This window comes from Parasteatoda tepidariorum, chromosome 12 (assembly GCF_982258835.1).
Source record: "Parasteatoda tepidariorum strain Cologne lab strain chromosome 12, Ptep-v5.0, whole genome shotgun sequence".
Taxonomy (NCBI): Eukaryota; Metazoa; Arthropoda; class Arachnida; order Araneae; family Theridiidae; genus Parasteatoda; species Parasteatoda tepidariorum.
This window is the reverse complement of record NC_141766.1, coordinates 56,105,210-56,342,593: the sequence shown is the minus strand read 5'-3', so window position 1 is coordinate 56,342,593 and position 237,384 is coordinate 56,105,210. Positions and strand designations below refer to the sequence as shown.

Below are 237,384 nucleotides of genomic sequence, written 5' to 3'. Positions count from 1 at the left end.
GCAGGATGAATTTTTTCGTAATATCCGTAATATTTTAAATCTATCATATTCAAATGCTTATTTATAGAATTGCATTTTTATCAAATAGTAAAAATTTAATTGATTTAAAATGTTTCCAAGCTGAGTAAGGTTTTGTATATGTTCAGTAAAGTTGCGGGAAAGGGGCTTCTAGCGTAAGAGGGCATTTAATCGACGACTAAGGGCAACTAAACTTTAAATTTATTCTAATTCTTATTATGAAATTAAATTTTTTTATCGGGCAAGTCTTTGGCTGAAGCAAAATTTTGAATGAAGGGTAAAAATTGTATGATTTTTAGATATAATAAAATTAAAGCTTCAGATCACTAAATTTTCAACATTTTTTACTTTAATAAGAAAAAAATTGAATTGATTTCTTGGAAATATTTCTTTAACCTTAGAATAATAAAGTTTTTATTTATAGCTTGAATAAAATTTATATATAATGTAGTATTACACGCCACTATACATATCAGATTTCAATTTTTCTGCTCAATCTGAGTATTTAAAATAAACATCACCAATTTCTCTCCTTTTCTTTTTTAAAAAAAAAAAGGCTATTTCTTCTAAAATAGTGTACAAGAATTATACTTAAGGCTAGGAAATAATGTCTAAAAATTATTTAGATTTTTTCAATAAAAGTTATGAAATTATAGACTGATTAAAAATTCTTAATGCGATTATGACGATAGTTTTTAAGTGAAGTACATTGATTGCCACCAAAAATTATTTTTATTCAAAAATGTTTAATATAAAATCATTTTTTACCAGATAAAGTTTCCTTAAAAGCTATATTTCATTCTTATAAGTTATACTTTATTTGATAATTTCATTTATTCTTATAATGCTTCAAATATATCCTTCAGTAATAAACTACCGAGGTAACTAAAAGAATAAAATGTTTCAATTTAAACAAAATCTCTAACAAGAATCTCAGTTTTTTCAATTGACACTTTAATTACACTTCTCTGACTTCAGATATGCATTAGAAACTTCAAGTTGAAAAAATATGGCAAAAACTCACGAAAATCCACGAAATTAAAATAAAAGGTATATAAATTGATTTTCAAGTATTTTAAATATACCAGAGCATAAAACACTTTAGATTAAATTTAACCTTAATCTTATTATTATTTTACGTCAATTAACGGACAATGAATAAAATTTAAGATGCAACACTCTATAAATTTGATGATACTTATTCCTCTGATCTGAATCAGATCAGGATCTGATCATAAGGTTGTTTGCCCTAAATACCTTTAAAATATAGATAGGTCTCCTCATAAAATTCTTAATTTGGTACGCGAGCTGTTGCGTGATATATCAGATGTCGCGAAGTGGCTCTTGCTTCACCACACTTAGTACAAACTGTGTCTTAGTTTGATGTACAAACAATGTCTAAACACCATGGAAAGTCAGAACGTTTTTAAATATCCAGTTGGCAGTCGAGTTGAAGTAGTTTGATCTCTTCTTTCACTTTAAAAATTAATTGAAGCACCGGAACTTCCACTAAAATGCCACGGAAATGGTGGTCGGTGGTTTCAAAGAAGTGTTAATAGAAGTCATACTTCTTGACTAAAGCTATAATCGGATAATACGTCGGAGTTCGCTCCCCTTAAATACTTTCAAAATTGTACAACATGAGTTAAACCTTCCATTTTTTCTTATCTTAGAATTTATGTTCTCCAAATATTTGCTCGTTTCGAATAAGAAACGTGGTATTTACTTTTTTAATTTATTCATCTTTGATCCAATAATGTTAACTTGGAATTTTTTTTTAACTTTAAAAAATTTTCTTAAAAAATAATAATTTAACGACATGAGTTAAAGCTTCCATTTTTTCCTATCTTAAAATTTATGTTCCCCAAATATTCGCTCCTTTGGAATAATTCACATGCTTGTTGCAGGCATTCCTGGAATAGTATAACTCAGTGACATTGGTATTTATTTTACTTATTTTATTTGCTTTTGATTTAATAATGTTAACTTGGAATTTTTTTTTTACTTTAAAAAATAACTAATTAATTGTGCAACTTGAGTTAAACCTTCCATTTTTTCCCATCTTAGAATTGATGTTTTCCAAATATTCTCTCGTTTGGAGTACGAAGCAATTCGCACACTTGTTGCAGGCATTCCTAGAATAGTATAACTAAGTGACACTGGCGTTTATTTTATTTATTTATATATTTACTTACTTATTTATTTATTTATTTATTTATTTATTTATTGGATTGAATAAGGTTAACTTATAATTAAATAATTTTTTACTTTAAAAAATATTAAAGTAAATTAACTGTACAACATTAGTTAAGCCTTCCATTTTTTCTTATCTTAGAATTTATGTTCTCCAAGTATTCGCTCGTTTGGAAAAAGAAACAATTCGCACACTTGTTGTAGGCATTCCTAGAATAGTATAACTAAGTGACACTGGCGTTTATTTTATTTATTTATTTATTTATTTATTGGATTAAATAAGGTTAACTTATAATTAAATAATTTTTTACTTTAAAAAATATTAAAGTAAACTAATTGTACAACATTAGTTAAGCCTTCCAGTTTTTCTTATCTTAGAATTTATGCTCTCCAAGTATTCGCTCGTTTGGAACAAGAAACAATTCGCACACTTGTTGCAGGCATTTCTAGAATAGTATAACTAAGTGACACTGGCGTTTATTTATTTATTTATTCATTTTACTTATTTATTTATTTATTTATTGGATGAAATAAGGTTAACTTATAATTGAATAATTCTTTACTTTAAAAAATATTAAAGTAAACTAACTGTACCACATTAGTTAAGCCTTCCATTTTTTTCTTATCTTAGAATTTATGTTCTCCAAGTATTCGCTCGTTTGGAAGAAGAAACAATTCGCACACTTGTTGCAGGCATTCCTAGAATAGTATAACTAAGTGACACTGGCGTTTATTTTATATATTTATTTATTTATTTATTGGATTAAATAAGGTTAACTTATAATTAAATAGTTTTTTACTTTATAAAATATTAAAGTAAACTAATTGTACAACATTAGTTAAGCCTTCCATTTTTTTCTTATCTTAGAATTTATGTTCTCCAAGTATTCGCTCGTTTGGAACAAGAAACAATTCACACACTTGTTGCAGGCATTTCTAGAATAGTATAACTAAGTGACACTGGCGTTTATTTTATTTATTTATTTATTCATTCATTCACTTATTTACTTATTTATTTATTTATTGGATTAAATAAGATTAACTTATAATTAAATAATTTTTTAGTTTAAAAAATATTAAAGTAAACTAATTGTACAACATTAGTTAAGCCTTCCATTTTTTCTTATCTTAAAATTTATGTTCTCCAAGTATTCGCTCGTTTGGAAGAAGAAACAATTCGCACACTTGTTGCAGGCATTCCTAGAATAGTATAACTGAGTGACACTGGTATTTATTTTATTATTTTATTCGTGAGAGATTTTTGTTCGGCATGGGGCGTTGCGGGGAAGATTTTTTTTCTCTTCCTCTTTTTTTACAGTGACACTTTCCAGATTTTGATGGGGGTCAAATCCTTCAGGGGAAGTGGGTTTTCCGGTCTCCTCGACTTTACTGATGCAAGATTAAAAATAAAAAAATCCATAAGAGGAGGGAAACGAGAATTTGACCCGTTTTGACCTTCTCTCTTCGTTTAATGAAGATATGACAGGAAATTTATCATTTTCTACCCCAAGGCACTCAAACACTACCGCCAACGCAATTATTTGTAAGAACTAATTTTAATTGCTCGATCAACTTTTGAATTATGTTCAGTTTAGACATGGTTGTTATTTAATCAGTATCGTTGAAAGAAAAGCTACGTTCGGTGCAAAGGTGTGTGGGCTACTAAATATTTTTTTTAAAGAAAATGAATGCCTTTTTTTATGATTTATGGCAAAGAAAATTAGTCCATCAATTTTGTTATTAATTATTAAAATGTTTGAAATCAGAGTTCCATGTGACAATTTTATTTTGGTTGTAAATTCACGTAAATGCTTTTTGGAATTACCTTTTTTAAGAGACAGTTTATTGTTTAGAGCAGTGTTTCCCAAAGTATGGTACGCGTACCCCCAGGGGTACGGGAACAGTTCAGCGGGGGTACGCGTTCTTATGCGAAATATCTTGCAACATATGAAAATTTCAAAAAAAATTTTTTAAAAGCAAAACTAGCCATGAAAATTTACGATTACGTATTTTTCTATTGGTTATTTTTGGCAGAGTTAACAGTTAATAATTCGTGGTGTCAACAGCCAGTTGTGATTTTTAACTTTTTTGCATTTTTTATGGTAAAAAATACATTCATTTTTTTATTAGGGGTACACAGCGTTACGAAAAATTTAGAAAGGGTACACAAAATTCATAAGTTTGGGAAACACTGGTTTAGAGGTTTGATTTGACAGTGTTTTCATACATAAAAGAAAACCGAAAAAAAAGCTCGCACAGGAAAAAAGCACCTTATAAATTATTCTACAATTGTGATGTTCAATTGGAATTCAATTGAACCCGAATTTAATGTAATTAAATATTAGATCATCATTAGATGTATCTTAAATAATAATTAAGGTACAAATTTTAATTTGAAGTTTACTTAGCGGAACTTTTAATATTTTATATATTTTTTATTGCAAATACAATTATATAGTTTCTTGTAACAGATAGTTTACCAATTAACAATAGTCTTTAGAGGTTGATCTTTTAATGAATACAAAATTACAATACAATAAGTGTAATGAATTAAATTTCGAAAAAATTTTCGAATCGCTTAAGAGTCCTAATCGTTAAGTAGAATTAAGAGAGAATGGTTCCTTTCTGCAAACACACTAAATGAAATAAACACTGATACGCTAATTAATTTTGTAAGGAAATATTTAATTACCTTTCGAATTATTATTATTTATTTACATTAAATTGGGACACAATTGCTCGAATCAAATCGATGCTTACATTTATTTAGAAGTTAAATAAGTTTTTTTTTTTTTTGTATTTTTGTTTTTCCGTACACCGATTTCCATACATATCAAAACTCTAAAATGAAATTGCTCGACAAACCCCGGGATTTTATTTTATTTTATAACTGGCGTTGAGCGACTGACCTAATTCTGAGTTTATAACTATCAATATTTATCAGTGTAGCCATGCAATTTTGAAGGGAACTCCGGTATATCGTCAGTTATTAAATAAAATAATAAATATTTACCAAAAGTTATTTTTTGCATGAATTAACTTTGGCTAATTAAATTTTATAATTGTGTGCTAAATTTATTTTTGGCCTTATATTTTGAGAGTCTGAAATCCAAATCCATCGAAATAAACGTTTGTTTATTTTGAGAAAGTACGTTTTTGTGTCTGATTTCTTAACTTAAGGTATTGTCAGCACTAATTAATTATCTGTTATTTAAGACAAATTTATTAAATTAGCTAATATTTAATTTGAGGTCACCCCCTCAAACCATTTAAGATTGAATCCTGGAACATGAAGATCTGATCATTAGATTAAAAGTAATTCAGGGTGTAAAATTTTTTATTTTGTGCACTGTGCATGTACATGAACTTTTTAGAAAAAAATCATGACTTGCAAAAGTATCACTTCTTAGAAAATATATAAATTAAAAAATTAGATTTAAAAAAAAAAAAATTAGATTTAAAAAAAAAAAATATTAAAAACAAGCATTTTTATAAGAATTCTGTCAGTATTGTAATATGTTAGCGTAATATTACTGGATGACTTTAAAGCAATCAGTGGACTGTAAAAAAATATTAAATAATTTCGGACCAATTAATACAATTTACCGTAAAATGACTCAGGGGATAGAACGCTCCCCTTCCAATGAGGTGAACCGAATCCCAGCGATGGCTGGTCGATACGAATTCCCCGACCACAGCGCTAACGCAAAATATCCTCAGTATTAGACGGATCATGAATAGGAGTCCCCTTGCCGTCAGGCTAACCGTGGGAGCTTTTCGTGCTTTTTCTCTCCATGTAAGGCAAATGCGGGTTAGTTCCATCAAAAATCTACTAAGTACTTGGTCCAGGAGTTCTCTTGTCTTCAGGATTGGGTTCAAAATTACAAGGCTACGGAGCTGAACATTAGTAGTCGTAAACCTTAAAAATGGGTCTGCTGTTCAACGACGGTTATAATATAAAATAAAATTTACCTTTAAAAAATAGACATCTGTCAATTACTTTGTTATGAAGTTTGTCCCTTCATATCTTTATAAAGTATTTATCACCATAACCTAATCAATTCAAAATCAAAACGTCTGTGAAATGGAAAAACGAAAAATTGTAGTAACTTTTGATGTATTGGTCGTAATTTCACGTGTTGGGATAGAAAATTAAGGATTCCAGGAGCTATCGTTGCATATGCTATTTTTCCTGACTAAACAATGTTTTAAATATTAAAATCAAACACAAAAACGTACGGTGGATCCTTAAATCCTAATTTACTTTTTTCATCTTCTTTGAATCTATTCGTCTTTAAAACTATTCACTACCTGAGGTTAAATAGTTTCATCTCTAAAACTATTTAACCTCTTAAGACCTCAGCTTTAAATAATGGCATAAAATATGATTTTTATTTAGAATTATTATTTCGATTTTTACTTCGAAGAAATTAAAATCACAGACGTATTAAAACATTTTTCTCTAAAAAAAATCTAATTAATTAAACTTAACTTTTAGTTATTTTTAATTAGCACATTTAAAATAATTAATTTTAATTTTTATTATTTAGTTTTATAGTAAGATATATTGACAGTGTATTGCTAAAAAACTTGGTCCGAAACAAAATCCATTAGACTCAAAAAATAAAGTATTTATTAATTTAATTAATAAATTTAATTAAAAATTTTTGTAATTAAAAACCTTCTGCCCAAATTCAATTCAATAAATTCAATTACATTTTCGATTCTGTTCTAAAAATTTAATTATATTTTCACATAGATAATCGATTTGTAAAGGCACACAATTATAACAAAATCTTAAATCTTATTCTTAATCTTATTTTTTAAGACATACAAGTCTACCAAATGTTGTGCAATATATTGGACACTGAGAACTTAAAGAATAAAAACTTTTTGCACTTTTTTTCTAATCCGAATATAATTCCATGTTCCTAAATTTTCAGCATGGAATAAAATGTGAATGTAAATTAACACGCAACATATGAATTAACACGCCAATTTTTTTGCTAATTTCAAAAATGTATTTTAAATATGTATATTTTAAATATTTATAATTGAAATGTGTATATTTTAAATATGAGTTTACTAAGTAGGAAAGTTTAAAAAGGTATAAATTTTTTATATTTAGCTTATAACAGCGAATTTGATATTTACTTATAAACTTCACTCATAATAATAAATTTAAAATGAAATATATTAATCGTTTTAAACATTTTGATTTTTTGGTATTTTGCAGGTAGTGATAAAAAAGTGCAGTTTTCTAACATCAAAAACTGTAACGGCAAAATTGCTTGATACGATTGAAATAGTAGATTTTGAGAATAAATGAAAACATGAAATATATACTTATTTGCCAAGATAGCGATAATGCGCCAAATCTTGCAAACTAATGTTTTATAGTTTTGTTCTCGGAAATGACAGAAAACTTCCTTCGGGATTTGCGCGCCAACGATGATGTCATCCGATTATATTCATTCTACGTCATACCAATTCGTTTTCTTCAAGGACACCTGCGTAATTTTTGATAATTGTTCCTTACTTTTTTTGCATTTGCTTGCATCGAATCACATTTAGATGATAGATAGGAAAGGAAATAAAATTTGCAATATAAAATGAAATACTTAGATCATCATTTTACAAATCATATTGTAAAATATTTGTAGTTCTAACTTTCCATATTGATTAAATTTACGACAAAGTTTAACTTTTTTTTACTAATATTGAAGATTAGAAGTTAGTTAATTTATTACTAAATTATTTTATAGATTTAACCCTATTTCAAACACATGGACAACATTAGGTACAATTGCATCCCTTGTAAAATATTATTTTTTAATGATTTTTTTTTTCTGTTAGTATGCCTTTATAAAGAATTTCTGTAAAAATATAATTGGTTTTACCTTCGCTAGACAAAATTTTAATCACAACTAAAAATAAATTTGTTAATTAATTATTATTTGCTAAATAAATTTAGTAATAAATTATTAATAATTAATTATTTATTAATTAGATTTAATAAATTAGATAGAGGTAACCTTTTGAACAGTTTTAAGGCTCATAAATATTTTATTAGAGTCTTGCGTATTTCATTTTATAACCGAAATCTGACGAAAAACATTATTAATAGGAAACTATCCTTCAATATCCCACAATATTAAAATTTATCATTTTTTAGTAAAAAAAAATCTCATTAAACTTTATTGAGTTTTTTAATAAATTGTTTTAATCACATTTATGATTTTGCTTCTTTCTAAGCAACATATTTCTCAGAAAAACCATATTTTCTGCCATTTTTAAAACTCAATACCCAGAAGGTTAAAGGTTCTCTCAAATATGACGCAGAAAATTTTAATAAAAAAGCATTAAATTATTATTTAAATTATTGTAGGTTTAATATTGTTAAACTCAAAATGTAACAAAATAATGATAACAAAAAATCCTGAGAATGTTCAGTTTCTCAGGAATCATTCGACCGATTTCGTTCAAATTTTGTTTTCTACCGTTCAAAATTACATTCTTTTAAAGGATATAAAAATGTGTATGTTTCTATTCAAAATGTTTTAGAATATTATCAAATAAGTTTATAAAATAAAATAGTCATTTTTTTAGTGGAATTATCTTTGGATATACGAATTATATAACTGTGTGAAAAAACTAATTCAATTCACCTAAAAATTTCTTGAGATATGGCGAAATACGCAAAATACGCTTCTGTCTTTGTGCTGCAATGGAGTGTTAAAGTGTGTTGATACGTGGACAAAATCATCTTCATTTGAGGTCCCTGTTAAATAGGAGGGTAATAATACAATCAACAGTAAGACCAAATAAAAAAGCCATTTTAATTTAACTGAAAAAAAAGAAACAATCGAACGACATAGAGTCATAAAAATTTTAATCCATATTTTGAATTTATTTTTATGTAAATATTTTACGATAAATATTTATTTTTAACAAAATATTCTTAAATTTTTCGAAGCGTAAAAAAGATTTCATTTATTTTTTATTTATTTTTATTTTTTAACTTAAACTATATTATTAAGCTTGTTTCTACCAGTTAAGCGTGCTTGACGCGTACATACTCGTCGTGAAAAAAAATTATCAAAAAAAAAAACTCGAAATTTCAATAAAGTACAAGAAGAATATCACTTGATGGTATGTCTTTTATATTGCAGAACACAGGGACACAGAAAGGCTCATGACCCTAAATTGATCATATACATAGGCCATGACTTGATTGGCGTGTATTGATTTATGTGAACAATTAGGTGGGTCATTATTAACCCTTTATTCTACGAAGTAGAGTTCTAGATATTCTTGAATAAAAGAAACTGAAGCATTCGGTCCCAAAACTTTCGAAGAATCTGAAGCAAAACTGGAAATCAGCTGGAAAGAAAAACTGGTTGCAAAACCAAATAATATTCAGATTGTTTTTGTTTTGAGTAAACTCTTACTATTAGAAATTGTAAATTATTCATCCCTATTTACTTTATGTTAGGAAAAAAGAAAAAAACAGTTATATATATATATGTTATAATGGTTAAAGAAATTTATTTTTTTCTTCGTAAATGCTGCGATATTTTAGCGTAGTAATGCTTAATTTATTGTAATTTCATAAATTTTAATTTTTCCCGTTATATAATTTTTGTTTAATTCATTTATACGTTACTTTTATTCGAATATATTCTATCGTTATTTTATGGCCGGCTATGTGCCCGAGCGGTTAGCGCACCTGATTGCGAAGAAAATGGGCGCGGGTTCGAATCCCGCTCTGGGCATGGATGTTTCTCTCTCTTGTGTTGTCCTCTGTTATGTGCGATGTGTGAATGTGGCCCACCCTATGAACGAGTTTGTGGCAGTGTGGCGTGGGCAATGTTACTCGTCTCCGTGACTTTGGCTCACAGGTGCCCACTGGGTAACGCGAAATGAGTAACACATCTGGCATCTTCTAAGGCGAAACGAATAAAATTCAGTGCCTGCCATTCGAAAAAAATAGTTATTTTATGATTTGTGTGTTGTGATTTTGCATTTGGCGATTCGTTTTCAATATTATCTCTCAAGAATATTTTTCTCTTCAATGTATTTTTTATAGCCTTTTGCATGTGGCTTACCTAAGGCCTTTGCTTTTAGTAAGACTATCTCTGCTTTATTTTTAAATTTATGATGGTTGAACTGAAATTTTCTTTTTCCATTAACTTAGCTTTGAATCCGACATAGTCTTCTTTAATGTTTTGCGTATCGCCCTCCGACCTTTTTCTTCCATAAAAATAAAATCATTCTCATCGAAATTTTGATTGGAGGAGACTATTTCTTCTTTGTCATTTTGATCACCATTATTTCTTATTTCCAATACAAAATTTGTAACCGTACGCAGAAAATTTTGGCCAAGTTTCGTTATAAATAGATACATTGAAAATTTTCTCCACAACCATTTGATTTCAATTCGTTTTCATCGAAATAGCTATTCCATGCATCTGATACAAAGTATTTTGGCTCTATTTGACACAAAACTCGCGAAATAGCTATTCCATGCATCTGATACAAAGTATTTTGGCTCTATTTGACACAAAACTCACGAAATAGCTACTCCATGCATCTGATACAAAGTATTTTGGCTCGATTTGACACAAAACTCACGAAATAGCTATTCCATGCATCTGATACAAAGTATTTTGGCTCCATTTAACACAAAACTCAAAAGTTTTTCAAAATGAGCATGTTTACCAAAATTCGTAGTGAAATTTTGAACACTAAAAATCAATTTCCATAAAGAGCAAAAATTAAATTTTTCGATAGTTTGCAGAAGTTGCAGAAAATATTTTTTTCACACAAAAAATAATTTTTTTGGAATTCATGAAATTTTTTTAAGTTTATAACAATTTATTTTAAATATAATTTAATATTTCAATATATTTTGACTCGATTTATGTATTTTAAATTGATTCAGTGTATTATATTTTCGAGAAGTAACGTTTATTCATTGTAATTTCAAAAATTTTGATTTAGTAGCGTTTCAATTTTTGTTTCATTTATTTATACGTCACTTTTATTCAATTGTTATTTTATGATTTGTGCCGTATGATTTTGCATTTGAAAAATATCAACTGATAATTTCCAAAACCTTTATCTTATAAGCTAGTCTCTATATCTTAAAATAATTTACTACATCTTTTGCTCACTAAATTATCTTATAACCCTTATTTAGCTCATTACCTATGATCCAAATTTACCTTTTTTCAATAAATCAGATTTTTCATGTTCGCACTCAAAGAATCTCTCATGGAACAAACTCTCTACCCAAAATATTTTCTATTAGGAAATTAAAAAATCACCATAAAGTGTTCAATTACAAGTAAATGCAAAATTTCATTTAATTGAATAATTTAAAAAATAATTTGGCCGACAATTTGATTTAGATAATCTCATAATTATACTTTGTAGGTAAAAGTTAATTCAAATACTCTTTCTTTTAAAAGTTTCTTGTCTATTTTACAATTAAATAAGAACTTTCCTTATTAAGTCGCTGTTATTCCTTCAAATTAAGTGTTAAAAAGTTTTAAAAGCAAAGTGTCCACAGCAGTTATTACGATATTAAAAAAAACTAAAGGTTACCTTAACATAGTTATATAAATCTATCACAGTTTCAAAAGAAAGTTCTACATTTAAAAAAAAACTTATAATTTTTAAAATATATCTTCTAAAAGTTTATGGTGCAGACGTAAGAACGAACTCCTTTTCCCTTTCACCATTTGTTTTCAACTTAGTTTTTTAAATTTCGAAAGAATATTCATGTACTGAATACTTTACTGTCTGCAACAAAACTGAAAAGAGCTTAACATTTCTTTGACATTATAGTTTAGCTTTTTAAGTCTTAAAAAGTAGTTTACATCGATTATGCTTCTTAAGTTACTGTTTCGGATAACTTCAATTATCAAAGCCTAATTTATTAGTCTGCTATATATTTTTCGAATTTCGGAATAAAATTCTACTGCACTCCTAAAAAAAAAATAAGAATGAAGATCAAGTTTTATACAGTTATGTATAAAACCTTGATATTAATATTGTATCAACGAATACGAAAAATAAAAATTGAAGAATGGTGAAAAAGTATAGACTAACTACATATGACTAACAATAAATAATATTTCTTTAGAGAAAAACAAATATATTTTTCCTTTTAAGAACGAACTAAACTCTTCTTCGCTGTGGCGAAGCAAAGAATGGCGCCAGATCTTAGTAAAATGTCATACAGGAGAGCTGGTCCTCAAACGACGCTAGATTGAAAAGTAGCCTTCCGGTATAATAAGATTTAACTGAAATAAAACTATTACTCATGGCCAGTCTAAAGTGATGCACCGAAAGTTTTCAATTTATTCAGTTTTCACTAAATAATCACTGCCTCAAGCTGACGCTATACATCGGACGAAATCCTTCATAGCTAAATGCTTCATAGCAAAATAAACCATGAAGTTTTACAGGTGACAAAATTTGCTAAACATCGAAAAGTAGATGCAAATTACGATGACGTGGGAGGGAAGTTATCCTGGAATAAATTTATTTTCCTTTCGATATGAAGGACATTTTTTAAACTTAAGGTTTCCTGAACTAGTTTATCTAAACTTAACAATGGAGGTTTAACATTTGTCGCGAATGATTTATCCCGTTGTATATAGTCATCTTAAGACAAAGTTTAAGCAGAAAAATAGGGGAGTATTTTAAAACTTCAAGTGCAATAATTGGAGAACATAACTCAACTAATCTAAGACAAGAGTTAAATGATAAAGAAAGAATTTTAAACTATAGCAGCATAAGAATTAAAACTTTATTTAAACAAGGTCATAAAAGTGGAACGGCAAGATAAGGGCTTAAAAATAGCAACGTAGTCTCCCACAAATTAAACATTGTTTGAAAGTGTTCCAGATCTACTGTTCCATTGGAGGTGCGTCTTCATCAGAGGGATCATCCTTTAAATCGGGTTTATCAGGAAATTCCTTTTCTAGGGGAGATTGAGCCACAGAGGACTCTTCAACCACAGAACTTTCAGTGGCTATCCCACTAGACTCTTCTTCAAAATAACCTTCCATGTCAGAATGAAGGAAACCTCCATGTTGTCTTGCATATTCAGCCTTGGATATTTTCTGTTTCTTTCCTCTGCTCCACCATTTCTCGCCTTTGCTTTTCTTTTTAGTAAATCTTCTAAATCTAACTTGTATGTTTGAAGTAAGTGTGGCAAAGAAGGACGTAGAAGAGCCCGGAACTGCCTCAGCTTCTGGTACTGCTGAAGACTCTCCAGTCTCTGATGAAGGATGCTGAATTGAACCACTACCAGACTCCAAATCTGGTACTTCAGTACGTTCTTCCTCTGCTGGTGACGTTGATTTCTCACTTTTTGAAGGAGTAGGTTCTCTTTCAGCCATCTAAAAGAATTAAATTTTAAAATAAATTAACACTGAAACATTAACAATTAAACTAATAGTTCTGTGAAATTTTAATTTTTCATAAATTCAGCACAATGACTCCATCTAGAGTTGTTTTAGACGAAGTTAACTTGCCATTTCCGTAGAAATTTTGCTGATACAATAGAAATGCACAACTTCACTGCATCGGAATCTGCACTTTAAAAGAAATTTTCTTAGAACAAAAATTTAAAACCGAATTGGGAACTTCAGTTTGTTTTTGGTTGTCGCAGTGTTGATTTAATAGTTATTCTAAGTGAATTTCCGATTAACACTATCGGACTCAACTATTGCAAAGGACTACTTTCTTAAATAGATATTATAAATTTCAAGACCTTCAATTTTCAAATTACACACTTAAAAAATTACTTTTAACTTGCTTTGTGCCTAGTTCGTAGTAAATTTGAGATTTTTCGACAATATACGTTATGCATCTTCTGTCAAATCCATATTTCAGAATACTCCAAACAATCAAAATTGAAAAGTTTAGGAATATGTAAATCTTGCGTTTAGCTTTCATGGTATGCAATTGGATTTAAAAAAGCACTTATTACGCTACATATAGCAGTTTTCAAATTTATTTTTGGTAAAAATATTTTTAAAAAGTAAAAATTTGTAATTTAGTTCTGAGTGAAATTTTTTAGAGTAGTTTTAAATAAATTACAAAGATAACTATTAAGAATTAAGTGCCCAAAGGACTGGTGTTCATATTAAATACAATAATTACACTCAACCTGTCTAAATACTCGCATCCGGCCTACAGCCAAGTTTCTCTAAAAACTGGATATTTAAAATATTGGGACTGAAGTTTTAAAACACTGGTTTTTGAAGTTAGGAATTCTCTTACAAATGAAATCAGTATTTACTCATTCGACTCCAATACTAATTAAAACTAGCCCATTTCCTTGATAACGAAATTTAAGAAAAATAATTTTAAGACTTATTGTCAAAAGTCGTAATATATTCACAATCTTACAGAACCGATTTAGCTAGTGTAATACCAAAACAGAACAAAAAGGAAAGCCATCTATACTTTGTTTGAGCTAAAAACTCCCGTCACAAAGTCTGAGGCCGCCTGTTGCTATGAAAACAAGAATGGCGCATTTTAGGGAGGGTGACTTCACTTAGGACGAACTCAATAGACAGAAGAGATTCCCTTTCTCTTGCCGAACCCCTAGTCATATCTCGTTACCATAGTCACCGCCACAAGTCCAGACGAATGTCTGGAGAAGTTCTTACTTTAGACAAACTATATAATATAAATATTTAATTTAATTACGTAGTTTGAATTTAAACCTAGTTTCCATAACGATAAATTGTTATTTAGTTGAAATTTAAACATTTCAGTTTATATGTATTTTATAATCTGAGTAAAAATATTCTAAAAGCAAAGAACCAGAATTTTTAGATCCAGGGGAAGCTAGTAAAATTTGAATTCAATTTAATTCATCGTACACATTTGTCAGGAGTAAATATTTTAGAAATAGTCCTTTGTTTTAAGGTACGAACTGTCACACGTAGCTCTGACTTAACTGCTTGTTGAAAAGGCAATATGCTATGGAAAGCAAAGTCTACCTAAATATAGGTGACCCGTTAAACAAAGTCATAAAAGGTAGCTTTTAAATTTCGGGATAAGACTTTCAGAAATTATGCTGTTTGGGTCAATACAAAGTCTGCAACCGTATACAGAAAATGTTAGCTCAATTTCGTTCTAAATGGAAACATTGAATATTTTTTTCCAAAATCATTCTATTTAAATTAATTCATAGAAATAGCTATATTCCGTGTGATTCTATATTGAGCTGATACAATGTATTTTGCACACACAAAATAAAAATGTTTTAAATGAGTTGACCAGAAGTCAAAGTAAAACTTTGAACACCTTAAAAGTAAATTTAAAAAGTCAAAATTTCAGATAATTTTCAAAAGTTTTGGATATATATGGAAAGACCAATTTAAAAAGCTTTAATCGTGAAATTTTTAAGTGCCTTAACAATTTTAAAAAACTGTTAGGCGATAGATTAACAATATGGAAAATCTATCCAACAGACCTATCTATATGAATCTAGTACAAAAGTAGTAATAGGAACTGGAACTCTTTTTACTTTGGAAAATTAAATTCGAATGAAATCTATTTTAAAAACAGTCTTGAAAAGCTTTAAAATTTCAGTTTAACTTCTAATCAGATTTAGGCACAAAAGTATCTGGAATATTTGAAATATGAATTTTAATTTCGTAGAGATTTTCAGTAATTAGTAAGTATCTTAAGTTTAAAATAACATTAACGCAGTTGGATACCAGTATAAAGATTTCGTTGGAATCCAAATCACAGGATTTATTCCATTATAAACTAACTTCTTAAGCACCAAAATGTATTTTATATAAGCGAAAGAAATTAAATTTAGAAAGTAAACCTGACGAAAAAATTCTAAAGTGGTTTAAGTTCTTTAACTGCAAATTAATACTTGCATGCTCAATTTGCAAGAATTACAAATTAGAAACTATAACCATAAGATAAAGATAAAGATAAATTTATTTAAACTTTACGAATTTAAGACTAATTTTAGTTTGATTAAGCCGAATTCCGTTAAAGATAATTGTATAAGAAACTTTTAGATAAACTCAAAAACTATTCGCAATCATTGATTTTATGTTAATTTCAAGTTTAAAACGCTTCGAATAAAATTTATTAATATAAGGAGTCAGTCCACAAGCTGTATAGTTCTAGTCTACATTTCTACCAATTGCATAGACAGTTTGAGAAGATTTTTTAAAATTAAGATTTAATAGCAGCACTAAAAACACACGTTCAAAGGAAAATGCAATACATTAGATAAAAAAAAAAGGACTACTTAGCCTATCATTAAGATCTTTAAAAATCTTGTGAAAATGGACTTCGCATTAGGAAAAATCTTAAAGTTAAAGATCGGTAATCTTTAGATGAATAAGTTTAAAGTAGTTAGAGAGATAAAGATATGCTCAGCTGAGATTATTAAAATTGTGATATAGTAAAAATTAGAATTAAGAAAGTTGCCAGTCTAGCACTATATACGTATATATATCACAACAAGAAATTCTTACTCAACGGCTAAAATTACACTTCGAAGAAATTTTTAACTTCAAAATAAAAAAGATGCTAACGTAATAAATTATAACTTAAAACTTATAGACTTAACTACTACATTAAACGTTTAATTAGTTGAAGATAAATCAAAACGAGTCTTACCTTTAAGAAGAAGCTTGGAAATTATCACAATCCAAATATGATCGCACTGCACAAACAAAATTTCTGAAGCAAATTGGCACAGACCAGGCTTAAATAGACAAATCTGAAACCGGATATGAAAGCGCATTTTATTGCGACATGCGCATAGGGCTATTTTCTTAAACAGTATCTGCAGTTAGTTAGTGCCTGAAGTTAGTGTCTAAATTACAGTTTCTTAAACAGTACCTTTAGGAACCTCTTTGGACAAGTGGTCTCACTGATCTACCAAAGGCTTTATAGATTTGAGGTTGTGGGTTCGAATCCTACCGTAACCTTACATGGATCTTTGTGATGCCCTTCTCTATTTTGTGCTCTTTGGCATTCAACGTAACAAGGGCTAATAAGCCCTCTTTCCAATGAGCACACCAACCTGCATATGTATGCAAATGTGCAACAATTAAGTCCCACGGTAATGGACAGATCAAAAGATCCGATTTCAATAAATCATCGATGTCAAGCGTTGCTGGCAACGGTCAGTGAGCAGATAGTTGACCACTTGATTAGCCTACGAAGGGATTTGTTCCTCGTTAAACAGTTCTACCGTCCAGAGCTCGACTTCGCTGGCAGGTCGTCGGGCTACCAAAACGAAAAGTCATCCCCTCTGCAGAGGATCAAAATTGTGATGATCCGAATCATTCTCAGAGACGTTTCTCAGAATATCTCCAATAGTCCATTGTGTAGCTCTAGTGCGACAAAAACAAAGCATTACTACTGTGACTACTGAAAGCCTGTTAATTTTGTTTAAATATAATTACAGGTTTATGTGCTCATTACAGATCTTGTAAAACTAAACAACTGTTAGCTTAAGTTATAGAAAGGTTTCAAAAAGACACATTCAGGGGTGGGATTCGAACCCGCTACCTTGACGCTACTGAATGAGCGGTGGAACAATGATTGTGGAGTCCCCCAAAATGCCTAATAGTTATTCACTTGTAAACAGTAAGTTTTCTCTGTAACTTCAAAGCACGAACCTGCAATATCCACTATGGCTGTCTGTAGGCTATTCGACTTACTATCGCTTACTCCACACATACTCTATGCCTGATAGCAGGCACGTGACATCACAAGAGGATCGAAAGCATGATTTTTCTACGCTAATTCTCCTAGTTTGCGTTCCACAGATCGGTAAGACAAGGTTCCCAGCAGATCACCGAAGTCAAGCATCACTGGTTGCGGTCAGTGTGCGGGTGGGTGACCACCTGGTTCAGTCTGCGTAGGGATCGAAGGTGTGCGGTATTGGTCCTCGTTAAACTGTTCTACCGTAAAGTGCTCGACTTCGCGTGCAGGTTGTCGGGCTACCGAAGCGGGGGTGCCATCCCCTCTGCAGAGGATCGAAATTGTGATGGCGTGTCTTCGGATCATCCTCAGGGATGTTTCCCAGACCGTCGCCACTAGCCCATTGTGCAGCTCCAGTGCGACGTAAATGAACTACATCAACATTAAGTAAAGTAAATTTATATTTTTTAATTGTGAAGCCTCACCGATCACGTGAGAAAAAAAGGTTTCCAACAGATATTTTTCAAAGCTAGATGTGGATTTGCAGCTCTTAGTTTTGTTGCTATCCAAGGTATTAGAACACTAATTTTTTTGCTATCCAATGTAATAGAACACTAATTTTTTTGCAACACTACAAATTGCTAATTATGCTGTTGTTTTATTTACGTCGCCCAAGAGCTGCACAGTGAGCTATTGGCAACATACACATGTTATATCCCATTTTACTTGGACACACACACTCACACACCATCCATGAATTCGCAGATGGTAATTTTGACCTGAATCAAGGCACGATTAATCTCCGATCTAGTACACCCTGAGGTATTCATTTGTGGTGGGAACTTGGAGGACTTGAGATTTCGACCGATTTAGCGTGTATCCGTGACCTTTTCTTACACGGGGAGTCTTCGATTGGTGGGGGTCAAACTCATGGCCTCTTCTTGAAACTATGCAATGAACCCCCTTTTATTTCTCGTCTCACAGCTACTTTTATGATCACCCTATAGCTTTAATTTATTTCAACTTCATCTCTCTCACAGCCCCGCAGTGGACCGATCGTTAAGACACGGTTCCCAGCAGATCACCGAAGTCAAGCATCACTGGCTGCGGTCAGTGTGCGGGTGGGTGACCACTTGGATCAGTCTGAGTAGGTACCGAGGGTGTGCGGTATTGGTCCTCGTTAAACTGTTCTACCGTAAAGTGCTCGACTTCGCGTGCAGGTCGTTGGGCTACCGAAGCAGGGGTGCCATCCCCTCTGCAGAGGATCAAAATTGTGATGGCTTGTCTTCGAATCATCCTCAGGAATGTTTCCCAGACCGTCGCCAATAGCCCATTGTGCAGCTCTAGTGCGACGTAAATGAACAACAACAACAACAATCTCCTAGTCTGATTTCAGGCAATTATTGTCGAGGGAAGCCAACACCGAGTGACGCCGGAATCCGGAGGCGTGATGAGTGGCTTTTTGCGTTACGTCTATGTGATTATTTTTCACCTATCCTTGCAATGTAGAGTTTTTAACGCCAGGAATGGTAAAACTTTGACAAATCTTTTTCAGGTTAGTGACACCAGAAGCTACCAGTAGCTTTGTAATGTGTTTGTTCCCTACCAGTCCTGCAGTGAAGTAACTGATCATAGAGACACGGTTCCCAGTTGAATACCGATGTCAAGCATCGCTGACAGTGGTCAGTGAGGGGGTGCATGACCACTTTGATCAACCTGCGAATGGAACGAGAGCACCAAAAATGAAAGTGTGAAAGTACCCTATCTATGCAAGTACTTAATTTTAAACCCTATCATCATTCCTATAGATTTCAAAACTGAAATGCTTTAGTTAATTCAAGTTCTTTTTCAAATGTCTTTAAGTGTTCTTTCTTGCAGAAAAAATGCAATTTTATTATTTTTCAAATACTGATTGCAAATTTGTAAAGGTATGATTTTTTGAGAAAAAGAGAAGTGCAGAGTATCTAAAATCTTACACGCCTTCTCATATCGTGATTGTATGTCGGTCTTCGACTTAACATGTTTTGAAATTCGTCACCTTATAGATTAAATATCCACAATTTGTGAAAATTAAATGATGTTGTTGTTGTTGTTGTTAATTTACGTCTCACTAGAGCTGCACAATGGGCTATTGGCGACGGTCTGGGAAACACCCCGGAGGATGATCCGAAGACATGCCATCACAATTTTGATCCTCTGCGGAGGGGATGGCACCCCCGCTTCGGTAGCCCGACGACCTGCGCGCGAAGTCGAGCACTTTACGGTAGCACAGTTTAACGAGGACCAATACCGCACACCCTCGGTCCCTACGCAGACTGATCGAAGTGGTCACCCACCCGCACACTGACCGTAGCCAGTGATGCTTGACTTCGGTGATCTGCTGGGAACCGTGTCTTAACGATCAGTCCACTGCGGGACAATTTTATACTTGACCTAGTTATTCTATGAAATAAATGATAGACCATTGAAGTGAAAAATAAGCAATTTCAAAGTTATTTTATAAAGTAGTTGATCGTAATTATCTAAAATTTTTCGAAAAGCACATTTTACCCCTATTACGGATAACAAATAATAAGGAAAAGCAGATGATATAATTTATTGTTGCTCATATTGCTCATATCAATAACTACGTCTAAAGGCAACGAAATAAAGCGTACACACACACACACAGAAGTCATTGCAAAGCAATATAAAGCTATTCGAAACTGTCTAAAGGCATCTAGAACCGGTTCAAAGAACTTTTATTATTCTATAGAATACCTAATTCCGTAGAATTCAATAATTTTATATACTCTGATTTTGTCTAGTTATTTCATGAAATACCTAGTTAATCTACGAAATAATGGATTTCCCACTTCAACGATAACATATATAACATTTTATCTTAAGGAATTGTCGAGATTTTAAAGCTGACATGCAGCTTAAATACGTAAGAGTTAAAACTTCAAAAATTTCCAGTTCAGTGAGAATTTTTTCACTCCGATAAAAATCTTTACAAATCAATAGATTCTTAATTTTTGCAAATGATTATTAGACCTTACAAGGAAGCGTTGGACTAACTTTTCAAGTATTCGAAAACCCACTCACTACAGCTTTTCTTTTTCACAAAACTGTGGATTTTCTGCATACTGATATTTTGTGTCATTTTAAGAATTAGCATAGATAAAGCTTCCTTACATGTTTACACTTTGTGTTATTTTAATAATTAGCGTAAAGAGACTGATTGATTAAAAACTTTATTCGCTTAAAAATATTACATATTAGAAATAACAGTATGTTTCAAACGCTCAGAAATAGGCGCCCATTTTCAAGACTTGCCAGACGTGAATGAAAAGAAATAAAAGTTATTTGATAACAAAAGCAAAGTCGAGAATAAAAAAATTGAAAATTAAAAGTGAGGAACAAAACTAGAAAAAACAAGAGCAGCCGAGAAATAAATAACAGAACAGAAAAACCACAGGAGGCCGAGAGAGGCAAATCAGGGTAAAATGCATTTCCACACGCTATGGAGGAGACGGGGAGAAACTAATGTCGTCGAACTAATGCAGTTTTAATTAGCTCCTCGCCGCATCTCCATAGCTCTTATAAATGCACTTTACCCTGATTTTCCTTATGGTTTTTACTAATTTTGTTTTTCACCTTCATTTTTCCCTTTTTCGTCGGCGACTTTGCATTTTTATTTCAAATCACTGTTGTTTCTGTTCATTCAATTCTGGCACATCTTAAAAAGGATGGCTAATTTTTAAGAGCTTAAAACATGTCAACTGTAATTACCAATTTTTAATTTTTTGAAGCGAATGAAGTTTTTAATCAAGCAATATTTTACCGCTCTAGTTTCTTAGAAGAACTTATTTAGAGGGAATTGCCTGAAGATAGACAAAACTAAAGCTACCAATCATAAATAACAATTACAAACTCGAAGCATTTTTAAAAATTTATTATTTGCATATTATTCATGAAAAAAATTTTTGGTGTGGTATCAGAGCTTGCGGACAACCATTTTTTAAGCAAAAATTTGTATAAACTTTATTAAGAGACAGGAAGCATGCTTTTTTCTTTTGGGAGTTACAGAAAATTTAAAAAATTTCATTTTTTGTTGATAGAAGGTATCTTTTAAAACTAATAAGCTATGTGCCATTGTTTTTTTATTTTATGCAGAATAGGCTAAAATCAGAGTAAAATATGCCACACAAAAATGTTCTTTATGCTCTTCTGTCATTAAAAAAAATATATGCCAAACTAATTTCTGAAACAGTTTTGAAGAAATCATCAAAATATATGCCTCAAATTAAATAAATTTTCCGAAAGCCCTACTCGTGATCTTTCAAAAGATTCAATTTTGAATTTTTTTTTCCTGGCCGACCAGGTGGCCGAGTGGTTAGCGTGTCTGACTATGGACCCATTGGCGGCGGGTTCGAATCCTGCTCAGGGTATGGATGTTTCTTTCTCTCTGTGTGTTCTATGTCCTTTCCTCTTTGTGTGAATGTGACCCGCCCCATAAACGGGTTTGTGGTTGTGTGACGTGGGCGACGCTGCTCCACCGCCATGGCTTCGCCACAGGTGCCCACTGGGTAACGAGAAGAGAGTAGCAGTTCTGGCATTTCTGTGGCCAATGGGACAAACCCCAAGTACCCGTCATTATTAATATTCCTTCGACTCACCGAGAAACTTGGTAAAAAGGATGCAAATTTAGGTGTTCTGCTGAGATCTCGTAAATTCAAAATCAGTATAAAATATTACTCAACTTAAAACTGCGCAGAACTTTATTATAAAAAACATCTTGTACAATTAGAGTGGAACTAAAAAAAACTTTCAACAGAACTCATTTATGAATTGAATGAGTAACAGAGAATGATGTTATACTCTTTGCAAATTAAAATAAGTTGAAAGTCTACGCGATTTCCCCCACTCTCCACACTTCCTCCTGTCCATAACCATACTTTCAGCAAGTCTTTCCCTGAGCAAGTACTGAACCCGAACTTTTTACTGTACCGTACTGTCATGGGAAAAAACGCAAGATTTGGTGATACCATAGCAATGAAGAGGGGGAAGATGTGAAGAGTGCGAAGATAGCGTAACCTTGTAAATGCAATAAAAGTCTCAAAGAGTACAAATTTACTTCTTGGAGACATTTTTTTTTGTCTTTTCGGAGATCTTTTAAAAAATTTACTAGTTCATAGACTTTTTTGAAGATTTTTCAGGAGATATTTCTGTTTCTAAAACGGCAGTGTCTAATGAAATTATAGATGTACTGTCTGTCATACACTCAGTTTCAGGATCTTCTTTTTCCACAATATCTGGGTCAATAAAACCAAAATATGTTAGATCGTCTTCCTCTTTTGCATAAGGAAGTTCACTTTCTGATTCTTCTCTAACTAGTAAATTTTTCTCTGGAGAGGACGAAACACTTCTAATACCACTTTTAAATATTGTTACAGTGTCTGTGTAAGCTTCTTTGGCACCTTTAACAAGTTTAGAACCTGATAAATAACCTTTAATGTCTGATAAAGCGCCTGAAAAACCTGATTTTCGAGGAGATTGTCTAGGGTCGATATTTCTATTTGGGCTCAAACTTCTACATCTTTTCGGTTCCGTGGATTGTTTTGAAGAATATCTTGACGGGCTGGCATAAGCTGCCTCTGATACAGTAATTTCTGGTACATTGGTTCCACCAGTTGCCCCTGCAGCAGTGTCTTCGATGTGTTGTTGCAACGATAGGTTCGTGGAAGAGTCAGACGACGGCATGCGAGAAATAGGATCAATGGTAGATTGTTTCTCCTCTGATGTCGCAGCAGCTTTCCTTTCAGAAGTTTCAATATTTTTTTTAGTTTTTCCTTCTGTAGACATCTAAAAAGAAAAAATTTGAAGTAAATTGAATGAATATAACACGTGTTTTCTAGCTCTTTTCCACATTTAACTTAATCCTTAGGATATCTACGATATACACCGAAGAGCATTACATTATGACCACCCTCCATCTATAACAATGGGCTCTCCCAGGTTTTCATGGTTTCTCGCCCAGGAACAATGTTTTCATGGGGCACATTAGGACCTATAATCCTCATAGAACAATCCCTGACGTCTGTAAGCTACTTGAACATAGTTGTAGACCAGGTTCACCCATTCATGGCAACAGTTTTTCCTGCGGGGGATGGTGTTTACCAACAGGATAATGCACCATGTCATAACGGTCGAATCGTCATGGATTGGTTCGAGGAACATTCCAGTGACTTTCAAGTCATGTCTTGGCCCCCAAACTCACCTGACCTTAATCCAATAGAGCATTTGTGGTCCTACTTGAAAAACCAAATTCGTGCTGCCACGCTACCCCCTCGCAATGTGAGGGAATTGCAGGACCAGTTGGTGAGCGCTTGGTACCAGATACCTCAGACTACCTATCAGCACCTTGTGGAATCAATGCCACGGCAGGTGCTAGCATTTTTGAGGGCTAAAAGTGGTCCTACATGTTATTAGCAGGGTGGTCATAATGTAATGGCTCTTCGGTGTAAATACTAACACTTACATTTATGTAAACTCATTGTCATAAAATTTAGGGATACCTAGAATGAGTTATCAGAATGAAATGAAATTTTAGATACTTTAAGTTAAACGTTGATATAAGTAAAGGATGAAATAAAATCAAAGATAATCATTTACAGCAGGAAAAATACAAATAAATGGAGGTTTTAGAATCCTCTTGGCAGACTCCTATCGCGAATACAGCATAAGATACCGTCAGGTGCTGACGCATATAAGTCCTTTATGGAAATTTTATCTATCCCACCCAAAAATAGGGAATGCGGGGAGACGAACCAATATCTCCTAGAAGGCAGAAGGCCTCAGCATGGGTTGCCATAAACAAGAAATTTAATCCTTTAGTAGTCAAAACGCAATGACATCTTTTGTAATATCGCCACTTCACAGCTTAGTAGCCTGAACTTAGTGACATCTTTCCTATTTTTCCTCCACTCCTCAGTTTATGTTCGCTACGTCAGACTACTAAACTGATCTATGCTGAGGCCTTCTTTCTTCTATGGAAAGTTGGACTAACTCGACATCGTGACTGTTCCCCCGAGTGAGTCGCTGACCGAACACTGGAAGCTAGCACCAGATTGGATCAACCGGCTAGCATTACAATTACAATTTTAAGCATTTGGGTACAACACCTTTATGATGTCCTGTGGCATCTTCCAAGTTGCTATAAAAGCACTGCTAAAACGACAGGGAAGGGTGGTAATGTGGCAGAGGCAATCCTATGACACATTTTCCAATTGTAGCTGAGCATTGTTTTGTTGAAAAATGTCTCCTGGGAGTTATGCCATCAGTGGCAACACATGTGACTCAGTGACTCAGTTATGCCAACACAGTGACAGCACAGTGGCAAGTGACTCAGTTATGCCATCAGTGGCAACACATGTGACATGATGTCACGAGCGCATCACTGGATTGTCATGGTGCCATGGATCAATATTAGGGGTTATTTTGTGGCGTATGTGGTGGCACTCCATACCATCAGATCAGCTCCAGAATGATTGCTGCTGTACAGCATAGGTAGGCTTGACAACAATGGACAGTAAAATTAAAATGTTGAATAACTTGTGAGCTGATAAATGTTGGAATTTTTTAATGAGTGAAAATTCAATCTTAATGGTCATCTCAAATATGCTAATAATTAATGCTAACTTTTGTTACGGATTCATACCACTTTCTATAAATAGATGTTTTTGTTGAAAGATTTGAGTTTTGACCATTAAACTGTGGAGTTATCTGAAATTTGGCAGCTATGGTCACAGTATTACTTTATTAAACAACTTCTTTCCCTTCAAAAATATGCAGATTGGAAATAACAGTAGACATAATTTTTGTGCTTAACAATAGACTCCCATTTTCAAGATTAGCCAGACATGAATTTGAAACAAAAGTGATTTGATTTATTGCCAGTGAAAAATAGAAATAAAGGTTAGAAATAAAACTGGAGAAACCTTAGTAGCCGAGAGAGGATAAAAATGAACATGAAGAAAGCAGAAGAAAAACCACTGTGGCTGAGAGGGGTAAATCAAGGTAAAATGAATTTATACGCGCTATAGAGATGTGGAGAGAAACTGAAACGTTAAGATGGGAATCAGCATTCATATGAATAAAACAAGATTCCAGGGCATTAAGATGAGCTCATGAGACTGGGATGGAAATAATTTTCACATTACCGAAATTGAATTTATGCCGAAGATTTCAACAATGATGCAGCAATTGATTCCTCGCATCCTTGAAAATGGGTGCCTATTTTCGCGCGCTTGATATATGTAGACTTATTTACAACCTCTATATTTTTGAAGTGAATCAAGTTTTTCAATCAATTATTATCTTTCCTCTTCAGTTTTTTGGGATTAGTTATTTTCTATGATCTCAATAGTTTAGACAAGAGGGAGATCAAACACGTGGGGCTATCAATTTTAATTTCACTTTGAGTTTTGATCTTCAAAGTTTCTTCCAAAGTTTCTTCCATTTACGAAATTTTTGTACCCACTTGGGAAACTCTTTTGCCGAAAGATAGTTTCAAAGAACAAGGGATAATAATTTGTAATAATTATTTAATTTAAAAATAGCGGGGGGAGAGAAATTTGTATTGTAAAAGCATATAAATAATGATTTTAAATTACAAAATACAAAATTAGACAAACAGTTTTTGAACTATACAATTTCAAAAAAGTGTATTTTTAATTTCTAGACAACGTTTAGGTTAAGTTAGTTCAACAATTTTGATCTATGTAAAAAAATTTATGCACTTGCTGTGTTTTACAATTCGAAATTTTATTTCAAACTAATATTGAGCATATAAAAATTAAAAACTATTTTACCCATGAAGTTATAATTCAGTAAGAAAGTTTCAGAAATGAGTAAAAATATTTTGATTTACGTAATTAATATTAGAATTATAGCCAAACATTCAAAGTGAAATTAACATTAATTTTTGACAGCTCTCCGATTTGACTAAATGGACCATATGTTCAAAATTGCTGTTATCACTTTCCCCATATTTTGAAGGTCAAATAAGCAAAGTGAAAATATGTATATTTGTTGAAGTTTTTTTTTCGCAAGCTCACTGTACCAGGAATGGATTTAAGTCATCTTGTATTAGTTCCAGCTAAAGCAAGGAATATCTTCAGAACGTTCAAGATTATAAAGTTCCAATACAAGAAATTCTAAGAGCACGTCATTACATCTGTGAACTTCTCGTACATGAATATAAATTTGACTACGATTTATCAACATTTAATTGTAAATTCTTATAAATAAATAGTTAAACCATTTAGAGAATAAAATTAAAAAGTTTTATTTCTTATTTTATTCTCTTCACTATACTGAAGTATAAAGGAATATAGCAAGAAATGTTTTACTGTTTCAAATTTCTATTTTACTGCCATAAGTCATAAGCAAAATACGAATTACACTGCCATGGGGCAAATAATTTTATGTCTCCATACGTGGACCTCAGGTTTTAAATAAGAAAAATAATTTAATATTTCAAATGTTAAATTGCTCCTAAAGTAAGAACAAACATAAATAATATTATTTTATGATCTATTTAAATACAATGATGAAAAGATTTACTAATTATTCAGAAGAAAAAAAAGAATTTTTAAAAATATAAAGTATTTTTACAATGAGATGCAATTCTAAATGTAATACCAATACATTACTGCATTAAATCTCGGTTTCAAAACTATTTTAATTATGCAAATGACGCAGAATAAATAATTATTGAAAACTGTCTAACTTAACAATAAAAAATATACAATTCTTGGGGGTAACATTTCAAAATTATGGAAAAATGTTTAAGTTATTAAATGTATTTATGTATTTTAAAAGAATACACACAAAAATATTACTAAATAGATATAAAATTGAATACTCATAATCCTTTGAAATTTCACTTGACTACTACGCTATCATAAATCTCACCTTACGTATCAAGGTACACGTACGTGGACCTGCATGTTCTTGACTTTTATTTTTAAATATTAAGTTAATACAAATTTAAAAGCTTCATACAAATCCCAGTATATCTTTACGCATGTCATAGTATGTCTTTGTGGATTTTTAGTTATTTATTCAGGTTTCTAATTTAATTTTCTAGTTTTATTTCTAAATTTCTATTCTTATTTTATTTTCATGCATTCTTAATATTATATAATAATTGTCAAAATTGTAGTGAGATTTAAGATAGGAGAACCATTTACGAATAGTAAATTTTAAACAAGTTTTTTGATGTATTTAAGTAAGAATATTTTTAGCTATTGACATTTGCTGCTAAGATATTTCAGGCATAATTACGATGTGATAGATATGAAATCATCCAGCACGTTATATCACTTATAATTATATTAATTCAAATGGCATTAGAGCCTTGTCATAATACCAACTATTTTTCCCCATCAATTATCAACTGACGCTAAGCTATATTCCACAATAAATGCATAAAGAACAAAACTTACTTAAGCAATTTTCAACAAACTACCTCAAATTAGACGTAAGAGTACAGTGCAAAACAAATAAGCAAACTTTCAAACTCAATGCTGAAATTTTAATAGAGGAGAAAAGGTAGAAGTTGGTGAGACAGCCTATGCTTCTTGTTGAGTTCATTTTTATTTATTTATTGGTACATTTGATTCGTTCATTTACGTCGCACTAGAGCTGCACAATGGGCTATAGGCGACGGTCTGGGAAACATCCCTGAGGATGATCCGAAGACATGCCATCACAATTTTGATCCTCCGCAGAGGGGATGGCACCCCCGCTTCGGTATCCCGACGACCTGCACGCGAAGTCGAACACTTTACGGTAGAACAGTTTAACGAGAACCAATACCGCACACCCTCGGTCCCTACTCAGTCTGATCCAAGTGGTCACCCACTCGCACATTGACCCCAGTCAGTGATGCTTGACTTCGGTGATCTGATCGGAACCATGTCTTAACGATCAGTCCACTGCGGGACGTCAAATAGAAAGACAGATAGCACAATACAGAGAATTACAGCGCGAAGATACATCCAGGGTAACAGCGAGATTCGAACCCGCTACCTCCACGCTCTGCACAGCGTTTGACGAGCGATACCGCTCGGCCAGGGAGACCCAGTTGATTTTTATTTATTTATTCATTTATTGGTACAACATAACATTTGCAGGCTTGTGTTCTCAATGAAGGCTCATAAACCTTTGTAAAGTATATAGACAGATAGCACAATATTCAGAAAGACAACACCAAGATACATTCAAGGCTGCAGAGGGGTTAGAACCTGCTACCTCCACGCTTCGCACAGCGTTTAGTGGGTGATACCATTCGACCAGGTAGGCCCCCTTTTTTATTTATTTATTGGTACATGCAGGTTTGCGTGTATTGCTCAGCAACTGCCCACAGAACTTCCGATTCCACATTTTTATGATCATGTACTCCGCCTAGAGTACATGATCATAAAAATGTGGGTCTTAGAGGAATCGAATTTCGAACTACAGCCCCTCTGGACCGGAGTCCGATTCTGGAACCACTTGACCACTACGGCCCTAAGAGAGATGAGTTGTGGCAGTTGTAGTTCATTTACGCGGCACTAGAGCTGCACGATGGGCTATTGGAGACGGTCTGGGAAACCTCGCGGAGGATGAGGCGAAGACCTGCCATCACAATTTTGATCCTCTGCAGAGGACCATGACGACCTGCTCTCGAAGTCAAGCACTTTACGGTAGAACAGTTTAACGAGGACCAATACCGCACACCCTCGGTACCTACGCAGACTGACCCAAGTGGTCACCCACCCGCACACTGACCGCAGCCAGTGATGCTTGACTTCGGTGATCTGCTGTGAACCGTGTCTTAACGATCGGTCCACTGCGGGACATCAGTCCACTGCGGGGCTGTGAGAGAGATGAAGTTGAAATAAATTAAAGCTATAGGGTGATCATAAAAGTAGCTGTGAGACGAGAAATAAAAGGGGGTTCATTGCATAGTTCCAAGAAGAGGCCATGAGTTTGACCCCCACCAATCGAAGACTCCCCGTGTAAGAAAAGGTCACGGATACACGCTAAATCGGTCGAAATCTCAAGTCCTCCAAGTTCCCACCACAAATGAATACCTCAGGGTGTACTAGATCGGAGATTAATCGTGCCTTGATTCAGGTCAAAATTACCATCTGCGGATTCATGGATGGTGTGTGAGTGTGTGTGTCCAAGTAAAATGGGATATAACATGTGTATGTTGCCAATAGCCCACTGTGCAGCTCTTGGGCGACGTAAATAAAACAACAGCATAATTAGCAATTTGTAGTGCTGCAAAAAAATTTGTGTTCTATTACATTGGATAGCAAAAAAATTAGTGTTCTAATACCTTGGATAGCAACAAAACTAAACGCTGCAAATCCACATCTAGCTTTGAAAAATATCTTTTGGAAACCTTTTTTTCTCACGTGATCGGTGAGGCTTCACAATTAATAAATATAAATTTACTTTACTTAATGTTGATGTTGATGTAGTTCATTTACGTCGCACTAGAGCTGCACAATGGGCTATTGGCGACGGTCTGGGAAACATCCCTGAGGATGATCCGAAGACATGCCATCACAATTTTGATCCTCTGCAGAGGGGATGGCACCCCTGCTTCGGTAGACCAACGACCTGCACTTACTTTACTTAAACCTCCAAAGAGTATAAACGGGAGAGTGCACCATATATAGAGGATTTATGGGAGAAAAACTAGAATCGTTTTGTTCAGCTTAAGAAACTAATTCTGTTCATGGTTTGAGACACCACTGTTGCATGTTTTTCCACACTACTTGCAGGTGGGTGGGTGCTTTATTTACGTCACACTAGAGCTGCTCAATGGGCTATTGACGACGGTCTGAGAAATTTCCCTGAGGATAATCCGTATACATGTCATCTCGATTTTGATCCTCTACAGAGGAGAGGGCTCCTTTTCTTTGCTAGTCCGACAACTAGCGCGAAGTCGAGCATTTTACGGTAGAACAATTTAACGAGGCACCTCAGTTAACGAAGCAGTTATACTACGGACCCCTGGTCACTAAGCAGGCTAATCAAAGTGGTTAACCCCGGCTTACTGACCGCAACCAGTGATGTTTGACCTTGGTGTTCTACTGGGGACCGTGTCTTACGATCAATCCACTGCGGGAGCTCTATTTGTAAGTTCATTGATAGAGATACCAACGTGGGCCAGGATCCAGACAATCGTTAGGGATAACATGATTAAAGTAGCTAAAGCAATAATTCACTGTAGAGGATTATGTTATGGGGGTGTGTGTGGAGAGCAATAATTATACCTGCAATTTTAGATTTGCTCTCTGATACGATTACATAATAGAGGTACTCTGTGACAAATGTTTTCATTGCTAGCCATATAACTAAGACACAGTCCCGGTGAAAATAGAATTTATGACATGAATTTCGGAAATATAACTCATATTTTTTTGTGTTAACCCCTGTAGTGTTAATATTATTCTTAGATTTTGAAACAGCCATAGCCAGGATTGTAAAAATATTCCATCGAGTTTGGAGAGTTTCTTGAAAGATCTCGTTGAGATCTTTCGTAGTCAAATGCGAGAGGTCATTTACATAGAAATATTCGGATGGTACATGAGAGAAAATATTATATTAACCGAAACCGTTTCAACTAAAAATGTCCTGAAACTTGAGAAATGTTGGATTTCCTTTTTAAAACGAGTAAAATGTTGCTTATACAAGAGGATCAAATCAGAGAACCTAGAGAGAACTGAAGATAAAAAACATTTTTGCTAAATATTTAATGAGAGATTGAGTTATTGTTGTTAACTCCTCACCGAGTTTCACCAATACCTCCTAAAATAGATAAATCCTCAGCACGGATTATCAAACATGAAATTTGATCCTTTAGTAGTCCAAACGTAATGACATCTTTTGTATATTTCCTTTCTGAACAGTTTAGTGGCCCGAACGTAGTGACTTCTTTATTTCCTCCACTGAGCTGTTTATGTTTGTTACGTCGGACTACTAAACTGATCCATGCTAAGGGCTTCTCTCTTCTAGGTGATGATTTCACATGACGTTTCGTAAGCTCACCTGGGAATTTCTTGTCAAAGCAAGTGATTAATGTTGTAGTCGATAGCAAGAAATCGCTCTGAGCAGTGCCGTAGCGAGCTTAACTCGCGCCCGGGGCACAATACCTTTTTAGCGCCCCCCCCCCATTCGAAATCCATCTAAAATATACTCGCAAAGTAATAAATAAATAAAGTAGAATTAATAAAGTCATAGGCTCAAGTTAGGCATTAAATTTGAGACAAAAAATGTAGTTGAGAAAACAAGACTAGACTTTGAAATGTATATGATCATCTAGAATTAGTTCATAAGATACCTATTATTTATTTTACATATTTATAAAGAAATATTTTAAAAACACGCAGTTTTAAAACAATAAAAAAGTAAATATTTATTATCTCTAAGGAGATACATATATTTAATAATATGATTATAATACAATTATAAAACTAATTACTATGTGTAAATTTTCCGCTTTTGATGAAGCAAATTTATCAATAATATCATCAAAGTTGATCATTTCAAATTTTTCTCTTTCCACACTTAAAAATGCCAGGTCACTTAGGTGATCTTGTCCCACCGTTGATCGTAGATATGTCAAAATTAATTTTAATTTGCTGAATGACCATTCGCAGTTAGCAATTGATACTGAGATAGTCAGGAGTATTTGAAGTGCCACTCTCAGGTTTGGAAAAACATCTTCTCCATACGGGATTATAAAAGTAAGAAATTCTAATGGAGTTTTAAGTTCAATTTCTTTTCTACAAAGGAGTAACATTTTACAGTCACATTCTTCGATAAAGAGTTCTATTCCATTGAAATCTGTATTATACACTGTACAAACATACAAACGATTTTTGTACAGTGCAAATATTTGGAGATAATATATGTAACCACACAGCGTAGATGTCATAAGGAAGTGCTGACACACACAGGTCGAGTCAGCCAGCCATTAGAAAAGACGTGTCATTTCTATTATGAATATATTATTACAGTTTGATTAGTGTTCCTTTTTATTTACGAATTAACATTTATCATATTTCACTGGCACTAAATTTAAAATATTTTTTGCAGAAATAAATTATAATAAAAATAAAAATTATCCAACAATTTTTTTTGTTTTGCTGACCATTTGGCGCCCCTTTGTGAGTAGCGCCCGGGGCATGATGCCCCCCCTTGCTCCCCCCTCGCTACGCCACTGGCTCTGAGGTTTGAAATTTTATCAAACAATCTACTTTTTAAGCGAAATTTTCGTTACTAAGCAATTGAGAATATTTTAATGAAAGGATCTCAGATTTCTCCCTTCCATACTATATTTTCCCACTGTTAAATAATTGAGGTGGAATTTCTTCTAAACACAGTATAGTATTTCCTTTGTTACTAACAAGGATATATAAATCCCAGTCTCAGTAAACTTAATAAAAATCGCATTTAGTGCCCTTTACTTTAATAAAATTTAACAAAAATATAATACGCTACTTTACATACCATAACATGATTCTTAGAAATTTTGCATATTTGTTGACTCTTGGTTAATAATATGATTAAGCACTTTTGCAGTCAAAAACACTCAATTGCTTACAACTCCACTCAAAAATTTGGGGCGAGTTTTCTTTCAAAATATAAATATTTTGCTGGAATTTTTGTCACCTTGAGATTTTGATTTATTTACTATAAACACAATGCTACAAGGTTAAAGGATTCTTAATTTATAATTCACTTTTATTACTTTTTCAATATTTTTATTTCAGAAGTCCGAAATACTTATTCTTCGTACCTATTTCTGAATACAATAAAGATGCTGGCCTGCCAACTACTGCGTTTTTTGTAAAATATTTTATAGAGAGGTAGGCATTTAAAAACCAAAGTTTTCAGAATTTTGGGTAATATTGCCAACATATTATAAGCCTCACCCTGAAAGAGCTGGAACAAAGTGGCGTTGCTTATGAACTTTTAAATCATTTATATGTAGTGGTGTGGTGTGGAAAATAAGCTTAAATAATACATCAATATGTAAGCTTAGCTTCCACTAGAATAGGTATTTACAGAAAGCGTAGAAAGTTGGCAGCCCTGATGATGGTAATAAATAAAATTTTTCAAAACAGATTAAAAGGAAATTATTTCACTTCAGCTGAAGCTAAATATCCAGATTTGAATTAAGTATTAAGAATGCTAATATCTTCAAGACAAATTTTCAGTGGAATTTGGGGACATCAAAATTTAACGTTTCATAAAATTGTATATTCAAATTTGAAAAAAAGAAAAAAAAAGAAAAAAAGAAAGCGAATTCCCTATTTTGTCGATACGTTCAAAAACCGTTATCAGGACTTACTTTGAACAGTTGAATATTACAATAAAAAACTTCCTTAAACTTTCAGTTTTTAAAACTGCTGTGATAAAAGATGAAGAAACCTTTTGTCTCCAATTATGCAGCAATGCATTGCTTATTCAATGAACTTGTTGCAATAAACTGAAAATGAACTCAGTTTGCTCCTTTAGTCTAATGCAAGAGATTGTCTACTTGGGATAGCAATGTATAAAATTTTAAAAACAAATATCAGCATGAAAAAATTTATTTATTAAAAAAAGTAATATCAAGCAGAAGAACTATAAAATTTTCAAAAGTGACAAGAACTACCAAGTTAAATATCGTACAAAATGTTACTGAAATTTCATTTTTCTTAAAGTAGTTATTCTTTTTTAGGGGATTTTTCCTTTGAAGGAGGAAATTTATTAGTTCGTAAGAGAGGAGTCTCCTCTGTTGGAGAAGTTTGTTCACCTGGAGATTCGTCTGTCTCTAAAGAAGAGCCAACATCTGATGAAGTAAAAGAGGTACTCTCCGTGAGATTACCACTTGCTTTAGGCTTTGTTTCACGATCAACAAATGTAGGGATTGCACAGTAAAATTCCTTTTTCGCGATTTTTGCTGGTGGTTCACATTCTGAACCTGTAACAACTAGAGAAGATCTCTCAGGAGACAGACGACTAGGCATAATAGCACCTTTTACGCTTATCGCAACGTCTGTCACAACGCCTTTCAAGCTTGAAGCAGCGCCTGTCATAGCATCTCTTAAGGTTGAAGCAGCGCTTTTTACAGATAAACCTGACTTTTGAAGAGATTGACTAGAGTCGTTATTTTTCTTTGGGCTTAAACTCAGACTTCTATAGAATTTTGACATGGTCGATGTTGCAGTAGAAAGCCTTGATCTGGAAGTAGGTGCATTTGCCTCAGTAATTTCTGGTTCATGAATCCCTGCGGTGTCAGCTGCGCACATAACTATACTTTCTGGTTGATTAGTTCCAGCTACTGTAGTTGTTACTGCAGGAGATTCACTCTGTCGTGAAGATTGGTTCGTTGAGTCTGGTGACATATGAGAGACAGGATCATTATCAGATTGTTCCTCTTTGGATATACCATGTGCTTGTCTCTTGGAAGATTCCAAGTTTTTCTTGGTTTCCTTCTTATCAGACATCTAAAACAAATAAAGTAGTCATTTCTTTTTACATTAATATACATAGAAATTCCATTGCTCTTTTCTTTAATTATATTTAATAACATATTTAAGTTACTTGGGAATTTCAAAATCTCATCTGGTATAGACTATCAAGTACTTTAACGCCGATTACCAAAGTTATTATAAAGAAATTTTGTTACAAAACAAATTAGCCGTAAACAAAAAGGTTCCGAAAGAACCTGAAGGTCGTATCTGCATTTTTCTGAAGGTAAACTGTATACCGTAAAAAGCCACTAGTAAAGTAAATTGATAAATAAGAGTACATAAAGTATATATAATTATTAAATATGAAGAATAGATTAATATTTAGAATAATTTTAAGCAATTTTGGTACAATTATGAGTTCATTAAGATTCCCTTTGTTAATAGTTTCAAATAGATAGTCGTAAGAGTTTAAAGTTTTTGAATATGATAAAATTATCTTACATTAGTTTTACAAGATAATTTTCTTTTCTCAATAGTATTTACACAATAGTACTTCAAAATAATATTTACACATCAAAAAACATATTACTCCTGATCGGAAATGAAAGTCTAAATCAGATATTTAAGAACTAAAATGAGATAGCTTAATAGCAATCACCTGGTATCAGAATCTCAGTAAAATTTTAGATGTAATAACAAATTAAAAGCAACTTTTGATAAAGATTGAATCATAATTCTGAATTTCCATCCCAAAATTTTATAAATTTTAATGTGCGATTTGAAACATTTGCATAAACTAAAAATTAGCATTACATAGTTCAATTAGTGTACTTGCATAAACTTGTCTCAGACTTCTTGAACTTAGCCAGCAAAGTAAAACTATGGTACCCGTCAATCAACAAAAACATTCGAAATATTACAGTTCAGTAGGAAAACTGATATTTCGAAGGATTCGAGCAAAAACCAGTTATTCGATCAAAATTTACTCGTACTCGATCCAACTTAATATCTATTTGTTTTTACTCTGTTTCTTTGGTAAAAAGAAGATTATGCGGTAATATCCCGGTTCGTAAGGTCTTTAGAAAAATTAAAAAGTATATGCTAAATTACGACATAGAATGCTTAACTAGTATTTTTTTTTAAATCACTTTCTTTTGCTAAATATATTGAGCTGACCAATGTTTTGAGCTTATAAGTTGTCAAAGGAATAAAAGCATCACCTTAAAATGCAAAAATAATTCCAAAAATTTCTAATTTGTTTCAATAAAGATCCTCAACTTACAATTATTCAGAGATAACAAGAAAAACAGATCCTTCCAATAAGCTATAACGAATAAACTTTACAATAGAAGAGGTTGCTAGAAATCAAAAGTAAAAACACAAACCAGGAAAAGATAACAAACTTTCAAATATAATCCTGTAAATTAAATGGTAATTAAAGTAAGTAGGTGGAAAATTGGTTTATTGGAATTACATACATTTGCTAGCTTGTGTGCTCATTTAGGCTTATAAACCTTTGTCAAGTAGGAGGACAGATAGCACAATACAGAGAAGGACAGCACGAAGATACATCCTGGGTAACAGTGGGATTCGAACCCGCTTTACTTCCACGCTTTGAGCAGCGTAAGTGGTAAATGAGAGCTTCTCGCTTTTCACCTTATAACTATAAAAATCATTCTAAATTAGCGGCCTCACTTGCCGAGCCATCTCACTGACCCGCCAAATACCTTGTACCCAGAGGTAGGGGGTTCGAATCCCACCGTAACCCTAGGTGAATCTCCGTGATGTCCTTCTATAATCTTTGCTATCTTTTCTACTTGACAAGATTTTATAAGTTGTCTTTGTAAAGAGCACACAAGCCTGTATATATGTAACGATAAAAAAAATGTAACCAGGCTCGTGTACTCAATACAAAGAACAACTTATCAACTCTTGTCAAAAAAAAAGAACATATAGCACAAATTAAATAAGAACAGTACAATGAACTGGCTACCTCCTTGTATCAGAGCATTTGGGGGAAGGACCATACCCCTCAGTCACAGAAGCTTGTTCTTGGGTGGGGAGGAAGATCTCTGCCCCATGAGTGTTGTTGTTGTAGTTATAGTTCATTTACGTCGCACTGGAGTTGCGCATTGGGCTATTGGCGACGGTCTGGGAAGCATCCCTGAGGATGATCCGAAGACATGTCATCACAATTTTGATCCTCTGCAGAGGGGATGGCACCCCGCTTCGGTAGCCCGATGACCTGCACGCTAAGTCGAGCACTTCACGGTAGAACAGTTTAACGAGGATCCATACCGCACTCACTCGGTCGGACTGATCCAAGTGGTCACCCACCCGAACACTGACCACAGCCAGTGATGCTTGACTTCGGTGATCTGCTGGGAGCCGTGTCTTAACGATCAGTCCACTGCGGGACATGAGCCGGTGTGAAAAGTGGCTTCTTTCCTTGTAGAACTCTTGTTGTGTAGGATGCTCAAAGAAATCTGGCACTAATAAGTTGTCTGAAATCAAGATGATAAATTCTCCTAAAGATCCAATTCGAAAAGCACAGTGGAAAAATGCTGTTGGACTGAAGGATTGAACTTCCACAGTATACGCTCAGTTATGCAGTGGGCATTTTATTGGCGGTAAGATCACTTTTCAGATGTAAAAAATGCATTATACTTTCTTGATTTGTTGTTATGAAATATATTCTTGTATGAACAGCATGCTAAATAAGTATTGTATGGTAATTCTATGAAAATACATTTTAATGTTATTAAGTCCTCATGTTATACGATTTTAATAAATTACTGGACTTATATATTACTGATAACAACGTTAAATTTAGCCCGATAACCGCTTTCTTTTGGAGAGATTGCGTGCTATTACCGATAATTAAGTTTATCCCCTCCACCTTAGACGAACTATGCAATCTGCACCTGAGAAGCCCGGCTTCCGAGGGGAGGCGAGGGAGCGCATAGGGAGTCTTCCCCTATTTTATATATTAGTAAATATTTTTCTTTTTTATCTTTATCTCTTTTTTTTGTATTCGTATTAATTTATACGTATCATATTACGATTTTACTTGTTTATACGCAACCCTTTTTAATTATCTCAATTCAAGATTTAACTTTAGTTAAACACCGCACCACCCTTCCCATCCTCCAATTATTTTATTTTCGATGAAGGAGTTTTCCACTCGGACAGAAACTCCGAAAAGACTGCATTAGTTAGTAGGTAATTAAGTCCTCATCGTAAGCATTCGTTTTCTGTTTGCCTGTGAACAATGTAATGTTTCATATCTTGTAAAATGCCGGCCAGGTGGCCGAGTGATTAGCGTGCCTGATTGCGAAGCCATTGGCTGCGGGTTCGAATCCCGCTCTGGGAATGGATATTTCTCTCTCTCTCTCTCTCTCTGGTGTCTTCTGATGTGTGAATGTATGAATGTGGCCCACCCTATGAACGGGTAATTGTGGCAGTGTGGCGTGGGTAATGTTGCTCGCCTCCGTGACTTTGGTTCACAGGTGCCGACTGGGTAACGATAAATGAGCAACACTTCCGTCATCTTCTAAGTCAAAGAACGAAAGTTCAGTGCCTGCCATTATTTAAAAAAAATATCTCGTACAATCTATCCTCTGCATGCCTCTTCGCTAATCGTTTACGTCAGACAACTACTAACTCGAGAGCATTTACTGAAAAGGTTGTTTGCTAATTGTTGTGAAACAGCTAAAATTTATGTCTGCATGCGTAAAACACGTAGATTTTGGAATAAAAAATGAAACAAAGTGACTGAAGTTTGCTCAAAACAAAAAAAAAATTCAAAGAATAAGTGTGATAAGTATGTTTATAATTGTGTATTTTCATGTTTAGTGGTCCCGTAGTGGACTGATCGTTAAGACACGGTTCCCAGCAGATCAACGAAGTCAATTATCACTGGCTGCTGTCAGTGTGCGAGTGGGTGACCACTTGGATCAGTCTGCGTAGGGACCGAGGGTGTGCGGTATTGGTCCTCGTTAAACTGTTCTACCATAAAGTGCTCGACTTCACGTGCAGGTCGTCGGGCTACCGAAGCGGGGATGCCATCCCCTCCCCGGAGGATCAAAATTGTCATGGCATGTCTTCGGATCATCCTCAGGGATGTTTCCCAGACCGTCGCCAATAGCCCATTGTGCAGCTCTAGTGCGACGTAAATTAACAACAACAACAATCATGTTTAGTGCTTCAGGAAATATTTAATTTTTTCTAGAAATTAGCAGTCCCGCAGTGGACTGATCGTTAAGACACGGTTCCCAGCAGATCACCGAAGCCAAGCATCACTGGCTGCGGTCAGTGTGCGGGTGGGTGACCACTTGGATCAGTCTGCGTAGGGACCGAGGGTGTGCGGTATTGGTCCTCGTTAAACTGTGCTACCGTAAAGTGCTCGACTTCGCGTGCAGGTCGTTGGGCTACCGAAGCGAGGGTGCCATCCCCTCTGCAGAGGATCAAAATTGTGATGGCATGCCTTCCCCTTACGAAAATTTAAGGTATATTTAAAGTTGATTTGAGGTATTTTTGAGGTATTAAGGTTGTTTTGAGGTATATTTGAGGTATATTTAAGGTTGCAGAAAAAACAGCAATAAAAATTATACCTTGTAAAGGTTGTAATTAAGGTGTACGAGGTTGATTTACATATACTTCAGCTTGTTTTGAGGTTGCTTAAAATTCACTTCAAATCATCCAGACTGATAAGGTGATTTTTGAGGTATACCAGGTTTATTTTCTTACACTTGTATCAAAAGAGGTATTTTTTAGGTATAAAATTTTTTACCTTATTGCAACTAACGAGAGTGAGGTATTTATTGAGGTATATGAAGTCATTTCATTTATACCTAAGCTTATTTTGAGGTTGTTTTAAATTCACTTCAAATCATCCAGACTGATAAGGTGATTTTTAAGGTATACGAGGTTGTTATTTTTTACACTTGTAACAAAAGAGGTATTTATGAGGTATAAAAAAATCAACCTTATTTCAACTAACGAGAGTGAGGTATTTACGAGGCATAAAAAAATATACCCTTTTTCTACTAACGATAGTGAGGTATTTATGAGGTATAAATAAATATACTTTATTTCAACTAAAGAGAGTGAGGTATTTATTGAGGTGTATGAAGTAATTTGTTTTATACCTAAGCTTGTTTTAAGGTTGTTTAAAGTACACTTCATATTAACTAGCTCACTTCCCAGAGTTCCATGCGAACCGGTAAATGGCGTGTGTGTTAACAATCGAAAGTCTATTTGAAATTCGGTAAGTGTGCTTGACATTTATTAATTTAGTTTTATCACTTTTAATCAAATGTGTTTCAATTTTCAATCTTAAATTTCATTATTTTTGTTTTAACCACGCGTCCTGATCTTAAATAATTTAAGTTGGAGGATATTCTTAGAGGCTATCGTTGTAGGCTTAGCAATAAGAGAGAATAACTGAAATATTTTTCGTTGCTGTTTAGGGTAACGTTACTGGTGAATCGTTACAGCAGGTTATGCACAGTATATTTTATTGTTTGTAATTTATTCAAATAGAACTATTCTCTTTATTTTGCTTAAATGCATATGTTTTAACGTAGCAGTATGCACGCTGATTAATTGAGAAAAATGTTCATAATTTCTCTCATAAATAAGTCATTGAAAATTGAAAGAATTTTAAAATAGCAATTTTGCTTTGAAATTCTACTATAGCTGTATGCTTATAGTTTGGATATTTGTTGCAAAGTTTATATATATATATATATATATATATATATATATATATATATATATATATATATATATATATATATATATATATATATATATATATATATATATATATATATATATATATATATATATATATATATATATATATATATATATATACAGGGGCGTACGCAAGGGAGGGGTTTAGGGGTTTAAACTCCCCCCTTGAGCTCAGACAAAATGGCAAAAATAAAAATTTTGGTAGAAGTTATGCGGGCTATTATTTTTTAAGACTATATATTTTTATTTGCCTTATGCCTACTTTTATTTTTCATGGTATTTCTCAGAATACTGAAAAAACATTTACTATAAAAGGGTTGTACTTTTGAAACCAAATTCACGTCATACTGTAACGGGCTGGTTCGTTAGAATGTAACAATTTTGAATTATTTTGATAAAAAATCATGACCTGAAATTAGTTAGGTGACAGCATCTAGAACCAATGAAAGTTTTTCTGTTGAACAGAAATGTCATACTTCCGTTGAAGAAAACGCTTCTAGCATAACAAACTCTGATGAATGAGAAAGTGGCCCTCAAAGTGCTACTTCCCACCCATATGACATTGGACATTTTTCATATGATATTACATGCGAGAAGATATTTCATTATGTTCTTAAACTTAAAAAATCAAATCAAAATTTAACTAAACAATGCTGTCTAAATAAAAAGTAAAAATTGTCTAGCTGTCTAAATTAGGGAAATAATTGTGCTTTATTACATACTCGAATTTCTTTTAGTAGTTTCAGAAAATTATGAACACCCCCCTTGAAAAAATTCTGTGTATGCCACTGTATGTATGTATGTATGTATATATATATATATATATATATATATATATATATATATATATATATATATATATATATATATATATATATATATATATATATATATATATATATATATATATATATATATATATAATATATATATATATATATATAATATATATATATATATATATATATATATATAATATATATATATATATATATATACAATATATATATATATATATATACAATATATATATATATATATACAATATATATATATATATATATATATATATATATATATATACAATATATATATATATATATATATATATATATATATATATATATATATATATATATATATAATATATATACAATATATATATATATATATATATATATATATATATATATATATATATATATATATATATATATATATATATATATATATATATATACAATATATATATATATATATATATATATATATATATATATATATATATATATATATATATACAATATATATATATATATATATATATATGTATATATATATATATATATATATATATATATATATATATATATATATATATATATATATATATATATATATATATATATATATATATATATTTACAGAGCTTATCCACAGTTCCCTGATATTGCTGAGATGACCTAGGTTGTAAATAGCACATGCGCAGCGGCGCAGAAGACGAGACTAGCAAGCTGCTCAGCCTTCCCCTAGGAAATAGTTCTGAATTTATACCTAAAAGAAAAAGTAATCTCTCCTAATAAACTACAGAATTTATGTAATTGTTGATAACAATAGCTTGCTAGATATTTGATAATTGAAAACTAGTAACTGTACTAGCTAACTTTTTCATGTTTGATCACAAAACTGCTATTTTCACGACATGTTATTTTCTCGCATTTTACCCACGTTAATTATTTACTAAGCAGATTGTTATTACTTATTAGAATATTGAGCAGAATTAGATTAAATCCGATTTCAAGTTTATATGACAATTTGTTTCAAGGTTATGAGCATTTTCATGCAGCTGTTTATGGTTCACTACTTCAAAAATGTGCGAATTTCGGAAATCTTAAATTTTTTAGAAATAAGTCAGTATAGTATGCAATTTTGATCCTGAATTGAATAAAATCAATTGCAAATAAAAACATTTATGGTTGAAAGTAATATGCATTGTTTTGAATTTCATCCTATGGGATGGGTATTTATATTTAAACAAGTGTTTGTAACAACTAACTATTGGTTTTATTCTTCTCGGTCTTATAAGTTATATAGGAGATATTATACTCAACTTATTTTAAAAGTATTATTTCAAATCATTCTCTCTTAGACATTTTCCTCACATAAAATTACTCACAACTTTAAAATAAATGCTCCTTATCAGCTTGTAATTTGTTCTATTCGATTGAGTGTAAAAAGAGAATAAAAATTCGTACATAACTTTAAAATTTTAATTTATTAAACGATTGTTGATTCTTGATTACATAGATTAAAAAATATTAAAATAACTATTTTTTTAAGAAACTCTGATGTGATTGACAATAACGTAAGTCCTTTTCAGAATCAACGTCAAAAATTTTTAAAAAAGCTATTAGTTTCATGAAGTCTGACTAAAAGTTTAAAAATATAGACTAGGTTTATTGAGTTTAAAGATTTTTTAAAAAAAATCTAATTATTAAACTTACAAGTACCAGAATGTTACAGATGTATAGAACAATAAAAAGTGTTTAAATTGCATAATAAGATTGGAATTATACAGGGTGTTTATAAAGTCCCGGACCCATTTTGATGTTTAATAACTCATTAAATAATAAAGATAGATTAAAATTAATAACATAAATGGTTAGATAGACTCAAAAAGTTTCATGACCCTGGTCAATGAACTTCCACGTTTGCCCCCTTCGTCGCACGGAGAATATCAAGTCGACAGTCAATTTCACGCCAGGTAGCTTTCTTTTTTACCGAAAAGACGGTCTCATCAGTCGTATACTTAGACATGTTGGAAAATTTCGTATTTCCACAACTAGAACAGCTTCAGCCACATGTCTTTTTGCAACAAGATGGTGCACCACCTCATTGGGCTATCATCGTTCGTAGTTCTTTGAATGACCATTTTCCAGGAAGATGGATTGAGCGAGGAGGTCCAATCCCTTGGCCACCCAGATCACTTGATATAACGCCATTGCACTTTTTTCTTTGGGGATTTATAAAGAAAAATGTTTACAGGAGGATCGTGTCGAACATTGATGACCTAAAAGCCAGAATTACAACCGCAATACTTTCTGTGGATGCCGACATGCTTGCCGCTACCTGGCGTGAAATTGACTATCGACTTGATATTCTCCATGCGACAAAGAGGGCACACGTGGGAGTTCATTGACAAGGGTCATGAAACTTTTTGAGTCTATCTAAATATTTATGTTATTAATTTTAATCTATCTTTATTATTTTATGAGTTATTAAACATCAAAATGGGTCCGGGACTTTATAAACACCCTGTATAGTTGAATTTCTGTAAATGTTGTTAATGGTAATACTGTCTTCAATGTATTTAATCAGTATATGTGGCTGTGATACATATCATGCTTTTTAGCTACGAGGATTGAATAGAAATGGCAGAAGAGTAATACTATTTATCTGAAAAAGAAAATTAATTTTATCCAGTTAATTTAAATCATAAAAAAAGCAATTTCTAATATTTTAAAATCTGCCACTATTATTGTAAATATGACTTTCTTACTAATTCATATTTTTTTTTCTTTTAGGTTCCAATAATTACAAGTTTCAACATGTAGACAGAAACAGTAATTAAAATAATTTTGTTGGTTTGCAAATAAATGACATTTTAGTTTTAAATAAAAGTTGTACTTTGAATTTCAGCTGACTAATTATTCAAATTTGTAGTTTTATAGCTTTAAAAATTCAAGCACCTTAGACAACTATCTTCTAAAAATACGAGTATGAGTTCCCATAAATAATTTTTACTGACTGTAGAATTTGGATAAGTGTTATTTTGAGATTATTTAAATCAATCTATTAAAATTATAGAAGAATTATGCATTTAAAACTTTCTTTTATAGCTAAACAAAAGAAACAATTACTGCCGAAGGTCTAATATCAAAACTTTCAGGTTGATAAATGATCTCTACTAGTGAAAAAAATATAATGATATACATTATTCTTCATATAATATAAATAATATCTTTATATATATAATATTTTTTATATAGTGAGTCTAAAAATTAACAAACTAGGTGGTCCGTATAACACCTCACCTTCGTAAGTGCTAAAAAAACAGATTTAAGTTGAGCTACATAAGCCTGAAGTGTAAAATGTCGCATCTTTTGTTGATAAATTAATACTTCTAAAAATAGAAAAATATATACTTGAGGTTACGAAATAATAACTTAAGGTAGAACATGGAACACATGGCGCTAATAAAAAATAACCTTTCCAAGTGTTGAAAATACACTTCAGGTTGATTTATAACAACCAGAAGTGTAAAATGGCCCACCTTAGGTTGAAAAATATATACCTCTACAAGCATAAAATTATATGCCTGAGGTTGAAAAATAATTACCTGAGGTAGAACAAAATACATTTGAGGCTGATTTATAACTACCAGAAGTGTAAAACGACACACCACAGGTTGATAAATATATACCTCTACAAGCATAGAATTATATACCTGAGGTTGAAAAACAATTACCTGAAGTCGAACAAAATACACGTGAGGTAGATTTATAATAAGCTGAAGTGTAAAATGACACACCATAGGTTGAAAAATATATACCTCTACAAGCATAAAATTAGATACCTGAGGTTGAAAAATAATTACCTGAAGTCGAACAAAATACACCTGAGGTTGATTTATAATAACCTGAAGTGTAAAATGACACACCTTAGGTTGTTGAATAAATACTTCCACAAGTGTAAAAAAAATATACTTCAGGCTGATAAGTAATAACCTAAGATTGAAAATGAAACACTTTAAAGTCGTAAATATCTACCTCTCCCCAGATGTAAAATTAAACATCTCAAGTTGAAACATATATACCTCTGGAGGTATATTTAAGGTACATTTGAGGTTGGTTTTGAGGTATTCATTTGCACCCTTTTTAACCTCAACGACGTATTTAAATAACAACCTCCTTTCCACCTTTAAAATATACCTCGTTTATACCTCATTTATACCTCGATTTTTTCATAAGGGTCGGATCATCCTCAGGGATGTTTCCCAGACCGTCGCCAATAGCCCATTGTGCAGCTCTAGTGCGACGTAAATGAACTACAACAACAACTAAAAATTAGTAGTTTATGTTTTAAGTTCGATTTACAAGTTAAAATGGAAAGGTAGTGTCCTTTGTAAATTAGTTACCCATTAGCAGCAATCATTTACGTTTATAATTTTGTATAAAAAGTTTACTGGTGAATACTGCTTTTTTATTAGCTATTTTATTATTTTTTTACTCGCGACTTACTATTTTACTAGTCAGTCGTTTCTGCTGAAGACAGCGAAAGATTTGTATTTAGCAGAGCATTAGCAAAACTGAAAATGTAATTATTGTTGAAATTTAGTTCAAGGCAGTGATAATAAAATCGGTATTTTATTTTATAACCGTCTGTGAACAGCCGACCCAATTTTTGGTTTTCGACAACTAATGTTCAACTCCGTAGCGTTGTAATTTAAAACCTAATCCAGAAGACAGGGGAACTCCTGGATCAAGTATTGGGAAAAATATGCTTTCGTGGAGGACTATTTGATGGAACTAACCTGCATTTGCGTTACATGAAGAGTACCGCGAGAACCTCCCACAGTTAGCGAGACGGCAAAGGGACTCTAACCCATGATCCGTCTACCATTGAGGATATTTCACATCAGCACTGCTGTCGGTGGAAGCCGGATGCGGAGTTCGTATCCCAGCCATCACCGGGATTCGAACCCGGTTCACCTCATTGAAAGACGAACGCTCTATCTCCTGAGCCATCGCTACTCAAAATCTGATTTGAAATTAACCCATCAAAATATTATATACCCCAATGGCTTAAGCAACCATAGGATGATAGTATTTAATAATTTGGTGTGAGTGGCCGAATAAAGAACTAGCAGTTATTTGGTCAAATTAAGACATTTGCAAATCCTAAATATTATTAGATGTATATATAGATAATTTTTTTTTTCGAATTATCAGGAAATTGATCCTAGTCATCCTGATTATGTGCCATCAAACTTTCATCATAAAACTTCTTTGGCGTGGGTTGTCTAAAGGTAAACGGTGATTATATATATATATATATTATATATATATATATATATATATATATATATATATATATATATATATATATATATATATGATAAGGTTTTATTTGCTTGATATTAAGAATGAAATGTTCTATGATAAATTAATGAACACTTTTGTATTGTTATGTAGTTAAACTTTTAATCTTGGAATTGTTGCATCATGTGTCTAATAAGCATATTAATTTTGTTTGAGTTACGTCTCATTAAATTTGTGTTAGACATAATGCCTTGACAGTGCCAATAACTAAATTTTCCTAGTTAACTTTTTAACGAACACTACTTGGCCAATAATTACCAAGCCGAGAATAGCCAGAAATATCATGTGAGAAGCAGGTTTACTTTGTTAGATAGTAAGCAGATAGTACTTTGAACTTAATAGTTAACAGTTAATGTGTTAAATATTGTTCTTTAACACTTATTTAGATTTGAATTTATTCTTAAAATTAATGCATTTAATTCATGTGCTGCCAATCTGTGGCACAAATGCTATGCTTCACTATCTTACGTGATAACTTAATTAAAAATAATATCATTTCCTAGAACTTAGTCAGAATTTCTAAATATGTTTGTACCGTATGGATTTTGAAATATTGTATTGACAACCAACTTGCAAAATTTACCCTATTTTGCTGTTGCATATTTCAGAATCATATTCAATCAACATATGTTTGCAAACATGTTTTTTATTTTAAGTATAATAAAATGAAAATATTGTTAGAGAAAAATTATGTATATGTAATTTTCGGATTTCATGGGAACTCCATAGGATATCAGACATAGAGGTTGGTGATAAACTTGGTCACTTTGAAAAGAGGTTAAATTCCCTACCTTTCCATCTACTCAGTCTTTCTAGTTCAAAATGGCGAGCAAAGTTTTTCCTGGAAACTGGATTAAACGTTTCCTACTGTACAGCTAATTAAATTCCTACTTAATTATTAATTAAAATTATCGCCATTTCCGTATTTTAATTATATTTCCACTTCAGTTTTTTTTACTTTATTATATTTATACTGTTAAGTATAGCAATGAATATTTTGTATTGCCCTTCCAGCAAGAGGAAAATACAATATATAGGGAATAGGCATGTGTGCCGCATTTTCCTCTTTTAAATCAATGATCCCATGTCTTTCCCTCAATTCAATTTTAAGAATGAGAGAATGAAGAATGTCTGGAAATTCTGTATTTTGCCTTAATCGTACTTGTTCAAAATAGCGGGAAAACAAGGCAAAATTTCCCCCTATTTTTTGGATTCCTGATAAAAAGTTCTGCACTTTACTTTCAAAAGTGTTTTCTGTTTTTAAAGAATGCATTTTATTTTCATATAGATCAAGCTTCTGATAGTTCCGTGGCAGTTACAAGATCATTTTCAACAATGACGGAACTGTCCATAAAAGATATTGATAAGTTGGAAAAGGATATCGATGACAATAAAGAAATAACCCTCAACTTAATGCGAAAGGTTTTTCAGTATGAAAGGTTGAGAAATTCGTCCTCGGACAACATTTTGAGCATTGAGAAACCGCGGAATTTTTACACGAAACTGAAAAGAATAGCTTTATTCTGTGCTCTATTGCAGTGGTTGACCACTGTATGGAAACTAGCCGTAAGGACAAAGCTTTCTTGTGAGGAACACTGCTCATCTTCTCTATGAAACTAAGGCTTGGCCTTATTGAGCAAGATCTTGACTATAGGTTTGAATTTGACTCTGCTACTGTGAGCAAAATATTTAGAGAGTGGATAGAAAAAATGTGTATCACTCTATCTTCTCGTATTACCTGGCCATCTCACATGCCTACCATCATATCTCAATGTTTTCAGCATAAACTGCTTGAAAATATTACTTGCGTTATAAACTGTTCCGAGATCTTTACTGGCACACCTCATATATAAAATGCTCGGAGTCATACTGACTCCGATTACAAGCACCATAACACTGTTAAATTTTTAATTTGTTTGTAGCCCTGAAGCAGGTATAATATTTTTGTCAAAATTGTTTGGAGGAAGACACTCTGACAAAGAAATAACAATTGACTCTGGCTTCTTGGATCTGGTTAAAAGTGGGGACAAGATACTAGCTGACAGAGGGTTCAGAATTAAAGAAGTTGGTTTAAGGAGTGCTAGCATTGTTATCCCTGTTTCTACCAAACGCAAAAGTCAGTTGTCTGGTCGTGAAGAGTCTCAGTCAAGGATTATTTCCACAGCTAGAGTGCACATTGAGCGACGCATTTTCAGAATTAAAAAAAAAATTCAGTCCCGCAGTGGACTGATCGTTAAGACACGGTTCCCAGCAGATCACCGAAGCCAAGCATCACTGGCTGCGGTCAGTGTGCGGGTGGGTGACCACTTGGATCAGTCTGCGTAGGGACCGAGGGTGTGCGGTATTGGTCCTCGTTAAACTGTGCTACCGTACAGTGCTCGACTACGCGCAGGTCGTCGGGCTACCGAAGCGGGGGTGCCATCCCCTCCGCAGAGGATCAAAATTGTGATGGCTTGTCTTCGGATCATCCTCCGGGATATTTCCCAGACCGTCGCCAATAGCCCATTGTGCAGCTCTAGTGCGACGTAAATTAACAACAACAACAACAGCAGAATAAACTCTTACGGAATTTTGAAATCAACATGGCCTCCAGCTTATTTAACAGAAATGACAGTGAAGGAAAATCTTTAGGAGACCATATTTTGACAACTATGGGCGGTTTATACCATTAGCAAACCCGTCCTTGATTAACTTTTGAACTTGCTTCATTTTAGCTTTTTCCACGGTTTTTGACTTAGGCTAAATTTCTAAAGTGACTTAGATAATTAAATTTTTTTATTAAGTACCGTTTCTCCGATCAAGCATTCAACGGTTAAAAACAGTTAAACGATAAACTTCCCAAATGAAAAATAGATTTAGACCCTGCTCCGAAAGTTCCGTGTCGTTGAACAGACCCAATAGTTGAAAACAACGCGTGTGCATGTGCCAATAGCATTTGCGCGTGAACGCAATTGCGAGTCGGGTGTATTGAGAGAACAAAAATGGCCATTTGGCCATCATAGATGTATGTTATTCACGCTTTTTAATCAGTTCCGCTATACGGCACTTTTGAACCCAAACTTTGATAACTTTACAAAAGTTTAATGGTTGATTTTTCGATAGATTCACTTCGTAATTTTAACCTGTAGTCTTTATTATTTATCTAATAATAATTTTTTATCAATATTTTAAATATTTCTAATAGAAAGTCTGACTACAAAAAGAAAACGTTGAAATCTTGAACAATAATAAGATTAGTCACGATTTTCACAAACTTAACAAACATTCTAAATAAATGTGATTTGATCAGTTTACTTTAAATGCCCCAATCAAATTCTCTAATCTTTAAATGTATATTTCATATGATTTTTTAATTTGATGAAAATGTGATTTTGATGAAATTGTTGTTGCAGACTAGGAAAATATTATGCATTAAAAAAAATTTTCTTTCAAAACATTTGAATTCAAACAAAAACATTTGAATTTGAACAAACACAATCTCGAGCTCTTGATCTCCTCTACTATTCCGGTAAGAAAATATACAGCTGCTTATTCTGCGAAGCAATATTTTCAACAGCTATAGCTGTTGAAAATATCGCAAAATTATATTCCAAAACTATATCGCAATATTATATACGCAAAATTATATAAAATTAAATATCGCAAAATTATAATTCAACAGCTATAGCTGTTGAACTATAATTTTGCTTTTAATAAAAGAAATAAATCGTGTAATTTCTGAGCTCAAATCTGATGCATTTCATAAGATATTAATGATATTAAGAAATTCTGGTTAGTTTGAAATGAAAATTTATTTTAGATATTAATTTATGTATTGTTAAAAAAGGTAATGTGGTTAATAGATTTAGAGAGAACTCGCTTTTTTGGCAGTCCTGATTGGGCCCCATTTTATTTGTTTATTACTGTTTGTTCTTGTTTTTAGCTGTGCACCATCATACATTGTTGACACGGTAAGAAGTGTTTTATAACGATTCCTTTTTTCAAATGACAATTCTTTTTCTTAAACATAATTAATAAATCAGATAGCAAATACACGTATACAAGAAATACTATCCAAGGGAGCCTCAAAACACAATGATCATGTTGTGAGCCAAATGGCTTCAAAATACACCTGAAAATAGGCAATTACCCGGAGAATATGCAGTAAAGTGAATGCAGTGCATCATAGTGTAGAAAAGACTATTCATTTACAACAAAAAAAAAGTAGTTGTTGTAATTCATTTACGTCGCACTAGAGCTGCACAATGGGCTATTGGTGGCGGTCTGGGAAACATCCCTGAGGATGATCCGAAGACATGCCATCACAATTTTGATCCTCTTCAGAGGGGATGTTACCCCCGGCTTCGGTAGCCGTGCGACCTGAACGCGAAGTCGAGAATTTTACGGTAGAACAGCTTAACGAGGACCAATACCGCACACCCTCTGTCCCTACACAGACTAATCCAAGTGGTCATCCACCCGCACACTGACAGCAGCCAGTGATGCTTGATTTCTGTGATCTGCTGGGAACCGTGTCTTAACGATCACTGCGGGACACAAAAAAAGTAAAAAAAAATATAATTCCATTCTTCTCTGATGAAAACCGATTAAAATTTTTCAATTTATTATCAAACTGCATGGCGTCAAAACAACTTAGAGAGGGCTCCGTGCAAGAAAACTAAGCAATTTTTAATTTTTAGAACAAGGACCGGAAGTGCGTGTACTGCTTACAGTGAAAATAATTCCTTAAAAAGATAAACCACTCGGCTACAGACGCCTAGAACCTTTAATAAATATTAAGAAAATGAGTATTTTTGATCTGGCAACAGTATGCAATTACACGACAACATAATAAACAAATCACCGCACTTTATTTGAAATCTCTTATTCTATTTCTGTTTTTAAATAATAGTCCTAAGTATGGTTCGAATAAATTGAAATTCATTGATATGTGGGGAATATTGAGGACTTTTAATTTCTTTTTTATTTTTTCATTACTAAGACTACACGGATTTTCTTTAGGAGATAAATTATCGTCTGTCAAACCAGTGAATACACAGCATGAAACTTGTTCTGAAAGGTATCAATTCCAACTTAATAAAATTGTAATCATATATAATATGCATAATAATATATCATCTTTCAAACTGTTTTCATAATAAAAATTTCGCTAAACTTTTTATAATGTGTGCTATGTTTTCTGCTGCGAAGAGCTACATAGAAACGTTCTAATAGTATCATACGACTTACTTACGTTCTATTTATGTTGCGGTTCTAGTGCTGTCTTTTTTATTTCTTTATTCATATATGTTGTAGGCATTTTAAAAGATATGGCTTTGCAACTCTCTGGGCTTTTCTAAAGAAGTTTCAATATTTTCTAACTTGTTCGCTATTTTGTTAAGATTTGCACGGCGATATTTCCGTATCTTGATCGGTTGCCCTAACCAGTATTGCAAGGCGCCAAATGTATTTTAAACGTGCAAATTTTTTAATTTGAAAAAAATAATGTCGAGGTTTCCCCGAGATTTGCGTTGAGTTATGCTCCTGACTGAGTTGATCCCCATCTGTAATGTTCTTTTTTTAGTTTCTCGCAAGCCCCTGTCAGGAAGTTATCAAGACTTGGTGAATATTTTGCCGCTAATTGAGGTAATCTTCCCCTTTGCAAAATAAACCTGCATACATCAGTGTTTTCATCATAGAAAAAAAATGGGTGAGAATTTCTCACCCTTTCTCAAACACAGGGTGAGATTTCAAAAGGTTAAGTGAGATTTCTAAAAAAAACACAAAAACTCTTGAAAAAAAAATCATTTTTTTAATTATAATACATTTTTAACGTCTTCAACTTTTCAAAGCATTGAATATTTTTGATGCATCATCATAGAAGATTTTGCCTTTACAAGGTATTTGTCCATCTTGCATAAGTGCATAAAAAATTTGAACGTCTTACATGAAGAAACCTTACCTACGGTAAACGCGTGGTTGCAAAGAAATGTGTTCTTAAAGGGGTTCCGTGGTTGTGTTCTGTTGTTCGAAAAGGTTCTGAACAATACTGGTAAATAGGGAAGCTAGATAATGGGGCAGATGTTGAAAATAATGAAAGATCCAGTAAGAAAAATGAAACGGATTTTATTCTAAATGGTGTAATTCGAAGCTTTTTCCAAAATGCGAAAAATTCGCGAATTTTGAAATTGATTTATAGAATGGGCGAATTTCTCGCGGTAATCATTTTTTAAAGCGAGAAAAGAAAAAAATATGCGAGATTCTCACGTTCTCGCACTGTAGTGAAAACACTGATACATCTTGGCTAATTATTAAAATTGTGAAGAATTACTAATTATTCAGTAACACTAAATTTGCTAGGCCTATTTTCTATTCATGAAAGGAAGGCTTCTTTCAGCTCTTGCAGGGCTTACTTGGAATTACCATGGTAATTTTAACAAGTTATGAAAATTTTAAAAAATCCTCACTGTATTCCTTAATTGCAATGTTACCAAATTTTCCGAACCATAATTCAAATGAAACTATTTTAAATAAGGTGAATACAAATTGTGTGATTCTTAAATTTTGTTAATAATAATTGCAATATTTATTTCTAAATGGTGTAAATACAAATTATGATGTGTGATTTTTAAATAGCTTGAATATGAATCACCATGTATGAATTTTAAATAGTGTAAATTAGGGATGTACAACCTGCGGTTTGCCGACTGTTGATGTGTGGCCTGTGAGAGCTTTTGAATACAATATGAAATTTTAGAAAAGTTTTAAAAAAAGTGGAAAATTTTGGATTGTACATTTGAGTCATCACTTTTTAATGTGTTCAATTTGCACCAATTCTATTGTAAATCTATGTTATTTCTCATCACATTTTCATTGGTTATTGCTATGAAATTCCACATGGATTTGAAAGACACAATTTTTTTATTACGATATTACAATATGCGAATTTCGAGTTTGAGTCACTTTTGCCGATTTCATCCTAAATCCTAGTGACGTTTCTATTGTTTTTTGGCATTTATAACAACCAATTTTTATGCTGTTTCTTAGCTTCCGATACATTTGTTACAATTTGCGAGTTATGAATCACATCTAATTTTTTCACTTTTTGGCATTCTTTATTTGTACCGATTTCATCATAAATATAAATGATTTTTTTAAATCAGTTATTGTTACTTTACAATGTGATTTTTATGTGATGTGTCCAGAATTTTTATTACAATATTATTACAATGCGCAGGTTCTAATCGCCCTATTAAATAATCACCTTTTGACAAGCTTCGCTTTTGCCTATTTCATCAAATCCAAGTGACGTTTCGATCATTTTTTGGTATTTATGACTACTAATTTTCATGTTACTCTTGAATTATAACTCACTCATGGCCTGTGTAACTGATCACTTTTTAACACGTTTTATTTGTGCAAAATTCATCTTTTTTCAAAGGATGAAATACATCGTTAGTATGTTTTTCTATGTGATTTTGAAAATCCCATGTTTTTATAGCGATGTTATTACGACTCACAAATTTCAAATCGCCCATTTAAAAAACTTTTTTTTTTATGAGTATTGTTTTTTTCCAATTTCATCATAAATCCAAATGATGTTTACATCTTATTTTGGCATTAATAATTACTAATTTCCATGTGGTTTATATAAATTCCTGATACATTTATTACGACTTGTGAGTTATAAATCTCAGATCTAATTTATCACTTTTCGAGGTGCTTTATTTATCATAATTTAGTCTTTTTTCAAACGACGTTTTTCTAGGTGATTTTCAAAATCCCATATTTTTATTACTATGTTATTATGACTCACAAATTTCAAATCGCCCTTTTAAATAATCCCTTTTTGATGTGTTCTGTTTTTCTAATTTCAGCATTAATCTAAGTGACGTATTGATAGTTTTTTTGGCAACTAGAAATTTCCACATTGGTTATAAATTATCAATGCATTTATTATGACTTGTTGTGAGTTATAAATTTCTCATTTAATTTATCACTTTTTGCTGTACTTAATTTGTGTTGATTGCATTGTAAATCTAAATTGCTTTTCAATATTTTATTTGGCACTTTCTGCAATGCATTCTCACATAGTTTGAAAAATTCTGGTTTTTATTTCGACATGTGAATTTTAAATTACGCTTTTCAATGATTAATTATTGGCAAACTTTACACAAGCTAATTTCATCGTAAATGTAATTATTATTTTTTTAATATTTGCAATGCTTTTCTTTGACTTTTGCAATCGCATTACTTTAACTACAGTGTTAATACAAAATGCAAATTTCTAAATGCGAATTTAAATCATTTTTATTTTATACAATTTATTTCTGTTCATTTCATCATATATATAAGTTATTTTTCTTAGTTTTGGTGGTTGGCACCATGCATTTGTACATGGTATTTAAAATCTCTATATATTAATGCAATATTATTGAACCATGAAAATTTTGAAAAGAGCATAACTCTAGTTTTTACGCTGATTACTATTTGTAATTTATTTTGTTTTAAATTTTTGAGCTTAGGTAAAATTTTTTTAAGGAAATGTTTTACATTTAAAATTCTTAAAACCTCTACAGGGTGGCCACCCACCTGGAAAACCTTGAAAACCTGGAATTATCAGGAAATTTTTTTATGCTGGAAAAAACCTGGAAATATCAGGGAAATTTGGATAAAAACCTGGAAAAATCAGGGATTTTTAAAGAAAAGCTGGAAATTTTTCTTTGATGATTTTTCAAATTTCACTAATTTAAATTATTTGCTAATTTTCTTAATTTAAATTATTTCATCCATTATACCCACTTTTTTTTAACGGAAATGTATCGCCAAACAGTTGAAATATCATCAACTTAGCGATACTTTGCTTGCATCAAAATTTGCTCCATTATAGTTCTGTTAAACTAGAATGCCATATAAAATTCTTCCACGGTTGCTAAACAAATGTGGAAACTTTTGACCGCTATGGGAATTTAGGAAAATTTAGGTAAGATTCTGGTGGGAAAAGGGATTAGGATATTAGCTTCTGTTTTTAAATTCTGTCCTTGGGCTAAATCCATTTATGGCTCAAGTTTGTTCCGATGCTTTGGTGGTTATTTTTTTTCTCTATTTTGACAAAATGTTTTTGTATTTTTAACTTTATAAAATTCTCCAAAAATTAGTTGGTTATAATTTTATGATAATAGATTTTATATCGCACTCTTTTTCTGAAAGCTTTTCTACTCCTATTCAAAGAAATCTGTCAATTATTTTTTCTGAGCAAACCAACCAATCACACATTTTTTTCAATCACTAACAGCAATGTTTGTCGACAAATTGTTACAATTGTTGCATAATTTTTTCTATTTCATTTTAACCTCTTATAACATATTTTAATTTTAAACAAAAAAGGCTCCTTTGTTGGTCAATATATGATTTTTGATTCAAAATTTTGTGCCAAAACATTAAAAAATAAATTAAAAATCTTGAAAATTGTCAAAATAAAAATTTATTTTTTTCAAGATGATATGTTAAAAAAATAACATTTTGAATAAAATATTTTATAATATAGACACTTTTCTTGTACACATCCTATACTTTATAAGAAAAAAAGAAACAAAAACCTGGAAATTTTAAGATTTTTATCTGGAAAACCTGGAAAAATCAGGGAAATTTGAAATCTGATTTGAGTGGCCACCCTGCAATAATTCAAGAAATAGAAATAATATCGGAAAAATAATGTGAATTTTATTTTGTACTATATTGGATTTGTTGTAATTTTTGGTTTTTTTTTTAAACATTATAAATTTTTTTTAATAAAAATATTTTATTCAAATTTATGTTACTCAATGAAATTCTTTGTGCGCAACTTGTTGGGCAACCAAAGCAGGGATCATCCTTAGGGATGTTTCCGAGACTGTTTGCCAATAGCCCATTGTGCAGCTCTAGTGCAACGTAAATAAACTACAACATGCGTATATATATATATTTGCACTTTCATTCTGTAACCTCTACAGTTTTTTTTTCTTTGGTTAGATTTAACACCATATGGGTTTTTTTTTTTGGATAAATTAATTATTGTGAAAAATGCAAAAAGTTTTTTTTTTAAAGAAGTATCAGTTTTTTTTATTTTTAAATAAATTCAAATAATTGAAAGTATTTAGTTTTCTGCAAATATGTTATTAAGTTTGCTAATAAAAAAATTAGTGCTTAGAACTCTAACGTAGGGGTGCAAAACCTTTTTCAGTGAAGGGCCACTTGCACAGCAGGTGGATTAACGAAGGGACAAACGCATATTTAGTCATGTTAGCAAATATGATAATTTTTATCTAAACATTAGTTTTTTTAAAGTAAACTTAATAACATATTTACAGAAAATTAAATACTTTTAATGATTTCAATTTATTTAAAAATTTAAAAAAAAGAAAACTTAAACTTTTTGAGAAAAAAAACTATTAAAGAAAATTTAGAATGTTAGAACAAATATTAAAACAAATCCATTATATACAAAATAAAATTCTATGTTTATTTACTATTATTTTTCAGATATAATTTCTATTTCTTGAATTATAAGAGATTTTAAAAATAAGCATTTTCTTTTTAGTTTTCTCCCCAAAAAATAAGATAAATAGATTTACAAACAGTGCAATAAGCAGTTTAAAAACTTGAATTTTCCTCAAGTTTTTAAATTTTTCATGGTGCAAAAACATTAGGGTGACCCGGGGTAGTTCACGATCACTCTGTTTCTGGGGTAAATAATGATCACCTAAGTTTTATTTAAAAAAAAAAAAAAAATTTAAATTTAAGACATGGACAAGAATGCTTGTACACTTTACTAAAGTGTAACTACATTTACTTAATAATAATTTTTTGTTTAATCTAACAAAATAAGTTTCTTTTAAACTGCTTTCTGTATTTTCCATTTCAAAGATGGGTTTCAAAACGTGCACATTTCTGCAAAGATCCCCCTCCTTCTCTTAATAATAAATATTTTGAGTCACTTCCTTTTTCTTTGATGTAAAAGTAGTGTAAGCTTTTGTTTAATTGTTTCACATCTACTGTAAAGATTATAATTGATTATAGGAAACTATATCAAACGTTGCCCCCTACAGATGGGGTAATTATTGATCACTGGGGTAATTCCTGATCATTGTCATTTCTTCTTATAAATAGTATATAAAATAGTTTATAAATAGCTAATTGTCTTTTCTTAAGTAACAGTTCATATTTATTAAGTGGAACAACTATAAAATATATTTTAACTGTCATCCCAAAATTTGTTTTTAACTATATATAGGACTGTATTCTGGTTTGTCTTACCTTGCTTCTATCTTAATTTTATGTGTGTACATCGTTAGAATAATTTTTAAGTTTTTAAATTAGCCTAGTATAATTGTTAGAATAATTTTTAAGTTTATAAATTAGCCTAGTATAAATATGGTGAGAAATTATAAGCCTAAAAAGGATACTAAGCTTCTAGAAAACAAAATTAGTGAATTTCTTTTAATGATTGAAAATGAAAATTTCAGTGTGAGAGAGCTGTTGACATACCTTACTTAACTTCACACTTTCCCTTAATGAAGTTAAAAAATCCAGCAAAAGTAACCCATGTGGGAACTCGCTTATATTTCAGAAGAACATGAGAATGAGTTGGCTGATTGCCTAAAATGTATGGCACGATGCAAAGATTTTTGAAAATTTAAAGTGTTAATCGTTCTTCTTGCTTTTAAATAAATTGTTTTATTAGCTGCTTAAACATATCTTTTTGACATATTTGTTTGATCTTGATGTCTTATTTGTTAATTAACATTATATAATTATTTTTTAACAGCCCCTTTACAATAAAAACTTGTGATCAGAAATTACCCCAGAAGTGATCAGGAAATACCTCAGAAATGATCAAGACCAGGGGTAATTCCTGATCACTAAAAATTTAAAATCTTTTAAATTCTAATTAGATTTTCAAACAAAAGAAGGTGGCATTGGACTCATCTCATATAGCCTCAAACTTCCAGTAAATATTAAAATTCCATTTTGAATAGTTTTTGTCACAAAATAGATGTTTGCGTTTTTTGATCAGGAATTACCCCAGGTCACCCTATATTAAAATATCAGGACTCTAAATACTACGCACAAATGCATGGTGCAAACTACCGAAACGGCGAAAAAAATTGTGTTTACAATGAAATATGCATAAATAAATTTTATCAAATAGTGATTATTTAAACTCAAGATTATAAACTCACGTGTTGTGTTAACATCATAGTTTTCACATGTGGTATTAACATCGTAGTTAAAGTAACAAGATCGTAAAAATCACAGGGAAAAGCATCACAATAATTGCAATAACAATTCAAAAATATTTTTTAAATTTGCTGTGAAATCGGCACGAGTAAGTGCTCCTGTAAATCATTGAAATACAAGATTTAATGTTGTAATAAAAATCAGAATTTTTAAATCTGCATGAGTGAAAGAAACTAATTGAAAAACAACTTGGATTCACAATGCAATCAGCACAAATTAAGTAGAGCAAAAGGTGATCAATTAAATGTGCAATTTATACCTTATGAGTCATAATATCGTAATAAATGTGTCGGGTATGCTTTCTTCCCTCTCCCTCACCTAATTTCTAGATAGATTACTACTCACCTCGAGAGAAAGGGATTAATTTCAGATATTCATATTGAGTCTAAATTACATTTTTAGAACAATGTACAGCTTTTGCATAACTATTTCTGCATTCAATTTTTCGGGTATGGTCTTCAAAGTTAAGGGCCATGTTATATAAAAGTCGAATCCGTAACCATAAAACTGTGAATTGATTTTGTTTCTGCTATGCTTAAGGCTGTGAAATTCAAAAATGTGAAGCATCCAACCCTCCCTGACTGTTAAAATAATTGGTTCTTATACCCTGTAGCAGAATCCCAGCAACATTGTCACAGAAGGTTACAGAGTTCTTGCAGAAAGATTTTTCTATTGAAAAGTTAAAAAAATTACTTTTCTTTTTTGCAGAAATTGAATGTAATATTTGAACCATGCATTTAAATAAACACTTTTTGACCCTTTCAATTTACTCCGATATTATCATAAATCGATGTAATATTTCGATTGTATTTTCGGCAGTTATTGATATTGATTTTTATGTGGATTTTGAATATCCTGATATATTTCAAACAAAATATAAAATTCGAATTGTGCATTTGAGTGTTTAATTTTTAAGGCAATAATTCTATCGAATTTTTGGCAGTTATTTCTATTGTTTTCTCCATAGTTTTTAAATCTGATATTTTTTATACAATATTATTTATTACAACAACCTAATCTCGAAATGAAACATGCATATGAAGCGTCCGATTTGCATGATTTTGCTGTCGATCTTTTTTTCGACAATTACTATTGCGGATTTGATGATTTTCAATTCCTTTTTTGTTGTGATGATTGTTTACAAAATGCGAAAAAGGAAATAATTTGTGTGTCCCCCTTCCAACAAAATGCGAGAATGTCACTCATAATATCAGAATAAAAAATACATACAGTTTATTTTTGTAACCACAGTGCTTTTGTTATTTTAAATTAGTAACATATATGTTTATCTTTATTAAAGGTATCTTGCAGAAAGATATTAGTGCTAGAGAGTTTTGTCGCAGTTAGCCTGAAAAAATTCTGTCACATGGTTTTTTTAATAGTATTTATATTACAGTACAGAACCCGTTATCCGGAAATCAGAAAACCGGAAAACCAAAAAACCGGAACAAAATTCTATAAATTTTCTCGCCATTTTAAAAAAAAATTTTTTTTTTCTTCATAAGATTTTACGATTTTTCTTTCTTTTTTTAACGATGTTTACCTTACCATCATTTTGGAAATGATCTTTAGTGTATTACTTCATCGTTTTTTCTTATTTTTAAGATTATTTCCAATTTTTTTTTTTTTAGTTGGGTTTAACAATAAAAAAAACGACTTTTTGTAGCGATTCAGAAAACCGGAAAAATCAGTTATCCGGAAAGCGATGGTCCCGACCATTCCGGATAATCGGTTCCCTACTGTATAATGTGTTTTATATTATTATTAGTAATGTGCTGATATTGATGACATTTGCCATTTTAGTAATTTTTTTTATCTTTACGAGCATTTCTTTTAAAATTTCTGGGGTATTCTTTTTTCTAATTTTTATTTTTTCTTTAGGTATAGTATTTTTTACATTTATAAATTCTTTAATTAATAAATTATTATAAAAATATCAAAATGTATAAAAGTTTTTACTCTATTAAGTAATGTCTATTTTTCACTTTGGCAAATGTTTTATTATTCAATATTATATTCATTAATATTATATTAATATTCAATATTATTTTCTAATTTTTTGTAAAAGTTTGAATTTGGAACTTTAAACTTCCAGCATTATTTTATTTTTTTCAACTATTTAAGTTCAGTTGTCAAGCCTCATCTTCTTCTATACATATCAGTAAAAAATAAAATTAGTGCTCATAAAAAGTATTACAACTAAGTCAAGAAAGCAAATCATGCATAACTTATTCAAAATGATGTTGCAAAACCACATAAAATATGTTAAAACTATTCTTAATTCAATTTGTAAAATATTGATTGTGTGAAAATAGAACTCATTGGGACTTCAAAATTTCATGGAAAGATCAATGCAATATGAAGTTTTAATTAAAATTAGGTATTTAGTACAGTAGGGAACCGATTATCCGGAACGATCGGGACCATCGCTATTCCGGATAACTGATTTTTCCGGTTTTCTGAATCGCTACAAAAAGCCGTTTTTTTTATTGTTAAACCCAACTAAAAAAAAAAAATATTTGGAAATAATCTTAAAAAGAAGAAAAATCGATGAAGTAATACAGTAATGATTATTTCTAAAATGATGGTATGGTAAACATCTTTCAAAAAAGAAAGAAAAATCCTAAAATCTTATGAGGAAAAAAAGTTATTTTTTTAAAAATGTCGGAAAATTTATCGAATTTCGTTTTCTGGTTTTCTGATTTCCGGATAACTGGTTCTGCACTGTACTTTGTTATATAACTAGTGGAAAATGTTGAATGAACTAGTTGAAAGGAATAAAAAAAAATGTGGAACACTTACTCACAAAGATTAATATTAGTGGGACTTAAAGGGTTCAAATATATACAAAAAGAAAATGTTCAAGAGTCAATAAACTTTCTTTATTTTAGCATATAACTGTAATGATACAAAACTTGTATAGGTTAATGTGTTTTGAAATAAATAAAAGCTATTTTAAGGCGGAAGATAATGTTTCTATTTAACATTTTTACTTAAATATTAGTGTATTTGTAAAGATATTTTTTGCTTTAACCCCTTACCTGCCGAGTGAAATTTACGTGGTTCACTCCCCAGTGCCACCGTTTTTTGCTCAAGTGCGCTTTGTTACACGGTGTTTTGGTGGGTATGGGGAAATATGCACGCTTTGCAATTTAAAATCAGTTTACTTTCACAAGAGAAGAAAACGAAAATACAAAACTTAAATTAAGGAATAAAAATACAATATTAAAGATGTTAAAACTTAGCTGTTGTATGATAATTCCTGAAACTATCATCACTTTCTGACATATTCATCCAAAATACAAAAAGCACCAAATACACACGGGAAAAGAAAGCGAAAGAAGAATAAACCCAAGCTTACTCAAATAAAAACACACAAGCAATAAATAAGATATCATTTTTCCAACACATCACTTTCCTTTTCCCCCTCCCCCCCCTCGGAAATTGCTAATACCTTGGCCAATGGATACCAGAGGCTGGCTTTTTGTTTGCCAAGAGTAATACATTCGCAAACATTTTCAAGGTCATTTCACTGCATTCCAAAGTCGAGGGTGTTGGATATCACTTTTCCAACACATCCTTTTCCCATTCTCCCTCCCCCCTTCCGAAATTGGTAATACCTTGGCCAAAGGATACCAGAGGCTAACTCTTTGTTTGCCAAGGGTAATGCATTCGCAAACACTTTCAAGGTCATTTTACTGCATTCCAAAGTCGAGAGTGTAGCTCTATTTATAGCAGCGCAATGCAAAGCATCATACTTCGGGAAAGCGTATATCTACGCCTGCAGCAGTTAAAGCTTCATCTGGCCGAGACGTATATCTACGCTCTCAGCAGTTAATGGCATTTATTGCGATTTTTTTAAGTCATCAAAATCTGAGCACTAGTGATGAGCATAATATTATCTTCTTGAGAAATTGTTTGTAATATATATGTGATTTTCAGGAAATATCTTATCATTGCTACGATTGATGGGAATATAACAGCTGTGGATTTTAATTCCGGAGAGGTGTGCTGGTCTTTAGTATTAGACAAGAACTCCTTTTTGCATTCCAGTTTGTGTAACCTTCAGGTATAAATTGGTGTTAATTTGTTATATTTTAAATTATTTTAGAAAATTAATATGAGGTCTATAAATTAATCCAAATTTTTAACTAATTATTAATATATATTCATTTGTGATAGATATTTTCCACAAACAGTGCCATTTTTGTGTTTTTCAATTACTGCAAACTGGAATATGTTAACAAAAAAGTGGAATTTTATTAGAAAAAAAGATTTTTTTTTCTTGTTTTATTAATATATAGCTAAGACAGCTAGAAAATTTTAAAATATAATTTAAAGACCAATCAAGATTATAAGAAAAAGTATGATTTTCACTTGCTAGTACCACACCTTTTCTAGGTATATGCATGTCCTGTATCCTAATTTTGATTTAACTCCCTGAAGCAATGGCCTTTTTTTTTTAATCAATTTTTATCAGATCTATTTTATGAGCCCATTTCATATCTTAACCATGAATAGATAATTCCTTACTTATGTAATCTTTTTTATATTTGTGTTATAGCCAGTTTTAGCACTTTTGAATTCATACATTAAGTCTCACCCATAATTGCAGCTTTGACAGTCTAGTCCTTGGTCTACTGTTTTTATCTGGAAGTACTATGAAGTTTGCAGTGCAGCTCTAGTGCGACGTAAATCAACAACAACAACAATGAAGTTTGCAATTGTAGTGACCATCGCTAATAAGATCAAAACGTGGTTTAAAAAAAAGACAAGAAGGAAAAAAAAAACAATTTAAAATGTTTGTTATGTTCAGGACGGGGGTACAAGTCATTAATTTATTTATTACTTGCTTAGCATATACATATATTACTTGCAGCGTATCCCAATAATCTAGATTACCTTTATTTCGTAAAATGCAATGCTGACTGCTTTTTGCTGAAGAAATATCAATGCAACAGCTCTGCCAATGGTAGGCAATAGAAGAACATTTTATGCATTGATTTTACTATAAGAAAGCACAGATTGACAAAAGATTTGCTTAATACCTGAATTACTTCTATCAACAATATGATCAATAGGGTTAGTTTCTTAACAAGCAAAACTCGTTTAAATTATAACAATTGTTAAGCTTTTATTAATATTGTAACACAACAAAACTTTTAAATGTATAGTTTGTCTGTAGAAAGAACTCTCCTTGCCACAAAGTCGTAGGCTATCTGCTGCTATGGAAACAAGGAATAGCACATTTCAGAGAGGGAAGTTTTTTTTCTCTCCGGACTCTCTTTCTCTCGCTAACCTGAGCCAAAACCTATTTTAAATAATGACCCAACATACTTACTTGAAATAGTAAAACCTTGTATCCATTGTCACCGCCACCACTCCAGGCGATTGGCTAGGTGAGTTCTTAACGTAGGCAAACTATATATCTGAAGGATTTATTAGATTATATGGTCGATCTCATTTTGTCAATATTAAGGATATTTCCTTTTTTTATTATATTATGAGAATATAATTATGAGCCCAAGGTCAAGAAAACTAAGATGTGCACAGTAGGCCATGTCCCTTTATGGTTTAATTTAGTTTGTGAGAATATTAGTGACATTAAAATTGATGAAATACAATTATATCATAAGTGTACCTATGGTAATTTACTCTCTTTTTTTATCTTTTTTTTTAAGGTTCGAGAAAATGAAGATCTTGTGGATCTTGTTCCATCTCTTGACGGCAATTTTTTCAAGTATGACAAGTTTAAATTGGCCCCTTTAAATATATCAGTTGAAGATATTTTATACAGCCACAAGTCTCTTTTTCCATCTACAAGGAGTGTTGGTGGAAAATTGAAGTTTGTTTTCGGTGTTGATCGCCAAACTGGGCAGGTATGTGAATTGCTTGAATATGGTTATAGTATTTAGTTGCGGACATCATAAATTATCTATTTATTTTCTCATTTATTAACTATAACAGAGCTCAAGTGATCAGAACCAGTATTACTTCTTGAAAGTTACAAATAAAATATAAATTTTTAAATTTATACTTTGTATCGTAAAATGCTGCAGTGTGCAGTTATAATATTTTCAAGAATTTCATGTGTTATCATTTTTAAAATGTTCTTTTTGTAGTAAGAACTTTAATTTTTACAAGGTTTAGTGTTATTACCAATGAGGACAAAAGTTTACTCTTTCTGAGGTAATAAAATAATTCAAAAATTTTAAATAAGTTATTGTAAAATTTTTATTTACACTGATTTCTATTTGAAAGAAAAAAACAGTTTTTTTTAATCCATGCAAAGCGAACTGGTAAATGACAGGATTAGATGTCATACATACATCTTTTGTTTTTATTTACTATAAAAGACTTTTATATTAAAAAGTGTGTTTTTTCCTTGTATGAAATTGCTATTTAATGCCTTTTTTCATTAATCTATTAACTATAATGTTTTGCATTGAGGTATTTTTTAGCACATTATTTACTGATTTTTTTTTCTTATTGTGCAATTTATTTTATTTTTAATTAAATTGGTAAAGAAATGGTATAAAACAGTGAATCAATTTTATTTATTCTGGAACAAATGGTGCAGGTTGTAATTGCATGATTGTAAGTTCATATATATATAAATTGTGGTTCATATATCTTTAATTTAAAATGTGCTACCTGAAATTTGAATGTTCTAATAAAATCAGGTTAAAAACAATGGGATTTTTAAAAATGTTTTGTAATTCGTAGTGAACTGAAAAAGTGATAAACAACTTGGATAATCACAGAGAATCATAAGTGTCAAAAAATAATATCACAAATGGAAATTTGTGTGTTATAATAGCAAGGTTTAAAAATTATAGTATTTTAAAAGTTGTGTATCTTTGAGTTGTGGAAATTAGCCTGTCATGATAAAATAGAAGTAATATTAATGATTATAATCACATGGAAATCTGTTGCAATAACTACGATCAGACAAAACCAAGTAGAATACGATAGAATTCTCCAGGGATGAGATTTTTCCGCTTTTTAGCGGATTTCCGCCTTTTTTCACTTTTATCTCTTGAATTTCAGCTTTTTATCAAAAATTCAGATTTTCTAAAAATTTCACATTTTTTAATAAATATTCCGCTTTTTCAGGAAATTCACCGATTTTCAAAGAGAAACAGAAAATTCAAACTACATAGTTACCAATCCTTCCTCATTTTTACTTATTTTAGCTATTTTCTCCCCTTTTACATGCAGCAAATGAGATTTTCCGCATTTTTACCCACCCGCCAGATAGCTCCGATTTTCGTAGTTCAAACGACGCTGCTTCTGACAAGCCTTTTAGAGGTCCCAAACCTGTAATCTGCTAATATCCCGATTCTTATTCACACGATTTTAATATTTATTTATTATTTTCCTAACGGCAGGCACTGAACTTTAACGTTTTTCACCGAGGAAGATGCCAGAAATGTTACTCATTTAACGTTATCCAGTGGGCACCTGTGAACCTAAGTCACAGAGGCGAGCGACATTACCCACGCCACACTGCCACATACCTGTTTTACAGGGCGGGCCACATTCACACAATAGAGAACAAAACACAGAGTGGAACATCCATGCCCTGCGCCGGATTCGAACCAGCAGCCAACTGCTTGCAGTCAGGCACGCTAATTACTCGACCATCGGCCGGCACGATTTTAATATCAAACATAGCTTTTCAGATTTGCGTGATATAAAAGTTGCATGTTGCGATTCTTATTCACTCGATTTGAATATTGTACATTGTGATTCTTATATACGAGGTTTAAAAATCCGATATTGTGATTTGTATTTACGCCTTTCTAAGACCAATGTAGCGATTCGTATTCACGCGAGTTTAAAATTCAATGTCTTGATTTGCTCATGCGGTTATAATATCAAACATTAATTTTCGTATTTATATGTGATTTAAAAGTAAGACATTAAAATTCACATTCTAAAAATTATGCATCATAATTCTTATTTATGCAATATAAAAATTACGCATCATGGTTCGTATTTACGCGATCTAAAAATTATGAATCGTGATTTGTATTTACACGTTTTGAAAATTCTATATCCCAGTTAGTATTTTCTCATTTTCAAAATCATATATCTAGTTTCATATTCATGTGATTTCAAAATCCATAATTGTTATTCATCTTCACGCAATTTTAAGATCAACTATCGCGATTCTTGTAAGAAGTAAAAAAAGTTTTTAAAATTAGTTACTATAAAGGTGACTGTTTTTCTAAGGATGATTATTAGTATCAACATCTGAGAAACTGGAACGGAATATATTCAAAACTAACATTCTGTGCTTGCAAGGAAGAAAAAGTAAGATTTGTCACAAAATGTTTGAAGATGGACTAACGACGAAATATAGCAAACGTAAAAGATATAGCAAACAAAAGCAATCACTTAAAAAGTGATTAATTTTATTTTTTTTGGAAACGGAGTTGATTAACTCATCATCAAAATTTTAAATTATAATTGCTGTTATTTATGCTATAAAATGCAAAATTCTTATCAAATGAAAAATAATTATCTAAACAGTTGCTGATTGTCATTTAATTTTTCAAACTAAAATAGCAATTTTGTATGTTAAGGAGTTACTATATATTTCTACTTCACTGTTATTGATATGTTTCACAGGACTCTAGTTAGATTAGACTATAATATGAACATAATGATTCTGCCCATTGTAGTTTTTTTTTCCCCCAAAATAATTTAAAAAGTAATATGACTGATACATTTGCTATAAATCACATAACAGTATTTATTAAAAGAAATGAAATATTTATGTATATACTCAGTAGTTTTAATTTGCTAAACCAGGTAGTTTTTCAAGTAATAAGTCTCTTATGTGAACTGAGGAAAAATATAATTTCCAGCTTTATTTTTTCAATTGGTAATTTTTATTTCACTAAATGTTAAGTATCAATGTAATCATTTATATAATAATAGATTAGTACACAATTGTATGTCAACACATTATTTATTGTCTTAAACTGTCTGGAATTTATTATTAAAGGGTTGCGCTTGCGTAAAATTTACTAGTGTAGAAATTCAGCTTTTTTGCCTTTTGGCTAATCTCATCCCTGATTCTCACAAATTAAGCATGCAAAAAGTGATTGTTATAAATGTGATTTGAAATTTGTGTCTCGTTATAGAAAATAATGGAGCTAAAATAGCCAAAATAACATTGCTAAATCAGTAGCCACAACTGCCACAAAAAAAAGATTGCGAAATCACATAATTACAAAAGATTTGATTTGAAATTAGAGTGCTATAGTATTGAGAAATTGGAAATTTAACGATCATGTGGCTTTACGACAGAATTGTCATGATTCTAAATGAGTGTCTGGTTGTAAAATCGTACTTGATTCAACTTTATTTTAACCAAATTTAAAATAACCAGCAAAACAAATTTATTGCACTGACTGAGTTCATTATTTTGTTACAAAGTGGTATTCATTACAGCACTCATAGAGTATGTCATACTGTCTTTTGTTGTCAAAAATTAGCCTCATCACATCATATTTTACAGAGTTCTCCCTAGAAGTAAAAAAGGACGGGGTGCGGGTGCTTCAGAAAAGAGCACTTCGAATTTTGAAAAAGCACCTACTTAACGCCATAAAAATTTATCAAAATGTGCAATATTGTGTAATAACTGAATTTGATCCTCTTGAATGATAATTTAAACTATTTTATGGGTATATTTAAAAAAATAATTCACTCATTATCAAAATAAGAGAAAAAATTGTATTTTATAAAAATAATTGAAAGCATATTAAAATACAATCTCTGTGCATAAATTTTTTTCAAAAAAAGTAAACTGAAAAAAATTATTAATTGATAAACTGCTTGAAAACTTTTTTCTATAATTTAAACTGAAAATTATGAGAAAATAAACATTTAAAGGTGCATTTAAAATAAAACAGAACCCTGAAGAAAGAGATACTTATGAGACTATTCTTTACAAAGTGCAAACTTGTTACAGTAATCATAATCAAAATTAAGCCTATAAACACAGATAATTATACTAGCATGTAATTAACAGTGAAATGATTTTTTTCGAAGTGGAATATGAATGAAAAGGTGGTGTTTTTAAGGGCTTATTTTTAAAAAAAGAACTAAGAAAGCACAATTAAAGGGATCAAGAAGTGGGCAAGGCAAGCTACCCTTCTAAAAACACTTAAGGGAAACACTGTAAATGGGAGGTAAAAGTAAAAAAAGAGCACTATTTTTAGAGCAACCGATTTTTTATTTCATTATAGTTGATCGAGAATTCTGTTTAAAAAAATCAAGAGTATTTATTTTTGTATTAAAATAAAATTACGGAATGTAAAAATAGTAAATATCTCATGATTTAGCATTTCAGGTCTTGATTCTGATCAATTTACTTAAGTATTTTTAACGGCTTCAAATATTTTGCATTATAGTTTTTTCTCCTGTATTTTGTTTTTAATCTTTTGCAATTTTTAAAAATGAGGTTGGCAGATATGCAATAAATTTTTTTTATTGCAAATCTATAATTTGGCACATGTATGCTAGGATGTTTATGAAATTGAGAAATAATTATACATGTTTATTAAAAAATTTAAAACCAGTTCTAAAATTTTGATTCATTCAATGTTGAGGTTACAATTATACTGAAAACTAAATTGTTCTAATCGCTAAACCTCATATTAGAATCTACAAAAAAGTTTTTAGTTAGGATTTTAGGTCAAAGCCCATGTGCATTCAAATATTCTTTTTTTTTTAACAAAAATTAAGTTCAGTTCTCTTAATTAACCAATTAATTCTCAATGTTACAATATCTCAATAATATTTTGTACCTGTATTAATTTAAAGCATGTGAAGTAAATTTAAATTTTACTGTAAAAAATTCCGATCTGAAAATATTTTATTTGAGAAAAAAATTTATTTTGAAAGGAATCAAAATATTAAGAAATTTTAAAAAAAAAAAGTTAGGGGAAATTTCTAGAAAAGTAGTATTATTTATGCATGTTTACTAAAATATTTTGCAGAATGCAAATTAATTATTTAATAAACTGTTAAGTGACTAAATTAATCATTAACAGCATCTTAAACCAAATGCTTAATGTGTCTGTCATTGATAAAATTAAAAAGAAAAGATCGCTTTAAAAACAGAGGGAATTATGTCGATGAAACAATTCTGCAAGCTTATAATACATATTTCGATAATATTTTAAAGTCTCAATTTTTTTTAGAAATTCTAAAGTTAATTACAAGTTATACATGAATTTATATATATTTTAAAATAATTATCCATAGGTGGCTTATAATTGTTCATCATCAGGCTGTGAAAACTTAAGAAAAATATTTCCTGAAGATATTTTAGTTGTAGAACAAATTGTACGTTATGTGAATTCAATTGATGAAGTTAGTGCAGAACTAAGGTATTGATTTTTATTCTTTAAAAGTTATTTCTTACATAATCGAGCACATAATTTTAGTTGTTCCTTTATCTGTTTTTTTCAGGTGGAAGTTAAAAGTCAGTGAATTATTCATAACTAGAACTGTAGGGCAACCTATGTCTGGACATGCTGCTTTCTCAAAAGTAAATCAGCCATCCGAAAGTACTGCTCTAATTTTAGGAAATGGAATTTATGATAAAAATTTAATTAATAGAGTTAAAATATCATTGCTTAAAGGAATTGTTGGTTTATTAAAAGAGGATGAAATGGAATTTTCTTGGTTTTTTAAGGTATGATTATAATTTAAGTTTTAGGTTTCATTGATGCGTAAATACTTATCTATTAAGTTATACAAAATTTTTATTATGGATTTCTTGCTCATTTATCATATTCTGTAGTTTTTCCTGATATTGGGATTTTCTATGCAACAAAAGTGAGATAACGAGAGAAAAAATTCAAACTCAGAAAATCTCTTTCATATGGATCTTATGAAAACTGAATCTTTCTAGTTTATGATTGATTAAAATTTTTTTATAATTAAACTTATTTTTAAAAGTGTCTTTCATCTCAATTTTTTCTAGGATGCAGTATTTAAATTGCAATAATTTTGATTTTTTTTTTTTTAATTATTTAATATTGAATTTCCCATTTTCAGGGGTGATTGCACTCTGAGTTTTTCATATCATCCTTCCAGGCCTAAAAACTAGGAGCAGGGCATAAGATTTTTATGCAAATTTCATGGAATTCCACACATCTCAAGACCATTAATTGGCAGACTTCCACGAATCAAAACTTATAATCCCACAAATTCTCAAATTCAAATTTTAGATAGCTGTCTGAGTTCAGCTATCTAAAATTTGAAACTTTTGTTAAATCGCATAAACAATACGTTTTTATACAAATGATTCTGTTGCCAGTTTGATTTGTTTGCTATTTTTAATATTTGAAACTATGCTGTAATCTTCTAATATCGTGATTCATAATTCAGTCAATTTCAATATCGAACAGCGAATTTTGTATTTACCGGATTTTGAAGTTACACATTGAGAATTGTATTCACGCGATTTATAAATTGTGATTTGCTATTCATATTCACATGCTTTAAACATCCAATATCATGATTTAAGTCCAATATCATGATTCTTGTAAGAACTAAGTTTTTCTTATATTAGTTACTGTAAAGGTGTGATATTCTTCATTAGTTGGTAATTTAATTATAAATTTTAGTTAAAAAAAATTAACATTTATATAAATTGATATTTTGATACCAAGTTTTTGCTCATAAAATTTTCAGAGTTTTTCTCTTTATATCACAATCACCCCTGGAATGCAGTGTCAAAATGGTTACTGTACGTTTGTTTGAAAAAGCTTAAAATAGTTTTTAGGTAGTTACTTATATATGTCTTATACTATAAATAGCATGTACTTCTTTTGCTTAAAATTTTTGAACTTTCTTTAATTTTATATTCAGATACAAGTAAATACTGTAAAAAATATTGCGAGTTGATAAAGCAGTTCAATTACATTAACATTTTATTGTTTTTTCTGTGGTTTTACGTTAAATATTATGCATGTAATGCTGAGCATTAGTTGAAGTGTGATTAAATATTATGTTTTAATGTTTCACCTTCAAAAAGCTTAACTTAATTTGCCCAGTAAATTCCTTAATAGATGTCTAGAATTAATGTAATACATATTTTCAGCTTAATGCTTCTTGGAGTACTAAAGAAGTACAAAGTAGAAAAGATCTGTGTTGTGATAGACAGAAATCTTATAATAAGTTTTCTATTTGTGTAATATTTTCTTTCTGTATTGTTAGGATTTATTTCATTAATTTTTATATAAATGTATTTTGATTTTAGACATCATCACAAATAATTGATGCTTGGCTTGTGAATGACTGGGTTTATTCGTTAGACCCTTTTTCTAGTAATTCAGAATTCTTTGAATTAGAAAATGAAGATGGGAAACACATTGCATTGCTGTATTTAGGTGTGTAGGCTTACATATATATGTTATATTTATTATTTTTTGTTCTATCTTCACATAATTATCACCAGAATAATATTTAATCCATTAATTTGTCTGTTTTTATAAATTTGTTAATCCTTGAACCCAGTACAGTTGTATAACTTTGTTACATTTTTCTATGGAACACCAATTTTCTCCCATAGCTTTCAGTGTAGAAATTACGTTTTCATCAAAAATTTTAAATGAATTTGCTCAAATAAAAGATGAAGTTTTTTAGTAAATTTTATCTTTTTAGATATAGTCAATGTCATTACTTAAATATGTATGAGAATATAAATATTATTATGCTTCTATGTAACTTTATATTTGGTTGAAAGAATATACATATCCCAAACTGTCATTATTTATAAAATGTTTTATCAGTTTATAAATTATTACTGAATTTTAACCTAAAATTTTTGAGGGCTAAAGTTTAGGGGCAATGGCTTATAATGAGATCCACTAAATTTAAAAATTCTTGGAGGACATCGCCAAAAAAATACTTTTCCTTTTGTAGAGTGCTAATGATAATCAGTAAATATCATGAAGCATACACACAAAACATAAAAATACATTAATGTTGAAAACGAAATGCCTAAATATAAAAATTGAAAAAGAAGCACATAAAAAAAATAAGCAATTTAAAAGGAATACTATTATTTTTTAATCATCTTATTACAAATTTGGAATGTCCATTCTGCTTTTACCCACTATGCACCCGTATTTACTAGAGGGGATAATATTTTATTTCCAAGCCCAGTGGCGTACGCAGAATTTTTTCAAGGGGGATGTTCATAATTTTCTGAAACTACTAAAAGAAATTCGAATCTGTTATAAAGCACTATTATTTCCCTAATTTAGACAGCTAGACAATTTTGACTTTTTATTTAGACAACATTGTTTAGTTAAATTTTGATTTGATTTTTTAAGTTTAAGAACATAATGCAATATTTTCTGAAAAAAGTTTAATGACATATGGGTGGAAAGTAACACTTTGAGGGCCACTTCCACATTCATCAGATTTTGTTATGCTAGAAACATTTTCTTCAACGGAAGTATCACATTTCTGTACAACAGAAAAACTTACATTGGTACTAGATGCTATCACCTCACTAATTTCAGATCGTGATTTTTTCTCAAAATAATTAAAAATTGCTAAATTCTTGTGTTAAAAATTGTTAAATCCTAAAGATCCAAGAACAGCAAATATATGTATATATTGGCCCAGAAATATCCGCTATGCTACGATCTCAAAGTTTCGAGCTGGAATGAATAACTTCAACGAGCACAGTATCTCTGGTATTGTTACTGATTTCTTCACTTGTCGAAATATTGGCGACGACAGGTTCGGCGATTGAATGAACTTTTTGTTAAGACAAAACAAAACAGATTTAGCGACAAGTTCCGAAAGAAAAGCGGCAGAGATAAGTCTGACTAACTAACTCCACTGTACTCCGTTCCCCCTTTTATATAATTTTTCACCGCGTCTCCACAATTCTCGAATTGTCTCAAAGACGACAGAACGTCTAGGATTCCAGAATCATCGCGTAAAGACCTCGCGAATGACAGCCAGTCTCGAAAACTATACTGGCAGGACAGAAAGTAACCAGTTCATAACAGTATCACGTGAATTTGGTTTCAAAAGTACAACCCTATTATAGTAAATGTTTTTTCAGTATTCTGAGAAATACCTTGAGAAAAAAAAAGTAGGCATAAGGTTAATAAAAATATATAGTCTTAAAAAATAATAGCTCGCATAATTTCTACTAAAATTTTTATTTTTGCCATTTTGTCTGAGCTCAAGGGGGGTGTTTAAACCCCTAAACCCCTCCCTTGCGTACGCCACTGTCCAAGCCTACCATGCCTTATTTTTTTCTTTTCGTCAACAAATTTTAAATTTAAGATTAACTTCCATCGAGATAAAAAGCATATTCTTTGGTTTATACACAGATGGACTTGTATTCAGAAATATACAGTATCTTATAAACTATACTGACCTCTTTTCAAAACCCCAAACAAATATAACGGAAAAGACATTATTAGTTTTAAAAAATCTTATCAAATTTACTTCATACATTTTTTGCAAGAAGTTTTATTTATCACCTAAAAATTTTAAACTTCTTTTTCTTAAAATTTAAAACAAATAGTCTCAATCTTTCAAATCCAACCCTTAAAAATGTTCTTTTGTTATTCATTTCAGAAAACTTTTATTAAAAATTGCACAAAATATCAATTAGTCAATATCTTTATCACAAAAAAGGACACTTTATCCTCATTATTTTGTATAATAATCCATATTTATTCTTTTTAAATGCAGGCTTCTATATGGATCAACTTTTTGTTATTCAGTCTAAGAAACTACGTTTAAAAGACACAAAGACTAATGCTTTATCAAATGACTTTGCGTATGAAGCATATTGCTTGAGTAAGTAAAAAATCAATCCTTTAAGGGCTTTGTAGGTAAACTGTTTTTGTAATAAATCTTTTGTTTCATACTTTTCCCAATTGTATTAATTTTTATAATTTTTCAGAAAATATATATTTTTTTTTCTGTTTTTGATTGTGAGAATGAATAAAAATTATCACAAAATTTTAACAAATCTTAAGTATAAGTTGGCAAGCTGACTCCTATTATAGCAACTGACAGAAAACTAGTTATATTATACTACTAGAATTAATTATTAAATGATATTTTATGAGCTTAAAAGTTAAAGTAATCACATATTTTTATTTAATTAATAATTTTTAGTTCTAGTTACATTGAAGTGGAATATTTATTTCTTAATTAAAAATTATATTCATGGGCATTTTAAAATGTCAAAAAACATAGATCTACAATTTTAAGTAAACTGCTGTTGAAAAATTGTGAAAGGCTTTTTTGACAGCTGGTTGAGAATTTTATTTTCCTAAAAGAAGTTGTTTAAACATGTTACAGACATGGTTGTCTTTTAATGAAAAGTCTTTGAAAAAAAAGAAATGAATTATACATTTTGATTTATACCTTTGTCAAAGAGTCTTGCAGACTAACTGCTTTTGTTTAAACAGTGATAATCTTTTCTTACCTAGTGAATTCTAGCATCATTTTGACCAATTTCAGTTAGCATCCATCATAATCATTTGAAAAAGTTCAACAAGGATGTAAAAATAACTCTGAACCAATGTGCAGACATCAACCATATATATATATGAAGTTATGTGTATTGGTTCTAGATCTATAAAGTTCTATATATATATATATATATATATATATATATATATATATATATATATATATATATATATATATATATATATATATATATATATATATATTGGTTTTCGATATATATATAAAGTTATGTATATTGGTTCTAGAGCATATTACAAGAGTAACAACTTACAAGCTTTAAAATTACTTTTGTTATCACACTCTTTTTTTTAACTCAAAAAAACCTTATTAGACTTTTTGTTATACTGATTTGTTTCAAATGATTCATTAATTATATAAAATTAATAACAAACCTTGCTCTTAACTCAATATCCATTTGTAATGTACCTGATATATCTGCAGCCTTCATTACATTCAATATGGTTAAATTTGATGATGGAACTTTCTCAAATGATTGATGTACAGTGTTAGGCATTTTCCACATTCTTGTTCAACTTTTCAATATCATTTCAAGTTAATGGCACTGTTTTAGTTCCATTACATTATTGCTTACAAATTTATTCTAAAAATTATAATTAGGAACCTGTGTGTGAAAGACATTCCCTCATTATAAAAACCTGCTAAAAATAACATCAAACAGGGGCAGAGACTTCAAACTCAAACTTTAAATGTCTGCCCAAATATCACTCTTAAACTTTACTATATTAGTCTCAATAACATTTTTTTTTTCTATTTTTAACAATTTATTTTCTAAAAAACATTATTTTCTTAGTTTCTAAGATTTGTTGGAATATATGTTTTTCAGCAACTAAATTTTTCTCTTTGTAGGAACAAAAGATATCAAGCCTCAATTCCCAGCTCCAAATAATACAAATGCACTAATTCCAGCAAATACTTTGATAAATGGTAATAAAACATATGACATTCATTTTGTTCTCTTATTATTTAAATATGAAATGTATGCTATTTGCTTATGTATTAGTTCTGAATTACTTTTAGTTATTCTCATCTCATTCTACATACAACTTTTTTGTCCTTAATTCACAATTTTCCAAAAATATACAATTCAAAACCTTTTTTCTTCTAAAATTGTTCTCAACTGGTTTTCTGTGGATGTTTTAATATTACTAGTATGGTTAATGTTAACAAGTGGTTTACTTATTTCTACTTACAAGAGGCCACTGGTAAATATGTTAACTTTTTTTAATTAGTTTGGAAATTTTTAACTAATCTGACAGTCAAATTTGGAAAATAATTGTGCACAAACAAAATTTAGTTTTCCTTTATTTGTTTTTTCATCACTAGCTGTTTGAGGCTTTTTATTTAGTATTCTAGTCTCTGGAGAATCTGATAACACCTGTCAACCTTTTATTTGATTAAATTTAATTAAAATTCATCTATATGTGTGTCAAAGCTAAAATTTACGCATTACTAAGATTATGACAACCTGTTTACATAATTTTTTACTGGTTTTGCCAAATAACGTGTTTTATTGCTAAATTATAATTGAAAATAATATGAATAATTAGAATATAATAATGTAATAACTTTATAAGAAGAAATTCCCCTTAAAAAGTTTATACAATTCAGAAATTTTCTTTATTGACAATGTTATCTGCAAGTGAGAGTCGGTCAGAACAATACTAATTTAAAGCAATCTGAAGAGTGAGTTCTATTCCATTAAATATTACTCGACAAATTTAATGTATTTCTTTAAACATTTAGCTTTATAAACATTGTATATGCCAGGATAGTGTTGAAAAGGTATGAACAATATTATGCTTATGCATAAAAAATAAATTTTCAATTGGTTATAACTGATTTTATTAGTATATTGGTTCCAGGAATCCATCATTATATAAGAGTCCATAATTCTTCTTATTTCTAACATTTTATTTTTTCAATTATTATATGAATGAATGAATTGAAATGAATTTATAGGTAATTGAATTACTTTTACTTCCTCTTTGAGTAGAATTACTTTCTGTAATTTATATTATTGCATCTTCATTTGTATTTCTTGAATAAACATGTTTACATTTTACTTCAAAATAAATAAAAAATCAAAATTCAGTTTTAAAGTATATCAGAGAACTATAAGCATAAAACTCTTAGGTGTAGGAAATTTTTACTAAACCTTTCTATTTAGCAGAATTATTTAAACATTTTCCTATATCTACAGTTGGGAAAATTTATTATATTTCAATTGCAGTTATATTTTGAAAAGTTATTTTGCTTTGAGATTATCATGTTAGTTGTTTTAAAAAATGTGAAATAGCCTTTTTTCTTGACTGTTCAAGAAAAGTGGCAGCATAATATTCAACTCACACATACAAGTAAATCTCATACATGTAAATAAATCTCTTTGAATAAAAAGGAATATTTAATTTAGCACAATCTGAAGAGTAAGCTCAATATTTATTGTAAATTAAACTAAGTAATCCGTTAACAAAGCATATAAGCATTTTTTTCAACAGTATGACTATAAAAGATTGGATGCATAGAATATAATGAAATTTGTACTGGTTGTCATTTTTCATCAACCAGTGTACTCATTTAAAATATGTTGTTTCTTCTTTATGTTATCGTTTCTTCTTTATATGAGTAGATTTTCATAGCTAATTTGCCTAACTTCATCCAGGGGGGGAATTTTCAAGGGGAGTCCCTTGTGCAATTAGTAGCCCAATGATGATACTTTAGTGTCTCCCTAAATTATCTCATTCAATTTGTAGCAACTACTTCTGCAAATTTGTGACTAACGTTTATAATAAGGAATAGAAAATTTGTCTGTTCAGTGTACTGTTGACTCCAAGATAATTTCATGAAATTAGCTAATTATTTTAAATAGCACAATATCAAAAACAATGACACATTTGCTAGATCAGCATTTAAAGGATATTTTGAAAATTGTAACTAAAAAAAAATTTTATGATATTGATACTTTAGTTGAGAAAAACCAATGATTTTAAAACACAAAAATGATATGTCTTATATAATCCTAATAATTTTTTGTTTTCTGTGTTAGTACTGAGGTTCTTTTTAATGTATCAATGTAATTTTATTTTGTGTCTTCCTCAGACAATAACAAAAAATTTATAAAATTAATTTATTCAATTTTAGTACTTTTTAACAAATTTTTAACAAACAACAATAGTTTAAAATCCATGTAAAAGTCGGGAATAAATTTTTGTGACATTTCGACATAAAAGTTTGAAATACTGTAGGTTAGAGTTTTCAAACAGACATAATTAGAAAGTTGTAAAATGTTTTCTTCCTTAAAATCACAGACAATTTATATATTTTTTTTCCCTGCAGATTTAGCTTTATACTAAAGAGACCACTTTGTCCTGTACTTGTCCACCTATACTTTTTTGTCTTTCTCTTACATGTTTTTTTTAGTATGGCAGCACTTAATTTACTTAATTTTTACTTTTAATTTTAGTAATTAAATAAATTTTTATAGATACCTTAATTTACTTTTATATTACTTTCTCAGTAAATGATTTTAAAATTTACTACATAGAGGTGTCGAATAACCCAACAAATTCCGGTCGGATTGTGTATGGATAATACTATTAATGAGCAGTTTTTGTTTCAAGTTGAATATTTCTACTTATCTTATATATAAGCTTTTATATCACCTTATATTTTTATTAATGTAGCATGTTTATTATGGCATCTTTCTCAATTAACCCAAAAATTTTTCCTTTCTAGATGGTGGACATTACTTTTATGTCAATTTCTCAGTTTATGAAAATGAAACTCACTGTATAGTAGGATTCAGCTATCCAAAATACTCTGATAAAGCTATGGATGTCAACATTTGGTATTTTATTTAATACTTTAACTAACATTGCATGGCTTTTGATTATGCTTCAATTTAAAGTGTATGTCAGATATTGTGCTTAAAATGTAAAATCTTATTCTTAAAAATCTAAGGTTAAGAATATTTAATAATTTATTATAATTTAAGTTCTCTTCTCATTAAACCAAACTCAGTGGCTCGACAGCCCATGGATGGCCAAGGCCTACTGGGCCCATCTCAGTTTTCTTGACCTTAGGCTCTGGGGTGCAGGAGCAGATGTTCCGGTTGGGTGGTCAACCGAACGCAAAACCCCTTAGTGTTTAGATCCCAAGCATGCTTGGTACTCATTTATCAAACCACTGAAGGGATGAAAAGCTTGAGTCAACCTTGCCCGGCCCTAGGATCGAACCCAGGACCCGTGGTACAGGAACGTGAAGCACTACTACTCAGCCACCAGGCGTCGTTTTCTTCTCATGCCTTTTATAATTTTAGATAAACATTTACCTTGATTGAGCATGGAATAAATTCTAGAACAGAAGGTTAATATATTGTGCAGTGATAATAATAATAATTTATAGGTTAACACCCATTTGGAAGGTGCATTACTTGATCTAGAATTACTTAATCACTGTGTTACAACCATCAAACTACAACTGGTATCTCTATTTTACCCATTACAAACATTTTGGCAATAGGGTCATCAGAGTTTATACTTTTAAAATGTTAAAAACATCCATTTTATGAAAAATTCTTTTTCTGTTCCCTTTTGTTCTGTTAAAGTGCAACTTAGCATGTGAAACTCATAATATTAAATCAAAACTAATTCAGAATGGTTCAGAAGGTAGGTCAGAAAGTAATTCAGAAGGTTTACTATTCCTTTTCTGAAATCTAATTAATGCAATCATCTGAAATTTTTTTAAGGAAATATATTATGTAAATGAGCTTTTTATTTTTAACTGATAGATTTTAAGAAAATATTTACATGTGTTTTAGGATATTTGAAAAGAAATTAAAACTTTTATTTTCAGAGAAAAACAATTAAAAAAATTTAATTAACATTTATTTAAATTTTTTGTTGAATTCTTCAACAATTCATTAAAATTAACAACTGAATGCAATTTTAATATTTTACTTTTAAAATGAACGAAAAAATAAATTGAGGAATTTTATCATAAAATAAAATTTTAAGAAATGTACTTAATTTTAATTCCATTTTTTTATAGCAGAAACTCATCTACCACATTATTTTTACTCCTTCATCTTTTTTAAAATGTCGATTTTTTTCTTAAATTGTTTCATTGTTTATAATGTATGTTAAACACATTTTGGGTAATATTGCACATTTCGAAATGTAACTATTTCTCCTTGCTCCACTAATATATAAAAAATTTAGTTTTCTTCTAAGTAAGTAAATTTTAAGTTTCACATTTTGTCATTTTTATTTATTTATTATTAAACATTTACCTTGTGATCACTAAACTTGTGAAAATGTGCATTAATAAAATATTTTCACACAAAAATTAATGTATCAATTTTCTTGATGTAGCTCACTAGGAAAAATGTTGTTGAGGAATTGCCAAGTTTCATCTATTAAGAATTAGGGGATACATTCTAATACTTTTGAAATGACAAAGAAAAACTGCTATAGAAAACTTATTAAAATAATTTTGTGCAAATACAAATAATTTTTGAAAATATTAAACTTGTAGAAAGCATTTTTCAAAAATTTTTTAAGCTATCCTAGTTGCAGTATAAATATTACATAGCTTGGAAAAATAGCTCTTTTTTTTTGTTTATCAGTTTTCTATTAGAATGTATATAAATATATATATTTTCCTTTTAATAATTTTTTATACACAAAATTCATGCTATTTTATTACTTTAATAGAGTAACCATTTGTTTCTTTACAGCCTTGGATGTTTCTTACTAACATTTTCAAAATAAATTATTGAATGAAAACTACCCATACACGAGTATTACTTTGAAAGTAACTTCTATACACCAATCACTTTTAAATGTTCTGTAGCAAATCTTACTGCTTTTCTAGATTTACCAATGATTCTCAAAAATGCTTAAAATATACTCATTTGACTCTGTAACTTCAAATTCCTGTTCTGTTGTAAATACTACCCTATGCCTGTTAAAGAATAGCCAAAATGTTTTCAACTTTTCCCAAATCATGATTGAGGTCAAGAGGAGCAAAAAGGGGTTTAAAATTGTCTAAAACTAGTTTGCTTTGCTAGTGATTCGAGAATTCATTTACTTTTCCCTAAGTTCTACCTTTCACCTACATCACGAAATAAAATGGGTCTAATTAATTTCTTTACTCATTCATTACTTAATAGTGATGAGTCAGTGAATGATTAAGATTCTTTCTCAAATAAAAATGTATTTCCAGATGTGCTACTATTCCACTGAATTTCTCTTTTTAGCAGAATTTCTGATTCATGAGACATATATAATAACAATACTTATTACAGAAACTTAGTATGTTGAACTGAGGGGCAATTCATAACTTGCACGAAAATAACTAAAGTATCTCATTTTTTCGAAGCAGTTTTTTGTTTCAGAATTTTAAGATTTTTGAATAAGAAAACATTTCCTATCATGAAATTTCATTAGGTTAAACTGGTGTAATAAATATATATTATTTTTAGAAGATGCGAACAAATCTTGTCTTATGGAGATTAGTTCTTTCAAAAATTTCCATTCATCTCTAAGAGTTCATTAAATATATTGTTAACCTTTTGCTTACAACTGGTACAAGTAGGCTAGAATTACAGGTTTCAGCATGCTGAGCACTGTAAGCCAAAGGTTAATCTAATCAATTATTTAAGAATCACATAATTTTTAAAAATAGGAACTAAGGGGCATTCTCAAATAAATTTTTTTTAAAGATTTTGTTGTATTCAAAATTAGTGAAACAGTTAAATAAAAAATATATAACTAGATTACAATTTTCTACAAAGTATTAAATTGACTCTCAAACAGAAATTATTCCAATTGAGAATTCAATAAGTAATAACGTTTTTAAAGCAAATAAAAGAAAAGTCATATAACATGAAACTATAATGAAAAGTTATAATACAGGGTGTTTATAAAGTCCCGGACCCATTTTAATGTTTAATAACTCATAAAATAATAAAGATAGATTAAAATTAATAACATAAATAGATAAATAGACTCAAAAAGTTTCATGACCCTTGTCAATGAACTTCCACATTTGCACCCTTCGTCGCACGGAGAATATCAAGTCAATAGTCAATTTCACGCTAGGTAGCGGCAAGCATGTCGGCATCCAGAGAGGCTATTGCGATTGTAATTCTGGCTTTTAGGTCATCAATGTTCGACACGATCCTCCTGTAAACATTGTCCTTTATAAATCCCCAAGGAAAAAAGTCCAGCGGCATTATATCAGGTGATCTGGGTGGCCAAGGAATTGAACCTTCTCGTCCAATCCATCTTCCTGGGAAATGGTCATTCAAAGAACTACGAACGATAATACCCCAATGAGGTGGTGCACCATCTTGTTGCAAAATGACATGTGGCTGAAGCTCTTCTATTTGTGGAAATACGAAGTTTTCCAACATGTCTAAGTATACGACTGATGAAACCGTCTTTTCATTAAAAAAAAGAAAGGCCCAATGACTCGTTCGTGCATTAGTCCACACCACACATTAACCTTTGGGGAATCCCTTTGTGTCTCACGCTATTCATGGGGGTTTTCAGATCCCCATATGTGCACATTATGGCGATTAACAATGCCAGAAACGTGAAAGAATGCGTCGTCGCAGAAAATTATGCTCTTCAAAAAATCAGCAGCATCTTCTATCCTTCCGACCATATCTGTTGCAAACGCCATCCTCGAAGGGGGCACACGTGGAAGTTCATTGACAAGGGTCATGAAACTTTTTGAGTCTATCTAACCATTTATGTTATTAATTTCAATCTATATTTATTATTTTATGAGTTATTAAACATCAAAATGGGTTCGGGACTTTATAAACGCCCTGTATATTATAATAACTGAATATATTTTTTAAGAAAAATTTAGTTTATATTTTATTTAATAAATTAATTCCATAAAATAGTTTTTTTTATAGTTTTGCTGGTTAATTTTGTTAATGCTGTTTAATTTTGGATAACATATTTTTGAAGTTTGTTACTCTGTAAGCCCAGTCTGTTTGTATTTGCATCCTCTCATGTGCATAATTTTTTCATCTTATTTTCATAAGTATTCCAAAACTATATATTAAGAGCAATCTTTATGGAACACCCTATTTTAAGGCTCTATTTTATTAAATGTGTTTACCACAACAATTCAGAACAAAGAGGTGGAATCTATGCCACTGTCCTTTTAGTGTACCCTTTATTAATTAAGTTGAAGTACCCTTTATAAATTAAATGAAAGTTTTTATTTAAGGAAACTTAATAAAAAACTGTTGAATTACCTTAAATTGCCTAGTGTTAATGTATTATGTTAAAATGCGTAGCTTTTACATCCTATCAACTGAAATTTGTTTTTCATGGATGATTTTATCTTAAACCAAGTTATTAGTAAAAAATTAAAAAATTTTACAAGAGATATTATTTTTAATCTAATACAGTAGAGAACCATTTATTCGGTATCGAGAAAACCCGGAAGAATTTTGCTTCGTTTTCCTGCTATTTTGAAGTATAATGATTATTTAAAAAAAAAAAAAGTGGAAATTTGACTCATCCTTGAAGTTGAGTAGAGGGAAAGGGGGGAATTCTTCTTGTTTGCCCAGAAAAACTTCAATTCTCTCCCTAACCTTGAAGATCATTAGATCCAGATGGGGCAGGGAACGGACAAATGTTTTATTTTCTCCTGTGTGTCAGTTGTTTTTCTGATAAGCTGCCGTCAATCAAACTTAAGGGAGTGGCATGATTATTTCGTCTTCTCTTTGATTTATGAGGGGTGGGGAAAATGCATTGCACAAGCATATCAATGAATGTCCCAGTTAAGGAACTTGAAACTTCTGACTTAGAGTATTGACAAGTTTATTTATTTTAAATCCACTTTAGTTACTCAGTTTTTGTTATCCTTGATTTATTATTATGAATTGTTTTATTATTTCGGATAATGCATTATTTATTATGAACAAAATGTTTTTTAATCACTAGTTATATTCATCTATTTGACATCGATTAGCGAAAAATATATTTTTTTAATAAATGATGATTTTTTTTTAGAAATGCGGTATCATAAGCAATTTTTTCTTGATATGAAATCGCATCTGCTTCTGTTAAAAATAGTCTTTTTATGAAATAAAAGGAGAAGATTGTTTATTAATTTACGCATATAATTATTTGCTAATAAAAGCGGACAATTATTTTATGAAGCAGATAGCAGTTTTCTTCTTTTAATTTTGATTTTGTTTTTCTGATTCCACTGTGTTTGAGTTTTTTTTTCTTTCATATATATATATCATTAAATTGTTGTTTCTTTTTTAATTCCGTTGATCTTATAATATCCTGCCTTGTTCCAGGTTTTAATATTTATGTTACTGCCTTTTTTAAATATTGTTTCCGTTTGATAGTTTTCAAGTGTTTTTAATTTAGATTAATAAGTTTTCTTTTTATAGTTTCCCCACCATATAATTAGATATGAAATATATTGCATTTTTTAACTATTGGTTTTGTTTTATATTAGTTAATTTGTAGATTTTAATTATAATCAAAAAATAAATAGGCTAATTTTGTATTTTTTAAACTTGTTTTTCTTGTCTAAACTTTCAAATGTTTTTATCCTTTTAAATGTTATTTTTCTGCCGTTTTCTTTTTTTATTAGGAGATTTTTTCCTTTTTTTTTCTTATTTTAAAATGTGTTTAACTTTTTCCTTGTAATTTGGGTTTGATAAAACATCAATTTACGGCACTTTTGGCCAATCCAGAAAACCGGGAAATTCAGACATCCGGGGTAGCGATGGTCCCGAGCATCCCGGTTAATTGGTTCTCTACTGTATTAAAACTTGGTTGAAGTTTTATTGTTCATGATTTTTTATGTATTTGTATTTGATTTCAAATATACAAATCATAGATATTTCATTACTATATATATATATAGTACTGAAATATATATGTGGTTTATATATTAGTTATAAATTTTTCATTTGATCATGGTTCAGCATATGAAGTAGCTCATCTCAAGATTGTTTTAAATGTATCATGTTTGTTATTCTTGAAAAGTACTCAGGAGGATAATTTTTACATAAAAATCTAATTGTTACTAATATAAATATTAAGCTAAATATCCTAGATTAGGTAACTGATTATTATTATTTGGTGGCTGACAAAAGTCACTTCATTACTATTGTTTGCATGCCTGTATGATGTATATATAAATATGTATCATGCATATTTATATATACATCATATGTATTGTATTAATTATATGCTTTGTTAATTTTGATTTAATGAGTGTAGCGTAATAATTTTATTATTTCTGATTTTATGTATATCTTCAGGCTTAAATTACTTTTGCTGATGGTCGTTGTGATTGTCGTGACATTAGCTTTTCTCTTCTGGTGTATTCATTATAAAGTAAGCCTTTTTTCCTTTTTCTCATATTTTCAATGACTTATTTTTAATATTAAAACTTACAAAATATGTATATTTTTTTATAATTCATTGTAATAATTTTTTTTAGAAATTGGTGACTGTTATTTTTTATGTTATAAATGCAGTGTAATTAGTTTTTATTTTAGTTTCAATTTAACTAATTTGCTAGAGTTTTGTCTTTTTTTAATTTAATACAATTAACAAATTAGCAATTTTGCTTCAGTGTGGTCCTAATTCTTTCTTTTTTTCCTGCAAATGAAGATCTCTCAATATTTAAACAGCATTACTCTATCCATTAAAAAGTGAGTTATCTTCATGCTGTAACAATGTGGAAAATAATAAAAACATGAATAAAATTAAAAGACAGCTATCTTGGGACTAAAGCCAAGTATTTCTTATCTTTAAAACCAAAGCACTGATTATCAGAATCAAACTTTGGTGTGAGCTTCAGATCTTCTTTCTTAGAACTTTTCATATTCTAATAGTTGTAATTGTTATATCCTACGTGAAAGAAATTTAAGAAGTGAAAATTCTGTAATGATTTTTAAATTAGATATAATTATCAAATTTTTTTATTTTTCTATTTAAACAATATATGCATTATTACCAAATTCATTTTTAAACCTTTGTTAAACTAAAGAAAAAAGAAGGGTGATAAGAGATTTGTTTTACCAAAATGATTTTTATTAACATGTTTACTTTTCAATAGACCATAAAATTCTAGCATTTAGCATATCAACAAAGAACTTTTCCCATTGCCACTGTAATGTATTTCTTTTTCTGTTTTATTAAATTTTACTAAATATTGCTGAAGGGGTATAATTTTAAACCTAAGGAATAAAAGAGTGCAGATTAAGATCAAAATGTTAAATTTTGCTGCATTATTATTTATAAATATAATGACTTAAGTTTATATTATAATTTTAAAAAAGGATTGTTGCGAAAGTTTTTAATAGAACTCTCGTTAAAAAAAAAAAAAAAAAAAAAAAAACAGGATTGATTTTTTTTTTCTGAAAAATTGCATAATTTTTAAACAGAATGGCAGCCTTGTTACCTGGAGTGTTTATCACATTGTTCATGTTACTTTTAATTTTCGTGTACGCCTATTTTTATGTAAAATAAACTAGTTTTATCTACTTAAATGCATTTTCTTTTAAATTTAACTATATCCTTGGACTTTAACTTATGTTCCAAAATTATTTTCCTTTAATAAACATTACCACTAATTTTTATCCCATGAGTGTAACTCAATTGTGCAGAATATGCCCTAAGGCGCAGACAATGTTCAAGGAAAGTTCAGGCCGCTTTCAAGAATCTTTCCTCTTACTCACTCAACATCAGCATATCTCTTGTGCAAAATTTCAAAACCAAGAAAATATGGTTTTTGATTTTGCATGATATTATGCTAAATATTATTTTAAAACATTATAGCTTACTTTAAATAAGTTATCCATTTTCTACATTTATTCCTTTTTGCTTAATTTTTTTTCAGGACAATGGCAAGTCTTCAATAGTACAACTATGCATAAATGTCGTTACATGATTTTTTTTTGTGATTTCCAAATGCTAATGTAATATGTCAAGAATGTGTATTTTTATGCACAGTTAATAATTTTTGTTTTGTTATTTAAGAAGTTATGCATAATAAATCGTTGTTTACCTTGAATTGAATGCTAATGATAGTTTTTATTTATTAACAATGTACTCTTAAGGCTGCCTTAAACTTGAGTGAAAGTATGTTACAGTTTTTGGAAATAATGGCCAAAAAGTGGGAGAGGGGGACTACTGAATCCTATAATTTTAGTGTTTCTGGTTGGTATTGGACCTATTTTCTTTCTGTTACTCTATGAAGAAATGTTTTTTACTGTAGAACTATTTTGTTTATGCAGTTTGGTGGATGAAAGGTTAAAACATAACATTTTAAATTACTGATTCAAATAAATGCTTTCAAAACAGTTACTTACTTTTTAATACATTTTATTTCTTATTCAAAAGCATGATATGCTTCTTAATTTTAGAGAGTCGCCACTACAAGTACCTCTACAGTTGATACATCATTTACTAAAGTTCAAGCAGAAGAGGAGTTTGTTTCAAGGTATTTTGTTTTTTTTTATTAATTTTCAACTGCTTCCTTTTTTTAAAATTTTAGCTCAGACAATAATCATATGAATAAAACTATGATGAACTGAACTCATATGAATAAATTCATAACTTTCTTGTTCTTGGAACTTTACTGTTATTGAGAGCCAACTTTAGGTATTAGTTTGTATAATATGGATTCCAAATTAGACACATGGTGCTTCTTGTTTTTTTTTTTTTTTTTTTTGTTATGCATCAACTTTTTATTTGTTCTCCTTGAAATTTTGAGCTTCAATATACTTAATTTTTTATCAGTTAAAGTAGTAAAAACTAATAAACTTTAATTCACTTACTTAAGAAATATCAAATTCTGCAGTGGGATCCAAAAGTGGCCAATCTTTGGGTAAAGTGTACCACTTTCTCAAACAAAATAATTATGTGTGCCACTTTTAATATGCTGGAACATAAAAAGGGAGAAATGCTATTTATATTCAAAAAATAGAATTTTTAGACAAAAAAAATTTTTTTTTTTTTTAGTGAAATTTAAAAAAATTATATAATAAGTAAAAGAATACTGCTAACTACTTAGGTTTTATTGTTAATATACACTTTTAAACGTTTAGTCAGTTTAATTCTGTTAAAAAATAAAAATGAATAACTTGAAAAATTGATTTTAAATAATCATTGAATAGTCACAACTTAGTTTAGCTTCATAATTTCCATTTTTTTTCCCAAATCATTTATATTAAGATTAATTCTAGAAAATTCCTACAAAATCGGATGTTTTAAATGGACATCACTTACTTTTGAACGATCTATGTTGATTTCATAATATTCATTAAAATTTTTTAACTGAAACCATTGGGCACATCCCATGACCGAGCCGAGGCTGTCTAGCTGCATTCTGCTGGTGTCTAGAGGTGCTGATTTCTTATGCAGTGGCCTGTTAAAGATGGCATTTTTTTTTTTTTTTTAAATTTTTCAGTTTATCTTGTGTGCTATTGTGTAAACTTCAACTTCACTCTGGCACGTATGCTACATATTTGCCATCCATGGTATAGTTAATTATCAGATTTTGCATGTTTACCTGTGTCAGTTCTTAAAGTTAATTTAATAATTTTTTGCTGATTGCTGTCTTGCCTCAATTAGAACAGCAAGGATACCAACAATTAGAGATTTTCCATCATTTTTACAGATTTTTATTCTGTTTGTAAAATTTTTTTAAATATTTGAATAGCTCTTTATGTTAGCTTTAAAACGTTTTTAATGACATTTCATTTTACTGAATCTCATGCAATTTATAGACAACCCCTTATTCTAATTTTATCAATAAGGATGGTTTTATTTTCAACATTTAAAAAAAATTTGTGTTATTAGAACCTTATGTGAATTAGAATTAATTATTAAAAATTTTTATGTGAAACTTTTTTTTTAGTATTCTGTCATTTGTAGAATATCTTTTAAATACTTAGTATTCGATTTCAGTTCTACTGGAAAAAATTTTGTATCTTGTAAAATAACAAATGAATGTTTTATTTTGAATTTCAATATTGCCACAAAAAGTAATATTGCTGTGAATAAAAACTTCTTGACTCATTGCAATTAGTAGGCATTCCTGGCACATATATTTTTTATGATTTTTGAACTAGAGATTATTATTCTTTTTAAGTTCTTACCTTCAATGCAACTATTTCTGAATTTTACCTTAATATATTTGAGCAAGGTTTTAGTATCTTAATACTAATAAGTTTACTTCTATTAATAATATTCTAAATTAGGGAATGTTGCATTAAGCGTATTAACTTTAACATATAACTGTGAGTGTTAATTCTTAAAACAGGGTGACTATGTTATAAGATTATTTTCTTTTAGGTTTCAGAAGGAATTTCATTTTATTACAATCTTAGGAAAAGGCGGATTTGGAGTTGTTATGGAAGCAAAAAATAAAATTGATGACTGTGATTATGCTGTAAAAAGAATTCGTATTATTGTAGATGGAAGAAAAGAGTAAGTTCTATGGTTTGAAAATATGATGTATTATTTAACTGTAAAAATATATTTATCTTATATAGAAGTCACGATCTTATAGGTGTAAAATGTATTCATCTAAATTTCTATTGTTCATCTAAAAAGTTTAAACATGCATAAACAGTGTTTTCAATGGATAAGGGAAGAACAAGGAAAACTTGTACATTTTTTAATGCTCTTAAAATTAAGTATAATATATTTCATTTTTTAAATTACTAATAAATTCAAAATCCAAAAAGGATAGGATATAATTTGCGCTATGGAGACTAAAGCACAAATAAAAGTATAGAAATGGGCATGCTATAGTTAAGGTTCTTTAAACGCCAACCTTCCTCAGTGTCTTAACATCTTGTGAAGATAGAGAAATTTTTTTATTCTAATTTAATCTGTTGTACCCAGGAGTTCTAATTTTATCAGTCCCATCCCCTCACTCCTGTTTTTTATTTCTCTTTTCTTCTTCAAGATCATTTGGTGTTTAGACACTGAAGAAGGTTTTTGTTTATAGAACTAAAACTGTAGTATGTCCATTTCTGTACTTTTATTTGTGCATTATCCACATTTTTTTCTTTTTTTTATTATTATTATTATTATTTAGTACTAATAAATTGTAAGGTAATGTTTTTTTTCCCTGAAAGCTGTAATAGTGACAAATTTTAGAATTGGAGAAAAACAATTAGCCGATCTGGATCCTTTTAATTTTTTGTTAGAAATCAAGGTCTATAATGATAGATGAGTGCTGAAATGTTTGGCTTTAGCTGTAGATTTTATGTTTTTTTCTATTTAAGGTGGTTTGCTAGTCTAGAAATTTTTTTAAAAAATTGATTTATTCTTCTATCGCATATTTCAATGCTTTATACCATGGAGTATATAAGGGCGAAATCATTTTGCATAACAACTATTTGATTTAGTTTTGAAAATGCAATTATCCTAGTCATTGAGGGCTCACAAACAGTGCAAGAGGTTAGTAGGCCTACTTGCTGCCCAACAAGAATGTAGAAGACACTATCAGTTTTTGGAAATTTCTCAAGAAATACTTAGAGGATTATTCTGTAATTTTAGAGGTGTATCCTTTATACAATTTCTCATACTTATTATTAACGTTTAAAAGATTTCAGAGGTTTGATTGATTGTTAATAAATTATGAATGAAAATAAGTATTTTTTTTAGCACCCTATGCAATAGCAATAAGCTTATAACTTGTATTGATTACTTTGGTTGGTATTTGCAATAACTGCATAAGATTTTGTATACCTAGTTTAAATATTTATGGAGAGTTTTATGAAAAACTAATCTTTTAGTCTTTTTTTTACTATACTTTTTAAGATAGTTAATAAAAGTAGCTTTTTTGGAGTAATTGTTAATTAAAAAATTATTTTAAAATTTGAAAAAAGAAATGTATAGAAAATTTCCTAAGATATGAGTATTTGCAGTAGTTTCTTTCATACTGCACATGCTCAGAAAAAAAATTAAAATATTTTTTTATAATGTTGTGAATCATGTTTGGTAACTAATAAAAAAAAAGAATCTTGAAAATTTAAAAAGTTTCTAGCAGTAGTTTTCTTATTTTTTATATGATAAGGGGTTTTCCACAAATTTAATTTTGTATTATAATACAAAATTTAATAACAAATGATAACTCCTCATAACAATCGTTTGTGCACTTAAATCTAAATGTGATGTTAAAAAGAAAGAAAACATACTTTTATGATAGATGATCATTTTTAATAAAACTTGTATAATGGTGCGAAATAATGTCTGCACAAATCCCTAATCAATCAGAGCTATCTTCTAAAATATACAGAAACTACTAAAAACTCAAAATTGCTAGAAATTTTTTATATTTTCAAGATAATCTAATCAGCCTTTTTTTTTATTAGTTTTTAAATATGATTAACTACAAAGTTATGATTTTTTCTGCACATGCACAATATAAAAGAACTACTTTAAACACTCGTATCTGTTGTAATTTTTAACGAATTTCTTTCAAATTTTAAAATAATAAATTAGTTTTTATAATTCAAAATTTCTCCAAATATTTTGTTTAATTTTATCGAATATGTTTAAAGTTATAGCAAAAAAAGCGTGAGACAAAAGAAATTAATTTTTTGTAAAAATGTCCATACTCCTTAAGTACTGAAACTAAGTTTATGAAATTTTGTACAATTTTTGCAAATAAGAATCAAAGTAATTGATACAAATTACAAGCTTTTTCTGTATTTTCTGCCATTGGATGTTAAAAAATATGTTTTTGTTTTCAATTTGTTGCTGTTCCTCTGGAAGTTTTAGATTTATTGATAACTATGAAGGAACCTCAAGACCTAAACAATTCTTAAGTTATAAAATAATTCTCTAAATATTTCTTGATAAATTTTAAGAAATGTCACAAATTGAAAGTGTCTTTTCCATTATTTTGGATGGTGTATTCAAAGACCTGTCAAAGGACAATTTACTGAAAAGATATGTTCTGGCGAGCCCTAAAACAGTAACGAATTGCTAAATACCTTTATCTGGACATTTTCTCCAAAACCCATCTATTCTGGTAAAGATGTGGTTGAAATTGGTGTGGTTCATTCAAAACGCTGGGGGTGAGAACTTCATGGATTGGTTTAAGATTTCAACAAAGCTTTCAATATTCATATTTCTGAATAGTAACTCCTTTGAAATTAATCAATTACTGTTCAGTTATTAATTTTAACAAGAAGTGTTCAGTTCTAGAAATTTTAAAATTTTTATTTCATTGATCTGGGTGTACATTTTATTCAAAAACAAAAATTTCTTTTCAAACCAAAAATTTTGTTTCTTTTTTTTTTTCTTTTTTTTTTTCTTTTTTGCATATATTTTTATATCCTTTTTTATTTATTATAAAATTTGACAAAAAATGCATTATTGCTTTTATATTTTTAGACGACGCTATGATGGAGTGCTACGAGAAGTTAAAGCCTTAGCAAAACTTGATCATCCCCATATAGTTCGTTATTTCAATTCTTGGGTCGAGAATCCACCAGAAGGCTGGCAAGATGAAAGAGATCAAGTGTTAAATATTGCGTACGTAGTTTAGTTAACTTTTATGTTTTGTTTAAGTAAATAGCACATTAACATTAAACCTGCTAAAATGAATTTTCTTTTTTATAGAAAAATTCATTACCAACAACTTTTATCTTAAAAAATATTTTCATTAATATATTATTTTTTTTTTTGTTGATAAAATGTTTGAATGGCAAATATACTTCAATCATAGTTTTGACTATATTCGGGGCTTAATACAGGTCAGTTTTTCCACTATTTATTAGTGCTTTCACAAAAATTTACCTAACAAAGACAGTACCTTCTCAAAAATTCCCGCAGTAGTTTGGCACTTTATTTATTTTTCTTGATGAAGTTTGACAAAGTCAAAATTTATTTCAAAAGGGCTAGAAAAAAATATCTTATGCAAAATATACATTTTTGCAAGTTCTTTATAGTAACTGCTTTCTGATTTTTTTTTTTTTTTAAATGTCTAGCTATCTTTTATGCAAAGTTTTTAAATTTTGGGCTCCATGGATACTCCTTGGATTCCTTCTGATCTCTGTATGAACCCTGAGTAATAAATTTGTAACTTTTAGCTAATATTTTGGTTACTATATACTAAATTTCATAAACCTAGCTTAAATATTTATGGACATTTTTATTTCAATATTTTTTTTGTCTTATGTTGCTATAACTATGAAAATATTCAATAAAATCAAACGAAACTTTAGGATCCATTTAGAATTGCTTACAAAATTATTGCTTTAAAATGTAAGAAAAATTCATTAAAACTACACAAGATATGAGTAATAAAAATAGTTCTTTTTTACTGTGCATGCACAGAAAAAATTTAAACAATTTTTTTCTTAAATTTGTTGTACTTGCCAAATAATGAAAAATGTCCGATTTGGATATCTTCGAATTTTAAAAAGTTTCTAGTCATTTTCTAAATATTTTTTTCACTTTTCAAAAGAAAGCTCAAAATTATAAGAGGTTGTCCTCAAATTTCATTTTGTGGATTTATTAAAAATGACGCCTGCATTGTTGGGGATCAGCCCTATAAAAGTATCTTTTCTTCCTTCCTTCTCTTCCTCTTTACTTCCTAATACCATCACACTTTGTTGTCTGGATCATCATTAGAAGGGTATCATTTGTTAATAAATCTTGTTTAATAGTAAAAAATTAAATTTGTAGAAAACCCTTACATTTTGAGTTTTCTTTAAAATTGTTACAAAACTACTTAAAAAATTGCTTGAAACTTTTTAAGATATTTGAATCAGACTTGTTTGGGCTCCATGGATTAAGTTGCCGAATTAGATTCACTACAAAATTAAGAAAAAAAATTAGTAATTTTTTCTGCACATGTGCAGTATGAGAGAACTACTTCAATTACTCATAACTTGCACAGATTTTAACGAATGTTTCTCAACTTTTAAAGCAATAACTTTGTAATTAATTTTAAATTATTCCAAAAGTTTTGTTTAATTTTATTGAATACTTTCAAAGTTATAGCAAAAAATGTGAGACAAAAATATTCGTTTTTTTGTTTGTTTTTTAATGTCCATGTATCTCCATAAATATTTAAGCTAGGTTTATGGATGTTTGTGCAATTATTGCATATAATAACTAAAATAATAGTTATAAGTTACAAATTTATTACTAAATTCTTTTCATAAGTACACGAAACACTTGGTGTTCAAAAACACTTTTCCAATTATAATTTATTGTCGGTCCCTCGGGCAAAAGTTTATTGATATGTATGAGAAATCACACAATCTCAACACTTCTAAATTTATGAACTAATTCTTTAAGTATTTTTTGAGAAATAGCAAAAAATATGTTTATATTGAAGTGTTTCTATTATTTTGTCTAAACCTTATGTATTGGTATTAATTGTAAACAGTAAATATCTTAATGCTTTTTTTTATTATTAAGGAATATAATCCTTTCAAAGTTAATGTTTTTACTTTTGAACATATTTTCTCATAGAAAATTATGATAAGCTAAACTTTTTTACAAAAATCAAATGCTGAAATTTTTCACAAAAGTAAATATTAAAGTAAAAATCCTGGATTAGCCCCAGATATTATGTAATAATATCAAAATGAATAAGGATTAATACTGAAATAATCTTGCATGAAATATTTATTGATGTTACTTAAAGTTTTCACTACTTTAGTATAAAATTTTTAAATCTCATGAACTATTCTGACCTCTTGATTTTCAGATTCTTTTTTTAAATTGCTCTCAAATGGACGAAAGATTTTTACTATCACTTTATTAATGATCTTTGATAGAAAAAAAACTTTTAATTTATAATTATAAATTGTAATTATTTCTTATGCTCAAAAAAGTAAAACAATCCAATCTCAATGTGGGCTGATTTTAATTCAAGATATGAACTGCATTTAATTCTGGTTATTTAAATTGATATGTTATGTGGCCAAATCATTAATTCATACTGATCAATTTATTTAACTTTTAAGTGCTCTAGAGCACGCAAAGAATATGTAAGTGTAAATGAAATCATTAACGACAGTACACGAAATGAAAGATTGTTAACTCTTGCACATTTAGAGAACAAAATTACTGTGAATAATACATAAGCATCTTAATTAGTGAAAAAAAAATCAAACTTAATAACAAGGGTGCTATAAAATAATCCTAAAGTGTAATTGCAATTTTCACTTTCTAATCTTTTTTATATCATAATAACATTACACCTTTGGGGGCATTACATACAGAATTTTAACTTTGAAATGCATTTTTTCGTCTTTAATGAACCAGTTTCTTAATCGTATTAGATAAAACTGTATAAGGAAATACTCATTTTCAAAAGTGCCAGAGAGCAAAATATTTGAAAATAAAATCTAATAAAAGCATAATTGAATAAAAATAATGGCCTATTGTTTTTTTTTCCTCAAAATTCAAACATCTTACAATAAAGTTAGTGCACAGTGTAAATTTTTAAAAATTCATATTAAAGCAAAGAAATCATTTGTATATAAATGGTGAACAATTTAAATTAATTTAAACTTTTAATATATGAAGTCTCGCCCTTTTCACAGAATCCACAAAAATTAACTGAACTGGAGATGTGACATTTAAGATAATACCATTTTTAAAAAAATTCTGGATATAAAGCTGGATAAAATGCTGGATACCGGTTTTCAGCATGTCTGAAATTCTTTTAGTTTAGTTAGATATAACTTAAATTATACTTCTTGAAAAGTTTTAGACCATTAACTTTTTTTTTTCTATTTTTAATGTTTGGATATTTTTTTATATTTTTTAGTGATGTTACCCAGTCTGTTCAGCGTTCATCAGTTGAACAATCGCATATTTCGTTAAAATCAAGAAAAAAGAAAGTTAAAATCACTTCACCCAAGAAATTTGAGGAATATATGTCAGAGGAAAGTGTAGACCGCAATGTCAAAATTGCTCACAAACTTCAATTCAATCCATTGGGAAATGATTTTTTCGATTGGGATGAAGAGCCAGATAGGAAACCTTTCTCTACTGGATCTTCAGATTCATTTTTTAATAGTGAATTGAGTAATGTTGAAAGTTCTCAGTCTTCATCAAGTAATGTTGAATCATTACATGAAGAAAGCACCACAAGTTCTCTTGATATAACATTCACTAATGATACTATTGAAAAATCAGATGAATCAAGCATAGAAAACTCTAAAATTAAATCTTTGTATGCATTACAAGAACACCTACAAATCTCCAAAATTAATTTATCTGAAAACTATGAAGATCTGGAAAAGAACTCTGTTGAACCAGTCTTAGTTCCTTGCTCTATGCAATTATATAATGAAAATAATGTGTTTTTCTTTGTTCAGCTAGTAAATAATTGTTTATTTTATAAACTAAGTGAAGATGATTTGGCACAGCTACGAAAATGTTTGTTTTCTGATATCTCAAGAGCTGAAAGTGAGAACCTGAGTTGGTTGAGTTATACTGAAATATTTAATTATGAGGGTAAAGAGTTAATATTAGACACACTCTTAAAATTCCGTTGTTGGGTTATATCTCTTCTCTGTATACTTAGACCTTTTAATACGTATTATCACAATTTGCTGAAGAACAACTTGTGTAACATTTTGTGGGATGTAAATTTATTCCTTGATAATAGCCCTTATTCAATCAGTTCTGATCAAACTCGTTTTTCTGGAATGAGACCTTATAGCTCAATTGTGCAAACTGCTGTTTTTTCTCAGATTAAAGATTTAAATATGACTTTGTGTTGGCCAATGAAAAAGAAATGTCTTCTTCAATTAAGTACTTTTATATTTTGTGAAGATCAGACAATGCATATACCTAAGTGGAAATTTGTTTTCCTGCAAAATGACTGTGATATATATGTTAAAAATCTTCAACTGTTTCAAATCTGGATTCTTTCAGTTTTTGCATGGTTGGAACTGCATAGTGAAAGTCATTTCGATGTTGTTATTAGGAATTTGTGTAATATTTTGCATCAGTTAGACATCGTTTTGGATAATGAATTATTAAAACCAATGACAAGTGGTGGTTATCCTTCTAATGCTGACAGAATTTTGTCACTTGATTGCTCTCAAAAAGAATTTATGTTTTACCCGAAACCACTTAAAAGTACTATCAAGCCTTCAATGCTCGAAAAGATTAATAAACCAGGATATTTATACATTCAGGTAATATTTTAATATCTTTTTATTGCAATAATCTTAATTTTATGTAAGCTTCAAAATTGTCCATTAATACTAGTTTGTGCACAGTTGGTAAAGCAACATCCTATAACTTTAAATAAAAAATTCCAAGTTGAAGCAGGAAGATATACTTGATAGTATAAAACTTCAAGTATATATGACAATTATTTTTATGACTCAAAATTTTCTTATCAGTTTTGATAAAACACCTAATATGAGTTAGATAGGCCAGTTTAATTGCTTGCACATGTTTCAGAAGCAAGGTTTGTGTTTTATGAGCAAAAAAAAAAAAAAAAGCAGCACTATTTATATGTATGTATAAAAGAGACAATAAAGTACAAAAAAAATTTAATGGAAAAATTAAGAATTTAAGATTTATTAATTTTATTAAATGTGCATAGAACCCATAATTAAGATAAATACGCAAGGAAAGTAAAAAGGAATTTTAAAAGTAGTAGAAAAGATATTAAAGATTTCAAAATTAGAAAATTTAATGACAAAAAGATAGAATCTTGTAATCAGCTCACACTATTATATCTATAAAAAATAGTGCTTTCTAATATTGTTTTAATGTAGCCAAAGCAAAATATATCAATACAATACTTTATTTTGTATATACAATAGTATATAATCAATATTATTGTATTGTTATATTTTGCTTTGGCTTTATTAGTTCAATATTAGAAAGCACTATTTTTGGGAATCTGATCATGTGAACTAATGATGAGATTGTATCTTTTCATTATTAAACATTTTAATTAGCTTTTATACTTTTCTTTAAAATAAGTATTTTTTTTTTTTTTTTTTTAATTTTGAACCTGTTAGTTTACATTACCAACTGTATTTTAGAAATATTTTGCTATGTCTTTATATTTACGCAATAAGATACTACCTATCATATAATCTTAAAAAAAAAAAAAAAATTGTCTCTGTAAAGTAGAAAAACAACACAAGAGTGTAGCCTCATAGAATCCTATGAACAGTATTTGTAGGACCTAATGACGAAAAGAAAAAACTTTAGTTTTATTTTGATTGCTTCTGACATATATATTGACTGGAGAGTGTGTTCAATCTTTGAGAAAAAGATGGAAAAATAATGACACATTTATCTCTAAGTGATGTAGATTTTTTCATGTTTTAATAATCACTTTCAAAAGCCATCTCAGGTAAATCTTATACCCATATTGTAAGATTTTAATCATATGTTAGGATAGCTTTGGATGGTGTCTTTGTTTTTTTGTTTTTTTTTTCGGAACTGTAATCGGAGATATTTTAATACCATTTTTTTTTATTTTGTCATAGATTGAAAAACTTTATTTATCAGTCATAAATTGATGGAGGAATTTACCAGGATGTTGCATGTTTAAACCTATTCTTTGACTAGGACTTTGACTTTGGTCCAAAGAATTGTATTTTAACCTGTCTCCTCAAGAAAATAATTTTTAAGCCAAGCTTGGTTCTAACCACAAGACTCTTTAAAACAAAATCAAAGTTTTAAGGCTAGATATTCTGCTAGCCACACCACCTATTTCTATTCATTTGAATACTGACATTAAGCCAACATCTTGTTAGCCTTTTTATTTTTGCTTTAACAAATTTAAAAAGTAGATGTCTGAACAATCGTCCTGTTTTCTTGTGATGTAATTATAATTACAACTCTTATAATGCCCATTAAATAACAGACATCTATCTTATTTGAGTTCAATTTGTATGTTTTTAAGGTTTTAATTGGATTGTTGAGCAAAATAGGCATTAAAGTATAACTAATATGGAAAATAAAATTTTGAATGAACTTAAAATTTGATACTAATGCTATATATATTTCTTATCATAGATGCAACTATGCCAAAGAGAGAGCTTTGAAAGTTGGCTTCATTCACACTCAAATTCAAGAGATTATGATGAAATAATGAAAATATTTGCTCAAATTATTGATGCAATGGATTATGTGCATTCTTGTGGTCTTATGCATCGGGATTTAAAAGTAACTATTTATTATTTCATCTTAAATTTGATTTACATAGATTTTCTCACATTCTTAAATTTTGTAAAATATGCCTTTTCCCCCCTATATTTCAACAGAAAAAGGCATGTGTTCCAAAAGTGTTTTTAAACATTTTTAAATGTCACTGACTTGTAAAAAGCGTGAATTTTTTAATGTAAGGTTGGTTACCTAGCAGCATTCTATAACTTTTTTGTCACTTAAGTTATAAAGAGGAATGAGGGATTTATGTATCTCTAATTGCTCAAATAAAAACATAATTTTTTTTAATGTTCTAAATTTATTCCTGTTCTTTCAAAAATTTCATTTTTTATCATTAGCTTCTTTTCCAGGCACTCATCCATCCATTCATTCATTTATGCTCAAAAGTTAATGCATCATAATTTGAACATTTTTAAATGTCGTGTATATAATTTTCCATCTACCTTACAGAAATAAAAATATGTCATGCTTTAGAAAAATATATTATAATGATGAGATAGTCATTTATGTACATTTATGAAACTGTAAAAACAGTTATTATAAATTTGTTACTTCTTTATGTTAGCCAATTAACCATATGAATAATGTTAAGTTAACTTTTTATTTAAATATCAATATCAATGGAAATTATTTAAAAAATATAACTATTTGATCTTCATTCTTTGAATTTTAAAAAGCTTGTTTGCAAATGTTAAGCACCTGTTAAATTATTTTCGAAATCTATATTTTTTGAAATAAAATTTTGAGTATTTTTACCCCGTGAATATTAGTTCCGACTATTTTCCGAACTTTCATCTATAGACTTTCCTACCTGATGAAACTAGTTTTCCTCATGTTATTCAATGGTGAAGTCAGTAGCAAGGAAATCCCAGTACATTTTTACCCATGAGCTCAGCAGTTGAAAGGTTAAACAAAGTTATCCAGATATAACAAGTGTCTAAAGGCACTTCTGTAGACTGAGCTATTTAGTTTATTTACTTAAAATCTGTTGCAAAAGTCAAATAATAATCAAATTAAAAAGTGAATAAAGCAAGTTAAAAACTCTTCCTTTTCGAGAACAGTACAATTCTAAAAGTAATTATTTTATTAATGTAACAAGCTCTTAAGTTTTTGTGTTTTCTTCATAATTAATTTATTATTAAGTTAATATTATTAAAGGACTCATTGTGGCTTTCAGTTTCTGCCCCTAATTTTGATCTACACATATTTTAAATGGGTTGAAAAAATGGCTCAATTTCTTTGCATCATCTTATAATATATTATTTTCTAATCAGTATTTAGACTCATGCAAATGGCTTGAAATAAATTGGGCCATTTGCTATAAATCTAAATGCTAATTGAGCTATTAATGATACTTTTCTGATTAGGTTTAAACTATTTCAGCTCATTGTAATTATGTATTTTCTATCAGCATAACACTACAAAGTATTTTGCTGATATGAAAATATCAGATGTGTTCTCAATTATTCTTGTGCACTGCAATATAATGGCAATTGTTTGCAAAGAGCTGGATTTTCTAATTTACCTACAACATATATATGCATATATGATTTTATAGCTTATATTTTTGGTTTTTCTTCAATTGTCATAATCAAAATATATTAATAAAATTAACCTATAAAAAAGTCGCCTTTAAATATCTTTTAAAGTGCAGTTTGATTCATTATTGATATTATACAAGTATCCAATCTAAGCAGAACAATCTGGTTTATTAATATTTCATAATAAATTTTCAATTTATAAGTCTGAAAAAAGTTTTACAATTAATACCTTTATGCTATAGCTGCAATTAAAATCCTTTTAACAATCGATTGATGTTTGTCTAACAACAATGTATGTGTCTAGCCAGATTGTTATTGATTCTATTTTATTCAGAACAATTGTTCATGCAGCAGCATCTGCATGTGATGTTGCATGAACAATAAATATCTGATTTAATTTTGATACGTAATTATGAATGTTTAACTATTTTCAAGACTCTGCTGGAATATAGTTTAATAAATATTTATTTGCTATTGAATATCTTGTTATCCTCAATTAAAAACTAAATAACATATTTTTAGCCATCAAATATATACTTTTCCAAAGAGGGATTAATTAAAATCGGAGATTTTGGATTAGCTACGCAAACTGAAGCTCAACATGAAGGATTTGAATTATCATCTATGGATGTTACACTTTCTCATACACACGGTATTGGCACGCCAACATATTTGAGTCCTGAACAGGTGTAATATACTTCCTTAATCTTCATGATAAAATGTATGGAAACTTGTGTAAAAAAATATTTAGTGAATTATTTGTAACAATAATTCAATTAATCAGGCATTAATAACTTATGCATGCATCTTTAACTGCTTATCATTTAAAAAAATAATATATCCCTTAACCCAAAAATTTCTGATTATTTTCTTCTAAGCTTTATTGACTTTAATCAAATTCCAGAAAGATTTTATTAACATATATGTATGATCCACATTTTAAAGACTGTTTTGCAGACTATTAGAATATAATTTTAAACCACTTTGTGTTCATGTTCTTTTATTATTCAGCTATGAATGAAGAATGAGAATGCATGTTTAATTAAATTTATTAAGTAGCAACATGCTCAAATGACAAGATTTAAATACCACTGTTAAACTTAAAGTATATTTATGAATTGAACAATGAAAGTTACAAGAGCATTTAGAAACTTTCAAACAATGTTTAATCCTTAGTTTAAAATTCTGCTAATCAAACAAGGATCCTTCAATATTTTAAAACCCTTCTTTAAGTTGAAGATTGTAGCTGTGTTTAATCGAATTTTGAATTTCAAGTAGTTATGATTTTTTGTGTTTTATTTCGATTTTACAAAAATTTATTCATATTTTGTAATAAATTATAATATATTACAGTTAAAATAAAATATAAATATCTTAATTTAGCTTCAAATATACTTGTAAAGCTTACATATGAAACCTCTTTTTTAAAGTTATGCCAGTTTATAAAATCATCTTTATAACATCACACATCCTCAGAACAAATATGATTTTCTTAAGTGTTAGGCACTGTAATATCAATGTAGAAATTTGGGGAAAGGAAAAGAATTTCTAATGGTGATTAAACATCACTAAGAAAATTTATTATAAATTTCTGTTGTGGAATCTACTTATTAAGGTCAGAAAAACAAGCGATAATGTTAAAAAATTAGTAAAATATTCTTGCCTAACATTGAGTGTACTTGTAAAATTAAATATTGTAAAGCTTTAATAATTTATTGAATTTTTAAATGCTGAGTTAGATAAATTATTTTATATATTATTATGTTGAATATCTTAAAGTTTATTGTGGGTGTGGGATAATATATCCATAATTATTGAAACTTTTTTTTTTCTTTAAAATAGACTATCCTTATATCTATATTTTTTTAAATGTTTTCTGACAAAAAATGTTCTATAACTATTTTTCTGATTTGTGCCAAACTGTTTGCTCTTCTAATATATATATTTTTTTCAAGTGCTCAAAGAAAATTTACGACGCCAAGACGGATATGTATTCGTTAGGACTAATTTTTTTTGAACTTTTGCTGCCAATGAAAACTGGTTTTGAAAAACGTGAGGTAAGCTTCAGTTGTGAAAAACTATAATTCTATTTTATCATTAGTTGTAAATGCTCTTAAAGTGATAAAGCCTTTTAGTTTCTTCTGAATTACATGCAACTTAGGGTAAAATCAGATATCAAATTAAAACTGAAACTGTTCAAGTATTTATTCTTCGAGTTTTTCTGTGATTTTTTTCTGATTTCTGCTATTATATTATCAAACAATTAAGATATCACTGAATCGAAGTTTGCTCACCTGAGTATACACTATTTGACACGATAATTCTATCCTTTTTTTTTTCAGTCAATTTTTGGGCAGTTGCCATTACTGATTTTCACATATTTTTTTAAAAATCTCAATTTTAAGACATTTATTACAACACGTGAATCTCAAAATATTTAATGAACTTTTTTACAAATCCAATTTGTGTGATTTCATCATAAATGCATGTGGTCTTATCGACAATCTTTTTTTTTTTTTTTTTTTGTTAATGCTGTGAATTTCAAGGATTTTAAATTTTTTTAATGTGATGAAGATTCGCAAAGTGAGAAAAAAAAGAGAAATATGTAATTTTTTTCAATGTGTATATTCTTTTATGTGTTCATGAGGAAAAAAATTATTAAATAAAAAATTCTTTCTCTTCAATTTTATAAATGTTACTGTTATGCATAAAAATGAGTCTTTTATTTATCTTCTATGTAAAAAGAGAGAAAAAATTCAGTGCTTAAAAAAAGTGCACAATGAGAAAAAAATTCATGTGATATCTTTATCCATCATTCTCTTGTCGGTAAAATTGCAATCACAAATCTAATGCATCAAGTGTGTGCTTCTTCAAATTCGTGATTGGAAATTTCTCGAACAAAACATTGTAACATTAAAATGTCAAGGTTTTAAAAAACATGGGAAAATTCGTGTCGCTAATAACTACAAAAATGTGATCAATAATGCCACACAGGTTTTCAGGTGAATCATTGATAAGAGAGTGCATAAAAGAGGCAATTCTTCAAATGCCAGATTAGAAATTTACCATACAAAAGAATGTAGCCTTATAGAAAATTAAGATTTTAAAAGCCATAAAAATCTTAAGCAATAACCGACGAAAATGTCATTGATGAGTTTGTGGGTGAATCATCAATAATCGAGTGTGCAAAAAAATAATTCGTCAAAAGTGCAAATCAAAGTTTACCAAATGAAATATATATTAAAACATTGCTATTTTAAACGCCGTGTTAAAATCCATATTAATAACTGACAAAACGACGACTGACATAAAACCAAACAGATTCACTGTAGAATCGTCGTTAATCAAGTGGGTCAATTCAAATGCGTAATTTAAAATTCGCAGCATGCTAAAGTTCTATTAAATCATTTAGATTTTTGAAAACTATTAGAAAATATGTACCAGTAACTTCAAAAATTCTATAGTCAAAGTTAAAAAATTATCACACCTATTTCAAAACAGTGTGTTGTTGATTGTTTCCTGCATTGTTGATTCTCAAAGGAATGTGTAACATAAGAAATCATAAATATCTAATTAAGAATTTTTTTTTAATTACATGTTCTTGTGTCTGATTTTTGGAATTAATGCCAGATTTTCATTCTACCTTTTTTTTTATCTATAAATTTACTCCAAAGTCAGCCAATTTCTTTATACCTATTCTTCCACTTCTGTGTCTTTAAGAAGTAAAATTTTCTAATTAAGCGCCTGTTCCACAGTGGTTGGGAATTTATGAATTAGGGAGGTAACTATACTTTGTAAAATTTATAAAGAAGAGTTACAGTTATTCAAAGCATGTGTGTATAACAAACTCTTATCGATGTATTTTTACTGAGTTTGGCAGAATAAGTCATTAAAAAAACTTACTGTGATATTGTTTTATTTATATTTGCATTCATAGAAACAATGTTTAATAATATCCACAAGGTTTGCAAATTTAAATTATGAAAACCTGAAAAAATTTTGTGAAAAAAAAGGGGGGACGAAAGGCTCTGTCTTTTTCTTTCCCTAATAATATGATTAACAACTCTAAAGCTTAACTCCTCAAGATATGATGTAAGAATTGTACCACTGAAGTAAATGTAGTTTTCTACATATTTAGGTCTATGATGGGTATTTTTCACAACAGTTTTTCTCATCAAACCTATATTTACTTTCTTCATATTTAATTTCAATACTTGAGGTAAAAGTTTATATTCTACTACTATGCACCTCAATTTCAAAATATTTTTAAATCATTTTAATATTTCCAATTATGTTTTCAGAGGTGAATATTAAACTCATCCATATTCTTTAGAATTACATCTTTTTTATTGATCATAATTCTGGTAATTGATGATATATCTTCAATAGACTGCACAAAGTAGTACAAGTTTTAAATAAATCATGACACAATACTTAAGAATGTAAAAGAGTTTTATTTGATCTTTTTAAACTGAAATTTACATTGCCGAGCTGCTAATAGTTGTCTAGGAGTTAGCACTAATTTATTATAAATGTCATTTTACAATAATTTGTAATTTTACCTGTTAAATTCAATTATAATTCTAGATAAATATTAAGATCCTTGAGCAATATTTTGAATCATACTTTAAGAAACATAGGTTTAACCACTGTGAATTCCATTGATAGCTTTAAAAAGATTGTTATATGTGCTACAAACACAACTTTTATTTTGATTTCCATTTCAAAAAACATTAGCTTCTTTTAATTTAACTAATTAACTATCAAAATTGTATTTGTTGCTAAACATAAAATATTATTTTGCTTTGTCTTGATCATATATTTTTATTTTAACACAAAATATTTCTTCTAGAAATTTGCAAGTGCCAGAAGACATATGTTTGATCCCCAGTTCATCCAAAAGTATCCTAAAGAGGTAAATCCTTGCCCTACAAAAACAAAACAAAAAACATCAGCACCAGATAATTTCAAAACAACCAATAAATAACACTATGTTAAATAATTAAAGATATATATTTTTTCAAAATTTGTAATTTAGCTTACAAATCCAGTAAAAGTTTTATAAAATTAGTATCTTATTTGAAGTATTTGCGTTAAATATTTCAACTTTTTTTAAACACATTCCATCCATACTGACACAATTGTCTTACACCTGAGTGCATTGTAGATTACTTTTATTCTGTGCATACTTTTGCTGGTATCAATATTATGTGTTGGATTGACCTGTCTACATTCTTCTATTACAAACTACCAGAAATATAGACACGATTTTATTTTGGGTAGGTTTTAAAATTCAAAATATGATTGCTATTTACCATAATTAATACCAAATTTGATACTCTGCAAATGTGTCATCAATAGAGCCCAAATTTTGATGGCATAAAAAAAAAAATTCGAAATTAGTTTGCACATAAGTTTATTTCTCGATGCTCTAGAACAGGAATGGGCAAACTATGGCCCGCTGGTAGGTTTTATCCGGCCCGTGGATAGAATTTTAATCTGTATTATTATTTTTATTATCTGTGCTCACAAGCGTTTTTGACTTTCATGAATCGCTGAGGTTGACAGGAATGTAATTTTTATTTCTCAGGAATAATTTAGTTGGTTTTATTCAAAATTTAGATTTTGTTATTTCAAATTACATTGTTAAACGCTATATTAGAGTTTTTATATCTTACAATTTAAATTTTTATTTTAGTCATTATGGACATGACATCTAGGGAAATATCTAATTGCTGCTCTAATTAAGTAGTTTAAATTCGATTTCCAGATGTGCCAACCCTCCGGCTTTTGATCGGAGACTGGTTTTTCACAAGTTTTTTTCTCCTCCGTTGTTTTTTTTCGAAAATCTCTGGTTTTTTCACTTATTTTAACACTGAATGCAGTTTTCAACACTTTCAGTCTCAATGTGTCAGAGCAGGGCGTGGCCTGAGTTATGACGTTTTTCGTATGTCTTTCGTATGACGTTTTTCGTATGTACAAGAATTGAATTGTGCCTTCTGCACATTTTAATTTCTTTAAAATTTTGATCATCAATCTGAAATATTTTTTATTAAAAATGAAATTTCTAATTTTTTATTTAAAGAAAGGTACTGATTTTGTTACCTAAACTTTTATTTATTATATATTTTAAAAATAACAGATAGTTCAGCCCATTTATTTATTTTTAAATAAAAGATCACTAGCTTGAATCGATTTATGAATTAGCTAAATAAATTAACTTACTGTTGTTGCTATTCAGTATTATAGATATTAATATTGACAGCTGTTTAATTTTGATATATAATTTTAACAATATGTACAATTACTTTAATTATTCTTTATGTACTAAATAAAGTCTCCTTTAAGACTTATTGACAAGTCTTTTTTTAATAAACTTTTGTGTCTTATTTTGCATGTTTTACTGTTGCATGATCATTTCTCTCTTCCTTTCGAAAGCCTCCTCTTCTTTCATTTTCCCAGGTTGGCACGTCTGGATTTCGCTATGAATTTGTATGAAAGTTATTAAATGTGTAACTTTTCTTATTTTGTGCACTGTCCAAATATTTTTATTGATTTCTCTTTTTATATTTCAGTGTGAGATTATTAGGAGACTTTTATCATATGATCCTGATCTTAGACCTTCAGCGAGTGAATTGAAGTGCCATCCATTATTCCTGCCATACTTACAGTATTTAAAAAATTAATTTGTCTTTCTTGTTTAAATGTAACTGTCATTATATTGTGAATAATATTTTGATTAAGAGCTTGAATAAATTTATTTTATGCTCAAAAACATACTTTATATGGCAGGCCAAAAAATAGTTTTTTGCATTTGTTGATCTGACAGAAATTATTTTTTAAATTGCTTCACTTTTTGTCATTTTTTTTATTTTGTTTATCTGAATACTTGCTTATAAACTTGAACATAGTTTAGATACCTTTATTTGGCATTGAACTTGTAACATTAAAAGTGTTTCTGAAATTTTTAAGAATTATTTATTTGAAACAGACAGTTTTTTTATTGAGCCTTATATCTATTTTCAAAAACTACTAAGAGCCTTTAGCTACTACTAGCCTTTATGAAATTTTTAAATTAATAGGTTTTTCATTTTATTACATAATGATTTGACTTTGTTCACCAGTTCATTTATCCTCACCAATTCACTACTTGTGTATTTATATATTTGACCTGCTGCCTTTGTCAGTATTGTTCTGAGTACTTGAAGCCCCATTGCAGTGAGTTCCTCGTTATGAACTCACTATCATATAGTATCCAAATCATATAGTAGATTTAAAAAAAATAGCAATACAGATTTAAAAACAACTTCAAACAGGTATCTACAAATGACACTGATTGCAGACTGTGCTCCAGAACTAGACAAATATGGATTCTTATTGATTTGATAGTATGTGCATTCATTTTTATTAAATTATACAATAAAACTCATGTAAAGGGAAAGATAACATCGATTTTGCATTGCAATCTGTAAAAATTTTATGAGCTTTCACAAACTTTAAATATGAGACTTTTATTAAACATTTTCATATTTTCTGCTTTAATAACTATTTTAATTTCTATCCCACACACATAAAACAGCATGGATGTAAAATAGAGTTAAGTTAGTACTTACTTTTTATTTCTAACGCCAGTCAATAAAAACTTAATATTTATCTAATATATCTTTGTAATGCCCTTTTGACTATTGTTTTTTTTTTTCTTTATGAAAGTGATTAAACATCGTGTATGATTGCACCATGTTGTAATTTGCTATCTATGCAAATGAAATTTGCATATATGAATTCTACTGGAATTTTAAAAAAAAAAAAATTTGTTGCAAAATCATTTTGCTGTCCTCAAACAAAGCAACTGTTTGCTTTACACTACCTAAAATTTAACATTGTCAGGATCAGGAAGTGATTAACAATGACTTCATATGCGTAAACTTTTTTTCAAACAATGTCATCACTTTTCCTGGTAATCAAGAAATATCACTTTCAAAATCGTAACTTTAGCGATTATAAAGATATTCCTTTGTGAGTACAAAAAAAAAAGGCAGATGACAGTCTTATATTCTTGTTAAAAACTCTCTGATTCATTCATCTCATGAAACATTGCATAATTCTATGCTTGAAATTATCAGAAAAAAAACTAAGATCTGTAATTCCATCAAAAAATTGTGTAGTGTTGCTACAACTCTTTCCTTTTTATGAGTATCAGTCAGCCTATTTCTGCCCAAACTGTCTGACTGTTTGAGATAGCCTCTCTGTGAATAAAATAAGCAGTTCAAGTCTGCCAATTTTTGGGTAAAGTATAGTGGGATAATTTACAAATTTAGTACTAATGCATTTAACAACTATGGCGTATCCCAAATCATCACCAACGAGTACAAATAAAGTGAGATAAAAATATATGTGTAGAAATAATGATCACAAGGGTAAAAAATTACTGAAGCAATTTTAATGGTGATTAACTTAATTATCAAGATTTACTCATTAAAATAAATTTGACCATGTAGCATAATAAAATAAGGTAATAACAAATTACACAAAACTAAATCAACATGTGACAAACAGATTTAGAGTGAACACTTAAAGAAAAAGAATTGCACTTCTAGAGTCGATTGAATTTAAAGTCACTTATCTTGCATGTGTGCTTGACTTGGCTTGAAATCTTAAGGAACTGAGAAACCTTTTTAAGTTTTTAGGTTATTATTTGGATCTATATATAAATTTTTCTGTCCTGTTGCAGCAATAGTTTCAGGGTTGATGTATACTTTGCTTCAGAATTTATATCAAAACATCTTCTTTTTCTAATCAGATTCAACACAGCTCTCTCCAGGTCTTAGCCCTCTCTTCTCAGGTTCCCTCTCCTTACCCAAAAATTGGCAGACTTGCTTATTTTATTCACAGAGAGGCTATCTCTAACAGTCAGGCAGTTTGGGCAGAAATAGGCTAACTGATACTCGTGAAAAGGAAGGAGTGTTGTAGCAACACTACAATTGTGAACAGTGAAAACCGTATCAAAGTGACGTGCCATTATCACTCTTCCTACTTTTGATTCATGACTTTTATCTTCTCCCCTGAGTCACACACCGGTGAATATTTAGATTCAGAATTAATATGGATTGCCCTATAGTATGCTTAAAAATAATATTTTGTTGTACATTACAGTCAATGCTGGTAATATCAAAACTCTGCAAGGAATATTCTCAAGTGAGATATTTTTCCTTGTTATACATACAAGAAATTTTATTGCTCAAGATATATTGAATGAATACAAATCAAAATCTACCATTAAAACAATAATAGCATTGTATTACAATATCCACTGCAAAATTATACAAAATTCAAATATTGATATTAAAAAACTTAAATAAGTGAAACGTTATAACTAAAAAGTAGTAATATGTCAAATTTTTAATTTGAGACTAAGTCCTTGATAGATGACTTCTTTTAGCCCTTTGAGCGATGCCATGGCTCTTGACTTAAGCAGCTTTTGTTAACTGGTGTCGCCTCCTCTTGCTGACTAATATACCCAAGGTTTGCCTAAATCAAAATCTCTAGGAATATTATTATTAGGTTTTTCTGTAATCCTCATCCACCTTTCTTTTTTTAATCTTCCTCCTCTTTTTATGGTATTTTTCTCTAAGTCACAATTTTTAAAGTACAAACGATGTCATGAACTTCGTATGATTACAAACTTCATCCTGCAAAAACAAGTATTGTACTTAAAAATAACACCCCATAGTTCTGAAAGGGACTAAAATGAGAACTAAGTTCTTTTCTCGATGGACCAAATTTACAGAAGTTTGTTTTGACAGGTTATAACTTTAGATGTGTGATGACAAAGCATGAAACAAAAATATTTGAAGTAAAGCTTTAAAAGAATTCGAAATGCTTAGCTATTATTAACTGACTGATTTCAATTATCAACTGATTGACTAGTTTTGTTATTAAAAACTGCTTGCATCTTTTTTATGCATTGTTTGTATGCATAACAGCTTGGTGAAATTCTGACCAAAATATTTACTTTCCAGTTCTTAAGTAATTTGAATAATAAGTATTTAAGTTGTTATAAAACACAATGACATATTTGTTATGCTCATGTGTATTACATATAATCTGTGCAAAAACGTTGGACAAGTGCTTGTTCCTTAACTGTCTAGAACAATACTTTTTCTTGATTTCCTCAATATTTTTACAGAGAATTATCACTGTATACATACAGATGAGTGAAAAATAATTCAAGCACTTCTTTAATAATTTTATGTAAACAATCTTTTAGCAGCAAATGCTTAGGAAAATTTTGCATGGAAAAACTCTTGGAGCAATTTTAAGCATAATGCTTGAAGCTATTAGTAATGGTCTCATTTTCTCTCCTGCAAAATTCCGAAATGAGGAGAGGAAACTTATAACTTCTTTCTAGTTTTAATACCAGCAGTTTTGAAATCCTTCTATAGGATAGTCATATTTATATCAATGCTTTTAGGTTTATAGTGATATTAAAAAAGGGAAAGAGCTAAAAGTTTATATGTTATTTTTCACTCATCTGTCTATCAACATTTGTGTTTATGTAGCAAGATATAATAAAAAAATGTAATGTATGCTTGTTTTGTGCAATATTAGTTAAACTTTCTATGTTCTATGTATGTATAATTCATTACTTATATGTATGTGCAATTCTTTACATCTATGTATGTATAATTCTTTACTTCTTACTTTAACCTAAGAATACATATTTATAGTAGTGTGTCTAGATTTTTTTAAATAACTGTGATTTTCTCAAAATATTAATAACATAACTAATATTAATAACTAATATAATATTCTAACTTAATATTAATAACATAAATTGCTGTTATTATGAAGCAGCTTATACATGAATGTATCTGCAAAAAGATATTTTTTTATACTTTTCCACCATTTTTAAATTTCTGAATATTCAATATCTAAAAGAAATTGCAATAGATAATAAAGCATTTAGGCAATTCAGTTGTTAAATGATCAAAATAATTTTTATATATATAACCACCAATTTTATTTTATAATGACATATACACATGCCCACTAACATTTGATGTTTTTGCAACAAATGGAAATGGAACAAATGAAAATTTAGTGAAAGTTGTATTAGATTTTAAACACAGAACAATTAGTCTGCCGGACCTTTAATATATCTGTTTATATTATTTTATACATGGTGGTTGACAAAATTCTTTTAAATTTAGTTTATTAAAATATTGAGACATTACCTTGACTACCTCCAGGAAAAACATTTTTAGAAATTAAAAGATATTCTATAATAGTTGGAGGATATGTATTCATTTAAAAATAAATAATACATTTAACTATTTTTGTATGTTCTTTATGTATCTGTTAAGTACTGGTATTGCGCATATGCTATGTGAAAGCAATAAATTTCTGAAGTTTTGGAGTTTCTTTTCATATAGAAAACTAGAAGAAGCAATGTAAGTTGTTGCTGCTTGGTAAAATGTTTAATCATTAATAAGTTGTATTAACTTCTGGCTTCAAATTTTTAAAAGTGTATTTGTGTATACAGTTATACATTTTCATTAGTTTCTACTATATTTTGCTTTGTTTTACTTCATAAAAGTTAATGTAATTTTCATATACAAAAAAAAAGGATTTCCAGAGGCTACTTTTCTTTACATAGCTTATTGTGTAAATCTATAAGTGATTTTTAACATTGTTAAAACTCAAAAATTTACTTTGCAATTGTTTTTAAGTAAACTTCATTTAAAAATTCTGTGATTAAATATTAAAGAAAATTTGTCCATAAATCAGAATTAAAATTTAAGTCGATGCAAGTTTCCACTCCAGTTATAATTTTGAAAACTATTAACTTATACACATTTTACACAATAAAACTTTTGTTCAAAATGATGTTCTAAATCATTCTTTATATTTGTTGAAGCGAACATGCGTCTAATTTCTTTAAGATATGCTATTGAGAAAAGCATTTTATATTTCCTTTATTTTTTCACCATAACTGATGAAGCTGAATTGCTTTTACTATGTGTAAAAACTGGTATGGACATATACATTTTTGTTTTTAAGTGTCATTTATTCATGAAATTTTTTAGTACAGTTTTTATTTATTTATTTTTTAATATATCATTTTGGTAATCGGCATAATTTAGATGTTCTTCCAAGTGTTCCATGCATTGTTAAATTTAACTAAAATAATTATGTAGTACTCTATTTCGTAAATTTCTTATGTGTCATTCAGGTTTGCATTTTACTGAGATTTTTATCCTAAATTCAATTGTATAATTAAACATTTAATGTTATCTACATTTTTGTTGGTGTTAAAATGCGCCCTATTTAGTGTCATTTCATTTCATTACTTTTGTTTTATTATATTTATATTTATTCTAAGATTCATTTGTATTATGATATGATATTACTAACATTCTTTTATATTGTGATATGATGTTACTAACATTCTTTTATATTGTGATATGATGATACTAAAATTCATCAATAATGTGATATTTCATAAGTAATATATGTAATTTCGTTCTAATAAAAAATTTTAAAACCGCACTCGTATTTTGCTATTCTAAATTACATATTTTCTTCATAACCTTTTAATTTAACTGATCTACTTTTTAGGCAAGCATGTAAAATAATTTCCTTGCCAGCTTAACAACAACCAAGCTTAACTTTAACTAAGCCAAAACTTAGTTTAAGATTAAAGCTAGTAGTTTTCCTGCATAAAAAATGAGTTTTGTAGATTTTCACTTTAAAACTCCTTTCATTCTCTTTGATATAGAAATATAGCTAAAAAGGTGATCTTCTTTATTTACAGTAATGCATTTTTACAGAGGCCAAGATAGCCTGGTTGATAGGACATTGGGGCCCATGTCCAAGAGGTTGTTAGTTCGATCCCAGCCCACCAAAGACTTCTCGTGTAGTGAATGGTTCGTGTTAAATCTGTTGGATAACAAAGTCTTCTAAGTTCCCATAATAAATTATACCTCTGGAGGTACTGAATTGAATATTGATCGTTTTCTGATTCAGGTCAAAATTATGATCTGTGGATGTATGAATAGCTCTGCCTTTTAAAATGAGCTATGACGTATTCTTGACCATTGATGGCGCCACTGAAAACAAGAAACCTTCTCTCAGCCTTAAATTCGTGTTTTTTCACCAAGCAGGCTTGCCGTTATTTGGCAAGTGGCATTCGAAACAACAAAATTTTTACTTTAGTTTAATTATTATTATTAAAAATAAATCATTGTAATTAATAAATTTTATTTACATTAATAATATTTCCTTTGATTTCAATTATGATATTTTTAAAACAATGATATTTTGGGGAAATTTTTACCACCTGACTACATATTAAAATGCTATTTTCCTTTATCTATAACGAATTTTGAAAAGTCAACGAAGTTAAGACTAATCTTACGGAAAAGAAATCATTTTAAAGTTTCTTTCCAAAAATGCTTACAACCTAATTCTTGTATTACCATGGATCATTTCTGTTTGACTTTTGAACGATTCAGATTGCTTCTTAGTATGTGAATAACTAATCACAATTTGAAACTTTTTTCAGTATTCAAAAATTAGCTAATGGAGCAAATATTAATTGGCTTATTCTTTGACCTATGAGACTTAAAAAAAAAGTTAGTCCTAATGTCATGCATTTAAAATTCTGAACTAATTTTATGTGTGTTAAAATTTTACTGCAAGAAATATCTAATTTTTTTATCACCTTGTGAAAGAAAAGCATATTAGAATCAACGTTAAGCAGCATGTTTTTTTCTGAAAAGTTGTGCTTTGTTTCAAATTTTTAAAATCATGAAATAAAATGTGACTTGAGTTGTTAAGAAATATTTTCCAGACTTTTAACATATAATTCATGATTTTACAATTATTTTTTCAAAAACTAAAGTATTAACGATTTTCTTTATTTTTTTAAAAAAAAGAGACCTAGTTCATGATTTAAAATTTAATTAAAAAATATAAACTGTGGGTTGGTAATTTGTACAATGCACATTTTAACTGATCTATTTAATGTTCAATTATTTATTCTTTCGACTTTCATTTTTTGATGCCTAAATAGATATATGAAATTAAATGTTTTGCCAAGCTTTTGTTTTTTAATTATTGTTAGAAATTATTAAACTTCATCGTTCAAACATTTTTGCTTCAATTTTTTTTAATTTTAATACATGTCCATTAACATACAAGTTATTCTATAATGATCGCTCCTTTATAATTACTTTTAGAATCCTTATAAAAAAAAATTAAAATATACACACTGTTAGTAGAAAATTAATATTTGTTTGAGGAAAAATGGAAATGCCAACAAAATCTACTGAAGGAGACAGCACTAAAATCGTAAAAACCTGTTTTGTTGCTGGGGAGAACAGAGAAAGTTCAAAACCATGTCCGTTCATTATACATTTCGTTAAACGCATTAGGCTTCCCTCCTCTTGCCGAATGAAGGTAAGAAAGGTTCGGAAAAAACGGTCCCAGTAAAAAATTTTCCGCTAAAAAAGATCCGAGTAGATTAAAAAATATATATATATGCACCCTCTCAAAAATCCCCATCCTTTACCTCAATTAGCTAATCTAAATATTAACTAGTTCTACAAAAAAATTATTTAAAGTAAAAAATTACATTAAAAAAAATATTTTCAAGAAAGAATGAAAGGAAATCCGATTCAATAAAAGTCCCTTACTTTTCAGAATTTTTCACGTTCAGGTACCTTTTTTACCGGGATTCCATTTACCGATACCTCTTTTACCAGAGACCTTTTTTACCGTCTGCACTCTTTACTACTCAGGAGAAAAATTCTAAATACCGTCGTACTTTGTGCATCGAGGGCTACTTTGTGCAAATTCGAATTTGGCATTTTTCAAGTGCTGCTATTCAGTATTATGTTTATTTCACGTTAAAAATGTGTGGAATTTGAAGATAGAAGTCTCTTCTATTACTACAAACATTTTTTCGAATTTTAAAACAATCTCAGACTGTGTTTCGTTCATCCAATGTCAACAACTTTCCGAGGACGTCGGATGTCGAAAAGTGTGCGTGGAAACTTTAGCTGTGAAATGCAAAGACGTTGATAAAACAATTGTCGTAAGTGCAAAATTTTTTATTTATATATTAATAAACAATTATATCACGTTAGCGTTAAAAAAATTTCAAAATTAATAACAAATAAACGGAAAATGAAAAAAAAATGTACTTTGTGCAAAGTTTCATTCGTTTTCTTTTTTTTTTTTCGACAGAAAAATGGTCAGACGTTATAAAAAAATACCTGGAACGAGAAACTACCGTGATTACACTTTAGAAAAGCTGCAACAATGTTTGCAAGCAGTTGCTGGTAGTATGTCGATTGCAGAAGCTTCTCGGAAGTACAAAATCCACAGAAATACTATCTCTAATAAAATTCACAAGAAACACGTGAAACTTCCTGGTAAACTATTATTTTTCTTCTACAAAGATTTTTATAATGAATTAATCAAACGATTTAACACATAAAAATATATTTTATAGAACATCAGGTGATTTTGACAGAAACTGAAGAGCAAGTTCTGTCATGTTCATTCAAGGATGTTATGTTCAAATTTAACAATATTATAAATGTTAATGAATATGTAATAATTATTATTTTTAAAATTTCATCCATTTCAATGTTTAAAAATGTATATGGTTTCCTTTTGTTTAAACTCAAATGTTTTGAAATAAACATTCTTTTTAAGAAAAAATTCTTCAAAAAAAAAAAAAAATGGTTTTTTAACGCTGAAAATTATTTTCAAACTAATATCTTTACATATCTTGATGTTTTTGTCTTTAAAAATGTCAACAATTAACTTTTTTAACAATTTTATATCAATATTTTACTAAAAACATGATCATTAAACTGAATTCCTATCGCTGCACAAAGTAGCCCCATTTGGGGGCTACTTTGTGCAAGGTATGTTTTGACTTATTATTCGTAAATATTACATACAAATACTGCCAATATTGATCAAATTCACTCGTCTGAGTCCAGTTATGAATATAATATCGATAAATTTTACTAAAGTTTGAATTAACATAGTTTTTTACATGTCAAAGTTCAAAAACTGCGAAATCCTGCACAAAGTAGCCCCGAATGACGGTACTCTTTTTATTTAATTTTCACGTATAAACTGATGATTAATCTACTCGGCACTATCTTTCGATACATGCTAAATACAAGTCAGTTACTCTATCACAATTTGAAATATAAAGCCCACGGTATTTTAGATTCTTCATAATTTTTGTGACAAAATTATACCAATGCAATTAGCAGCTTTTGAAAGGTAGTTAAATAATATACAGTTGTTTGGTTTTAGATTTTTGACAATTATTTTTGTTTTTGTAAAATTAACGTAAAAAGAAAGTTTTAGCATCAACCAAATCAGTTTGATCCGAAATAAAAATTAATTTTAAAAAATCGAAAAACTGACAAATGTTTAAATTACTTACAACCACAAATCGCATGGCTGCTTTGTTAAAGTTTTGAGAAAAATTATATAAAAGTTTTAAAAATTATCAAGCTCTCTATTTCTCTTAATCTAATAAAATGGACTCTTTATTGTCTACCTTTTTTAAAAGGTACTATGCTGTCGAATAATACTTTATCAAGAGTTTGTTAAGTATGAAAAAATATCAAGAAAACTCAAATCTAAAATTGAACCTAAAATTCAAGATGGCGAGAGTAGAGGCCTCTTGACTATTGTGCATGGAAAAAAGCGTTCTCGTTTACTCCGTGGTTTTTTAATTAAAGAGGGGGAACTGGTGTTAGTTTTACCCAAAAAGTGTTTGTAGAATCAGAAATTTTTAAAACGAACGAATTTAAATATTAATTTTCATCAAGACTTAAGGGCGAAACCATTTGTTTACATGATCTTTTATAAATTTGTTTAAAATACTGCGCATAGTGATTGATAAAATTCCTTGAATTTTAACATATAAAAATAATACATTAGATTTGCTAATAGTAGGAAAAATAATTTGTAAAACTATGAAAATTCCTTAATAGTTGAGGTTAAAAAATACCAATCCTAACATTCCCATTTCGCCTTTTTTCTTTCAAGATAATGGTGTGATCTCATAATGAGGACTGTCTTCAGTTGTTTTTTAATATGATATTGAAATTAGAGTTATCATTGTATAAACCACATTATCTTTACCTGTATTTCACAACGTGATAAGAATTTAGATTCTTAGAAGATAAGAATTTCTTACATGGGGTTGAAACTTTATGGTTACGTTTTTTTTGTTGTTTTACATTCTCATATCAAACAATGTATCCTATGCTTCCTAAATAGTGGTATGAAACCAACACTATTTATGATTTACGTTTAAAAGTTCGGTGAACCCGACGAAACGATTGGTAAGAATGTTTGATATAATTATTTATTCTACACTGAATTGTGATATAAATTTTATAGCATTAATTACAAAATCGTTTAAAGTTGGAAATGGAAAAATACAGCCGATTATTTTTATATACACTGTCAGAAATTTTAGATCGCTTTGAGCCCTAATATTGTTAAATTTGCTCAATTTTAATACAGTGCCACTAGTGAATCATATTAATCTTGAAAGTTTGTTCTTCTTGACCTTGCTCATACGATATTATGGTACAATTTGATTCGAAATATGTTTCATTTATGTGGATCACTACATGTTTTGATTATTTCATATTCACATAACAGAAAATGCATCTTATTTTACTTGTTAAGTAATAAATTGAAACCAACATTACTAACTATTTACACTTAAAAGTTTGATTATCTTAGCGAATCGATTGGTAAAGATGCGATGCTTATACTACATATGTAAAATTATTTATTCTATTCTAAAAGCTGAAATAGTTTTAATACTGATAATCACAAAATATTGAGAAATCGTAAAACAGAACTATTTTCCTACTATACAGTGTTAAAAATTTTGAAGCGCGTTGAAGTATTTATATCGTTTAAATTTGCAGCAATTTTAATGCAGTGCAAGAAGTGATCCTAAAAATAAATCCACTCAGATCTTGATTATACTATATTAAAGTGCAATTTGAATAAAAACATGTTCTTTATCGGCGGTTGAAAATGACATGTTTTTGTTACTTCATATTTACATATCTGACTAACGTACACTTTACGTGTTAAACTTTATTAACCTTATATTTTACAAGTTAAATAATGGAATGAAAACAAGACACTTATTATTTATATATATTCCTTCCATATACATACATATTCTCATATACCCTTCTATAACATACATATTCTCTTTCCGAATAGAAGCATAGAGCTTCCATCATATCCATCTGACCATATTTGTTTCCTGATCTTGTACCCTTCTCCATAGCTTTCCTATTGTTTTCAACTCACTTATAATCGTCCTGCGGCAAATATTTTTAGGTCTTTTTCTTTTTCCCTGAGGGTACCAATCAAAAACCTGTTTTACGTTAAATTTCTCAGCCTTACGTAAAACATGACCAATCTATTTCCATTTACGTATTTTAATTTCCAGTTCAATTAGTTTTTGTTTTGCTTTTCTAGGGATTTCTTCGTTACAAATTTTATGGACCACTTGATACTTAAAATTCTTCTTTAACTGTTGTAAATAAATACTTGAAGTTTTTTCATGTTATTTTAATTACAGTGTTATGTTTCAGATCCCTAGAGTTAGACAGATTTACATTAGTATTGAAAATTCTAGTTTTTGTTGAATTTGTTATGTTTTTGTTTTTCCAGAATTTATTAAGAATAGTGTAATTGCATCAGACTTTGTATAATCTATTTAGTATATCTTCATCAGTTCCTCTTTTGCAGTTTATTATTCTTTCAAAATAAGTAAAAATGTTTACTTCCTCTAGTTTCTTATTTTCTTGGAGTATATTCAAGTATACAAAATAAAACTAAAATTTTAAAAATTAATCCTAAACAATTAAATGACATATACGTCATTTAATTGTTTAGGAATAATTTTTAAAATTTTAGTTTTATTTTGGTTGATAATAAGCCCATTTTCTTTGCCTCTATGTTTAAAAAGTTTGTGTTTTGTTTGCATGTCTTGAAAAGTGATGGTTAGTAAACGTAAGTTGTCTTCAAAATCAAAGTCAGAAAGATATCCAGTAAGGTTTTATCTTGTACCCCTTTTATTCTCTGATACTTTCTTCAATAGAGATTATTTGAGAAAGTTTACAATCCTGTCTAACACCCGATTCAACATTTAAGGATTCTGATTGTTGGCAGGGATAGATAACTCGTATATTGTAATTTTTATGTGTGTATATTTCTGACAATGTTTACCAAACATTCAGGAATTCCATAGAACTCTAACGGCTTCCAGAGTTTTCCTTCTATAATACTGTTAGATATTTTGGAGAACGTCGAATTATCATATCGTTCAAAATTTCAACAATGCTTTATTTAACCATAATTATAATATGCTTTATTTAATCCTGAATAACTTTAGTTCTAATAATTGGATTCTTAACCGATCCTAGTCGTTCAAAGAGTTGACTTTAAATATTTTATGTCAACTATATTATGGATATGTGTTACGGAATCAAACACGAAACTGTACTTTCCCTAAAGAAGACCCCAATAGTCTTAGAACGTGAAGATCCGATCATTAAATTAAAAGTTATTCAAGGTAGTCCGTTTTTTTTTTTCCTTCTTTTTTTCTTTCCTTTTGGCGCAGTGTACATTTTTTAACTGTTATTTTTAAACTCACCCAAAACTTTCTTGCTCTGTTTTAAACTAAATCCAATCTTTCATTATGTTTCTCTTAGGTGTAACCATAAACAAGGATGTCATATATTTAAATCTATTTCCTTTTTAAATTTGAAAATATATTATCAACAGTTTTTTTGGTATAATTCGGGAGAATTTATTAGTCCATATAGCAATCTTAAAAATTTATTCCTGTCGTAATGAGTTATTATAGTAACACAATTTAGAACTTACTGGTGATAGACTTCGTAGAAATGCAGAAAATGGTTTGAAAACGGTAAAACGTTCTGCTCCTTGTGAGAAAATATAGCTTGTGTTGGCAAAAGATTACGTTTGATTATGTTATGTGGTCTCGGATCCACAAAAGCCCTAACTTCTTTAACTTGCTAGCGTACGTAATAACAATAAAATGAACCTAATCTGTAAACTAAACATTTTCGAAAGTTCCTGTATTTATCATTTTATCAAGATCAATTTTAACGTTTAAAGAAACCGGTATCGATCTAGAAGGGAATATCTTATGACTGGTATATTTTTTTCTTTCTTTCTTTTTTTAAATTTTATATCATAAACATAGGGCGATTTACCAAGATCTCCTGAAAATATATCTTTGTATTCATTGCTTAGAAATATCCTAATTATTTTGTTTGAGTTTTTATTATCAACGATATTTAATTTTTCACATGCATGTTAAGCCTATATAATGGTGCATTTGAATCTAGATCTATACAATATAGAATTTCAGAGAAAATTATTTATTTTCAAAATAAACATTGAATCTGCATGTACTTAAAATTTTTTAATTACAACCAGTATACGATTTTAGACATTTATCTGTCTTCTTTAATCTACTTTTAAAATTCATTTTTGTATTGGTATTTCTTAATAAGTATTTGTTTCGGGAAATTATTTTAATTATTAATTCTTTTTTCATTTCAGACGATAATGGAACCAGTGAGCTTTAAATGGTTAAAGATATTTTTAATAGTTTCGTTATTGAATATCACTAAGCAAACTGACATAGCTTGTGAAATCGTCCAAGAAAATCAAAACGGAAATGAAAAAGCTTTAAATAATTACATCAGATGCAAAGGAATTTTTCACGAACCTGAAGCTCTTCGTAGTGTTGTAGCTAACATTACAAATCCTATAGAAATTTTTGAGTTATACAACTCATCTTTGGATTTATTACCTGAAGATATATTTCGCGATGCAAAATATTCTATTGTGAAAAAAATTATATTTTCAGAAACAAACCTTAGCTTATTCTCTTTACCTGAAAATAATATTTCTCCATTTTATTCCATTGAAAATACATTAGAAAGTTTTGAAGTTTATGACAGCTCATTTCCCTTCGCATGGAATTTTTCTGTTCTCGCAAGATTGAATCATTTACATTCCATTATTATAGAGAACTCTGATGTTTTTACAATTGAAGATATGTTTTACTCTTTAACCAATATTCGATTCATACAAATGATAAATTGTAATATAAGGTTAATTCATCATAAGGCTTTTCAAAAAAATATAAATTTGAGTATTTTTTCTTTGTCTAATAATTTAATCAGAACAGTTGAACGTTCAATGTTTCCACAACCAGCCATATTTCTTTGGAGTTTAGATTTAAGGTAATGTAAAAGACATTTTTATTTAACTATTTATTATATTATGTATTAATCATAAAAAGAATGTTACAATTCAAATCCCAGTATTACTCACTATAGTTTTTAAAAAAATGAAATTTCAGATTCTTTGCTACGTAAAAATGTTAGAAAAAATTAATACAGTACAAGGTCTATATAACGCAGTTCTATCATAATGTATTAATCATAATGTATTATGATTGATTATGATTATTCTATTTATGATTATTCTATTTATGATTATTCTATTTATGATTATTCTATGTATTATGATTATTCTATGTATTATGATTATTCTATCATAATGTATTATTCTGTATTAATCATAAAAAGAATGTTACAATTCAAATCCCAGTATTACTCACTATAGTTTAAAAAAAAGGAAATTTCAGATTGTTTGTTACATAAAAATGCTTGAGAAAATTAATACAGTACAAGGTCTATATAACGCAGTTCTATAAACCGCAATTCTCCATAAACGACACTAGCTTTATGGAATAATAAAATTGGCAATTGAGAAATTTCTACAGCTAAGCAATAACTATTAACTTTTCACATTATTTGTTTAATCATCTGCCAAGAGAGTGAAATTTCAAAAGCTAAGCAAGTCAAAATTGATTTTTACAGTTGAAGATATGTTTTACTCTTTAACCAATAATCGGCTCATGCAAATGATAAATTGCAATATAAGGTTCATTAATGGTGAGGCCTTTCAGAAAAATATAAATTTGAGTATTTTTTCTTCGTCTAATAATTTAATCAAAACTGTTGAACATTTAATGCTTCCACAACCTGCCTTATATCTTTGGAGTTTAGATTTAAAGTATTGTATATATAAAATATATATATTCACAATATTACGTAGTAATCATAAAAAGAATGTTGCAATTCAAATTCCAGTATTATTCTCTCTAGTTAAAAAGAAATGAAATTTCAGATTTCTGCTACTTAAAAATGCTTGAAAAAATTAATCGATAAATTTAGCAAAAAAGGACAAACTATTTTTTATAAATGTATAACTAGTTGTGTTAATCAATTATTTTTAATAATTATATATAATTATTAATAATTATTTTTAGTTTTACTGGTAAACAAAGACATTCCTTCCCTTTATTTATTTTACATACACTCAGAAAGCGATAAAAAATTTTAAACTCTATTTAAAAAAAAGTTAAAATGAAACTTATAAGCAGTTTCTAGTGAAAGCCAAAGAATTGATTTTGTTGTGGAAAGTAGATGCGCACTGTGCATCATCTAGTACGTGTTTCTTGCTTATTGTACTTCATATGTTTTGAATTATATGAATTCTCAAACGTTGTTTGAACTTGCAAAAGTTTCAGACTGACTTGCACTGTGTAGATTGACACGCCTAGCAGGGCATTTAGTAATTTTTAAACTTTTAGATCCCTGCCATCCTGTAGATTAATGATATAAAATCTCATAAAAATAAAATTGACTTATGTTTTAAAAATATTTATACTTTATAAATGTTTCTATAATAGTTACAACAAAATTGACTATCTTCCAAAAGACATGTTTGAAGATATGCCTTATCTGAAAGAGTTGAAGCTAGATTATAATCGACTGGTGACAATTAAAGGTGGTGTTTATAAAATAGTATGGAATCAATTAACACAGTTATGGTTGGACGGTAAGTGAAAAAAATATGTTTGAATTAATTCATAATTAAAATGAGTAATCCTAGAAAACAGAAAGGGAAAGATCTAGTTGACAATTGAGAAACTTCTTTAGATTCAAAAATTAAGGCCGAAAAAGTTTCAGATGCTCAATATATGGTGCTCACTCTCCAGATCTATTACACGTGAATGAGGAAAACTAAATGAACTTGAAATAAAAAGAAAACGTAGTTTTTAAAAAAGAAAGAAAATAGAAATTAAAATAATCAATTTCTTCACTTTCATTTGCGCTTCATCTACATTTTTTATTTTTTTATTTAGTCTACATAGAACGAAGTATATTTGATCCTTTGTGAAAACAAACATTACTTTATGTCTTCAATGAAGTGTGTGATAATGAATTATATAAATCAATCAGTGACAATGAATTAATGAATGATAAGTGTTTTTTTCCTTTTCATTTAAAATTTCTCTTTGAAAGTATAATATTTAATCAAGAATAAACATATTAACTTTGATATTTTGTTCAGTCATCAGTAATAGATTTCAAAATAGACAGGTTAAGCTAATCAGGGGTATAACTTTTATAAACTTCTTCACACCACTCCTTATTTTAAATATTTCAACTATCCTCATGGAAGTTATATTTGTTTTTTAGACAAATCCATTAGTCAAAACATTATAAATAAGTAATGAACTATTAAAAAAATATTACACATTTTTTTTCGGTGATTTATCCATATAATTTGGGATTAAAACACCGTGTTTTTCATTAAAATATAAAACTTATTTACTTTTGCTAGCAGGACAGAGGGGGCTAGTCAGGGCCGGATTAAGCGTACGCGGGGCCCTGGTCCCTTCAAATTTTTGGGGCCCTTAGATTAAATTTTTTTCTCGTATATTTTTTATTTATTCAAATATAAAAGTATTTATATATCTTTTCATTTAAGAAAGCATATTTAAAATAAAAATAAATAATAATAAATTAAATTTTACTTTATTTTATTAAATTAGAACTAAAAAATAATCATAACATTTTGAAAAATCATTGTTTTTCTTCCTTTTTTGAAATTTATTTTCAAAAAATGCATTTTAAGGGGGTCCCTAATCGTTAGGGGGGGGGAGGCCAGGCCATGGCCCTACGTTTTGTGATAAAAAGCGTGGCTCTACGGGATTTAAAGGAGGACATTCAAAGCCCTCTGGTAAGGCTTGAACCTTATATGTTTTAAAATATCACTTTAAAGACCTTATTATATTTTTAGGAAAAAAAGTTCCACTTAGTAAATAAAAAACTTTAAAATAACAAACTTCGCTGATTCTACAAAATGCATGCCCAAAGAGAGAGAGCCTTTTGCCCCCCCCCCGAGTCCTAATATCTGTGAGTCAGTCTCTGACACAACAACTTAAATAATGTTACAAACAGCATTCCATAGCTTAATAGCGCTAAATGAAATAAGAATTTTATTTTTAAATTTAACATTGATTTTCCGAACAACTATTTATAGAATTAATGTTTTATAACTGTACAAATAAATTAATTTTCCATATACTTTAACATCTAGGAAATGATATGGTTTGTTGGGCATTGTGTCCTGTACTTTCTGAAAATAAGAGGGAGAAAAAAGATAGACCTCTATTTTTTGATTCATCAATATGTGAAAAACCACCCAAGAAGATGGTATTGCTGGAGTCTTTTGAATGTTAGCACAAGACTTAAGAACATTCCAACTTATTTTAATAGTTGTCAGAGGAAATAAATAGATCAATTATATACATATTTATGCTTGTGCCACCAAAAAATGCTACTGAAATAAAGGTTAGTATGATCAAATCAAGACTGTCTTGACCATAATTTAAGGAAGTTTGGATTTGTTAGCAGTGGCATAATTAACTACAATTGGAATTAACTGGGTAAAATTTCAGTTAACCGATTCCTCACCTTCATTACATAGTTTTGATTACCAGCACTGATTATCTACATCTAAAAGTTTATCTGGGATATTACACTCAAGACAATGTTTCCAAGAATTCGAACTCAAGTAGAATTAAAACAGAAATTAAACTTTTAAAATTGAACAGGAAACATTTATATCAGATGTCTAATTTAATTAAATTACTGAGTTAATTAGCAGAAAATTGGCATTCCAATTTGTGTTATGTAGATCTGAAAACATACCACAGTTATTTTATGAAATTTAACCAAGACTAGCTAACTATTGGAAACAAGGCAGATTCTTTAAATAGGATTTGCATGATGTTTTTAGATGTATAAGAACGATGAAAGAATGTTAAGTCATTTCAACTAAACTAGCACTGGAAATTTTATTACCTTGTGCCTGTAAATATCAGAACTATTTGATAACTACAGACAAAGATCAGAATTAAAACCTAAATAACTAACATGGTTAGAATTCAATGGTAGGACCTCAGTGTTAGAAAATGAACTACTTTTTATATTTAGTATCATTATTATTTTATTTAATAATATTAATTAAATGTGAAAGCAGCAATAATGGAATTATGATAAAAGAGAAAACTTTGTAGTCAGCAACTCTTGTTTAACATTATAAAAAGTAGGCTTAGTAGAGATTAGTAGTAAGTGGGACATACTGGGTCTTTAAGTTTTCACTTTTTTTCCTAAGCAGAAGTAGTAGAAATAGATGAAATTAATTCGCTTTGTATCATATCTATTGTAAAGAACAATGCACAAAACTCTCTGTGTCAATGAACAAAGATAGGGATACAGAACCTACAAAACAGCAAACATGAAATTAAGATAAACTAAAAAAGTGAAGCATTTGGATTTTGCAGTTAGCAACTCTTCTCTAATATTGTAAGATGTAGGCTTAACAGAGACTTACAAATTAGCATTATTTTCTAAGGGGAAAGTTAGGTATAAAATTTCCACTATTTTTTTCCTGAGCAAACGAAGTAGTAAAACTAGATGAAATTAATTATTTTGTATTATGTCTATTATAAAAGAGACCTCCTCGATTAACAAGGATAGAAGTTCAGAGTCTAAAATAGATACTGATACTAACAAGGCATTTGTTAAATAATATAAATTAGTAACAATATCATGTTTACATATTAATGTGGCTTCCGATGTAAATTATTTCAATCTCTTGTGAATTAAACAATTTTTGTATCATTAAATTCAATAAATATGCATTTTTGTTCAAAAGCAAAAGTTTTGTTGGTATTAATTTGCATTTCTGTTCATTTAAAGCAAAACAGGGTTCCCACTATACTCCAAGAAAAAAATTCTCAGACTCCTCCTGGTATATCAGGAAAATTTCAATGAAAATCCAAATCGTATTTTATCTAAAGCATGTAATTTTTCATGAGACAACTCTAGACTCATAGACTAACTCATAAAACAATTTTTTATTTGTAATGTCAAATATTAGATCTTGTGAGCAAAGAAATATCATTGAATGAGGATAGAAGCAGGGAAGTTTCACTAAAATGTGAAAAGTTTACAACAAATAATTGTAAGAGATCAATTCTGAGATTGGTTATTTTCCAGGTATAATGTAGGAGTTTTCCAGCTTTTTTTAAAAAATTGCAATTTTCCCTGTTCTCCTAGACCTGTGGGAGCCCTGATTTTATAATGGTCACATTGAATATGCTAATATACATTTCAATGTGAACTATACCGAGTGTTTCAATGTTTATCTCAGTATCAGTCAGTTGTATATTCTCAAAGTCCTTCCCATAATTTTTAAGCACTTAATAAAATCATTTAAAAGCAAAAGAAAGATCTAGAAATAATGCTTACTTAAAATATCTGAAGCTAGCTGATTTTTAAAAACAAATAATATGATTTATAACTAATCTAATAGTTGAACTATTCATTTGAAATTTCTCTAGATTGTATTACAATCATATTCTTGAATAAACTAGGGTCACATTTTTAAAATTATAATTTTCAAAAATAAAGCATATTTTTTAGAAAAAATGCACAATATTTTCTTAATAGCCTCATTAGCCATTTTTTTTGTTTGCACAATAACTAGTTAAAAATTTTTGTCTCCTTTATTTATTATAAGCATTTTTAATTGTTCCTAACGTTTTTATGAAACATTCAATATTCCTATGATGGCCTTTTAGAGAAAAGCACACACACATAATCAGATCTAAAAAGCAAAATAATCAAATCATAGGTGGTCAACCTTTCACATAACAAGTACCAGTATTTTGACAGTCAAAGAAATTAGTAAAATTTTATTAAAGAAACATTGAATTGTTTTACAAAACTATTTTTTGATTCTTTTACCATTAGATCCCTAGTACAAATATAAGTTTTTAAAAATCAGAAACATTAAACACAAAATAAAGAACAAAAACTCAGGGAATAATGTGATTTGCTAGTTTTATTTGGTTTTAAGCAGTACAAACTATAAGAAAGAAATTACTTAAACAGTTTGATATACATATTATGGCAAGTGTCATATATTGTTACCCTCAAAGCAGAAAACAACACTTTCAAACATAACTGATTTCATTTCTATATTACTAAAATCTATTTATATATATAAATATATGCAAGAAAAATATAAATACTTCACAGAAATACTGATATACATAAATCCATGTGATCCTTTTAGAAACTGATTTGTGCTGCTGTTTAAAAGAACAGAGCTTGCATCATTACATTGGAATGATAGCACCCAGTGGAAATGGCAGTCAATTATCAGTCGCAGTTACAGACTAGCATGCATTAGCATAAGAATTGAATAACCAACAAAATTCTTCACATAAATAATATCAAGCGAAATAAATAATTTAAATATTCAGTTTATTTTAAAGTAAAGAATAAATAATTGAAGTTATTAATTACCATCTAGCAATTATAATAATACTGATTTTAAACAAAATACAAGTTGAAATTTGAAAGACTGCTTTTTTTCATAACATCTAAGAAAGGCAATCACTTTAATACAACTTTAAATACATATTTAAATATTCTTTGTGTGTTAAAATATCTCAAATAGACAGTACAATTTGCTAGGAACATCAGTAAAAAAATCACAATTAGTGTTTATAATAATCTTATAAACATAACAATATAAAATATATACAAAATGCAAAAAAGTTGAAACATTGAGGGAAAAGTAAAGACAAGGTTGAGTATTTCCACAGTCGCTCCCCAGACATTTAATTCATTATAAAGAAGCTCATTAAAAATTTCAGTCAAAGTTATATTATTAAAGCTAAAATATATATAAAATATATTTTCAATTATACCACAACTATAGCCTCTCTATATTGAGTAAAAATATAAAATGGAAAAAAAAGAAAAAGTTTGAAAGAAAGAAAAAAAAAACAGATATATTCTACACTTAGGAAAACAAAAAGATGCTGAAATGGAACATGTTAAGAAATTCCCTTTAAAAATAAATAAAATAAGAAATTAAATTAATGAATAAGTTTGATACTTAAATTGATGCCAAATTTCACATATCTTTCTGTCCGCATTAAAAGTAAAGAGGAGTTCAATTGAATTCTAAAATGGGAAGTGTCTACTTGGGTTGTAGTATGAAAAGCTTATTTTTTTTTACAATATAAATTTTTTTCTTTTGAAAAAAAAAATTTTTTTTTGGTAATGTTTTAGGCCTAAGATAGTCTACTATTTAAGCTTAATTTTAATGAATTTGAATAGAATTTATGAATAAGCTCAATCTTGAAAACTATAAATCTTCGGTTATTATAAGCAGATTTTCTCAAGATTTTCAAAACATTTGTAAGGGTATTTAAAATTTGAATTCGACATAACTTCCTTCATAAACACTTTTTCTATATTTGTCTGGAAAAAAACATATCCATTTCAGACATAAAAATTGTCTCTCAGTCTTGTTTTGAGGGATTGACAATTAACTAGTTTTATCATCAATAAATGTATATACTTATAAAAAATATTTAATATTAATCTTTTTATACGAAGTGATTTTCTCAAAATATATCATTATTTCAACCTCTTTAATATATCTTGTATATTTAAAAGAAAATTTGTAAAAAACAAAAATATATTACTTGATTATACAATACTTTCAAACGTATAACATTAGTTTCCCAGCATTGAAAAATATAAAACATAAAAAAACATTTCCAAATCACACATTAAAATTAATACTTTCAAGCAAGTTAACTGTAATTTAATCAACAGAAATCAAAGAAACCTGATTGTCACAATAACAATTTATACATAGGTGTTTTTTTTGTACAAACATGTATCACATATAAAAATCATTTTCTCAAAATATATTCTATATTACAGTACGGCTACAAATTTTAGAGTTTAATTCAAAAATAATTTGTAAAAAAACTTTTTTGTGAATTCAACTCTAAAAATACAAAATTTTTTATTTAATTACAAAGACAATAATGGCCAATAATAAAAGAACTGTAAATTTTAAAAGTAAAACAGTTCATAAACAATAACTGATGTGTGATTATTTCCTATTATATAGTATAATTGTTAAAGGCAGCAATATGGGCACAGTTGAAACTTGTATTTAACTACATTAATGATTATTTATTCAAATATATAAAACTTAACAACTAGTTAAAACATTTATGCTTAAAAGTCTAATTTCTAGCAATATCTTCAATTTATACAAAAAATATATTATATGTACATTTTACATATTTGTTATATTATTGATATAGAGGTATACTTTTTACATTATTTGAATAGACCATATTATTTACATAGATAACTATCTTTTTAAATGTGTGTTTTATTGAATACATATAAGGCCCATAGAAAAACTAAAATTTCATTGAACAATAAAATTTTGTAAACACAAAATTTTGTTTTTACCCTTAGTCCATAGCTAATAACTGGTTAAAAATCAAATATTTTATCAAATTCTAAAAGAAGAAATTCTACAATTCTATTTTGATGCATCATATCCAAAGCAATATTTGATGAAACATATTCTGGCCACATTAAAGTTGGTCCAAACACAATGGCTAAATTTTGCACCTGCATACGATTCTGTTTGTGGTATTCTGTAACCCTGAAATTAGAAGAATTCGAATAAGTTATTTAATTAATGGCATTTGAAATCACTTGAAATAAAACTACAATAATATATCTAACAATTAAACTACTAGCTATCAACCAATTGGTGATCATTGTCCCAGATGTAACAGTTCTCCCCTATTTTGAGGGTGAAATTTTTTAGTATACTTTACACCTGCAGAAATCAAGACAAAAATATCTCAATTTCAATTGTTATGAAGGCAAACTTAAACCCCCAAATTTTGTTTCTTTTCCTAATAATTTTATCCCTCCCATAGTGACAAGTGACAAACTCTTTCCAAATCAATCACATCATCAGAAAGTCATTTCTATTTATAGATCAGTATCACAATTCAGTACCACTTGAACTTGGGGATCTAGTAATTACCTTTTCCATAAGAGTCCAGGTCTAAAAAATCAGGATTTATTCCATGGAAAATATTGTTTCGTTACTCGATGTCAAATAGATAAATATAACAGGCGAGAAAAATGTTTTGTTCGTAATAATTAATTGTAATACTAATGTATTATATGAAGTTATAACGAAGATTGGGATAATAAATCAAGGGTAACAAAAACTGAGCAACTAAAGTGGATTAAAAAAAATCTGTAATATATTTTTTTTATTTCTCTTTTATCTTCTGTTCACTGATATGCACGTGGAATGCATTTCCCCCACCACCTCGTAAATAAAAGAGAAAACGAAATCAGCATTCCACTCCTGTTTCATTGATGGCAGCTAAGCAGGAAAAAAAAAATTTCCAGACACACAGAAGAAAATAAAACATTTGTCCTTTCCCTACTCCCTCTCAATCTAAAGATCTTTAAGGTCACGTAAGAAATAATGAAGTTTTCTCTTGACAAATGGGAAGAAAATACCCCCGCAACCACATTTTTCCTCTACTCATTTTCAAGGTTGAGACAAATTTCTCTTTTTTCTTCAATCGTTCTAGTTCAAAATGGTGGGAAAGCCGAGCAAAATTTCCCCCAGTTTTCTGGATACCGGCCAACATATGTAACATTACTTCCTTTATGTAATTATTATGCATTTAATATATGTAATATTATTTCACAATATAGCTTAATCAAATCAGTATAATTAATAATAATCTTGATGTTTTGGTCAAGCATACATTTATTAATAACTATTTTTACTTTAACACAATATTATACTGAATAACTTTTTTAAATAGTAACTATTAATTCTTGATAAAAAAAAATTACCTACTATGTTTCACATTTACATTTTTTTACCCTTCTTGAATTTTTGTTGAGAAAGCTCATGAATTCAGTATTGCCGAGTTGGCATGTCTGCTATTCACTCTACTTTACAATATTTCAAAACCATAGAAAATATGCAATAATTTTTTAAAACAGAATAAAACAAATGGAATTTTAGGGTTCATTTTAATAAAAATTTCACAAAACCACACAATAATTTAATAAGTATATTTGAACAAATTACTTAACACTATGTTTTTATAAAATTTGTAAGTATATATTTTTTTATTTTTATTAATTATACTAGCCGCCTGAGGCGGCCAGCTGTCCGCCACGCTAAAGATTTTCACAAATAAAGTTTTTTAAAACATAGCAGGAAATCTGAAGATTAGTGGACAATTAAAGTGTTCCTGTCCTGCAATTTTGTCTTAAATTCCTATTTTATATATTATATAGCTACAATGCTTAAGAAAAAAAAACTAAAATACTAAATACATGAAAAGAACACGAAAACGAATTAATTTTTTATGGTATCAATTTCTATTTCTATATAATTTTTTATTGTATCAATTTCTATATCTATATCGCTACAAAAATTATCGTCTTCGCTTAAGAAAAAAAAAATAGAGCGTGTAAAGAAGAAGAAAAACTTATTATAACAATTATGAACAGCGACAAATATATCAAAGCGAAGCGTTCTATTTACGTATCGAATATGTTGCCACATCTTTAATACAAAAGTTAAACTTTTCTCCACTTTGATAAATGTAAACTAATGCGAACCTTACAATTAAATTATTAATTCCTTCGTATATTATTGGTTTAAGTTGTCGAAAATTAATATTTCAATTGTAAGGTTCGCATTAGCATACATTAGCTCTTTGAAGCAAAAATAGATGATGAGTCGGCCTGTCTAATTCAGGGGTTCTAGTTTTTTGAATATGGCTCTTTGAAGACGATTGTTACGTCAAGCGCTCAGGTATTATAATTTTGATCTAGTTGCGCTTGTATAATTTCGATCTAGTTGCGCTTTCTACGCATTTTGTTAACATCGTTTGGTTTGTTATTTCTAAGTTAACTTTCAAAAAATTGGCTGGCAACAGCCAATTTTTTGAAAGCAACGAAAAAGCATAGATTTTCTTACAAAATGACTTATAACTAAAAAACTAATCCAAATTTTTGAAAAAGAAAAAAAATACTTCTTCATTATGTCAAAACACAATTATGTGCCGAGTTTCGTGCCTGGGCGAGGCTTCTGGGGCGATATATTGTGATTACAGACACACACACACAGCCGCTTTTATTATTATGTATAGATTAGTTAGAACTTATCAGCATCCAAATAAAACATTTTTAATGGCTCAAATTACTAAAAAAAGAGCATTTAAAAAGAAACATGATTCTTAAAATATTAATTATACAGGTTTAAATTTTTGAGAAATACATACCATTCCATACATAAACATTTCTGCTCATTTGACAAAGTAAAAAAATTTTTTTCAAGAAATCCTAGCAGTAAATGTAATTGTCTAAAAACGATATTTTGTTCATAATAAAAAAAACTATAATAAAATGCAAAACAAAAATTTTATTTAAAATTTAAACCTCATAATGAACTACTCTACCATTAATATTAATTGACTGTTTCAAACTCTTCCATTTTTATTGAAAATAAGATTGAATATCATAAAAACATTTAGAATTAAGCAACATATACCTCAATAAATGCTTTAATAGCATCTTCAAAGTTTCATAATTTGGTTCTGGCATTTTTTGAACAAGTTTACAAAGAGCATCCAATTTACTACTTGAATCAGGTAAAGCTGAAAAAATTTAAATTGCAAAAGTTAGCAAAACAAATCACTGATAAAATTTTTAAAACCAAATATCATAGATGCTAACAATAATTTAAATCTTTTGATACCTTGTATCTTTTGGCACCTTTGCAACTAAGTGCCATTCTTAATGGTTCAAAAGAATGAACTCTAATATGAAAATTAATATGTGCACATGATATTTTGAGCTATAAAAACAGACACAAAAACATACTATATCTGAATGGATTTTCTACTATTAAAATTTGGATGTCACCACAATATGGAAAATATACTAGTTTCAATAGTTTAGTCAGGAGAAGCATAAAATATTTGAGGCCCTTATTGTTAGTTTAACTTTTTACATATAGTGCCATATCTCGAGAAATTTATAAACAAATCCAAACAATTAAAAAATTTCTTTATCCAAAGATAATTCCTTCAAAACATATTTTCATTTGTAAGGTATACAAACTTTTAAGCCATATATACAAAAGCCATATTAAGCCTTAGATAGTTTAAAATTGCTATTTTAAACTTTAGAATTTTATAGGACATAATACACAATTTGGACAAAAGCGACCCAATAGTTTATAAGTAGTTTTCAGAATATCAAAATAGCCACATTTTCAAAGTTTCATTTTTCAAGAACTACTTGACCAATTTTGTTCAAATTTTGTAATTTAAAAAAAAAAAAATAGTGTAAGAAATAGTCAAAATAACAAATAATCATTAAAATAGAATTTTTACAAGGAATTATCATTGGATAAACAAATTTCTTAATTTTGTGCAACAATATTTTGATTCATTTATAAAATTCCCAAGTATTTATTAACTTTCCATGTGAAATTAATATTAAGAGCCCAAGTTTTGACTGCTATCCAAACCAATAGTCTATAATCAATATTAATAGTTCTGATCAACTATTGAGATCATATTTTCCAAATTGCAGCAGCTCTCCCCTCATTTTGATGGTCAAAAGTTCAAATCCATAAGAAAATTATATATATTCAGAGAAATTTAATTAAAACAAAAGTGTTTTAGAGTGATATCTATTATTTTGCACAATGAACTATAATTACTAATATTGCATGAATAGCTAATTAGTAGAAGTTAAACAGTAGAAATCTGCTTTTAATTATAAAAATTATCATATACTTTTTAATCAAAGCAAAGTATTAGGTTCATGTAACTGTGTAATCCTCCTGTGGCAAATATTAAATAAAATGAAAGAATCTAATAACATATATAGTAATTTTTAGATAATATCATTAATTTATTATTTTAAACACTGGTAATTTTAATATACCATATTTACAATCATACAATAATAAAAAATTGATATTGACATTGATTAGCAACCTGTGTAATTTTAGAAATTAAGAACTCTAGTCTCAGATAATAATTTTATAACATTATTTATATAGTGTGTACTTTATAAAATAAAATTAAGAGGTAAATTCAGACAATTCATTCAGAGGTTAATTCATCACAGCTTTTGCTTAGTGAATATAGATATTTTTTAATTTATGGACAATATAAAAAAATACTCACACTAAAAATCACATACAATACAAATAAAAGCCCAATTTTTGAACATTTGTTTTCAGAAATGTCTATTTTCTAAACACTTTATAACAATTATTAAAGAAATTATATTTCTATAAAAAAAAATTCATTTATTTCTTAATACTTATGATTTGTTGCAAAATCTTAAGTATAAGAAGAAAAAAAAGTTATTTCTTCTATGTAGGAAAGCTAAATCTTCCTATTGCTTTAATGAGCAGACTTGAAGAGTTGTTTAAATAACAAGAGCAGTTATAAAGAAAAAATAAATAAACTTAAGAGAGAAGAATAAATACTAAATATTAATGAAACTGAATATTAATAATGTTTGAAAGAAACTTTCACAGTAAAGTTTCATTTATGGTCTTTTCATTGATGTTTGTTTTTTCAAATTGTTAAAGAATAACTTTAAATATTATTTCAACATTTTATTTTTCCATATTAATTATTTCATTAATTTGTATAATATTATTTTCTTTTATATATTTTTTTATATAATTATAAAATTAATAAAAATGAATGAGACACTCTAAGATAAATTTTTTGGGTGACTGGACATTATATATTAGATGACCTATTTTGGTCAAACCTGTTTCAGGGTTGAGAACCACTGTTCTACATAACACAGTGTTATTTTTACATTCTAATGGATGCAAATATAACACTGTGTATGTAATGGTGCTTTTTCAAACTGTTTAAGAATGACTTTAAATATTATTTGAACATTTTGATTTTCCATATTAATTATTTCATTAATTTGTATAATATTATTCTGTTATTTTATATTTTTTTAATATAACTCTTTCATATAATTATAAAATTAACAAAAATGAATGAGACACTCTAAGATAGATTTTTTTTGGAGACTGAATATTATATATCAGATGACATATTTTGGTCAAACCTGTTATCAGGGTTAAGAACCACTGTTCTACATCATACACAGTTTTATTTTCACATTCTAATGAATGTAAAAATGACAGTCCAATGAAGCAGTCTACTGCAATATAGCCTTTTTATAAAACTATTCGTAAAAAAATTATAATAATTTAAAAAAAAGTTATTTCAAGACCATTTATCAAATAAAATTATTTATAAAAAATTACATAAAAACAGAAATGTCCTGAAATTTTTTTAATTAAAAACTAATTTAAACATACCAATGGCATTCAAAAACTTGTCAAACATGCAAAATGGAAAAAGTGGTTCCTTCATCTCTCTAAAGAACATTTTCAAAGCTCCCGTTAAAACATGAACATCATCTTCCTCATGGAGACAAGAATAATCATCTACATTTAAAATTAACAAAATTTTAGAAAAAAAAAACATAACCATCTACTTCAAAATATATGCAAAAATGAATAAACCTATCAAGGCAACAAGAGTAATACTGTGTTTAACCATTTAAGCATGTTCAGTTGTAACAAAAACTACTTTCTCTCCATGTAAAACAAGAAGATAAAGTGAAGCAAAGGAAAATTCTATTTAATTTTAATGAAAATTATAATATTAAGAGAGTTATATGTAATTTTTATGCACTATGAACACCTTAGAAAAAGACATTTTCTTAAATTCAAACTTAGAAAGCTCTAAAGGGCTAAATCAATTATTTTAGTTTCCTTTCTTTTTTTAACTAATGTATCAAACAGTAGAATTTATAAGAGTCATAGTAGTAAAAATAATTTTAAAAAAATATTTTAAAATAGATATTAATTATTTTATGTATAAATATAGGAAACCATAATATTACACATTAAAACGTTATACAAGTTCTAAAATATTTAGAAATTTACAAACTAAATTCTCTCTTTACATATTTTCTGAAAAATGATTAATTTTCCTGACTTTTTCAGGCATTCTAGATTGTCAGACATCCTGTTCTTATTGTGAAGAGTATTTAAGCAGATTTCACATCTTGAGCTCAAACAGTTAAAGATACGATCTTTAACTATAATTTTAATGCAAATCACAGGGAAGAAAAGCATATGAGATATGATTTTTTGCTATTGAACGTTAAACTTAAAAATTTCCTGAACATAAGACATACATTTTTTATATTTCACATAAACACTGTGTGAGCATTTGAGGTAAGCACAAGAAACAACTCAAATTAATATTTAAAAGTAAAATAAAAAATTGGGAGTATTTTTAGTGCTTAAAAAAGTTTTAGAGGAAGTTTGATTTTGACATGTGAAATATTCATCAAAACACATAATGACAGTAAATATAAAACAACAAAAATAAGCTTAAATGCATCTATTTGAATAGAAGTTAAAAATCAGAACTTATAAAATTTTCAGAAAAATTTCAGCAAGTTTAGTAACTAACAAATAAAGGTTTTGTCTCAAAATTCCAATAAGGTAGAAAATTTTGAAATTTCATAGGCATAACATTTTCAATAAGAGTTAATGTAAGATCAGCCTTAAACATCAAATACACATATTCACTATTTTTAAAATTATAAATGGGAGTCAATTTACAAATCACATTGATTTTTTATACCAGACTACTTGGTTAATACTTTTGATTAATTTACCTTGATTAACATGGATTCTTATTTTCTGTACTTGAGAGAGGTTACCACTTGCTCTGTACAGCCCATCAGCTGTTAATTCTAAGAAATTAAAGGAAAAATGTTATGACTTTACAGTAAAAATTCAATTGGCTAGAATCAAGAGGACCAAATTCAACACAGATAAATAAGTGAATTGCAATAAATAGGCATTTCAAAAGGGAATAACACCAAAAACCTTCTTTTTAAGTTTTGATATAAATAATGATAGCAACACTGTTGGCATTTTTATTCCATCATGAAATGAACTGCAGTAGCAACTATCTAGAAAGAAGGTATCTAACCTGAAGCTATTAATCATGCATTTGCAACGCAAATATCACCATGTCACTTATCTAAAACAGTAACTCACTAGGATTTTATAGAATGGCCACAACAGTTAAAAGCTGAATACAATAATTTTTAAGATGGAGATAAGAGAAGGGGTAGTAGGTAAAATGATGATGCAACAAATCAAAAAATAAAGATAAAAGAGATTCTTAAATAGTTGAATATTGGGAAGTACTGGAAAAGTCTCCAATTAAATTGTTAAAATTTTTTATACAGCACAAAGTACCATATCTAGATGTCAATTTACCAGGAGGTTCCATTTTATGGACACTTTTTAGCAATCACAATAAACAAAACTTAGGAAAAAAAATTGTTTTCTTTTTCTTCATGCTTGCTATAAGCTAAAAAAAATTACGCAAGAATGAGAATCCTCTTCTTTTCCATCTTTTTATGATTTTGAATAAACTTTTGATTTTTATTTGACTTTTACCGAATTTTCGCTATAATGTGTTAAAAATATTTGGTTATAGCAGAAACGAAAACTGGAGTTCTGTGATTATGTTATTTTTTTCTCTCTTGTCTCATGTTAAAAGATTACTATCACCAAGAATTATTCCCTCAGTTTCAGAATGCGCATGTGCTTTGAAAAATTTGTGAATTTGAGATGAAATAGTCATGACTATACAGTGATTATATAAAACCATGATTCAAAACTTGCGGATCATAATATTATATCATAAAAGAAATCAAATTTTTAAAACTAAGTGGAAATCCCAAACTGTTGAAAATGCAACCAAAAAAAAATGCAGAAAATAAAATAATCAAAAAACGAGTGCATTAAAAAGGATTCTTGAAATAAGTGATTCAAAATTTTCCATATGAAATAATGTAGGAATAAAAAATTTCAATATTGTGAATATTCATAGCAACAAGGAAAATGCAACTGATGTAACTGATCGAAACTGCAATGATTGATGATGGAACCATGTAGTGTAATGGGAGAATTGTGTGTAAAAAAGTGATTTTTCAAATGAGTGTTTGAAATCACCCGTATTCAACACTTGTAGTGTAAATAAAGTAGCATTAAAAAACATTTAAAATCATGAATATGCATGGCAATAACTGATGAAAATGTGATTGTAAATCCATGGGGATTACAGGCGAATCCTCAATAACTGAATGAGTGAAAGAGGTGATTCTTTAAATGCTGCAATTCCAAATTTGCCCAACGAAATAATATCGTATCAAAATAATTTCGAAAATGCATGGCAATAACTGATAAAAATGTGATTGTAAATCTATGGGGGATTACAGGTGAATCCTCAATAACTGAATGAGTGAAAGAAGTAATTCTTTAAATGCTGCAATTCGAAATTCGCCTAACAAAATAATATTGTATTAAATCATTAAAATTTTAAAAACCGTGTGAAAATATGTTACAATAATTACTGAAAAAATTATTGACAGAACCATGCGAATTAACTGTGAAATTGTCGCTAATCAAGTGGGTTGATAAATGATTGACTCCATATGCATTTTAGAATTTGCAGTGAGTTATAATGGCTTATTTAATTATCAAGTTTTAAAACACAATATTTAAATCTGTAACAATAGCTGCAAAAATAGCATCTGGCAAAAATCATGTGAATCTATAATGGAATCTTCCCTAATCATCTCTGTCAAAATAAAAAATGAACTCAATTGTGTGATTCAAAATTTGCAATACACTAAAGTCATAATAAATCATTGAGATTTAAAAAACTGCATAGAAATATACAATAATAACTGCTGAAAATGCTATTGTCAATTGTAGAGATCAATAGAGAATGTAGAATTTATAAAAATATTAATGAAAATTGCCTTTGCTTATTACAATGCATTATGCAAAATATTGCTAGAACATTTGAGTAAATATTCGCAAATTGAAATATAACAATAAAATGTTAATTTTGCCAGTAAGAGTTAAAAAAAATCTTGTTTTTAATTTCTTCTTGCTGCTTTTTTAATAGATAAACACTTATGCAGTCTCAATAACTACAAATGAATTGTTGAAAAGATGATAGCAGTTAAAGAAAAACAAACTTTGGGAAGAAGAATAAACTATGGATATTATTTATTAAGCTGAATATTAATAGTGTTTGAAAAGAACAGCAGCACACAAGATTTGTTTACTTTAAATTACAGATGTTTTTATTAAGAAATTAACTCAATTCTGCTCTTTATATTATTATTTTTTTTAGTTTCATAAAATTTACATTTGGAAAATTTTGAGGCTCCCTTTTTAATGTTATTTTTATCTGTTTTTTCTGCACTGCCAATTGTTCACATCCTAAATTAAGAAAAGAAAAGCGTATCTTTATCATAACAGAGAAATTTTTAATAATCGTCAGCTCACTTTTATTATTTATGTTTTTTACATACATATTTTAAAATACCAAACACTCTTCAGTTTTTAAATGTTATTTAGCCTATTAAAAAACGTTGTTTAATGAAATTGATGTTAATTATCATCCATTTGTCACTTTTTTATTGAATAAGGCTGATTTGATGTTTACCTTAAAGGCCTATTATCCAGAAAAATCTATTTTCTGGATTTGCTAAGTCCCAATGATTCCAGATATGGTACTGGTACATTGCAGTAACAAATCCAGGTCAAACAGTAAAGAACAATGTTGAATGATTTCAAAGCAAAATTCAAATCAATGATTAGAGCTCTATTCTAATAATGGTGAATAACATTCCATCAATGCTGAATAACGTTCTAATTCTTCATACAATGTGAAAAAATGCTGCATAAAATTCCAATTCTCTATTCTAACAATATTCCATTTCACAGTGTTATTTTATACATATCTTTTATGTTCCGTAAGCCGAATTTTACAAACATATTTGGTTCGGTAGCTTGCATTCAATAAGAATTTATCAATAATTTGAATGACTAAGAGACATATGGAATGAGTTATTGATACTTAGTTTATATGTACAAATACAACAAAGCAGCATCTATGAGATGGAATTATTTAAAAAACAATATGCATCTTTTTTATGAACGTAGCTTTGAGCTATACCAGATATCTAGCATTCACAAAGCTATAACACAGATCAAAAAATCCAGTTGCTCAGAACTAAGCTACCACTCAATCAACTTTCAATTATATCCTTAAATGTGCAAAAATCATAATTTAAAAAGAATTTTAACATTAGGAAAGATATAACCAGGGTTTGTTAACTATAATAAAGTCACATTTATGTCAACAGAGTTTGAATAGAAGTTTTCTTATCATGTAATTTAATAGCATATCTTTGCATTTTTATAAAAGTTAAAAGAAAACACAAAAATAACTTTCAGCACATAATCTAAGAATATTTATCAACTACATAAAAATATAATTCATACTACATAATTCTTTTAAATTTAGATGGATCATCAAACAATAATTCTTTAATAATTGGTAACTTTTGATAATATTTGCTTGAATATTTGCATCGATGAATATTAAGCAGAAAATTTAGTTAAATATCAATGTATAAATTAGAAGTAAAATTATAACCCAGCTCAAAAGTGAAATTAAATAAATGTATGAATCACACACAAACCAGCATTTACCTTTCTTTTCAATAACTTCAATGCATTTCATAACAAACCTAGGCACTTTCCCATTTTCTCTCACACATAAATTTTCCAAGTGACAGCCAAATACAGGTTCATCTGCAAAAATGTAAGAGATTTTTTAAAAAACAATTTCTATATTCAGAGTCAAATTAGAACCGGCCTAATCAAAATTTTACAGATAAAATGCTTTGTTTTTTGGGTGAGAAAAAGGAGACCTAAACACAATGCAAAAGTCATAGAAATTAGTCAGTGATATACAATATAGGATTTCAAAAATAATATATATTTTATGTTAACAAACTATCCACGGTAAATAAGACCAAGTACAATTTCAAAGCTATGAGGGTCAATTTTCCCAAGATTGATCAGATGGAGTTTCTGCACAAACATATACTTAGTTTTAGTGTTATTTACTATAATCCAATCCCATGAGGTTTGAATCGAATTCGATAAGGTTGAAGGTTAAGGTTGATAAGGCTCTTTGTTCTAGCTTATATTAAACATATAGACAACAGATTAAGAATAATCTTACTAATGTAGATGACTGAATTATTTATGCAGTTCTGTTATACACATAACCTATTTAATTAATCACTTGTCTACTGGCTTATCTCATTTTAAAAAGCCAAACTTTATTAAATTTTTACATAAAATTAAATATTTAATAACAATGTAAAAATTTTCAAAACAAAAAAGTTGGAAAAAGAAAAACATTTCTTTTTTCAAATGATTTAAAATTATCAGATTTCAAATGACTTTTCAAACCTTTATTTTTAAATTCAGCCTCTGCATTGCAATGTCAACCATTGCATGCCCATTATTTTGTGTAACATTAGGCATAAAGTAAAAAAAAAATACCATTAGGAGGAGGAAAGGGAAGAATGATACTGAAATCTCTGAGTGTAGCTTTAAAAAACCAAAATGTTTAATATTCAAGGAAAAAAAAGCACTAACGCTAATTATACCACTCCTGTCAAATTTAATGTTCTACATCAATAATGGACAGCACATCATTGTAAAATTACAGTATGCATTTCCCACTTTATGAATTTTTAAAAATGATATCTTTGTGAAAATGATTAGCATAACTTGTATGCATATTCTAATAGAAACTAAGAGTAAAATTCAATTTTTTTTTACTTATTAATTTTTTCCTCTTTCTAATTCAGATTTTTTCCATAACAAATAATATTTAACACAATGAAAAACACAATAAAATATTGAGAATTCTGGTGGAATTCAAGAAACTCTTACCTAACAAAATTCCCTTTTCTCTTAAGCTCTCAAGTGTGGGTCGCCTTACAAAGAACTGTTTCAGCTTATTTCTAATTTTTCGTTTCTTTTCAGCTGGGATAGAAATATCATTTTCTACATCTGCACTATTTTTTCCATAATTGTAATCTAATAAAAATCAAAGTTTTTAATGAGAAAAAACATTAACACAATTACAAATAGTAGGAAAAAAAATTTATAAACTAAAAAAACACAAACATTTTATGTGTTCAGAGAATATGTTTTTTATGTTCTTATACTTCTGGTTGAGAGCACTCAAGCATAAAAAAATTAGCTACAAAATTAAACAATTTTTTTTCCAGTTTATGGCATATTTTCTTAAAATAAAGAAGTAACTCTTTACAACTAGTAAACTGTATGAAACAAGGAAGATATGAACAAGTATTTTTTTTTGTTTCGAATATATTTTTGTATTTTCCTCAAAGAATAAATGCTTATGAAAATATGTGTTTACAAAGTCATTCAAAAAGATTACAGCTACAAAGATAAGAAATATTCAAAGAGAGAATTTTTGTTTAGGTACAAAAAATTTATGAGTTCTAAAGACAGAATTGTTAAAACAAAAATTAACTCATATAAAACCTTATTTAGACCAATTGCATTGTAGACAAAAGTACTGACCATTAAAATTTGAAAAAGTTGCTGATTTTTTATAAGACATAAGCATTCCCAAATTAGTGGTCTTAACGATCACTATTAAATTGTTCATCTTGTTGTAGAATTTACCTTTATTGAAGGTTTTCTTTAAATTTTGCACAAAAAAAACTGTTTATATTATATTTAACTACATGAAATACTGGACCTTTTACATTCTGAATCTTAATGTTATTACCAAACAAATACAGAAAGTGCAAATAAGTTGGCATTCTGGTATTATCACTCTACTTCGTAGAAAACAATTATATTCCAAATAGTTTTTTTGTCTAATTATCACAACCTTAAAAATGGATGTGCACAGTTAAATAAAAAAATTAAGATTTAAATTAACCAGAAAAAATAGAGATTTGAAATGATCAATCCTGTTTGATTCTATTAGACAAATTGTAAAATTCAGAATAAATTGTCATAATCATTGCATCATTCAGTTAAAATTTCTATATCATCCTTATGGTATTTGTATATTAATTTTTAGAAAACTACTCACTGGAATTTGCATAACATCCACAAGGATAAGATAAATAATCAATATCACTTGATTAAAATATTATCAATTTTAAGGCTTTAAAAAATGTCTTTCTTCGATGTGATGTGAGTCGATAAACTGTTTAGAGTAAAATAAAAAGTCCTTTAATTATTAATTTTTTTAAAATTTAGAACAAGAAACTTCTTGCAGAAATGTATGGGTAAGAATACTAAAGTCATTGAATTAGATTCATCACCTGAATAATCCTTACTCACATTACAACTAATTCTTTCTACTGTTTGTCCTTTTTTAAATTTATGAAAATAAAAGAACATCAAACTATGATAAATTTCAACCAATTAATTCCTTAATAAATTTATTAATTCTTCAAAAAGGTTATAATTTTATTGGAATCTAATAGAAACATAATAAATACACAATTTTGAAATAATAACAAAAAAGATACAGTGGCATTGCAAAAATGAAATATTGGATTTCACACTTACATATCAGTCTTATCATTTTGTAATTAAAATTCTCCACCTAATTGCAAATGCCAGGCTGCCAACTTAATATGCTTTTTGGGAAATTTTTTTCCACTGGTAGATTTCAAGTTATTTTCCACATCACTACACGTAAATGATTTAAAAGTTCATATGAAACACCACTTTGTTCTAGCTCTTTTGTGGTAAGGCTTTTAAAATGCTGGCTAAATCACCTAAGATTCTGAAAGCTTAAGATTTTAATTGTCTACACTCTGTAAGATATTTAAAAGTGTAGTAGTTGGCAGCCATACAAATGTAAGGGAGGTCAAACTAGAAAATACATAAAGCTTTGAAATATCAGCAGATTTTTCAGTAATTTTAATTTTATTGTAATTAAAAAAACTACTAAATTAAGAACTTACATTAAAAATATATATAAAAAAATAAGTTGAAACGTAGGATTAAAATTTAGGTTAAGTTTGTTTCATAAATTTAAATTTATTATCCATAATTTATTTTCAAAAGTTTTGCAAATAAATGGTTAAATAAAAAATTTGATACCCATTGTTCTCTATGTATGAAAATGATGTTATAAATCATATATTAATACATTCTGAGCTGAACTACATTTGGAATACTTAAGTTCAAGCTGCTAAAAAAGATAAAGACAACCAAGGCAATAAGTAATGCATCATGCCAAATTAATAGTTTTGCAAATGAAGAATAAACTTAATGGGAAGAATGAAATAGTAAAAAGAGAGAAAAGAAATAAAATTCCTCTTATCACACGGGTAAGTTTTGTTACTAGGAATTATGAAGTATTTCATACGTTTGGTAGACTTCGATCGTGATAGCTTAGCATTTTTCAGAGCATTGTCATCCCGATTATGAGAAGCTTGTTCAATGCTGGAAGGCTGAAAATACAAAAGCATATAAATAAAACATTATTTGCTTTTAATTGTCTGTGTATATTTATTTTATAAAACATATTCTATATAACTTAAGAAATGTTCAAAGAGCAAAAATGCCATGAAATTTTTCAATAAAACTATGATTTCAAAAATATGCAAAATAAGTAATAATAGTCTCATAAAACTAAGTTATTTCACAATGACTTTATGGGGAAATATTTTGATTCTTAAACAGTTCTTGCTGTGAAAACTCATTTTAAAGCTGAGCTAGATACTTTAAAATACATTTAATTACATAAAAAATTTTTTAAAAAAACTTAAATTAGAAAATTTTCAGAAAATATTTGAACTGAACTTACCAACATCATTATAGCAGCTTGAATAGTGTCGAACCACTCTTTAGTAGTTTGAGCATTATCATCTTGCAATAAAAGTTGATGTCCCAAAACAGTGCTAATCTATAAGAAAGAGTATATCACATAGATTGATTTTAAGAAACCAAATAGTTAAAAGCCTTAAAAAAAGGCAATGAAAATAATTTGTTATGAGCCAGAAAGCTTTAAAACTGTAATTGATATAATGATAGATAAATTAATAATTTGAATTGAAAAATTTAAACAGCTTATAAGATACCAGATACAGTCTTGCAAACTCTCAAACTTCTAGCCTCAATTTCTTGCTTTTGAGTTAAATCTTAGGATCTCAGGCCATCAGAGAATTTTCGTAACATTTTTTTTCAAGTTAATTGTATAAATGGCAAATCAATGTGCTTGTTGCATGCCACCCCAACACTACTTTCACTTGGCTTAACATTAATTCTTTTCTAGTAATTTTTTTTAAAGTTTTATTTAGTTAAAACTGCCTGATAAACTAAAAAAAGCATACGGCTGATTTTAAATATACATAAAAAAAGTCACTTTTTTAAGAGTTGTAATTTAATTCATGCTGAAACAGCTTATTTGAGTAATATTTCAACTGTTTCTCTTTCAAGAACCAAGTTGTTTTGCCAACCAGTTTTTTTAGTTAGTAGAAGTTTTAGTAAAAGATGATTTTGTCAAAACAAACCTGGGGAGTTTGTTGACTGTAGAGGCAAACCAGAAAAAGTAATATTTAAAAATAATGCTAAGTTGGACAGTCAGTCTGTTTTGAAATACGATAGTAATTTGATATTTTGTAAATTTTAAAGATTAAAAATTATGAGACGATTTTAATTAATTTAACTAACAGAATGTGTAAATATATTTGTGTCTAACTTTATTATAATTATTTTGCTAACTACGCTATGCAATAGTCACAAAAAGTTTCAAGCTTTAATGATTCTGAGGATATAATGAGGATGAACACTGCTATTTTAGTTACATGGATAAAATTAGAATTTTTTTTTCTCAAGAAAGAGTAAATAACTCAAGGACCAAAATGAGATTAATATTTTTTGTTATTAATGTACTCTAAAAATTTCATAGTTAACACATTAGCTAAAATCGTTCATGAAAATTTTATCTTGAAGAAAATAATTAATTTTAAATGAACTAATGCACAATTTGACTACATTTAAGCATATTAAAATTATTTACCTGGAAAACATTTTTCCTGCTTGATTTTTCAGGACACCACTCAACTAAAGCTCCATTTAAATCGATACAAAGTTCAGGTTTTATACCAGGTGAAGTCTATATAAAATAAATGAATTAAATAAACAAAATATTAAACTGAAACAACTTAAAAGTTATAAAAATATTGGTAAAATTTCAGTTTCAAAACTTAATACAATTCATATGAATTTTCCAAAAAAATTAAATAGTGGAGAATGAAGTTATAAAGCCCTTAAGCATTGTACAGCTATTTTCAGTCAAGGTTGAGAGTTAATGAGTTTAATGTATTCCATAATTGAGATTCTGAATATGAAAGAAGATTTTTTTAAAGTGTATAAATAATATATTGAAATGCATATTCTTTATTTTGGTCCAATACCTTTTAAAAAAATTTTTTTCTGGTAGTTGTAAGTTGCATGTGATTTTATAAGCAAAAAACTGATGGATTTTTTTAGCAATTATTTTACTCTAAGAGCAAAAAAACAAGAGATTAAAATTAAAAGAAAAACAATAGAGAAAAATTAAAACAGAAAAATTAAAATTTGATTGTTTGGGTTGCCACAAAAGTTTAACTAAAACACAAGAATCAAAAATTGCAGATTTTTAACAAATTATGCCAAGTAAGAAGGTTGTAACATCAGTTCTTAAAATGAATCTTTGAAATTAAATTTCTTTCTCTAAAGAAGTAAAATTTTTTTCTTTAATACTTTCTTCTCCAACACTAGATCGAAGCAACTGACACATGAATAAAGTTAGGGAGTTAAAAATTTGGAAATAATTCTATTTTGGTACTCCAAATCTCTCAAAACCAGATATATGAAGAGTTATAGTCTGTGGCTAGAATAAAAAAAATCACATTACGATTTGAAAAGTTGCAAAAAACAACTTATATAGAAAAATATAAAAGTCAGTTTCAAAATCAAATGGTCATTTTGCTTCAAGAGATCTCATCTGAAGAGGAACTGATGAAACCAGACATACCATAAAGCCCAATATAGTGTAAAACCTTTGTCATCATAAAAAAGCAAAAACTTTGTATCATAAAAAAGCAAAATCAGATTGAGCCTGCAAATATATATGCAAGGGCCAGCAAATATATATGCAGGGCCCCTCACCCTAAGCAATCGCTACCACCCCAAATGCAATAAAATTGTAAACTTGGCGAATAAAATTGTGTCTTGGTGAAAGTATTGGCAAATGATTTTTCCACTGGAAAGAAAAATGTATATTTAACTCGATCCTCAAAATTATGTCAAAATGAATTTTTCTCAACAAATCAGCATTTTTTATTCGATTACAGAAATTTCGGGTAGATGCACTGTATAACCAAATAGAAATCGATCCAAATAATATATGCCTGAAACAAACTACTGTAAAATAGTTTTCTATGGGAAAAAATTAATCTTAAAAAATTGTTAAGATTTGCATTTGACAAAGACTTTCAAAATTGGCAAATACTTTTGATGTTTGGCTAATTTACTGGATAATAATTTGAAATCCTTAGCTTGGGCCCTGTATGATATGAACATATATGGATGAATGTGCTGTTCAGTTTTATAAAAAGTAAAATTTAGATAGTGCAGTTGGCAACAGTTATTCTTTGAGATAAAAATATAGCAGTTTCAGACTGGTTCTCCATTTAGTCCTAACCTAAATACGTAAAAAATGCGTGATGTTTTGTTTTAGAAATTGTGTATGAGAACAAAAAGTAGTACTCACCAGTACTGGAATAAAATGAAGCCATTAAAACAACATGGTTCAATATTGATCCAGAAAGCATGTAAAGTTTGGTCATTTCAATGGAAAACTATGATTTAGTTGATTAGAAAAAAGGATTATAACTATAATTATATTAGAATTTTGTACTTTTGTTATCACTAAATGACTATTGTTGCTTGTGTTGAAATATTTTATGTCAGTTAAAATTGGTAAATAGTTTTTTAAAAAAATTTTTCATTCAAACTTTCAGTTATTGCTTTTTTTCTATATCTTTCCTCCTTAAATTATTGAAAAAAATAAGCATCATTTTAAAACTTCTAGATAAATGTTATGTGCGCCTAAACTTTTGTGACACACTGTAATTTTATCAACTGTGTAAGCATTTATTTAATACCATAGTTCACAGTAGTTATTATTATTGGTTAAAATAAGTGAAAATGCTATATAAACTAGTTTAGCAATTTTTTAAACTATTTTATTAGTTAAGAAAGTTGCAATTTTATCCTCAGAAAATAAAACTTCTTTAAAAGCTGTTGAACAAACAATGTTTAGCATTTTTGTTTAACTGTTAACTTGTCTGCATCTTGATTTAAAAAGTTATTGAATTTCTTTAAAAATAATAAAGCAATAGAAATTGTAACTTGAATCACTTATATTAATTGTTAACATACCAGATTTATCAAGGTGTGTATGTCTGCAAAAATATATCTTCACACAACATGATGTTTAGTATAAAATCCGATAGTTTTTATGAGTGTTACAGAAGAAACAAAATTATTATTTTTTTTAAATGTTCTAGAAAAACTTGTTTGTGATTTGTTGAATGAGTGCTCTTAAAATCAAAAACATCTAAAAGGAAGAAGAGTGTCCAACCTCTCTCTCTAACCAGAGAAATATTTGAAATCATTAAATTAGCTTGGATTGATTCCAATTGAATGATTAGATTCATAAAGGTTTTAAAAATATACAAAGTTAAAGAGTATTTATGCCTTTTCTGCATGTAACAAGCTACAAATTGTCAGCATAATTTTTTGCTGGTCTATTCTCGCTATTGAGGTTATCCTGTTCGACTACATCTTTAAGCAGTTCGTAAAGCATTGCTGCTTGGTGCTGCTAGTTGTCATTTCAGAAACATGTGAAATAAACTTTCATTGTCATTATTTTTCATAGAGTGTTTGCTATTTAGTAATCAATATGAAGCATCAACATCAAATGCAGCATTTTGTACACTAATTTGTTTTGAAGTATAGTTGGGAGGTTTATAGTGCCTTGTTGCCTGATAGCTGATCTGCATCACTTGATTTAAGAAAGTTAACACAATTGGGTTATATGGTGTTTTAATTAAAGTAGAAAATATAAACTTTTAAATAATGCTTTACAGTGTGTGAGAAATTTCTACTTAATAAATCTAAAGTGCTTCAGAGCTGATACTGTGATTTCCTTTGTGATTGAAAACATCAGAGCATCAATAATAATTAATATAAATTTTAATTTTAAAATTTTCAATACATGAGTCCTTCAAGAGATTCTGGGCGCTGGTAATTTGTTCTGTATTCTGTATCCATTGCTTCTTGTTTTATTTTTAAATGGATTTATTTCATTTAAGCTATTTTAGAATTGTAAACAAAAATATGCACAATTAAGAAAATACAAATATATTCAATAATGATGAATAAATAATGAAAGTTAGAAAAAAATATAAATAATTTTACCAAATGAGCTGATCTAATATCTTTGTAGAACAAAAGGAAAACATCTGTAAGAACCACAAAAGATGAAGTCCAATGCTTTCGAATTCTTTTTCCACCTTCAACTAATTTTGTTTTGTTTAAAGTTCCTTTGCGAGTGATTGACTGTAAAAAAAAAGCTTGTGAAAAAAAGTTTTAAAATTATTTATTAAGCAAACAATTTAATGAAAAAAAGACTCACAGACTCCTTCTTTAACATGTCCTGTAAAGAAATTAAATATTTTTTTTTTCATTTCAGTAAAATGAAAAAAAAAAGGAAAATGATTGCTTTCAAATAAATAATTTTTAATTAGGCTGGTCAAAGTTACTTTCTTTATATAAACACTGATAAATTTATTAAGATATTTGTTTTAATAAAGCAAATTTTCTCAAAGGTTCTGCAAATAATTCTCATAATAAGAACAATAAATTAAAGTACATCAAATCCAGATTAAAATTACAACTATCACTATCTATCTCATATACATCATATTTTGATGCATAAACATATTCCTCAAACCCCAAAAACTTTACAAAAATTAAATTATTATACACTAGTAATTCAGAGAGACATTTGTTGATTGTGAAATACTGATGCATTATGAACAATACAATAGATACAAATAACTCTATATGAATTAACCCCCTTCAAAAACTATTTTTAGCAGATTATATGCAATTAATTTTGCACTTTTCTCTCATATTTTTTTGTAGACATATAAGACAATTTTTTTAAAATTATGTTCAGTAAGCAGAGACCTCAACCTTCAAGTTATGTCACATGCAGTAAGATAAATTTGATTAACTGATCGTCTCACAGCATTTGTTAATGCAACTTTATTTGAAGGGGCCATTAATCAATTATCTGAAATTACTTTATGGTAACGTATACTCTTTGCAATATCTTTACCAAGAAAAGTTTAAACAATCAATAAACATTTGAAATTAAAAAAAATGAACAAAAGTCAAAATTGCATAAAAAATAAGTTACTAATGTTGGAAGGTTTTAGAATATCAATATTAACAACAATTATTTTACTTTATTATTGACTACACTCTGCATCACCTCAAATATAACAATAATTTATAATGGTTTTTGTGCTAATTTAAAAAGAAATTAATAGTTACATATTTTTGAAATTTTTCTTTTGAAATTTGACTAATAACATCCTATACTTTAGCAGTTATATCGATAGCAAAATCCAAAAAGGTAACAAAACCTCAAGTTAAAATTATAATTTAGTCAAATAAAAGTCATTATTTTATATCATTATTTAGGAGCACACATAATTTTGCATTCTAAATATAAAGCTTAAAAAAGATCTCAAATTATCATTCTACTTTGGTTTTTTTTTTACAATATTCAAGAAACACTTTTTACTGCACAGAACACTAAATAACTGAATTACAAATAAAATTAATTTCTGAGAGTTGAATAAAATAAATAAGCAAATAAATCAATCTGAAAACCAATAAACAGCTAATTAATGAATGAACAAATCAATAAAAATTAATGAATGAATAAATTTGAATGTTATGAATCAATTAATAAATTTGCAAATGGAAAACCTAAAGAATAGGATAAGCTAATGAATGAGACAGTTCATGAATCAGCCAATCAATAAATCAGAAGATCAATGAATCAGCATGTAAAGTAGTTAATTAGTGAATAAATAAATGGGTAAATTGATAAAAAAAAAGCAAAGCAATGAATCAATGTGTCAAAGAGTTTAAAAAATCAAATAGATAAATTAGCAAGTCAACAAATAAATAAAATAGGGAATGGATGAATTACCGAATGATCATTTTGATACAATGAATGAAATCATTGAATCAACAAATAAGCCAGTCAATGAATCAATAAAACAAGTATTTAATGTATAAGTCAATCAGAAAGTAGAAGTATCACTGATTCACTGACAATTTATTTGCTGACCCTCTGATTCACTAATTTATGGATTTAGTAACACGTTACTTCACTCATTTAAACCTTCACTGATATGCTAATAACCTCACTCATTGATTCCCTGATATGTGGATCAGCTCATTTATTTATTTTTTTGACCAATTGATATGCTGATTTCTTTGATTTGCTCATTTATTGATTTGCTTTTCATTAAATTATTTACTCAGTTGTATATTTTTCATTCACTAATTTGTGAGTAAGATTTATTTGTGAACTGTTATGTGTGTAAAAAGAACGGGTTCTAACTTAAAAGCAGGGTTCGTGATTTTTTTGATTTTTAAAAAAAAAATCAAAAGAATCAGATTTTTTTTAATTTAAATCGGATTTTTTTTATTTAAATCAGATTTTTTTGATTTTCATTCAAATACACTGTAAGAACTTTAATTTAAGATTTAAAAAAATTCTAAATGTTGAATCAAATTAACTTAATATTAAAACTATATTGTAACAATGTTTTAGAAGCTCTAACTAAAATAATTTTTCATTATAATGCATGGCTTTGAATGCATAGCAACCATTTTGAAACAAATGCATGATTAAAGACTAGATGAAATAGAAAATTTAAAGAATACTTCAGGGGTCTGTCTGGGTTTTTCTAAGAGTTACCTATTTTGTGAAAATTAAAAATTATATTAAAAAATCAACACAAATATAGTAAAAATATGGATTTATCGTTTCTTACGAGATACAAAAATAAAATTTTAAGAAAAAGTATTTTGTGTGATTATTCTATCATTTTTCCTAAAGTTGAATTTGTAAAGGTACCATTAAACGGTAGTAAATTTGGCTTGGACAGACCCCTGTACTTTAACTATTAAAACAAAGTTTCAGTTAGCAAACCATAACTTTAATTTAAAATTGTGATTTCCTTTTTTTTTTCTCTTGATTTTAAAAATGACAAAATAAATGTAGCAGACTGTGTTTATAAATGTAGTCATTCATCAAAAAATAAATAAATATTTAATCTATATATTTTTATATTAAAATATTCAATTTTAATTCTATATCAAAATAGATAAGTTCAGCTAAAAAAAAAAAAATTAGAAAATCTATGTACTCATAGGAATTTTTTTTCACAAAATTTCTTTATAGAAAATCAGATAATGTCAAAGATATTGTAAACATATTATGAGAAAAAAATACCAATTAATAACCCTACTGCATCAAATAGACTTTGAAAGAGTTTGAAAAGGAAGAATGACACTATATTAGGAAAAAAACATCTGAATTCATCAGCCCTTTTTTTTCTTCTTTTTCTGTTTTTGGCATATTAGGGTAATTTCTTTTTCACATAACCTCAAGCTTCAGAAATATTCATTTTCCACCAATAAAATATGATGTAGATTTTAATTCACGCTTTTTCATTCAAAAGGTAGAATTTTAATTAACATTATTTGTATTATTTTTTTAAAGAAATTCATGTTTATTAATTATTTTCTACAGCTATGCAAGTCTATATTAAGACAGCATTAAATGTTTACTTTAATCTGTACTTTCAATCTCAAGAAACAAAAGATTTTTAAAAATGTAATTTCAAATGTGTTGGAATTTAACACACACCAAGAAAGTAATTTCATTAACTAAAATTAATTAATGCAGCAATTTATTTAAATTAAATTTTAATACTAAGAAAAGAAAACAATAAAAGTATCAAAAATTTAAAACACTGTTTTTTAACTTTTAAAATCAATATATATAGATAAAAAAAATTAGTTGATTTAAATCAATGATTTTTTTAAAAAAATCATTTGATATAAATCATGATTTAAATCAAGCTGATTTAAATCAACGAACCCTGCTTAAAAGTCACAGTGAATAGCCAAAATAAAACTTAATTTGCGTTTTTCTTAATCTCTGCAGTAAGAACATAAATTACAAATGCTTTGAGACACATTTTGACTAGCATGAAAGTATGGATTTCCGCTATTTTTAGAAGCATAAAAAAAATTTTAAGTTTATTTTAATATACATATAAGCTATATTTCAATTATAATAAAATATATTACATTTAGTTTCTCTCAATTAAACAAAAAACTAGTTTATTAAGCTGGAAAGCTTACCTGTAATTTCAGTTTCTGAAAGTAAAAATTCAGTACAAATAATTCAGAGCAATAAATTGTATTAATTATTGTGCAAAACAAGAGTAGCAATTTTTACATTTTTAGAGCAGTTCAGATTTTTTTTCATATTACTAGGGAATTCTAAAACAATTATGTCTTACTTTTCTTCAAATTTACATTTTGCATCAATTTCATTATTAAAATAGAGAAAGATGCTTAAAGATGGACACAATTTAAGCTAACAGTTATGATTACTGGTAACAAATTTAGAACAGTACTAAAAATAGCATATTATTAACTAAAAAGCATAATTTCCCATCACAATAGAGCCTTCGAAAAAATAGCCTTAAAGGGAACATGCAATATATTTTTTATATGTATATGCAATATGATTTTCTTATAAATACCATAGGTAGTGGTTATTATGTGCATCTTAATATTTATCTTTACAACCTTTATTTGCATGATTATATTTACACTTACTGATTCACATAGAAGTTGAATTCATTTGCACATTAGTCTTCTATTTTATTTCATGAAGTCTACAGATATGGCTTTGAAGTCTATTTTTAATATTATTTTTAAATGGATTATTACAGCCATTGTGCTCCAGCCCCACACCTACAATGACGGAATGACAATACACATTAAAATTATTTGAATATGTTCTGTATTTTATATTATTTGCTGCAACTGTTACAGATATTTTTTGAAGTGTCATCCAAAATAAATCTGTTAAAGTTTTTGTTTGTTCTATAAAAAAAGACCACAAAAAAAAAACCCTTTATGATGCTATTTACTTCCAAAAGTGAGTGAAGAAATATGAAATAAATCAAGATATCAAGGAATAAAATAACCTAATGAATTGTAGGATGAGAGGACAAAACTACTTTTTTTAAGTTAAAAATAAATATCTTCACAAATTTAAAAATATATAATTCTTTTTTCAACCCACTAATCAGAAAAATATTTAACAAAATAACAATAATTTAAATCTGAAGACCAGAATATTTATGGTCAAATGATAGAAATTAAAATGATTAATAAAATAACCATCTCAAGAAAATAAAGATCAGATTAATTAAATAAAGGAGGTAAAAGTGTCAAGTAATTCAATAATAAATACAATAAGCTTCTGATTATTCAGGTTCAAGTTCTGAGATAAATTTTAGCATTTCTTTTCTATCATTTTTTTACTACATATTCCTTTTTTATCAATTTAGTGTTGTTACAAATCTTAATTACAAATAAAAAAAATGTTTTACCATGGTTAACCCACTGACAGTTCTGCACGCAAAAAGTCTTAATTTAACTTGCAGTCTTCTCTTCATAGTTAAAATCCGTTTTTACATGTTATGAGATAGGAAATCAGTGTATTGGGAAAAACATTCTCCCAATTTTACCTATTTGCCAAACTGCCTGTGGGTTAAACATCTCTTTCAGTGGCATTTGCCCTTTTTGATCCATTTGCAAATTAATTTTGGTCATTTGTTGTGCCAACCAATTTTGTGGAAAATAAGGAGCTTACTGTATTACAAAAACCAATTAATACAACTGCATAAAATACTTACAAAATGACCATCTTGAACAGAAGGCCAATACCCTTCTCCAAATGAAGGTGGTAAAAATCCTTTATTGTCTTCAGTAGCAGATAAATTTACACATTCTGGAACAATAAGGGACCTAGTCTTAAACTGTCGAAGTACTGGTATTCTAGGAGCTTTTCGTAGCTTTGGTGAAGGAGAATGATTGAGCTTGTTACTAAATGATACTTCCCGGGAGGAACTTTCAGCAGACTGCAAAGAACTCAAGCTTGCTTCAGAAACTTTGGACTCCTACAGTGTAAGCATATAAAAATGTCACTGATTACACTTACACTAAAATTTTAATAAAAGATTACAATGTGGATTAAGTTTTAATGAATGGGATAATGATTAATTTCACGCTTAGTTTGGAACACAAATATTTTAGAGTTGTAAATTTAGTTAAACTGATAAATAGTGGAGAACACTAATGAAAAAATTTGAATAGAATACATACTACTGTTAGAATAAAGCATCCTTAATTTTCTGTAATAACTAGTAATTTCATAAAATAACTGGTCATGTCAGTTAAATTTGTGAACTTATTTTGTTTTCCATGCTTTAACCAGTTGTTTGATAAAATAACAGACTATGTCTTATTAGAGTACAGCATAACTTGTTAGATACTACAAAATCAATGTAGTTTGCAGAGTAAAGGGTTGAAATATAATATGCTCCAGGAAAAAGAACAAAAAAAAAAAAAAAAAAAAGTTGGCTCAAGTTTTAATAGTAAAATAGTTATTAAAATGTTAAAGAAATTTTTAATTTGATAACTTTTTTTAGTAAGTTTCTTTTGACACATCTAGCTTTTTTTCTTAATATGTAATTCATTCAAATTAACCCTCAGAATTCACAAAACGTTTATTTTCAGTAATGTTTGTTATTATGTAAATAAAGAATAGTTATTAAACTTATGACCAGGCTACTTTCGTGTGGGGGTGAGAGGGTGAATTAGAAGTTTTAAATGTGTAAAATATGTGGAAAGAATTGGGGTTATATTTCTGCTGCTGGAAGAGGGAACTTGATCTTTTTGGGGGTTCTTAATATGCATTAATCTAATAAAATTCAAACCATTTATTTACAAAGAAAAATGTTTCTAAATACATCAAGATTTTATATAAAATAAATACAAGTTAAAAATATCAAGAAAACATGGATAATAATAAAGAATAATTAAAAGAGACGAAAAATTATTAAGATAAAATATTTAAAAAACAAAAAACAAATATATATTAAAAAGTCTTGAAACAAAAAAAAATTAAATATATAATCTCTTCACCAGCTTGCACAATTATATCTGCAAATAGGAGTGCTTTTGAATATTGTATCATTATAGCCAAAACAAAAACCTGCCTTGGTTATATTGATACAATATTAGAACACACTCTTTTTTGCAGATATAACTGTGTGAGCTGATAAAAGGTTTTATATCTTTTCATTCTTTTTCCGGCTTTTTAATATATATATTTTAATATATATATTTCATTTTAAATTTTCTCCTTCTCTTTTCATTAATCTTTATTATTTTCCATGTTTTCTCTATATTTTTAACTTATTTTATGAGTTCTATACACTTGAAGTTTATGCACAATAAATAAAACTTATTAATTCTCACAATTTCCCTTGTTTCTCTTTGTTTAATAAAGGTCATAGAAAGTCATGCAACTCAATTTTTTTTTTATAGATTCTAACAAAACAAAATCTAATAACCTTCTGATAGGTAAAAATACATAGATGAATTTCCTATTTTATATACTTTCTCTATAATAACAAAAAATTTACAAGAAAGTTCTAATTACACTTTATACCTGCAAGAACTAATTGTTTGCATAACAACATGAAAAAATTTTCATAAGTGCAAAGGTATTTTATAGCTGAGCAGTATTTAGAAATGCTTTTATTGAAGGTGATAAATTTTTTTGAGAAATATGCTAGAATGTTCCAGTACGGAACAACTCATCAGTTGATTAACGCAATTTCAAGAAACAGGAAGTGTTCATGGTAATAAACGTTATTCCTAAAGTAACTTTTTAATCTTAACAAAATAGAAAATTGTATTTTGTTTTAATTAAAATATTTTTCATGGTACACTTTTAATAACTCTAGATTTGTAACTTAGACCTAAAAAGTAAATAAAAAAAAGCTATCAGTGTCTAAAACAATTGAAATTACAATACTGGAAATTTTTTAATACCTCAGTGTCAGATGTAATGGATAAATCTGGCAATTCCCATACAGATTCACAATTATCTTCATCATAAAAATATGTGCGTCCGTTTTCATCCAAAGAAGAATACCACTAGAAACAGAAATAAATACATTATTTTTGAAATCATTTTCACAAAATAAAAGCACTACAATAAAGTAAATACTGTATTTTAAATATGCATACCTGTGGCACAATATTTTTATTGTCAGAAAATAAACAATTTATCTCTTCAGAATAATAAAATAATTCTGAATCATTTTCAAAACATCTAGCATTTCCCATCACAGAAAATTGTAATTATTCTACAACAATATTAAAGGAAATGAGGAAGTTAAAAGAAAACTAAAAGGAAATAGGAAGTGAAGGAGGCAACTTCCTGCAGCTTCTGAGTGAAAATTGAAAAGGTAAAGCATTGGATACTGATGCAACTTATAATAAAACAGTTTAATTCTCATAAAATAGAACAGGAATTGAGGTAAGCTTTCCATTTTCCCATTTTGAGAAAAAAAATTGAATGATTATTGATAAGGGGAAAGGTTATCATTTTACAATAAATTTTATAATTATTTTACAGTAAAACTATCTTTTAAAAATATTTATATTTCCTTATACAGTTAATTAGTAAAATTAAAGTTAAAAAAACCTCTATAAATTAAATGAATATAGAGGGCACCTAATAGTGATCTGATAATTAATGAATGTTTCATGATTCTTGAAGAAGTGAGATGTATTTAGAAAAAGCAGTTTCTCTAACAATAGAAAAGTAATTTGACTTTTTTTATTACATTTTAATGCAAGTATCAAATTTTTCATTTTTCTATTTCTTTTTTTTTTTTTTTTTTTTTTTTTTTTTTTTTGAAAAAATTTCTTTCTCACAATCTCATTTTTTATTCTATCTCAACTCATTTATGATTCTCAAATATTTAAGTAGAAAGACACATGAAACTATTTAGAGTCAATAGCCTAGATGAATTTTAAATTTCTAACACTTTTAGTCTAGTAATTAGAGCAACAAAAAAAGTTCTTTTTTTTTTTGAAAAAATTAATAACCAAGATTTTTTTGCAGAAAGTTTTATTGTAAACATGTATTTATTATAAACATTGGTTGAAAACTACCCTACTTCCTCACTGTCCACTTCAAAATAGGGATCATTTTAGGAGGAAAAAATATGGGCGATTTAGGGATAATTGAATATGATTTATACAACAAGTGTGGTGTTGGTTCCAATTTATTTTTATCCCTGAAACGAATGAGACCAATCACAAGACAATTGGATCAATAGTTTGGAAGTTACAAGGGTTTTATGTACAAATTAGTACTTGTACCTATTTCTGTGTCTTATATTGCTATCTAAACAAGGGAGGCATTATTTCCTATGTATTTTTTCTACTAAACCAAATGAAGGTATACATAAGTCAACAGACTAAACAGTTTAGATGTTACTTAATATTTTATGTATAGAATGTACAATTTTTGACATGTTTTATGTATACTTTTTAAATCGATATATAAGGACTACCTGAACATGCAAAGTACACTTTATGATGTAATTTTTTTTAATGCTAAACTGAATGGGATTGATCTGAAAATGATTGGATTAAGAAATAAAAAGTTATGATGGTTTTTATAAGTCAGGGGCGATTATGACACTAAGTGAAAATTACAGTGCATTGCAAAAATTCGATATCAATCTATATACCATGTTAAGAAATGTAGATGTAAGTTTGATTACATTAATCAAACATCAAATTAGACATCAAATTACATATTTTTGGATAAAGAATAACAACTCTTTGTAACCCTTCGTGCAAAACAGAGTGTCTGAAATTCAAACTCTGACAGATCCTAAACTTTGGCAACACTGTCCAGGAAGTTCAAATCCTGCTGATAAATTAACTCGAGGAGAATCACTAAAAAGCCTTGTTGATGATAACTTATGGAAATTCGGGCCATCTTGGCTCATAGAGGATGAAAGTAAGTGGACTCAAGAAAATACTGAAATTAATCATCAGCAGCATTCAGTTGATTTAGAACTTAGGAACAGCGTTATTTCTCAACACAGTTGCCTCGCAGATTCAAAAGAGACTTTACTGATTTTAGAAAATTACAGTTCTTTATTAAAGGTGAAAAAAATTGTGGCTTGGTCAAAGCGGTTTATCCAAAACTGTCGAAATTATGACAAACTGAAAGGTCCATTAACTACTGAAGAATTGAAAGAAGCCAAAGTTATTTTAATAAAGGAAGCGCAAAATAACATTTATCAAGAAGAAATTAAAACCTTGATGAAGAATGAAGATATAAAAAATAACTCCAGCATATTTTGTCTACGTCCATACCTAGATGAAAAACAGATATTAAGAATTTGCAGTAGACTGTTTCAATCTGAAGTGGATCCTGAAGCAGTTAATCCTATACTGCTACCCAAGAATTTGAAATTTTCCGAGCTTTTGATCACTGAAAAACATAAAAAATTGCTTCATAGTGGAGTTAATGTCACTTTTTCGCAGATTAGAAAAAGTTATTGGATTCCACAAGCCAGACAACTTGTGAAAAGAATAATTGGAAGATGCGTGATTTGCAGAAAACACTTTGCGAAACCAGCCAATCAGCGTACTGGAGAACTGTCTAAAGATAGAATTTCACAATCTCCACCTTTCTCAGTGGTTGGAATTGATTTTACTGGGCGTTTTTATGTAAAACATAAAGATGAAGTTTTGAAATCTTATATTACTGTGTTTACTTGTGCAGTCACACGTGCTGTACATTTAGAACTGATTTCCGATTTGTCTACGAATAAATTTATCTTAGCTTTACGCCGCTTCATGTCAAGAAGAAATAACTGTAAAACTATTTATTCTGATAACGCAGCAACTTTTAAAGCTGCTTCAAGAGATATAAGGTACTTCTTTTCTATTATTAGAGGAGAATTTCAAAATTTCATTTCCTCTGAAGGCATTGCATTGGAATTTATTGTTGAGCTTGCCCCATGGTGGGGAGGATTTTATGAACGGTTGATGAGAAGCATTAAAGAACCTCTTAAAAAGATAATTAACATTCAAATGATATTTTAATAATTTACTATTCCCTTAAATTTGATACTTCAAATAATATTTTACTGTCTTATAATTGATTAGTGTTTATTTTCATATTTTTAGTTTTAAGATATTAAGTGTTTAAATAATGTGAAATGTAGAATTAGTAGAATTTTGCTATTGTTTTGTGATAATTTCTTTACTTTAAAATTATCAGGTGGGGAGTGTTAAGAAATGTAGATGTAAGTTTGATTAATTCTAAATCTCCCCACTAGAGGAGTTGATAATCAGTCTACATTGAACCACCAAGCAGTAAGCATTGGCTTGAATTAATTGTCTTCTAATGTATAACTTTATAATTTGAAGGGTTCCACCCTAATAATATGGAACTTGTTGTTTTGTTTAAATAAATATTTGTTTTCTTGTTTTCGATATTGATTGCCCTCCCCTTCTTGTATATACCATACATGTATCAGGTTTAACATAATTTTTTGAACTAAGATTTAAAATTAAATTACCTACCAAGGAAGTATATCACACCCTAATTTAACTATTTAATTCTTGGCCATAGATGGCGCCACTGGAAAACAATAACAATTGCACCCCCTCTGCCTAAACAGGCATATGTCAACAACACATTTAACTACTTTGAGAAAAAACTTAGCTCTTAAGAATAGCGATATTGGATTTTAAAATCACACGAAGTTGAATCATCGCGATATTGAATTTTAGAAATACGAAAAAATCTTGACATTGGATTAGATAGACCCTTCTAATTTTGATATTGAATACGAATCGTGATGCATGACACTTAGATTGCGTGAATGTGAATTGTATTAGCACAGTTTTGTGCATAGAGTCTAGTAAACTATACTTATAAAAAATCTTTCAGTATAAAATAATTCAGTATGAAAAACACATAGAAAGCAATGCCTCATGTGCTTAGATAGCAATATCAGATGCATAAACAAGCACGGGTATAGAATTGTACATTTTTATACATAAAACCCTTATAACTTCTAAACTATCGGTATGATCGTCTCGTGAATGGTCTTATTTCATTCAGAGCATAAACAATAAATAATGCCTCATATGCTTGTGTTGAAGAAATTTAATTCTCTCCCTCAAATCTATGTCAATTCTCTCAAAAAAGGGAGAAGCACACAAAGGAGAGTAGGGGTGTTTTCAGGTATCATTTATGAGGTATCAACAGCAAAGCTTTCTTTTTTTAAAAAAAAAGGTCTAATTTTACTAGTTTATATACAGTATAACTTTGAAAATTTGGACTTCTGAAAGGTTTGGAATTTTAAAACTTTCTGGATTTTAGTTATCTAACTTAAACGAACAGAGATAACAATGTTATGGGCCATAAATATTAAATAAATGTGTTTGATTCCATTGTAAATCCAGGTGGCTTTTCTCCCCTTTTTTTGTGCAATTATTCTAAAAATTCCAAGATTATTTTTTAAAATCTTGATATTTTAATACATTATGATGGGCATATTTTCAATTGTTCTGTTAAGCAGTCTCTTTCTTATGTGCTCAATTTGGGACCATAAAATAATAATTTTAGTCCAGTTGATTGCTTTTTTGACAGTTATTACACTGGATTTCCAGATAGTTTTTAAAATTCTGATATTCTCAATAAGATATTATTACAAAACACAAGAAGACCTCGCTTCCTGGCTCGTACCCCCCAAACATCACTGGTACCAGAGCACCAGTCCAGGAGGTGCACTCAACATTCGGTGCAACCGCAAGGTCCAGACTGCACTTACCAGGCTTATCAGCGGCCACCCTAAGTCCCTTTCTTTTGAGGGTAGTATTAAAATCTACCCTAACTGCCCCAGGTGCCACAACATGCAGGCTTCCCCCCAACATATACTGGACTGTCTAGGTCTGGACAAAAGGGACATTCTTAATAACACACTTATGGTGGCCGACTTCCTCCGGGTGATGAATTTCATGGACATAGTTTAGCCCTGCTAATTTTGGGGATAAGGAAGAAGAAGAAGAAGACAAAACACAAATTTAAGTAATCCTTTTTTGACCAGCTCCATTTAATCCTAAATTTACATTAGCAGTTTTTGCTATTAATTTACAAATGACTTTTAAAAGCAACTCTTTTTAATAAGTCATTATTATGACATTTGAATTTTTTCAATTTTCCTCTAATTGGAAATTAGTTTAATTGATTTTTTATTGTCATGAATTTAAAAAAAAAAATGCTTGGATATTAGAAGTTATATTGTATTAAAGATAAAAAAACATCTTTTGGTACCTTTTTTTTGGAAGCTTCATTAAAATAATAACAAGTGCCATTTTCTGAATCAGTCATTTGGCTCCATCCAGGTGGTAAAATGGTAAACATAGTTGGCGATGATTGAGATTCTAAACTTTCATTGCTACTATGAACCAACTTTTTTAGCTTGGGTTTTAGCTGTTTAGGTGGTGGTTCGGGAACAACTTTGATAGAACTATTGTTAGATTTTGGACTATTAGATTCACTGTTGGAGGATGGAGACTGCAATTGGGAAATACAAATCATTAGAGAAGAAATTCATAATAGTAAAATGAATGCATGGGTAATTATTTGAAATATTAATTTCCTAAAAATTGCAATATAACTTGAGGGTGTGTTTTGATTCCAGATGATAGATTGCTTTGGCTTACTAATTCGCTAAGTTATAAACATACGACTGATATTCAAAATATCATTTATAACTTACTTCAAGAAAACCAATGATTTAAAATAGAGTAATTTGTTATGAGGCTATATCATTCCAATAGAACATTAATGAATACAATAATATGAATGAACTATATCTGTTCACATAATCTGCTACAAAAGCATTTTGATTGGAGATTTCCAATCGTAAATTAGGGCGAAAGCATTACAAACAGTTCTGCTCTAGTCATAGTCAGCACACAAAAAAACCAGCATCTTTTTCAGAAGTGTGAACAGATTAAATTAACTTTTTAAAAGAGTGTGCAATGCTAAATTGACCTAAAAACATTTCAACTTTTGATTGAGCCAATCAAAAGTTAAAATGCTTTTTGGTCAATATAAATATATATGTATTTTTTGATAACTACTTTTTGGTATGCTAATTTCCAGTTCTTAAGAGTGTAATATAAATACCAACTTAAAAACATCTGGTTTCTAAAATTAAGTTTGTTCAGCGCAAAATATTTGATAAATATAAAATTAATTACACTTTTACTTCTGGAAAAAAATTGAAAAAATTAGCTATGGTGAAAGAGAAAATTCCTTTTGTTATGTCTCACTTATTTTCTAATTTATGTTTATACAGAAACAAAAAATAAACCAATAAACATGTAAGGCAGAACTAATATTTTTCATACAAATTTCCTTTTTTTAAAATCAAAGAATATTTAAAACTCATATCTTTTTTGATTTGGTAGAATAAATAATATTTTTAGTGATAAATCTATTTTATAAAAAATACGATTTAGCAAATTTTCTATATATGAGGTATTTGCCCTTGCAATACTATCATTGTGAACTGATACAGTTATGTAAAAATAGTTGATTTGGTAGCAAAAAGAATGGTTACATTTTTCAGATCAACAGCTACATAGGTTTAACTGTCCTGATATAAAAAAATGATGAGTAAGTCGTTTCACAATTTTTTTTATTTCAAGGAATAACAGCCCGTTCACATTTACATGTACCACAATATTTAATAACTTAGAGAAAAGACATTAAAAGCATTAGTAATAATGTACAGTTTCATAAGAAAAAAAAAGGGCGAATTATGAAGAGAAATTTATGAGAGTGTTATTATTTTTTTTAAATATTTTTAACAGGATATTCTCTTTTCCATTCTTCCAAAGAAATAAGGTATGAAAAGCTAGAATTGAAACATACAATTGATATTTCATTTATTTGGATGCTGTAGAAGTTAAAAAGTGATCGTCCGAACATATTTTAAGTTTTGTTCCCACCAGTTATAATTATAATACTCACAATATTAATAATTATAATCGCATGTTTAATTGAAGTAATGTTGAAAAGGGAATGTTACAAATCTGAACTTTCGAGAGAAACCAAAAAATAAATAAATAAAATACTGTGTCAAATATGAAAAGATTGTTTTAATTGCTTCCAAATTGTTGGATTCTCTTCTTTAGGCAGTCTAGAAAATTACTCGGCATTTGATAATCGGTGATTGATATTCCAGAACCAACTAAAAGCTTATTTTCATAAAAAAGTTACACACCCTCTTTTAACATTGAACGCTTCAATGATAGATATATAAATTATAACTACAATAAATGTGATAAAAATAACAATTTTGTTGCTATCTTTGAGGCATTGAACACACTAAAAAAATTGCCATACTGCCGCTTATATAGCAGCATTAGTCCGTTAAGGATTAACTTATTTAAGCGAAATGTTATTTTAACTTTTGAAATAAATGTGTGGATTACCTGCATGTTTTCATGACGCCGCGGTGGTTTCCAGGTTACCTTTCGCGTAGAGGAATGATAGTAATATTTACGTCCACTATCTTCTTCGACATATTCAAACCAATCATTGCTAAGTTTTCTTACAGGTTTATCGTGATTTTTGGGTACAGGTGGTAATTTACCAAATTGCAAAGGGAGGTTCATATAAATTGGAGCCTCTGATTCCTAAAACAAATTAGTTTTTAATCATATTATGAAAATACAGCTATTAACAAGACATGCAAAATTTTTTAGCAAAGTTATAACATTAATTAAAATTCCATTCCCAGTATTAAAAAAAAATTATAAAATTCTACTGCCTGAACTAGTTTTAAAAACAGTTTCAATATTTAAAAAGTAGCCTATGCAGTAAACTAGTTTTAAAAATAGGTTAAATTGTTAAAAACTAACATTTCCAAAAACAATCCATATTGGGCAATTTATCAAAAGCTAATTTTTTTATATTTTAATCTAGAAACAATTGTAGCTGAATAGATGTAAGAAGAGATTAGGTAAATTTTGAGGAAAATGAAACTACGTTTATATTAGAAAAATAAATCCCTGAGAAATGGGGGGAAAAGTTTAGAGGATGATACAGTTTGGAGATGTATAAAAAAAAGTTTATATATATATATATATATATTCTTAGTACAGTCTATTTGTAGTAAAAATATGAATAACTGAAATGCCCTTGTATTTGAAAGAAGTGTTTCATACAAATAACAATATGAGTAAATGGATCTATATTTTAATTCTAACAGTGCTATATTATAATCCTGAGAACTGCTATTCTTAAATTAAGATAAACATTTCACATATGTTATAAAGTATTCTGTAACCATACTATGAAACATTTTGTGAAATATTTTACATAAATAACATTACTAATAAATGTATTTTAATTCTGCTATATTTTAATAATTTTACTTTATAATGTGATTGTAAATAATCTAATTTTTTGAGAACCATCTGTAAAAATTCATTGTTTTGCTTCTTAGGAAAGATATATTGTGTTCTTGAAATTGATGTTAAGCACTCTAATTACTTTTAAAAGTGAGCACTAGTCAATACAATTTTATTTAGTAGTTAAGCATGCTATATTCTGTGAAATATCAGATCGTAATTATAAGACTTTAGAAAAAGTTAATCATTGCATAAATGAAAAACAAGTATGATTTAGTAAAGCTTCATTATCAGTACCCACAGGTTTTTGAAATTTTTTAGCGCCAAATTGGGCATTAACTGATGATAATCTGGTTTCAATTTGAAGGTAGAAACAGAAAGTAGCAGGTGGTGATCAGCAAAAGGGATGATGATGATGTAATGATAGTTTTTTTTTTTTGCGAAAACCGAGTGGAGTTTAGGTTATTCGAATTTAATTTTAGGAATGTGTTTTTCGCGACATTAATTTCTTGTTTTTGTGTAAGCTGAATGTTTAGGTGGGAGTTAATGCAATTTGTAAATACAGTAGAGCGCTGATTATCCGAACTGTGTCCGAAATTTTTTATTTTTTTTTAAAGTTTAGAATACTTTTTAACTTATCGACAATTTTTCTGAATTTAGAAGAATAAATAATATCCACTACATCTGATTTACAGCCTTTTTTAGCAGTTTTCTTATAGTAGCCATGCATACATGAATTGTTATACAGTTAAACCTATATACCCCTTTAGCCCTCTTCGACTGAAAATCATCTTTTAAGAATGCGAGCTTCAATTTGACAGTCTACAATGGTTGGATTGCGGAAGGAGTTTATGAATAGATAAGTGCTGAAGTTCTACAATTGGGGGATGGGTAGTTGTCACTTATGGTTAATGATTAGTGATTACAGTGCTCAGAATCTTAAATCTTGGAATAAAATTCTGAACAGAAAAACAAACTAAACTGAAGTTTCTGAAGCAGTAGATCCTTCGGATCAAAAGATGCCAGGTTATACAGCAAAAGAAATAGAAGATTGGTCTCGAGACACTGAAAACGACCAAGGATTTCAAATTTTAAATGATGATGAAATTGTTGCTGAAATTTTGAATGAAAATTGGAACTCCACAGACGAAGAGGAAGAAGTAGGTGATCAAGTTCAAGATAGTGGACCTTCTCATATAGAAGCATGCAATTCATTAGATATTGCAATGAATTGGCTAGAGCGTCAAAATGATGTTGATTTGTTTAAAAAGAAAAAGGGATATGGCTGCTCAAAAAAGAGCATCTTCTTTGAAACAAAAGTCTTTGCTGGATTTCTTTTGCAATGGAAAATGAAGAAAAATGTGGTAAAATCAGTAATTGACAAAAGAGTTATAAAAAGTTGAAATATGATAAAAATAATTCAAAATGAAAAAAATATTAAATAAAAATTGAAAAAAAAAAAAAAAACTTTTAAGCATGCCAGAGCTATTTTAGATAGTACTGCCAGTCCTAAGGATAGAAAAAGTGTGAAGGGAAGTTAGTGCATAAATAATAATCATTTATACTAGATTTTAAACATCTTTCCAATTATCCGAACTTTTCATTATCCGAACCATGTTTGGTCCCAAGCAGTTCGGATAATCGGCGCTCTACTGTTCATTCGGATTTAAACTTGCTGATGCAAAGATTACTATTTTTGTTGTATTGATTTGAGTAATTTATGAGTTCAGAGGCAAAATTTTGAGAGTTGCAAATTAAGATTTCTGAAGAAAAAAACGGTTTTGGTTGTTAGTAAGGTCAGCCTGATCATCCTAATCATGTGTGTCTTTATAAGTTATTCACGTGTTATAAAAAATGAAGTTGTGCAAATAATTATGAATTTTAGATAAATTTGTAGTGAAATAATATATGATAAACGTGGTTGTTATTTGAAGATTGATTAATGGAATTATAGCTTTAAGGTGAGTTTTCATGGATTTATATTATGCAGAGTGTTAACAGAAATAATGCCAGGGGGAATGATTTCATGTATATCTGCGGTATTTTTGTTTAATTAATGTTTGAAATTTAACCTACATTGATGATTTTTTAATGTTGAATGTTAATGCCCGGGATGCATGTAACCAACTTTTACAACAACAGATTGTGAAGAGAGATTTTGAGTGCACTGATTAGATTTCTCGGGAGTGGCACTTAACTTTTAAAAAAAATACATCAGTGTAGGATATACTGGACAAATGTATTTCAGGCAGTTGCACTTAATCTAAAAATAAAAAAAATCAGTGTAGGGTATGCTTTAATTTTTAATCACATCACTTTCCAAAAAAATAAAATATTATAAATACATAACTGCTTTGAACTAAAATATTATATTTTTTTTAAAAACAAATTGCTTATTTTGCAATGACTTAATAATATAATTTGCACTTGCAAATCGAGTCATTGCAAATGAAAAACGAGTTGACAAATGCAATACTGAAATCCTTGACCACCTAAGTTTGAACCCTTATGAGAACATTCTCTTAAATTTATTTCATTCACTAAAACTTCATTCGCTGAAATAAAAGGTTCTTTACAGACAGTTGTATTCCTTGTGTACAGTTGTTTTAAAGTGCCATGTTTTGTACGTAGTTTATAAAAGTTTTCATTTTTATCTTTTTTTTTGTTTTAAGCATGTCTAAATAGTTGTTAAAACATGATTTCATAACTTCCAAATTGTCATGCATTGTACCAAAGGATTACATTTACCAAACTTCATTGATTATTATTAATAAGAACTGGTAAATGTGATAAATTTGCTTACACACTTCCATAGAAAACCTGCTTTTCAATCTGCAATGAAATACATACAGCTTTGGAAGTGTGCTCAATTCTTTTCTTAGGGAGTGACAGATTTTGAATGACTATAATTAATAGTAGATTTAACAAGATTGAACAATCCACATTTGACTATATTCTGAAATCATTATTCCCTGTAATTAGCAAAAATTATGTACTTACTTGAGTAAAGGAATTGTCACTAAGTTTTGAAACTTCAATATTTTCTAACTCATTTGATGTTAGTTCCTTTTGGGAAGGTAAAATATTTGATTGACTCACTGAGTTCTTTCCACACTCATCATTTAATTCATCATTATAGCAAAGAGGATTGCTAAATGAAAGTGCATCTCTACATTGAGATTTAGAAATGCCATTCTCTGGATAGCTTTCTACACTTTGACTTTTTGAGGTTTTACTTTTAAAAGTTTGATTTAAGTTGTTATCTTCCAGTTTGTTATTTTTGGTGAAGTTTGAATTAACATCAGTTGAATCTTTAGTAAACAAAGAAATGATGCTTAAATAGTTGGACGGAGCATAAAAAGGTTGATCATCAGAGTTTCGAATAACTTGCCACCAATTTTCATTTGATTTCTTAAGAAGTAACAGTTCTTCTCCAGCTTTCATTTTAACTTCATTACCTTCCTCTGTATGATAGGCAAAATCATATAGCACTTGAACATACACCTCAGACATTTCTAAGATGCTCAAATGATTTCTTCCAACAATCTACAGAAAACCATTCGTAGAAAAATGAAATCGAACCTGAAAAATAAACAATTATTTTGTTAAAAGTATTGGGGTAAGATAAGAGAGAGAAATAATAAAATATTTGAAATAAAGGTATTTAAATAAGATAATTAAAAATTAATACATTTCTTAAAAAGTAAGAAAGACATTGACAACTTCTATTTTATTTTATTATTAAGAAATATGATATGTACGTTTTAAAGGAATGGTATAGATAGAAACAAAGAACCATCAATCCATTTTCTGAAGAAAAAAAAGGCTATTGTAATTCTGAATTTCTTCTTTACACTAAAACATCTTCAACACAGTACTTGAAAATATTAATTTTATGATTGAAAAATACACTTAAAGAGCTCTCAGTAATCTGAGTAAATGTCAGTGTCATATAACTTGGATAATTTACATGTATAATGTCTTTTACAGTAATAAATTTAACTACTCATTGGAAAATAAAAAGACAAACAGAAAATTAGCAGAAGACAAAGAAACAGCAGACTTAGCAGCTTAGTACCTAAAGTAAATTACGGTATGTTTGTCAAGAAAAGTGAGATTTCGTGATGAGAAAATGTAAAATACGGAATTGGTAAAAAGTTTTAATTTATTTTAGCAATATTAACCTAAAAAATATTAAGAACGATTTTAAAAAAAATAAAAGTAGGTTAAAAAAATCATCCGCAAGGCTCTAGACTTATAATAGTAACTACAGATAAAATACTTTAATACAGATAAAACCCATAATTATATTAGTTAACAATTGAGATTATTTTATATTGGTTATAATATTCTCCTGAAAATTATTTACCAGGTTAGAGAATTAGCGAAAATATTATTTTAATAAGGTTACAAAGTATTTCCTTAAAATAAATTTACAAACAAAATGTGTTTTATATATATATATATTTTCTTTTTTTGACAGGTATGAGACTGCTCTTTGGAAAACCATAAGGTCATGCTGCCAACAAGAGAGAGACTGTTGAAATAAACCAATAATGCTTACATAAAGTTAGTGGCTTTACCATTTGATATAAATTTTATAAAATATTTAGAAATTCAAATAAATAACAATCTTATAGAATTAGAGTGACAACAGACAGATAATGGAGGATTTGCAACAACAGAATATTTATTCCTGGTACTATAAATTACTTGAAATGTTAAAGGATAAGGAACAAGAACATAGAGAAAGGAGGAATGGGTATGTTTTTGATATTTACATGTTTAATCATAGTTAAATCTAAACTGCCTTTCAATCTTGTTATTTCGATCGCCTCTTAAAGAGGAATGGCTTCTCAGCTCTGGCAGCTTGACAATCTACAAGTGGAGCTGAGAAATTTAAAGTAGAACAGTTTAATGACTATTGGTGGATTTACAGGCTAATCAAAGCAGTCACCAATCTGCTCTCTGAACGCAGTAGATGCTTTACTTAGAATTGTGTCTTATGATCAGTCTAGTTTGGGACATTCACTGTTTAGATTTCCTTGCTCAGAGAAAAGATTCAGTATTAAAAGAACAAAAGATTGCAGCAGAACAATTCAAGTAAAAATAATATTTTGAAGGTTTAAGAAAAAAGTGATTTAGAAAAACTAATAGTAGTAAAAATAATAGTGATAACTGTATAGTAGCAATATAATTGATAAGCTGATAAGTAGCAAGATAGATAAAAAATAGTAAAAATAATTAAAACTCAATTTAAGCCTTCATCAACAAACCTGCTGAAATTTAAAAATCTCTTAAAAAAAATACAGCACAAATCTCTTAAGAAAAATACATCTGGAAACAAAGGTGAAATTAAAGCAATTTTTTCAATATTTTAAGTAAGTATTTTCGTACTTTTCTCCAAGTAAAAAATTATTTTTTTTTTCTAATTTGGTAATAGAATTTTTCTGTTCTACAGCTAAATGTATTAAATATTGACAAGTACTAAGAAATATTATCAATTATTCTTCCCTCCCCCCAGTTCTAATTTCCTTTCAATGATAGAACAGTGAAACTTATGACTTGGAACGTCCCATGGATTGACAGTATTAAAGGCATTATTTAGATTGGGGATAACCTTTATTTTAGGATGTTAAAGGAGAGGACATTTTCAAATTCCCTGACTTTTCATTGATATTTCCCTTGTATCATGCAGATAATATTTAAAATTGAATTTTATTAAATAAAAAAATAATATTAATGGACAGATTAATATTATAAAATAAACACTATGTGCTTGAAAATGAGGCAGGTTTCATTCTAGACCTTAAAAAGGGTAGCATTCTAGAAACTTAAAAAGACATTATTTCCCCCCAAAAAGGTACATCCATCAATAAAGAAGCATTATATTTCACAGAAATCTGAATAGCCTTTAAAAAACTCAAAATATATTCTTAATTTAATATTTTTAAAAATCTTGTTTTCAAAGAGTTAAATAACTGATAAATAATTTCACAGCAAAATAAGCATGTTATATAAACCAGTTTTAAAATGAGTATTATGCTGCTTTTTGTAATAATGTTTTAAAATATCAGAACTTTAAACATGATGTTAAAATGGCTGAAAATTGATAAGTAGCTATAACTTCCAGAAACGCGATCAGAATTTAATGTGGATTTGAGTTTGAATTGTAGTGAATATCGGGTGCATAAAAAATTAATTACTAAAATATGAAATTCACTAAACACAACATCACATTAAGGATATTGGATTTGAAAAGAATCACACAAAAATAGCTAAAAAACAGACAAATATCAGCCAATAAATGATGCAGATTTACCATGGAATTGTTATGAACTGAGTGAGTTAAAAAGTGATTCCTAAAGTTTGAAGTGCAGGCTTATCTTAACAACTCTGTATAAAAAATATCAGATTTAGAAAAAACAGGTGGAAATGGCGGAAAAACAATTGGGAAAAGAGGTGGAATACTGTCGCAAATCGAAGAATTCAATAAGTGACAATTCAAATTCAATCGCAAGTTGTAATAATGTATTAAAAAAAATTAAGTTTGAAAAACTAAGTGGAAAGAGCCGAAAAAAATAATAAATAACAGCTGAAAAATGGCACATTAAACAATGTAAAATTTTGATGAAATAGTCGGGAATTAAATGTGTCAAAAAGTGGTAACTGAAATTCAAAATTCTCACGTAATAACATCATATTAAAAATATCAGAATTTGAAAATCTATGTGAAAGAAGCTGAAAAATTTTATAAATATAACTAAATAGCTTGTAACTAAATAAACAACTTGCGAAAGAACAGTCATCAATTACGACAGAAAATTACCATGCAATCTCTAAAAATCAAATGGGTCAAGAAAAGATAACTCAAAATCGAAATTCTCACCTTGTAATAACATAGTATTTAAAATATCAAACTTATAAAACTATGTGAAAAGAGGAGAAAAAGGATGAATAACTGCAATCAAACACAAACGTGAATCAAACAAGTCAAAAAAGGATTACCCAAATTCAAAATTTGCACATCTGTAACATCATATAAAAAATATCGAAATTTTAAAAACCATGTGAAAGGGGCTGAAATGATAAGTTATGAAAATCTCAAAAGATGTGGAATTACGACAAAATAATCGTAAATCAAATGCTTCAAAAAAGTGATAACTCAAATTCAAAATTCACCTGTAGAATACTAAATACATTGGAATACTAACTAATACAAAATAAATATATTGGAATACAAACTAAATATATTGGAATTTGAAAAACCATATGGAAACGACCCCTTCCCCCCCCCCCAAAAAAAAAGATGAATTACTTTTAAAAAACTAATGGAAACTTTAGAACCACTGGGAAGAAATATGGAAGAAAACTCATTTGTGTCATTCTTAGTGAAGCGCCATTCACGGATTGAAGCATTCATTGATCGCTTGTTGTTGATAACTTTACCTGTTTTACTAACATTTCAGACAAATTCCCTGATATTTCCAGAATCAATTAATTCCCTGATAATTTTCTCCTATCCCTGCTATTTATGCAATTACCTCACCGCATGTCAGAGTAGCCAAATGTAAGTTTAAGCTTACTGATAATTAGTATTTTCTAACTTAGAATCCATATTACTTTGGCTAAATACTAAGGTATAATATAATATTTATATGGTTTGGGGTCATAGTCCCTAGGTGATATTCTCCCATCGTGATCTGCTGCACCAACTAAAATTTCCAAGATGCCAAATGGATTTTAAACTTGCAAATTTTTAAAAAAAAATTGGTAAATTTGTCCGGGGGTGGCTATGAGTTATACCCTTTGAGTTGGACAACTTCTGTGATGTTTTATTTAGTTTCTCAAAAAATTTGCCAAGATTGAGCGGTTATTCTGATCACGATACAGAAATCTTTCCTGTCCCTTTAAAGTTATTGGTTGAATTCCTAATTCTATACAGTTATACATCATCATTTGGTTTAAATACAATATGTACATGAGACAAAAATCAATTTTTGTCGAAACCAAAATAAAAAAATGAAGGAATGAAATAGCATGATGCATTATAGATCATAATTTAACTTATACCTCTCTACCTAGTTCAATCAACACAACATATTTGTTGTGGGATTTATAAAATATCTAACGTATTTAATTGCAACACGTTTTAAATATTTTCAATCTGAAAGTAATTCTGAAGTAAGATTCTAAAACTATTATAGATTATTGAGGATAAAACCTATAACGTGAATGAAAAGTAAGGAGATATTTCCGTATCGTGAAAAAGTAATTTGATAAAGAGCATTTTTATAAGTAACTAAAACTAAACTTTTACTTACAACAAAAACTTAAGACATGACATAGGATATCCTAACTACAAACTTAGTATTTATTTAAGAAAAAAGGGAAAGACACAAAAAATTATTCTTATATTAAAATTGTTATGTAGAAGACGTATAATTTTAACATCTCGTAATTATTAAAGCGATAAATTTGAACTTGCATCATCATATAACAAATTAAATTGCGTAATATAACCAAAACTGTAAAAATAATAATATGACTGATGCGTGTCAAATCATTTTAATAATTAAATAACTAATTAATAAAATTTTAAATTGCCAACATCCTTCAAAAGTTTAATCAGTTCAGTTTACGAAACGGCTCAATTATTAGTAAACATTGAAAAGTGGAAGTCATAGTTCTTAAAATCGACAGCTGAGGTAATTTTCAGCAGACACTTGCAGCCTGATAAAGATGAATCTCAAAAGAATAAATCTCATTGGTTAATTCTAAAATATGCTCTTTTTACGTTTCTTGGGTTTACTAGATTTGGCTAGTTTAGCTTATATTAACAATTAATAACAGTTTTAATTCTCTTGAGCCTCATTATAATAAAGGAATGTATTTTCACTGAAATAAAGCTCAAAGTAATCGCAAATTTTCTTGTTTGCTTGTCAATTTATAAAATAAAACTAATTTCTTCACACATGAATATCATTTGTGGGCAGTGAAGGGAACTTAAAGGGGTATCCAATTGACAAAATGGAATGGCACTAAAACTTTAAATTACAATTATTTTCATTAATTTTAATTTTAAACAGAAAATAATATGATGCCCAGGAAAAATTAATTATGAAATTTTAGGGCATTTTAAAATACTGATGAGAAAAATAATTTTCAAAATTTATATATTCTTCACATATTAACTGTATTTTAAGAAAAAAATTAAAATATTAGTTTTAGTTTTTTAACACTATATTTCTACTTAAAGTTCCATTTATTCGCGATCGCAACACTCGAATACGCCATCTGGGGAGAGACCGGTTTCATGCTTTTAGCCCTTCTCCCTTCCCTCTCCTCCTCTTTTCAGTTGTATGGATGGGTGATCGTGTAAAGCTAAGGGTGGTGGCGCTAGTGGTAAAATTGCTCTTTCAAGACTTCCGGGTTACTGCTTCCGATATATTATTCGCCCCAGATTGAAAAAACGCGCCATCATATAATTGCATCATATCTTTTGCAGTATTTCACATGCACCGAGTTCTTTCTTTCAGCCTTTAAACTTCAGCATTAACATATTAATATTATAATCATTAGAATATTTTCTAATTAATTTAACTTGAAAAGATATTTTTAAAGACATTTTTGGCGACATTTTATTCAAATGTAGCCAAATAACGGATAAAATACAAAACATGGCAAACCTTAAGAATTATTCACAATGAGATATTAACTTTCCAAAATTTTTTTTGGCCTTACGACCTCTGAGAATCAATACATTTCTGAAAGCTCTTATGAATGGTACAATTATGTTTAGATTTGAACCCAAATTACAATAACAAAACTGCATAGAATATTAAGCTTGTTCACACATCGCCTCGTAGTCATAACATAAGCGGAGGAATACACCGGAAATTTTCTAAATTTCTTCCGGTTTAAGGACACTTGTTATTGTTTACATTAGAAAACCCATCCATAGGAATGTACTACGATATTTTCCCCTTTCTTAATATTTTTCCTTTTTATTTAATAAAAATTTTTTTTTAAAATTTCCATGATACTTTTCTTTAGAACTATGTTTAATGTAGTTTTCAGTTCCATATAGTTTTTCAAGTTAAAAGATTTTAATCTATATGAAAATCAAGAGAGAAACTAACGGACTTCCTTCCTCTATGACTTTCCACACGCTAATGGGGAAAGCATGTGAAGTGTTGCCATAGGAAAAGAGTTCTGCTCTACGCCACCTGCAGCCCATTTCGATCGCCAATATTTATATAACATACATTTAAAATGTGTGGCTTTTTTTAATAAATATATTTATATATATTTATAAAATATAATTATATTTTCAGCCCTCTCTAGTACTAACACTTCACTTTTCAAGGGCATCTGATCCAGTAGTTTAACCGGAAAAACCACACATACAATGATGTACCGTACGTCACCGTTTGCGGAGTGAGAAATGCAATGAGTATGTGTCTTTCTCAATAATTGGAATTCCCTAAAACAATTCAAAGGAAATTTTCATAAATTATGATCGTTTTAAATTCATCTTTACTGAAAATAGAAATAACTTATATTATTTTTGATATTTAGTAGATAGAAGAATATGTCTTGAAATTTTTTTCTTAGTGTAAAATTAAAAGAACTATTATAATTGTTGATTTTAATTTTGCGATGTCCTTGCTCACTCAAGATTTTATCAATTTTTTGTATGGGAAAATATTCTTTTAGTACTGCTAAAGTCGTATATTTTAAATTTGAATAAACATAACAAAATATGTTTCGTAAATGTAGAAAAATATAACGCGTTTAACAGATTTTCAAAAGTTAACAAATCCTTTCCCCTAAAAACTATTTTTTTTTTTTTAAATTTCGGAGTTTTCCCCTCAATACAATTTTTAAATTAATACGATTTTGTACATAATAAAGAAGAAAACGAACTTTTTTGATTTTAAACTGAAACAGAACATTACCGAATTGTTCCGTCATCTGTTTCTCGTAAAGTTTCTCACTCCGGAAGAAAATACTGAACTGAACGTTAAACATGGCTCCCAGTAATTCGGTGAAGTCAAGCATCACTGGCTAAGACCAGTGTGCGGGTAGGTAACCACTTTGATGAGCCTAGGAAAGGACTGATGGTGTGCTGTATTGATCATTGATAAACTGTTCTTCCATTAAGTGCTCGATTTTGCTGACTGTTAATCTGGCTACCAAAGCGAAGAAGCCACCTGTTCTGCAGAGGACCGAAATTGTGATAGCATGTGTTTGGATCCTCCTCAGAGAAGTTTCTAAGACTATATTTAATTGTGCAACAAAGTTTCTTCTAATTGATGACTAATAGCAGAAGGAGACACATATTCATCAATCTTGATTTCTTTACAAAGCAGTTATGAAATAAAAATTCTACAGTCACTCCAAAAAATTCCAGTCCCGCAGTGGACTGATCGTTAAGACACGGTTTACCAGGCATCGTAAGTCAAGCATCATTGGCCGCAGTCAGTGAGCGGGTGGGTGACCACTTGCATCAGTGTGACAGGGACCGAGGGGGTGTGCGGTATTGGTCCTCGTTAAACCATTCTACCGTAAAGTGCTCGACTTCGTGTGCAGGTCGTCGGACTACCGAAGCGGAGGTGCCATCCCCTCTGCAGAGGATCAAAATTGTGATGGCATGTCTTTGGATCATCCTCAGGGATGTTTCCCAGATCGTCGCCAATAGCCCATTGTGCAGCTCTAGTGCGACGTAAATGAACTATAACTATAATAACCAAAAAATTCCGGGATACCGTGTTGCAATCAGCAAAAAAATCAAAAACGTGAAACGACCCCATATTGGTTGAGAAAAAAGAAATAAATTGCACAGGTAATTGAACACGCCTGCCGTACTTGAGGGTTATGAGCTTGCGCCAAGCATGTTTAATAAATTTCCTGACATGCTTTTCAATTCTTAAAAGTCGTGAAATTTTTGTTTAATTTTTTTAGAAATGTTTTTCACGTTTCATTGAGACAAAGAAATTTCTTTGTTTTCATGTGATGCCAAAAGATTCAGAAGAAAAATGCAATTTTCCAGAGATTGAAAATCCCTGGAGCATTCCGATCTCTCCAGATTGACGTATGGGATCCCCATCCTTTGTAATACCAATGCTATTCCTTCCACCTTGATGGCCAGCAAGATTTTTTCCTGGATTGCATCTCATTAGCTTAAGGTAGACATCATGAAGTATGTTGAAGGCACCCTCTTGCTCCAGAGGAAACTTTCCCGGATTAAGAAAATAGGGCAGTCCATGAATTCGGTGGAATGAATATTGAGCACATTATTAATCATTATTACTTTTCAAAGATCCAACGTTGAACTTGTAATTTATGAAAAAGTCCTGAAACATGGATATTGCCGCCAGTTCTCGTATTTGAAAATGATCGTCGATGACGTAACCATTGAAGTATAAAATTCCATAAACGTACTCGGAGCAAATGATTGGATATGACATGATCCTCTCGAATGGCTTTGAGAAACAAGTTGCTCTGGCTCTGAATCGCAGATCGTTGTATACTACTAGGAAAGAATATGGCACACTCTGTCGTCAGAAATCGGTTCTTTCCAGAGTATTCTCTATAATTGTTTTAAAATTTTTATCTTCTTCTTGCGCTTCCTTCTTACCCATCATCTTTGGAAGGTTAACACAACTTGGAGAATCACTGGTGGGTGGTTTGCTGGAGGAAGGGATTAGAACCCTTTTCCTGGAAATTTTGCCAGAGGAAAAATTAATGTCATCAAATTATTGCAAATGGAAAAATTAATGTTATTGAAAAGTTTGAAACAAAACTTGTCTTTGTCAAATTTTATAGTTGCATGTAATACGCTATCTATGGCGCACTCAAAATTGTGGTCAGAGGTAACTTAACTCAAAATTTTTTTAGAAAAATACGATGAGTTTGATTCCCAACACGACCATCTTAACATAAGGTTTTTTAATTCTCCATAGGGGGCTCATAGGACGACATTGCTGGGCGATGTGAGTTCGCTAAGATTCGAGTATATAAAGAGCATCAGAACACGGAGAAAACCAGTTGTTGCTTTGGCAACGTTACGGGGTTGGATACGCTTATTACATGTGAAGCTTTGCTTCCTGCTTGTTGCTGGAATACTCTGCCAGACCCTCTGGAAACCTTGAAGTGTTAAAGGTGTTTATTCTGTTCCTTCCCCTGGAAACTTTGGGACATAAGAAGGTTTGGTACCGGGAGATCGCTTCGAGCAGGTAATATGTTTAATTTTTTTCTCGTGCTTTCAACTACTGACCCAATTTTATTTTGCTTTCGCATGGCTTTACACTAATTTTGCTTTTGCATCACTTCGCAATATTTTTGATTTTGCATGTAAATATGCATATCATGGAAAAATTTCAAGAAAGTCCCTATGGAGAATTGAAAAAAAAATATGTATATGCATATGTTGTATGAAGAGGGTCTCATTGCCCCTTCCCTATGGAGAATTTAATAAAAACTTATGTAAAGATGGTCGTTTTCGATATCAATCTTATCGTACTGGTCTTAAGAAAATTTTGGTAAAGTTACCTTTGATCCCAATTTTGAGGGTGCCCTAGATAACGTTTCACATGCAACGATAAAGGCTGACAAAGTCAAGTTTGGTTTCAAATTTGCCAATTACATTAATTTTTCTATTGACATAAATTTGATGACATTAATTTTTTCAGTGACAAAATGCCCAGTAAAAGGGCTCCAATGCCTTCCTCCAGAAAACCACCTACCAGTGATTCTCTAAGCTTTGACAAAAGGGTTCCAATGCCTTTCTCCAGAAAACCACCCACCAATGATTCTCCAAGTTTTGACACAAGTTTCACTCGAGTGGTTCCAGCAAAATGCCTTTTACCAACTTAAGTGGTTCCAGCAAAAAGCCTTCTCCCAGCACCAGTTGTCCCACTAAAATGCCTTCTTTCAGTCAGTAAAAGTGTAAGACAGTAAAAGTGAAAGGGTTCCAAAAGGTCCAGTAAAATGGATTCCAGTAAAAGTCAAGAGACTCCAAGCTCGAGTAAAAAACCTTCAAGCTCCAGTGGTTCTAGCAAAATGCCATCTTCGAGTTCTAGTTACAAACCCCCAAGCTGCAGTGGTTCCAAGAAAAGTAAAAAATCCCCAAACTCCAGTGGTTACAAGAAAAGTGAAAGACCAGTGTTGGTCTTTCACTTTATTTCACTTCAAGAAAGACCAAAGCTCCAGTGTTGCGAAGATGGATTCATTCAGCTCCCGTGTTGCCGGTAAAAGTGATACTCAAAGCTACAATGATGCTAGCACCTCATCCAGCTCATCATCTTATGCAGTAAAAGCGAATGCTCAAGTGGTGACCAAAGTCAAAACTTTCCAAGGTAGCCCGACAAAAGACCATACATTTTGAGGCCCTGAAGATATTTCACATCTCTACTTAATTGCCGTGCTGTGCATGCAATGGAATGGGTACACCATGATCAATGGATATGTGAACCACTGTATAGACGGACATGTTCGGAGCCAAATTTTACTCAAAAAACTGTTTCATCTGCGAGTGGCCTATGTGATAATCATACACACCATTACCAAGAGCAAGTGGGTCGCCATCATGGACACGCTACCAGAGTTTCTTCCAGCTTAACAAATTAAAACTCTCACTTAATGAAAACCGTTGAACCTATCTGCCAGTGTGTATGTAGTAGGGAAGATTTCCATTAGTGGTTAGCAGTCACGGGTGGCATTTCCCTGCTTTTTCAACTACCGATGGAACGTATTGTTCATTAACTTTTAAAAATTTTATGTAAATAAAAAAATTATTTTGTAATTTTATTGACTTTATTTCACACATGCATGCACCATCAATATTTTTATTTGCAGATAGTTTCAGTATGGAGGATTTGCGAAGTAATAGGCTTGGCTATATATTTTCTGTCATTCCGTGCCTTTAAGAGATTTTGTTTTGATACAGGACATCTGGAAATTGGTTTCAGTTTTCAGCCCACCTATATCCTGTTGTCGCTCAAAATGCATCGGGTCTGTGATAATTTGGAAAATTGTTTTCCGTTCTAAAATACATTTTCAACCTGTCTTCATCCTGTTGCCACTCAAAATGCATCTGTTCTGGGATAATTGGGGTAACAGAGTTTCCGTTTGACATCACGAGCTGTTAGACTTGATGACTTCGTTCTGAAATCCCGTTCCACTGTTAGTTTTGGGGAAACCATTTTGACAAAAACATCCTGCTCAGCGGGTATATAAGCAGCAGCAGAGAGGACTCTGATATCATTTCTTTTGAGAACTATTTTACACAATTAGTTTTAACCGTTACATTGTCGTCCAATTTACCCCTATTGATAGGCGGGCATTGGTTTTGATTCAATTTCTGATGGCTGTAGAGGAATTACAAGAGCCCGAGATGGTAGACATGAATTTTGGAATGCCAGCCACTAAACATTTGGACATGTTTGTATAAGTGCTTAGGAGGGATAATATCCTGAAATTTATCCATGAAAAGTGACAGGAGCAAGAACCGACTGGTTCCTGGGCATAAAGGACTAGGAAAGTGTATGGCATGGATTGAGCGAAATACATCATTAGGCATTCTGTAGTGGAATGTGGTTGCAGACCGAGCATCGAACTGGTCTTTGAAAGAGCCGTTGAAATTTTAAATTTCATCTATCCCCTGGGTCCCGCAGTGGACTGATCGTTAAGACACGGTTCCCAGCAGATCACCGAAGTCAAGCATCACTGGCTACGGTCAGTGTGCGGGTGGGTGACCACTTGGATCAGTCTGCGTAGGGACCGAGGGTGTGCGGTATTGGTCCTCGTTAAACTGTGCTACCGTAAAGTGCTCGACTTCGCGCGCAGGTCGTCGGGCTACCGAAGCGGGGGTGCCATCCCTTCCGCAGAGGATCAAAATTGTGATGGCATGTCTTCGGATCATCCTCCGGGATGTTTCCCAGACCGTCGCCAATAGCCCATTGTGCAGCTCTAGTGCGACGTAAAATAACAACAACAACAACAACAACTATCCCCTGGACATTGTGGATTTTTTTTAAAGAGCCACAGTTTTGTTCAATTTGTTTAATAGAAATGTTGAAGCCTTTTAAGACCAGGTACGGCCATGGGCTGCTTGGATCGTTGACAGAGCATCAATGCTGCCAGATCTGCAGAAGAAATTTGTTAGCCTAAGGATATTTTTGGATTGAATTAAATTTTGGACTTGCAAAGAAGTGGGACAGGCCTCCAATTTGAGGTCTGTCTCATTTTTTGTATCATTCTAGCAGCCAAGCATGAGAATCTTTCATTTCAACGCTTGTTAACCTCATAAAGAAACATTTAACTCCTAAATATTTGTTTTCCTTTGACTTACAGTTATAACCATATCGATAGGCATTTTTTTAAGATTGTCTAAACACCAAAATTGGAAAAAATTGCATATTTACTTTAGAATTTTTTGGTATTATATCAGGTAGGTAGGTATTTTATTTACATCGCGCTAGAGCTGCAGAATTGGTAATTGGCGACGTTTTGGGAGGATGATCCTAAGACATGCCATTACAATTTTGATCCCCTGCAGAGGGGATGGCTCTTCTGCTTTGGTAGTCCGACGAGCTGCACATGGAGTTAAGCACTTAACGATTGAAAAATTTAACGAGGACCGATACCGTGCTCCCTCGGTCCCTACACAGGCGGATCAGCGTGGTCACCCTACCGCTTACTGCCCTCAGCCAGTGACGCTTGACTTCAGTGTTCCGTTGGGAACCGCGTCTTTACGATCAGTCCACTGCAGGACGGCATTACATGAAGACATGAAAAAAATTTCTCAATGAAACGGGAAAAACATAACTGAAGAAACAAAACAAAGATTACGAATTTAAAAAAAGAACAGCATGTCGGGAAATTTATTATGTTTGGCTCAAGCTCATGACCCCCAGGTATAGCAGTCGTGTTCAATTTTCCAGTGGAAATTTATTATTTTTTTCCTATCAAGTTGTTGTTGTAGTTCATTTGCGTCGCACTAGAGCTGCACAATGGGCTATTGGCGACGGTCTGGAAAGCATCCCTGAGGATGATCCGAAGACATGCCATCACAATTTTGATCCTCTGCAGAGGGGATGGCACCCTCGTTTCAGTAGCATTTTACGGTAGAACAGTTTAACGAGGACTCAAACCGCGCACCCTCAGTCCCTACGCTGACTGATCCAAGTGGTCACCCACCCGCACACTGACCGCAGCCAGTGATGCTTGACTTTGGTAATCTGCTGGGAACCGTGTCTTAACGGGAACCGTGTCTGCTGGGAACCACTGCGGGACTTTTTCCAATCAAAATGGGGTTGTTTCACTTATAATTTTCTTTTTCTCATGGGGTTACGGTACGGTACTTTTTTCCAGAAACCGTATATACGTCGCTGCGGATTACGTACTTTCGATCGCTGTGGTGGGAAAACGAGAACCTGATTGGTGAAAAATACATCAGGTTCTCCATTTTTCGTTGCGGTAATCGGAAGTGAGTGTGCGGAATTCAGGAGATTAATCCTCAACACAGGTGAAGAAATCTGATTTTTTTTCTAAATATCGCTGCATAAAAAAGATAAGAAGATTTTGAAAATATTCGAGATCATTTGAGAATGTATATTAAAATTTTAGAAATTTTCTATCCTCAGAGAAATCGAGTGTTTAAGAGGATAATTAATAAATTTAAGAGCTATCCTCTGGATGGTGTTTTCAATATAACTGTAAACAAAAGCAATCTCGAGCTCTTAATCTGATCTACTTTCTGTAGGAAAGTATATAGCTGCTTACTACAGCTTATTTTGCGAAGGGAATTTTTTTTCAATCAGATAATTTTGTTTTTAATAAAATAAATATATTATACAATACCTGAGCTCAAATTTGCTTGATTTCATAAGATATTATTGATATTAAGTAATTCGGATGAGTTTGAATTAAAAATTTGTTTTCTTTATTTATAGGCTATATGACACGAGGCAACCTAGTTGAAAGCAACTAGCGGTTACGGTGAAGTTGAAACGTGTCATATAATGGTTGCCCGGTTACTTTCAGCCTGCTTTCAACTAGCAACTGAAGTTGAAACCTTTCAACTTTAGTGGAGCAACCAGATTAGTTGAAACGTGTCATATAGTAGTTTCCAAATACTTTCAACCTTAACTAGCAACCATTTAGTAAGCAAAATACACGTGCTGATTCTGACGCATCCTGCATTTTTATCTTTTAAATTTAAACTTGGTTTAATCTTCTAACTATGACTAGTTTTAAATGGAATTCTAGTGATCAGTAGCGCGATCATATATCGCGATATATGTATTTTTCTTTTCTTTTTTTGAAATTTTTCAAACGTATCCTTGTCTTTGGGTCATAAATAACAAAGATTATGCGAATAAACTAATTCCCTATAAACTAATTTCCTCTGTAGAGATATTAAAAGTTACAAATTATTATTGAATTTGAAAATTTTAAAATTCAAAATTATATAGCTGGAACGCTAAGCTTTTTAAACTCATTTTGACAGACTTTGATAGATATTTCTTTGACAGATATTTCCGAGTACTAATGAAATTTTGAAAGCAAACGAAAGAAATTATTTTGCCTTTAAGTCGCCTTTTTTCTGTTCTAGTTCTTCTTTCAGAACCTCAGCTATCAAAGAGCTTTTAGCAATAAACTTTATTGAAAAATATAAGTTCTGGTATTGGACTGTTATATACTATAATAGTCCAATACCCGTGCCGTTCTGGTATTGGACTATTCTGAGTTGGTTGAACAAGTGAAGGTTGCAACGTGTGATCACAAACGAGAAACCAAAAACCAGTTTCTCAACTTAGTTGCCTCCACTTGGTTGCCAAGTGTCATCAGCACTTATGGAAGTATTGTCAAAAAAGATGACATGGTTGCTAGATTTAGAAAGAACTCGTTTTCTTGGCAGTCCCGATTCGGCCTCTATTAATTTGTTTAATACTGTTTGTTCTTTTTGCTAGTCATAAACCATCATGCGTTGATGTTAGCATATTGCTCGAGCAGCGAGATTAAGTTCATTTTACAAATTATTATTTTAAGTTTAAATTTCGAAATTGGTATATAACGATTCGTTTCTTCAAATGACGATTTTTACGTTTTTCAACTACAGGTTTTGAAATGACGATTCTCATAACAATTCTTTTTTAAAACGCAAATAATAAATCAGGTTACAAATATACGTATACAAGAAATACTAAACAAGATAGTCTCAAAACACAATGATCACGTTGTGAGCCAAATGGCATCAAAATACACCGGAAACTGTAAGCCGGAAGTATAGACAGTGAAGGACTCGCAGTGCATGCTAAGTGTAGAAAACACCTTCACTCTTTGAAGATGTTTGGTCAGAATTTACAGGGTTACTATGTGAGAGCAGAGCAGCGGCTGCCAAGATTTCCCACTGACAAACTTCTGTTAATTGACAGTGTCTCATTTTGACGAAGACAAGCTTGTGTAAATAAGCAGAACCAGAATTACATTTGTTTTTGTTTTCAGTATACAGACTTGAATAAAGTAAAAATATGTTTATATAAATAATTGTGATTATGGATTGATGAAATGGACAATCTCGAGAATCAATAGAGTGTGTTCTAAAATATATTTTTCCTGTATTATTAATAAATTGTTTTATGCTGGATTTAAGTTATTTACATTTATCGTAAGCGGGTGGGGTAAGTACGCTGCATTAGTCATAAGGGGGGATATAATATCTATAGATTTTCTCTTGTTTGAAAATTTGAGTTTAGTTTGCAATAAGTTTAAAAAGAAATATAACCATGAGCAATGAATATTTATTAAGATGTCTATCTGAGTAGCTGAACTGACGTTAATTTTTGAACAGATATTTATTTTTAATATCAGTCTATATATACACATAATAATATCTAGATATTGATATCCATATAGATATTAATATCTTTATTTAGATAATAAAAGATCTAATGAAGTATAATCTGTTTTTTTTTTCCTCATATTGTTATATGTTTCTTATAAAACTCCTAAACTTTTTCTTTTAAGAATTCGTTTATATTTTGTCGAAAGTGCTATATACCACCAATAAATAATAATTAAATGTTTAGGGAGACAGGATGGGTAGAGAAAAGGAGAACGTTGAACCAGGGTTAACTATTTTAATGTTGTTAAATATTTTTATTTCTTTGTTTCCATCAACATACTTGGCCACTGTAACTGTAAATCCTTTGAATGAATCATATGGCACAGTTAAAGTGTGCCATTTTTATTTTAAATTCTATTTTAGCATTGGTAAGTCATTCTTGGAACTACTACTTTACCTTCTGAAATTTGTTTTTATGAGAATAGACCAATACATATTTTTCAAGATTAGATCTTTAATAACTATTTGTGACTAGTTAAGTTTATCCTAGAAGGACAGAAATTAGTGTGCTCTTTAGTAAAACCCAGAATATGGAGTACCTCAGTTCACTAAAAAATAGAGTAAGTTGTAGTACCATAAAAAAAAATTCTAAGAAACTTTAATGCAAACATTGTTTTAGTTATTTTATTGAGTTAAACAATTTTATACTCTTAATAAAATTTATTTATATTTTTTTGAATTAAAAAAGTATTTCAAATATTCCTTTTTAAAAATTCAAGTTATACAAATCTGAAATGAGGAATAGCTAAATTTCAGGATAAAAAATAGTAAATAGTTCATGAAATGTACTTAAAAAGTTATTTTAAATTCATCTTGTTTACAAATATAAATTTTATTTATAAAACAGAAACTAACCCAGTTTTATTCACATTAAGCAACAAAAAATGTCAGAAATATCGTTATTTTCTTTTCTTGTTAAACTGGAACAGAATTTAGAATATTGTTCTAAATATAACAAGACAAAATAACACATTTTAAACAGAATATTTTGTATTTAGACTCTAAAAATTTGCTGTACATTTAAATTAATATATATATACAGTGGAGCATCGTTTATATGACACCGAAAGGACCACCGAAAAACGTCGTGTAAACGATAACGTCGTATAATAGATTTTTACTTCTAAAGCTGAAATTATCTCTGTTTTCAGTTAATTTTAATGTTTAACATGTTGATTTACATAAATTTCTAAATTAGACAAAGCAAAGCAAACAAATAACCAAAGAAGAAAAATAGCAGGGAGCAATTTGAAAGTATGTTACCTTTAATTATATTTTCTTGCTATTAGTCTCTACAATGCTTTGAATAGCGAGTTGAACTTACTGCTTTCTATGATGCAATTTTAGATTTCTAATCATGGCCAAATCTAATGGCTGAAGCGCACTTGTGCAATTTGCAGGAAAAAAGAGAGCTTTTACATTTTCCAAAATAATTAGTATCGATGGGTGCGCTGGACATCGATAATAGCAAAAATTTTCGTTTTTGCCTCTTCATAACATTGTCTAGTTTTTTTGGGTCATCTAGAAAAAATTACGGTCGTCATCCAAGCATTCTTGTTGGCACCCTTTTCTGTATCATTCATGTTGGCAAATTCCACCCTTTTTTAAAATACACAAGAAAAAATGAAAAATTTAATAAACTTGAACAAAATCTAAAAACCGACGTATAACCGAATCTGTGTGTCGTATAAACAATATATTTTTACATTAAAATGAATAGGAATGATTTGGGACCACACTAAACGTCGTATAAATGTAAATGTCGTATAAGTGATCGTCATATAAACGATGCTCCACTGTATATATATATATATCCATCCAAAGCTAGGTTTTTTTTCAAGAATTATTATTAAGAACAAAATTTTTACTGGCATGAGATCTTAAGAGTATCTGCATGTTTTTAATGTCTTAATGTACTATAGTGAATTAAATTTGCGTGATACAATGGTGATAAAAATATTTTTTGAGTATCCAACATATATTTATAAATAATAGTGCATGAAGATATTCTTATATTGCCATAACCTGGTTCTGGAATTATCAGAATTTTATTTCACAGTTGTTGCAGCGAAGCCAACATGCTCCGCTTTGTAAACTATTTTCTATTGGTGAAGAAATTTAAGTTATTTTTAGTTCAGTATTTTTCTTTTTAAGTAATTTTTCCACCATTATGTATTAAAAGTTGAAAATATTTTATGAAATGCAACTTTATTATCGTTATCTAGTGGCAACACTTTAAAGAAGTGGGCGTAATTATCGGCATTCTACAAGTTTTATGATTTCATTGGCTACCAATTTATTAAAACTTTTGCAGAAAGTGGAGCAGTTTGCATCCCTGCTATTGTTTGATATGTCTTTGAATAACTTCAATTCTCTATGAATTAAAATGTTATATTAAATTTCATTATGTAGAATCTGTTAGTATAAGTGCTAAAATCTAATTTTAAATAAAACTCAATAAATAATTGTGTGCAGTAAGAATAATTATATTATATTTTCTTTTTATAATTGAACGCTTATTTGATTAACCTATTTATTAATCTATAGCATTTTAAATGAAAAATGCATTTGTAAGGAAAATAATGCAATTACTGAATTGAATTACATTGATCCTTCAACATTCTTTCTGAATACATTTTTGTTATGTGGTTTTATGTGCTCCATGAGGTGAACCAAGATACACCACTCTGTGTTTATATTTATGTATCAATAAATAATTGCGTGTGGTAAGAATTATATTATATATATATATGCAGTAAAACCTGTCTATAACGATACTGTAGGGACCTAAATAAAATATTGTTATAGGCAGGTTATCGTTATAGACAGGTTTGAAATTTAAAAGTATACGTTTAGAATTATGAAACAGCACACAAGAAAAATTTACTTACAATTTTATGAATCAAAACAGAAATTATTTAGAAAAATAATCGGTTAGTTTTGTTTGCTTATTTTTGGAAGCAATTTCCATGCACATAGATTTCAGTCCATCTAATGAATTCAAATGAACATCAGTTACATTTGGTAATGTTGCAACAAAATCTTGCAGAGCGTAATTAGCAATATGGCATTCTCTGGTGAAATCTTGTCGTGTCGCTGCTGCATCGATGTCTCGTCAGTGTGTCACCCGTTTTTCTGACGAAGCTCTCTCCCTCCTACAATACCCCTTCACCCATTTCTACTGCTCTAATTTCCCCTAAAAGTGGCTTTTTTTGTCAGAAACAACGAAAGAATATTACATACAAAAGAGAAGAAAAAAAAAAGACATTTTGTTATCTCACATTTAGGCTCGATGGGGAGTCGTTTTCCAACGGTAGAAAAATCGGAATAGAACTATCAACTATCAAAAGAGGAAAAATTATCGTTGTAGACATGTTTAACTGAAAAGTTGTTATCGCTATAAACAGGTTAAAAATACATTGAGTAAATAGGAATTTCACCGGGACCTCAAGGAAATATCGCTATAGACAGGTTTATCATTATAGACAGTATCGTTATACACAGGTTTCACTGTATATATATATATATATATTTATTTATTTATAATTGAAGGCTTATTTGATTTACCTATTAATCTATAGCATTTTAAATGAAAACTGCATTTGTAAGGAAAATAATGCAATTATTTAATTGAATTGCATTGATCCTTCAACATTCTTTCTGAATGCATTTTTGTTCTGTGGTTCTATGTACTCCATGAGGTGGACCAAGATACACCACTCTGTGTTTAGATTTCTTTAATCTCAATTAATTAACCCATACTTAATTAAGATTTACGAGTAAGAAAGGCTTTAAATTGTAAAACCTTGAATTAAAGATTAAAATTAAGTGAAATTGATAGTTACTTCTGCTTTCATTCTAAGCATTTATTTTGATAAACTTAAGCAAACATATTAGTGACAGTGTGAAAAGCAGTTTAGCAAAGGAACTAATTGACATTTAGAAAGTCCGTGATTGTTTCCAATCATCACACCTTATAATTGAAAAGAAATATGAGAAAGAGTTAAAAGAAATATGGAAAATTTAAAATGTAACTGAAAGGTTATGAAATGAAAAATATAACTTATCCTTTCATTTCAGTGAAGAAAAATGTTAAAAATTAGACTTAAATATAAATGAGGCTTAATATTATTAATATTTCTGGCTTCTGAGCTTAAAGTTCTGGAAAGTTCTGGCTATTCTGAGGCTTAATATTATTAATATCCCTTTAATATTATTTAATATTTCTGAAGTGAAGTTGATGTAAAATTTTTTGTTCATGTAAAAAAAAAAAAAAAAAAAAAAAAACGTTCAATGCATCTTAATTAATCTTCGAAAATATATAAGCTATACTTTTTGGATCTTTTGGCAATTATATTACAATTTGGTGTTTCATTTTGGATTTTACTTTATTTCCAACCACATGAAAATTATTTATGTACCTTTCTTAGCAATCTGACAATTTAACAGCAAGTTAATAGAGAAGTTGGAAAAATTTATTATGATTCAATATAATTTGAAGTAACATCACCAAATATAATGATGGTGGGAAAATTCTATTAAGTATCACCAGTTCCATTTCTGGTACAGCATTATATTAAGTGCCATCAATATTTTGATTTTTTTCAATTCTTAAATTTGTGATCAAGCTTCAGTGTCCATGACTATAGATTAGAACCAGAGGTCTGCCTAGGTTTTTCTGAGAGGTACCTATTTTGTGAAAATTTAGACATAATTTGTGAAAAATTAAGAATTATATTAATAAATCAACACAAAAATATGGATTTATCGTTTCTTATGGGATACAAGAATAAAATGTTAAGAAAAAGTATTGTGTGAAACTACCGTTTTTCCTAAAGTTGAATATGTGAAGGTACTGCTAAACGGTAGTAAATTTGGCCTGGACAGACCCCTGAGAACAATTCAAATAACTAAGCGCGTTACAATAACAATTAAAATAAACAATACATAGTGTTGGAATAGAAACAGAAACAAACCTGTCCCTTTGATAAAACAGAATGACACCATTCAATTCATAAAATTACGATGCATGTCTGGGTGAATTAGCTAAAATAAGGGCTTTTTAAAAAAATCTTAAATTGGAATTGAATAAACTCAAAATTCAGAAGAATATCCAAATAAAGATGATTAGGTAATGTAATAAAAAATCTAACCATAATGACTGGACATTCACTGCTTAGAACAACATTATTTTGCTAGTTAAGGTCCGTTGTAGGCTGTAGAATAATTAAAAAATATACAAAATTGAAGATAAAGATTATCCTGTAATAGTAGAAAATGAATAAATTAAAAAAAAGTTATTGATTGTAATTAGTTTTAGCTTTTTCGAATGAATGAACATTAAATGCAATTTTTTTCGAAATAAGCTAATCTTGGTAAACTAAAATTTTGAAATTTCTAAATTTGCTCAGTTTTTAAAAATTTTATGAGAGATAAAGTAATTAAACAAAGAAAAGAAGGAAAAGGAAGTCATCCAGATTAAAAAGAAAAAAAAAAAAAAAAAAAAGATCAGTGATATCAAGCAGATGGTAAGTTCTCTATCCCTTTATCCATCTATGATTATGTGCATTTATAACTGTTCCATTTATTGATAGACAAAATAAAAACATTTAAAATAAGCAAAGAGTTACATTTGAAGAATTGAAGCTTTTAATTACAATTAATCTATCATATCACCTGTATCAAGGAAAAGTGTTAATGTTATTTGATATTCACATAATTATTTTCTATTTCTTTTGCCAATAAAGAAGTGACATTTTTTTTTCTAAGTTTGGTTAAATTTTACAAAGAAAATAATCTGTGTCAAACTGATCTCTTATTTTTCTGTGATGAAAAATTACAGGTCCTAAGAAATTCCTCATAACTTTTTTTGTATACTCTCTTTGATTTTTGATGTGTTATAGTTTATAAGCAACATGATTGCTATTAGTTTTCAAGGTATACAGATGTTGGAATAGTTAAATTAAAATTAAGTTTAATTAGAAAGGTTTTGTTTGTTCAATAGCAATCAACTTTCGTTATCAAGATTTTATGAGTAATGCTTCTTCTTTTTATTTTTAAAGGAAACAATATCTTTATTTAATTTTTAAATTCTTTTAAGGTTAAACAGACTGGAATCTGAATCATGTGGTTTCTTGACTTCAACATGAAAATCTTTGTCATGAATATTTGTATTCTACAGTAAGCTTGTTTTAAATTTCTTATACCATATCTCATGAATGAGTAAAAAATATTTTAAAATTTTTTTAGATTGAAATATCATAGCTAAAGGAAAGGAGTCTGATAATTTATCAACTTCAGCCACACATTTTGAATGAAAAATTTCTAAAGTGAAAGATTTCAATTAAGTATAAAATCAGTATAAGAGATTAAAAATACTTAATTTAGCAGTTATTACTAACAGGAAATAGTTATAAGAATATCACAATATAGTTAACAAAATTTGCTGAAAAGCATTATTTTGCACAAGAGAAGAGCTTTATAGACTTAACTATATTACCAAAATTGGAAACAGGTAATTGTTTTAACTAATTAGCATTGTTATTTGAATTGTAAATTGTATTATTTATTAGTTTGTTAAGATTAATTTCAGTCACATTTTTTAATAAATAATGACTATGATAAATAATTCAGTCAAATTTTCATTGTTTGATGTCACTGTAATTGTTTATCGTAGTCATTATTTGTCATAGTTATTTAAGGATAGAAATTAGCAGGTTTTTTATTGTGCAATTTAATTTTTTTTTTTCACCTACCTAATGAATAACTTTTAGTGATGAATATAGTTATTTTTTTAAAAAATTTCTTTTTATCATTATTTTTGTTCATTGAAGTTATGAAATATACTAGACAAAATAGTTATCTGTTAAATTTTATTCTGTTATAATCTTCACAAAAATTACATTTAATTAATTTTTGAAAAGAGGTTGCTGATTTTATTTATTTCAGTTTAAAAAAGTTATTGTAAAAATTTTAAAATTTCAGGTTCAATATTAATAAATAAATTATTTAACTATTAACTTTAAATATTTTATGAATTCGGTTTTTAAGAATTAATCATTAAAAAACTTCCTTATATCTCAAAAGAGTATAGTTTTTTTCACAATAAAAACTTTATAATGATTGTCTTTATGATTTAGTAATATATTAAGCAGAACAACAATGTATTTGATGAGCTCAAATAATATAGTTAACTGATATAGACAATCTGTTCTGTATAATAGCAAATACCATCATCTGTGTCTTGACAATGATAATGATGTTTGCTACAATATCAAAACTATACTGTATTAGTAAACTACACTATTTATACTCTTGTATATTGTTTTTCTACTTTATTTAAATAAAAAATTATATATATGTTAAAATAATTACTCATGTTTGGTAGTTTATGAAATAATAAATATTCTACTTGTGATACTTTCTATTTTTCTTTTATTTGTGTCTTTAATGAAAAGATTTAAATATGGGCATTATGTTTTGACTTGTAGGTGTAGATATCTTTCACTGTGAATTATGACTTCACTTCCTATGCTATTTTTTTCATAAATCAAGAGTTCAATTCCCACCATTGAATGGCAAAACTCAATGCACATCGATTAGTTTGTGGTACATTATTGTTGCTTGTTGTAGATATCATTTGGGTTGCTTCATCTGAATTGACTGAGGTTAGTATTTTTTTAATAATTGTTCTTGTTTTTAAAAGATAAGTCTTATAACAAAATAAAGAATCTGTTTTCTTTTGACGCTAGCAGACTCGAGTTATTTGATTTCTCTAATTCGATTGATTTGCCTACTTCTATAACTAAATAATTTTGTGCTAGTTCAAATTAAGAATAATAATGAATCTTAAGCGTATCAACATACTTTTGTAGTTTAGTCAATTGGTTTGCTTTAATGTGTATTATTATTGGTTCAAGAACATGTACTGTACAAGCTGTTTTAAAGCTGGACTATCTTAGCTTAAACATTGATGAAAAATGGTTGTTTAAAAATACATGATATTCAGATCTTTCAAGATGTGCTCTGTCACTCAATTTTATTGTTGATTGAGCTAAAGCCTATTAATCTGCCTAAAATAGAAAACATTTGCATTGTTCCTGTGCACGGAAATAGATAATTTCTTTTTTCCAGATTATTTTCATTGATGAGGAAATTTTTAATTTGAGTGGAAAAATAAATGAAGTTATCAGTATTTATAGATCACAAAATTATTATGCTCTCTTTGAGCACAAAAAGGATAAGTAAAGGTGTTTTGTTTCTGTTTCAGTAAATCAATGGAGCAAGTAATAGTGAACTTATAAAATTGTGAAAGTATAATACTTTTCTGTTGTCGAACTGGTATTTAGCAATTAATATTTCATAAATCATTCAGTTATATAGCCTGCCAATTAATTTGTATCCATCTTGTATTCACATAAAACCCAATATTTGAGTTAAATATATTTTTGTTAAATGTTACTTTAACTTTATTAGTTTACTTTATTATTAACTTTGTTAGTTTTATTATGATATTAACTTAAATAGTAAGGTACTTATAATAAATGTTTTATCTTTTCAAAATTAAGATTATTTCCTTAGAATGAAAATCATTAAAAAAAAATTCCTATTTAACTGAGAAATTTTGTTTCAATTTCATCCCCTAAAAAGCTTTAAGACCATAATAAAAAGTTTTCATTTAACATGTAAAGATTATTTATAACTGAAGTTTTAAAATATAACTCAGATTTGTTAAGTTTTATTGAAAATCTAACTTATTTACTTCTCAATTTTTTAATTTCTTTTAGTATATATTCAAGGATGAAAACTTCAGCAAACCATTTTTTAGTACTTATGTGAAAACTACCATGTTCATATTATACTTGCTTGGATTTATATTTTGGAAACCATGGCGTGATCAGTGTTTTTCTAAACCCATGTATACTGTAAGTCAAATTTCTGTTGTTTTTTTATTTTAATTTTGAACTTTTCATTATTGATGATGTTTGAATTTTTAAAGCTTGTTGATCCTGCAAATATTGATCAAGATGAGTGTAATAGCACATTTGTTGAAGTTGAGCCCTTGTTGGTAAGCATTTTGAATTAATTAAAAAAATTTTCTAAAATAATGTTATTTTCGTTAGTTCTTAATATTTTTACAAATGGAGGAGCCTCGCCTTCCATGACCCTTCTCCTCGATTACAACAGGCAGTTATGGGAATATATTACTTTTTCCTCTGAACATTATTGCAATAATTGCTCTAAGCCAAAAAAGATAGTGTGTATCCATTTACTATTATTTAAAAATTACAATTGCTAAATCATTAAGTTATTATCATGGCTATTATTAAAGCTATTATCATAGAAACCCAAAAGGATGTATATTACCATAGGCATGCTGAGCATTCTTTATTCCAGTGTATACAAGCAAGCTCAAATGAAGAAATAAATGTAGAAACTTTTTTAATAATTATGACACTGTTTTTAAGTAGGTTTTTCATGCTATTTAAAATTTTGCATAATAGATCAATGATATACTTTGTCTTATTAGATGTAATTTATGTATTATGTTCATAAGCATCACATCGGTGGGAGGGTGCACAGGGAGAGAATTGCTCCTCTCAATAATTTTCCCTAAACTTCAGAATTTTTCTTAAAGTTATAACTTTTTCAAACCTTAGCTATTTTAATTTAAAAGTATAAAAGCCTTAAGAAAATCAAATATTTTTGTTAGTTTATGTTTAATTAGCAAAACAATTTTATAATCATTACCTTTAAGTAAATGCTATCTTAAAAACCTGTTAAATATTTTTTTAAAAACTTGTAATAATTCATACAAAATGACTTCAAATAAACAAAATTTATGTATTTCTTTTTAGATTATGATTGTAGCTTGCAGCTATTAAGTTTAGTTTAATGATTCTTTGCTAGCACTTTCCAATACTGACAATAGTTTTTTACTATTTTAATTTACAAGAATGAGGTTCCTTTCACCAACCCCTGTTGTTGCCTTTCCATCATCTTTGTTTTTTATTATTCTTAAAGGTCGTTTTTTTTTTTTAAAAAAAAAGATTATTTGTTCATGAGCATTTTGTTAATATGTTTATCACAAAAAAGGAAGAATTACTTGGATTTGAAAAATATTCAACTGTACTTGAAAAAAAATTCTTTAACTTATTTTCATTGAAGATTTGACACAACAAGAAGAAAAAGAGTGTAAAAAAATTTTCATTGTTAAATATATATAATGATAACATATATAATGTTACAGTTCTAATTAGAAAAGGTTTTTATCTCTCTCAAGTCTTTTATATTTTTAAAAATTTCAATAGAAATGTTAGGATATTTAACAGTATCTAATCTCTCTCTTTCTTTCTTTCATTTTATTTTATTTTATTTATAAACTTTTTTTGTTGCTTTTGACATCAAGTTTGAGTTTATAAAATGTAGATCTCGAGAGAGATAAGTAAGTTTTCCTTCAACAATGTGTAAACAGTCATTATTTAAAGCAAGTAATAATAATGATAAAATTTGTAAAAAATGCACTTAAAATTGCAATAACATTTTAAACAAATTGAAATTTCGAATTTTTTTTTATTTTTATAAATGAAAAGGAACCTTTTAACACATCAAATTTCTATTCTGTACTTGCATCCGATTCTACAAATTCCAATTTAACAATTCATAATTATTGAACTAAAAACCGAAGTAGTTTTTTATTACATTAAACTCCTTGAACATTTTTTATACAGCTTTGCAATTTTGTAATTAACATTAATCAAAAAAAAAAAAAAAAATCATGTTAAAACCATTAAAATTTTTATTTATTTCCAAACGAAAAAGTTTGTGTTAAGTTCAGTATTATACACACATATATATATATGTATAAATATATATATATGTATAAATATATATATATGTATATATATATATTAATATATATATATATATGTATTTATTAATGTATGTATATATATATATATATATATATTAATATATATATATATATATATATAGATATATATATTAATATTATATATATATATATATATATATATATATATATATATATATATATATATATATATATATATATATATATATATAAAAGAAAACTATCTCCTTAAAAAAAACTTTGTGCTCCCCATACATTTCTTTCACGCTAAATCTATGGTTATGTTTAATAAAAGATAAAATCTTAAATAAACTTAAAAACTTGAGACTTTTTATGTTATGCAACCCAATTTATGTTTTTAAAACTCTTCTTAAACTTCAATAGAAAGCAAAACTTGGATAAGTTTTTTCCAGCATAATTCTTTGTAAAATTCTAATTTCTGTAAGTGTAATTCAGCAGCAAAGCACCAAATACTCCAAATGATTCCGAGTCAAATAATAATTTTATTTATTTATTATTTTTTATGAAACTAAGTTTTGAGAATCTTTTCACAAGTTTTTATAATCTAGACAATGGCACAAGATCTCGGGTGGTTGGAAGATTCGAGGTGGGCCAATCACATGCTACCTGTTGTGGGGAACTTGGGATTTCAAGAGTAATGTGTTGTCCACTCTGTAGAAACAGTTCACAGAGACAGGAATAGTGGTTATCGGATTTTTGATTTTTTAAAACAATCAGTTATAAATTTGCTAATAAATTTTTTAAAACATATTTTAACTGTGTTAATAGTCTTATTTAGGAAGATATGTGGAGTATTTGCTGAATTAAAATTTTAAGTTGTGTTAAAAATAGACTTTATTAAATTTATCTTTATTTTTAATGTGATAGATATATTAATAAAATGAATAGCATAAATATCATAGAATGCATAATATTATATAATGTGAGATATGAGAAATAAAAAAACAGGATTAACCCCCTTCTATAATCATGTAAATCTCCTACTTCAGGTATTTTATCTTTTTGGGGCAATAACAACTTTTCTACAGGAGCTAAGCACTCTTGGTGCAGGTGCCTTGTAAATTAATGCAGTTCCAGTTCCCCCTTCTATAAGTTGACCACTAAAGCAATTCGTTGTAGAAAGTAAATTTGTAAATTTTATTGTAATGTATTATTAAAATGATTAAAAAATCAAGACAATATTTTAGTGTTTGAGTTAAGGCAATCATTTCATAAAAGTCTATAAGTTAATTAATTCATTTCTTAATAAATTTGGTAATGGTGTTAGAAATAATGAATTTCTAAAAATATTAAGCAAATAATAGTTTTTATTATTTATTTCAGACTAATAAATAACTTTTTTTTTTGATTGGATGTTTTTAATAATAAACTTTTATGTATATATGTTAACAGAGTGAGTCAGTTTGGATACCAATTAAGTATCATGATGGTAGCGGGGATAAGAGCAGTGGAAATGAATCAGATGATTCTTCTTCTAAACAAAGTAATTATTTTTTTTCACCTCTCATTTTATTTTTCTTTATTATTACGATGTTTTACTAAATTCTTTATTTTATATAGGTGTAAAATCTGTTCATTTTAATCAAGTTACTGAAGTACGGCATTTGTCTGGTAAGAATTTCCTTTAAAATTTGTTATATGTTGTGCTTAATTCATGGCAAGTCAAGTTACATTTCATGCTTTCTGCTAAGTGCTCTAAGTTTCATTGTGCTCAAAAATTTAAAACTAATGTAAACTGTTTGTATAATTCGATTTCTTTTTATTTTAATATCAAATTTAATAATATGTTATACTTTAGAAATGCATGTTCTTCTTACTCATTATTACAGCTATATATCTCTGGTTAATCCAAAAATTTCAGCTTTTTTTACATTTGGCAAATCACATATACTGCATTGAATAATATGTACATGAAATGAATAGTTTCTATAATTAGGAAGTATTTGTATATATTGTATTATTATGTACTTGATAATTCATCAATCTTGGATCTCTTCTCATGATTCTATTGTCTGTTGGAAACAATTTGATTACTTTTTAATTTGGCTTTTGTATAAGCAGGTCATGGGGGATTTGTGGCCTGTCCTTATTAATATTACTATGCAAAATTTATTTAACCTTTAACATCATGGATAAAATATATTCATATCTGTAGCTCTACAAATACTGCTAAATAAAAGTATTATTGATTATGATCCAGTTTTCATCTTCTACTGTCATTTTCATTTTCTTGTTTTCATCACAATTTTCACTATTGGTCACTATACAAACTCCAACCACACCTGAATTTCTGTCTTTTCAATAATTTTGAAAGTTTATTTTTTTAAAAAGATTATTTTCATAATTTCATAGCAAAACATCATGATTTTCAACATGCATATGCATGAAAAATTTATATAATAATGTTTCATTTTTTTTAACTTTTAGATTCACAAGCTGATGATGCACTGTTAGCTCGTTTATCCTATACTGCATCACTCCGTGCTCAAGAAAATGCCATGAAAGCAGCTAATAAATTACCAATGAAACAAGTTGCTAGAATTGCTCTTCTTTTTTGTATAATGGTAAGAGTAAAAATTGAACCTAGTTTGTAATTGCTATATCAATTGAAAAGTGTGTTGTGAAGTTATTTTTTTATGTCTTTTAATAGATTTATCTTTTGTGCTAGTTTTTTATGTCATAAACTGTATAATTAAATAAAAGGTTTTTTTGTAGTGGTTTCTTGGCAATCTTTCATATCAAGAAGCTCTTTCCACAACTGAAGCAGGTGTTGTAAATATATTATCATGCTCATCTGGTTTATTCACTTTAATATTAGCTTCAATGTTTCCATCAAACACTGGTGACCGTTTTACTTTGTCAAAGTTTCTTGCTGTTACCATGAGGTATGTTTTAAGTTTTATTAGTAATATTCATTATTATTTATTCATAGAGTGAACATTAGATTTCTTAAAATTTTACTCATGAATTGATGACATTGAATTATTTTTAGTCATTGCTTCTAGATAAAGTATTTCATTTTCATTTTATTCTAGATATTAAATTTTTAAAGTCTAAAACAAAACACAATAAATTTTTTTTATTCTACAATTTTGGGGAACTGTGTAATCTAGGTAGTTAAAAAAAAAAAAAACAGAGGTGTTAAAATCTAAGTTTGGTAAATAATAAATGCTATTCTAAAAATACAAATAATTAATTTAGCATTTTATGCATGCCACATTAGTATTAAGTAAATAATACTTACTGTATATTCCGTTGTATGAGTCGAACCTCTATTTTTGATTTTGAGATAGCAAGTTTCTGACATGTAAAGTGTGTAATTGCACTGAAAAAGAAAGAAAAAAATAGGGGTGAAAATTCCTAAAATTCAAAAAACAAAAAATAAGTAGTATTTAAGAGGAGGATGAAGTAGAATTTTCAAATTGGGATTCGTATTACAGGACTGCTAACGTTATTGAATACAGCACAGGTGATGTTCTGAAATCTTTAAATTCATAACTTTATGATATGTTAAGTTTTCATTGTGTTACATATTTTGAAATGTTCTTGAATAAACTACCTTAATTTTCTTTAATTTCTCTCTTAACATAATTTAAAGTGTTTTTTTTAAAATCTTTACACGTGGAAAATATGATGAAGGAAAATGGAAATGATACATTAATGAATTGTAGATGATATATTAAAAATAGTTTTTGAAAAATATAAATTGATACAGTGTAATTCTTTACCATCTCATTGTTTATAATGGGATATTTCAAAACCAACAAATATCCGACTTTCTTACGGGTGTATAAATCAACCGTTTAATTTTCTTAAAGTTTTAGGGGGTTGAAAAGTCTATTTATACACTGGGATATACTGTATTTCATAATATTCTTTAGGAAGAGAAAAGAATCTTCTTTGAAATTCATGAATGATATTTACACCGATTCACTTAGTCACAGTAAAATTAATTAACTCTATTAAAGACAAACAGCACCATTACACATGCTGCAAAAAGAAAAAAATACCAAACATTTTCTGTTTCAGTTAAGTCAATTGTCAAAAACAGTTTTCTTTCTATTCTTTCTTGTATCAATATATTTTAAAAAAAAATAGAAATACCCAAATTAACATCACTTGAGTGTACCTGAATTTCAGTTATTTGTCAGTCGATAAATTGGAAGCCTATAGCAACAAAAGTGGTTGGGAAAACTGCATTGTTGCTATTAACAGACAGAAGAAGCAATTAAATGGTGGATTGTTGAAAATCAACTGATCAGCCTGATAGGTTGGCATTCTCTATAGGGGAATGGTAATACGTTGATGTCAACAAATTCAGGTCGCCATGGCACCTTAAAATTCATTGCTGGCGACAAAAAATTCCCAAAGTTTAATGTAAAAGCTAAAAGATGTTACGTTATTTTTCATTCCATGACATGATGACTCTGAAACTTTATCCTGGCTTCTAAAAATGTTTACATCTTTGTAGATCCTTGGTTAATACCTAATGATGGTAAAAATCAAAGATAATAATTAGCTGAAATCAAGAATGCTCAATAAAAAATCATTAATCAAAACTTGTTTTATGTGAAATATTTTTATCATATCAAGTTTTCTCCTTATAGAATTTTTGTTATAAGAAAATAGCTATGAAATTTTACGGCAAATGAATGGAGTTTTTTTTCCACATTAATTCATGATTCTTGGTGATTGAGACTCAAATGTACTCTCATATTTTGCTGGAATGTGCTAAACCAGTGGTATAATTATAGGAAATAATACAAAAAGGATATTAGATTACTGAGTGTAAAATATTTATAGATAGAATAAAGTTTGTTACCTTAATTTTTATTTCCATGCATGTTTTGAGATTGCTTACAAAGCAGTTGAACAATTTAACAAAACATTAATCTTGAGCATTTTATTACTTGATGCAAATTTTTTACATATCTTAAGCTATTTCATGGTGGCATCTATGGTTTTAGAATTTAACCACATGAAAAACCTTCTTGAATATGGTGGGCAAAGCTGGAAGTTAAATTTTTTAAAATATTTTTATTCTAAAATTTAGTCAGATATTAATGATAACATATATAAAAGTTGGCTTTCATTAAAGAAAGGAGAATACAATGTCTGAAACTAAATTAATTCAGGTTGTTTAAAAGTTGATAAGAAAAAGCATTATTCATACCGTTTAAGGTCTGCACTAAGAAGTTTACAAACTTAATCACCCAAGTTATGCCAAGTTTAAATGAAGATAATGAGTGTAGTACAGATGTGACAATTCGATATTATCAGGTGCTCTCTCTCTATTTATCTAATATGTATCTTAAAGATTTGGTGTCTTTTTACCGAAATCTAATTTATTCACAGATGGTTTTCCTTAATTAATCACTTTTGTATAAAAAGTTATTGATCTCTTGATATTCTCTTTAATTCAAAATGTTATTATCCCAAATTTAATTTGCTAACACACAGCTAATTACTGTGAATTGATATTTTAAAATGACAATGATACTGGTTTTGCAATGTTCCGTCAAAATGAATAAAATTTCTTAAACTCTCTAAAAAATAAAACTTTTAAAATTATTTTAATCTTGAATAATGACAATATCATGATTAACTCCAGAAAGTGTGTTGTTATCAAATTGAATTTGTCTTTGAAGTGACATTGGTAAAGGATCTGGAACAACCCCTACCAGACAAATTTGCTCATGGAAAGTTAATTTTAAGACCTTGCTGCTTTTAAGAGGGTCTCTTTTAATTGAGGTCATTTAGTACTTAAAAACCAAATTTACAAAACACTTCCAAAGAAAATCTAAAATTGATTATTTTTCCATTTTATTTGTATCTTTTACTCTTTCTTGTTGCCTTAGGAAGCAAGATTGTATAATAATTCATAAGCATTATGTTTAGTCTTATAAGTTATGTTATTGTTACATAAAAGCTATGCCCTTTCATTTCATTCTTTTCTTTTACCTTTGTTCTTGTTGTTAAGAAAACAAATTTATCTAACTTTTATACATTGTGCTGATTTTTCTATAAATTTTAGCATTGTGGGTGTGACAATAATTTCAAATGCTGACAAAGGAGTTCAGAATTACTTTCCACCAGGAGCAATATGGTCTATTCTTGGAGCATTTTTTTATGCTGCATATATTGTTCTGTTAAGAAGAAAAGTAGACAATGAAGAAATGTTTGACATTCCAATGTTTTTCGGTAAGTGATAATATTGGTAAAACTAAAATATTTCATTAAAATCAATTTTTTTTATTCAAATCAGTTTATATATATAAAAAAAAAATAGAGGCTGAATTAAAGAATAATGTCAACAAGTATTAGAGGTAGCTATATCTTTATTAGGTTTTTCAAAGTTGTTTATATTTTATTCATATTTGATATGGTAAGTCAATTAATAATTCTCACACTTGTAGCAGAATGAATGAAACTATTCCCTGTTTTTATATCTCTTCTTCATCAAATCAGTTCAAGATTACATAGGGTGTTTTATAAGGACTACACTTAATATATAGTTTTTCAGTAATTTTCAAAAATGAAGTAAAAGGAATGCAAACATTAAGGGTGGAAAATTAATATGTAAGCAAAGAGAAAATAAAAAGTCTTTTGATATCTCACAAATCATTAATGAAAAAAGTAGAATTGACAAACAGTTTGATCGTGGCAAGAAACAGAAAAGAGTTATTAAGTGATAAAAGTTTCCTCTTCTAATGATATTAAACCTAAATTTATTACTACTAATTAAAAAATTTAAAAATTTCATTGTTTATTTTGAGAATTTTTTTTGCTTAATTGTTTTGAAAAAAAAAATTGTTTTTGCATATTAGATAGTAATTATTTTTGATTTTACAGCAAATATGTTATATTTTATTAGCATTTATTTTTTTCATGCTCATATAAGATATTTACTTTTTAGGTTTTGTTGGATTATTCAACCTTCTTTTCTTATGGCCTGGATTTGTTTTTCTGCATTATACCAAAGTAGAAGAATTTCAATGGCCTTCTCGATATCAGTGGTTGTTATTATTGTGCAATGGGCTTATTGGAACTGTATTTTCAGAATTACTATGGCTATGGTATATTTTTAATTATACTTTTGCTTTAGATACTTCCCAAAATTACTACTGAATTATAATTTATGTGTTAACAATGTTAAATGGCAACTTCATAGTTCTTAGAATTTTTGAAATTGCTTATAAACGTTGCTAAATAATTCTTAATGGTTTATTACAAAGTAACAAATGTTAAATTATATTTCCAGGTTTAAATTATATGAAGGATCTAAAATTATTAACTACATTTTAAATTTTTTTTCTAAAATTGACTAGTAAGGGAAAATTGGATGAAACCTGGTTCAAATCCAGTTCCAAAATTATGTTTTTTTTTATAGCAGTTGTAAAACATTATGTACTTTGTTTTTGTCTGAAATTTCTGTACTGCAACAGCATTTTTGTGCTGTTAACTGCAACAGTTTTATTACAAATATAATTTTAATTATCCCATTAGAGGAAAATCTGCAATTTTGACAGAATTTTACCTTTTTTTTTGTTGTCTATGTTAGAAATTTTGCTTTAGCTTACTAAATCTTTTTAAATTTTGGTTTTTGTTTTAAATTTTTAGAATCAAAGTTGTAGTTTTTTTGCTTGCTGATTGATAAACGAAACAGAATAGCAATTGCATACTTTATTACATTTCAAGAAAAACATTGATTTTGAGAAAATCTCTTTACACTTACACTCATTACAGAAAAAGTTTAATATAGAATGCTTTGATACTAGGTATGTTTTGAACTAGAAGCTAAGTTATTAGTGTGATTTTTTTATCAAGCTTTAAGTAAGAATGGTTAGAACTTTTATTTGAAAAAACAATACTGAAGACTATTTAGTTCTATTTGATTGTATATTTAAAATTTTTTAAGGTTTTAGTTAAAAACACAGGTAATTGTATTATTGATCTAGGTAAATTTTTTTGATATGCATTACATTTTATTGTAGAGCTGTTCTCATGATATGAAAAAGTTGTTGTTTTTATGCTCGAATTGCCCTTATTTTGAAAAATATTTGGAACATTTTTAAAGTTTACTTTAAATTTATAATATTTGAATCCTTGTTTACTAGAAACAAAATTAACATAATTTTCAAATATTTTCTTTAAATGTTGTGATTAGTAACTACTACTAATCACAACTTAATTACTATTTGGAGGCAAATTTTGTTTCAGGATTCAGTTAACAGTCATATTCAAAATTAAAAAAAGTTGAAAAATTGAAAGAAAAATTCTTAAATATGGATTTAGAATAATAAATTAGCTTGTTTGAACATCAGAAAATACTAAGACATATCCATTTATGATTTTATGATCAAATCTATTACTTCTAAAACATTTTTTTAAAAATTTTTTTCTCTCAACCTTTAGAATTTTTGGCCTTTCTTGGCAGTGAATATTCAATTCAAGAGATGCTTAAAAATAATCAAATATTTGTGATTTTGTTAAGTGTTTAAACCTCTTTAATGTCTCAAGTAAAGTACACCATAGATTATACAGCAAAATGTGTTCCCTCTCTCCATTAAAATAATATTCACATATTCTTTACATTTTGATCATGAGTGTATATTCAAATTTAAAGGTACAGTCTTATGGGCAAAGTGAAAAATTAGCTCTTATTCATAATGACTAGATCTATTATTAGTAATTATGCATATGATTAAGGCCTAGTCATTATACATAATTGCTTAGTGATTAATCATGATTGTTAATTGATATTTTAGTTTATGCCTGAAAATTATTAAATGCATTAATAAGGAACAAAAGTGAAAAAAGTATTAATTTGAAGACATTTTTTTCAATTTTTTAACTGTCAAAATTGTTATCACGTAAGCATATCTTAAGACAAATATATCAGAAAAAAGAAAAAATGAATCTTTCCACTTGAATTAGTTTTTTTTTGTCCAACAGCAATTGACAAAACTTTTTCAATCTATACTACCATGGCTTGAACCTAATGGTTGGAAAATTACAGGCCAGTATAGAATTTAAGAGTCTTCAATAACTGATTAATTGTTAGAGCAAAATCTCCTACGAAAACACTCACTTCCCCTTTTAAAATATTTAAGTCAAATAAAAGAGAATCCTATCTTATGCAATATTCATATAAACATTTAATGACAATAGCCTTCCTAAATCGTCTGTATATCTTGGGGAGTCTTTATTATCTTTCAAGAGCCAGCATATACGAGCCACAACGAAATGCATTAAACTCCATGAATTATGAGACAATTTATTGGCTCTGCAGATATTTTGTGAGCTAAAACAACAGATATTTTTGATTTGCTCTAAAATGCTTCGCCTTTTGCAAATGCACTTTGATTTACTTTCTAGAAGGCCGTATCTTCAACTGTTTTTTCACTATCTTTAACTGCCACTAAATTGAGCATCTGGATAGAACATTGATGATGGGATCGCAACATCACATTTTCATTATTTTTATCTTGTTTATTTAATATATGGGTTATCAGAATGTATATCAGCAGGAAAGTACTAGTATTGACTGTCACTTCTTAAAAAGTGATGAGAAGCTTTGACAAAATTTGTTGTGTTATCTTTAACCATTAGTAAAATCATCTTTTAGGTTACATAAAATCCTAGGATCATAAAAATATTTTTAGCTAAGACTTCATATGTGTGTCCACCTGCAATCCTCTTACAGGCTGAAGTTGCTGATTTAGTTTCCAAATAGCTAACTAAATAAAGAAGCATTGTAGATTATTCAACAATATGCACATATATTCCACTTCTTTTAATTCAGAAATCAGTTGAGTTTCATCTGCTTCTATATTGAGCTGAGACTGCACCAACGTTTTCAAATAAATCAGTTTGCTTGCACTTTGTTTTTTTGATAAAACTTTAACAGAACCCCTCTCTACTTTAGAAAAAGCATTAAAGCATACAAATTAACGCACATCATCATCAGTTTCTTAAAAACACATGTCAGACATCTTTGTTGGAACTCTATCAAGCAAGAAAACCTGCCTTAAAGGAATAATGGATTTTTAGGCTTTTTGTTTTTTTTTGTTTTTTAGATATTTGATTAGCCTTTCCGACAAAACCTGCTTCAAAATGGATTTTTTTAAATATATTTTTGTTCTTTAATAATTTGATCAGCTTTTCCAACAAACATTATTTCAACAATTATATATTTTTAGGCTTTTTGTTTGTTCTTTAATGATTTGATTAGTTTTTCAGTTCAGTCAGCTTGTATCTGTGTTTCTTCTGAAAAATTGTTTAAAAAATAATGATAAATCGACTAACAGAAAAAAAACTTTTATTATCAAACACTCTACAAGATAATTTCGAGTTGAATAAAAATTTTGATTTATAAAAAAGAAAGGGGTTTTGTAGGGGATCATCATCATGTTGAGTTTTTTTTTTTGAAAAGTTGAAAATTAGTATTACCCCAAAAAATATATTTTGAGTGTAATTTTACTCTTCCAACACATTAATTATGCAAAATATGTAACATTTTTTTACGAGTGTAGGCATACTCAGAGTATATAAGCTACAAACCCAAATGAAGGACTCCTTCCCAGGTTACTGAAAAATTAATCAAATTTTTTTTTAAAAATACAGTTGAAACTTTAATCACAGAATTTTTATGTAACCATGTTTTTTAGTATTGATAAAAAATGCATTTTTACAATGATTTTTCCCTGTATGAAGTAAAAAAATATTTCAACATACCCATCTTCTCATTTTAGGGGCTGTTTTTTGACGTCCTCTCTAATAGCTACCTTGTCAGTGTCTTTAACTATACCTTTAACTATATTATTTGACATTTTCTTAAAAAAGGTAATGTATTGCATTCAGTTGTAATTATGTAATTAATGTTAAGAAATTTGTTTTTTTTTTAATACATATTAAATAACATTTTATGAATTTATTTCAATATTTATATGCATATTCTAAAGTTTCATGTGAATTTCAGAATTTACATTTTTATGTAAAAAAATTCATTAGAAGATAACATTTTGTTTTATGCAAAATGACTATTCTTTGGTTTTATTAGACTCTCTAGGTTTAATGATTTTGTTAGCATAATAACTATTATAAAATTGAGAATTCCAGCAAATTATCTGGCTGAGTGGAAGTTTGCATTTTTCATTTCTTGCAGTTGAAAAACTCTATTATTATTTATTTATAATTTTCTTCGGTTAAAGGAAGAACCAATTTAGAACTATTATTTCTTTTTCTTGAGTTAAAGAATAATTCTCAATTTTTGTATATTCTTTACAATCCTAATCACTGCAGTGTTAGCGTAACTTTTTAAGCATTAAAAAATTAGATCACAAATGTGTTTAATTCCCCCCCCCCCAACAAAAAAAAATTTATTTCTCATATTAAACTTTTGTGATATTTTTGCAATTGTTTTAGAGATACAAAAGACAAAACTTATTTTAACATTTAAAAAAAAACTCAGAGACACACATAACACTTATTAAAAAAACATTTTCTGAGCCTGTCTCTTTTCTATTTAGTATTACATGGTTATAAAAGCTATTAAGTTTTGTTGATAAAATTAATTTCCTTTAAATTTATTTATTTACTCTAATACCAAGTTGATGTTCCTACTGTTTTTTTAAAAATTATATTTTATAATAAAGTTCTTAATAATTTCTAGGTGGATTATCCTGTTCAGTTTTTTCTGGGAACTCTTCCCATGTTCCTTTCTTTCTTTGCTGTAGCTTTTCTGACTCATTATGAAAATTGGGATCCTGTTCTCATTGGTCTTAATAAGCTAGTCAGTCTTTGTAAGAGATCTAAAAGGTGAGATATTATATTATTTGTTGTATATTTAAATATTCTGTAACTTTTGATAACTTTTTTTTCTGTTAAAAATATGGATTAAGTATCTTTAAATACATTATTTTTTAAATTGTTTTATTACTACGTTTTGATTTTGTTTTATTATTACTTTTTGATTTTGTTTGAATTTCAAATTTAAATGTAAAATTGAGGTGAAATTCAAATGAAATAAATGTATTACATCCATTCTCAATTAATTTAATGATGCATAAAATTTTGGTTCGTTAAATTAAGATTTTAATAGGACAAGTGTTTGGCAACAACTTACCAACTTTAATGAATATTCAATGAAATGATAAATGAATATGCATTATATTATATGCATCTATATTCAATGCCACAAGTTAAGTCTAACATGGGAAAAAAAGAACAGATTAAATGGTTCATATTTTTGTAAAAAAATCTGTTTTTGAGCTGGAGTTTTTCTAAAGAGCTATAGTTTGTGAGCATCTAGATGCATTTAAGTATTTTGATTTAAAAGATTTGCATTTCTATAAAATAAAATTTTTTAAAACTATTTTCTAATTTTAGAGTGTGTTTACTTTTAACTACATTGTATTAGCGAAGACAGAAATTTTTGATATTTATACTTCAAAATGAAGAATAAAAAAATCTCTTTTGTACATTCTCACTTTATTCAGTTTCTTGAACTATTTATTAGATTCTGGATGACATACATATCCTAGTGTCAGATTCTAAATCTGCCTCTAATTCTAAACCATGGTGAATTTTATTGATATCAATTTCTTGTTTATTAACAAAGTCACTAAATGATATCATATCATGAATCTTTTATTCCTATTTGATTAATTGAAGTGTGTTTTATAGTATTTTTTAAGGGTTTAATCTAAGAAAAATATTTAGAATAAACAAGTAAATAACTTTTTAAATGGTAAGTTTTTTGTCAAATTTTATAAATAGTTTAGTTTTAAAATTTTTCTGCATATAGTTACAATAACTATACTCAGTAAAAAAATTAGAATAATTGGATAAAAAGAAGGACCAAAAAATTTATTTAATATCCTAACCCTCTACATTTGAAAGGCAACATTTTGCAAATCTACCTTCCCTTTAGAAAGTTTACAAAATTTAGCTGCTTTTATTTTTAAACCTTTTATGTTAATGCCCCTTTTATCTTTATGCACCTTTTATGTTTAATTTTGCTTGGAATCATGAGAAATAATAATTGAAGTTTTAAAATATGAATTATTTAATTTAGTTTTAAATTAATTTTAAATATAGTTTAAATTAAATTAGGTTTAAATTAGTTTCAAAATTAGTTAATTTAGTTTTAAAATATGAAAGTTTTTATGGTTTATGTATATTTTTTATTTAGCAAGTTTTGTTTTATCTTAATTTTCAATGTGATACATTCATCAGAAAAGATTTTTGATAGATTTAAATTGGATCATTTCAAATATATCTTAAGTATATAGGATCAATTTAAGTTGTCTAACATAAGTAATTTTCTATTATATTGAATATCTTATAAAATCATTTATAATGTTTACTTTTTTTCAGAGTTCATGACATTGACTATGAGCAGACTGAATCACTAATTAATGTAAATAGTGAGTACACATAACAAAGTTTGAAAATAATCATTCATACATCACTTTTGTTCGCCAAGATGCCATATGCAAGATTTATTCAAGTATTAGAGCTTTAAACTCTTTATATGTGAAACAGTGGCAGCCAAATGTCATATCATATTGTATTATTTTCTTCATCTTCTGACATAACTTTCACAATCATCAAAGAAATATGTGTTTTATATAAAATCAATTTTCCAGGTATTTTATAAATATTTATATTTTATGTTTTTTTATTTTTATTTGTATCAAAAAACTATTTTGATTGCTCAAAATCTGTGCAAAGAAGCTTTATTTATTAATATGGTAAATTTTTTACAATCTAAGCTCTTTTGGATAAAAAAAAACTTTCTTTTTTAATAATTGCCTTTAAATGATAATTTTATTCCAAGACAATTTTAAAATTATGATAAGGACTTTTATAGGAAAACTATGAAGTAAAAAATAAAACTTTTTAAGGAATGATGCCATCAAAATGAATTGAGTTTAATCTTAAGTTTCATCTTATGAGGCCAAGACTCTTAAGTAGAGATTATGCAGTTTATGCAGAATACAGAGCAACACAATTAAATAATTTTAATAAAATTCTTACATATTAAGATTAAATTGTTTTTGTTTAAGGAACTAACCTAATATATACCAATTAATTTGTGTAGACTGAACAACATGATAAGTTATTGTATTGCAATATTTTTCCTTCCAAAAGTAGGGATGCATTTTCTTTTGTTTTTAATTCAACAAAACTTCTCACTTTTTGCAGGAAAATAATTTGTTATAATTTTTTTTATAAAAAGCAGTTAGTAATTTTGGTCAAAAACGAGCCTAGACTAGTGCAGGAGAGATTAAGTAATTTAAATTATTTGGTGATGAGTAATTAATTATTAGCCAACAATTTCAAACACTGGCATAAAATAACCTCCATCCTTGGCTTTTAGCAGTCACCGAAAGTAAAAGAATCTTATTTTTGAATATGTAACAATTTTCATTTAAGTGTTTTATGCAGAAAAAATGCATATTTGTGTGCTGAGAAAAATTTTAATACAAAATTTAAATGTTAAATGATTGGAAATATGTGATTCCTATTAATGGCTTGACTCTCGTAACTACTCATTACCTGAACATAAAAAGCATTTTATTTTATGAAAATAACTTTTTCATTTCATAGTAAGCTCTAATGTTTGTTACAATAAAATAAATTAATAAAAAGTTGTTTTTCAACATAAAGCAAATTCTTTTTGAGGTTCCTGGTCACAATTTGTCATTGCTCCACATTGACAGTGTGAATTAAAAAAAGTACTTAATAGTTGCATTCAAGAATTTATTTCAGGCACATTTCCAGTTTTCCTGAAGGTAAGCTATTCCAACCATTAATGTAATTTTGGAGGTCAATAAATATGGAGTGAAACAATTTTATAAACATAGATAAAGAAATAAATTTGAATAAAAACAGTTTGGAGCAATGAATTTTTTTAGTGTTCCTGGTCACAACTTGTCAGTGTAAATTATAAATAAAAGCTTCTATCAGTTCTATACAAGTATTTATTTTGGGCATATTTTAAGTTTTCAAAAAGATAAACTATTTCAATCATTGATGTAGTTTTGGAGGTTTAATCAATGGCGTAGTTTATTAAGGAAATTATAAGAAACGGTTTTACTCAGAAAGTTGTAACATGTGAAATTCATGTAAAATTCTTGAAAGTTTCTGAAATGCTTGATGGCCCCAGGTTTAAAATCTAAAATTTTTAGTTTTAGTTATCTAATTTGTGTGGCGAAATATATAATGTACTCTGAGTTTTCCTTATTTCTAATAAAGTACTAACATTTTTATTTTTATCGACATGACTATAAATCATTAGAGATGCTCTGTACTTTATTAGATTCTAAAGCAATAATTTTTTAAAAACTTTTTATTATTTTAATTGCTCAAAAGAGCAATCAATCTTGTGAAAATCACTTCATGGATATTTGTAATGACTTGTTATAATCTGTAAGAGTCATAAATGTGAAAACTATTTTAATATTTTCTTTGCTAAGGCATCCAAAGTGTCTGTGTTCTGTTAGATCTGCAAGGACTTATTTATGCAATTCTATGTCATGAATAAAATTATATTTTTATTGTTTTTAACAAAATGCTTTGACTTGTACTGTAAATTACACTTAAACTATAAATTAGTTTGCTCTTGCTTGTTATTTTTTGTTAAAAAATATAATAATCACAATGAAAAATAAATGTTTCTTATTTAAAAAGTGTTGAATATTGAAATTGTGAAGTAAAAATATTATACCTCAATATCTTTGTGGGATGTCGGCAAAATAGTTGTTTTGTGCAATCGTTGCTAATGAATTTTGTGTGATAATAAATTTATATTTACATGTTGGCTATATCTTTTTTTGCATATTTATTATCGAATTACATGTTCATTGGGATTTTATAGATTGTCAAAATTTGTGAAGTGGTCCCTTACCCTCTGAGAGTTAGTCCTGTCTTTTTCTAAACTTTTAGTTGCATCAAAAAGTCGATTTCCACCAGTTGTGGAAATTCAATGTGAGAGTAGTGCATAACAGGAAAAGTTTAGTATTATTTTACTCAGGGGCTCAATTCTGTGATTAATGAGTTACAGAATATGGAAAGTAGATGTATTTACATAATTTTATAGTTTATTATAATAGTTTGTATAGTTCATCATCATCATATTTGGCTAGACAGCCCAGGGTGGGCCAGTGCCTTCCTTTGAATTCGAATCCACTTCTCTCTACTTTTGACACTTGTTCGCCAGTTTTTCTCCTTTGTTTGTATAGTTTATTTTAATAATAAAAGAGAACACATTTTTCTACCTTGGTTATGCAAAATAAAATTTTAGTAACCATTTTTAAAATTAAATAGTATTTTGTACTAGGATGACAATAATTTAGAAGGAAATAGTTTTTAGTAACCATTTAATTCTTACCAGCTTACAGTTAAGCAACATTAACTTCTCCTTACCAATGACTATTGACAGATTTAAACATTATCAAAGGGGCTAATTGTAACTTTTGGTCATATAACAGTGCAAAAAAAATATTACCATTCTGTTCAAAATATTGGTTGCTAGTTTTTTTTTTAAATAGAAGCTTGTATAGATGTATTTTTTTTATCAGCTTTTCATAACAAGTTTATATCTTTTAAAGAATGCTAAAAACTTTTACTTTATTTTTTTAAAATTATAATTTTTCTTTGCTAAAATTAATGAAATTGACTGCTATGTTAGAAACGTTTTTAGTTCATTAATATTTATGTAATTTAGGATTAAAAACACAAACTACAAAAAAGTTCAATTTAGGATAACAACACATCATGATTTTTGTTCAAAAATTAGTGATGTTTTTAAAAAAAATCTGTTTAGAAGCAGTGTCTACTTGTACTGGAGCATAGAACTAAGAGAATTTTATGAATGTGAGAGGAAGCTTATTGATAACATTTGAGGGTGTATATACAGCGTGTTCCATACTGGTTGACCTTAATTATTTATTTTTAGAATCTCTGTAAAGGTGGAAATGCAAAAATGATACATACTAGAGTGATGAAATTAATATTTATGTAAAGAAAAAACAAGAATGTTATCTAAGACTTATAAATCATTTTGAAGCAACAGATAAATTAAAATTAGATAATACCAGTTTATTTGGAGATGGTCCTAATATATTCTAGTTGTATCTGATGATTTTAATTCTCTTCATTGCAACGATCAATTCTTTTTGATGCAACATAATCGGCCTTGATTCAACTGAATTTTGAAAAGAAATTACACAAGTAATATAGCTTTAAGATTTACTTATATTTATATACAGGGTGACAATAATCAATATGGATAAAGTCTAGAACCAAATGTCTTTGTAGGAATTCATTTTAAACTCATTTTGGAAGAATTTCTTTTTCACAAAAGTTCTTTTGATATCAAAAATAGATGTTTCAATAAAGTTTTATTTTAGCACTCTGAACTAAAAGTACTTAAGAATGATGCCAGTTACATTTAGGAAACTTTATTACAGAATAAGATAAGTCCCCTTATTTACAAACCTTGAATCACATATTTCTCCATTTGATCCATATTGGAGACAAAGGTTTGGCTTAGGCATCCTTAAAAAATTATTCTTCGAGGAATGGGACAAAATATGAGTTATGTGAGTTACAGCCCATAATAGAAGAATTTGCAACACATTTACAGCTTTGCATTAAAGCCTAATATGGTCACTATGAAAATTTGTTAGAGATGATACTGTTTTCATGTTTATTCAAAAGTTTAGTTGTGATACTTTACTTTAAAATTTTATATAAAATGTGCCCAAGTTATTTTTTGTCGCCATGTAAATCATCAGATATGCATCTAAATAACTTCCAATAAAAATACCTAGGATTAAATTTTTTTTTTTATAAAAAACGAATTTAAATAATTTCTAGATCATAAACCTATGTGAACAATGTAACAGTAGATCTTTCTCATTCTGCTTAAGTTAAAAATCTTCTTTACCTTGCTATTAACAATTATCAGATTCATCTTCTCAAGATTTTAACTCCATTCATTTTAATTTAACTCATTGATCTTGGGTCAATATGTTTCTCTTCTACTTGAATATTAATTTGCAATAGATTTTTCACTAGGCAAAAAGGAAGTAAAAGTATTTAAGTGTGGAAAAAAACACTATAAAAGTGATAACAGTATAACTGTAAACAATTAAAACCTGTTATATTGCCAGAAGAAACATAAGAATTAAAAGGGTATTATCAGACAATCAATCAGTTTTGAGCTTTCCATTCCCATCTTGATCAACATGATTTGTTAAATTCTCTAGCACTTTTCTTTTTTCCTTGCTTAATTATTAATTCATGTCCCCTAATGTGTTTACTTAATTAAATTCCTTTTTGAAAAGGATTTTAAAACTATACCCTTAAGGTGATCTTTACAGAACCTCCCGTATATAATAACGATAGTTATTGCAAGACATCATGCATACTTTTCTCGGCCTCAAAAATTTTCATTTAAGTAAATGAAAGTACGATAGTAAATCGAAAAGCAACTATTTCAGGAGGTTTAACCCCTTAACGATCGGTTAATTTTCAAGAAAACGGTCATGAAAGTGCCTATTTTGCCAAATACACATATTTGATTAGTGCTGACATCTAGTTTAAAATAAACTAATTATCTACAATTACCTTAAAAATATCCTGGTACTGCCATCTGGTGTGTAAAATGAGAAATAAAATGTTTTCCGGGAGAAAGAAATGAATTAGTTTTATTCTTATTAGCGCGTTACTACTGAACACTCCAGCCTGGAAATTTCACGGGAGCGAGAAATAGAGGGCGAAACCTCACCTGTCATTTTCACGGGAGCAAGGGTAGGGGTAACTTATGGTAAATATGGTTTCACTAACCCTTGAGATATACTTTCTTTAATTTTTGTTTGCTCATTAAGTGCACTTTGTAGCGTTATTCGTTCAGTAGCGTACAAAGATGTGTAAATGTCAGGGGCAAACTCTTAGGAGAAGGCTGTTGTCTAAACTTAGACACCAAAACTAAAAGATTTGTGTTGGACTTGTATGTCCTACGCAAATCAGTTTTTTTATTTAACAGTTATTTTGCGCAATTATTTATTTTTAAATAGTTAACACATTTTATTTATTAATTTAGAAATGCAAGAACTTTTTTCGCTTTACAGGGTACCCATTCACGTTTATATTAAAGATTTTAGGAATACTATACTTTGTATTAAATAAAAGGTAAATTTTCGTCTCTGTTTTAGACGTTCTTTTGCACCTGTGAATATAAACTCCCAAGTTTGAGGTTTTGTTAATAAATCAAGTTTATTTCGATAAAATATTTAATCTTTCCAGAAATTTTAGTTTCATAGTAGTAATTTTAGTTTGGTTTATATAATTATTTATTGACTGGTAAAAGCTCAGAAAACTGGGGTAAGCTTTGTGTTTTCTTGAATTTGAGAGTGAAATTTGTGTAATCATAAAATTCTTAAAGTATTTGAGAACTTTTAGAACTATTGTAATGAATAAGATTGAGTTTTATTTTTCAATTCTTAGAAAAAAATAACTGTTCACTATTTTAAATTCTTTCTCTCTTTTTCATTCTTTTAGTATTTTTATTGCTGTAATTCTTTATATGTTTTAATGTTTAGTACAGTTTTTAAAATGTATAATAAAAACAACCTAAAACATGTATCACTTTTAAAACAGTAGTCAGTTTTTGTTTTCAAAAACTATTTCAAATAAATTGCAATTATTAATTGAAATTTTAAATCTCCTGTTTCAATTAAAGTTATAATGAAATTTAAAATTAATTTAAATAAGGTTTAAAATTCATATGTTATTGTTTTTATTTGATCACAAGACTATTTTTCTTTATTACTAATATCCACAAAAATCATCTCAATTTCCGATATAATTTGAAAACACATTCTCAAAAATTTTGGCAACTTTACCTTTCAAATTTTTACCCTAAGTTATAAATCAAATTTTTAATTCAACATTTTAAGATTTTTTGCTGAAAATTTTTTCTCTTTTCTTTTTTAAGTTTATTTTATTTTTATCCTTTAAGAACTAGAAGATGTTTTGAGTGATGTTATTTATAAATGCTTTAGTGTTAAGGTACCCCCTCCATATTCTTTGTAATTCAAATATTTGGCTTGATTCTCAAAATGAAATTTTAGATTTAATTAAAATGAAAAAAAGCAGTTTTATTTCTATTCTGCATAACACCATGTGCTAATGCAAGCTTTAAATGAATTAATTTGATACAACATTAATGCTTATTATATATTTTTTATTGGAGTGCCTCATTGGCTCTTGGCATTTCCGGCAAAATTAAATTCCTAGTGCACTTTAGCATCCAAATAGAGTCTCGGTGCTACCATCTAGTGTGGCAGAAACTAGACGCCCAAATTAACATGACCAACTTTCCTAAATCTAATTTTGAGATTCTTCTCGGTTTTCTTCGGATTGCTCTTTTATGGTAATCATTTCCTTTTTTCATGATATGAATGAATCTCATCATTAAGATTTAAACTTAATTTCTGAAATAAGTACCAATGATTTCTTCCAAAATTATTATTTTTGTTTTTCTTCTCCATAATTTTTGCATTAAACTATAATTCAAATTTTTTTAAAATCAGAATTTGGTTATTACTCTTGAACTTTTTAAAACTATTTTATAGAAAAAAATTGATTAAAAATTACGATATTATTACACGAATATTAACCTACATATTGAGTGAACTTAAGTCTTAAATTTAAATTAGTTTAAATTAATTACAGTAGATGGTGCCACTGAACTAATTGTACGGAACAAAACTTGTCGCTCGCTAGACGGGGATTTCTCTATCCTTCTTCTCTGTAGAATTAGCTCTTTAGTGAGGAATGTAATATTCTTTTTAGTTCAAATAAAATTTATTATGTCTTAAAGTTAAGGTGACAAGATTTCGAAACAATGATTTGAGGACAAATCAGCTGAGCTTCCTCGAAATTTATTATTTGAGGACACCCATATATTTATGGAAAATATTAAATTAAATGTTGAACAAAGATTTTTTTTTGATAATTGATAACTAATACCAAGCGCAGAACCATCTTCAAAATGGATTTCATTTTTGAGCTGTTTTCAAATAAATAATCTGCATTTGAACTCACGTAATTATGAATGATTTCATGAGTATTAAAACTTATTTGTTTTTTGCTGAAAATATTTTAAGACGAGTATGACGTTTCATCTTATAGCTTTCGTTTAATCTTTTTTGCTTTTCGTTTGTATTCTCTGTAAAGTAAAACTATCCTCTAAAAAACATGTGTATTTCAGATTTTTTGACATTTCACATCGAAATCTATTGTGGATGAGCTGTATATCCCCGCCAAATGCTCTGTAGAGCTCTGAAGATAGCTGGTTTGATCCCGCCGTGATCATGTATATATCTTCAAGCTGTCCGTCTCTTAATTGTACTATCTGTCTTTCTACTTGGCAAAGACTTATAAGCTGTACTTATGCGATTAAGTACCCTAACATGTATGCATGTATACCAATAAATAAGGACAACCACACTGCATCCAATTGCAATAGACGCGCGTTTGAATATTTAGAAACTACAAGTAAGGGACCGTTCACACTGTATGCGAAAAAGTCATGTATGCAAATTCCGAAATGTGAATGAGAACGTGATTAGTGAAATATATTTATTCTCGAGAAACTGACCAATCAAGTTCTCGTTCGTATTCCCGAATTCATACCTGCAAGTTTTTAGCATGAAGCAAGAAAGTCTCTTAAAAAAACTATTCGCGAAAGCGCGAATCACATTTACTCGCGATTGCATACAGTAAGAATCTTTTCATTCGTGCTGTTTTGTATGTAGATATTCTCCTGACAACTAAGATAGCCTAGCTGGCAGGTTTATTGCTTTATTGAAATTGTATACATTTACGGGATTGAGTGCTCAATTTAGGCTTACAAACCTTTGTCAAGTAGGACAGATAGAGCAATTCAGAGAAAGACTTCACAAAAAATACACCCAGGATTACGGCGGGATTCAAATCTGTTACCTCCATGCTTTGCACAGCTTTAGACGGGCGAAACCGCTTGGTCAGACAGGCCCCCCCCCTGGCTGGTAGGGTGTTGCGTCCAAGTCCGAGAGGTCGTGAGATCGATCCCTCCCAGGCCGAAGACTTCTCGTGTACAAATTATTGACTGGTGCACGCTAATTCTGTCGGGGTCACAAAGTCCTACAGGATCCCATAAAAAATCAATACCTCTGGGGGTGCTGGATCGTAGATTAATCGTGCTCATCTTCAGGTCAAAATTACGATCTGCTGATAGATTGGTGCGCCCTCCGCGAAAAACGAGATGTGATATATGTTTCTTACCTCCGAATCATCCTCAGGGATGTTTCCTAGACAGTCACCAATTGCCCATTGTACAGCTCTAGTGCAACGTAAATAAAAGTACAGTACTATACCTTACTTTATCAGATCTGATATTTCCCACAATTTTTTTAAAAATTTTCGAAGCCACGAAAGAAGTTCTTGTCTATCTGTGAGGAACAAGTACGCTTCAAAACTGGTGTTTTTTCTTTAAATTTTTAATTGTAGTTGTTGTAGTTCATTTACGTCGCACTAGAGCTACACAATGGGCTATTGGCGACGGTCTGGGAAACACCCTATAGGATGATCTGAACCATCACAATTTTGATCCTCTGCTGAGGGGATGGGACCTCCGCTTCGGTAGCCCGACGACCTGCCCGCGGAGTCGAGCACTTCATGGTAGAACAGTTTAACGAGACCAATACCGCGCACCCTCGGTCCTTACGCAGACTGATACAAGTGGTCACCCTTCCGCACACTGACTGCAGCCAGTGATGCTTGACTTCGGTGATCTGCTGGGAACCGTGTCTTAACGAACAGTCCACTGCGGGACCACGCGTTGCTCGATTTATCCAACATCTAAAACCTGTTGAATCTCGTTTCAATGAAAAGAAATTTAAAATCTGGTTGGATTTTATGCACCGATACAAATAATCCAGTTAAGATTAAATCATTAAGATTATATACTACGAAAAAACAATAAATTAGAGATCCAAATACTAACAAAAATGAGTAAGTTTGGATTGAACACCATTTCAAATTGATATTTGTTCCACAGTGGATTGACTGTAAAGAAATGATTCCGAGTAGATCTCTCAAGTCATATATAACTGGCAGCGGTCAGTGAGCGGGTGGGTGACCACTTTGATCCGACTGCTAAGAGATCACGGGAGTGCGGTACTGGTTAAACTGTTCTAGAGGTCGTAGGGTAATCAAAGCGGTGAAGCCATAGTCTAAGCAAGGTAACAAATTTATGATGGCATGATTTCGACATACACCGTTGCATACATTTCTTCATATAGCTTGTTTCAACAATATTTGCTGAAATATATATGCACTGGGTGTTTCGTCATAACCACCTTTAATATTGGGTTGTTCGGAAAGAGCTTACGTTTGTAGAATTTTCTATAGATATTTTCTTACGTGACATTGAAAATGCATGGGTTTTTCACAATTTTCATCCTTTCAACGTGGTTTACAAACCTATGTTCGATGGTAAGTTTTCATTCTCTAGATACCTTTCATCACCCTTCTGAATTAGTCAGTCAAAGTTTGGAACACCCTGTACATATTTTCTGCTTCTCAATTAAAGAGGTACAAATTTCAATGAGTGATGGAATAAGGTGAAGTAAACACTTTTTGCTGAGTTACAAATGAAAAGAGCGACTTTTATAGGGCAATCTATATCAGTAAAGAAAATCGTAGAAAACGGTACCAAATAAGGACACGTAGACATAGTCTCCATAATAACATATTTATTTACGAATTTTCTTTTCTTTCTTTTTTGTTGTCCCGCAGTGGACTGATCGTTAAGACACGGTTCCCAGCAGATCACCGAAGTCAAGCATCACTGGCTGCGGTCAGTGTGCAGGTGGGTGACCATTCGGATCAGTTTGAGTAGGGACCGAGAGTGTGCGGTATTGGTAATCGTTAAACTGTTCTATCGTAAAGTGCTCGGCTTCGCGTGCAGGTAGTGGGGCTACCGAAGTGGGGGTGTCATTCCCTCTGCAGAGGATCAAAATTGTGGTGGCATGTCTTCGGATTATCCTCAGGGATGTTTCCTAGGTCTTCGCCAATAGCCCATCGTGCAGCTCTAGTGCGACGTAAATGTGCAACAACAACAACAACAACAACACTGGCTGCTGTCAGGGTGTGGGTGGGTGACCATTTGGATCAGTTTGAGTAGGGACCGAGGGTGTGCGGTATTGGTCCTCGTTAAACTGTTCTATCGTAAAGTGCTCGGCTTCGCGTGCAGGTAGTCGGGCTACCGAAGTGGGGGTGCCATTCCCTCTGCAGAGGATCAAAATTGTGGTGGCATGTCTTCGGATTATCCTCAGGGATGTTTCCCAGGTCGTCGCCAATAGCCCATTGTTCAGCTCTAGTGTGATGTAAATGAACTACAACAACAACAACTTTCATTTTTGGTCCTGGACAAAATGTGTATGTTTTAGAAAAAGGACATATCATTTGATTCCATTTTTCAAATTTCTCTTATGAAAATTGTTCTTTTTTTCTTTCTCTTTTCTTTTAAAATAAACAAATGGATCTAAATAAATTAGTAAAATGTCGTCCATTTGCTTGAATCACTTAGTACACTTTTTTAAAAATTAGCCTTTTTTGAAAAGATATTAAGCGCCAAATGTTCTTTTTACAAGGGTGTCACGGCTACTTATCACGGCTCATCACTCATCACGGCCATTTATCATCACTGCTTTTTATCACTTAATGCTCTGAAAGCGAAAAGATGCCTGGAAAGTTGTAGTTACATCTGTAATATAACCAGTCACTCCGAAGTCTGGGACATGGCTTCGTAACAATAACACTGGGGAACATTTCTCTTTTCTTTCTTTTTTTCTTCCGTTTCATGAGATTTTTTTAAAACGAAATCGTGGATAATTTCACTTCACTGATTTCAAATCTGATTTAATTTTTTGCTTTTAAGTCGTTTTTTTAGAAACTACACTTTTGATATACTTTTTGTCGAAATGTACAAGTTTAAAAAAAAGTTATATATACCAGGGGATGTCCAAGATTATAACAGGGGTTATATTTACCATGTCCGGAAATGTCGTCGTACGCGGTTGGGGACGCTTCCCTATTATGAACTGTTTCTTCAGGTGTTCCTGAACAGGTCATAATAAGGAAGCAATTCCAACCACTTACGGCGACATTTTGGACATGAGTTACAATGCAATTTTAATCCTAAAGATGTGCCTTAACTCCCCTAGAAGTTTGTCACCATTTATGTGACCCTGTTATATATAACGGTTTAAAATTGGTACAGTTCCACTAAGGGTGGAATAAAATGTCATTTAAAAAAAAAATCCGTAGCTTTTTGACCAAAACTAATTTGAGATTTCTCATTCTCTTATTCGAACTAGGCAATATCAAGTATTTGCATAAATGCAACAAAAAATTTGTTCCGCAGTGTTTTGCTTAGTGTTTAAAAAAGTAAGGAAAAGTGAAGACGAAATTCTTCATTTAGTGGTTAAATTTGGGCTGAACATTGAAAAGGCACATTTTTTGCTTGAACAAGGATTTCAAGCTGCATCCATTTTCTTAAATACGCATTTCGAGTTATGTCCATTTTCTTAAACATGCTATTGGAGCAGTGTCTTTTAGGATCGCATTTCGAGCTGTTTTCGGAATAAAAAGTTCACCGACAGTATGTAATATACAAAATTTGAAGCTAATCAGATGAATAGTTCTTGCTCTATATATTATTACTGAAAATAAGTTAAAACACAATGAAAAGTCGTGTTTTTAAAATATGGTATCTCAGAAAGAAGTGGATCATTTTATTTCAAATTTTGTGAAAGCTTCGTACATAGGATAGTAGAAATGTTTTTGTATATCCAGAGGAGCACAGAGGAAGGAGACAAGGGTGCATCCAATCTAAGACTATGGTAAAATTTCCTTTTAAAAAATATAAAAATTTTACCATTATATGAAACTGTTTTTTTTTTTGGGGGGGGGGGTTAATGGCGGACATTATCCATTGCTCTACTTGAGTCTATTTCCCATTGACCTCAGAAATGCCAGAATTGCTACTCTCTTATCGTTACCCAGTGAGCACCTATAGCTAAGTCATAGCGGTGGAGCAGCGTCGCCCACGTCATACAACCACAAACCCGTTTATAGGACGGATTACATTCGCACAATCATACGAAACTGTAATTTCCACTATTTTCTTCGAGCAGAAAATGCGTTGAACAAAAATAATTTCAAATATGAATAAAGAGCCAGTTTTTATTTATTAATTTTTTTAAATTTCATTTATTTTTTATTAAGATTCGGGCAGGATTGGGTACTTGACTTTTTTCATTTTGTTGAAATTTTCAGAATAAGATCTTTATGTAAAATCTATTAAACACGTTTTTTTTTTTTGTTTTTTTTTTTTTCAAATTTTTTTTCTTCGAATTTATGGGTGTTTAAACTCCAGATTCAGCTTAAAAAAGTGCATGGAAATAATCATAGCAAAGTTTAAGCTCCCAGCCGACAAGGTGGCCGAGTGGTTAGCGTGTCTGACTGCGGAGCCATTGACCGCGGGTTCGAATCCAGCTCAGGGCATGGATGTTTCTTTCTCTCTCTGTGCATGTGAGAATGTGACCCGCCCTATAAACGGGTTTGTGGTTGTGTGACGTGGGTGAAGATGCTCCACCGCCGTGGCTTCGCCACAGGTGCCCACTGGGTTACGAGAAGAGAGTAGTAGTTCTGGCATTTCTGTGGCCAATGGGACAAACCCCCAAGTGCCCGCCATTAAAAAAAAACGAAAAAAAAGTTTAAGTTCCCTCATTGTAAGTCGATCTGCTTTTGCTCAAAAAGATTTATAGTTTTGAACCCCCAAATCTCCAGGCCTTTTTTTCCCGTAAAAACAAAAAGACGTGTCCAATAGTTTTACATGAAGAACATAATCTGAAAATTTCAAGAAAATAATAATATCAAGCATCCAAATCTGCCTGATTAGCCTGATTTTTCAAGAAAACTGGCTCTTAACCAAATTAGAAATCTATATTGATTATTTTATGACTTGTTGTAAAACATAATCTTTCTTACATTTACTTTCTGTCCCCCCCCTGATAGTTTAAATGTCGAGGTACCTTTACATACTATAACTGAAAAAATTGCAATAATAAACTAATCTCCTACATAGGATGCGTGCAACTCTAAATATACAATTTATTCATTAAACTCCAGAGCTTTAAATAAAGGCAAAAAAGCGGTTTTAACTTACAAATACGTGGATTAAAAGAAAGTTAATTCGTGAATGCGCAAAGAAAGAGATTTTTTTTTAAAAAAAGTTCAATTTATTAAACTTGATTAGCTTTTTTTATTTTTCTTCAATTATTACATACAAAAAGTAGTTTTAGTTTTAAATTTTTAGCATTTTTTGCATAGCGTAGAATATTTTTACAGTGCATTTCTTCACAATATGGTCGTGAAATAAAATCCACTAGATTCAACTAATAAGATATTTATATGCCATTAAACTTTCTACCAGGTTACTTGAATCGAATATCTAACCTTTCTAATAATTTTTTATTATAATTAAAAACTGTTATCAACGAGAGTAAAATCAATTATATTTTTGCATTGACATTCGCCTTGTAAAGTCATACAAACAAAAAACATAATATTACATATTTTTCTAGTGATAAAATGGAACAGTTCGGAATATCAAACAGCACGTTTTTGCGTCTGATTTCGTAACTAAAATATCGTCTGCACTAATTAATTAGCATATTTGAAGTCACCCTCTCGAACCATTAAGTTTGAGTCCTGGAACTTGAAGATCCGATCATTAGATCAAAAGTTATTCAGGTTTTTTTTTGGCGCACTATATATTTTTAGAGACAATGTGTTTTAAATTCTTTTTAATTATCTAGTTTTAACTCTCAAACATAGCTATAGCTCGTTCACCAGGAGTTGGCACTTGGCTCCGCCTTCATCACGTGGTATACGACGATACCATTTCGCTATTTTTGGGGAGAAGGTTATGAGCAATCCTGAACAATGTTGCTATTTGGCTATCGTTTGGCAAAAATAATTATTTCGCAAACTTTAGGTGAATTTTTTTAACAATAAATATTTCATAAATTTGATGATATTTTGCACCATTTTTTATGATATTTCTTTCTTTTGAATGAATAGTTTGTCCTTTATGAGACATTTCGCTGGGAGAACAGCAGTTTTTAACTTTAAACTATATTTAATTAGCAAGTGTAACAAAAGGTATAATAACAGATGATAAAGCAAAGTAAGTGACTGAAAAAGAATTCACTTTTTGTGTTTGGCGCAAATTAAGGGTTGTCTCAATTTCAACAACGGAGATGCTTCTCTTTTAACTCCCGCGCTGAAATGAACTCTGCGTCCCAGGAGGCGGAGCCAAGTCTCAATTTCTGGTGAACGAACTATAGTATAGATTTCGATTAAGCTGTACAGGTGGCCGAGCGGTTAGCGCGCCTGACTGCGAAGCCACTGGCCGCGGTTTCGAATCCCGCTCTGGGCATGGATGTTTCTCTCTCTTGTGTTGTCCTCTGTTGTGTGTGAATGTGGCTCACCCTATGAACGGGTTAATGGCAGTGTGGCGTGGGCAATATTACTTGCCTCCGTGACTTAGGTTCACAGGTGCCCACTGGGTAACGCGAAATGAGTAACACCTCTGGCATCTTCTAAGGCGAAACGAATAAAGTTCAGTGCCTGACATTAAAAAGAAAAATTCGATTAATTTTTATCTTTCTATTTCCATTGCTTACATTTATGCGGATCTTAGAATAGGCCGAGAAGAAAATAAAACCATTTCATCTGTGCACAAAATCGGCTAAATATAAAACAATGAAAGAAATAATTAATTTTTCTTATCAGAGGCCGAAATTGAAAATTCAATCATAGTAACTAATATAAGAATAGATCAAATGAAAGCGCGGTCGAATTGAAAAATAAATCAATTTCCTTGAAAATTAATTTCCGCATTGTTTTTAAGCAAAGTTCTTTAAATATTTATTTCATTCAATTTCTTGCTTTGATTTTCGATAGCTAAATGGCAACTCGTATTATGTTATAGGTCATGTATAAGGATGGATTTCATATAAAAATTTCTTTATTTTATTATTCTTTTGAGGTCCGAGCTTAAAATAAATGGGGAAAATTGTCTCTCTCTCAGAAATATGTAGCTTAGAAGAAATTTAAGAAACTCAACTAAGCTTAGCTAAATATAAAATAAAGCTTTAAAGAATTGCGGAAAAACAATTTTTAATTAGAAATATGTAGTTTAGAAGGTAAACTGTCATAAATGTTATAAAATACTTCCTTTTATAAAAAAAGAAAAACAGAAAATCAATTTACTAAACTTAATTAAATTCTTTAGTAATTAATTTTAAGATTTGTTTATTACAATATTCACAAAAAGATATAAATTTTCAACTTTTTTTCATGTTTTGGGCCTATAATCTACTTAATATACTAAAATAATTATTTATAATAATAATATCCAAACGTTGCTTGAATCGGATTTCTAACCTTTTTTATAATCTTTCGATGTAATAAAAACTCCAACCAACAATTTTAAATCCAATTATATTGTTACATAGACAATTGCTTTGCAAAGGCATAAAAATAAAAAAATCTTAAAATTTTATTTTTAAAAGAACTAAATGACGCCAAATTTTGTCGAATTACTTTTGACGCTTCTCTGGATCTCAGGAAGATGCATAAATTTTACAATATTACTATCAAATATTAATAAATTGTTTTTCATCTTTAAACATGTCCCGCAGTGGACTGATCGTTAAGACATGTTTCCCAGCAGATCACCGAAGTCATACATCACTGGCTACGGTCAGCGTGTGGGTGGATGACCACTTGGATTACGTAGGGACTGAGGGTGTGCGGTATTGGTCCTCGTTAAACTGTTCTACCGTAAAGTGCTCGACTTCGCGTGCAGGTCGTCGGGCTACCAAAGCGGGGTTGCCATCCCTTCTGCAGAGGATCAAAATTGTGATGGCATGTCTTCGGATCATCCTCAGGGATGTTTCCCAGACCGTCGCCAATAGCCCATTGTGCGACGTAAATAAGCAACAACTACAAAATTCTCCTTAAACAAGAGTTTATTCTGATATCCTTCTGTTTAAAAAAGAAATTACTAAAAAAATTAATTTTTATTGTGAAGTTGACTTTGATGATAATAAAAAACTTTATTTTGGTGGTATATCAAAAGATAGGGAGTATAACACAAACATTAACTCGTCAGTGAGTTTTTAAATGTGGACACAATTCGAAATGCGTGTTTGTGAAATGGACACAGCTCGAAATGTGTGTTTGTGAAATAGACACAGCTCAAAATTTCGTGTTTACGAAATGGAAACATACCGAAATGCGTGTGTATGAAAATGGACACAACTTGAAATGCGTGTTTTTGAAAATGAGAACAGCTCAAAGTACATGTTTATGAAAATGGACATTGTATTTGATTCCATTTTTCAAATTTCGTTTATGAGTACTTTTTCTTTTTTTTTCTAGAATAAACTAATGAATCCAAATTAATTCGTAATTCGATATCGATCATTTGCATAAATCACCTGGTACACTTAAGTTAGTGTTTTTTTCAAAATTTTTTTTTTAAGAAAAGTTTTTAAAAGTTAACAGTTGTTTCTAGAAGGTTGCCACGGGTGCTATAAATTTATAATAGTGGTTGCAAATTTTCTCCCTTGAAATTTAGAGTTTTAAAACTCACCTTATCGTTTAGAATTCTAAACATGAAGGCATCGATTGAAAAGTTACATCTAAAATACATCTGAACACCCCGACTCCAAAATTCGGGATTTTGCCCATAATGATAATTTTTAGTGTTTAAATAAGTCCCGCAGTGGACTGATCGTTAAGACACGGTTCCCAGCAGATCACCGAAGTCAAGCATCACTGGCTACGGTCAGTGTGCGGGTGGGTGACCACTTGGATCAGTCTGCGTAGGGACCGAGTGTGTACGGTTATTGGTCCTCGTTAAACTGTGCTATCGTAAACTCGTTAAACTGTGCTTCGCGCGCAGGTCGCCGGGCTACCGAAGCGGGGGTGCCATCCCCTCCGCAGAGGATTAAAATTGTGATGGCATGTCTTCGGATCATCCTCCGGGATGTTTCCCAGACCGTCGCCAATAGCCCATTGTGCAGCTCTAGTGCGACGTAAATTAACAACAACAACAAATAGTGTTTAAATAAGTAAGGAAAAATATCTTAGTAGCCAAGTGGATTGAGCATCGTACCTCGGTCCGGAGGAGCAGTAAAAGCAGAACGGGGACCTGGAGAAAATATCCTTCCCCTTAAGATTTATGTCTAAATTTTGGAAGTGGTCTGACGAATGAGTGGTGCTGCCATCTATTCGGGGGATAATGAGCTAATTCGCACTTTCACCCTAGCGTAGCTCTCTTGTTAAACGGAAGCTGTTCTTTCCCAACACTATTCGCAAAGCCGATGGCTGGCGAGCTTGCCTTGTCCAAGTGTAATTAAAAACACCAACAGCAAAGAGAAGTTAAGAGTTTAATTCCCCGTTAGGTTGTTAAATTCGGGTTGAAAACTGAAAAAGCGTATTTTTTGCTGAGTCCTCTTTCGTAAACACACATTTTGGAGCTGTGTCTAATTTTGTAAAGACCTATTTTTAGCTGTGTTGATTTTCGTAACACGCATTTCGAGCTTTGTCCAGGCTCGAAAAAAAAATCATCGATGATTTCTTACAACAATTAAGCTTAAGTTTAATTCACAGTAAAAGCTTTGAAAATTTATAATATTATCTAGTGCTGAAAGGAATTATTCTAAATGTAACTTTCTGCGAAAGTTTTCAGTAAATAACTTACAAAATATTTCTTTTAAAATCAAAAGGCCTAATTCAAGACATTCATGATATTTACTGAGCCAAGGAAATGCTAAGAAAAGAAATCTTTAAATAGTGACTAAATGTTTATAATTCAAAATATCTGTATGAAGTTTAAATTGAATAGTTAGTTAATTGAATAGTTCTTGTCAAATGCAGGAATAGATATGCTACATTTTACTAAGTGAATGGTTTTTAAAAAAAGCGATTTGGTGTTTTGGTGCATCTCCAAAAGAGTAACGTACAAAAACGCATTATTTCAACAAATAATATATTAAAGTAAATATTTTATAAGTATTTATCAATTCTTGAATAATTTTTAAAGCATTTAAGTATTTTCCTATATTTTATGAAATATTTCTGTAACAATATTTTAGACATGGGCCCAACGCCCTACCAACCTGGTTATCCCGGCCGTAATGAGCACACAAGCCTTCATTTGTATGTCTCTTTATACAATAAAAATTGAATTGTTTCATACTGTATAGACTATTTTGTAAAGTTTTTATTGGCTGGGAAATCACATGATAGCATGGCTTCGATATTCAAGCCAATTATTTCGACAAACAAAAAGCAAAAATCTGCATAACTAAAGAATAAAATTCACCCTAAGTTTTAATATTCAAATTTTACATCTTTAACCATTGGTATAAAAATGTTCCGTAGCTTCAGTTAAGATTTATGCTACTCTAAGTAGTCGAGAGTTCCGAAATCGGAAGGAGTAATTTGCACTCCAAACTTCAGAAAAAACACAGCACTTACAAGCAAGTAGTACGACATCTCAAGGCCTGGTTTCTTAGGACAAGCGCCTTATCTGGGCGTCAGCGTTAAGTTGACGTTACCCTGACGCCAACAAAATACTGGTTTGTTAGCTCAAGGCCTGGTTTCTTAGGAGAAGCGTCTTAACTGGGCGTCAGCGTCAAGTTGATATAATTTTGACGCCATAAAAATACCTTTTTGTTAGCTCAGCGTGAGCAGTCGGTCCAACACAGACATTATCTTGCATTGCGCATGCGTTAATAACGTAAACAAATATTTATTTTGAATTTGTATTGATTTTGTGATTATCGACAAGTGCTTTAAAGAACAAATAATGACTTTTTCCAAGAAAAAACACATTTTAGCTTAGCTAAATGAAGAAGAAGAGGAAAAAGAAGCTATGTTTAATGTTAAAATTAAAATCTTGGCTGATTTCAATGCTCTGTTGTTGGTCGTTGTCCGCCATTGCTCCTGTTGTTAACGTCACGTTGTAATCCAACTGCAGTTGATTTGGACGGCAGTTGTCGTTCAAGCTGAGCGTTCGATGACGTATGCTGTCAAACTCATAAATTAACCAATCAGAGGCAAACGTTCGTTTCAAGCTGACGCCGACGTTTCCTAAGAAACCAGGCCTTCAGTTGAATTTTTGAGGCAATCTATGATTATTATAGAAAAGTTAACCATTTTCGTTTCTAGGAGATCTCAGCGATGTCGCTAACTGAACTATGTTTTGATCAGGATTTTTCAGATAGCATGCTGTTTACTGACAACGTATTTGCAAGTGACCGACAATGAGTTGGAGTAGCAGCTGGACTTAGAGCGTTGCACCAACTTGAGGACTGTCGCAGTATCACCTAGGTCTACAGCCAACTTGTTTATAGGAAACTTTTGTCCTCTGATTAGGTTACTAGTAATTGCTTACCTGTAAAACTAAGTTTCATCGACTGAAAAAGTGTTTTTACAAAGCCCAATTATGTTCCCTGCTCTCTAGAAATCAGTATGAATTTAAACAAGCTATATTTATCGGATTTTATTGCAGTTGTTTATTATCTCAACTTTGGTATAACTTTGTAAAACTTTATTGTGCGAATTTTTTTCAATTTTTAAGAGTTAAGCTGTGTTAAAACATCTACAACGACAGCAGTGTAGGCGTCTCTTGTATGCCCCACACATCCACTGAGATTCTTGTGACGTTTTTTACTAACAAGCTTCACAGACTGTTTTTGGACTTTTACAGTGGCCGTCCAAAAACAAGTGAGCCCAAAGTGAGCTTTTTTCTTTACACATTTATATTACTTTATTGTACTACCTCAATGTAAAATTTCATTATGAATTTTAAGGGCTGATCAGTCAGATAATAAATATATGTCAATGTCTATTATTATTCCTATATTACATTATGCGTCAAATGATAGTAGACGTGTGGAAAAATGTGGACTTAAATGCCATTGTAAAATCTTTTAAAAATAGCTGAATTTCGAATACTTTGGAGCACTGTGGTCGGTAGGAACCGGAATTCATGTCGACCAGGGATTCGAACCCGAGCCATCTCATTGGGAGGCAAGCGCTCTATCCCCTGATCCACCACTTTTCTTCTATTAGCTACTTTATTTTATAACCGTCGTTGAACAGCTGACCCAAATTTGTGTTAACGACTACTAATGTTCAGTCCCCAGCCTTGTAATTTTGAACTCAATCCAGAAGAGAAGAGAACTCCTGGATCAGTACCCCTAGAGGTATTGATTTGTTATGGGAACTTGGAGGACTTAGAAACCCCGACAGAGTAAACGTGCACCAGTCACCATTTAATACTCGGATTCTTCGGTCGGCTGGATTCAAGCTTCCGTTCTGACGAACACGAGTCCAACACCCTAACAACCAGGCTATCTCGGCCTCTTTCTACCAGCCACTTTTTGTAAATGTCGCTGGACTGACGGCCCGATTTTGCGTTCATGGCTACCAATGTTCAACTCCGTAGCCTCTCTATTCTGAACCCGATTCAGAGGGCAAGCGAACTCCTGGATCAAGTATTAGGCGAAATTTGCTTTCATGGAGAGCTATTTCATGGAACTGAGCCTCATTTGTGTTACATGAAGAGGAAAACCACGGAAACCTGCAACGGTTAGCCTGACTGCAAGGGGACTCAAACCCATGATCCATGATCCGTCTACCACTGAGGATATTTTTACGTTAGCACTGTAGTTAGAGCGAGCCGGATGCGGAATTCGAATGGACCAGGGATTCGAACCCGAGTCACCTCATTGGGAGGCTAACGCTGTATCCCCAGAGCCACCACGGCTCTTTCTACCAGCTATTTTATCTTATAACTGTCATTGAACAGCCTACCCTATTTTTGGGCTTACGACTACTTATGTTCAATTGCGTATCTTTGCAATTTTGCTCCCAATACAGAAAACAAAGGAACTCCTAGATCAAATATTGAAAGAAATTTTCCGTCGTGGTGGACTTTTTAATGGAATTAACCAGCATTTGCATTCCATAGAGTGGAAAACCACGAAGGCTTTCCATGGTTAGCCTGGCAAACCAGGACTTTAACCCATGATCCGTCCACCACTGAGGATATTTTGCGTCTGTACTGTGGTCGGTGAAAGCCGGGTGCTTAATTCGTATCTATCAGGCATCCCTGGGATTCGAACCCAGTTCACCTCTTTGGAAGGCGAACTTTCCATCCCCTAAGCTACCACAGCTCTTCTACTAGCTATTTTGTTTTATATACGCGGTTGAACATCCGACCCAATTTTGAGTTAATAGCTACCAAAGTTCAACTCCGTAGCCTTGTAATTTTGAGCCCAATCCAAAAGACAAGGGAACTTCTGTACGGAGTACTGCATTGGCAGAAATTTTGCCTTCGTGGAGGACGGAGCCCTGAGGGCTCATGCGATAGAGCACTTGCCTCTCAATGAGGTGACCCAACTTGCCTCTCAAGGGGTTTGATCCCAACCACGGCTGGTCGATACGAATTCCACAGCCGGCTCACACCGACCACAGTGCGGACGGAAAATATCCTCATTTGTAGACGGATCATGGATTAGCGTCCTCTTGCCCTCAGGCTTACCGTGAGAGGGTTTATGTGAAATAACTGGTAACTGGAGCAAGTTAAATCTGTCGGGTCACAAAGTCCTCCATTTTTCGATAAGAAATCAATACTTCTGGGGGTACTGAATTGGAGATTGATAGTTCTCTGGTTCAGGTGAAAATTACGATCTGTGGATAAATAAATGGTTGTACGATTGGGTCAGTCCTATTAACGGGTGTGACGTATGGATGTGCAGAAGTCAAATTCGCCACTGGAAAACAAGAACAATGGCACCCCCAGTTTTTTAACGCCCTACGACAACAGCGATTAATATACTATCATTCTTTACATAAATCTTTATCTATGTCATTGCTACGAAAAAATAAAGCTTTAGTAGGTACTTATTGTGGATAGAAAGTTTGATTTCCAGATTTCTACTGACTCGTGGTTGCCTAATCATCCTTTCAGGGCTGGCGGCATTTTTAAATTTAAAGTGGTCACCAATGGTCACTTTGTTTAAATGTAAGCATATAATCACTTTTAATTGCAGCATTTGTTACGACTCTTCAGTATTTAAATTCGTTAGCTAATGAGCGAAGTACAATCGAAATTTATTTTAAGTTACATTATATATGAATGAAAAAATTATTCAGAATCCAAACTTCCTTTCTTTTTCACAAAAAGTTTCCTCAAATAGTTGAGGAAACTTTATGAGAAACCTAATGAGAGTTGAGTTTCTATGAATGCCTTTCCTATAATTATCTTAATTTATTTTGATATTATTATTATTATATATTTTTACCGACAGAAGTTTAAACAACCTGTAATATTCTCAAAATGTGCTCATTATAAATTTAAGGTATTAATAATTCAAAATATGATATCTGATACGCTGATGTTTATTCAAATAGATATAAGATTTTTAAATTGCTTTCTTGGAAAGATGGAGGTTAATTATTTATGTTTTTACAACCTCATCTAAATCGCATCTAAACCAAACTGGTACGTCGATGGGTAGGTACTTTATTTACGTCGCACTGGAGTTGCACAATGGGCGACCGTCTGGGAAGCATCCCTTAGAATGATCCGAAGACATGCCATCGCAATTTTGATCCTACAGAGGGGATGGCTCCCTTGCTTTAGTAGCCCGACGACCTGCGCGCAAAGTCTACAGTAGAGCAGTTTAACGAGGACAGATACCACGCACTCTCGGTCCCTACGCAGACTGTTCTCAGAAATCTTCCACCCATTTACTGATCGCAGCCAATGCTTGACTTCGGTGTTCTACTGGGAACCGTGTCTTTGGGATTAGTCCTCTACCTGACCTAAATCAAGATGGACAAACTATAAAAGCCAACTCTTCCAAATTTCACCTATCCCTACCCCCTAATGTCAGACAGATAATTCTAAACTAGCATATTAATGTTCTTTATGCACAGTTAGAGATAAAGATATTTTATTTAAAATTACATTTTATATTATGACCTAACAGTTGAGAAAATAACTTTAAAAAAAGATACATTTATATAGCATAATGGACCCAAATATATATAACATAATGGATATTAATATAGATAATATTTATATAGCAAAATATTTTATAGTAATATTGCACTATACCATTCTAAAAAAGAGCTAGATATCAATAACTCATACCAACTTCAACATGTACTAGATAGAAAAAGATATTTTATTAAAATTACATTTTATAATATAACCTAACAGTTGAGGAAATAACTTTCGAAAAAGATGCGTTTATATAGCATAATGGACCCAAATATATATAGCATAATGGATACTAATATAGATAATATTTATATAGCAAAATATTATGTATGAGGGTTGTAAATTAAATAGTGGCCACTTAACCTTTAAACTCACAGAAGGACGGGCATGCGCAAATTAGATATGGGAGCTGTGAGGTGGGGCTGTTGTCGATGTGTAGAGTGCAAAAAAAAGTCGATTAGCTTAGAAGGGTAGTTGTTGCGTGGCGTTAAAGTGAGGAGTTTCGTTTCCATCGCTCTAAGGCATGTTTTCAAAAGGTGATCAGCGGACGTGGCTTACAATCGAGGTTGCCCGTGGCAAAAATGCAACAGAATGCTATCGAGGATTAGTGAAAGCCTTTGGAGCAAATGCTTTACCATATAGGACAGTAGCACGATGGATTCAAGCATCTCGTCTTTTTTCGTCATTAAGCCGTTTCACAACATGCTTTAGAGCGATGGAAACGAAACTCCTCACTTTAACGCCACGCAACAACTACCCTTCTAAGCAAATCGACTGTTTTTTGCACTCTACACATCGACAACAGCGCCACCTCACCACACCCATACCCTATTTACGCATGCGCGCCCTTTTGTGAGTTTCAAGGTTAAGTTTCCACTATTTAATTTACAACCCTCGTAGTAATACTGCACAATACCATTCTAAAAAAAGATATCAATAACTCATACAAATTACGACATGTACTACATTACACTCGAACCACATAATACTGTATGTACTACACTCGAACATCTATAATACCGTATGATGAGAAGGTTTTTTTTTAAATTGGGGTTTATAATGTTCATAAACTAGGAAACTAATACAAATTAATTTTCCTATTTTCACTAACTTTGCTACGTAGTTGACTAAAAAAAAAATTGTTCTCGATTTCATGAATCGACGATTAACCTATTAATTGTACTGAGTCATTTTAAGATAGCGAGTTTTTAACAAACCGGAGTTGGAATCGATAAAAACTTTTTTTACTCCTGCAAAC

General features: G+C 29.4%; 7 protein-coding genes and 1 long non-coding RNA gene across 23 annotated transcripts; 4 read left to right on the top strand and 4 right to left on the bottom strand.

Moving 5' to 3' along the window:
- Window positions 1–13,010: 13,010 nt before the first annotated feature.
- Window positions 13,011–16,943, bottom strand: LOC107452334 (uncharacterized). Its single transcript, XM_016068734.4, has 2 exons — window positions 16,891–16,943; window positions 13,011–13,625 (listed from the first exon to the last, which is right to left on the bottom strand). Exon 2 carries the CDS (start codon window positions 13,623–13,625, stop codon window positions 13,131–13,133), a length of 495 nt encoding a protein of 164 aa, XP_015924220.1. The 5' UTR covers window positions 16,891–16,943; the 3' UTR covers window positions 13,011–13,130.
- Window positions 16,944–22,670: 5,727 nt separating this feature from the next.
- LOC107452336 (uncharacterized) lies at window positions 22,671–28,608 on the bottom strand. Of its 3 annotated transcripts, none has more exons than XM_016068750.4 (2): window positions 28,419–28,608; window positions 22,671–23,772 (listed from the first exon to the last, which is right to left on the bottom strand). In XM_016068750.4, the coding sequence occupies exon 2, from the start codon at window positions 23,770–23,772 to the stop codon at window positions 23,095–23,097; it is 678 nt and encodes a 225-aa protein (XP_015924236.1). In that variant the 5' UTR covers window positions 28,419–28,608; the 3' UTR covers window positions 22,671–23,094. The 3 variants fall into 3 exon arrangements, with proteins under 3 accessions (XP_015924236.1, XP_015924247.1, XP_071044184.1); XM_016068761.4 differs by lacking the exon at window positions 28,419–28,608 and adding an exon at window positions 28,258–28,278; XM_071188083.2 differs by lacking the exon at window positions 28,419–28,608 and adding an exon at window positions 27,836–27,911.
- A 5,947-nt stretch (window positions 28,609–34,555) lies between these two features.
- Window positions 34,556–36,975, bottom strand: LOC107452337 (uncharacterized). Of its 4 annotated transcripts, none has more exons than XM_087155789.1 (2): window positions 36,824–36,975; window positions 34,556–35,471 (listed from the first exon to the last, which is right to left on the bottom strand). In XM_087155789.1, the coding sequence occupies exon 2, from the start codon at window positions 35,469–35,471 to the stop codon at window positions 34,689–34,691; it is 783 nt and encodes a 260-aa protein (XP_087011915.1). In that variant the 5' UTR covers window positions 36,824–36,975; the 3' UTR covers window positions 34,556–34,688. The 4 variants fall into 4 exon arrangements, with proteins under 4 accessions (XP_087011915.1, XP_087011916.1, XP_015924272.2 ...); XM_087155790.1 differs by having other exon boundaries at window positions 36,917–36,941; XM_016068786.2 differs by having other exon boundaries at window positions 36,842–36,897.
- Window positions 36,976–37,842: 867 nt separating this feature from the next.
- Window positions 37,843–109,803, top strand: PEK (pancreatic eIF-2alpha kinase). 3 transcript variants are annotated; one of them, XM_043049481.3, is made up of 19 exons: window positions 37,843–38,068; window positions 63,560–63,686; window positions 65,299–65,496; window positions 70,901–71,025; window positions 71,108–71,333; window positions 72,906–73,035; window positions 75,371–75,478; window positions 77,030–77,107; window positions 79,916–80,027; window positions 86,496–86,571; window positions 88,608–88,684; window positions 90,541–90,675; window positions 93,601–93,741; window positions 96,998–98,378; window positions 100,228–100,377; window positions 102,441–102,605; window positions 103,874–103,975; window positions 106,771–106,833; window positions 108,494–109,803. In XM_043049481.3, exons 1-19 carry the CDS (start codon window positions 38,046–38,048, stop codon window positions 108,602–108,604), a joined length of 3,528 nt encoding a protein of 1,175 aa, XP_042905415.2. In that variant the 5' UTR covers window positions 37,843–38,045; the 3' UTR covers window positions 108,605–109,803. The 3 variants fall into 3 exon arrangements, with proteins under 3 accessions (XP_042905415.2, XP_015924286.1, XP_042905414.1); XM_016068800.5 differs by lacking the exon at window positions 37,843–38,068 and adding an exon at window positions 52,157–52,418; XM_043049480.3 differs by lacking the exons at window positions 37,843–38,068; window positions 106,771–106,833 and adding an exon at window positions 52,157–52,418.
- Window positions 109,804–116,225: 6,422 nt separating this feature from the next.
- On the top strand, window positions 116,226–127,693 carry LOC107452354 (uncharacterized). Its single transcript, XM_087155750.1, has 5 exons — window positions 116,226–116,378; window positions 116,851–117,015; window positions 122,589–123,277; window positions 124,795–124,943; window positions 126,492–127,693. Exons 1-5 carry the CDS (start codon window positions 116,226–116,228, stop codon window positions 126,632–126,634), a joined length of 1,299 nt encoding a protein of 432 aa, XP_087011876.1. The 3' UTR covers window positions 126,635–127,693.
- Window positions 127,694–131,081: 3,388 nt separating this feature from the next.
- Window positions 131,082–176,790, bottom strand: LOC107452360 (rho GTPase-activating protein 12). 2 transcript variants are annotated; one of them, XM_071188237.2, is made up of 17 exons: window positions 176,417–176,777; window positions 171,093–171,674; window positions 167,172–167,375; window positions 164,998–165,240; window positions 159,669–159,773; window positions 157,463–157,726; window positions 152,068–152,088; window positions 151,851–151,991; window positions 148,402–148,497; window positions 147,187–147,285; window positions 146,746–146,830; window positions 144,270–144,416; window positions 143,010–143,111; window positions 139,097–139,174; window positions 137,721–137,849; window positions 134,898–135,003; window positions 131,082–131,954 (listed from the first exon to the last, which is right to left on the bottom strand). In XM_071188237.2, the coding sequence occupies exons 2-17, from the start codon at window positions 171,603–171,605 to the stop codon at window positions 131,780–131,782; spliced, it is 2,508 nt and encodes an 835-aa protein (XP_071044338.2). In that variant the 5' UTR covers window positions 171,606–171,674; window positions 176,417–176,777; the 3' UTR covers window positions 131,082–131,779. The 2 variants fall into 2 exon arrangements, with proteins under 2 accessions (XP_071044338.2, XP_015924317.2); XM_016068831.4 differs by lacking the exon at window positions 152,068–152,088 and having other exon boundaries at window positions 176,417–176,790.
- LOC107452375 (uncharacterized) lies at window positions 160,039–182,901 on the top strand. 2 transcript variants are annotated; one of them, XR_011638380.1, is made up of 6 exons: window positions 160,039–160,158; window positions 172,576–172,661; window positions 172,733–172,854; window positions 178,430–178,548; window positions 181,061–181,333; window positions 181,790–182,901. It is a non-coding gene; the product is annotated as an uncharacterized LOC107452375 (long non-coding RNA). The 2 variants fall into 2 exon arrangements; XR_015430812.1 differs by lacking the exon at window positions 178,430–178,548 and having other exon boundaries at window positions 172,576–172,854.
- A 4,627-nt stretch (window positions 182,902–187,528) lies between these two features.
- On the top strand, window positions 187,529–214,734 carry LOC107452383 (solute carrier family 35 member F5). 7 transcript variants are annotated; one of them, XM_016068855.5, is made up of 14 exons: window positions 187,529–187,695; window positions 194,108–194,187; window positions 195,498–195,674; window positions 196,794–196,931; window positions 197,006–197,074; window positions 200,294–200,384; window positions 200,462–200,512; window positions 201,329–201,465; window positions 201,617–201,786; window positions 204,936–205,102; window positions 205,818–205,977; window positions 209,656–209,746; window positions 210,576–210,721; window positions 212,282–214,734. In XM_016068855.5, the coding sequence occupies exons 3-14, from the start codon at window positions 195,582–195,584 to the stop codon at window positions 212,343–212,345; spliced, it is 1,377 nt and encodes a 458-aa protein (XP_015924341.1). In that variant the 5' UTR covers window positions 187,529–187,695; window positions 194,108–194,187; window positions 195,498–195,581; the 3' UTR covers window positions 212,346–214,734. The 7 variants fall into 7 exon arrangements, with proteins under 7 accessions (XP_015924341.1, XP_015924334.1, XP_042905420.1 ...); XM_016068848.4 differs by having other exon boundaries at window positions 187,568–187,783; XM_043049486.3 differs by having other exon boundaries at window positions 187,601–187,625.
- Window positions 214,735–237,384: the final 22,650 nt, after the last annotated feature.

Bases quoted from the DNA above. Each gene is read 5' to 3' on its own strand.
- LOC107452354 (XM_087155750.1), top strand. From the start codon at position 116,226: ATGGAAATGCCAACAAAATCTACTGAAGGAGACAGCACTAAAATCGTA. The intron at 117,016-122,588 runs GTAAGTGCAAAA...TTTTCATTTCAG, and splicing joins ACGTTGATAAAACAATTGTC to ACGATAATGGAACCAGTGAG. The intron at 123,278-124,794 runs GTAATGTAAAAG...TTTCTATAATAG, and splicing joins CTTTGGAGTTTAGATTTAAG to TTACAACAAAATTGACTATC.
- LOC107452334 (XM_016068734.4), bottom strand. From the start codon at position 13,625: ATGGCTGAAAGAGAACCTACTCCTTCAAAAAGTGAGAAATCAACGTCA.
- LOC107452383 (XM_016068855.5), top strand. From the start codon at position 195,582: ATGGCAAAACTCAATGCACATCGATTAGTTTGTGGTACATTATTGTTG. The intron at 200,513-201,328 runs GTAAGAATTTCC...TTTAACTTTTAG, and splicing joins TGAAGTACGGCATTTGTCTG to ATTCACAAGCTGATGATGCA. The intron at 205,978-209,655 runs GTATATTTTTAA...TTCTCATTTTAG, and splicing joins TCAGAATTACTATGGCTATG to GGGCTGTTTTTTGACGTCCT.
- LOC107452360 (XM_071188237.2), bottom strand. From the start codon at position 171,605: ATGTCTGAGGTGTATGTTCAAGTGCTATATGATTTTGCCTATCATACA. The intron at 165,241-167,171 runs GTAATCCACACA...TCCCAATTGCAG, and splicing joins GGCGTCATGAAAACATGCAG to TCTCCATCCTCCAACAGTGA. The intron at 143,112-144,269 runs GTAAGAGTTTCT...ACATTTTTGCAG, and splicing joins AGAAAAGGGAATTTTGTTAG to ATGAACCTGTATTTGGCTGT.
- PEK (XM_016068800.5), top strand. From the start codon at position 52,288: ATGTGGGGAATATTGAGGACTTTTAATTTCTTTTTTATTTTTTCATTA. The intron at 71,334-72,905 runs GTATGATTATAA...TTTTGATTTTAG, and splicing joins AATTTTCTTGGTTTTTTAAG to ACATCATCACAAATAATTGA. The intron at 106,834-108,493 runs GTAAATCCTTGC...TTTATATTTCAG, and splicing joins TCCAAAAGTATCCTAAAGAG to TGTGAGATTATTAGGAGACT.
- LOC107452336 (XM_016068750.4), bottom strand. From the start codon at position 23,772: ATGTCTACAGAAGGAAAAACTAAAAAAAATATTGAAACTTCTGAAAGG.
- LOC107452337 (XM_087155789.1), bottom strand. From the start codon at position 35,471: ATGTCTGATAAGAAGGAAACCAAGAAAAACTTGGAATCTTCCAAGAGA.